Raw genomic sequence first — 288,358 nt, 5'->3', positions numbered from 1 at the left:
TTATGCCTAGCATTCTTCGTTCCATCGCTCTGTGCGCGGTCGTTAACTTCTTCTCAAGCTTCTTTGTCAGTCTCCACGTCTTTGCCCCATATGTCAGCACCGGTAAAATGCACTGATTGCATGCCTTCCTTCTCAGTGATCACGGTAAGCTTCCAGTCAGAAGTCCGCGATGTCTGCCGTATGCGATCCAACCCAATTTTTTCTGTTACTTTCGTTCTCATTGTCAGCGTTCCCTGTGATTAGTTGACCTAGTTAAACGTACTCCTTCACAGATTCTAGAGGCTGACCGGCGATCCTCAATTCTTGTTCCCTTGCCCCGCTATTCATCATTATCTTTGTTCTTCGGCATATTAACCTTCAACCCCACTCTTACATTCCTCCTGTTAAGGTCCTCAATTATTTGTTTTAACTCGTCTGCAGCGTTGCTGAATAGAACAATGTCATCTGCAAACCGAAGGTTGCTGAGGTATTCGCCGTCGATCCTTACTCCTAAACTAGTCCAGTTTAATAGCTTGAATACTTCTTCCAAGCAAACAGTGAGTAGCATTGAAGAGACTGTGTCTTCTTGTATGACTCCTTTCTTTATAGGTATCTTCCTAGTTTTCATGTGCAGAATTGAGGTGGCGGAGGAATCTCTGTAGATAATTTCCAGGGTGTTTTCATAAGCAGTTTGTACTCCTTGCTTACGCAATGCCTCTAAGACTGGTGGTATTTCGACTGAATCAAATGCTTTTTCATAATCTATGAAATTAATATAGAGAGCGGATTATACTCTTCGTATTTCTCGATTACCGGGTTGAACACATAGATTTGATTCATTGTAGAATATCGCTTCCTGAAGCCAGCCTGTTCCCGTTGTTGTCTGAAGTCCATGGTTGCCCTTATTCTATTGGAGATTATTTTGGTAAATATTTTACGTAATACGGGGAGTAAACTAATGAGCCTATAATTTTTAAGTTCTTTAACATCTCCATTTTTCTGGCTTAGTACAATCTTTGCATTCTTCCAGTTTTCTTATATAGAGCCGCCAGTTTTTATAGCATTCTGTCACCTTAATCCTTGAATAAACCTACTGTTATTCCATCTTGTCATGTCGCTTTTCCCCGTTTCTTGTCTTGCGAGGCCCTTCTGACTTCATCTCTAGACATAGGAGGAGTTTCTGTATCCTGTTCATTGTTGTTTCGAAGGGAGTACTCCCGAGCCCTCTGGGTACCATATTGCTCAGTATAGAGTTCTTCCGCTGCTTTTATTATACCTTCTGGATTGCTGATCACATACCCTGCTTATCTCTCAGCGCATACATCTTGGTTTGTCCTATGCCAAGTTTTCTTCTCACTATTTTCAGGCTGTGTCCATTTTTTACGGCTTCTTCACTCTTTATCAAATTATAATTTCGAATAATACTTATTTTCGCCTTGCTGATCCGTTTTGACAGTTCCGCGAATTTTATTTTATCTCTTCAGTTGGGCACTTTCATTCTTTGTCGTTTCTTTATTGGGTCCTTTGTTACTTTGGAGAGCTTGCCGACAGGTTGCCTTGGTGCCTTCTGTCCCACTTCGATTGCTGCCTCCGAAGCCAGCATCGTTATTGTTTCATTCATTACCTCTATGACATCATCATCATCTCTCTGTTCTAAGGCGGCATATTTGTTTGCAAGTACCAGCCTAAATTTGTCTGCTTTTACCCTTACTGCCTGTGTTGACCTTTTTCTTCTTGATCAATTTTACCCTTTCTCTGTTCAAATTGAGGTGATTACTAGCTATCACTAACCTATAATCACTGAACTTTACCCTACCTAACACTTATACATCCTGCACTATGCTGGGATCAGCAGAAAGTACGAGATCAATTTCATTTCTCGTTTCACAATTAGTGCTTCTTCAAGTCCACTTTCTGTTGCTGCGTTTCCTGAAAGAGGTGCTCATTATTCTCAGCTTATTCCTTTCTGCGAATCCTGCCAACATCTCTCCTCCAGCGTTTCTAGAGTCGACGCCGTAGTGGCGAATTGCCTATTCAGTCGCCTGCTTTTACCGCACTTTTGTACTGATTTCACCCGTTACTACTGCATGTCTAGTTTTACTTTTCTCATCGCTAATTGAACATTTTCATAAACTGATCTACTTCGTCGTGGTTGTCACTGGATGTTGGAGCATAGGCTTGTAATGCCTTTAATGTATACCCATTATTAAGTTTGAGTACTACTGCTACCCTCTCATAAATACTGTAGAGTTTGTCAATGTTGCCCGCTATGTCCTGATGAATTAGGAATCCTACCTCGTATTGCTCCTTATCTGTGCAACCTCTATAGCAGAGGACATGGCTGTTATTTAGCAATCTAATAGCCTCAGCAGTTCTTCTAATCTCACTAAGGCCGGTAATATACTACACAACGTCTGATAGTTCTTCAAAAATATCAGCTTAGCTAGCCTCACGCGACAAATTTCGGCGGCTAAAGGATGACAGGGTCAGTTTTTATTGGTGACCTGTCCAGACCCAGAAATTCTTAGCGGTCTCTGCTGCATTAGAGAGCGGACCACCGCCTTGGTCAGGTGCTCTACAGCTGCTGGGAAGTGATGGGGGTGGGTTAATAAAAAATTAACTTATGGGGTTCTACGTGCCAAACCACTTTCTGATTATGATGCACGCTGTAGTGGAGGACTCCGGAAATTTTGACCAGCTGGGCTTCTTTAACATGCACCTAAATCTAAGTACACGGGTGTTTTCGCATTTCGGCCCCATCGAAATGTGGCCGCCGTGGCGGGGATTCGGTCCCGCTACCTCGTGCTCAGCAGCCCAACACCATAGCCACTGAGCAACCACGGCGGGCGAGCATGGGTTAATTGTAGGTGTGATCAGAGGGGTTGTGACCGAATACTGCAGCAGGGATGCCAATAGCTCTTCCGGTGAGGGAGTGTCTTTGTTCAAGCTTAGTGGGCCTTCCTAATTTGGTTGTACCAGGATCAGTATAGCCCCACTCGCTCTCAGCATCTTTCGCCGGTGTCAGGCGTCACTCCAAGCCTGTAGATGTAGCGCACTGGAGAATGTCAAGTACAGGTCCACCATCGTAAAAAAAGCGGGAGGGGGGTGGGGGTTTTATATTCCGACTACCGCAACCGAGCATTTGACATAGCTCAGTAAGATAATTCCGCAGGCGGCTAGGCTACCTTGTCACCAAAAAGTACAGCCCAGAGAGCCCTACATGCCTAAGGGATCCATTGATTTGGCCGTCATAGGTTGCACGAAATAGTAACAATTTTCTGTGGTCCTAACCTCTTCTCTCCCGAATCTCACGCATGCACGCGGTCTTCAACGTGCCTAGGTACACGATACACATTAGCTAAATTTGAACAGAGCTTAACACTTCTGTGTAAAAATAAAAGGAGAAAAGTTTCCATCGTTTACCGAGACGCTCCGAATCGCGTATCACCCGCTCGTCGCGTCGGCTTGTCCCTTGGCATCTGAAAACTAGCGGATCCGGGTAGCCTCGCACAAAGCGGTAACCTTGACAGCTCCCAATGGTGCCTTCAGCCTCTCTATAGATTTAAACAGCGGTTATACTAGAGCATAGTACATGACCGGGGTTGTTGGAGAAGTATGGGAGAGGCCTTTGCCCTGCAGTGGGCGTAACCAGGCTGATGATGATGATGATGATACTAGAGCTAAGGAGAAGGAGGAAATGGAGGGTTGGTAACTTACCCCGTCGTTTTTCTTGCAACGCTGAGGGCCTAAATGCTAGGGAGTTGGGATTTGTATGCATTTAACCTGCTGGGGTGCCTTCTTAGATCATTTAGACATGGCTTACATATATCACCCTTCTGAGCGATTGACGGCTCTGCTACCGCCGCGGTCGCAGTACGATTCTCGGTTTACGAACGAACATAATCAAGAAAGAATAACAGATGTAGATGAAAGGAATGGACGCATATACGATCGTTCTGACGTGCTTAAAATCTGTGTCTTAAGTTTACAGCTAGATGTCTTTGATACTAGCCTTTCCTTATTATTTGCGGGAATACTGTAAACAAAAACCATCCCGTCATTTTCCTCTGCTCTGCCTGTGCGAAAATCTCGCATTCTCAAAGAAAGCCCGTTTTGGCAGCGCGCCTCGTAAGTTGTCGCGAACAAGTTCTTCGGTATTGGATGAGTTCTTTGGTATTTTTTGTAGTCGTTATTCTTATATTATTTTGGTATTCTTATTTGTTTGGTATTGCTATACTCAAGTTGACATTGATGAAATACAAAGCATTCAAGAACGGGCATATCTATATGTACAGGTATATAACAGCTTTCATGTGTCGGCCTGCGGAGTTTTTCACTTTAACTCGACATTATATTTAGTTGCATGTATCAGCGACTCGGCGATGCGTGAAAAGTACTTGACAAAGCACCTGTAGTAGAAAAAATTGCCAGGAAATCTACGCACTGCCTTCTTATCAATAGGCTGCTGGAACTTGGTGATGGCAGTGGTCTTGTGCGTGTAAGGGTGGACTCCAGATTTGCTGATGACGTGGTCCAGGAACACAAGCTCAACGTAAGCGAATAGGCATTTCTCCGACTACAGAGTGAGCCCTGACGACTTGATGCCCTGTAGTACTTTCGGAAGCCGTCAGGGTGATCGTCGAAATTTTTGCGAAGACGACAACGTAATCCAAGAAAACAAGATAGGTCTGCCACTTCAATCTGCTAAACAGCGCCCATCACGTGCTGCAACGTTGCAGGCGCCGAAAACAGTCCGAATGGCAGGCATTGAGATCTTAGAGGTCGTCTGGCGAGATGAAGATGGTCGTGCTGTTATATCTTTCGTCAGCTTCTATTTGCCAGTAGCAAGACTTGAGATCCATTGACGAGAAATATTTAGCATTGCATAGCCGATCCAATGCATTGTATATCCGTGCGACAGACCTCCTTTTGCGTGGTCTTGTTCAGTAGACATTAATCGACGCATAAACGTACGATTCCATCCGTTTTCTTCACAGAGACTACACGAGATGCACATGGGGTTTTTGAAATCGGGATGATGTCGCCGCGTAGCATTTCATCAATTTGTTACCTTATAGCTTCACGTTCTCGGGCGAAATTTATTAAGAGCTCTCGTGGAGTGTTCGAGCGCACTCGTCGGTTATTATGCGATGCTTTTTAACTGGTGTTTGTCGAATCCTCGATGACGTCCATAACCAGTCTTTGTATTGTCGGAGAAAACCTCTGAGCTGTTGCTGCTTACTCATGGGGAGACCTCAATTTGTGTCGAAGTCTGGTTTGGGAAATATAGTCATCGGGGTAGATGAGGTAGAATCCGATAGGTCAAACGTATTGCTGGTTTCTACAATTTCCTCCATGTACGCAATATTCGTGCCGTTGTTGATGCACTTGAACTCCTTGCTGAAGTTTGTAAGCATCACTTTTGTTTGCCCTCCTTGCAGTCGAGCGATCCCTCTGGCGAACCAAACTTCACGGTCAAGAAATAAGCGGTGTTCGCCCTCGCTGATGCCTTATATGTCTGCGGGCGTTTCACTGCCAAAGGAAAAAAGAATGCTGGAGCGAGGCAAGATGCCCACTCGGTCCTCATGTACGCCCAAGGCATGCTGAGTGCAAGGCATTTTCGTCTGTGGACAGCTTTATTGATTTCTGCCTAAGATCGATGATTACGCGGAGTAGGTTCAGGAAGTCCATGCCGAGAATTTCGTTTCGCGAGCACTGTTGGAAAACAATGAACGTCGCTCGGCAGATTCGGTCCTGAACTGTAATTCTTGCTTTGCAGGTTCCAGTCACCGTTATGAAGTGTCCCCCACTTCTTCGAATTTGATGGCCGTCCAATGCAGTCTTGACTTTCTTCTACTTGGCGCTGAATAATCCCCTGATGACGTAGTAGATGGCTGCAGTGTCTACAAGCGCGGTGACTTTGTGGCCTTCGAGAAGCACGTCGAGATGGGCGGCTCTTTGTCTTTCGTTGTTAGGCTTTGGCATTGAATCACGGCTGCGTCGCGTTTACCTGTGGTTCGTACGTGGTGTCGTCAGGTCGCCTTTTGTTGGCGTATCAATGACTACCAGGCTTCATCGGAATGATGGCGGGTCGTCGCTGTGTAGTCGAAACTGTTCTTGAAGCGTCATGGTCGGCGGCGGAAAATATTCGTCATTTAGACGTACAGCAACCACACCGGCATCGGTTGCTACTCTTAGTTTCCCGGATAGGGGCTTGTGGACTGGCACTGGCTTGGGCAAGTGTATGGTCGTCACTGCGGCGACAGGGAGCGTCCTGGTGGCAGCGAACGCGAATGACGTGGGGGTCTCACCCATGTTGCGTAGATGTAGTAAGCAATACGAAGAGGCCGTTCGACAAGCTGTGGACGCGGGGCATTCACGGCGAGGCCTGGCAATCTCAAGTCGCGGTATGGACACCGGCGGTAGATGTGAGCCGCATCTTCACATTGGTAGTAGAGTGGGCGGCAGTCTGGAGCGCGCCACACATCTGCCTTCCTTGGAAGATGGGAGGGCGAGCTTGGGTCTGGGGTGATTAGCGACGGAACTGGGGCGTTACCGGACCCTGGCGCAGACGCACATAGGGAGCGTGACGTCGGGCTATGGCGGTGTAGATCATCGCTTCCGACGGAGGGCATGGCGATTCGGCGACTCCAAGTGACTGCTCAAGCTTCTCTCGGACGATATCAGCAATGGATGCCACTTGAAGCTGCGATGAAGGAAACATCTTCTGAAGCATCTCTCGAACGACCGCTCATTTTCACGCGAATGTAGCGAGCGCCCTGTGATTGAACACCGGTGCAGTTTGTTGAGTTCGTGCGGTTGTTGAATGGTCAAATGCGCATTTACCGTGTTTTCTCGATGATGGTGCACTGCCGAAGAAACTTTTTGCCGGACTTCGGTGAGTTTCGTATCATTACACTAAAAAGTTCTTGCTTCACACCGCGCAGGAGCACGCGGACTTTCTTCTCCTCGGACATTTACGGGCCGGCGTGGCGAAATAGACCGCTCATTTCTTCCGTAAAGATGGCAACAGTCTGGTTAGATAGCTGCACTTGTGCTTCCACTAGAACTTCCGCTCTTTCTTTCCGCACGACGCTCGTGAAGATCTTCGTGCATGAACGCAAAGCACCTCCACCAGAGGTCACGTAGTAGTCACGCTGAAGAAAGCGGTAACACTGTAAATAATGAAACTTTTATTTTTATAGCGTTTTATTAGGCCAAGCTGCCAACTCAAAACAGGCAACTCTCAGAGAACAACGATAGCGGCGAATACAGCCGGAGATCATCGCAAATCTGATAAGCGGGTCAAGCACGTCGGCATTTTATATGAGTCATCGAATGCTCCAGAGTAATCGCTGGTGCCCACGTGTCTTCTACAAAGTACTACATAATTGGCACCGGGCAAAGAATCAGATTACAAAAGGCTCGGGAACAGCAGACAGCTGATAGAACCATCGATAACATTCTAGAAACTTCACACACATGCAGGCGCGTCCTGCACTGAGCGATAACATTTGTAACCCGTCGAAACGTGGCCACCCGATAAAGATAAGCCAGTATACGTGTCGATATATGACGCCACTGAATCAACAAGTCCTGAAGAGAACACTCTAAGGCCGTCTGCCTGTCTAGCACTCCCTTGGACATGCCGCCCCAAAGTGACCAACCTGACGACGCCTTTCTAGGAGCAGTAAGTGCAGATGACTTGAACCAACAGCAGCGCGCGAACCGGAGCTCAGATCCCTTGCTAAGTACTTGCAAGATCACCCCGTCCTTCGCTGGACTATTTAGGCGCGGACCGGCTTCGTTTTAATTTCGGAATGACGCCCTAGTGAAAAAAATTTTCGCCGACCCGCGCAAACTGCGTTGTCGTTGTGCCCACAACACTCCGGTCAGATGTTCTGCCCGCCCTGCACGATGATAAGACAGCTAGGCAGCTAGGGTTTTCCCTTACGCTCGCGAGATTACAAGAAATGTCCTGACCGCCGACGTCATCCGTTACGTCAAGACATATCGAGACTACCAGCCACGAAAGACACCACCGACAACGATGGTAGGATTACTACAGCCGATCGAGCCTCTTTGCCAACCGCTTCATCACATCGGGATGGATATGTTGCGGCCCTTTCCGTAAACATCCGGAAACAAGTCCATCATCATGGCTACCAACTACTTTACCCGCTACATCGAAACGAAAGCTCTGCTTAAAGGTAGTGCGGTCGAAGTGACTGAATTCTTCGTTGAGAACATCCTGCTGCGACATGGTGACCCAGAAGTTCTCATCCACGACAGGGGAACGTCCTTCACTGCAGAGCTCAACAAAGCCATCTTGCAACAAAGTTAGGCAAGCCACAGGAGGACACCAGCCCACCACGCACAGACGAATGGCCTTACAAAGTGGCTGAATAACACCCTCAATGTCGAGCTTGCAATGCGCGTCGACGTCGAGTACTCTAAGCGGGATGCCGTTCTTGCACACGTAACCTTCGCTTACAAAAAGGTGGTGCAAGAAACAATGCAGATCACGCTGTTTAAGCTGGTTTACGACAGAAATCTGACTGCGACTATCGACAGCATGCTGCCGCATGTCACCAATGGAGATAATCTTGACGTCGCCGCCCATCTCCAGTGCAACGAGGAAGTCCGACGGCTCTCCTGCCTGCGCATCAAATACCAGCAGAGGACCATCAGCCTACACTGCAATCCTTGACGATGCTAGGTCGAGTACCAGCCCGGCGACCATCTTTGGGTTTTGACTCCGATACTCCGACGTGGACATAGCGAAAAACATTTACGAGGCTATTTCAGACTCTACGAGATCATCTGATGTTTTGGCGTACTACATTAAGGTCGTGTCAGGCGGTATTTCTCAATAGCAGCGGCGCCATGTGCGACCTGAAGTCTTCCACGTGGTTCCTCTTAAGTCTTTCTATGCCCGCTGACGCACTTGAGGAGTTAGTTTCTCTGATGTTTTGTTATTATTGTTTCTTTAATATGCGTGTTCTTGTTTTTGCTTTAGCGCTTGTATTAACGGGACAATGCTTTTATGAGGGAGGGTAGATAGACAGGTGATAGATAGCTAGACACGTGTACTTGTTTATCTCGCAATTTGGCAGCGCAGGACGCGCCCGCATGCATGGGAAGTATCTCAAATGCTTTCGATGGTTCTGTTCTTTGTCTGTTGTCACCTAACCTTTGGTAGTCTGGTTGCACGTATGTGCGACGCAAGTAGCGTAGACAGAAGAAACGCGGGCACCAGCGAATATTCTGTAACCTTCCATGAGTAATGTATAAAACCCGATGTGCTTGCCCCACAGATCAGATTTTTGACGAACGCCGACTGTGTTCACCCCTTTATTTATTTATTTAATTTACAGAATGCTGCAGGCCGGAAGAGGGCCCAAGCAGGAGGGGCAAAAGTACATAAAAATATATCCGAACAACGCGCTAAAATATTAGCATATAACAAGATCATACACCTAGCAACAAAGAGGAGTAATAATTGTAAAAGCAGAAAAATTAAAAGAAAAAGGCACGAGGAAGAGGAGGAATGAACGTTTATTGTCAGAAACAGCAAGAAAGTGTTCTTTCTTCGCCCTAAGTGGGCGGTTCTTTTAGTCCAGAAAGCCGCTGGCTAATGCCGCAGCCCGGTCCCGGTCCATCAGACTTCGCTGATCTTCCAGGCTCTGTGCCTTTAACATTGCTTCCCACGTTTCTTCGATCGCTTGCAGCTGTTCTGAGGCATCATCTTGACTATTTTTCTCGCGGTCAGCACCATGCGTTGGAGCGCGTCTGGTACATTACAATATCGGCATGGGTATGAGAATTTGGTGGGGTGCATTCGGCGCATGATAATTCCCTGTACTTGCGTATTCGCTTCTACTCTGCGGAGGGCGGTGGCTTCTTCCTTGCTTAATTTTGGATCTGGTAGAGGATATTCTCTTCTTTCCAGTCGGTAATGTTGCAATATTACGGCGTTGTTGATGGGCATGTCCACCACCCTCGTTACTTTCCGGAGACTGTGCGGCAGGAAATCCCGGCTGGTATGCTAGCGGGCGACAGCATGTGCTGCTTCGTTTCCTGCCAGGTGTTCGTGCCTGGGGTCCACGCGACGTATTTTTCGGGTAGTTCTTGGCGTCTTGTTATTTCTTTCAGAATCTTCACTGCTGCAGCCGAAATTCGACTTTTCGTAGGTTTCCACATGCCGTTTGTGAGTCGCTCAAGATGATTGATGTGTCTTTGCATTTGGCGATGCCGAGGACGATGGCCACTTCCTCCGCCCTTTCTGTATTTCTGGCCGGTATGGTGGCAGCAATTAGCTCCTTCCCTTGGTTGTTGGTCACAGTAATTGCGTATGCACTTCCACCTGGGTATTTTGCCTCATCTGTATATCTCGTGTTGGGATTCTTTAAGTATTTCTTGCTAAGCGCTCTAACTCTTGCTTGTCTTTTGTCTTTGTGGTATGCTGCATGCATGTTGCGAGGTATTGGAGCAACTGAGATAGAGTCACGAAGAAGTGGTGGCAATCGGGCTTTCGCGTCTGGGTCTGCTGTGAAGTTTTTGCTATATGCCAGTTTGCGAAGTACTTGTAGCAAGCATATGACGCCCCCTCAGGCATAATTTCCGTTCGCCGCCAGGCTGGGTGGCCTGCTAAGCTCGGCAGGCAACATGGGTCACCGTACCGCAATAAATACCGACAAGCACGGCTACTCGGCGGTCATTCATCATTCAGCACCACCACGCTACACAGCGTCCGTCTAACGGAGGGTGCCTCGAGACCTCCCTCGTTCACGAACACGGGTGGATCGTGACACTGGCGACGAAGAAGGGATACTCGGGGCACTGGCGACGAGGATGGGATACTCGTGACACTGGCGGCGAGTACCCACGGATTGTCCCACGCCGCCGCGAGCGGCGAAACACCGCCCCCGTTTTGCCGCCATGCTGCTGTGCGGAAGGCTCGAGCTATTCGAGGGAGATGGGTACGCCTGGCAAATCAACGAGGAACAAGTCCACGTGTTCTTCCGGGCAAAAGACACACCCGAGGCCAAACAGCGGGACATTTTGCTGGCCAGCTGGGGGACCCACGTCTTTAGCCTCCTGCTCGACCTTCTCAAGCCAGCCACGCCGCACTTTAAGACGCTGGGCGAGCTGCTCACCATACTGAGCTTGCATTTCAATCCAGCACCGTCCACACTAATGCAGTGTTTCCGCTTCAAGTACCGGAGCTGCCGGAAAGGAGAGACCCTCGGGGACTTCGTTACTGCATCATCATCATAAGCAGCAGCAGCAGCAGCATGGTAACGCCCACTGCAGGGCAAAGACCTCTCCCATACTTCTCCAACAACCCCGGTCATGTACTAATTGTGGCCATGTCGTCCCTCCAAACTTCTTAATCTCATCCGTCCACCTAACTTTCTGCCGCCCCTTGCTACGCTTCCCTTCCCTTGGAATCCAGTCCGTAACCCTTAATGACCATCGGTTATCTTCCCTCCTGATTACGTCCTGCCCATGCCCATTTCTTTTTCTTGATTTCTACTAAGATGTCATTAACACGCGTTTGTTCCCTCACCCAATCTGCTCTGTTCTTATCCCTCAACGTTACACTCATCATTCTTCTTTCCTTAGCTCGTTGCATCGTCCTCAATTTAAGTAGAACCCTTTTCGCAAGCCTCCAGGTTTGTGCCCCGCAGGTGAGTACCGGTAAGACACAGCTATTGTACACTTTTCTCTTGAGAGATAATGGCAACCTCCTGTTGATGATCTGAGAATGCCTGCCAAAAGCACCCCAGCCCATTCTTATTCTTCTGATCATTTCCGTCACATGATCCGGATCCGCTGTCACTACCTGCCCTAAGTAGATGCACTCCCTTACCACTTCCAGTGCCTGGCTGCCTATTGTAAATTGCTGTCGTCTTCCGAGACTGTTAAACATTACTTTAGTTTTCTGGAGAATAAATTTTAGACCCAATCTTCTGCTTTGCTTCTCCAGGTCTGTGAGCATGCATTGCAATTGTTCCTCTGAGTTACTAAGCAAGGCAATATCATCAGCGAATCGCAAGTTACTAAGGTATTCTCCATTCACTTTTATCCCCCATTCTTCCCAATCCAGGTCTCTGAATACCTCCTGTAAACACGCTGTGAATAGCATTGGAGAGATCGTATCTCCCTGCCTAACGCCTTTCTTTATAGGGATTTAGTCACTTCCTTTATGGAGGACTATAGTGGCTGTGGAGACGCTATAGATATGTTTCAGTATTTTTACATACGACTCGCCTACACCCTGATTCCGTAATGCCTCCATGATTGCTGAGGTCTCGACAGAATCAAACGCTTTCTCGTAATCAATGAAAGTTATATATGCGGGTTGGCTATATTCCGCACATTTCTCTATCACCTGATTGATAGTTAGAATACGGTCTATTGTTGAGTAGCCGTTACGGAATCCTGCCTGGTCCTTCGCTTGACAGAAGTCTAACGTGTTCCGGATTCTATTTGCGATTACCTTAGTAAATACTTTGTAGGCAACTGACAGCAAGCAGATCAGTCTATAATTTTTGAAGTCTTTGTCGTCCCCTTCCTTATGGATTAGGATTATGTTAGCGTTCTTCCAAGATTCCGGTACGCTCGAGGTCATGAGGCATCGCGTATACAGGGTGGCCAGCTTCTCTAGAAGAATCTGCCCACCATCCTTCAACAAATCTGCTGTTACCTGATCCTCCCCAGCTGTCTTCCCCATTTTCATAGCTCCCAAGGCTTTCTTTACTTCTTCCGGCGTTACCTGTGGGATTTCGAATTCCTCTAGACTATTCTCTTTTCTATTATCGTCGTGGGTGCCACTAGTACTGTATAAATCTCTATAGAACTCCCCAGCCACTTGTACTATCTCATGCATTTTAGTAATGATATTACCGGCTTTGTCTCTTAACGCACACATCTGATCCTTGCCAATTCCTACTTTCTTCTTCGGTGCTTTTATGCTTCCTCCGCTCCTGAGAGCATGTTCAATTCTATCCATATTATACTTCCTCATGTCAGCTGTCTTGCGCTTGTTAACTTTGAAAGTTCTGCCAGTTCTATTCTAGCTGTAGGGTTAGAGACTTTCATACACTGGCGTTTCTTGATCAGATCTTTCATCTCCTGCACTAGTTTATTGGTATCCTGCCTAACGGAGTTACCACCAACTTCCATTGCACACTCCTTAATGATGCCCCCAAGATTGTCGTTCATTGCTTCAACACTAAGGTTCTCTTTCTGAGGTAAAGCCGAATACTTGCTCTGTAGCTTGATCCGGAATTCCTCTAGTTTGCCTGTTACCGCTAATTCGTTGATTGGCTTCTTATGTACCAGGTTCTTCCGTTTTCTCCTCAAGTTTAGGCTAATTCGAGTTCTTACAATCCTGTGGTCACTGCAGCGCACCTTGCCGAGCACGTTCACATATTTTATGAAGCCAGGGTTAGCGCCCAGTATGAAGTCTATTTCATTTCTAGTCTCGCCACTCGCACTCCTCCACGTCCACTTTCGGCTATCCCGCTTGCGGAAGAAGCTATTCATTATCCGTACATTATTCTGTTCTGAAAACTCTACTAATAACTCTCCCCTGCTATACCTAGAGCCTATGCGATTTTTCCCCACTGACTTGTCTCCAGCCTGCTTCTTGCCTACCTTGGCATTGAAGTCGCCCATTAGTATAGTGTATTTTCTTTTGACTTTAGGCATCGCCGATTCCACGTCTTCATAGAAGCTTTCGACTTCCTGCTCATCATGACTGGATGTAGGGGCGCAGACCTGTACAACTTTCATTTTGTACCGCTTATTAGGTTTCAAAACAAGACCTACCACCCTCTTGTTAATGCTATAGAATTCCTGCATGTTACGTGCTGTATTCTTATTAATCAGGAAACCGACTCCTAGTTCTCGTCTCTCCGCTAAGCCCCGGCAGAGCAGGGCATGCCTGCTTTTAACACTGTGTATGCTTCTTTTTGCCCCCTAACTTCACTGAGCCCAATTATATCCCATTTACTTCCGTCTCATTCCTCCAATAGCACTGCTAGGCTCGCCTCACTAGGTAATGTTCTAGCGGTAAACGTTTCCAGATTCATATTCCAATGGCGGCCAGGGATTGTTAGCACCCTCTGTTGTGTCGCAGGTCTGACCGATACCGTGGTCAGTTACTTCGCAGCTGCTGGGGTCTGAGGGCCGAGGATTGATTGTTGTGTTCATATAGGAGGTTGTCAAGTACTGCACCAGGGTTGCAATCTTGCTCTGGTGAGGGAGTGCGTTACCGGTTCTGGTCACTGGGATCAGGCCACACTCCAGGCCTGTGTATGGAATTTTATCAACCCGCGGGTCTTTTCTTTAATGCGGTGCAAAATTGCGCGGCACCGGGATTCGGACCACGGACCTCATTCACGCGAGACGGGTGTTCTACCTCTACGCCACCGCTGCACTTGCTGCGCTACGAGGGTTAGCGATTGCCTGCGTTTTCGAGGACCTGCTGGACTCGCTGCTCCGGGACTGTTTCGTCTGCGGTATCAACAACCCCGCCATGCAGACGCGGCTCCTGGAGCTTCCCGACCTCTCGCTGGACGACGCCTTGAATCCAGCGCTGGCAATGGAAGCTACCGCCAAGGACGCCGGCGAGATTTCCCTTGCGACTGGCTCACCTTCGTCGGAAGCGACGATAAACAAGCTGGCAACAATGGGCAGTACATGTGGTCGCTGTGGTCGTGCCCACTCCCCCTCACAGTGCCAGTTCTCTCAAGCACAATGCTTCACGTGCAGAAAAACTGGGCACCTGACATGTGTATGCCGAAGGGGGAGGACGAACAGCAAACAGCAGCAGCCTGGTTCAAGCCCAGGTACCACACAAGCCCGCGGCCAAGGTAGCCGTGCGGCAACAGGCTCAAGTTCTTCAGCGGCCAGGCTCCACGTCGTGGCCAAAGACCAGCCGATTTTCGACATGTGGCACACAAGCTTTGCACGGTCGTCTGTGCCGCCGTACATGCTGACCGTCGAAATCTGCGGGCACCCCATTTCCATGGAGCTGGACACAGGGGCCAGCGTGTAAGTAATAGCCGGGAAACTCTTCAAGCGTACTATCCCCGGAGTGACCGTCGAGGCTTCGGGCGTGATGCTGCACAGCTACTCCGGGCAACTCTCCCAGGTCCAGGGTCAGGCGCAGGTCAGCGTTCGCTTTGGCGACAGGGAGGGAACCCTTCCCCTTAAGGAAGGGGTCGTCGCCGATGCTGCTGGGCTGAAACTGGATTCATGCACTGAGCGTTTTTCTGCCCGAGTACCAGGAAGCCAGCGTGCATGTGGTGAAATACGTCCCCAGCCTTCTCACCGAGTGCAAGTCCCTCTTCAAGCCAAGAGTGGGCACATTTGCCGGCACGACGGATGGCATCTATGTACCTGAGTTAGCCCGGTCACGTCTTTCTCAAGCCTCGCCCACGGCCGTACGCCCTGAACGAAGGGGTCACGCAGGAGCTGCAACGGTTACAGCGTGAGGGCATCCTGGTACCTCTCAATACATCTAAATGGGCCGCTCCCATCATACCAGTCCTTAAGCGAGAGGCAGTGTCAGGTTCTGCGGGGATTTCAAGGTTACCATCAACCCCGTCGCTACCGTCTAGAAGTACCCGCTGCCCCGTATTGAAGATCTCTGGTCAGCATTTACCGGTGGAGAGAAGTTTACCAAGCTCGACCTCAGAGATCCTTACCAGCAGCTGGTGCTCCAGGATGCCTTCCGGAAGTATGTAACAATTTCGACAACTTTGGGACTCTTTAGGTACACGCGCTTACCGTTTGGCGTAGCCTCGGCCCCAGCCATATTCCAGAGGGAGATGCACAACCTCTTCAGGGGCATGAGGCACGTGGCCGTGTGCGTGGACGACATCCTGGTTACTGGCAGCAATGACGGGGACCACCTGCAGAATCTGTACAACGTCCTGGCACGACTGCAGGACCCGAGCCTCACGCTCAAGCTGGAAAAGTGCGTTTTACTAGACCCCAGCATTGAGTACTTGGGACATGTCATTTCCCAGGCAGGCCTAGCCCCGGCTCCCCGCAAAGTTGATGTTGTGCTCCAGGCACCTCTTCCCCGGAACAATAAGGAGCTTCAGAGCTACCTCGGCCTGATCAACTTCTACGGGAGTTTTCTGCCGAACCTGACGGAGCATCTACAGCCGCTCCATATTCTGCTTCGAGATGGTCAGAAATGGGTCTGGAAGTGGAACAGGACCGGGCCTTCAAGCGCAGCAAGGAGCTAATCACCAAGGCTCCAGTCTTCGTGCACTTCGATCCTGCTAAACCTGTCGTCCTTACCGTTGATGCGTCGCCGTACAGTGTGGGAGCCGTCCAGGCACATCAGGACAAAGATGGCCAGGAACTTCCTGTGTCGTTTGCTTCTCGACGGCTTCATGCTGCAGAGCAACGTTACAGCCAGCAGGACAAGGAAGGTTCGGCCCTCATTTTCGGTGTCGAACGCTTCCACCAGTATCTGTGTGGCCGGAAGTTCGAGGTGGTCACGGACCACAAGCCGCTGTTGGGGCTGCAGAGGCCGGACAAGGCAGTTCCTGTGCAGGCATCACCTCGAGTGGTACGCTGGGCCTCGAGGCTGGCAGTTTACAGTTACCAGCTGGTTTACCGTCCGGGAAAGGACCTGGGACCCGCCGATTCCCTGAGCCGCCTGCCCCTGCCAGAGGTGCCTGATGCTGTGCTACAACCTGCTGAAGTGTTCATGCTGCAATACGCGTACCCGGAGGTGCTTTCCAGATCTGCGGTATCTCATGCGACCAGCCGGGATCCATTCCTTCTCGCCGTGATCTTCTCGCCGTGATCCATGCCAGCGTTAATTTCTTCGTCAAACGTCTCACCGTGAAGGAGGTAGGCGATCTCTTTGTCTAGTTCGCCGATGGCCGAGTCCTTGTCGCGAAGATCGTCGATTATGCTCTGCAGGCCGGCGGATGACGGGTGAGTGCCTTGCAGGGGAATCTTGCTCACCACGGATATGAGGCGGGTAGTGGAAGCATGAAGAAGGTCTCGATACTCGCGCAACTTCTCCGTCCTTGGTATGGTATCGGTGTGAAGAATGCCGGCCTTCCCTGTGTTTCGGCACCAATAATGTAGAAGACTCATGTGCAGCGCGAAGCGGGACAGGGGACACAGGAAAAAGCGAAGACAAGTGCGTGCCGTCAACTAAAACTGCATTGTATGATGCAAGGTGTTTCATAAAAAAAACAGGGGGAAACGACGCTATATATATATATATATATATATATATATATATATATATATATATTAGTGTCTTCTCCTCTGTTTTTTATGCAACACCTTGCATCACAATATATATGTATATATACATTGTCACGTGGTGGTGACGTTCAAGAACACAATAGCAATACTGTGAAAGACAAAACTGACTTTTAATGGGCGAACATCTCACAAAAAAACAGGCTACACTTATAGCACAACGATAGCGGTGAACACGGTCGGCGATCGTCGAAAAGCTGATCAGCGGGTCAAACGCGTCCGCTTTTATACAGCAGTCGTCGAATGTTCCAGACTAATCGTTCGGACCCGCGTGCTTTCCACAAAGTTCTACACCATTCGCACCACACGGTGGAATCAGATAACACAAGGTTCGGCGACCACAGACAGCCTGGTACAAGCATCGATAACTTACCAGAAACTTCGGATACATGCAGGCGCGACCAGCGCTGTGCGATTATGTTTGTTAGGCGGCGAAACGTGGTCGCCCGATAAAGATAAGTACATGTGTCAGTACCCCGCTCCTAAAAAGCATCGACCCGATGCTGCAAATCAAACGAAAGTAATAAAGAAAAAGACCCGTAGCAAAGAAAACAGTAAGATAAGGAAATTCGTCAGCGTCCGTAAAAGGGTTTCAGACGCACCACGTGGACCACTTCAGATCATGTGCGGCGCCGCTGTGAATGCGAAATTCCGTCTGGCACGAACTCAGTCCAGTGCGCCAATACGTCGAATGACCTTGTAGGGTCCGAAATAGCGGCGCAATAGTTTCTCACTCAGTCCTCGTCGGCGTATCTGTGTCAAAACCCAAACACGGTCGCCGGGCTGGTACTCGACGAAGCGTCGTCGGAGGTTGTAGTGTCGGCTGGCGGTCCTCGGTTGGTTCTTGATCCGTAGGGGGGCGAGCTGTCGGGCTTCTTAGGCGCGCTGGAGATAGCTAGCGACGTCAAGATTCTCTTCCTCAGTGACGTGGGCAGCATGGCGTCGAGCGTCGTCGTCAGGTTCCTGCCGTAAACCAGCTTAAACGGCGTGATCTGTGTTGTTTCTTGCACCGCCGTGTTGTAAGCGAAGGTTACGTACGGCAGGACCGCGTCCCACGCCTTGTGCTCGACGTGGACGTACATTGCTAGCATGTCGGCGAGGGTCTTGTTCAGGCGCTCCGTAATACGAATCGTCTGCGGATGGTAGGCAGATGTCCTTCTATGGCTTGTCTGGCTGTACTGCAGAATGGCTTGGGTGAGCTCTGTTGTAAAAGCCGTTTCTCTGTCGGTGATGAGGACTTCTGGGGCACCATGTCGCAGCAGGATCTTCTCGAAGAAAAATTTCGCCACTTCGGCGGCGCTGCCTTTTGGTAAAGCTTTAGTTCCGTCGCCACGACGACCCACTTATTCCCGGATGTTGACATCGGAAACGGCCCCAAGAAATCCATCCCAATCTGCTGGAATGGTCAGCGAGGAGGTTCGATCGGCTGTAGTAATCGTGCTGGCCTTGTCGGTGGTGTCTTGCGTCGTTGACAGTCTCGGCATGTCTTCACGTAACGGGCGACGTCGGCGGTCAGACGCGGCCAGTAATACTTTTCCTGTATTTTCGACAGCGTCCGGGAGAATCCGAGGTGCCCAGCGGTTGCATCGTGGTGTAGGGCGTGCAGTATTTCTGGACGCAGCGCTGATGGTACAACAAGGTAGCTGGCGCGGACTGGTGAGAAGTTCTTCACGAACAGGTTGTTTTGTAGCGTGAACGAAGACAACCCGCGCTTAAATGCCCTAGGGACAACGCCAGTGTTCCCTTCCAAATACTCCACGAGGCCTTTTAGCTCCGGGTCTGCTCGTTGCTCTTTAGTGAAGTCTTCTGCGATTATTATCCCAAGTAAAGCGTCGTCGTCCTCGTCGTCTTGCGGCGGGGGATCGATGGGGGCGCGTGATAAGCAGTCGGCGTCGGAGTGTTTTCTTCCGGATTGTATATTACCGTGACGTCATATTCTTGCAGTATAAGGCTCCACCGCGCCAGCCGTCCTGAATGATCCATTAAGTTAGCTAGCCAGCACAACGCGTGATGGTCGCTGACGACTTTGAATGGCCTGCCATAGAGGTAAGGGCGGAATTTAGCTGTAGCCCAAATGATGGCGAGGCATTCCTTTTCAGTCGTAGAATAATTGCTTTCCGCTTTTGACAGCGACCGGCTAGCATACGATATCACCCGCTCAAGTCCTTCTTAACTCTGATCTAGGACGGCACTGAGGCCTAGGCTACTGGCGTCAGTGTGGATTTCGGTATCGGCGTCCTCGTCGAAGTATGCAAGTATTGGCGGCGACTGCATGCGTCGTTTGAGTTCTTAAAATGCCTTGGACTGCGGCGTTTCCCACTTGAACGCGACATCACATTTGGTTAGACGTGTTAGAGGCTCCGCGATGCGTGAAAAGTCCTTCACAAAGCGCCCATAGTAGGCACACATGCCAAGGAAACTGCGCACTGCCTTCTTGTCGGTTGGCTGTGGGAACTTTGCGATGGCAGCTGTCTTCTGTGGGTCGGGGCGTACTCCTGATTTGCTGATCACGTGGCCTAGGAACAAAAGCTCATCGTAAGCGAAGCGGCACATTTCCGGCTTCAGAGTGAGTGCTGATGACTTGATGGCCTCTAACACTGTCGCAAGCCGCCTAAGGTGATCGTCGAAATTTCCGGCGAAGACAACGACGTCATCTAAGTAAACAAGACACGTCTGCCACTTCAATCCTGCTAACACCGTGTCCGTGACGCGCTAAAACGTTGCAGGCGCCGAGCACAGTCCGAATGACATGACCTTGAACTCGTAGAGCCCATCTGGCGTGATGAAGGCGGTCTTTTCGCGATCTCTCTCGTCGACTTCTATTTGCCAGTAGCCAGACTTGAGGTCCATCGACGAGAAGTATTTAGCGTTGCAGAGCCGATCCAATGCATTGTCTATCCGTGGAAGGAGGCACACATCCTTCTTCGTGATCTTGTTCAGTCGACGATAATCGACGCAGAGGCGTAGGGTTCCGTTCTTTTTCTTCACCAGTGCTACAGGTGAGGCCCACGGCCTTTTCGACGGCTGGATAATGTCGTCGCGCAGCATTTCGTCGACTTGTTGCCTAATAGGTTCCCGTTCTCGCGCTGAAACTCGGTAAGGGCTCTGGCGGAGTGGTCGAGCGCACTCTTTGGTTATTATGCGATGCTATGCAACTGGTGTTTGTCGAATCCTCGATGACGTCGAAAAGCAGTCTTTGTATCGTCAGAGAAGACTTCTGATCTGTTGCTGCTTACTCATAGGAAGACTTGGATTCACGTTGAAGTCTGGTTCGGGGACTATTGCTGGGGACTAATTGCTGGTTTCCACAATTTGCTCGATGTATGCGATTGTCGTGCCCTTGTTGATGCGCTTTAACTCTTGGCTGAAGTTGGTTAGCATAACTTCGACTTGCCCTCCGTGGAGTCGAGCGATCCCTCTTGCGACGCAAATTTCATGGTCGAGCAGTAGATGTTGGTCGTCCTCGATGACGCCTTCTACTTCAGCGGGTGTTTCGGTGCCGACGGAAATAATAATGCTGGAGCGCGCCGGGATCCTCACTTGATCTTCGAGCACACTCAAGGCGTGGTGACTACGACAGCTCTCCAGCGGTATCGCTTGATCTTGCGACAGCGTTATCGATTTCGACTTCAGGTCGATGACTGCGCCATGTTGGTTCAGGAAGTCCATGCCGAAAATGACGTCTCGTGAACACTGTTGGAGGATAACGAAGGTGGCAGGGTAAGTCCGGTCAGGAACGGTAATTCTTGCCGTGCAGATCCCAGTCGGCGTAATCAGATGTCCTCCAGCGGTCCCAATTTGAGGGCCTTCCCATGCAGTTTTAACTTTCCTCAACTGGGAGGCGATGGGTCCACTCATGACGGAGTAATTGGCTCCTGTGTCTACTAAGGCGGTGACTGCGTGGCCGTCGAGAAGCACGTCGAGGACGATGGTTCTTTGTCTTGCGCTACAGTTAGGTCTTGGCGCCTGATCACGGCTGCGTCGTGTTGAACTGAAATTGGAACGTTGCGTCGTAAAGTCGTCTTTCGTCGGTGCAGTCTTGGCTTCCCGATTTCGTCGGGACGGTGGTGTGTCGTTATTATGTCGTCTAGATGGTCTCTTCGTCGTCTTCGTCGGCAACAGTAGCAATACTGTGAAAGACAAAACTTTTATTGGGCGAACCTGTGCCCACACATACAGGCTACACTTACAGCACAACGATAGCGGCGAACACGGTCGGCGATCGTCGAAAATCTGATCAGCGGGTGAAGCGCGTCGGCTTTTATACAGCCGTCGTTGAACGTTCCAGACTAATCGTTCGGACCCGCATGCTTTCCACAAAGTTCTACACCATTTGCGTCACGCGATGAAATCAGATGAGACAAGTTCGGCGACAACAGACAGCCGGGTAGAAGCATCGATAACTTTCCAGAAACTTCGCATACATGCAGGCGCGTCCCGCGCTGTGCGATTACATTTACTAGGCGGCGAAACGTTATCGCCCGATAAAGATAGTACCACGTGACAATATATATATATATATATATATATATATATATATATATATATATATATAGTCGAAGAAACGAAGCAGGACACTTACAAAAATAGCATTTTTAATGGTTTAGCGTTTCGGCCGTGGCACGGCCTTCGTCAGAATAAACCGACCTTCATCAAAAAAACGGTGTATTCTGACGAAGGCCGTGCCAAGACCGAAACGTTGAACCATTAAAAATGCAATTTTCGTTAGTGTGCTCCTTGGTTTCTTCAACTACCTATGCACCGCACCTACAGAACCTTTCCTTGTGTTATATATATATATATATATATATATATATATATATATATATATATATATATATGTGTGTGTGTGTGTAAAACAAAAAGATAAAAATAAGTATGATAAAGCCAGGGATGGCTTACTTATACTGGGGCATACTTCACGTGCTATCCTAGCCCATTCAATGGTGATGCGCGTTCGATCGTCCCTGTTTGTGAATATTACGTTTGTTGTTCAAACAGATGGTTTCTGGGTTGAGCATCACCGTCTCTCGGCGTAACTGCGCGAACGCGTTTGTCGTTGTCTTCTTTAACAGCTGGCTCCGATGCCACTTGTCATGCCAGCATTCCCACACTGCCTCTCGCACTCGTGCCACGGCTCATGTCTTCGTCTCGTCGTCTTCCACAGCTGGCTCCGATGCCGCTAATCATGCTAGCATTCCCATGCTCCCCGCCCTCCGCAAAGGCGCTTACAGCACTGGCCGACTGCCTGTAGGTGCGTTGATTTAGGGCTCAAGTTTTTCCTCAATATATCGCTCGCGAATTTGTCGTCTTCTTGCACAGCTGGCTTCGATGCCGCTCATCAGTCACCATTCCCACACTGCCCCTCGCCCTCGTGCCATTGCTCGTGCCTTTATCGTGCTCTTGTGATGGGGCTAATCGTCATAGCATTTCCATACTGCTCCGCCCTCTGCAAAGGTTCTGAAGGCACTGGCCCACTGCCAGTGGATGCAGTGATTTCGATCTCATATTCTTTGCCTTACTGTATCGCTAAATGAAAACACGTGTACAGCTGCGCTCAAATTTCGTATAAAGGAGTAGCGTAATCGTCGGGCGTTTTTTCGTGAAGCTCTAGTTCTTTCTTTTTTTTAATGCGACTAACATTCTTAGGGTGCTTCACGAACAATCCGGGATCTGGTGTCTGCCTCTCTGTATCTAAGGGTTTTACCGTCAACTAGGGATACTGATTAGGTACGTGTAGTCTATGGTATAATGAGTAGTGCCTCGGTAGCTGTCTTGAGGGGACCACGGTTCGAAACCAATCTTAGGACTAACTTCGGTCACTGTGAATGTGACACTGATAACATGCATTGGACATGTGACCCTGATAATGTGGCACTGGATATGTGGCACTACGTATGTCCAGCGGTTCACTGAACCTCTTTGATGCCAACTTGGAGCATTGGGAGGAGAGGAGAAAAAATGCAGGGAGAGAAGGAAGTTAGCCTGTGTAAGTACCAGCTAGCTAGCACGTGCTAACTATGTGTGGACTGGAAATAAGTGCACAGAAAAGAAACGAGAGTTAGTGGAATGTCTAAGTGCTGATATAAAGGGTTGCGGGAATGATGCAGCAATTATCCAATTAGGTCACATGAATGCCCACATAGAGAATCTAGATATCTTTACCGACAACAAGGGCAAGTCAGTGCTAGAGCTTTCTGAGCAGCATAACCTAGTTATCATGAATGTTGTTATCATGAGTGTGAAGAGGAGATCACGTGGGAAATGGGAAACTGGCAATCAACTATTGTTTACTGTCTGATGACAGAAGAAATTCATGATAAGTTGAGAGAAATGGTCACTGACGAGAAAGGGTATAGCAGCCTAGGGAGTTGTCATAAACGCATCATTTTGAAAATGGGATATGTAGTTGCGAAAGAGAGCAAGGATTGCGAAGTGGCCAGTCCAAATTTGAATGCTGAACAAATAACAAATATAGTCGCAAGAGTCGAGGAAGAACTTGGCAAATGGCCAAGTAAAGAGTGGGAATATAGTGAGCATTTAAGTGTAAAATCTACAGAAATACGGAAAGAGAAAGAACATGTTCGTTGGTAAGAAAAAAAAAAGAAATTTAAAAGCTGGTGAAACAGGGATATACGAGAAGCGATCGCCGAACGACAGAAAGCATCCAGAGAGAACAGGCACGCAATAAAAATCCTCAGTTACCGCAGGCAGAAGTAGCGAGTAAGTGGGAAATATACCGGAAGAAAAAAAACTGTGGTTGAAATACGGGTGCAAGGAAAGATAAAAGGTCAAAGTGAAGGTTGGCTGTGAGAAATATGTGAGAAAAAGAAGGCCGCACATAGAATATTTTGAAACTACATAAAGTTATTAGGCAGGATATCAACAGCAATACAACATATCCTAGACGAACATACAAACAAACACCACACAACATACATAACACCACATACTATAGAATTACTTCCAAAAAGGACCTTACACCAAACTGATTTGGTATCAGGTGGGCTAGGGATTATTCAAAGTTTAAGCTCAGATTGCAAAAATAATCTAACGCCACCTCCTGTTACATGACGTCGATCAGTTCTAACAACTCTAAAACATGGAGGCGTTATTTCGCAGTCGTATATGTTATCACGCAACCATGTTTCTGTTACACCAGCAATATGTGGCGAATGGGCGAATATCAGTTAGAGGAAATTTGGAAACTTTTTACTTAAGCTTCTGGCATTAACATTTAAGATACGTAGGGGTTCATGTGGTTGGTTACTCAGGCAGGCACGTACCCAGGATTTTTTTTCGGGGGGGGGCCCAACCCAAGGTAACTTTTCTATGCAAATGAGGGGGGGGGTACCTTTACTAGTACAAATGTAAATAACGCCCACCATTCGCCATAAAAACGCGTAAACCCACAAAAAAGAAATGAAATAAGGTGTATTTTACAGGTACGCCTGTGCGATACGCCTCTCCTTTACTTGGCAAACAAACAACCACGTAAAATGGACTTGCGCAGGAAAGAAGCGCAGGAACAACACTGCCAAGAACAAGTAAAGAAGAGAAACTGTAAAATAAAGATTACTTTAGTAGAATAGAACATTAAAAACAGTAGTTGGAAACAAAGGCACACGGACCGCGCGGAGTTGTGTTACTCCGCCAGCCAATGACAGAAGCAAAAAAAATCGTCGTCATGCAGCCTTTTCAACATGACGTCGTACTTGATACCTCCGGAGCATCTGCTGTTCTTCAAAAGTCTTTTCATCGGCGGAAACGATGAGGTATGCAACAGACGTGGACAAAATGTATCGACTGTGAGCATTTCACTATTCAAAAGTCTGCTGTGCAGTTCATGTCACTGCTGAACCCGTTTTACTCATGAAACTTCACTGCCAACTGAAGTGAAACTTCACAACAAATAGTTTCAGCGAAGCAAGCATGTTATTTCAGTTCAATAATGAATTAGGCATTCGCCATTCAGCTATAATGGGCGAGGAGAAAGGTATAAAATTACACACTAAAAATTTTATTTTTGTTGTTACCGCCTTATTTGGGTAACACAAGAGGTTTAAGCACGAATTATTTGCAGCCTCGCGGAGGAACAGTGGCTGGCGCCTATGAGGGCGCGGGCAGGGCCGGTATTTTGTAGCGATGCCTTTTCCGATTCTATGCTTTTTCAGGCTTTTCGCGCTTGGCCAGTGGTCAGAGCGACGGTCTACCCACATTATCAACGGGATCAGGCGGCCGTGTGTGGTGGATGATAAGAATAGCATAGAATAAAGCATAAGGCATCCCTACAAAATAGCGGCCCAGGGCTTCATTGCAGACTTAAGAGGGAGCTTTAGCTCGGGTGCTCCTATCTAAATACATGTAAAAGGAGAATTCGTTTTTCTCAGCAACAACTGCACCAAATGTGACGAGGTTTGTTGCATTTAAAAGAAAAACTTAAACTCTAGTGACTGTTGGTTTCGAATTTTCGCTTTATATTGTCAATTTTCATTAAAAATTATCAAAATAGAAAATTTTTAGAAAACGAGACTATCAAGTTTACAACTCTGTCTTTCGGCAACGAAAAATGATATCGAAATTCTGTGAATTGCATCTAGTAGTACATTTAAAGCGGACAAAAGTGATATGTCACATATGAATCTCAAAAAATTTAGCAATATGGAAATACATCTTTTGCAGAACCCTTGTAAACAGCGTAACAAATTCACATAAGACGTAAAACGATATATCGAATTTGTCCGCTTTGAATGGTCTAATCGATGCTGTTTACAGAACCGCGACATCTGTTCTTGACGCAGAGCTATGGATTTGTAAACTTCGTGCTTCTATTTTTTTCAAACTGTCGAATATTTGAAAATCTTTTTAACAAAATTCAGGCACTAATTCGAAATTCTTTTTCAGGCAGTCACTTCAATTTAACTGTGTCTCTCAAATGCAACAAATTTCATTAAAATCGGTGCAGGGGTTATCTCAGAAAAACGTTTTTGCGTTTTACGTGTATTTGAATAGGCCGCCTCAGAGTTGGGCCCCAGCTAAAGCTTCCTCATAAATTGTACCCCACCATAGCAGCGTTTTTAAATTATCTCTGGAAGAAATATACAGAAATATATATTTGCAGAACAGTCACAGTTCTTTTCGATCCCTCATTTACTGCTCTGATAAGTTAAAAGCCACAACCGACTCTTATGGTTATTTGGGAAGTTACGTAACGATGCGTGGCCGCCAGTCGCGTACAACCGCGTATGGCACAGGCAGCTGCGACTCTGCACGTACTGTGCCCACCGCCGAAGGTTAGAAAAACACCTTCGCAAGCAAAGCAGGCAAGTGGCAACGTTAAGCGGCTCGAATGATAACTGTAGAAGCGTCATTCAGAACACACGGAATTGTCCTCCACTTCCGGCGACGTTTTCTCTACTGCCTTTTTAAATAAAAATATGCTGATCCATGAATATTTTCATAAACAACGCTTGCATTTGTTAATTTTCGCTTTTCCTTCCTGTTTGGCTGTTGCCTTGGCTATCTCCCTTAGGACATCACTTAATTTCTCAAGTCCTTCCGACTCTCGTTTCCAGTTGGCAATTTTGCACGAAAAGAGCTGTACAATTAGGGGAAAACTAGACGAGTTAACAGGTGACAGTCATATTAATTTGCTCATGGGTTTCAAGATTATTACAGGGCTTGATGGTGAATGCTATCCCGCATTATTTTATTTTCCACCTTATCTAACCCATATCACGGGTATATGGTTCCGAGAATCTGTCAGCGTCGCGGCGAGCCGTCACTCGAGGAAATATTGAAACAAAAAGAAAAGTTAAACGCAATTGGCGTTTTCTCTGGCCACAACTCGTTCCACGTGCATACGGACCAGCTGACCACGAACTGAATCCCTTTCCTGGTCCCTGGATCAGTCTACACGAAGAAGGTTGAACTTATGAAGCAACAACGATGGGTGTGACCGTTGAATAGACGGTGACAACTGAATGCATCTCGAATTAATCGCACAGGCACCGAATTGATGAGGAAACTGGCCATCACATCCCAGGAGACGCCGATAACTACCGCCATCCAAAAGGAGTGAAAAAGGCAGCAAAATGTTGACCGCCGAATAACTGTCAAGTCGCAACATTGATTTGGCGGCGCCTTAGGAATGTGTGTGAGAAATTGTGGCGTGAGCGGGGAGTGGGCGGGGGGGGGGAGGGGGCATGCATCTGAATATCGTGGGGGGCCCGCGCCCCCCCAGGCCCCCCCTTGGGTACGTGCCTGTACTCAGACATAAAGGGGTAGTAGTTGAGATGTTGCAAAGAGGATTTGATGGGTGAGAGAGAGCTTTAGTGAGGGTGTTACTATTATCGTCCCAATTATACCTAAGTTTATCAATAAATGCGTTGTCAAAGCTGAAGTGATCGATGAAGCCATTATCCGGAAAGGGCTAAACACTCAAAGGGAAGATCACTACTTTTCGAAGCGAGATCAGGATGCCTTAGAACACGCACCTATAAAGCAAGATATGAGAAGGAAGAAGCAGCATGTGCTTCGGTAAAGCTAGGGAAACGATGGAGCATGTTTTATTAGAATGCGAAGATATCTGCACAGCGGTTGATTTAGGCACTACTGGCCTCCTTAAGCCCTTGGGTGTAGTGAGAGCAGGGGGAAAGTAAACATGTCTGCAATATAGACTAGTAAGAGGCGATCGGAAAATAGGTGGAAGAAAGGTGAGGAAACGACAAAAAACAGGGACGTACAAAAACGAAGTTCACAATAGGAGATCAGAAAACTTAATAATGGGAATTCATCGTGTATTGTTCTTTTTTAATCTAGGTAGGACATTAGGCAGCATAATAGCAAGAGGTTGAGGGCGCAGACCACCGCCCCGTTCCAAAGGGGACGCTTATAACATCCATCCATCCAAGCACCAGAAGGGAGCTGGGCTGCATACATGTTCAGGCGTAGGCCACATGGTGTGTCGTTACATTACTTCAATCCTAATCGCATTAACACTGACATTTATCGTAAGATGGATTCTGGCAGATTTTAGCTGTGAAGTATCATTTACTAAACAGTTACCTTTGACTATAACTTTTCTGACTTCAACATTGCGCTTGCCGAGGAATGTTGTAGCTACCAAAAATTAAGCCCATCGGCTAGCATTATTCTCCTGGCATAGCTCTCTAGGATTTGCACGAAACTACCATGGAAACACCTGATCAAGCCAAATATGTTTTTTTAACTATTTCGCCCGTTTTCGTGGTCGGTGGTCGGAATTCCACTTTCCTTTACTACTATTACGCAGCCACTTACGAGACAGATACCAGGTTGTTAGTGTTTCCGATGCTCATTCTCAACCTAAAATGACTAATTTAGGTGTACCACAAGGATCCATATTGGGCCCGTTACTCCTTTTATTTTATATAATCATCTACCTAACTGCGTTGCATCTTCTAAATGCATGCTATATGCCGATGATACAACAATTACTAATTCTGGCGAATGTCTGTCAACGGTAACAACCAAGCTTAATAGTGATCTTTGTAACTTAATAAACTTACCATTAATCCTACTAAAACTAAATTTATTTTATTCTCATCCCAGAATAAATCATCACTATGCATTCCGCCCATTTCCATTGGTGACCATTTCTTACAAGCAAGTGAGGAATGCACGTACTTAGGTGTTATTATTGACTGTAACCTAAAATTTCATCGCCATATAACGCATATTAAAAAGAAGTAATCACATGGAATACGCATTCTCATCGGGGAGCGTCCATTTTTTTCACAACCTGTGTTGCTCTCACTCCATTTCGCGTTTGTACACTCTCACATTAACTACTGCATAACCTCCTGGGGTAACACGTACACTACTCATCTAAAACCGATACAAACCATTCAAAACCAGGCAATTAGAATAATCACTTCGAATCCACACACCGCCAATGCAAATAAGCAAATACGAGCAAATATAAAGCAAATATAAAGCAAATAAAAGCAAATACAAGCAAATAACATTCTATACGTTGCAGCCCTTGTCAAGTACAGCCTTGCCGCTCTTCTTTTCAAAATAATAAATGACAAAATATCATTATCGCTAATTCCTATATCATGTCTAACAAACACTAACTCAACTCGTTTTGCGCTGCATAATAACTTCATTCTGCCCAAAGTGCGACTAATTTTGGGACACAGACAATTCTCTTTGCAGCCATATCATCATGGAATACATTACCATTTATAATAAAACTCCTGAAACCCCATCCATTTTATGATGAACTCAAAAAATTTCTGTTATGTGATATGTAAGTGACACTATGCATGTATAATTCGATTTTGGTTTTAGACCTGCCATCGTTTACTCCAACAAGTAATTAATTTCTTTTTCTTTATTTCTTTTCTCTTTCTTCCTCTTTTACTTTCGTTTTTTCTAGTTTCGAAATATTGCTTACTGCCGTTATATTGTCTAATAATTACTTCATCTACTTAGATTTGTATCTCATTATTTATTATTACTGGAATTGTACCAATTGAGCTGTTGTTTCTTGCTAAATGAACTTTTGTGTTAACCATGAACAGGAGGTCCCAATTCAGTTTTAACTATGGGACCTCCTTCTGTATACTTCTATCTGTATATTATCTTTATGTAATAATAAAATTGATTGATTGATTGATTGATTGATTGATTGATTGATTGATTGATTGATTGATTGATTGATTGATTGATTGATTGATGCAAAGGAGCCAATGCGTAGAACACATGGCCTCACGCCCCCAATTTGTTAGACGCGTACGTTAATGCTCGGGGTTGGCGTACGTCACCAAACCCGGAGCATTATAGCTCTCATAATGCATCGTTGCCCGGGATCTCTGAGGCATATTAAGGATTACTAAAAGTTGTTGTGCTCTGTTGGCCTTGTTGTCTGTGGCAATACGCAATGGAAGAGGAAATCATACATAAATAGCCTACTGCAACAAACATTCGCCCTTAAGCGCCCAATTCTTTTGGGAAAACGAATAGCTTTATAAAAGCAGTAGGATATTTCCTTACATTGTAAATAAGTGTAGATGCGTTGTGCGAAAGTTTACGTCAGAGGGAAGCATTCGTTATCGAGGAAGAATTTGCCCCGGTTTGGAGATTGAAACTGGGACCAATGCCCTTCAGTGGCAGCCGCTCTGCAGTATTTAAGCCAATCAGTAAGGCTTAGGAGAACAAAGTCATCAAACACTCGACGCGTGATGACGATAAAAGTGACAAAATTTTGCTGCGAAAATACGCAATCTGGTGAAGTCTCAGGAAGGGCAAAAGTATTTGTCGAGTTGCGGTTAGTACGAAGTAAATTGTGTTTTGTTTATTTAACTGCTCGAGTTTACGTGCGGTAGCAGCTCCAAAGAGGGGCGGCTGCTGGTAGTGACGCAGTACAATCTGGAGCACTCTTAGCCGATCTCCCATCACATAATTGCCTTTCTAAAGAGATGCATAAAAATATTGTTGTAAAGTAAAGCTCTATTTATAAACTGTTGCCTGAGCTGGAACAAGCTAATGAGTTAGCACAATCTCACGCTGATTTTTTCATGGATAGCTAAGCTTGAAATTAAGCGAAGGAATCAAATTTATTTACTGGAAGTCTCTATATTGAAAACTACGCCAAGTCACCATATGGAAGCGTCGGGAGGAAAGCATGCAGTCACAAATGAGACGTAATGGCCTTTGAGAACTAAGGCATTAAAAAAAAAAAGACACACCCATGTATACCAATGAGGATTTTCCCGTCAGATGAGTGAGATACTGAGTTTTACTCACTTGTGGTGTTTTTACGAAACTGAATTTTAGTGTGCCTGCGCAGTGTGCCTGCGCAGATCGTGGATAGTTCATGTCGCACCCATCGCAGCTGGGAACCAAACCCCCATTGTCGCACTTTCGATGCTATGCGATTGATTTGCTATGGTGGTCATTCCTGTCGTACGCTTGTGCTGAACGAAAAGTTATTAACGCGGAAGCGTTAAGGGCCCGCTGTCGCGGAAAATCCGGTGTCGGCGTCCACTGCCGGCTTCCCTTTGAGCGGAACTTCCCGCATATATTCAGTCATATGTATGTGCCACGCATTGCGATATCACATGCGGTATACGCGGGTTATATTGCCACGCCAGCCAACCACTGTAGTTGCTCACACCTTGTCTTACATTCTTGACAAAGTTATTCCTTGGAAAATTGAAAATCCCAGACCAAAAACAAATGTCATGAAACTTAGCACAGACAGCGCATGCCTTTTATGTTAATATTCTGAGATTTGGAGATTAAATAATAAAAGTGCGCTACAATAATTTCTGTAAGAAAGTTCACCTTCGTGCGTAGCGTTCGCCACCAGTGTTTGCCGCTAAGACTAACGGTTACATAATCTGCCGTTGTAAACTATAAAATAAATTATAAATTATAAAAGGCGTCCTTCAAGTTTTGACCTTCTCCTTTGCCTCGCGCAGGGCAAGCTAACTGGATATACCTCAGGTTCACCGCCCTGTATTTTCTTGTTCCTCTCGCTATATGTTTCTTGGGGATTTGTTGATCTGTAGATACAGACCCCTATAAAAGCAACTAGAGGGAACTCGGGCACCACCATCTGTGGGAGCTGACGGCGTGGTACTTTCGCCGACATGGATTGTGGAACAAAAAAATGCAACATGGAACAAATGATGGTTAGGGCATGGATGTTCCTCAAACTTTCTGATTTCAAACGACTCTGACTTTGAAGCTCCTTCACTTTTAACAAAATATTCTGTTTCAACAGCAACTTTTCGGGCTAGTTCTGCTTGTGCGCATAGCCTTCGAACTTTCCGCGTTTAAAAAATAAAACTGCTTCGTAATTTAGGAGGCTACGGGCAGACAAAGCGAGAGAGAGAGAGAGACAACAACTTTATTAAAGCTGCTTGCAGAATCGGTTAGGCTCCCTCCACGCAGGGAGGACAAGCTTTCACCGCGACGCGGCCACTTCGTCAGTCTCGTGCGTTGTGCTCCTCGAGGTTTTGGTTCCTCGCTACTTCCGCTGGTCCGAGAGGGCCGCCGCCCCCTTACTGGGGGTGCTGCCCCCCTTCTCCTCGGTTTCGCGCGGTCGCTGCCTCTCTAGAGCTGGCGAGACCTGCTGGACGGCCTTGAGTTGTGTCTCTTGATCATAGCTCCTCGTTGCAGCCTCTAGCTGCGGCGGGATCCTCGTCTTCTCGCTGGCTTCTCGCGGATTTATGCTACAGTCCCAGAGGATGTGAGCCGCGGTGGCTCTCTCCTTCGCGCACAGTTTACACACGTCACTCGCGTACATGCTCGGACACACGTGCTTAGCTAGCACCGGGGTGCGCAGGGACCCCGTCTGTAACTGTCTGTATAACACTGCCTCCTTCCGGGTAAGCCGCAAGTGAGGTGGCGGCATAGTCTGTCTGTTCAGTCTGCACCACTTCCCTATTTCGTTGAAGGCGGTCATCTTGTCCTTGGCACTGCACCGCGACCAGCACTCCGAGTCGGCCGTGCTTGCAGCTGCGCGGTTGGTTAGTCCTCGCGCGGCCGAGTTGGCCGTCTCGTTGTGGTTCACTTTCCAGTGTTTTGACACGTCACTGCCCATGTGGGCCAGAAACCACTTGATCACCACAGCACTCTTGCGTCAAACGTCTTCGGCCTTGCGCAGTATGCGCGCGGCCTCACTACATACCCTACCCTTGGCGAAGTTCTTCACTGCCGTTCTAGAGTCACGCAACACTGTAGTGCATCCGGGGTCGGAGACGGCCAAGGCGATGGCCACCTCCTCCGCCCGGTGCGCTTCTCGAGTTCGGACGCTCGCCGCGCTCTTCGTTGCACCCGTCGATGCCCCGACAGCCACCGCCGCGTATGCTTCGCTGCTCCCTCGATGCTCCGTCGCTTCCACGTAGACGGCGCTTTCTTCTCAGGTGTGGAGGCCCACGACAGCCCTGGCCCTCGCCAACCTCCGCTCCTTGTTCCGCTCGGGGTTCACGTTCCTCGGGATCGGGCAGACCCTGAGCTTTCTCTTGATGCCATTCGGTATAGGTACGTCTTTCAGCTGCTTTCCTTCCCTCGGCTCGAGGCCAATGTCCCGCAGTGTCTGTCTTCCGGTTGTCGTTTCAGAGAGACGCTCGAGTTGCGCCATTCTCTGGGCTTCGGCTATTTCGTCCAGCGTGTTGTGGACTCCCAGCACCATGAATTTTTCGGTGCTCGTGCTCCCGAGGAGACCGAGTGCCGCCTTATACGCCTTGCGTATGGTGGCGTCTATCTTGTTACGTCACTCGGCCTCCAGTTGTGGAAGGCGGCCACGTACGTTATGTGGCTAACTGCGAAGGATTGAACGAGCCTAGTCAGGCTCTCCTCCTTCATCCCCGCTCTTCTGCTGGACACCCTCCTAATGAGTCTCATTGCCGCAGCCGCTTTGCCAGCGAGCTTGTTGACCGTTTACTCGGTTTCGCTGGATGAGCAGCCCGAGCACTCGAATTTTCTCGACCTCCAGTATTACTTGTCATCCCGCCGTCTTGACCGTGATCTTGGGACGCTCGTACTTGACTTCCATATTCTTTCTTTTCCTGCCCGCTCCTGTCGGTGGAATCAGCAGCAGTTCTGACTTGGCAGGAGAGCAAACGAGTCGAGACCCGCCCAGCTGCTCCTCGATGGCGTTGACCGCTTCTTGCAGCGTTGTTTCGATGTGTCCGTCACATCCTCGCGGTACCTCCCGGTACCCGGTACCCTTTGGCAGACAAAGCGCAATAAATAAAGTCGCAGGAACGTTTGAAGCCACGTCGCGAACGGTCAGATCAGCATGATTGCCGTGCTAGCGGAGCTATCGCAGCGCCAGAGTTACTATATGCACTAAGAAAAAAGAGTGTCTCTTACTCTTTTCGAAGAGTCTGGACTCGTCACGTATACGACACACTTTGTGGAAGACACCCGAACTCTCTTTCGGCAGAGAGTTCCGCGACTACCTGTGCTCGATAAAAGGTGGTTATGTGACTCCGCACACAATAGTCATGCACACTCTGTTTTAGTAGTCTCCAAAACCCTCTCAAAAGGGTTACAAGACTAGTGCTGAGGGATTCCGTGAAATGTTCCAGATGAGTCTGATGACTCCAGCAGTGTGTGTCAAGTTACCCTTAGTGCGTCGTGCAGATTTCTTGCAAATAGACTAAGATAACTAATTTATGTAAGTTGTTTGACTCTTGGATGGCAGTGTCGAGCCGCTTTTCAATATATGTCAACAACTTCTGCTGTAAGTACTTACAACTACGGCTTGTTCTCAAGATGACTGCTGTGAAAAGACAACATAGGATAATAAAGAATCCATAGCAAAGTTGCCAGAAAGCACATGGCAGATTAGCAAGAAAAAGTTAATATTTCATCACTCTTTGTTATTGTCTTTAGGAAAATTCAAATGTATCAGACAGCACATAATCACCATGAAAGCAAGACAGTTCTCATTACTAATAAACTGGAATCAATGGCCAACCAAGAAAAACAGTCTTAAATAAACATCCGATATGTAGCCTGCAGCTGCCTATGCACGACACTGTAATGCCACTCAGAACCATAGTGCGACGCCAAAATATTATGTAACTCGTGTAGAACCTCCATTTCACCACCCTACAGGTCTCTTATAATATGTCAGAAGATTGATAAGTTAAGCCTATTTCACTGTTCTCAGAGACATATTTTCATTTAAAACTTATGATTTAACATCCTAAGCAAGTAAGCTACACATAGTAAACAAAAAAGGCTGCACTTATGGACAAAGGAGACCCAGATAATGAAGTGCAATAAAAACAATATTACAACTTAGATTACGTAATATATGCATTATACTATGCTTGCTTAAAACAACTGGTTGAAAATAGATAATCCAATCTAAGAGTAAGAACAGCTGTCTTGCCTTATGGTACACTTTTTGGCACCTTTTCCACACAACTTGTGCGTGTTAGCACGAGTTAAAAATTGATCTGAAAAACACACATTAAAAATTTGTGCATCAATTTTATTCTGTCATACAACATGCAACAGTGTAAAAAAACTTCATAACTGGCAGTATTACAAAAATAAGTACAGCAACATCTATACTGATAACTTATTTATTTTGAGAAACATACTTTTGCAACACTATGTATAGTAGTTGACACAGACACTTTCACAGATTGACATAACCACTAATACAAAACACACAAACACGTTGACAAACTAAGTAGCACAGGTAGCTGTATTTTGTTACAGCAAAGATAGTGCATGAATGATGAGGACAAGGGAGGAAGCAGAACACATAAACTATACACAGCCGCATGCACGCAGCTGTAACAATACAGATGATGCACAAAGATCCAGACTAAACAAAGAGGAAGATGTGAGGAAGGCTTCTTTTGCTTATCACACGTTATTCTGTAAGCGCACATTATGCACTGGCTGTAATCTACCCTCAGCACATGCAAGATAAGCTACATTAGGTGCTACATTAAGAAATCACCCATACAATGTTCTTGTGAATTTCCTCACTCCAATTTTTAACTAAACAAGCATGACTGAGTTACGGAAAGCCTCCCTACGGCTTGGCACATATACAGAAAGAAGTATTTCTATAAACACTGGAGGTCACGAACGGATAACTGACACATACCTCTTTTAATTCTCTTGTATTTGTTTTTTGTTATTATCTACCACAGTAGTCTTTTGTACAGTGAAGCACACCCAGATAATACACTGTGGGCTACCAAGTGTGAATACCTGTTCTTGATTTCTACCTTTTTTTGGTGTCGTGCTAAGGTAACATTGGCGCAAAGGATTGTCTTCCCAATGCATGCGTTCCCACATAACAGGTGCAGATGATAAGCCACATTAATGGTGTGTGAAATAAAATATCTGTACTTAACTTTCCACTGCCTCTCCGATCTGGAGTGATATTTTGCTTTGTTGTGTACTCTAGCACAGGCGCTACGCAGTTCACTTGGTGCCCAAAGGAACTCTCACACCATAGCAGGATGTCTACATTTTTTTTTAAATTCTAAGCGAAACTCTAGTTATGGAGCACAATTGCAAACTTATATGTTTGTTTTGTATCTTTATTATGTTGTTAACCTTTAACTTTAGCCACTTGGCTACTTTTGTGCAGGTGCACACAGGCCATTGCACCAATGCCAGGGTAAGAAAACTCCAGAGCAGGGTAGAAAGCAAGAACAGATATAACTTGGGTGGCCACTGTGCATTGTGTGGATATGTTTCAATGAACGATAAAACTACTTCGTAGATAAGTATATAAAAGATAAGAGAATTAAGCTTGAACCCTACCATTTTAGTAACTGGGAATTTTATGTATAAACAAGCTTTCGTGACTGCTAGTGATGAAGAAACAGTTTTCAGAATATGTGCCAAGGTAACCAAGTCACTCATGCTCCCAAAAAGAAAACAAAATAAGAACAAGCAAGATTACAAGAACTTCGAACTTGCAAGCTAAAGTAAGACACCTCACATGACTGATTTATGTATTTACTGAGCATAAATTACATCTGTCGCATCATCTGCTTGTACAAGATAGCAAACAATGAGTTACTGTTGCTTTCTCTCTGGGGCGTTTGGCTCTTCTGAACACATGAACATTGTATGGCTTAGCTGCGTGGATGTAGCTGGGCACAGTTGTGAGTCAGCACCAATCTGTTTTTATGGTCCTGAACTATTATCGTTATGATTTATAATTAGCAAATAGCCTAACTATCGGGTTGATCCGCTGTATTTTAAACAAAACGCACTGACAGATTTCCCTGTTTATTGCTAACATAAGGTGGCGGGTACATAATTTCAGATCTCAAGAAACAGCTGTGTAACAGAACAAATTCTGACGACAGAAAATCTACAATGACGAGTACCTTTATTATTAAATGCCATGCGCTAGCTCTTTCTGCAATAAATACCTCTATTACCAAAAATTGTAGCCTGAAAAAATAATTGGAAAATATTTACAAAAGTGACAGAGATTAGAACAGCATCATAATTGCAAATGTCTTCTTAAACAAGTTCACAATAATTGAAGTTTTATTAATTTCAGCAAGATGGCTGACATCCCATTATTAAAGCTAGTCCGTGTTGAATGTATCGTTAGTTTGTAGGAGTCCTCAGACAGACAGTTCTGAAATATTTGTCACCATACTTGATGGAACATGCTTTGCTGTTTCAGATATTACTTTGCCACAAAGCCTTTTGTAAGCCTTGTGGGACAATTCTGTGTGGAAGAGAAACCTATTTGATCATTAGTTTGTGGGGTTGTGTATCTCACAACTGGTGCTAGTCCGAGTTCTTACAAAGTAGACGTTATTGAGTACTGTAATTCTAATGCCTGCGACTGCTATAAATTTCTGTTAGCAAAAATTGTCGCATTGTCATCAAGCAGTTATGTTTAATAATTAGCGGCGGTCACCACTGAAACACTCAGTACAAAACACAAAACAAAGATATGTGGTCAAAATGTACGTGTCGATCAAAGTTATAGTCGATTCTGTATTTCACAGAACTGTTCTTTTTTTCTGTTGGTGTACCAATACCAAGTGCACATTCACAAACGCTTTAGTACTGTACTTCTGGCAAATGCAGGAAAATGCAGTGTTTAACAGCAGCCCCTCGGAAGACTGCCTAGAGTCGCTTTGACAAGAGAATTTGCCTTCAACTTTTCGTCGCTATGTTGTAGGTCACTATAGCAACGGGCACGTTTTGCTAATTGAATATTACTCGAAATATTTTTATTATTTGTACTAGAGGTTTTAAATGAGAGCCAATTGTAGAATTCTTCATACAGATTTCATATATGTCATTAGTTTTTGTTTAGCTGCTTCTCGAGTCATGACCTACACTACGGGTAAATACAGTGACCTTCGCGGGCACTTTCTTCTGTATTAAATTTTCACAAAGAGCAGTGTGCTGTAGCTAACTCAGCTCTTTGTAGACTACAAAGTGCTGATATCTATTCAAACAGCATGTAACGTTACTAGACGTATGCAAGATTAGCAGGCAGGCAGGCAGGCCTGCCTACTAGTCTTGCATACTTCTCATGCTATTGTGAAAAAGAAATTATTGAGTATACTTCAATAATTTTTTCTCACAATAGCATGAGAATAACCTTGTGCACTCATATTTGACCTATACTAAAAAAATTTGGCATACATACTCTTCAAGATATGCAAAATACTATTATCGAATTGAAATTGCAATCTGTAAAACTTGTTTAAGGTGGCCTAATATTTTTTGCATAGGTACAGTAATTGTACAAGGTGTCTGGAGAGGTATCGCCACTTTGCGGTATACAACTAGCTAAATAAGATACAGCATCAAACTATTTGCGTAACTTTTATACACAAGAAAGTGCCCATAAATATATTTTGCCACTATGTAGGACACAAGTAAAAAACACCAGCTTCACCAAGACAAATGACAATTAAAATCTACATAAAACACTATGAATGGCAATATATTGAAATCTCTAATACAAATAATTAAAAAAAGTTGTTTCGAGGTGCTCCTCGAAACAAATTTGCTCCTCGCAACAACTCCTCGAAACAAGTGGGTGTCAGTGCATTGTACCAAAGTCTTAGAAAATTCCTTCAGGCATACCATAGGGAGTTTTATATATAGCACAGGCGCGCATCTGCCTAAAGAGCCCCACGCGCTGCTTGCATTTCTTTGTAATTCTTGCACTCTGTTGTATGTCACCGTTTGCATCCCTTCAGAGTGTGCAAAACCAAAAACAGGCTATTAAAACACAGAATTTTAAGCCTGTAAAGGGGTTGTATACAAATGGGGGCAGCCAACGCTAGTGTTACAATAAACAAATATTTGTTCTTGCATTAATGAAAGTAGCCATAAAATATATCCTCATGAATTTGGAAATGAATGCACAGAGAACCTTGCTGATTGTCACATTAGTGCCCCTAAGAAGATCTTTTGATGTTTATAATTTCTAGTTTAATTCCTCTAGCCTCTGACCTAGAATACTTAGCGTAGGAGACTAACCCAGACCTGGAAGCAAATACCTAAATCTGAAATACATAAATATATTCAACCCACGACCACATGTCACTGCTATGTCATCAGAAGAAGCGTGCATCCATGGACATATAGTCTAAAATTATTTATACAGGATCTGCACTATTTACATTACTCTTCCACTAATCCATTCTCAAAACTAGGAAATATATTTGCCATTTAAAGCACTGCTGTAAACGTTTGTGTTTGAGAAATGCAATACTCAAAAGGATGTAACACAACTAATGTGTGCATGAAACCTACGCTGCCTGTGACATTCGCCAGTGTGGCAAATAGGCACTGAGAAATGGCAAGGGTATCATAGCTTTCATGTCTCAAACCTTGTATGTGAGTTCCAGTATCTGTGCAGTGAAAGAAAGTGACATTATTACCAGACATATGTGGGGAATCCGTGTTTATCTCATTTAATATTACTTTTTTGTGCTGCTATATGTCCGACTTTTTCAAAAATAATGGGTGTTTGAAATAAGTACTCTATATCGCTCTTAAATTTATCTTGCACCAGAGGCCGTGTTAGGTTACATTTCTTGAACACTTTCCAGTGCTGTAGATTATCAATGCAACAAACGAATAGCATAAGTTTGAATTTTAGCCTTCTGTATAACAAGAATTATGGACCTATCAATTACATACACAAGTACAAAATAACTATTAAAAACTGAGCATAATGACATATACATTATACTAGCAGGAGTCGATGGTGAGAATTCCGAGAAAGGAACTATTAAAAACTAGGTACTAAAGACACACATCAATCATAATAACAGAAGTATTTGGTAAGAACTTGAAGAGAATAGAATGTCTCTTCAAATCACTCCACCCCAACATTCATCCACGGTTCGATAAGTGACTACAGCTGGTGATGCTGTATGAATAGATGGGGCCGAGTTACAGTTGGTTAAATAGATGGCACATATAGAGGGGTTACCAAAGGTTGCACGCTGGTTGCACAGCTGGTTGCCTTGATTTCCGGACTCAATCGACACTGCTGTGTTGAGTCTGGTTATACGTCGTTTGCGAGAGGCCTGGCCCGAGTGTGGGGCATGGCTAGTGTAAAATTTCGAGGCTACCTGAAAAACACAGATCCGTGTCTATAAGAACCAAAATATTTTTCACCATAGGGCAAACCTGAAGTTTACCATCTGCACAAAGCAGATAATGAAAACAGACACAAGTCACCAGACTCAATGTATATAAGTGTGCAAAAGTGCAAATGAATGCAAGAGCTGCTCATAGGATTGAATGCTTCATTTTGTCTTTTGTAGATCAATAATAGTATCTTAACATACAGTAAAATGTACATGGCCCTCCTTATTTGTGTAAGCAGGCTAGTCCATGCCGGCTGTCCCAACCTGGCATGCGACCACTTGAAATTTTTTTTTTTTGAAAAACTGGAGGCGCTTCAATATAGGTCAAACGTTAATTTCACGAAATACTTAAGGCCAAAAATGTTTTTACTGCCACAAGCACAAAGTGAGATCTTGTGTAAAGCACCAATCTATGCATGCCACTCGCTACCTCAAGACTGGCGTAGAGCAATTGTTGTCCCAATTTTTAAAGGCGGCAATAGAACGATGTTGAGAAATTATAGGCCTGTGTCTCTCACGTTGGTGCGTTGTAAAATATCTGAGCATATAGTGCCAAAAAACAGAATGTTTGGAACAATATGACTTATGTCCGTTCCAGCATGGTTTCCGCCGTGGCTTTTCAACTGTAACGCAGTTGATTGAAACCATTCGTGACTTCTGTGTTGCTATAGATGCCTGTGTGCAAGTCGATGTTATATGCATAGATTTTGTGAAGGCTTTTGACAAAGTTTCACACCGTAAACTAATTTTCAAGCTTCGCAATGTCGCTCTTAGTGCTGATGTTCTCGATTATAAAGGAGCGTATTTAAATAATCGCCAACAAGCAATCAGAGTGGCAGATACTATGTCGGGAAATCGTGAGGTGTATTCGGGCGTGCCACAGGGTTCCGTGCTAGGGCCACTACTTTTTCTGCTATGCATTAATGATATCTCAGCGGTTGTCCAATCACCTGTAAAAATTAAGCTTTTCCCAGATAATTGCCCAATTTATGGTCCGGTAACATGCAGGGAAGATCAATTTAAAATCAACCAGTGCCTTCAAAACTTAAGCTCGTGGTGTCAAAAATGTGGTAGGGAAATTAATTAAAAAAACCACTTACACGCACATAACAAAAAGAAAGGAAGCGACCTAATTAATTCACATATAATATTGCTGATAATATACTGGTAAAAGTATGTAGTTTCAAATATTTGGGTATAACTATAACAGATAAATTGAACTGGCGTCCCCATGTTGAAAATATTTGTCGATCAACATATCAGAAGTTGTGCTTCCTGCAAAGGAAATTGCGCCAGGCGATGAAAGAAGTCAAGCTAATTGCATAGAAGACATATATCCGTCCGAGCCTGGAATACGCTGCTGCTGTGTGGAGCCCCCATGAAAAGGTTTTCAAACATAAACTAGAATGAATTCAGAGAATGTCAGTTCACTTATCTGTTCTAAATATCGACGACGTGACTCGGTAACTGAAGTGTTAAAATATGTTACTCGGAACCACCGTAATCAAGGCAGAAGCAGTGATTGAAACTGCTTTTCCAAATACTACATACAGAGGTGAAAATAAACAAGGATGATTATCTAACGCTTTTTCACAAAAGGTTCCCACGAACAACACGCAGCACATTCGTGCAACCAGTAATAGCTCGAACAGACTAATTCTGCTTTTCTTTCTTTCCCGACGCTATTAAACTGCGGAATGAATTACCAAATTATGTGGTACAAAAAATGCTGTGATTGATGTTGAGGTTGGTCTTGATAAGTATTTCGCTCAAACTGTATAGCTTATTTATTCCTTGCATGTAACAAATGTTTTATGTGTTACAAATGTCCTCCTACAAATGATCTTCAATGTTTGTTCTATCTGCAATTCAATTACTGACCCTCCCTGTAACGACCCTGAAGTGAGGTTTAACACTATGACTAAATAAATAAATAAATCATAAAAGGCATAGCCAAAAAGTTGGTTCCCTCATTTAGAGGGCCAAATTTTTCTGGACAATGAAGAGAGGCCTTACACCAAAAACTGAACTGCTTATTAGCCACTGCTCAATTTATTATTGGTCATTAAAAATGGACTAAATGGCTTATTAACTTTATTTTCACCGAACTGGCTTACAGCAAAAGCTGCAAGTTTATGTAATCCACGTGTTTAGGACTTGTGCTCTGTGAAAAAGCTGGTTTCAGAAAGATAAATTATGCAGCAGTCCACAGAGATGAGGATAAACTTGCAAAAACAGTCAGTTTTGGTGTGTTTGTTGGCATACTTACTATTGAGGCAGTCCTAGTAAATTTCTGCCAAATACCATGTACGAGGGTACATTGTATTCTTTTTAAATTGGTAAAGCTTTATCAAAGTAGTTTTTGTGTTAAGCAAGAAAAAAAATTGTACAAATGGCCTCCCACTAGCTCCAAAATTCGCATTGCGTTCCGTCTTATCCACATAGCCTCTTGGCGTCTAAGACAAAATACATGGTCTTGAGCATTCCTGCACCGATAGCAGGGTGTCTAAACTTCTTCGACGTTAATTCTTTCATTGCAGAGTGGCTACAAGTCACTTCACTCAAGAAGACGCCGCTTAATTACATGTATTTCCCTTAATCTTTCTGCCGGCTGCCAGCCCGCTTGGCATCATCATTAAGGCTTGGAAGTCCCTAGTGGAAGCAGTATGGACACGCTGGTGGCAAGACGCAGTGACAGGAGCCGCCAAAGGCTTGGAACTCCCTAGTGGAAGCAGCCAGGACACGGTGGTGGTAGGAAGCAGGGCCGGGAGCTGCAAGAGTGTACCTGCAACAAATTTGCACAAATGTTCTTAGTACTACCATGTCACAATTTCCAAGAAAAATTCAGCTGTCTGTGTAACATGGCTTTCAATACAAATAAATGTAAACTGTTAGGTCCTACAACAGAACTAGAATCCCGACAAAAAAGAACCGGTACTTATCTTTATGAAAATCCAAGAAATGACAAAGAATGTGCAACCGATTTGTGCATGGAAGCTCGGTTGAAACCTGAGCTCATACCATCAAGTGATCTGCTAGTCAACTACAAGCATTACATTTCAAATGTCATTGTATATTTATTGACATGAATTATTTTAAGCTGCATTAATACGAATTCAACATCTCTTAACATAAGTAAATCACCAAGCTAATTCAATTAAAGAATTCCAGTGGTTGTTAATGCAACAAACTGCAAGCTCGGAATGAAGCTGGCCAAAATGGGTAGTGAAAAATGACAAAGTGCTTCTCTACATCTTGTTTTTCTGGCTTTCGCTGTAGCTTTAGAACACACAAGAATTTTGACATCCCAGACATTTCACCCTGCTAATTTTTATTCCCTAATGCATAATACTTCAGCAAGAGCAATAATGCTTTCTTTTACCCGTAAATAGTGATAGAAGAAGAAATGTCACTGGAGCCAACGTTTTTACAAGAAAACTTATCTCCTTGTCTTTGTCGAAACATTAGCTCCAGCGATGGTCCTTATTCTTCGGCTTTTCATCATTTCAAGTCTCTGTACTTTCAATGTTGTGTCAATGAAATTGTAATAACAGAGAATTAGTAAATGCAGCTGATGAGGACCTTGAGCTTGTTGGTAGATAACGACAGAGTAACTGCGCAACAATGAGATAAGGTCAAAGAAGGCTTGTGTGTTTTGTCTCCTCCAGCCATATCTCGTCTTGGGCAATTACTCTGTCTCGATGTAAAAGTATTACCCTCCACCCAATATTAGTAAAATGAATCAAGGCCAGAAAAGTGGACACAAAAATTACAATAAACAGCATCATATGCTAATGAGATACGCAAAAGTACCTGCTACAATTTGTCTCACCAATAACGTGCTGGATAAGGTGGCGACTTCTGGCTGTTGCCATTTCTTGGATACCTAAAATAAAATATATTTCAAAATTACAAAAATACACAGGACCACAGCAGTACCAGAGGAGTTAACGCATTGTTTATTACTAGAAGGTAATCTCATCTCTGATACATGGCAGACAACATCTCCTTTACGAAATTAGTAGAAAAATACACCACACTTCATTTCATTCAATGCTGTCAGCGTTTCTTAGTACACGAAGAAAAAGGTATTTCTGGATGAAAGTAGTAAAATAATACATAGCGTTCAAATTTTACAAAATACACTACGGCGACTAAGCCAACTACAGCTGTATATACTTAAAATTGTTATATGCACATTGCAATAGCCAAGGCAGGATAAACTTGGATTCACATGCAGCTCACTGGGAGGTACAACTTTGCAATCAACTCATTTATGCTTGCCACATATACGCACTAACATAAAAATACAAATAAAAAGACCCTTCTTTTCATAAAACACCGGGCTCAAAATAGAAAATCCAGTAGCTATGTTACAAATTTACCACATAACTCCCGCAGGTTTTGTAAGCCTAGTAGGATTTACTATATGAAGGTTGCAGCAAATTCATGCTTTTAAATATTTGCAAGAGTGAAAATGAAGATTACGTAAAAATAATACATTATATATCGGCTTAGATTGTGAACTAATAAGCTTTGACTTTCAGCCAAATGCAGATAAAATTTGTTCTGTTTCAGCGCTTTTAAAGCACTGCGTCTGTTCGCTTGTGTATGCAGCCGCCTTATTGCTAGGAAAATATCCCTGCTGCCACAGCGCCTGACATTTCATACAGCATTGTAGCGCTTTTATTATTCGCGGTAATATACCTAAAGCGCTAGTAAATCTTCAGAATACACAAGCTGTCCTCAATGTTTTCGACGACCTGTCTTTGCCAGCGAAAGTTACACTGATGCTAGTATGGTATCTACCCTTCAAGTTACGCAGTACTTGATATTATGCGGATTTTCCCATGCGACAGGCCACTCGTCATTGGAGTCGTTAAGAACGGTGTTTATCTATGGCAGTACAGCTTCGTTATACCTTCAGATCCTCTCCTGAGGCTTCCGTCTGCCAGCAGTATTTTGAATACATATGCGCACGCACGCCTAAGAAACGTCTGTGAACTGCCAAGCGAAACGTGGCGCAAAATGTAGCCATACCGGAAGGGCCGAGTAGGCGCCGTTTGTAAACTCGCAACAAAAGGTGATATGCTTACCTGAGACGTTAAGAGAAATATGGCACACGTCACTCCCAGCTGGTAGTCTTTCATATGCATCTGGTCGTCTCCGTGCGTTGCGATCTCCCATATCACAATGAAAGAAGCAGTACAAACCGCATCACTTCGGGTACTTGTCACGGTCCGGCGAGCTGCACTTGCTCGATGTCGGCAAAGACGAAATCGGCGGCACGCCGATGCTGGCGGCGGTCCTCCTCGTCGCAATCACACAGCACGGACAGAAATTCGCATCGTAACTTGCCGCAATGCCTGGTTGCAGTCGCCCCTAACGCAGCGCTTTCAGAACCACTCAACGACAACGTACTCGCGCGAGATGGAACGCAACCAAACTGTAGAATGGCGTCATGCAATTGACGGCTTCGGCTTTGGATCATTTGTATTCGCACAACTTAGCAAAACAGTTGCGCTAGTTTCGGTTTCCTTTCCTCGCGTTGAAATAAAAACTGTTTTGCTCACTGATAATTTTGAATAACGTAAGTAATGTTCACGAATGAAACAGCCATGAATTTAACACGTGTCTTGAATTACTTGCTACGTTCACTTCGCCGAAGTAAAATTTGCTCGTCCGAGTGTGGTTACGCTTGAAATATCCATCGTTGGGCTGTAGGAGCGTGCTCGAAGTGAGAAGTCGCGGCGTAATTGTGCTTAATTTGCTTTGCTATCACGGTGCGGCTGCCCTTTATCTCTGTCGAGTGCAGTTTGTTCTGATGTAAGATAGAACTATAAAGCCGCCGATGTTGCTGAATAATCTAGTGCACCTGAAGCTGCCAGAACTCCGGTATTTCCTCAACAACTTCTTGCGACTATGTTCCGCTGTCACCAAATGCTAGCGTAGTCATTTGGCGGAGATTTAGGAACGAATTTTCTAGAAATATCATTCACTGCTGTATCTCGACGTGAAGAAGCAGCGTTCTTGGTCCTTAGTAAAATTTTCTGTTTATTGCGAATTTTGCGATATCAGTTATATGGACACAACCGTCGAAATATATCTGTCGGTGTTATCTAGAGCTTACGTATAAAGTCAAGTGCGATAAGATCCTATCCCGCGCCATTGGCTGCGCACGTTAAAGGAAGTGTTCGAGGCTGCGCCGGGCGGGATGGGCGCCCCAAGTCAAGATTCTATAAGAGGTCCCGTGATAAAACGCGCGCAAGCCTGGGGAGGGAGGCGCTAGTTTAGCGCGCCTCTCCTCCTTTGGCCGTTGCTCTAGTCCGGTCTTACCCCACCCTCGCTCTTTCTCGGAGATAATTTCCGATGCATGCAACGCTGGGGGGCGCTCAGATAGCGCAATTTCAACTTTCGAAGACGCTTTGAAGGAAGAGGCAGCAGAAGCGTTCGGTCCGCTCTGTTAGCGCCTTTCGTCACGCCAACGCTGTGACAGCGAGTGTTCGCTGTCATTGAGTGATATCTGTACATGTTTGCACGTGCGCGCGTGACCCAGTGCTTGCTAATTTAAGGAGTAAGCGAATGCTTACTGCAGTTTATTCAGCCAATGAAACTACGAACTTTGGTTCGTGCAATTGTTCGTGCAGTGTTTCATGCAGCATTGGGTTGAAACTGCTACATTTTTGTTTTTATATTTCTAGGGGCTTCAAAAGCAGTCCTGCGTACGCTAATGTTTTTTTCTGGTCGCGGAACGCAACGCACTGAGGTAGCCCAGTGGCTCTGGTATCGCGCTGCTGAGCTCGAGGTGACGGGTCCAATCACAACTACGGCAGTCGCATTCTAACGGGGGCAGAATGCGAAAACGCGCGTATACCGTGCATTCCGTACACGTTAAATAACCCGAGCTGCTGAAAATAAATCTGCAGTTTTGCATTACCCTGTGCCTCATAACAAGCCCTTGATTTTGGAACTTAAACCTTCAAAATTTAATTTTACGTCGCGGATTTATACTTACAAGCGACACTGTTGAGTGCGCCTACTGAACTTGTTATCTCGTTGCTGTGCTCTCTTCAGTAGCCAATACTTATGGTCCGAATCCAGTGTGACAAATCCTGGTCTTCCTTAGCATATGAAACTAGATATTGCTTAAGCGTGAAGTATTAACAAACATGGATAAGGAAAATCAATATATAGAGTTCGAAGTAGTTGCAGAACATGACAAGGATGAAAGAATGATACACTGCATTACAACCAGGACAGGAACCCGAGGGCCTGCTTAAAACAGAAGACGTTATCTGGTATTTATTCTCTTGCATTATAATCTTTCTCTCGCCAGACTCATCTCGAATATCAGTGGCGACGCGATCTTCCACGACGACTCTTCGCGTGCTATTGAGAGTCAAACGACCCATGTGCAAATGTTGACTCTAGTTTTGTGACTCTACTCGTGCTAAAATGGGTCTTCGGAAGAAAAAAGAAAGTCAAGTCGCCGTGGCTCACTTTTTACTCTCTTTTTTCTTGGAGTGTAGGAACATTAGTAGGAAACTATGCGATCCGTACTGGACGCATTCGTGTGAGTGTTAAGCAGCGCCACTCACAGAATATGTAGCGGGGGATGCGAAACCATCTCAGGCGTCGCAGAACCCGGGCGACCCCTTCAAGAAAGTGCCGCCCCCAATGGGTGCGCTGCTGCTTCTTCTCCACAGGTGGCGTGCGTGCACCGGGTGGCCACGTACACACCGCCCGTGTTTATGAACGCGCCCGTTCGCAGCCAGTACAAGGCGCTCGCTTGGGTCGTGGGGGGCGCCGGCTTGCTGCAGATGCCCTTGGGCATCTTCACCTGCGTCGTGGAGAACATTCGGGTGAGTAGAGTCAATTTTACATAAATATGTAATATTAGACAAACTTTTGATCACGCTAAATGGTTTTAACTCTTCGGGTGTACCAAATATCGTTGCTGCGAGCGGTTTGCTTAAAACAATTATTACTGAAATGATCTTGAATTGCGAGAAATGAGTTAAACCGTTTTATAAGTTAACGACCGTGACTCGTTAAAATTCGGTTGTGGAGTCGTGGCATGGCAGTAATACTGTGTTATTCAATAAGGGTTGTGTGGCCTTCACGTGGTGTATACATTAGCAGCTTTGCATATGGCGCACTTTTCTATACTGCGCAGTTGATAAATGCTGGAAATCGTAATATTTCCCCACACCTAGAAACAGTAGTTCATGAAGGAGAGAAATAAACAGCTATACATTTTTCATATCAAAGAAGCATTTTGCAATTTCTGCTATTTTTCGAGATTTGGCTTGAGACCAGTCAAGTGTAGTCGGTCCAGGACTTCAGTTGATCAAACTATGGACCAGGTCTTTCGATTAGAGAATACACTTCAATACCTGACCAACCAATATTGAGAAGGCATGTGCATACACAGGATAATTCCTTGGTTTTAGGAGCATGGCTTTTCTTTTTCCGACTTTAAGATTATTAGGATTGAGGTGTGCCATTTAACTACGTGACAGCAGCAGTGGCGGCGAACGGACACTCGTCTAATCGAGGATTTTCTACTGTCGTTACAGTGCGCAGTCGTCACATCGTGTTGAAGTTATCAGCTGCCCGGATCTCCACTACACCGCACACTGCACGTGTGCAGATTGGATTTCGAGCACAACAAGGCCCGCCCCACCTACTGATCCTGCTGCCGGTATCTGCTCACCGGAGATAGGCACGTCACGACAACGGAAGGGAAAGGCGCCACCGTCGTCTACAAATACGGGCGTCACTGCAATGACCTCCTCATTTGGCAGCAGCAGTGGCGGCGAACGGACACTCGTCTAATCGAGGATTTTCTACTGTCGTTACAGGTTGGTGATTGCCGTCCCTGTTTTAGTTAGCCGACTAAGGATAGTCTGCCACTGCTGCTGCCCGTTGTTTTAGTTTTTCTGTCTATATTGTTCACTTGTTACCGCATCACTTGAACCAACCTCCCTCGAGTACGCTCGTCAGAATGTCTAATTCTGTTTGTGATGAATGTGACGTGGCCATTAAGGCAAATGATGAGTATCTGCTTTGCTGCGAATGCTCGGGACATTTTCACATCAGTCATAATTGTTCGGGAATAACCAAGAAAAAATTTCGGTCCAATGATGTTGAATTTAGGAAGTCCTGGCGCTGTCCTTCGTGCCGCAGTAGTAAGGCCAGCTCCGCCGTTTGTAAGGGGCAGGATGCCTCGATCGCCACCATGCTCCTGGAAATTAACAAAAAACTTGATGAGCTGCTCCCACTCAAGCAAACTGTTAGTGTAATCGAGGCATCAGTAAAGCTGCTATCGGAAAAGTACGATGATGTCCTTGTGAACCTTGCCAAGCATGATGGCAAAATAAAGACGCTCGCTTCCAAAGTGACTAAAATTGAGGCATCGTGCGCAAGCATTGAAGTGCAGGCCTTCCGCGCCGCGGTTAACGACCTGGAATATCATAGTCGTAAGCTTAACCTCGAAATTCATGGCATCAAGCAAGAGAAAGACGAATCGCTCATGGACAAGCTAAACGTCATAGCGTCTAAACTGGAACTAGCTCCGCTAACTGAGGAAACTGTCTCCGCCATCCATAGACTAAAATCAAGAAACACGACCCCGGGCATAATCATTCGCTTTACTCGCCAGTCAACTAAAGACAAATGGCTTGCCAAAAAGAAACAGCTTCCAGGTATCGTGCCTGATGCATTCATGCTGGAAAATCTGACGACACAGGACCGAATGCTTCTGAAGACGGCGAAGGAATGGGCGCATGTCAATAAATTCCGCTTCGCATGGTACCGTAATGGCAAAGTCCTCGTGAGGAAAGAAGAGGGTCAGAATGCTTGCCTAATAAAGTGCGCGGCAGACCTTGATAGGCTGGTCTTTTAGGTCCAAGCAACACACTTTTTCCTTCTTTCATATCATAATGGCATCCTTATGTGAACCTTATGTTTTTCCTTCCGAATTAAAGGCGTTCATAGGACCTGGGCACAAAGGATCTGTTCGTTGTATTCATGTAAACTGTCAGTCGGCGAAAAACAAAACAGCTGAACTTGACGCCATGTTTAGCAGCCTGGATCTGAAGTTTGATTTTATTATGCTGTCAGAGACGTGGTACCACCATAGCTCGTTTCCCTGGCAGCTCCCGAACTATGATTGTTTTATTCGATCCAGAACTGCTTCACGTGGCGGTGGTGTCTGCATGCTAGTGCGAAACAGCCTCAACGTGAAGTGCGTTGAGGAATTTTCTTGCGTCACTAATGATTATGAAGTGCTGTCAATCCTTCACGCGTGTACAATTTACTCTGTATTTTATCGTCCACCGAATGGAAATTCCGATTGTTTTTTGCGATTCCTTCAAAGGCTTCTTGAATACACTTCCGATTTCCTGTATAATATCATCATTGGTGGTGACTTTAATATTGATCTTTGTGTTAACACTGTCCTGAGGCGTGATTTTGAGCTATTGTTGCACTCTTTTGCCTGCCGTAATGTCATACGTTCCCCTACTAGAGTCGCTTCTGATACTTCAACATGCCTTGATTTGTTCATCACGAATTGCGGTCAGGCTGATGTCAAATCTGGTGTTCTTTCATATCACATCAGCGACCACATGCCAATTTTTCTTAGCTGGAAACGTAAATCAAAAAATAAAAATAAATGTATTCCTATATTTCAAATCATCACCAGCGATAACCTTGACCGTTTTCGAGAAGAACTGTGTAAAGTTGACTGGAGTTGTGTTTATTATTCTCAATGTGCTGATACCGCGTATGAGCTGTTCATTGACACCTTTAGCATGCGCTATCAGAAACATTTTCCGTTCCGTCCACGAAAGCCTCGCGCTTCCCGAATTCGCAAACCGTGGGTTACGAATGACCTATTTATAAAAATTAAAGAGAAAAATAGGCTCTTTAACCAGTTTATTATTTCCAAAGATCCTGCTGATTTGAAAACATTTAGGTCCTTCCGTAACCGGCTTACAAAACAGCTACGTACTGCTCGTACCTCATATTTTGAACATAACTTTTTAAGATGCCAAAATGATGGCCCTAAGATCTGGCATAAGTTAAACATAATAACAAACAGAGAACCGTATCATACACCCGAGATGCACATTGTCATTAACGGTGAGGAAATCTGTAGTGATGCGCTTCCTGGTTGTTTTAATGATCATTTCACCAGTACATGTCACCAAACTGCCAGCCTGAGTGCCTGTCAATTTATAGATACTCATTGCACGGAATCAATATTTTTGAACCCTACTAATGAACATGAAATAACACTGCTTTTCCGTAACCTGAGTAATAGTAGTGCCTGTGATGCTGATGGCCTGCAAATCAGGCCTGTCAGCTACGTGCTTGATATTATTTCACCTGTTCTTGCTCATATCTACAATATCTGTCTCTCACAAGGCCAATTCCCAAAAAGAATGCAGGTGGCAAAGGTGCTTCCGATTTTTAAAAAAGGTGATAAAACACTTATTTCGAACTACAGACCCATCTCCATACTTCCGATTTTTTCCAAAGGACTAGAGAAGATAATATTTTGTAGGTTATCCTGTTTTCTTGACAAACATAACTTATTAATCCCACATCAACACGCTTTCCGCAGGTTCATGTCGACTGAACTAGCACTCCTTAAGCAGAAAGAACTAATCCTTGGAAATTTTGAGGCACGTTTATTAACGTTAGGCGTTTTTGTCGACCTATCTAAAGCCTTCGATTCTATTGATCATAAACTTCTGGTACATAAACTAACTTATTATGGCATCCGTGGCATTGCTCTCAGCTTACTTGAATCTTACTTGAATCACAGAAAGCAATTTGTACATGTAAATGGATTATCATCCAGTGTCCTTCCTGTTCATGTGGGTGTCCCACAAGGTAGCATCTTAGGCCCTCTCTTGTTCAATATTTTCGTAAATGACTTTATTAACATTGATTCCGCCACAACGTACATTATGTATGCCGATGACACCACACTTCTTTTTTCATCCAAATGTCTGGATGACCTGGTCTTACGTGCTAACAGCGTGCTCTCGAAAGTACACCAGTGGTCCCTTGAAAATGGTCTCACAATCAACTCCGCAAAAACCAAAGCCTTGCTCTTTCATCCAAGAAATATGAATGTCGTGCTACCTGGAGATATTGTCCTTAACTCCAATACTATTGAAGTTGTCCAATCAATTAAATGTCTGGGTGTTCACTTTGATCATGATATGACATGGCGCTCTCATGTAGATTTTCTCATAGGCAAACTGTCACAGGTTTTGGGTGTTGTCTATTCCTTTAGATACCTGCCGCAATCCGTTAAATTGCTGATTTACAACTCACTTTTTTTTTCAGTCATCTAAATTACGGCTGCCTCGTATGGGGGACAACTTCAGCCACAAATATTCAAAAGCTGTTTGTTATCCAGAAGAAATTTCTTCGTGTCATTTGTAATAGGCCTCGTGATTTTCATTCCGCTCCTCTTTTCAGCGCGCTTAAAACCCTTAAATTGCCTGCCCTAATAAACCTGCGCTTGCTGACAACTTACAGAAGATATGAGAAAAATATTGGTGCCCTCAGCTCTCTCGCTAATCTCACAAAACGAGAAACCCCCTATACAACTCGTGCTCCTGAGACTTGGTGTGTTCCTCAACTTCGGACTAATTATGGCCAGCAAATGTTATGCTACTGGCTGCCCAGTCTACTCAATGATCTTACCAGATGCAATATCGATGTGTTGACTTGTTCCGCGAAAAATCTGCGTGATATGTTCCTCCAATCTTGACTGTGTACCGTTGTACTTAGTGATCTTTTGCCCTTAGTGCTTTGATCTTCTCTCTTTTCTTTCCTTCTTTTCTTCTCGTTTTTTTTTACCGTTTCCCACCTGCCCTGCTGCTGCCATTGTAAACGGAACCTGGGGCCAGTCAAGCTGCTTCTCCGCAGCTTTTTTCCCCTTGTTTTTCCGCCACAATCATGTACCTCCTTGCTTGTGGAAAATAAACATAGAAAAAAAAACTCTAAGTTCTCTACGTCCTGCTGCTCTAAATACCATATGTCTGTTCCTGTACGAAAATAGAATAGTTTCGCTAACATAAATGACATATTGCGTTAATGATAACGGTGACACTATCATTTATGCATTAGAAGCAATTCCGTATATTCATTCAGTGTCACACAGGCCTAAAAAAGTTTCAAGTTGATGTGATGTTAATGTTGCTTTCACTGCTCCCAATAAGCTAGGTAAGATATGCGCTGCCGTACAGAATAAAAAGGAGCGCGTAAAAGGCAATAAACGAACAGATATTTGTCCAGTGAAGCACAAAAAGAACAACAGTTTGACTGACTTTCGTATGGGTGTGGTTTATAAAATTCCCCTTAGCTGTGGCCAGTTCTACGTAGGACAAACGGGGCGGTGTAGCAATCAGAAGCTAATGGAACATAAAATGTTGTTAACCGGTGGATCGCCTTCTACTCTTTCAATACATTGCCGAGATTGTAACTGCACGCCTGCGTTAGATGAATGCGCGATATTATACAGGCATAATAATGAAGATACGCGGCTTAGGGTAGAGGCATGCCATATCTATATTGGTGGAAGTGCGTGCGTGAGTCAGCCTTCGATTACTTTACATAAGGAAGAGATTAAGTGCCTTAACAGTTATCTCTCACGTAGACCGGCACGTGTACCCGACTGACTCGTGGTGTTACCATTCCTGAGCATGCGCAGATGAGTTTTGTATCTTCTTTCTTTTTTGCCTCAGTGCTCCGTTCAGTTGATAGTCGGCGTTGGTGTTGTCCACTTCTCTACTCTTGTGTCCTGTCTGCACGCCTCACTTCTTTTTTGCATAATGAAGCAAACTCCAGTGGCCGAAGTATTCTTTTCTGTGGGACACCAGAATGTATAAGCTTAATGTCGTACGCTTCATTGTTTATTAGTTGCTGATACCTAAAAGCAAAATTAAGATGTAATTATTTGTAGAAACATACCATGACAATCATAGAGATGAAGATTAGCGATAAGACTTTGGTAGCCTATGAAATTGAATGTTTTAGAAAAAATAAAGGAAAACCTCAAGCGCGTTTTCTTTTGATATAAAGACTATACAGATGAATTCTTTCTGTCTTCGTAGTGCTATTTCGCGGGAATAAAGCTCTCTAAATCCATGTTGCCTAGGCGTTTGTAAAACGTTCATTTAACAAATTTTTACATTCGTGATAACCGAGGTTTTCTACGCAAAAAAATTAATTGGACGATCGAGGTAGGTCGATAATTACTTAGGTTGTTTATGTCACCCCCTCCGTAAAAAACTAATTTTAGTGTTTTGTGCGCAAGTGGTCAATATTTTGAGATTTACTAGTGTACAGTTGAAAAAGACAACTTTGGATTTCATTTTTCTTTGTAAGGGACAAAAACATACGGAGATTGGTTCTGTGTGTAAATTGCTTTCAAAAAGACTTGGCAGCGGAGGAAACTATCTCAAGCTCTGGAAATTGCTTTTAAAGCAAACCTTTCTTTATGAACATTCTTGGAGTTTGGCTGATCGTGGTTGCTGCTACTGTCTTGCCATATAGTTCCGACACAGGACAGCCCTCGTGTAATGGATGACCTTATGTGTAGGCCTTAGTGAGGTGCCGGTGGCTGACCCTGTTCTGTGGCACATTAGGAAGCGAAGCAGCAAACGGCACCTAATGATTCACAGTGCACCAAATATACGTGTTTAAAAGCATATTTTCTCGAATAATTTTTGTTTTACTTTCTATGGTTTGGCATGTCCGCTTGGTCTACTTCTTGTCGAGGAAGATAGACTGGTCCTGTAGATAACGAACCATCTAGGCTTATCCGTATGGACCTATTCTGGAGACGGCGAGATGAAAGTAGGCCGATCCTGGAGACAGTCTAATTTGTGGATCACGTGGGTCGCGTGAGGAGAAGGCAGCGGGTGTGGCGGGCGGAGGCTCCGCATATGATTTGTCGGGCAGGCTCGTAATATCTCTGCTACAAAACGCATTGTAGAAGATGAACAGGTTAATAGAGCCACTTCATGAACACTTTGTGTCACATATATTCGAAAATGTACTTTTCACTGAATACTTCTCTTGGTATTGCATGAGCGTAATTTATAACCAAAGTCAGCGTAATTTTAACACTGAGGGTCATTAAGTTTGAGCCAACATTCTCTATTTTACCCGTCTATGCGCTGGCAGGAACCGCTCCGTGCCTTTCAACCTGAGTACCTGTGGGAGCCGAATACGGTGAATCGGGTGAACGCCTACTTCGAAGAGCTCGAAGAGATTGGCATCGTTCCCGCAGAATAGGACGCGGATGAGCTTCAGGGTATCCTCTTCGACGCAACCGAGGCCCACGACATCTCCATAGACCGCAACGAGCCACTTGTGTTCCGACCGGAGTTGTGAGCGACGAGCCACGTCACGGCGTTAGGGACCGGGCTGGAGTCTCGTTGACCGCGAACGATCTTTGCGAGGGTTTCGGCGCCCGTCTCTCATGGATGCCGGCTGCATCAGCTCTTCTTACATTGCTTTTTCCTTTGGGTGTCGTCACCTTTTCTAGTGCCTTTGATTTTCAGCGTTCGTGACTTTTTGATGGTTACTTTTAGCTCTGCATAGTACTTTGTCATTCGAAACAACTTGATGTTGCTGGCTTCTTATGTGCCATTCATGTAGCCATAAAGGGCGAGCACTGCATAAGCTCGCACTACTAACTAGCCCAACGTCGGCCATAGCTTCGTCGATTTTGATAGTCTACAGTATATCTCAGACCTTTGTATTCCGTGCACCTTTTATGCTTGCGTGTTTTTCTTTGCACATATTCGATGCTACCCCATTAACACATACTCGCGTGCTGCTTGGATCTTGATTTTAGTGTTAGCATTGCGTGGGTATGGGAGATACCTCTGAACGTTCTTATGAGCATTCTCCGAAATTCCTTTTATGAAGGTTTGTTTACTTTTATAGAAGGACATGAAACGAAGATTTTGACGCAGAGCCCACAGTCCGACAGGATTCATAGTAGCTAGTTGAAAATTGGATGCCGACAAAAACCATTAATTTTTTTTAAATGTATCTTAATTTTAATTTGTGAAGTTGGTTCAGGGTATCGTCCTGGCTTCATCGCTTTTTCAGCCATTGGGGACTCTAATTTGTCCTCAAACCGCTTCCAGGGCGTTTTACATAATGACTTGAAAGCAGCTTTCATTATATAGAGTTTTTCTGCGTTCTCTACTGCAGAGCTATTTTCACAATTTTCTCCTACTTCATTAGAAACTAACGGGCAAAGAACCCATTGCGCACCTGCTGTGTCCTATTACTGATGACGTATGCTTAACACAAAAAGAATAAATAATGAAGGAATATAGCTCAACCTTCTTCGAGCCAACGAGAGTCCACATTGGGGTTATCGATGGAATATTAACCTTCCATAAAAAAAAACATAACGTTTCTGAGGATCCCATCAAATATCTTTTTAAATAAAAGATTGCAGATCATGGGCTTACAGTAACTAAACGAGAAGGGTTTCTTGTGACCAGGTATAGCGCCAGCATCCATATTACCTAATTCCAAATTTCATGATTTTCTGCCATAAACTGAGTTGATAGTTATGGCATTCGCGCTATTACAAATTTTTTATCTTTTGCTAATTAGTAACTTCTTAACTGTAAGTTTGCCAGTGAAGCTATGCGAAATAGGTAATTTTGTTGCGTTGTTAATCACCTTGTAATTATGGTGACACCAACTGTCTGGAGACAGTTGGCGTCAAAGAAAAAGGAAAAGACGAAGAAAAAAGGAAAGACGAAGAAAAAATGTGGAAGAACAACGAAAAGAACGCTAAGAAACCAAACTAAGTGTTGTAGCTTATAGCTTGAAATTTAGCATAGCAAATAGATTCTAAGCTCATTTCCTGATTTTTTTTCTTTGTATCTTCTTATTTCGGTTTCCCCTCTTTTGTTTATTTATACCATTTCAATATTGCTTTTCCTTTTTTCATTACGAGCACTGGTTTCTGCCACTCTTTATATTATCCCTTTCAGAGACACGATAGCCCACGGCCACCAGCGAAACATGTAATAGAGGGCTGCTGTGCATGCCGTTGACACGCCGGCTGACACACGGCCGCTGACACGTGATTGACAGATGGTCTTGTCCGTGTACACAGCACTCGTTTATTCTCAATTCTGCACCCTCGCCGCTAACACACCCTCGCTCGTTGCCTCACTCACCCGCCTTACGCCATCTCCCCTTTAGAGGAACCCCACCTCTATATACTGTGCCGAGGAAATCATATGTCGCCTTGAAGAAGACAAGTCCACTTGTCGAAACGTTGGCTCGCGCTTTTACTTTGTTCTCGTTTTGCTCATCGTCTTGAATTTCCATCTCCCGTCTTCCCCGTGTCTTGTCGAATGGAGAGCAGTTTATCTCTGTTAATGACTTCAATTCCCCCAAATGAAACGTTACTTCTGGCGTACCACAAGGAAGCGTCCTTGGCTCTCTGTTGTTTCTGATCTCTATAAATGGTCTGCGTAACAACATATGGTCTCGCCTACGAACATATAGGCCGATGATTGTACAATATACTGTTCGTGTAACCAACAGTGATGATCATAAAGTGCTCCAACGAGACAGAGATAGTAAACCAGTCGCGTACTACATAGCTAATCGCACTTAACGTGGCAAAGTGTAAAACAATGTATTTCACCCGTAAATATGTTATTTCGCAGTTTCTCTACAACGTTATTATCGATATTATATCCCCGACTGCTAGATATAAATATCTTAGCGTGCACGTTACACCTAACCTATCATGGTCTGAGCCCATTAAGCGTCTCGGCACTCTAAAAACAGAGTTCTGGGCACTCTGTTCGAGGGACTATCTGCTTGTCTCATATTTCACCCTCTTTTCGAGATTAGATCGACCCTCTTTGAGAGAGAGTAGGATAACTCCTCCTGACTGGATTTGGTTACTCTACCGCAATGGAGTGCTAGTACTCTTCCGCAGAGTGCTAACACTCTCCCCACAGGCTTAATAGTACTCGCCTAGACCGAGTTCTTGTACTCCTCCAAAGCGAGTACTTCTACTGCTCCAAGCCGAGTGGTTCTACTCCCTCATACAGAGTGCTTGTACTTCTTCAGAACAGAGTGCTAGTACTCAGAGTGTAGCGCTCTTCCCAATAGTGTAAAAGCACAATGTAGATCCATGGTCACGTTAGAAGGGATTCGCAATCCTTACATCTGCGGAATATTTGATACCTTCATAAGCAGCTCCTGCATATATGCTTGGTGAATGGGATGTAATCTGTAGTCGCCGAGTTACTCAAAGGAAACATTTTCTCTCCTAAAAGGTCAAAATCTTTATTGATCAGTCACAAGACAAACTGAATAATAATTTGAGAAACATGCTGTCAAACACAAAATCAGATAACAATGATGCCCATGAACTTTACAACACATCTTATAATAAAATATAAGTATATTCTTTAAAGTTTCATCAGTATTACAGTGTAGGAATATTCTTTAATTTTAATTAGATCCTTGTCTTCAAAAATTAAGTATTCAATATACAGTTAAACACAAAACAAACATGTGCAAACTCATAAAGTATTGACCCTATGATCGAAGAGAAATATGCACCACATTACTGGCCAGCAAACACATTTCTGGCACAAAACGCGGGCGCTTATATGGCAGAGGTTACCAGATGAGCTGCTGAGCATGGGGCTGGTAATGTTGATAAATTGTGCAAGAAACTTTTTTGTGTGCTATATTCTAAGACAGCAGCTCATGTGATAACGTCCTCTACAGTGTATGGATGTTCCTTAGAGAGAGTACAGTGCATTTAGAAATGTGTTGGATATTCTCATGTGAGGGCGCAGGTGTAGCTAGCTTTGTTTATAGTTCACATAATTCAAGTATGGGCTGCACCACATTGTTTCTAAGTGTCTTGTCGTGGTTCTTCAGCAATATTCTGCCCGGTCTCAAAGCGGTACAGAGGCGTATCATATTTCTTATACGGTTGATCTCCACAAGAAAGTAGTTTCCTAGTACTGTTGGGATTGATCCGTTACATTTTCTCACAAACAAATAACATAAAATTTACAATATTATCCAGTGTGCAGGAAACGAGTATAAAACTGCAGGTAGCATAGGCATTAAAATCTTGCGTATCGAATCTCATATATGGTAGCTTTTCATTCGCATTACGTAGGAATGCTATAGTTCTGAGGAGCAGCTTGCATAATTACATGATCAATTTTGTTCCTCGTTGAAAATGCAATCTAACTAAAGTATAGCATGGCTTCAGATGTGAACCAAAAATCGCAAGTGATGAGTATGGTGCATCAAAGGCGACATAAGCCTAAGTACGGGCAGGGGAGTGCACAAAAAAGACAAAGAAGCAAATCAGAAATTGAGAAAGGCACCATTCGGTTTCACATACCCCTTTCATGCACGTGGATTTTTGCATGCGACTATGTATATAATTGCACCATGAACCATTTACCTGAAAGCAAAGCTTCTTTCCTACTGAAGTAGTGAAGATGAGCTAAAGAGAAATTATCCTACTTCACATAATCTTCGTCTCAAAACAAGTAAATTGTGTCTGGGAAGATTAATACGTCGCCTCACTGTGCACTCTATCTTTAGTCCAGAAATTTACCATGTGCGAAAATCCTTTAATTTTATTTTGCCCTATAAAAATTATGTCTACAGAAGCCATGAAACTAAGGGGCTTTTGCTTAACACTATATGTTCACATCCGCCAATTGCTGAACAAGTGTTCTGCTCAGGTGCTCTCAGGTTTTACATTGAATGCATCTCTACCGCTACTAGAATACTTGGTTGGCAGGTAGATTGAATTGCCCTAATCAGGATATAATATACCTGCCAGAAGCTTTCATATGCCTATTTTACAGAACGAGGTAGCACAATTTTACATTCTTAAAATAATTTTCAATTCTAAGTGATTCTCCGGCTTACGCTTCCGGAGGTACGAGCGGTTCTAATGAACTGGTTTGGCGAGAATGCGCCTAAACGATGACTTCTTAAACATCGTACACTCTTTCCCCAATGCTTCCTCTTTCTGGAACCTAAAAGAAAGCCATACTTCTAAAATTAGGTGTAAAATATACATAAAAAGGAAGACATGGACAGTGGTTTGTATTTGCACACTTGAATTCACGTGGTGTTAAATGTACGCTACTAAAGCTGTTAAATGTATGTAAGCACCTAAAAGCATGAGCTGTTGCTTTTTATAGTGAACACAAGCACCGCGCTCATTGCAAGTATGCATCATGTTACTAAGAAAATACGCAGATTCATTGTAACATAGCTTTTTTTATCACATGAATATATCTGTTGAGAGGCAAGACAAAAAGCAGTCACTTCTCATAAAACTAATCAGCTTTTTTAAAACACCTTTCTAACTTTTCAATGTCACTTGTTGCATGTCATAGCATGTCAATAGCATGTCATATACGCAGAATGTGCACCTAAGTTGGAATTCACTTACCGTGGAGGGTTTGTTGTTATATCCAACGAAAGACGAACGACTGTCTTGTTTTCGCGGCGACGCGAGATGGCTGCCACACGATCCCTCTTGGATGGCGGTCGTTGCTTCTCGCTGGTCGGATCACCTTTCTGTCGTGCTGTGCTGTTCCGTGATGTTGAGCGCGCGTGTGATGGAGCAACTGTGAGTGAAATAGTAGTGCGCTCGCTCTGCGTTCCTTTGAACTGTGGCTGCCTGTTCTCTTAGAAGCAAAACGGTGTGTTCTTTCCTCAACGTGCATAAGTGATATATCGGCATGTTCGGGGCCAGCCTCGCATACCATTGAAGCAGAAGCTTACGCTACGTTTTGTTCTCTATTACCGCAAGAGCAGAACGGGCATTCTAGTCTCTTTCAGAAGGCCAGATTGAAAAGCACATTTTACTCTCTCCTTGCTGACGGAGTGAGCAATGCATTTCACTCCTCGTGACATTTCGCGAGAGCAAAACAACGCTTTGAAGAGTAAATTGGCCGCTTCACTCCTGCGATACCCTCCCTACTTTTTAGAGTGTGCCACTGCGTGCAAATCTTCAGGGTTTTGCGCCGGAACTTGCGCAGCGTTTCATCTGCATTGCGTAAACTAACTGACTTAAGGTTCGTACGACCCCAGCTTGAGTACGCGTCTCCCATTTGGTCTCCCACTAGCAACACCTAATTGAAGCGTTGGAAATCACACACGATAGAGCAAGTCGTTTCAATACTCATAATCACAGCACCGAGTCTAGGATAACGCAGATAAAAGCCGAACTATCGTTGTTGTCGTGGGCCCTTGCCTTTTTTTAATGGAACACCTGTGAGTAACTGAGTATGTGCGACTGACTATGATCCACTCTTTATCAAACATATGACGCCAACTTAAGTCACTCGGTGTCTGCCACTGGCTATAAGCGACAATTGAACGAGTCTTTTGTGTCAATGGGGGTCATTGAGTGTGTGCCGGTCTTCAAAGAAAATAAATTTCTCTAAGTTCTCACAGAATCGCACGAGCATCATATATATTGTATCTTCTGTGACTATATAAGGCGCGAATTTTTTTCAATTCTTTTTTTTTTACCTCTTACTACAAACGACTGGCACCACGTTCCCCTATATGTCGCCTTCTTCTTTAATCATGTTTTTTCTGGAAATATTATCGTTTCTTCTATCAAATGATTAGTCAGACCTACTACTTTTTGTATTGATCAGCTTTTGTTATCTAGGCAGACTTGTTTCGAAGCACTGGTGTCCAGAACAGCATATGTGCCTGCTTACCTTTATCTGTCATTTTCATATGTTAGCAGAAAACGTTTTATTTTCTCCCGATATATCAAGGAGGAATATTTTGACTTTACGCTGGCTGCCAACACTGCTTGCATTTGTGCGCGCACAGGTGCAGCATGAAGGCTCCTTTTCTTTATTTCGTAGTAATCTGCTTTATTCTCGCACCTCTACGTATACCATTGTTACGACTGTGAGCTGTTCTAAACTAGGTTTCTTGAGTTACCACCATGCTTGCGTTTACCAGTTTACCAGCACCAGTTGGCTAAGGTGTTCTTCAGTGCTCTGTGTTCCCTCCGTTTTTGTTTATTTCATTCCTAAATGATATATTACATGACATACAAGTAAATGTTAAGCTATACAAAGATGACTGCTCGCACTACTCTGAAATGAAGAGCTCACTTGAGAAAATCCTTTTGAAAGAAGCATTTTAAAGGGTTATTCATTGGTGTGATAATTGGGATATGTCTGACAATTTTTAATCAATCCATTTGATGTGAATTTTCTATAAGCATGACCTTCTTAATTTTATATATTCAGCGAACACAATTTTCCTGTAGGAAGTGGGACATTAGAACTCTCTTGGACTTTGAATTTCGAATGATCTTGGCTGGACGAAACGCAAAAATATTGTAATTAACTCAGCTAACTAGAATATTTTCCTTCTGAGACGCGGGCGCATTTCCATTTCTTCGGTTCACCTTTTGGCGCTTAAGGCAATCGTATTATGGATCTATAATCCGGTGCCCTTGCACTGGAGAAAGGGCATTTGAACATAGAAAATTTTAAAAGAGGGTCGTACATTTTGCTTTTAACACTTTTTAGCGAACATTCATCAGGGCAATTTTAGCAAACCCAACCTCCTGATATTAACGCAACGAAATTGTGTTTAAGAATCGAAATCCTTCTTTCGCTTATTAAAGGTCATCATGGAGTACATACCTCGCAGGTACTTTTTTTCTCTATAGGGCGTTCTAAAAAGGCTGATAGGCGCGTTGATCTCCACCGCTAATAAAAAAAATGTTTTTAAGTATGTTTAAGTGTTTTAAATTTTTAATGTTTTAAGTATTCGAACGCAATGTATTTACTGATGAACTGGATTTAAAGCTATCACTGCATTTGTTTACCTCAAACCTTCAACTGTGTTTCGAGCCATATGACATGCTCTGTTTGAGAAGTTTGGTTCTAGTGAAGTATTGTGTTGCGCTGGAAAAATGTGGAGATCTTTTCACTGTCTTATTCATTTACTGTTGTATGGCGATTTACAGGAGCTGGAGTAAATTTCCCTTCCTTTTCTCCTCTGCTAGCCTCAACACTAGTTTAGGAGGAAAGGTGTTGAAGGTCCGAAGTCGGCAACCCTCAATAACTCGAGTGCACGGTGGCAATGCGAAGGAAGAGCCGTTGTCCGGTAAAGAGACGCTTTTTCGTAATCATAAGGACTTAATGGGAAACCGCTAGGTGTGCCATGGCGTTCAGTTCTGCTTGGTAGGTTTGTTCATTCGGTTTCATTAGCCACCATAAGTGTTTCTGGGTGTTGTTTTGCTTCTTTGTTGTACTGTTGATTTTGACTCTGTTTTTGGTATGAACATGTTACTCTGCTATGCTATGAACATGTGATTCTGCTTTGCTACGATCACCTAAAATCGGTACTGCTACATTGTCATCACTGGGCTTAGGCAAAGATAGATGCGAGATCCCTTGAAAGATAGAAGGTGCATGCAGCCTTTGGAATTCATTGGTGTTTTTTTTACGGTTGGTTGCGATAAGCCGACTGTGCGATGGTCTTGTGGCAGAGTGCCTTTATAAACTAGAGCCCCGTTCTGTACAATAAACGGTTGGTCGTCCAACCTCTTTCCTGTCTTCTTGTATGTGTCCTTTGTGCGTCTTTTCTGGCATGTTCTTCTGAAATTTGTTTCCGTTCATTGGCCGATAAAACAGCGTGTGAAATTGTCCTGCGCTTTGCAGTACCCACTTAAACTGGGCAACACAACAGCAACACCAACTCAATCTCATGCAGACTCCTAGCAAATGTAATTCAGCCGCAACAGTATTTCAGTACTTGTAAACAATTTTTATAGCACAGTCCTGAGTAAAACTTCACCGATTCAGGTTAGTGTGACGAAATAAAGAGTTCATACTCTTTTAGAGAGTGAGAATGGCACGAAGATTTAGAACGCACAAACGTTGTCATGGAAGCCGCAAGGCGGAGTATTGCTGCTAGAAGCCATTTAAGCCAGCACTTGTTCCTCTCGTGTGTTTTGCTGAGGACAGTCCAAATTAATATTTGTGCAGGCGACATCTGCATGTGGGCGCGTGTCGTGACATGTCCACAGGCGCGAGAAATGCAGCCACATTTACATCCAATACAGGGTGATCAAAATTGAGCTGCGCAAATTTCGCAAAAAAGGTTTAAAAGATACCTTATGCGGCGAGGGTGTGGTGTAACAGCTTAGTCACATTGGGGAGCAATCTTGAGCCGATCCTCACGGTCTTGCATGCGCAATAGATTCAAACTCCTATAAATGTTTCTAGGCGGATATTTGGGAATGTGCGCATGCTAGAAGAATTTGACCTAATTGTATTGTGTAGCAGTACGACTGCCGCTAAGTTTTTAATACAAAGATACCCGCTTACTGCACCAGTAAAATGTTCAGTAATTAATTTTGATGAAGTATGTGCCTGACGGCGACAGTCTTCAGCTGACTTTGTGCCCCATGGCCTACTCACTTAGGGACAGAGGCAGATGTACCTCTCGGCGCTTAATTTTAGCAATGTTAACTTTATTTGGTCACCCGTTATAGTATATACCTGCGTAAACAAATGTGGGAGCTTCCTTACGACATATGCTAACAAGCCTGGCAGTGAGTCTACACGGTCAAGGAATTTCACATTCATTATGCGTAATCATTAATCACCATAAATTCCGCTGGTTGCATGCAGTGTTGACCATTACACCCCTACAATACTCAAACTTATTGGCGTAAAGTCGTGGTACACTTATGTAACGCCAATACGGCAACTTCATATTTCGCTAGGTAGGACCTAACTGTTCTGTACAACACCTGCAAAAAGAGCCCGCGTACATTGCATGCAGTGCTAGATTTAGCTTTAACGATACGGATCGGTCTTGCCAAATGCGTATCTACAGCGGAAACTAGCGCCATAGAGCATGTGAATGAATACTTGAGCATTTTGCTGACTCTAATTACTGCCGCATTTGAACGACTGCTAACATCTCGCTGTGCGTTAACTAAGCAAGACAGCATAGACCGCGCGCAGGAGCCACGAAGAGAGAGAGAGAGTAAAACATCTTTATTAGTATTATTTAAATGGCGATAGCAGTGGGGGAGGAACCCTCGGTCCACGGTCCCTAAGATGATACCGGCGATGTTTCGAGCCCATTGTATAACAGCTCGGAGGAGCTCGGGAGGTCCGTCGCTGAGGTCATCGTCCCACAGCTATTTGTTGCTAGGGGGTAAATGAGAGTTGGCAAGGGAGGAAAGAGGTTTGCAGTGCACTCAATCGTGACGTGGAAGATTGTGGGCGAGCTGACACAGCCACGGCAACGGTCTGCATAACAGTGTGGGTAGAATTTATTGAGAGACACAATATTTGGAAAAGTGGTTTGTAACTGGCGTAATGCCACTGCTACCTCTCGCCAGAAGGACGGCGGCGGTGCGACGTGGGTGCGATGAATGCGTGTATAATGGCGGAGTATGTCTTTGTTACGGAGCAAGGAATGCCCCACTCTGAACTAGTCGCGTCGCCACGCCGAGCCGCCCAGAGGGAAATTCCTAGGGAAAGCGCATGTGCGTGTTCGTTGCCCGGCAGCGAGGTATGACCAGGGGTCTAGAGTAAGTGGATGCGGGGAGGTGTGGTTAGTGTATTTTGCGGGATCTGTTTGAGAATTTGGTGCGCCGCTCTCGGGATGCCATGTCCTGATAGGAAAGCCCGGCACGCCTGTTGCGACCCTGTCAATATGTACACTTCCTCAGGAACACGGCTGGCGTATCGAATTGCAAGAGCAACACCGAGAATTACTCCGTCAGCGGCATTTGTTCCGCACATTGCAACAGAGTCTCTCAGAGATTCGGTGCCATCCAAAACTATCGAGGTGTATCCCTCTTGAGTGCGTGATGTGTCCGTGTATAACGTATTTGTTTCCGGTATGTTTGCAAGCACGCGGCAAAGGTATCGTACACGGGCTTTGCCCCGTCCTTTGTCATGCTCGGGGTGCATATTACTTGGCAATGAATGAATACTTAGTGCTTGGCGTATCGCTGACGACAAGATCGTTGGACGGGTTTCAGACTCAAGGGGTGCGACAGAGTATCCTAACCGTGTGACAAGATGGCGGCCAGTAGGAGTGAGTAGGAGGCGCTGGCGATGGCTGTCCCAATGTGCCTCTAGCAGCTCGCCTATTGTGTTATGTCTCCCTAAGTTAAGGACACGGCGTGTGGAAGTATTGTTCGGGAGGCCATAGGCCAGCTTCGTCGCTTTGCGAATCACTTTGTCTATGCGAAGTTGTTGCGTTTGGGTCAACCGCTGAAATGAGAGGTGGTATGTTAGCCGGCTGAGCACGCATGCCTCCACGTAGCGCAGCTGGTCCTCTTCTCGAAGGCCCGAGAGCCTGTTGGAGACCCCCCGGATCATGGCCAGAATTTGCTCAATCTGTCTGGATAGAAGGGCAAAAGTATAGTTAAATCTGCCATCCGCTTGGACGTGTATGCTGAGGATGCGAGCACGATTAACCTGTGGTATGGGTATGCCATTTACGTGCACAGTGATAGTGAGAGCAGAGGAACGGCTGCGGGGGCGAATGATTATGAGCTCCGACTTTTTCAGAGCACATCTTAAGCCACATTTTCTCGCGTACTCGGAAACTGTGTCGACTGCTTGCTGCAGTCGGCCCTGGATGGCTCCGTCCGAACCCCGTATCGACCAGATAGTATTGTCGTCCGTATAAATAGCATGAGCGACATCATGGATCTGGTCGAGTAGCCGTGGGAGCCCTGCGAGAATCATATTGAATAGAGTAGGGGAAAGAACTGAGCCCTGGGGTGTACCACGTCCTACACGGCGAATCGTACCGTATCGATGCGGTCTCCTTCCTTGGGTGGCTGTGCGATCTTGAAGAAATGCGCGGATACAGTTGTACATATGAGTTCTACAGTGTGAATATGCAACATTGCGAAGGATGAGGTCATGTTCAACATTATCGAATGCCGCTTTTAGGTCTAAGGCGATGAGTACTCTCGTGTGGGAGCACGACGGAGGTCCTATGTCTCCTCCCGCAATTGTAAAAGCACATCTTTGGCAGACAGATGAGCTCGAGATCGGAATTGAGAGTTAGAAAAGAATGATTTTTCTTTGAGGAAGGGCTGCAGACGCCGCAAGAGTACATGCTCCATGAGCTAACCAATGCAGGATGGTACGGAGATGGGTCGTAAGTTTTCAACCTGAGCAGGCTTGCCCGGTTTGGGGATCACTGGGATGTCGGCGTGTCGCCTTCCTTGGGGAAGCATGGCCTTGCGCCAGCAATCATTGAAGATATGGTTGAGATGGTTGATATCCGCGTCATTGAGGTTACGAAGGGTGGCGAAACGGATGTAGTCGGCTCCCGGTGCCGTGTGGTGCTGTCGGTCTTGTGAGACCACCCGCACCTCGTCAGATGTGGTGTCTGCATCGAGGAATTCGTCCGCCTAGCCTAGTAAGGATAGTCAGGGTACTCCAGCGGCGGGCTTGTGCGTATGACCTGCTTCTGTAGCTCCCTGAAGAGTGCCCAGACATCGTCCTTGTACTCGTGCTTTAGGATGTGCAGCTGTTGAAATGTTTTCCCTTTGATGTGGTGGGGTCTGTGAGTGAGCGAACAATCGACCACGTTTTTGCTGTGCTCAATGTGCCTGAGAGGCGATCGCGAAATTCTCATCATTTATTCCTCGTAAGGGTCTCTGCATACTCCTAGAATTCCCGTGTAATTTGGTCAAGACGTTTCTTGCATTCCATAGATGGCATTCCATAAGTGGGTCCCTTTATCCTGTGATTTAACGTAACCGCATGCAGTATGCGGAGCGTTAAATTCGCCGGCCACCACACAAACCTATCCAAACCTACCAAATTATGTTAGTAGGTGCTGAAAACACTGCATACACGAATGGGGGGAACTGTATACATTGAGAATAAACAGACTTTCGCTGCGGTTACCTTGCGTAATTATTTCCAATATTTGGCGAGGAATGTCAATGCTAGTCGTATGCATGCGACATTTAACGTGTTTCAAAACTAAGGCTCCCACAAGAGGAGAGACACCCTAGAGCGTGCTGTAGTCCAATAAAGAAGGGGTGCAATTGACTTCCTGTAAGAGGCTGACATCGGGAGGATTCGTGGATGTGGCGATATACTGCTGTAGGGAACTTCGTTTTTGGCGAAATCCCCTATGATTCCACTGCCACACCACTAGCTGCTCCGTGTTACCCGGCGCCATCATCATCGTGAGAGGAAGCAGGCGGTCCTGCATAGGGATGCGGGCGCCAAGTGCCCAAATTTGAAGGTTGCGCCCGAGAGCCTTGGCCGGAAAGCGCGCTTTCGTTGTTACCGCTAAGCTCAGGAACTTGCATGCGTGCGAAAGTGCACTTTGTACATCATTTCACTTGCTCCGTAATCCCTATTGGAAAGTCCTCCATTTGGCGTTCTATCCTGTCCAGAGCTGCCTGTATACTAGTATACTGTATACAGTATACTAGTATACTGTATACAGCGCGCCTTTTTGTCACGACGTAGGCGGGCTAATTATATTAGAGGATCGGGATTTGATAACGAATTGGTAATAGGAGAAGGAGTAGGGAGAGATTTAAGGGCTTACTCTCCACCCGATCTACTTCCTGAGGCGCCTTCAGTGCTGTTTTCTTCTCCGGGGTCCGCTGCACCCCTGAAGGGACCAGGGTCACCTTGGCTGGGGCGTTGGTCTGCAGCGCCTTCTTTGTAGGGTTGTTGGGAAAATGGGGAAGGAGGGCGCTTCTCCGGGAGTCGCACCGATGCCTCGCGGGATCGGGACCGAGGCTTGCAGCGGGTCCGCAACTTGCGGCGGGACCTCGAACGGGTCTCCGACCGGACTTCTGGTCTCCTTCGTTGGGGCGCGTGACGTTCGGGTGTCCGCCGTATCTGTGGTCGCGGTCGGGTCGCGGGAGAGTTGGAGATCACTCTGCTCTTTGTCTAGAGCTTTCCGCACCCAATCTTTGTTCAGTGTCTGCCTAGCACGCCGCGGGCAGTTTGGATCCGTTGTAGGGTGGGTCCCATCACAGGATCTGCAGTGTGGGGTGCACGGGTGCGACGGGGTGGGATTGTTAGTCCCGAACACGTCGCGCAAATGACCACGTGTGGCGTAGCACAGTAATCAGCCCAATTGCCGAGCTTCTGACATATCTTGCAAACGAGTTGACGGGGTCGGTGGGGGTAGCAGCGGAGTTCTGCACCATAAAAACGCACGTAGCGAGGCACTTCAATTCTTCAAATGTTATGAGCGCGACGTTGGTTCGACCCATTATTCGTGCTTGAAGTATTTGAGTTCCAGGAGCGAAAAGTTCATCCACTAGTTTGGAAGACGGTGTACCAGGCAAAAGACCAGGAACGATTCCCTTGCCTGAGTTGTCTGGGGCCGCAAAATATGTTGTGTTCGGATAGACCCGCTGACCAAGGTTCAGCTCCCTCACCTTGTACAATGCGACAGCTACGTGTGACTGGGTTGTGCTGATGATTGCCAAGTTCTGCTGAGGTCTCAGTCGGAATATGGTGTCCTGACGATCCTCGGTGGTCAAGCCGGCTGCACTCCATAGAGCACTGGCAAGTTCTGGACGCGTCCACTTATCGAGACGAAGTCCTCCGTGAGGCCGCAGAATTATCTTTTCACCGTGCAAAGAAAGTTGAGGCAGGTTCTTATTCCGACTGCGCTTGCGGCAAGCTGAGAGGCGTCCGGAATGCTCAAGGTGTTATCGGAGGGTTGCGTCTTAGCTTGCGTTTGACGGATGCGTCGCTTATCTATGCTTATGTATGTAGCCACATGCGTCGTCGTCAGCTTTGTCGTCGTAAATGTTCGGGGCAGCATCTTCATCCTTTCCTCGGTTGGAGTGTCCACCTCTCGTTGTTGAGAAGGAAATTGGTGACGATGGAATCGGCGGCCACTCCCGCGGTATCCACCTCGGGCGTCTTCGTTGTTGCCGAGGAACGCGCGGCAGCGTTCTGCGTCGCTGATTGCGTCTCCTTCTCGTTGGAAAATGACGTTGCGGTAGATAAATTTTCCATCTAAAGTGAGCGATGAATTGGCCGAAGGTCATTTGCACGCCCGTTTAGAACATGGTCCTCGGAAGAGCTGGTCGCTTTCCGCTCTTGGTTCATGGTGTAGAAAACACACCAAGGCAGCTATGGCCCCGGCAGGGCAGCCGCGTTGGAACTGCTTCAGAGCTGTAGAGCCGCTGAGAGCGAAAAGAAGTCCCGGGAAAACGCTGTCGGTGGGAAACGGCGAGAAAGCCGCCTCCCATATGACTCCCAGCAAAAGCTGCCCGCGCAAAGGCGGTCGGTGAAGGTAGCGTCGTCTTGGTGGTTGCGGAGCGCGCCGACGACACGTCCGTTCACTTCACCCGACTGATTGGAACTTTCCAATGAGAGTTCCAATCAGTAAAAAAAGGGAGAGAGCCACGAAGAACTTCACTCATTGGGATTTGCTTCGAGACTGGTTTATTTTGCAGTTACGGACTGAACTCGGGAAAGGAAAGTGGAAAGAGTGAAGTAAATATAGCTCATCAAATCGGCACCAGACGCGTCGCGGAAAGGGTGCAAGGTCATGGTCGGGTCGACGACACGGGGGCACGGATGGTTTTGTTAAGCGCCCTCCGCGGCTCTCAATGCGAGCGCCTGGCACATACACCCCCCCCCCCCCCCCCCCCTCTTCTTCGTAGTAGCGTCTTAGTGGTGTGATGTGTGACGCGCTCGCCTCGAAGCTCTCCGCATCGTTCACCACGTTGAGTCCCGTCTCATTCCCAGCCGCCAGTGTCTATAAAGGTTCGCTATTCGTCTAACTCGAGCGGGCACACGGCTAGAACGGGTCGCCACAGCATCGTTTAGGTAGGAAGGACTTTACAAGCGAGTATTCGGCCGTCTCTTCCTGGAAAGGTTTCAAAAACAAAGCACATGTTCCACATCTTGCGAGGAGCCCGATGGTCTCCCTCACTGATGCCTCTTCATCTATCTGGCTTTGTGACAGGTGCTGAGCGAAGCAACAGGAAGTATTCGCGTGTCCACCATCGCCATAATGAGCCCAATATGCCGGCGCGTCTGTTCCATCTTTGGGTTTGTGTCTCTTCTGACGACCTGACTTCAATTGTTTGTCGGAAGGGTGGAAAGTTTCTTATCCTCCTACCGACGACGAAGTGGGCTGAGGTTCAGGACAATGTGTTGGCGGGCTAGTTGGTGCGGATCCATAAATACTTCGTTTAGCGCAAAACAACGGACACAATTAAAGGTGACAGGACAAGGCGCCTTGTCCTGTCACCTTTTCTTGCGTCCGTTGTTTTGCGCTAAACGAAGTATTTATGGCCTGAGGTAAAGGACATAAGCTCCCTTGCATCCAAGGAGACGAAAATAAAGAGACGAAAATTCCCACAGCCTCGGTCTGCGTTAGAACAGTGGAGAAGCGATCATTGTCAAGACACTCTTTGCGAGCACTTTTCGAACGGTTCTCAGCATTCTTTCTCAATAGGTACCGCACCGCGCCGCTCTCTCGACAAAAACTTTTCTACGAACATGATCTACACTTAAGAAAGACTGGACCTCGCTTCCAATTCTGGAGTGAAACATTTCGTTAAAATCTTTTCATGCCTGTTTGAATTTCAGCGCATTGTAGGACAGGACAGTGTTATAGATTCTCCTCGTAGGGACAAATATTTTGAATGCTATCTGAAATTACTTCGAAGAGATGTCTCTGACAAGCTCTCGGTCTATGACTCGTGTTGTCGCACAAGTGAACAAGCAATGTAGGCTTTGCGTTCGGACGCACTTATGTTGCATAATATGCGTCCCTCAACATTCAAACCGGTATTTTCGAATAGATCAACCTGGGTGACTCTGTAGGGAAGAAGCGAGACAGTTGACTCTGGCGCGACAACTCTGCTCCTTACACGCACGACAACGTCAAATGACCAATTTGATTGCCTGGCTGCCTCAAATAATTCCAACAGCGTTCTTCAAGTTAGGATAACGTGTCCCGTACTCCGGTGTGTAGTAGGCGTCTGTGCTCCCAACAAATAAGCAAGCGTGTGGACGGATGAGAAGATGATAATGTTATACCATGCATAGCGCTTTCTCCTGTACTGTACTAAAGCCACTCGCCAACTCTCCATATAGCGTCATGTCCGAGAACGTGTTCACGTCGTCCAGTGACAGCTTTCCTACCGCTTTGGAGGAGTCATCGCAGACGACTGTCAGTTTGATTGTTTTTCTTTTCGGCCACAAGATAAGGCATATAAGAAATGGGTCCCAGTCGGGACTCACGGAGTCCATTCGCTTCCACGGTGTGTCCGGCTTGCAGGGAGTTCTGAATTTCCTGATCGTAGCGGAGAACTGTCTCTGCATTTCGCGTCAGTTTCGTGGCGAATGAGCGAAGTCTGTGCGATGCCGTACACTCTTGCTGTCCACGAAGTACGGCGCGTTCTCCCCCTGGGACAGTGACCTCGTATCTACTCTTCCCTTGGACGATGGTTTCTTGAAGTTCCCGATACACATTGTCCTCTTTGAGGGTCAGCTCTGCATAGTCGACAATCCCAAGAAGCTATATCTCACAGAATAACATCGGTTGATCAGAAAATTAATGAGGTGTTGTGGTCACGTCCACCCGCATCACTCCGGGGCTCGTTAAATAGGTTGCGGTGGACGATGTAGGCTCCGTGCCTTGCTATATCCACCCAAGCCAGTGTCACGGCCACGAGCTTCTCACTGAGGCGCTTTACATTTCCTGTTGTTATGTCATAATAATAATCAGCACCAATAAGTAGCTCCACGTGAACAACGGCATGGTGGCCGTGCGGTAACATGTCAGCAAGCTGGACGTCTTGTTCATGAGCGATGCTGGCCTTCCAGACGTCAGGTGGTGGCAGAATGTCTGCGCAGATCTCGGGATCCTCTAGTGCTTCAATGCGGACCTTCGTATCGTAGCGCCAGTTTCGAATTTAGCATTCCACGTGATGACACCTTTCTTAAGAGTACCTCTGGGTTCTGAAGGTGGAAACATTGACATTCTCCCATCCGGCGACGCGAGGATTGAAGCGCCAGAAACTTCCTGCCGTGTTAATGGCCTCTGGCTGCCACAGTCGACAAGAATTCTCAACGCAGCGATCTTTGGCCGGCCGTCTGCATGCACTCGTGCCGTATGTGGAAGCATACACGCAGTTCTTCGCGTTTCTCCCACCTGAAGTGGCGATTGCACTGTTACCTCTGCTGGTGCTGTATCTTCCCCTGAGGGAGGTAGTGTCGACCTTTGCTTTAGTTCACAGACGCCTCTTGCCAATCGCTCTGTTGTCCAGAGCATTTGGAGCACTTCGGTCACCTTGAACGTCACTCTGCGACGTCGGACATTTTCTGCGCACTTGTAACAGCGCCTTTCCTTTCACATCACTTCCTCCTTCATGCGTATGGGTACGCGTGTGAGGTACGTCACTGCAAGATGTCCATCTGCATCAGAAAATGTGCATTGGGCCTCGGTGCCGGTCTGTGCCGGCCTCGGTGTCAGAACAGGCGCTGATGTTTTCTAAGGCGGAATGCCCCCTTTCGATCGGTCCTTTTTGTTTGATAGCGTCATTGCACACCTGTTGTACTGCGCTTTGGGCTCCCTCTTTGCTCGCAGCCTCACCTCTCGTGAAATCGAGGAAACCGAGAAACTCGTCTTCGGGTGTATCAAGACATACGGCTTGTCTTCGGAAGCATTCCAAGCTAAGCCCACTATCCTTTTATCACGGACTGTGAGAATCCGAGCACCGTGTGTGCACGACGACACTCGCCCAAAGCTTCTGACTTCGGACTCGGGACTAGATTTCATCATAGAGGGGCCATAGAGGGCCCGCGGAATTTTGCGTTTTTTAATTTACGTAACGTGATTGTTTCTAATCGTGGCTGGAATGCCGAGGGTAGGATGGAACCAAGAAAATGTACTTCAGACTCTCACATGTAGCCTGTCACTGATGTAGTGGCTGACCTGTTCTTTCTAGCTGCTTGACTTCTGAAAGCTCTCTTGATATTTGTTTTCGGGGAGCAGATCATCTCGGTGTATGCAGCGCTGGTTTCGGGTTCTGTATCAAGTTCTTGAAAATCTATCTGGTTTTTGATGCTCTCGTTCACTACTTTCAGCTCCTCGGCTTGTTCGAGAAGAAGGTCAAGTTGTTTCTCAAGCTGACCGACTTGGACGACTGGTGATTAGAGTTAGCTGCTGACCGGATGCAATTGTTCTGTCGGTTGCTTGTCGCAGGGTGGCCTGCTTCTTTGGCAGTCGTTCTATGGCGCTGTCGATGTCAGCAGGCTAAGTAATCTCGGGTTTCGGCTTCAAAATTTTGAAAGAATACTCGCGCCTTTTGCTGACTACTTACTGTCACTCTTGGACTACTGCTAGCTTCACGCTGCACGTTAACTAAGCAGAACGGCGCAGAAAAGGCGCGCAGAAGCCACGACGGAGAGAACTTCACTCTTCTGGATTCGCTTCGAGACTGGTTTATTGTGCAGTAACCAACTAGAGTGTGGAAAGGACCGTGGGATGCGAGAAGTATAAATAACACAAAAACTGCGTGCCCGTCCACTCTCACTGCGACCGCATGGCACATTCCCCCTCTCTGCTCGTTAGTAGCGTCTTCGCGGTGCGTCTCGCGCACTTTTCGAAGGTCTCAACAGTGCGAGACCATCCTATCGCACCGTACGGGTGCGCATATTCCACGATTTGCCCGGTTACCCTCAGGCCAATGTAAATACTTGTGAACAGAAACAGGGCATTTAACTTTCACTCATACAGCTGCCGCCAACTGTGTCTCATTGCCATTGAGCAATATGCATGTAGGACAACCATCACCTTAGTGGTTGCTGTGTCCACATGAAGTGGTGTTATCATTCTTGGCATCATAAATTGCTTTTTCTTGGCATTACAATTTTTCTTGACATCATAAATTGCTTTTAAAAAGGTGCCATAGAACAGGGTACACAGTGTCTTCGTCCATGTTTATATTAATGGTTTTATCGCGCCTAATAGCTTGTAGCTGTATCACCATTGGCGTCGCATCAGAACTACGCAGACGCTCGCGCCTACACGAGGCAGGTGCAGCTGGCACGCGCCAGCACGGGCTAGCCTTCGAGGATGTTAAAAAATTATACGCTATTAGGTTGGTCGTGTCGGTCTGATCTCTCTCTCTCTCGGAATGCCGAGAGAGAGAGAGAGAGACAGAAAGAGCAACCCGACACTACCGGTCTCTTAGTGTAGCCGATTTTTCGATATCCTTGAAAGACAGGCCGTGCCAGCGCGTGTCAGTGGAACCTGTCTTATGTAGATGCGAGCGCCTGATCAATTGTGATGCGACACCGACGCTGCTCCTACTATTAAGTTCAACAGTAATGGTGGTCATCCTAGCAAAATCTGTCGAACTAAAACTGCAATAAGGCTCCGATAACCTGGGCTAAGACTTCTGAATTGGTGCTGCTTCGTGCGGTTCTTGCTTTCAATAATGATGAACCTATATATTGTCCTCCTTTCGTCAATCTAATGCAGGTTTCTGGAGCTTACTCGATGCTTTACATCAGGCAGCTCTTCCCTGGCAACAGACAAGGTATTCGCTATATATATACGCAGTGCTCAAAGTGCATGACATAATATTGTAATGGTGTCCACGTCACTGTGGTCACGATGGAGACGACCTAGCATACGCAACCATCCGACCTGCTTACGATCAACATTGCATGTCGAAATACATTGACAGCTGTTCAAATCGTTCATCATACAAACCAGTGTACTGTTTCGTATATCCTGAATGTTCAGTTTATCTGCTCTTTGTTCTGAGAAACATTTGTACTAAATATCGCTTTACCTTAAACAATTGCGTGCCCATAAAATGCGTGTGCCGGAGAGAACGGTTTGTTCTCAAAGTAAGAGAACAAGATAACACTGGCTTGGCAGGCGATGGCTAACGCTTACACAGTCCCCGACACGACGAAATAAGAACTTAACCCCCTCATTTCTAGTCTTCTCTTGTGCAAGAGCGGTGAGAGAGACGTCATTTCCAAAGCACACTTTGATGAGTGGACAGAGTAACACAAAAGTACTATAGGGTCGCATCGAGAAACACAAGCAACCTTCTAACGCCTTCTTACAAGTGACCACATAAAGAAAAACGACGACTTTGATGCCTTTACAAATGGCAGAAACCAAGTTGGGCTGCCACGACTCAAGACAGACGATTCGATGGGTAGAGATGGGAGCGGGAAGCGGAGCCCGTCCGTCATACGAAAACATTTGTATAATATCCGGCCTTTCAAACGTGGCGAATGACTTTACTAACGTCTGCCTCATCCACCACAGGCTGAAAGTTTTCATTTTTCTCAGTCAACAGCTAACCGAATTGCCTGGTGGCAATGTATCTGTTACATTTGGCGTTAATCATAGGAAGTATTCATTGTGAATTACTTTCGGCGATACTATAGCCTTCTAGTGACGCAGGGCTCAACCAGCCATTCAGCGTTTGCCTGATGGCCGAGGCAATAGCATCCCGGAAAGTGTTGGTGCCAAAATACGTCTCTAATCTGTAACAAGTGTCTTGGAGAGAGTCAAAAGGCCACACGGTTTGTTCGATGAATTGTTCAAATTCGCTATATAAGGCACGCTCTATGGCACACCTCACTGAAAATAAAATCATAACTTACAGAACATTCGTTCATCCTATTATTGAGTATAGATCCATTGCTTAGGACCCATATACGCAAGAAAATGTTCAAAACTGTGAGCTGTACAAGAAAAAGCAGCGAGATTTATACACAACTCCTACAGTAGGCATTTATCCGTGAGCTCCTTGTCAATGAAAAATATATGAAATCGCTCGCAATTAGGACGGCAACGAGATAGATGATACATCTTTAAATACTTCTAAAATAGACTAATTTATTTCTTCGTCATCACCATCATCATCATCATAATAATAATCATTAAAGTAATAATCATGATCAGCCCATTTTATGTCCACTGCAGGACGAAGGCCTCTCCCTGCGATGTCCAATTACCCCTGTCATGCGCCGACCGATTCCAACTAGCGCACGCGAACTTCCTAATATCATTGCTCCACCTAGTGTTCTGCCACCCTCGAATGCGTTTCCCTTCTCTTGGTGCCCATTCTGTAAACCTAATGGTCCAATGGTTATCTAACCTGCACATTACTTGACCTGCCCAGCTCCGTTTTTTTTCTCCTAATGTCAATTACAATATCGGCTATACCCGTTTGCTCTCTGATCCAAACCGCTCTCTTTCTGTCTCTTAAGGTAACGCCTAGCATTGTTCGTTCCATCGCTCTTTGCGCGGTGCTTGTTCTGAAGCTTCTTTTTCTTCCAAGTCTCTGCCCCATATGTCAGCACTGGTAAAGTGCACTGATTCTACACCTTCCTTTTCAATGATAGTGGTAAGCTTCCAGTCAGGAGCTGACAATATGTGATGTCAGCTTAATAATACATTAAGTATAAATAAAAAAGGATACATAGAGCCAGTCAGTAGACGGTCTACATGATCCACAGGATGGTTAACGAAAAATTAGAGATATTTGCTGCCGAACTGACGCATTCGAGAGCCCTTATTTTCGAAAGACGTCCGAGAACGGAATAGGTTTGCAGTTTGCCTAGCTTGTGCACTGCCCACGCCAGATTCCTTCCCATAGGTGCTTAAAGTGCAATTATAGACGAAGAACGTTTGTATAGTAATGTATTGTTGCACGCGCCATTTAGCTAACTTTTGCCGTGAGTTGCTGTCTCTTTCTTTCATGTTGCTCCGTCTGAAGCTACATTGTTTTGCTTTGTTAATTAGTCACGCGATGTCGTGCTCTTAAAAAAAATGTTTTGGTGTTTTCCAATGAAGTATGAAATAGCAATTTCGGTGCCCCTCCCCGCTTACTCTCTAAATAAGCTAGATTAACGATACAAATAAATAAATCAGGGGGTCACTGGCCTTGTGGTGTCAGAAACATGTTTCCTAATGGCCCAAAGGAATGGCGATACCAAGGGCGTCGCTTCGTCGACCGGTCCGTCTGGATACTTGACGCTAGGCCCTGCGCGACTGGTTTCCCGCAGTAGTGCAATGCATTTCGCCGATCTCAGCGCAATAGATAAAAAAGATCAACCGCTTCACCCCGCCTTCGCTGGTCACCACGAAGAAACAAGAAAGTAATCCAACTAAAGGGCACGAAGCCCCATCGTGATCGTGCTTTGCCTTTGAGCAGGTGCCATCTGCACAATCTGTGGCGCTGTTGCGATTAACATGTTTAACAAGGTGACACCTGGGTGTGCTTTGTGTCTTCAGCGGCAGCAGCACTGCAAGGTCTGAGCTACGGTATCCGCTGAAGTAGGTGTGCTCTTTGGTTGCGCCGTTTTTGCAATATATCAAAATAATTCTGCGAGATATAGACGGGTATGATAGGTGGTTGATGCATGGTAGGCACGACACTGAGAAATGAAGAGCCGATGGAGGCCAGGCCAGGATAATGTAACAATTCTGTTTCTGTGCATTGTTTTTCACGCTTCGTTAGCTGTCAGGCCCATGTTCCGCGCAGGTTATCGCCGAGAACGGCCGGCCTCGATCGGTGGGGAACAGAATGGCGTAGATTCGAGCGAAAATAATCACTACGCTACATTGTACGAGTCAGCTACCACATTCGCCGACGGAAGCGCAGCAATGTCATCCTGCATCTTAGTTCATTCTTAATGCACTTAGGAATGCATGCACTTAGTGCACTTCCTTGGGAAATACCACCTCGCGGCGCGCCGTGATGGTTTCCGCTCGTAGTGTGCGCACTTGTAGCCGTGCTTGAATGCAAACAATGGGCGTTTTTCTGACTTGTTGGTCGTGAGTGCTAACACATTGTGATCGCAACCCGAGGTGTTTCACCGACGTTGTTTGTTCGAGTAAAAACTAGATGTGCGAAGGTGATATATTGGACACATTTAGTACTGCACCATGACGACACGTAGGCCGCTCGCAAGCTCTCTGCGGAGTGTGGAAGCGCTTGTCAAAACAGGGCTTTCAGTGCTTGGGAATGCCCACGTGGGTAATCCTGCTGCATGATTCCAAAATAGAAGTAAAAACATTTGCTGTCTACAGTGGGGTCACATTAGTCCAAAGGCGCTAGCCGGATCTCTGGCGACATTACGGCACCGTAGCCGCCATTTTGCAAAAACGAAGAGTGTCACGCTGTACTGAACAAACCAACTGCAAGAGCAACACGAGAGATCCCACACGTACGCACGCAACGCCATTGTGAGGACAACGTGCACAGTTCCTAATCTTTTTATTGTCACGTTAGAACGACTGTGCGCTGGTAGGCGGGCCGGGATGTATGCCCTACAACAGCGACGACGATTTCACAGCTATGTTGGCGAACTTTCGCCATTGACGAAGGTAAAGCAGCACAACTCGGTGGCGGTAATAAGAGCTAGTTTGATCAGCGGTCATCGAATGGGATGGGGCTGTTTCCGGCCGGCCGCTTTGATATCGATTCTTCAAGATGCACACGTGTAGACGAAGCTAACTCTAGGACGTACGGTACTAAGCCACGAACGTACGGCAACAGAAACATAAACGTGATTGCAGTGCCACGTACAGGAAGCGAATTATCGACATTGAATCAAACTGGTGTGTCAATATAAAGAAAGGGCTTAATAAATAGACGCTAATATAATGGCAAGCTATTCATCAGTGCATCCGGTCAGCGTGAAATGCGCAACTTCAATAGGACAGAATTACAGTGCTAGTGGATTGTAGTGCGTCATTGCCATCTAGACCCAAGTGCAGGGTCGAAATGACCAGTATAAGTTCTTTATAAGGAGCACTGAATTCGCCGGCCAGCATTGAAAATTGCATTGACCCTATAGCGATTTAACACTTTTTCTTCAATAGAGCTAACAACTTACTCAAAGTTCATTGCATTTAGAATCAATTATGTGTCTTCATATCTGATTTTAGCTCTTCAGAGTTTTGATTATATACTAAAAATAGCATTCCTGATCCCCGGCAGCAGTGCGCAGACATGTATATCAGCGATTTTGTTTATCGTAGTTGAAACTACCCAATTTGTTTTGCTAATGAAGTTGTAACGTTGACACGCTATACCTGGAAGAGAAAAATGCCTTGTTTCTACGAGGGACATTCTTCAAGCAAGTTTTGACATTTATTTTGACACGGAAATATTATTGCAAAAAAATGCACCCTGGCGTTATGAACTGTACATCTTGCGCTATTTTTCCACATAGTCGGCACGGACATTGAGACATTCGTCGTAGCGTGCGGTCATTTTGAAAGAAACCACTGAGGTAAAACGCGGTACCCTGCGATGCAAGCCCTGAGACATGACCTCTTTATCGTACACGATCTGCAGGCCTTCATGGGGATGGACACACTAGTCCCACGTGCACATTCATACCTAATAACGATACGGACTTCCATTGTCAACCACGTTGTTAGCACACCTCTGGATGCCATCGTGATTTGCACTTGAATAACCTCTGTCACCCGCCCCTATACTGCTACTCTTTCTTCGGCGCTCTTTGCATGCGCCATTCCTCTTACGCTGTTGCTCCTTCCGTCGTTGAACCAGAGACGGGTGTGGATTCTTATGGCGATTGTTTGTTTCGCCCGGTGTACCAACCGCTCTTTCAAAAAAAAAAATGACGAAAATTACCTTTGGAACGTCCCTTGTAATAAACCTAAAAGACGTGCAGGTTCAGCGTAAACAGGTATGATGCCCTGCGTCAGTAACTTCGTCAGCCCGCAATCACAAGGGCCAGCGTCATGGAAACGCTGGCTTCTTCTTCTGTTACCCAAAACCAAGCGAACGAAAGAAGCTACGATGACTACCGGGAACCCTTTTGCAAAGTAAGGGCGGGTAAGTGATGTGGGAAATTATGCCCATGCTGCAATGTAGGTTCGATTGTTCTTAACTAAGCAATTAAAAATAATTTCAAGAAAACAAGGTTTTTACTCTCAATAAGAACGTCATTTATACTAACAAACTTATCCCTGCATGATTTTGCTGCCTTGTTGAAAATGTAAATTACAGCTATTGAGCTAGGACAATTGTTAACTCTAGAAGATACTTCTTAATTAAACCAAAATTTCAATCTCATAAGGCCGCGTTGAACAACCTGCAAGACACCAACCGCACCAACAACATCGGAGACTTGATCTCTAACCGAACAGAAACCGTAGGGCTTGGAAGACTGAAGAATGGTCATTTCGAAGTCTTCCCAAAGGTTACTCCATAGTGTTCAGTTATGTCTTCATTACTTTTAAAAATTGCAGTGATGAAGCTATGTGCAGACAGTGCTATATCGCGGGACTGGATTTTGCCGATTAGGAGCACGATATTACACATCATCATCATCAGCCTGGTTACGCCCACTGCAGGGCAAAGGCGGCTCCCATACTTCTCCAACAACCCCGGTCATGTACAAATTGTGGCCATGTCGTCCCTGCAAACTTCTTAATCTTATCCGCCCACCTAACTTTCTGCCGCCCCCTGCTACGCGTCCCTTCCTTTGGAATCCAGTCCGTAACCCTTAATGACCATCGGTTATCTTCCCTCCTCATTACATGTCCTGCCCATGCCCATTTGTTTTTCTTTATTTCAACTAAGATGTCATTAACTCGCGTTTGTTCCCTCACCCCCAATCTGCTCTTTTCTTATTTCATAACGCTACACCCATCATTCTTCTTTCCATAGCTCGTTGCGTCGTCCTCAATTTAAGTAGAACCCTTTCCGTAAGCCTCCAGGTTTCTGCGCCGTAGGTGAGTACTGGGAAGACACAGCTATTATACGCTTTTCTCTTGAGGGATAATGGCAACCTGCTGTTCATGATCTGAGAATGCCTGCGAAAAGCACCCCAGCCCATTCTTATTCTTCTGATTATTTCCGTCTCATGATGCTGAACCACCGTCACTACCTGCCCTAAGTAGATGTATTCATTTACCAATTCCAGTGCCTCGCTACCTAATGTAAATTGCTGTTCTCTTCCGGGACTGTTAAACATTACTTTAGTTTTCTGCAGATTAATTTTTAGGCCCACTCTTCTGCTTTGCCTCTTCAGGTCAGTGAGCGTGCATTGCAATTGGTCCCCTCAGTTGCTAAGCAAGGCAATATCATCAGCGAATCGCAAGTTACTAAGGTATTCTCTATTAAATTTTATCCCCAATTCTTCCCAATCCAGTTATCTGAATACCTCCTGTATTACTACGATATTACTACCAAGGCCAAAGCAGGTTCCATGGGGCAACAACAAGGCGCCTTCTAGGAAGGCCTCAATCGCACGCAGGCGTATCTCACTGCATACGGCCTCTCCTGTATGACTGAAGAATCAGAACCACTTGTACTACGCAGAAGGAGAGGTCGGCCTTCAACTAGATCTTCAACTCCCGACGCTAAAGTCGAGCTTAATGGTACAATAATTGTATCAGTTGATACTGTGCACGTACGGAGGGTAATTCTCCAAATAGAAGGGGTGGACTCAGCCACCCTATAGAAGATTCAAGGTACCAGCACTCTACTTGCACATGTGTCCGAACGAATGGCGAGCAAATCACACGGGCTCAAGGAAGGAGACGCCCTAAAACTAATCCAAGGATTAGCCACTTGCCGCATGATTGCTTATTTCGGACTCCAGAACGCAAATAAAAGGAGTTGTACATTCTTATCCTCCAAGCGCGTAAACTTAAGCTCGGGCTCCCGGTAAGGTCGCCAACAGAGAATCCGCTTCAGGAGGGTGTTCACACCGGGGAGAAGTTAGCACAAGCTCACAGAGTCGGCGAAATCGAGCGACTCACCCGTGCAAAAAAAATTATTGAAAAGGAATTGAACTCTCGTTGGTCAATGTTGTTTTTTATTGAGGTATTATTGAGAGCATGTTGGAGAATTGCTGGGTTGAGTGTTGAGGACTCTTGAATATTGGCCACTGAAATTTAATTGAAACACCATTGGGTAACTCAATGTGGAATAATTGTTAAGTTACCCCTGAAAGTCCATTGTGCTTAGACGGCCCGCTGTGTTCGTTTTGTTGAATGGTTGTTGAATTACTATCGATTCTGCGTTGAACTGACGTTGTGATAGTTATGCTGACCTGTTGTTGAATTATTATTGCAACAGCGCTGAAAAGCGCATTGTGGTACAGTTGAGATGGCATTGAGATTTCAGAAGTCGCCATTGAAATATGATTGACGTTTCCTTGGGCTAGTGGATTTTTATTCATATATTGAAATTGCTTTGCTGTTCACACTTGCATGCCCCGGTGCCTGCTCATACCTTCCCAAACACAAACAAAATCAAAAGAGAGACTGATCAACTTGAAGTACCTTTATTTAAACTAAAGACGCGTGCACGTGAAACATTATTACAGTACTTAAGGCACCACTACATCGAACCTGGAGACATAGGCTAGTACCTACAGCACTCTAGCAGTGTAAATACATCTGAAAGAACCTATACATACGAATTCAATCAAAACGACCCCCCATTGTGGTCTTCACTTTCAAATTAAGTTTATGACTAGAAGGCAAAGCGACTCAAAAGGCAGGGCTTAAGCATACCCTTGTAACAACCAACTTTCAACACATGAACACTTGAAGCTGCTTGCGTGTGAATACACAAAATACATCTGAGTATGTTACATTAAAATGTTTCGTACACTAACACATCACAGGAAGAGATACAGCTGACTGTGAGAAGGCAAAATAAGACTTGAAACAAATGACGTCACGTAAATATATACAAGCTTTATCACAAGTCTTTCACCGCGATTAAAACAGAGATGAGAGCTTGCTAGTGAATCAGCCACATATCAACGGGTGTCTCTTGCACGACGCCAAGGTGCTTTTGGCGTAGAACACTTTAGCACCTGGGAATTTGCTGGATGCGTGACCTGTGAGAAGGAAATGTGGACAGAAAATGAGATTACGCGGATTAAGAATCTGCCACACAATGCACATAGCTACGCACGAAATAGAAGTACACACTATACTGGCAAGTAAAAATTTGCGACTCTGTACGAGTGCCGTCGAGAAAAGGAAGAAATGGGTTGCTACGGTAAATGTCAACTAAAACACGTACAGGGATGTTTCACAGCGGGGAAAAATATTCCCGGCTCTCTCGCAGAACCAAAGACCAGGCGACAGTGCATAGCCGATACCAAGCAGATGTGGAATCTTTGCGTAGAAGTCGAGCAGAAGGAATGACCTAAAGATACGCCGAGGGCGATGCGAGCGTGAGCGTGCCTGTACGAGTGAGAACATGTACCGCTTCTTTAAAGCTAGCCGCTCCGGCGTGGCTCCGATCATCCCGCGCGATTTGTGTGCAGAATGTCGCGTACATCCCCTTGCGCGTTTTGCGCGGTAGCGTCCGCGCAGTGAGCTAGCTTCATGCACGCGTCATTCTTCACCGCGCAAACGGTATTCGAGTGCGACGCTTAGCTCGAGGCGACAACGCGTCGATTGGCGCTCCTTTTGCTTCTGGAAGCAATGCACATTCGGATCGGTCCAACTCAAAGAGGCAACAGAGAATGGTGGCATGTTTCGGTTATCACCTATTAAAATTGTACAGTACGCCTTCAACGGCAACCCGCCGCGCTAGATAAAGATGCTTACTGCGGTAGTTTCGGCGGTGATAGGCGATAAGGTGAGCCCGTGGGCGGCTGTGTTTTTGCCGACGTCGTCACCACACCTCTGTTCATTTGCGCTGTGTATCCATGTACAGTGACCACGCGGAAGCTGTGACCAATCGGTTGGCCGTTCTCCGCAAATCCCAAAGAGGCGAAATATATGTCGCGGTGCACTGCATCATTAGCCGCAACCTAAATCGAGGCTCGCTTAAACGCTACGGCACAAAAGGTGATCACACTAACCGTATGGTATACGATGAGCCACTACGCAAAAAAAATAATTCTGATGTTCCACGTGCCAAACCAACGATCTGATTATGATGCACGTCGTAGTTGTGGAATCCGTATTAATTTTGACTTCCTGGAAATTTTTACGTGCATACAATGCACAATGCACGAGCGTTTTTGCATTCCGCTCCTTTAGAATGCGGCCGCTGCAGGGATCGTATCCACGACCTCGAGCCCCAAATTGCCACGGCGGCCGCCATAGCTACGAAATGTGTAAGCGTGAAGTGCAACACTGCCTTTCGGTGCGAGTGTGGTACAAGCGCAGCACAGCTGCACACCTGCTGCACAATTATTTGTCGCGGTTCTCCTAAGCTCGTAGTGCCTGCCTAAATACCTTGAACGGCAGCGCGCCTCTCACGTATCGGAACGCGATAACAAGTGCTTAGACGGCCCACGTCAGCCCCCATTAAAGATGACGTGGCCACTGTACAAAATTATCACTGCGCAGAGAAGCCGATCATTATGTTCCAATTGTGTTCTCTGATACAAATGAAGGAAACGTTATTAGACAGGAACAAATGAAGCAATTCAATTTTACGCACATTGGGCGCCGCTGCTCCTTCGCCTACCATTGTATCAAACAAAGTGACGGCGGCAGCGAGAGTTAATATCGCGCGCATTTGCCCCGGGGCATGCGGTTTGCTAGAAGAAAGTGAACGGTGTGCTTAACATCTCACGCTCGTCAATGTCAAAATAGAAAAAGAGGCTACGTGCCCAAGAAAACGAGATTACTTACCTATCTTCAGAAGTGCGGCTGCGACTGTTTCGGGGTGCCTTCTCTCCAACAGGCATCATGACCTCTGTCGTGCAACTCATCAAAACAACCAGGCTCGCACATCAGTAGAGGACTAGTAGCTGGGTCAGCCAACCACTTCAACGGATAAACGTCCCACTTATCGTCGTTAAAGCAAAATGTGCGTCACGAGGCGTGAGCCACCGTACAACTGCAACCGAATAACTGAGTCCGAAAGCCGTTCACAGCTTCACTATCGTATTCAGTTATAAAAACCTTTCAAACACAACATAACGGCACTTAAAAACCGCTAGTTAATTATCAATAATTTTTCATCAACTAACCTTTATAAATTTTTAAGAACAACCTAATTTGTAGCGTAAACAATAAATACTACGACCAAAAAATGCGACTGCGAAACTAGCGGTAACCGTGCGTACTGTTACAAAAGTGTGCGCAAAACGAAGCTCGGTTGCACCCGCTTGCGCGCCAACATACACACCCGAACACTACCTTGACGTTTGTCGCGCCACCTAGAAATAAAGATTACTACTAGTTTTGCTATTTTTACAAAAATAAAGCTTATAAAATAGTTTATAATGCCTTTGCAGATAACGAGGTGACAAGTAAGGTATGATAAGAGTCCGTTACCTGTATTTCTTTCATTTCCTTTTGGTGTTGTTAACTGAACATACGAGACCTGCAGGCTTGGGAGATGAGACGACGACAGTTCGGCGGAGGCTCAAATAAATCGCGTGCTTCTTGCAAGGCGAGAGACGGGAGCAGCCGCAGATACAGCGATTAGCTGTGATACTGTTGCGGCCGTTGCTGAATCTGAAGCTCTTTGAAGTCAATGGTTATAGCGGCTGCGCGCTGCGATCTCAAAGCGCGTTCGTTCTTTGATCTCTAGTACTACGCACATTGGATAAAAAAAACTATATTTGCTTTGCGGACAGAGGGTACGTCGTGGGAAATTCGAAGACCTCACCCGTGTATGTTTGTAGCGTGTGCGCGCTTGGATCACACGGTTCCCACAGCGCGTCCGATGCTCGAAGGTAGCGTCGTCCCCTGTCGGCACCTGTCTCGGACGCTGCCGCCGTGTTTACTTTTGGGGAACTCCACATGCGCGTAGTCACCGTGTTTGCAAGTGAATTTCGCATTCTTCTGCTCCCCGAAACGTGCTCATTTCGGATCGTACGATGCTTATGTCATCTACGGTATGTTAAAACGACAATGGCATTTATACAGCGGCGAAGAAATAAATCGTTATGAACTTGGGCGGTCATGAATCTAGTCTAACGTTGCAGTTTTTACGTAGCGAAAATGGCTACGAAAGTGGGGCGGTCCCGGAGATAGGCGCTTCGAAGCGCCGGCTGTAGCGACAGCACCAGGAAGTGGCACGCGGCGCACGCGCCAAGCATTTCAGAGCTTACTGGCTATGGAATGAGAGGAGTATGCGCGCGCTCGTGGCCTATTGGTTAGAGTACCGGGCTCGACGGCCGACCTTCGATTCCACCCCATCAGTCACACATTATTTTCTTTTAATAAAAGTGAGGCGAAAGAAGAACCTAGCTGCCGCAAAGTGACAGGAATGAGGTTGGAACGCATCGCAATAAATGTTTGGAATGTCCTCATATGCGAGTCCTAATTATTGTATACTGGACTCAACTGCTACACAACAAAAAACAACTAGAAAAATCAACACAAATTACCCAATAAATTGTTTATTGAGAACACTCAACGGTAATATTGTTGTGCAAGGGTTGAGTGAACTCAACTGCTCTTGAAAATTTGTTGAAGTCCGTTGTTTCAACAATTCCCCAACAATATATCAATGGGTAATTAACAGTCAGTTTTGTACGGGCAAGCTAACGGAACCCAGTTGTGCCACCCTACGCCCTATATATATATAGTACTGACGAAGAAGAACGCCTCTTGACATTTGGTGGAGGTGGCGTCGTCATTGGCGCTGTTCTTGCACAACGAAAGACTGGCTTTGACGATTACGTTGTTGCCTTCGCTAGCCGCGCACTCCCAAAAGCGGAAGCAAACTATTCCGTTACAGAAAAAGAATGTCTGGCTATCATTTGGGCCATAATTAAGTTTCATCCTTACCTCTACGGCCGTCCGTTCGACGTCATCACGGACCACCACGCGCTCTGCTGGCTGTCGCCCTTGAAAGATCCCTCAGGCCGCCTCGCTCGATGGGCGCTTCGCCTCCAAGAGTAGGATATTCGAATGCTGTACCGCTCTGGCCGCAAACACTCGGACGCGGATACCTTGTCTCGCTCCCCAGTGTCAGGCCAGCCCAATCATCAGAAAGTACAAATATGCGAGTCCTCCCTCACCGCCACGGATATGCTTTCGGAGCAGCAGAAGGATCCATGGATTGTTACCATGCTGGCTTTTCTGTCAGACCCATCAGGGCCTTCTACTGGCCGTGCATTGCGTCGCCAAGCACACCACTTTGCTGTTCGTGACGGGCTCCTGTACCGCCGTAACTACCTCTCGGCTGGGCGCAAATGGTTACACGTGGTTCCTCGGCATCTACGTTCAGATATATGTGCAGCGTTTCACGACGACCCGCAATGCGCACATGCAGGAGTACTTAAAACATACGCGCGCTTGCGAATTCGTTATTACTGGCGCGGGATGTACCGATTCGTCCGCCAATATGTCCGCTCCTACCTCGCTTGCCAACGCCGCAAGAATACCCCTCATGCCTTAGCTGCTCCACTGCAACCATTGCCTTGTCCAGGACGGCCCTTTGACAAAGTCGGAGTTGATCTTTATCGGTCCCTTCCAAGTACGGTCGCGATCAATTTGAAGGTGATCGCGCGAGCATCGACCGACGGGCCTTCCAAGCAGCATAGCGGCCGATTTTGGAACTGCGAAGATAAAAATTGCGCTGCCTTCTTCCCCTATTATGCTCTTCCAGGCTGCAACCATAACCCCCAAGACACACTAACCACATTTTTGTGTTTGTTTCCCTTTCATGGCAATGATCTGTGTGCGTCGCTTCCTCATGCATATCTTGGATAACAATGACGCCTCTGTGCAAAAGCTCATAACGCAATCGACATGAATTGGCAGGTTATGCCGTGAACTGTGACGGGAGTGACAGCTTTTCAGGGAACACCAAAAGAGAGAGAGGGGAGCTATCTGATGTTTCCTTCTCGACCGACGGTGATGACGTAACGTGGCGCAGCTCCTAGTTTTGGTCGCCGCTCGAGCGATCACCTTCAAATTGATCGCGACTGTACTTCAGATGGCAACCGCTGGGTGATAGTGGCGATTGACCATCTCACACGCTGTGCCGAAACTTCGTCTCTGCCCAACGCATCTGCGCGGGATGTTGCCTGGTTCCTTCTGCGTAACATCATACTTCGCTATGGAGCTCCCAGAGAGTTGCTGAGCGACAGAGGCCGCGTTTTTCTGTCTGAAGTTATAGAAGCCTTGCTCAAGGAATGCAACGTAATTCACCGTACCTCTACTGCATACCACCCGCACTCTTGACGATATGTTAGCCATGTACGTCGCACCTGACCAAACCAATTGGGACCGAATTCTCCCCTTCGTGACGTACGCTTATAATACCGCCACACAGACCACTACAGGATTTTCCCCGTCCTTTCTTTTTTACGGTCGCGAGCCTTCCTGCACAATGGACGCCATCCATCCGTATCGCCCTGACACAACGGAGGCTACTACCCTGTCCGAGGCTGCTGCACACGCAGAAGAGTGCCGGAAGCTCGCCCGCACATTTACTTCGGAAGATCAGCAGCGACAGAAGCACCTTCGGGATATTCCCTCTTCTCCGGCATCCTATGTCGCTTACTCACTAGTCTGGCTTTGGGTTCCCGCTACCAGCCCTGGACTTTCACCCAAGCTTGTGTCCAATTACCAGGGTCCCTACCGTGTCTTCAGACAAACGTCTCCTGTGAACTATATGGTAGACCCCTTGAGCCGCCTTCCGATAAGCGCCGCCGAGGGCACGAAATCGTGCACGTTCAGCGACTCAAGCCGTACTTTGACCCACCTGTTCTATCTTGCCTGTAGGTCGCCGAGACGGCTCCTCTTCCCCGGGGAGGCATTTGTACTGAAGACGAATGAGCAGTAGGCACTGCTTAGAGAAAGACGACGACGACAAGTGCTTGGAAGGCTTGTGCCTGTGTCGCCGAAGCTCTGCGTCCTCTCGCTGCGGTGCTCTGCTATCTGAGCGTTTTAGCAATCGAACTATAACGCCTTTTGACAAATTTATGCATATATATATATATATATATATATATATATATATATATATATATATATATATATATATATATATATATATATTGTCACGTGGTACTATCTTTATCGGGCGACAGTTTAGTAACACTTTCACTTGAAGAAACTTCACGTGACCTTGCAAAGTTGTTCACTGAAGTAACGGCCTTATAAGTAGGTACAAAACCTCATACTAGAAGAAGCTGCGTTATATCGACACACCAGGCAAATTTGTTTAGCCTGTTGACCGCTGTAGCAAATGTGAGTAGGAAGTGTAGGGCCAAACTTCAGTGAGCTGACCAAAAGCAAACAAGGTGGCTCTAGTTTGAGACATGCACACCGTTTCGCATAATTCGCGAAGCATAGCAAGAAATTCCAGCGAGGACGTATTGCATTCTCCCCAATGGTTGCAAGAGGTATGGATAGAAGGTAAAAGGACTGACAACCGATTTTTAAGGGCCTAATTTTTTATGGCTCAAAGTAAAGCTCACCCTCCATGGTGATCTCACCGCAGAGGTTACTTCCAAAGCGCCTGGATATTTTTAAGCAGAATTTTTCGATCTGAGCCGCCTCTAAAAATGTATGAATCCCTCCTCCAGCAATGCTGAGAAGTCAGGGCGATGTCAGTAGCCCCCCTCGCAAATTGAGCAAGCCGCCCATCGTTCCGCTTTAGCAGGAGTCAGAGTAACCTTGGTTAAACACCAACGTTTTTACCTTATCAACTACATTTCAATATGAAAAGCTGGTACTATAGGTTCGCGTTGTTGTAGACTCCTTCTTATATTTGCGCCACGTTTTCCCCCAAGCACATGCCTACGTAATGGCTGGCTGGCCCCCATTGTCAGTTTGTCGATAGAATAGTCAAACCATTTCACCGAAAACGAAGACAAAGGCAGCGCCAGTTTTCTACTCACTAGAAACGGAGACCTGTCTGCACATTGTAAGTTAGAAAAACTTATAACGAAAAAAAATGTGGACTGCATTTCAGCACTATTAAAAAGACCAGGAAGCAGGTACACTAATAGAAGGACACGTTATAGACCTCTCATGCACCTTAATATTGTCACCCAGCTATTACAACTAAAACCGACAGATTGGCAAAAAGACGTCTGCCTTTAGTGATGGCTGGTCCTCGGAGAGCGTGCGCGCAACCACGAACTTCGTCGTTCTCGCCTTAAGGCTCCCGTGTCACGTGCAAACTTATTTCGCGTCATTGCTCCCCTCTCAAAAGCGACCGGCCCGGTCGCTTCAAGGGCAGCGGGCGCGCACTATGGGCTAAAGTGCCAACATGAAAAGACAAAAAGAGGAAACATACAGGAATGTACACAATCCTGAAGCGGTTTGTGAGGGTTCCTTAGCCCTCGCGTGCGTAGTACGGCTTCATCTGTACTACGTGGACGACTTCAGCACGGGGACGGCGTCGGTTCGAACCAGGAACAGAGCTTTGAGGCACCACCTCGTAGTTCACGTCACTGAGGCGGCGTACAACTTCATAGGGGCCGAAATAGCGGCTGAACAATTTCTCCGAGAGCCCACGGTGTCGGATAGGTGTCCACACGCACACGCGGTCGCCTGGTAAGTACTGGACATTCCGTCGGGTCCGGTTGTAACGGTAGGCGTCGGTATTCTGCTAGGTGCGGATGCGATTCCGAGCAAGCTGGCGAGCTTCCTCGGGTTTCTCGACGAAATCTTCAGTGGTGTGATTCCTTGTGGTTCCGTGGTCTACCGGGAGAATGGCGTCTAAGGGGGCTGTAACGCGACATCCGTAAACAAGCTCGAGTGGTGTAAAATGGGTGGTCTCCTGCACAGCGGTATTGTAAGCAAACGTGACGTATGGCAAAATTTCATCCCATGTTTTGTTTTCCACATCAATGTACACGGAGAGCATGTCGGCTGATGTTTTGTTTAGGCGCTCTGTTAAGCCTTTACTTTGGCGATGATATGCTGTGGTCTTTCGGTGGTCGGTGTGCGTCAATGGGACGACTTGTTGCAATAACTCCGCTATAAACGCTGCACCGCGGTAGTACAGTGTGAGTACAGCGGGTGCATCGTGGCGAAGCACGATGTTGTGGACGAAGAAGCTGGCGACTTCAGCAGCAGTTCCCCGCGGCACAGCTTTCGTCTCCGCATACCGAGTTAAATAGTCAGTTGCCACGATTATCCACTTATTTTGCAAGGATGACGTGGGGAACGGCCCAAGAAGGTCCATTCCCACTTGCTGGAACGGCGCCGGAGGCGGATCCAAAGGCTGAAGGAGGCCGGCAGGCTTGACGGGTGGAACTTTACGCCTCTGACAGTCACGGCACGTTCGCACATAGCGCTGAACCGACAAAAATAGATGTGGCCAATAGTATTTTTGCCGTATGCGCGCTAATGTACTCGCGAAGCGTAAGTGGCCGGCACATGGATCATCGTGACACGCCTGCAAAACTTTCTCACGCAGTGCCGTCGGAATGACGAGAAGGAATGTTTCCTGGCTGTTCTCGAAATTTTTCTTGTACAGTACATCGTTTCGCAGGCAGTACGACGTCAATCCTCGTGAAAGTGGGCGTGGGACAACAATGTCAGCTCCCTCAAGATATCGGATGACTGGAAGCAGCATAGAGTCTGCACGTTGATAGTCAGTCATGCGCACCACGTAGAAGACACCAAGAAACGGCAAATCTAGCTCAAAGTCGGAGGATGTGAAGGGAATAGGAGCACGTGACAAGCAGTCAGTGTCGCTATGCTTATGGCCGGATCTGTAGACAACTGTCATGTCGTATTCCTGGAGGCGGAGGCTCCAACGAGCGAGGCGATCTGACGGGTCTCGTAGATTGGCAAGCCAGCAGAGCGAGTGGTGATCACACTGATCGCTCGTAATGGCCGGCCGTATAAGTGGGGTTGGAACTTGCTGATAGCCCCACGACTGCTAAGCATTCTTTTCCAGTCAGTGAGTGAGTGAGGGAAATAACTTTATTAGGTCCAGAGAAGACGCAGGGGAGACCCCGCGCCACCCGGCTAGTCCCGCGTAGAGACCGCCAAGCCGAGCTTGACGGCCCGATCGTGGGCACTCTGGACGGCCAGGGTTTGGTCACTGAGTTCGGGGCTGCCCAAGAGCGCAGCCCACCTATCCTCGCTGAAGGAGGAGCCGATGGCTTCGCACTCCCACAACACATGGTCCAATGTTTCCCTTAGTCCACAGGCAGGGCAGTCCGCACTGGGATATCTTTCAGGGTATATGCCATGAAGAACCGCGAGGTTAGGGTACGCACGGGCTCGTAAAAGTCGAAGGGTAACCGCAAAAGTCGAAGGGAAACCAAATGAGAGAATGCGGAGAGATACTATTGGCGCATTGGAGAATGCGGAGGGCCTGGGGGGAGACCATACCGGTTTGGTAGGCCTTAACGGCTGCCTTGGAACCACTATATATTCCCTCTCTGCGACCATCGAGCACAGCCAGCGCGATTGCAACCTGTTCGGCTACCACGGGCCTCGAAGTGCGTACCGTAGCGCAGCAAATGAGCCTTGAATTGGAGTCTACGATGGAGACGGCGAATGCCTCGTGTTGGACGTATGCTGCGGCATCCACGAAGCTTGCCTTAATGTGGTTATTGTGGACACGCTCGAGTAGAGCTGTACCCCTGGCTCGATGTCTGCCGACGTTGTTTGCGGGGTGCATATTGCGGGGAAGGGGCGCGATGTGCAGTTGAGACCTGATGTCCCTGGGAATCCGCACGGCGTCAGGGCACTGGTCGACAGGATTGAGGCCCATCTCGTCGTGTATCTTGCGGCCCGTCGGGCTGCCGCATAGCCTAAGCAACTGTGAGTGCTCTTGCGCCTAGATAATATCTTCGAGCGTGTTGTGGACTCCGAGCTTCAACAGGTTTTCGGTGTTGGTGCTTGCAGGTAAGCCGAGGGCAAGCTAAAAGACTTTTCTGATGAGTGAATTGAGCTTGTTCCTCTCTGCAACATGCCAGTTATGCATGGCCGCCGAGTATGAAAGGTGGCAGAGAACAAAAGCATGTATAATGCGCATGAGATTGTCTTCCTCGATTCCCCAGTGCCTGTTGGCGATCCTCCGAATGTAGCCGAGAGCACTCTCCGTCTTGGCGGCGATCTTTCTGAGTGCGGTTCCATTGGAACCGTTAGACTCGATATACATCCCCAATATTCTGAGCGAGTCCACTCTGGGCACCGGAGACCCGTCACCAGTGAATAGCCGTATTTCGCTTTCGGACGCCGGTTTCCAATCACGATGGCCGCCGCCTCTGGGTCTTTTCTTGTAGAGAAGTAGCTCAGGTTTTGATGGAGAACATCTGAGCCCAGTGGGGAGGAGGAAGCGCTCGGTCGCATCGATGGCGCTGTGCATGGCGGCTTCAACTTGGCCATCGCTCCCACCGACGCACCAGATGGTGATGTCATCTGCGTAGATGGTATAGTTGAATGGTAAATGGTAGATGGCAGATGGTATAGTTGAATCTTCGCGAGCTCCTTTGAAAGCCCGATCATTGCGATGTTAAATAATGTTGGCGAGAAGACTGAGCCCTGAGGCGTGCCGTGTGAACCGAGGGTGATTTCTTGCGAAAGGTATCCTTCGATCTTGAGCTTGGCAGTTCTCTGGCTAAGGAAGGATCGGACGAAGTCGTAGGCCCTCTTCCCGAGCCCGAGGCCGGTAATAGACTGGAGAATGAACTCGTGTGAGATATTGTCGAACGCCTTCTGCAGGTCTAATCCAAGGATGGCTCTGGTATCTCCCGTGCTCCGGTCGATGATCTGATGCTTTATCAGCCTCATGGCGTCCTCTGTCGAGAGGCCGGTTCTGAAACCAATCATATTGTGGGTGTACATGCCATTGGCCTCGATTTGCACCTTCAGCCGGTTGAGCAGGGCATGCTCTGCCACATTACCGACACAGGACGTCTGGGAAATTGGTCTTAGATTCTCTATTCCTGGTGCTTTACCGGCTTTGGGGATGAGTACCGTGCAGGACGCTTTCCACTGTGTGGGGACCTGTCCACTGCGCCAGACTTCATTAATCCTTTCAGTGAGAAAGTTGATCGACTCATGATCGAGATTCCTCAGCATCCTGTTAGCGACGCCGTCTGGGCCATGGGCAGATTTGACGTTGAGTGAGAAGAGGACATCTCGGATCTCGGCCGCGGTAAAGTTCTGGTCCAACTCCGGCACCGCACACCCCGCGTAGTCCGGGAACTGGGTAGGGGCAGAGCTATCCGTGGCCGGCAGGTACCTGTCTATGAGCCTGTCGACAATCAACTCGTCCGGGGTAGAGTCCGTAGCGAGGTGGATGGCTCGCGCGAGGGATCGTCTCTGGCTGGATCTGGTGCTGCCCTCATCGAGAAGGTGTTTGAGCAGACCCCAGCTCTTGCCTGATCTGAGCTGACCCTCGACGGATTCGCAGAGCTCATCCCATTGTTGCTTACACAGGTTCTTGCAGTGCTGCTCAATCTCCCTGTTAACCTCCGAAACCTTCCTGCGGAGCCTCCTGTTATGCTTGTGCCCCTTCCATCTCGTTAGGAGGGCTTGCTTGGCTTGCAGCATGTGCGCCAACCTGCTATCTTTTTAACGTCGAGCTCAGTGAGGACCTCCTTAGTTGCCGCCGCGGCGTCATCCCTGATCCCTTTGCACCAACCTTCCAAATCTGTCTCGGCCATCGGTGCGCGCTCGGCTCTGATCTTGCTGAACTCGTCCCAGTCGATCAGCTTGAATTTCCTCGTCTTATAGCGGGCAATCGGGAGGGAGACTTCGATCACGTAGTGGTCACTGCCGAGGTCTACAGCCGTGTTTACCCACTTGACCTCCCCTACGTTCTTGACAAAAGAGGGGTCTGGGGTAGTGTCCCGGCACGCGGAGTTGCCTCTCCTAGTGGGGAAGTCCTTATCGGTAATAAGGGTCAAGTCCAGCTCCATCGCAGTCTGCCACCGTTCGCGTCACTTGGGCGTGTCATGGGTGTACCCCCACACCCTATGTGGGGCGTTGAAATCCCCGACGACGACAAGGGGGTGCCCACCCGCCTGGCTGACGGCCCTCTTGAGGAGAGATTTCGCCCTCGCCCTGCGGAAGCTGGGGCTGCAGTATACGTTGAGGATAAAGAGGCTCTTTCTTCTGAGGCCCTTTCTGGGTGGGTCCATGAGGATTTCAGTCATGGCGTACTCGATGCCATCACCAAAAGCGCCGAGGTCGCGAGAGAAGCAATTGTACCTTTTGTTGACAAGGGTAGGAACTCCCCTACCTCCTGAATGGGAGGATACTACCAGATAACCTGCGAGTTTGATTGGAGTACTAGTTGCAACTTCCTCAATAACGATGATTTGAGGTTTAACCGTGAGAGTTCTTAAATATTACTGCAGAAGCGGCTTCTTATTGGGAAACCCTACGTAGTTCCATTGCCAGATACTAAAGTTCTTGTCGGCACTATCCATGGCTAGGCTGAGAGGAGGCTTGAACGGCCCTGAGAATCGCGCCCTCCGTCGGTGGTGCTAGTACATGACGTCGTGCTGCGACCTGCGAAGGAGCGGGACTGCATTCTCTCCTGGCATCGACCTCCTCTAATTTGCTTACTCGTTCACTGCGTGCACCTAAGCCCATTTTTGGGTGCGCTATAGCTTTCTCGACCTTTGTTAAGCTAGCCTGCATGCTGGCGAAGGCATTCTTGAGTTCTGAGAGCAATTTTATTTTCTCGTCTTCCTCTCTGTTCTCTACCGCTCGACGCTTGGGCGCGCGAGCCGCGTGGGATGTCTCGGACGTATCCATGGCGACCGGGGCCAAAGCGGGTTGCGGCGAGGAGAGTGAAAGCGCGAGCTTCCTAATCTCCGCCATCTCCGCAGCTAGCCTCCGCATTTCTTGTTTAACCTGCGCGTTTTCTTTCCTCAACTGCTCGTTAACTCGTCGCAACGCCTCGAGCTCGTGTGCGTGGTGCGAAGCGCGAGGCGGGTCGTCACCTCTTGGACCCTCACGTCCCCCTTGAACCTTGTCGGCCCAGGAGAGCGTGAAATTGCTTCTAAGGGCGGTGGGCGTGCGGGAGCGGGACCTAGTCCGCCTCGACGTGTCGCGCCCCCGCCTGGAGCTGGAGCGAGGCCGAGAACCGGTGCGTCCCCGGGAACAGCCCCATCCTTGGGACCCATGGCGGGAGCCGGAACGTGCCCTGGAGGCGGAGTGGCCCCTGGATACGGAACGGACTCTCGAGCGGCCCCTGGAACGGGAGCGTCCTCTGCGCTGAGCACCCGGAGTGGACGAAGCCTGGACGAGTTCCGCAGTGTCCGAGCGCCGCTGAGATCACCGGCCATATTGGCGCGCTCACTGCGACGACGACGCACGATGTATGGGATCTTCAACCTTTGAGCACAGTCCTTATTAGCCGTGAGATGCTGGCCACCACAGAGTTTACACTTGGGGGTACACTGATGCTGCTCATCGGGACTAGGGGCACCACAGCCACGGCAAATAGCGTCACCTGGATTGGGACACACGTCGGCGCGATGACCGAGGCGGCCGCACGTATAGCACACGTCGATTTGCTTGCGGTAGAGTGAGCACTGCATCAGTAGCGGTCCATACCTGACAATGTTCGGTACACGATGCCCGTCGAACGCGACGATGTCCGTGCCGGCTTGAGCTATTCTCTTCGCTGCTAAGGCGAGTGGATTATTGGCGTTGACAATCTTGGCATCGATGACGTCAGGGCCGTCTTGAAAAGGGATGTTGCGGATGACCCCCTTGCACGTGGAGTGCGGGGCCGTCTCGTAGGCACTGAGCTCATATACCTTGCCCGAGATGAGCATCTGCCTCATCCGGACGTAGCGGTTCGCATTCTCGCGCTTGGGAGTACTGGCAAGCATAATATTTTACTGTAGATTCGGGCATAGAGTATCTTGGCATAGATCTTCCTGACTGATGCCAGCGGCGGCGAGTATTGCCTCAGCCACCGTAACAACGCCAATCTTAAAGATATTGAGTCCACCTCGCGGCCTGATCACAATCTTGATGTCATCTCGAGGAAGTGAGGGCATTCGTCCCGCTCGTATAACTTTGAATTTTAGCGCAGCACCGCCTGATTTGCCACGGCGCGCTCCCGGCTGGGGCGATGGCGCATTAGTGTCAGCCGTGCGAGTTTTGGCGCTAACTCTTCTGGCCCCCACAGACTGCCAGCCTTGATCTTGGGTAACCTCTTCCGGGGAGATATCCTACCCCGCCACTTGATACTCCATCTTGAGTATGAAGCGTACCCCGCCTTCAAAGGGCCAGTACGCGGCGGGCAGATGCTTCACGAGGCAAAAAGCTCGGTCTCAAAGCTCGGGCACGGGCAGGAGGCTCGTGGCCGTGGCGCGAGGCGCGTGGTCTCGGGGAGCAAAGCTTGGCAATCCCCCGTATGCTTAGCTTGGCGGCCGCTGCCTTGCTGCTGTCAAGGCGTGTAAATCTGCGAAAAATGAACTCACAGCACTGCGGATGGTCTCTCTGAATGCCGCTTTTCGAGCTGCGTCGAATGATGCAGATGTTCTGGCGCTTCCAGGTTGCAGTCCGCAAGAAGTACACGTTGAATCGGGAGCTCATGTGGAACAAGTCCGCTGAGTTGGCCCCCTCGCGGGGATCTGCAAGGGGTCGTTGAATTCCGGTCGTTGAATAATGAGCTTCGGCTTTTGTCAGAGTACGACTCGCGTACGCAATTACACGTTCTGCGCCATCTTGCCATTGAACCAGAATGGCCCTGATTCCGACGTTGCTGGCGTCGGTGTGTATTTGAGTTGCCGTGGTGTCATCAAAATGCGCCAGCACTGGGGCGGATTGAAGGCGTTTACGCAAATCGGTGAAGACCTGCCCTTGCTCTTCCGTCCACGCAAAGGGCACATCTTGTCGCGTCAGTCTCGTGAGCGGTTCAGCAATCCTTGAGAAGCCTTGAATGAAACGATGGTAGTAAGCGCAGAGGCCCAGGAACCGCTGAACAGCCTTTTTTCTTGAGGACGAGGAAACTCGGCAACGGCAGCGAGTTTTTCCGGGTCTGGTCGTACTCCTTGGGAGCTGACCACGTGGCCTAGAAACTTGAGTTCCTGGAAGCCAAAGTAACATTTTTCAGGCTTGATGGTGAGGTTGGCCGTGCGTATTGCGGTAAGGACACTTCGTAGCCGGGCGAGATGTTCATCGAACGTGCTGGAAAACACAACAACGTCGTCTAGGTACACTAGACACGTCTGCCACTTTAGTCCAACGAGTACAGTGCCCATCATTCGTTGGAACGTAGCAGGAGCGGAACAGAGACCGAAAGGCAGCACATTAAATTCGTACAGCCCATCGAGAGTCACGAAGGCGGTTTTTCCACGGTCACACTTGTCCACTTCGATTTGCCAGTAGCCTGACTTTAGGTCTCACGAAGTAAAGAACTGAGCATGACGCAGACGGCCCAAAGCGTCATCGATCCGTGGCAGGGGATAAACGTCACGTTTAATGACTAGGTTAAGCCGTCTGTAGTCAACGCAGAATCGGAGTGTGTTGTCTTTCTTTTTTACTAGTGCGACCGCCGATGCCCACGGGCTTGTGGACGGCTGGATGACGTCATCATTTAGCATTTCTTGAACTTGACGCTTAATCGCCTCCCCCTGCATAGGTGACACGCGATACACATGCTGACGAACAGGCCGCGCCGACTCCTCTGTAAGAATCCGGTGTTGCGTAACGGAAGTGCGCTGGACTTTGGATTCCGTGGAAAAACAGCCGGAGGATTCTGTCAGTAGGCCCAGCAGCTGATCCTTCTGCACATCTGCTAAGTCAGCATTAATGTGGACGCGGCTATTCTGGCTGGCGTGAATTGTTGCATCCGGTGAAGTCACTTGTAACGTGCCGATGTTGGAGAAGTCAGCAATGTCGTTCAGGAATGCCACAGCTGTACCTTGAGGGACGTGCTGATACTCATGGCTGAAGTGACAAAACTTGCGAGCACTTATGCTGTATTCGAACAAGGCCCCGGGCGATGCACATGTGTCTCTTGAGCAGCAGCGGGATATTTGCCTCGGCAATATCCTCATAGCCGTCGAATGCGTCGCAGATGACGAGGGCCACTACGCTGCTCCTTGGCGGCACCGTGATGTTCTCGTCAACAATCCTCAAGGCGTTGACATACGTGTCGTCAGTGCTGCTCTATGCTAAGGCCTGTGCCGTTGAAAACGTTAGCCGCGACTTTTGTAAGTTAATCACAGCTCCATTCGCCCGCAGAAAGTCCATTCCCAGAATTAGGTCCCTCGAACAGCTTGGGAGGATAACGAAATCTCCGAGGTACGTAAACCCACGAATGCTCACTCGCGCTGGGGATCTTCCTACGGGGTTAGCAGATGGCCTCCTGCAGTGAGAGTCTGCGACCCAGACCACTCGGTAGAAACTTTCTTCAGCTTGCAGGCAAGGTACATGCTCATAACTGATGTGTCCGCTCCAGTGTCAATTAACGCCGTTATTTCTTCGTCGTCTATGGTGACGGGAATGTTCGACGTTACTACCTCTCGTAAGGTGTTAGACTCTGTCTGTACGTCTGCGTGGTTCTGTTTTCGTCGTTGTCGTCGTAGTGGAGGATCTTGCGTTCGGCCGTCGTCAGCGGCCTCACCTCCGGAGGTCACTGAACTCAGTTTTCCCGACCGGCCGGGCTAGGCGAGCGGCGTCTCAAAGCCCCGCGAGTAAAGGTTTGGCTTGGTGATGGTGACCTCTAACGAGCAAGAGACGACGAACGGGGATCCGGCCATCGCTGATCAACATTGCGACGATTCGCGACGAAACTCTATTTCCGGCGGCCGCTCACCAGGTCGTGGACGAGGTGCATTCGGTGAGAATCCACGGAGCCCCACATGACGATAAGGAGACATTCTGGAGATGTGTCCGGTTTTGCACAATGAAAACAAAGGGGCTTGTAGTCTGTGGTGCGCCAGACTTCACTCTTCCTAGTCCTTGCTTCGGCGATGTGCGGTGGGCGGCGAGGCGGCCTGGAGCTTACGGCCATTTGTTGAGTGGGGTGTACCATGCTGCACGCACTTGAGGGTGTGGATGGCGTTCTGCTTCATCGTAGCTGATTTCGGCGTGCAGTCCCTGGTGTGATGCCTCGTACTGTCCAGCAATATGGACGGACTGTCGGATCTCGGCGCACACCATTTCGGCAATGGAAAGTTGTCCCACAGAGGCAGTGGTCTTCTGCATATTCTGCAGTTTCTCCTTGACGATAGCCCTGATGAGTTCTCGCAAGGCGCCAACGTCGTTACCGAGGGTAACGGCAGAGAGCTCCCTTGAAATCATGGCGTCGCGGTTGTGTTGCCTGGCCCGCTGTTGAAGGGCCTTTTCCATAGTAGTGGCTTCGTCATGGACCTCTGCAAGTGTCGTCGGCGGATTTCGAATTAGGCCAGCAAAGATTTCCTCTTTGACGCCGCGCATGAGATGGCGCACCTTCTTTGTTTCAGTCATAGAAGGGTCCGCACGTCTGAAAAGCCGATTCATGTCTTCTACGTACGCCGTCACTCGCTCATTCGGGTGTTGAATTCTTGCCTCCAACGCTAACTCCGCCCTCTCCTTCCTGTTCGCCCTGGCGAAGGCATTGAGGAACTGCCTACGAAATTCTTCCCATGACGTCAGTGTCGCCTCGTGGTTCTCAAACCATGTTTTCGCGGAATCCTCAAGAGCGAAGTACACGTAGCGTAGCTTACGATCGTGGTTCCAGTCGTTGAGGTTGGCAACCCGGTCAAAATGGTCAAGCCAGTCGTCGGCGTCTTCTGAAGCACTTCCGTGGAACAGATTTGGCCTCCGGATGTGATTGGGGACAACGTGCGATGCTGCAGGAATGGCAGGAGGTGATTGGTTCGTCATTCTAGTTCGTTCGGGTAGCAGACCGTGCTGTGGCTGGAGTCCCTGGAGACGTCGGCTGGCACGTACGTGCACAGGGGTAAGCTCGGCTGAACTACTCGCCGGGCTAAGGTCTGGAGTATGCTCCGGAGATCTTAACATCGACCGTACCCCGCACGTCCACCAGAAATGTCACCCAGTTATTACAACTAAAACAGTTTACCACCGACAGATTGGCAAAAAAAAAACGTCTGCCTTTTGCGATGGCTGTTCCTCGGAGAGCGCGCGCGCAACCACAAACTTCGTCGTTCTCGCCTTACGGGTCCCGTGTCATCACATGCAAACTTATTTCGCGTCAATATTTTTGCCGCGTGGGGCACCGAAGTCATTTTTTGCTGCTTTTTGTGAAGAATTGAAAAAAAATGTCAGCGTTTAATGTGAAAAACATAGCTCCTTTTAGCTATGTTTTAGCCATCAGGAGGGTTCTCTCGATTCACGTTATGAGCGGTCGCCTGTTCCTGGACAAGAGAGAGAAGCCAGAGTGTGCCATAAATCACTGTGAAAAACACGTAGACTGAATTCAAGGCGTTGTATATTCTATACCTTTGTGATGTAAGCGCGTTTACATGAGTCAAACAGGCAGGTGCCTTAACAAAATACTTAAAGAACACCAGTACAACGTCAAAAAAGTGGTGCCAGGCCTTCGAGGAATACAATGCAAGAACTGCGGCTGCGTACCAGTCTGCAAAAATATGACCATTTTAAGTAGGGCCCGAGGAAGAATGACACGACATATAATTGAAGCCTATGAGATCGACAAAATGAAAGAAAGATGCGTCAGCTTTCCATCTTCGGCCTTATCAGAGAGATGAATGTTTCTAGATTCATCGCGTTGAAATGACGCGCGATGTGACTACAGTGGTGACACGTGTGGGTTGGATATTGAATCCTTATATGTTAGTCTCCTTGGTTTTATCATCGATCAGCTGTCACTGTATACATAACACGTACAAACAAAAAAAGTTTATTTGAAAGTTAGTGCTGTGTACCTGTCTTCTTAGTCTTGGTCCCTGTTGTATTTCGGTGCTCCCTGCGTATTATGATTCCAAACCAACCAACCAGTCAATGTGCCCTAGCAAGGTTTTCGCTGTTGTGCTCACCGTGATGTTCCGTGCAATGTCCCAAAGCCATATGAATCAGTGATTCGTACACTCTGGGTGCGAGAAAATGCACGTAACAGTGAGCCGAGAAGTATGGAGGGCTGACAGGCATTATCTTCCACGCCATTCGATATTCAGGTTAGTCAGATGTCACGCGATCGAACACTCGCTTGGGGAGGAGAGTGCGCATCTTCTCCTCTAGCGCTGCATTAGCAGCGAATAACTGTGCGCGGCTGACGCTTACGCGGCTGGCGTGCCGTATGTAGTTGTTGGTAGTTATTGCTGGGTACAAAGCGGCAGAGAGGCTCGGCCTTTCTCTACCGACATGGGGGAGTGGCCAGCTACATGCTGACGCGCGTTTCGAAGGACAAGAATATATATATATTAATATATATTATTATAATATGTGTGTGTGTTAAAGTAACTACTATAATAACATAAAGCGCCTGAAAATGCCTATGTCAGTAATACTTACTTTTACCAGACATAGACCTATTTATCAATCACGCGTGCTGAACCAAGGGAGCCCGAAAAATTATTTGAATTGGCATTTATTTCTGGCAACTATGCAAAATCCAAAGATGATAGATGGACAAAAGGCAATGAGTGCCTCACAGAGGACCTGGATCCCGCCCAGTAGCAGCAGTATACAGCGCACATAAAAAATACGCATTTACTACAATTCTGCAATTAAACAAAGCATTGTACTTCAGGTTTAAATCTACATCATAAATGTATCGCTAGTTTACGTAAAATAATTGTGGAGGTAATAGGCAACGAAGTACAATTGACGTAAATTACTTGCAATATTCTCAAGAAAAAAAGGCAGTACATGTGTGCGACCTTCGCAGAATTACAACCAGGTTTCCAGCGAAGCTGTCTCTTTCGAACGGTTGCAATAAAAGTTTAAGTTTCTTTTGACTATATCGCATACATTAAGTAGTTGCCCGTAAGAATATGACTGTGCCGTTTAAAACCTTCCCCGCAACTACTGCTTTGGAGCACTTCTTAGCACTTCTTCCTGGAAATTTTTAAAAAGCCAGTAATTGTTCATCAGCACACACGTTACTTTCGCCTTAAGATTCACCATGGTGTCCTATCTTCCTCCCCGCCCCCTCCCCCCATCTAAATTTCCGCTACTTTTCATATCGGCTGACTTCACAGTTCTCCCAGGGATGTGGCATAAATTCTCTGTTTGCAAAACACCTTCATAAAACTCCGAATCGCTTGCATGCGTAATTGAGGGCAAATGCCATAGCTATAGTCCCCTATCTATGAAGTTTGCCCACATATTCCCTATAACGCGCCCTGGATTTCCGCCAGTTATAAAGAAAATGTATTGTTTAGTTCACCGAGGACATCACTTCATAGTCGGAACACGTTATGACGCCTAAAATGCGGAAAGAAATTTCCTAATTTTTCCTATCAGTAATTTTTTAATAAATATTTGTAACGCTTCTAACTTGACCAGGAACGTAAAAATGTTCTCACACATTGCTGTTACCGTGGCCCCCATCCGCCTTCCACAAAATATACACCTGTTGTAAGGTATAGCTATGTCGGGACACTGAGAAGCATAGCTGATAGCAGCCATATTACATGCTCTAACAGTTAAATAAGTTTTTTTTACAAAGGCTGTGTTTGATTGAGCCGTACTTCTCAAAGGCAATTTCCATAGCGTACCACTATTTTTCGCGTAATTTGATCTTGGCAGCATATATATATATATATATATATATATATATATATATATATATATATATATATATATATTACGTACGCAGAACTACAAAAACGAAGAATGACGGCTCAATAATTATTCTTAACACTTGTAAATAAGCCAGAACCGTTAACACCTAAACTGCCGCCTAACCTTTGAAAGTATAAAATATGTGAAAAGAAGAGTTCTTTGGGACGTTGCGAAACCTAGCTAACACAGCAGCATGATACTTTGGAGCATTTGCTCGCAATTTTTTTAACGCTATATATGATCAGCACGACTTACCATCGCACATGAACTTGGCGAACTGTTCCCCTTTTGTTCGCAAAATTTCACCTCAATTGTAGTTGTAGTTACGTCAGCGTGGTCGTCTAAGTATCACAGAGGTTGTAAAACGGACTAATAACGCTATGCAGGAGTTGTGTATGTATTGCTACACGCGTGTGGCGTTTGATTGTTTGAACGAGGTGCGTGGGCGCCTTCTCTCGAGAAAAGTGAAGGTAGAACGATCTGGGGCGCGCGCGGTGAATCTAACCGGTCAGCGCGGCAACCGCTTTTGTAAATATAAGGTGTATCAGCAACTTGAAAAGTTCACCGGAATGTCCTGCGGAGGCCGATGTTCAGGGACAGAGCTTGTTTCCCATAGGTGGCAATGGGGGTCTTATTAGCAGCTTTAGTCTTGACTGGACTTGCCGGAGATTGAGAATCTCAGCTGAGGATGGGGTGACACTGACCTCCGAAGCACTGTCCACGAGAAAACGCAGGCCTGTGGTTTTGTCTGTCACGAAGAAGAATCGGCTTACTTCGGCACGAGCACCAATCGCCGCTTCTAATGGCGCTACGGGGAGTTCCCCCTGATAACTACAGGGTGCCGTGCACTTTGGCACTGCGTTACCGAAGGTATTGTCCCGTGGTGGTGACGTTGAAGAACACAGTAGTAATACTGTGAAAGACAAAACTAACGTTTATTGGGCGAACCTGTGCCCAAAAAACGCGCTACACTTATTGGACAATGCTAGCGGCAAACACGGTCGGCGATCGTTGAAAATCTGATCAGCGGGTCAAGCGCGTCGACTTTTATACATCAGTCGTCGCATGTACCAGAGTAATCGCTGGCACCCGCGTGCCTTCCACAAAGTTCTACATCATTCGCGTCGCGCACACATGCGACCAGATTACACAAGGTTCGGTCACAGACAGCGGATCGAAGAATCGTTATCATTCCAGAAACTTCCGATACATGCACGCGCGTCCTGCGCAGCACAACAACATTGGTTAGGCGGTGAAACGTGTCGCCCGATAAAGACAAACAAGTACACGTGTGAATACACCCCTCTTAAAAATCATCGACCCGATGCTGAAAACAAACGCAAGTAATAAAGAAAAGCACTCGTAGTAAAGAAAACAACAAAATAAGGAAAGTTCGTCAGGGTCCGTAAAAGTGTTTAAGACGCACCACGTGCACCGCTTCAGATCACGGGCAGCGGCGCTGTGAATGCGAAATGCCGTCTGGCACGACCTCATAGTCCATTGCGCCAATACGTCGGATGACCTTTTAGGGTCCGAAATAGCGCCGCAGTAGTTTCTCACTCAGTCCTCGTCGGCGTATCGGGGTCCAAACCCAAACACGGTCGCCGGGCTGGTACTCGGCGAAGCGTCGTCAGAGGTTGTATTGTCGGCTGTTGGTACGCTGCTGGTTCTTGATCCGTAGGCGGGCGAGCTGTCGGGCTTCTTCGGCACGCTGGAGATAGGTAGCGACGTCAAGGTTCTCTTCGTCAGTGACGTGCGGCAGCATAGCGTCGAGTGTCGTCGTCGGGTTCCTGCAGTAAACCAGCCTAAACAGCGTGATCTGTGTTGTTTCTTGCACCGCCGTGTTGTAAGCGAATGTTACGTACGGCAGGACGGCATCCCAAGTCTTGTGTTCGACGTCAACGTAGATTTCTAGCATGTCAGCGAGGGTCTTGTTCAGGCGCTCCGTGAGACCATTCGTCTGCGGGTGGCAGGCAGTTCTCCTCCTGTGGCTTGCCTGTATGTATTGCAGAATGGCCTGGGTGAGTTCTGCTGTAAAAGCGGTTCCTCTGTCGGTGATGAGGATTTCTGGGGCACCATGTCGCAGCAGGACGTGCTCGACGAAAAATTTCGCCACTTCGGCTGCGCTGCCTTTCGACAGAGCTTTAGTTTCAGCGAAGCGGGTGACATAGTCCGTCGCCACGACGATCCACTTATTTCCGGAAGTTGATGTCGGAAACGGTCCCAGTAAGTCCATCCCGATCTGCTGAAAAGGTCGTTAAGGAGGCTTCATCAGGTGAAGTAATCCCGCTGGCCTTGTCGGTGGTGTCTTGCATCGCTGACAGTTTCGACATGTCTTGACGTAACGGGTGACATAGGCGGTTAGGCACGGCCAGTATTCGTTTTTGTGTGTCCTCGATAGCGTCCGGGAGAAACCGAGGTGCCCAGTGGTCGGGTCGTCATGTAGGGCGTGCAGTGTTCCGGACGCAGCGCTGACGGAACAATATGAAGGTAGTTGGCGCAGACTGGTGAGAAGTTCTTCTTCAGGAGTAGGTGGTTTGGAAGCGTGAACGAAGACAATCCGCGCTTAAACGCCCTAGGGAGAACGTCGGTGTACCCATCCAAATAATCATCGAGGCCTTTAGATCCGGGTCTGCTCGTTGCTGTTCAGCGAAGTCTTCCGCGTCTATTATTCCAAGGAAGGCATCGTCATCCTCGTTATCTTGACGCGGTGGGTCAATGGGGGCGCGTTATAGGCAATCGGCATCTGAGTGTTTTCTTCCAGACTTGTAGGTTACAGTGATGTCGTAGTCTTGTAGCCTGAGGCTCCACCGCGCCAACCGTCCTGAAGGGTCCTTTAAGTTAGCTAGCCAACACAACGCGTGATGGTCACTGACCACCTTAATGGCCTTCCATATAGATAGGGGTGGAATTTTGGTGGAGCCCAAGTAATTGCGAGGCATTCCTCGTGGAATAATTGCCTTCCGCTTTTGACAGCAACCGGCTAGCATAAGATATTACCCGTTCAAGTCCGTCGTTCCTCTGGAATAGGAGAGCACCGAGGCCTGGGCTACTGGCATCAGTGTGGATTTCGGCATCGGCGTCCTCGTCGAAGTGCGCAAGTACCGGCGGCTACTGCATGCGTCGTTTGCGTTCTTGAAATGCATCGGCCTGCGGCGTTTCCCACTTGAACTCGACATCACATTTCGTTAGATCTGTTAGCGACTCCGCGATGCGTAAGACGTCCTTGACAAAGCGCATGTAGTAGGCACACATGCCGAGGTTCTACGCACTGCCTTCTTGTCGATGGGCTGCGGGAAGTTTGCGATGGCAGCTGTCTTCTGCGGGTCAGGGCGGACTGCAGATTTGCTGATGACATGGCCTAGAAACAGAAGCTCGTCCTAAGCGAAGCGGCACGTTTCCGGCTTCAGAGTAAGCCCTGATGACGTGATGGCCTCTAGTACTGCTGCAAGCCGCCTAAGGTGATCGCTGAAATTTCAGGCGATGACGACGACGTCATGCAAGTATACGAGACAGGTCTGCCACTTCAATCGTGCTAAAACCGTGTCCATCACGCGCTGGAACGTTGCAGGCGCCGAGCACAGTCCGAATGGCACAACCTTGAACTCATAGAGGCCCTCTCAGGTGATGAAGGCGGTCTTTTCGGGATCTCTTTCGTCGGCTTCTATTTGCCAATAGCCAGACTTGATGTCCATCCACGAGAAGTATTTAGCGTTGCAGAGCCGATCCAATACGTCGTCTATTCGTGGGCGGGGATATACGTCCTTCTTCGGTGACCTTGTTAAGACGACGATAAGTGACGCAGAAACGTAGGGTTCCGTCCTTTTTCTTCACGAAGGCTAAAGAAGATGCCCACGGGCTTTTTGACGGCTGGATGATGTCGTCGCGCAGCATTTCGTCGACTTGGTGCCTTATAGCCTCGCGTTCTCGCGTAGAAACTCGATAAGGGCTCTGGCGGAGTGGTCGAGCACACTCTCTTTGGTTATTATGCGATGCTTTGCGACTGGCGTTTGTCGAATCATTGGTGACGTCTAAAAGCACTCTGTATAGTCGAAGTAAACTTCTGAGTGGTTAAAAGACATGTTTTTGCCGCAATTGAACACTCACAAAAGAAAGACACATAAAGACAACACCTTGTATCCCGGCCACGGCGGCCGCATTTCGATGGGGGCGAAATGCGAAAACACCCGTGTGCTTAGATTTAGGTGCACGTTAAAGAACCCCAGGTGGCCAAAATTTCCGGAGTCCTCCACTACGGCGTGCCTCATAATCAGAAAGTGGTTTTGGTACGTAAAACCCCAAATAATAATAAAAATAATAATACCTTGTATTTATGTGTCTTCCTTTTGTGAGTGTGCAATTGCGGCAAAAAACATGTCTTTTAGCAAGCACCAACTAGGCCAACAAGCAGTTCTGAGCTGTTGTTGCTTAATCATGGGGAGATTCTGATTTATGCCGAAGTCTGGTTCGGGAACTACGGTTGTCGGGGAAGATGCGGGAGAATCCGAGAGGACAAACGCATTGCTGGTTTCCAGAATTTCCCCGATGTACGCGGTCATCATGCCCTTGTTGATGTGCTTGAACTCCTGGCTGAAGTTTGTCAGCAACACTTTCGTGTTTTCTCTGTGCAGTCGGGGGATTCCTCTTGCGACGCAAATTTCGCGTTCGAGCAGTAGACGTTGGTCGCCTTCGATGATGCCTTCTACGTCAGCAGGTGTTTCGGTGCCGACCGAACTAACATTGCTGGAGTGAGGCGGGATGCTCACTTGATCTTCGAGCACACTCAAGGCGCGGTGACTAGGAAGGCTCTCCGGCGGTATCGCTTGATCTGCCGACTGCGTTATTGACTTGAACTTCAGGTCGATGATTGCGTCGTGTTGGTTCAGGAAGTCCATGCCGAGAATGACGTCTCGTGAACACTGTTGGAGGATAATGAAGGTGGCAGGATAAGTCCGGTCGTGCATGGCAATTCTTGCCGTGCACATTCGAGTCAGCGTTATGAGGCGTCCTCCAGTGGTACGAATTTGAGGGCCTTCCCATGTAGTCTTAACTTTCTTCAACTGGGCGGCTATGTGTCCACTCATGACGGAGTAATCAGTCCCTGTGTCCACTAAGGCGGTAACTGCGTGGCCGTCGAGAAGCACGTCGAGGTCGGTGGTTCCTGTCTGGCGTTGCAGTTAGGTCTTGGCGTCGGATCACGGCTGCGTCGTGTTGAACTGACGTTGGACCGTCGCGTCGTGAAGTCGTCTTTCGTCGGTGTAGTCTTGGCTTCCTGACTTCGTCGGAACGGCAGCGTGTCGTTATGATGTCGTCGAGATGGTCTCTTCGTTGTCTTCGTCGGCGGCAGAGGATCTTCGTCAGTGCGACGAACAGCAACCGAACCTCCATCGGTTGCTCCTTTTAGTTTTCCGGATATTGGCTCGCAGAGCGGCCCGGGCGGGTCCGGTGTATGGTCGGCGCTGCGGCGAGAGGTAGCGGCCTGGTGACTGCGAACGGGATTGTCATCGAGGGCTCCACTGAGTGGCGGCGAGGTAGTCGGCGATATCGCGAGGTCGTTCGCCAATCTGTGGTCGCGGCGCGTTAACTGCGAATCCTCGGAGTCCCTTCTCTCGGTATGGGCGTAGGCGGTCGAAGTGTGCGGCTACTCCGCAGTGATAAGAAAGCGGACGGTGGTCGGGGGCACGCCAAACGTCAGTCTTCCTTGGAACGCCGCGTGAGGTGACGGGTTGGCATGCTGGTGGGGGGGGGGGGGGTGCGGAGTGGACGACGGAACTGTGTCGTCGCTGGGCCCTGCCGTCGGCGCGGAGGGGGAACGCGGAGGCGGGCTACAGCGGCGTATTTCATCGCTTGCGGCTGATGTTGCGGCGCTTCAGGGTCTACTCCGAGTTGTTGGAGCTGCTCACGTACGGCGTCGGCAATCGAAGCCATTTGAGGCTGTGATGATTGGAACAGCATCTGTAGCTCCTTCCGCACGACCACTCGGATAGTGTCGTGCAGGTCTTCTGTGGCCAGAACTCCGGCGTGGTTTGTCGAGTTCATGCGGCGGTGCAATTGCCGCTTTTGCATGTCGAGTGTCTTCTCGATGCTGGTGGCCTCGCAATGAAACTCGTCGATGGTCTTCGGTGGGCTTCGTACCATTCCGGCAAAAAGATCCTCCTTCATACCACGCATGAGTAGCGCACTTTCTTCTTCTCGGCCATTTCAGGGTCAACGTGGCAGAATAGACGACTCATTTCATCCGTGAAGATCGCGGTTGTCTCATTAGGTGGCTGGACCCGGGTTTCTAATAGCGCTTGGGCTCGTTCTCGGCGTACGATGCTTGCGAATGTCTGCGGGAAGCCGCTTCGGAACAGCTCCCGGGTCGTTAAGGTGGCTGCTCGGTTCTCTAACCACGTCCTGGCAGCGTCTTCCAATGCGAAGAAGACATGTCGCAGTTTGCCGTCGCTGTTCCAGTTGTTAAAAGTTGGGTTAAAACTGAGGTTTTCTAGCGCACAAAAGGGGACGCAGGACAGTGGCAAGACGCGGACACTGCGCTGTGTTCGTGGACACAGCGTGGACAGCGCTGGACACAGCGACGCGTAGCACAGTGTCCGCGTCTTGCAACTGTCTTGCGTCCCTTGTCGTGCGCTAAAGAACCTCAGTTATGAACCAGCACGCCCTAACCTACGCTCTTTGGGCTAAAAGTTGGCTTGGATCACAGCTTGTCGGTTGCGTCCGGTACATGAACAAAAAGCACCTCCACCAGATGTCCCGTGGTGGCGACGTTGAAGAACACAGTAGCAATACTGTGAAAGGCAAAACTCACTTTTATTGGGCGGACCTGTGTCCAAAAAACAGGCTACACGTTTAGCACAACGATAGCGGCGAACACGGTCGGCGATCGTTGAAAATCTGGTCATCGGATCAAGCGCGTCGGCTTTTATACATCAGTCGTCGAATGTTCCAGAGTAATTGCTGGGACCCACGTGCCTTCCACAAAGTTCTACATCATTCGCGTCGCGCACACTTGCGATCAGATTACACAAGGTTCGGTCACAGACAGCGGGTGGAAGCATCGATAACATTGGAGAAACTTCCGATACATGCAGACGCGTCCTGTGCTGTACGATAACATTCTTTAGGCGGTGAAACGTGTCGGCCGATAAAGACAAACAAGTACACGTGTCAGTATGATGGTACCAGCATTCACCCTGCCGTTGTGAGGACGGCGAGCGGCTGTGCGAGAAAGAGCGTCCCTGCGATGAAGAGCGCTCGCGCGGAGAAGATAGAGCGGCGATCTGGTCTGGCTGTTTTCAGATCACCTCGCAGATTTTATCACTTAGATTGTCCAGGGAGGGCGAGGGTGGCACAGTGGATGCATCTGGACCTTCCATGAGTGAAACCGCGGGGCTTGATGTGTCCTTGACGGAGTCGGCAAGTTGGGCTTGCTGCGACACGGGTAAACTGTTTGCGGTCGCCAGAACCAGCGGAGGTGGGCAAGCGTTGTAGGAACGACTCTCGAAGCAAATCTTGATCGAAGGTGGTTGCCTTGTCTCCGAGAAGCTGTTGAAAACGACGCAGGAGCTGCGAAAGTTTGCGATACCCAAGTTCATCAGTATGGGCAAAGTGCTGTAGCCGTCGTCATTCCGACATTGTCGTGCATTTGACGAGTTCCTTCGTGTGGATGTCGAAAGGTCTGTTGCCGGGGTTGAAGGATTTGGTCGCGAAGCTCGGTGGCAGTCTCAGGTGGCAGCGAATATACGAGATGGTTGAATTTTTTTAGTGTGCGGCGTGAATCGCGCTATGGTGAACTGGCTGCTTACTTGAGCAATCCAGAGTTGGGGGTCTGCTGGCCAGTACTGGAGTAGCATCACGGAAAGAGTAACCACGTCGCGCAATAGTACTGGGGTTGTTCGATCGCTGTCATCCGTGACGGTGGTTTGACAGTGACTATTGGAAACGTTGCAGTGGTCGTGAGCCCTGTCCGCTGTCCGGGGTGACCAATATGGTGGTGTGCAAAATCGGCGATGACGATGAGCCACAATAAACAGCACTTTATTTTTACTGAGCATAAGGCCCTAGCTGGCGGTTATTCCTTGGCGGATACATCCGCCGGCCACCTCGCACAGGCCACGCGTCATGTGAGCCAAGCGCCCGCTTCCCTTCCTCCTTTCCGCTTCCCCGCCTGTCCCTAGCCAGCCGTCGTTGTCCTCATCTTCCTCGACGTAGATGCTGCTACAAGATTGCGCAATAGTGCCTGCTTACGTGCAATACCTGCCACAGAGGTTATGTATGGCCTTAGACTGCTGAGAACATGGACATGGGTTCGATTGCCTGCCGAGGGGATCACATCTCAGTGGCCTCGGCATGAAAAAGAAATACGGTTCCGGTTTATTTTAGCTCACATTAAGGCACGTTAGGCTGTTAGAATTTATCTAGAGCTTTGCACTATGGCACCATTCATGACGATTTCTTGACTTTTGGGATTTGAAACTCCGTTATTTAATTTCGGCGTATGAGCTAGCAAGTAGGCAAACACATTTCTCGTGCACAAGATGAAGCATTGGTTAAAAAGCAAAACGCGATATGTTCCGTCTATCGCTACCCGTCATGGTAATCTGCAAACGAACAATGGTAACTTATGACCTCCTAGCGTGAGTGCTTGTACTGCAGTGACTGCTTATACTGTAGTATTGTTAGTTGAGCGACGCAGATGAAAATGCTAAGGTTGTGCGAGTAGTAATTTTTGAGAACGAATAGAGTGTGAATGAAATAGCGCCAGAAGCGAATGGAATCAAATCAAATATCAAACTGTTTTCTAATAATGAAAAGCCATTATCACAACTAACTTACAACGATTATAAAATCCTAGTTTCGTGAAGACTACCAAGTTTTGTCATTACGTATTACGTTATGAATCATTCCTTATAAAAAGCACAAATAAAGCATTAGGAGTAAACAAGTTCTCATGTACACGACTCTTCAGAGTGCGAATGATCCCTGTATAGCCTGTAAAGTATGGCTACCTAAGCTATGTCGAATGGTCCAGTACGGAAATACTAATGTTTTCTGTCTATAATATGGTCACCAGCTTGACGTTTTAGCGTTGTTTTGCTCATACTTTACGTCTAATTACACGCAGTTGGCGTATTGAAATATTGAAAAAGTATTAAAATAATACTCGGATTTACAAATGGTGACCATTCGTTCGGAAGATAGAATTGAATAAGGCTCTATTCGATTCGTTATTCGAAAGCATCGAATACGCGGCCACCCCTAAAAAATGCTTAAGCGATGTAGACTGCTTGTTCAAAAAAAGGCACAATGTTTAGTTCATGAACGGGAAATATTGGCGTCCACCGATCTTGTTGCACGACGCTACAAAGGAAACGTACACGTGTTTCTCAGTAAGAAAGCTTCACAGCTTAAGAAAAATTCCTCCCCGTCCAGGATTCAAACCCGCGACCAACGGCTCTTAGGTGCGGTCACTCCAACATCTGAGCTAACCAACAAGCTGGTCGACCGCAGCGTGTAGGCGAACTATTCGATTACTTGGAGCACTGGGACACAAGATGTGGCAAACCATGCATGCGGAAGTGCACAAACTTGAGGAATTGCTTACGCTGTCGATCAATCTGCCCTCGCTCTACGATCTAACCACGTAGTTAGCTGAGGTAGTATAGCGACCACCCGCAAAGGCACTGGTCGCGGATTTCAACTGTGAAACTTTTTTATAAGAAGCGAATATAAGTTTCCTTTGTGGTATCGTGCTACAAAAGCAGCGGATGTCAATATATTCCTTTCGTGTACTTTTCTAACTTCTGGGATTCCGCACAGCTGATTTGCCCATGCCCAGCTCAATTTACTATCCAGAACGCGTGTAATGAAACTCTGCCATTTTACTAGAAAACTCCCGAGCCGTTGCGTTTCGAAGGAGTGGATGAATGCATTCCGGGATTTCGCGTGCCAAAACCACGATTTCATTTTGAAGTACGCCATTGTGGGGGACACCTCATGAAATCTGACCATCGTCAACCGGCATACAGTGCACGGTACACAGGCGTTCTTGCATTTCGCCCCCGAGCGAAATGCTGCAGCCGCGGCGTGGATTTAGTCCCGCGACCTCGTGTTGAACACCATAGCCGCGAAGCCATTGGGGTGTGTTTTCTTGCATTTCGCTGAGGATTTGAGGTCAAGCTTAAGCTGCATTTGTGTGTCATAGTGATAAAGCTTCTATGATATCATATTATATATGAGCATATCATATTAAAGCATATCACGAACTATCTAGAGCAAGCAGAAATATTATCGCCTATCCAGCATGGCTTCCGGCGGGGACTTTCAACAATAACCCAATTACTTGAAGTAACGCATGATTTATCCCAAAGCATTGATAATCAAAAACAAGTTGACTTAATAGCATTAGATTTTTCAAAGGCGTTTGATAGAGTAACCCATCGAAAACTAATCAGCAAACTGAAAACAACTTTAGGCGATGGTTCTATTGTGAATTGGATTGAAGATTACCTAACCAACCGGTTTCAGTATGTTGTTGTTAACAATGAAATTTCTTCCATTGTACCAGTTACATCGGGGGTGCCTCAAGGGTGTGTCCTTGCTCCCACTTTATTCCTTATATTTATTAATGATTTACCCTCTAACATCCGCGTTAAAATGAAGCTTTTTGCCGACGACTGCATTCTTTATAATGAAATTAACTCTACGAATGACCACGTTGATTTAAACAGCGCCCTTCACGATGTAGTGAAGTGGCGTAAAAAGTGGCAGATGGAGCTGAACATTAAAAAAACTGCCTTTTTATCTATAACCCGCAAAAAACATAGGTCAGACTTCGAATACACAATCAATAATATACCGCTCACCCGAGTTCATGAGCTTAATTATCTTGGCTTGATCATTTCACATGACCTAAGATGGGAATCTCATATTAACAGTATCATACCATCTGCTTTAAAACGGCTGTTCTTCCTCAGAAGAAGACTTCGAGCTGCGCCACCGGAAATTAAACTGCTATCATACAACGCATTTATTCGCCCAGCTCTCGAATATGGTAACACAATTTGGTTTCCTTATACACAACAGCTTATTAACAAACTAGAAGGAGTGCAGCGAAAGGCAATTAGATTCATCTTTAACAAATACAAGAATAGCGATTCACCTACCCAACTGCTAAAACAAGCCGGTATTCCTACTCTGCGAAACCGCGCCAAGCTAGCAAGACTAAAATTATTGTTCCAATTGATACACAATGCATTACGAATAAATACTTCGTTGTATATATCCCTAGCTGACACCAGACCTTCCCGCCATAAGCATTCATTAACACTTAAAGAATATGCATTTCGCACTGACTGTTTTAGATATTCGTTCTTTCCTCTTGCAATAAGAGAATGGAATAGCCTGGACCCCTTGCCGTTGCCGTTGCCGAAATTTATAACCCTTGTAGAAGAGCTGTTGTGCAATAATTAGATTACGTTAGCCGGAAATAACACCACTCAAGTCATTGTATAAAATGAAATCTGTATGAGCATTGTATTTGCCTATGTAATTTCACCCCCTTTTGCCAAATGAAATGTACCCTTGTTTTATTTCCTACCATATGTGTATATCTGCTTTGTGTCGATTGCAAATATTGTTGAAATCATGTAAACCTGTTTTTATCGCTATTTGTGAGTGTATAATATATGCCCAACCTGTAAAAATCCCGCTGGGATTGACAGTATCTGAAATAAATAAATAAATAAATAAATAAGAAGAAATATGGTGCCGAGAAGGCAAAAAGCTGAGGAAATACGTATACAAAGTGCGAAATACCTGTTTCCTGGTTAATTGTTTGCTTTCGGATGCTTTATTTGCTTCCCTTACCTCTGCAGCAAAGAGTCCTTCAGCTCTGTCTAAAAGTCGTGTGCATGGCTGGTCAAAAGTTTTAACGAATGCAATAAATAGATGAGAGAAAGCGTAATAAATAAAACGTGCTAGTGTTTTCTCGGATACCGGAAAGAAGATAGAATAAAGACTATAGTCTTGCAATGCTTTGTTTATATCGTGCTTTGACGTGCAGTGATATTATAACAATATGCGCACCTATAATCATTGTCATACTTAGGATTCTATGCTGTGCAAACTGTGTGGTCATTGAAATTTATGGCTCCAGCTGTTTTAGGGAGAAATTGTTCTTGACCAGCCACCAATTTACGGAAGAGTGTCTTCATATTATACAACTAACGTGACGTCAAACTACTGCCGTTTTATGCATTGTTGCTTGCATTATATGTAGTAGTAGAGTTTGGTCTCGAATGCTGGAACTTTGCTTTTTAAAGTGTGCTGTCATATCGGTCCTACGAACTGCAACGTCATCAGCATTATGATTTATTTATACATTATAACTTTTATGTGTGGATGTAATATTAGGCCTATTTCTGCTACGAATTCTATTGTCTCGTCTTTAAATGTCACGCCATTTTTTACTGATCTTGAACAAAAGCAATGGCTTAATTCGCTCTTCTATCGACACCACGTAAGCTGAACGTAGTGCTCCCGTGTAGACTCTTAAGAAAACTTATTTTATTATCGAAGCAACGGTGAACGAAAATTTAACCAAAGGAATAATCATCATCTGTTGCGAAAGCCAGCGTAGAGTTAGCCCGTCGCCGCTCACGTGACATACACTAGAAGGAACTGGCAGTCTTTAATATCCAGGTGACTGACAGGCAACGCAGTGCCACGTTTTAAGTGTGGTATACGCCATAGTGTGTCAATAAGGATTGGTTAAATAAAGAACATGATTTCCCGGAATAACTTGCAGCAGAGACAGTTCCTCTCTGTTCATTTCAGCGGTAAACAGGTGCTTTAGTAAGCAAGAACTAAGCCAAGAATCACGGTGTGTATCCTTTGCATAACCAGCCCACCAGCTATGCAAACGTGTCCTGCTTTCATTAAAGACAGCAAGTCCCTCTAATTTATGAAGATTGTCGAGGAATACAAAATACGCCAGTGAAGTGGCTCACTAGCTAGAATCGCATGGATTTCTCTTAATAAGTCTGATTGACTGATTACTTTTGCTCACTGCTCCTGTTCACGATGTCTATAGAGTCCGAGAAATGTGAGGCGGGTTTTCATTTTCGAACGTAATACTTATCCTATAATGTTAATCCAGGTATTCGGTTTTACCAAATGCTAACCTTAACAGTATTAATAATCACCTTGTGTTCTTTGTTGTGATTCGCGATAAGACATCAGGATCAAACTGAGACTTTTGAGAACTGACTGACAGCCTAGTAGCCACCCAGTTTCGTTCGTTATTTTAATTATGCTCACAATAGGCGTTACGAAGCGAACTCTAAGATACGCACCAAAGCTGTGCACTATGGTTTGTAGATTAAAGCGCAAATATATATATAAATATATATATATATATATATATATATATGTATATATATATATATATATATATATATATAAAACTTGAAGGTACTGAGTCATGGTTCCATGCTAGTGATTACGGCGGCATCGTGAGAGACGGTAAGTCTTGACGTTGTAAGCGCTACTAAGGCAGTCGCTTTAGGTTTCCGGAAACTTATGAAAGTGAAATATTGATTCACATAGCTTGGCGCGCCATTTGCCTTTCAGAAAGCTTCATTTTCCGCCTACATAATAAGAGCGGCGTTTACACCTTACCGAATACTCTTGGAGCTTAGGCTTGTGATATAAAACATTAAAATGCTGGAGAAATGCTAGTAATCAAGTACACATGTGCACTAATTCTTTACTTAGAGCTAGCGGAAGAACTGGATGGTTAGAAGCATAGCTAAATTATTCATACTTATCTGCAGTACACTCTTCAAGATGCCGTTATTATGTAAGTCATTGCTAAAGCGTTCATACTAACCTGAATCACACTTTTCACGAGGCCATGAAGCTGCACGTCAATATCGTCCGCACGTGTCGTTCCTCCTGACCTATCAACCATTTAAAATGAAACCAGAGTGTCTTAAGTAATTGGGCACGACGGAAAATTGAATATTTACGATAATAAGAAATGGGACCCTGCCACTTTCATTGACAATACGCTAGGACCCTTGAATGGCCTACTAGTTTTTAACCGGAAAAGTAACATGCGCTTTCGCGCCTACATTTTTTGTGAGGCATTGCTTGAGTTCACATTCAACACATGCCTCACTAAGAAATTTCAGTAACCTCATTAAACGTGTTCTATATTGGTGTAGCTTTTACAATATTCAGTGTAGTTGAACGCCTTCGTAATTGAATAATTGATGGTAATTTGACTTCTAGGTAAAGCTAGTTGCCTCCATGTGATGTCCTATGGTTAGCAAGTGTTCTGCTGTTCAGCAGTGGCGGCTTTATAAGGACGAGAAATGCCATTTGAAGCCAATTTTACGATAATATAAGAAAATAGGACAGCTCTAAGCGAACTCAGAGACCAGAGTCTTGGCACTTGGGACAACAACAACAACACTGTTTCTTATAAGTAACTGGTCTCTGTTCTGGGTGCATAGAATAGAACGCAAATAATATGAAATTTGGAGTGTTTGATTGATAAAATAATGAAACAATCGTTGCAGGTTTCGACGTTAGCGGCAACAATTTTCTCTCAACTATCGCCACGACGTTCGAAAAGCTCGGTGTTACGAGACACCGGTGGCAAGGAGACGGCACCAACAACCGTTTCATAGATATTTATCCTACGCTTAGGATGTCCTGGGTGACTGCTCGCCGATCTCTCAACAGCTCGGCCCACGATTATGTGGACAAGGCCTACGTGTCGACAGCCGACCACACATTCACAATTCGTCGATTTTTCAGGTGACCTTTTGCAACTTCCGCTTAGCTTCAAGCATTTGCCAAGTCTAGTCAATGTATGGAGCTTTTAGCCTGAGCAGGTCAAAATAAAATGCAGCTGCTATATACTAAAGCCACAACTTCGACAAGGCTGCATCACTAAGCCGACATAACTTTATTCCAGTTAGTAACTACCGAGTATTTAAATAACGAACTGATATGGATAAGTGTATGAGCTGTTCGGGCATGTGTTGGATTTTCCCAGTTTTGAACGAGCAGTGCTTGAAGCATGGCCACTTTATTGAGCTTCTCAGACTACAGCGCAAGTTATGAAATATTGCACTTAAAATTCCGTCACCTCGTGAGCTATCGTTCTCCGCAAAAAAGAGGTTAACAAAATGTTTAAATCTTGGCGTTATTAGCAGCACCCTCGCAATGGAAGCCTCGGCCTAGAGCCTATCTTTTGACGAGCGTACTTTTCTTCTGTGCTTCTATGCGAGTTCTGTGCGAGTTCAAAGCCGGGCTTTCAGTGGGGCTACTTCGTTCACGGCGTTAGATGGCGCAAAGCCATACAGCGCTGCCGATACGACAGCATGGAGTGGTCGAACAGGAACTGCACAAGCGATGTCTCTGCAGGAAGCCAATGTTACGATAACGGAACTTGTCTACGTGAGGGCCCATGACGAAGAAAACACCGCTTATTGAAACGTTGAGTCCCTGCAGAGACCTCCCCGTACATTTCCTGTTTGATCACCCAGGTCTCGATCCGCCCGTGAAAAACCATTGTCTTCTGTGAAACTGAGGTGTGTAGGCAGCAGAAAACTGATTTCAACTGAAGATTAATTTTGTTTCTAGCCTAACGTACGACAAGAAACAGAATAAAATGAAAAGAAAGAAGAACGCTATTAGCGGAAAACAATACACAACACGAATACGAACACTCTACTAGAGTTGTCTGATAAACGTTCAAATTTTAAGTAGACCCACCCCTAAATTTAAAGTAGGCCCACCCACAAATTTCAAGCTGGCATTCCCACAAATTTCAAACTGGTCGACCCACAAAGTTAAGTTGGCCCACGCGCAAACTTTGAGTTGTCCTACTTTTAATTTCAAGCTGGCCTGTCCTCAAATTTAAGTTGGCCCACCACCGAATCTAAGTTGGCTAACCTCGAAATTTCTTTTGGCCCACCTCCAAGTGTAAAAATTACCCAACCCCGAATTTCACATTTACCCAACCCCAAATTTAAATTTTTCTCATCCCAAAATAGTAGTTGGCTCACTTATGCTATAAGCTTCCCCATACATTTTTGAAGGAGGCTGACGTATTCCTATGAGTATTGTCGTGTTTTTTTCATTATTGTTTAAACTTTTCCTTGTTGCTTATAAAGCTACGGATCATTCACATATACACTATTATAACGATTAAATGTCTTAACTTTGCAAATTAGGCATTTTTCTACAGGTACTAGGCATTAGAATTGTCGCATGACGGGGCTGCGGCCCTAGCCATAGACTGATACAATAAAAAAAGAGACAAACGATAAAAAAGACCTATCAAGACACCCAATGCCTATGGTGGCTTGATGCCATCCATGAGAGGCTTCTGACACAGTAGGTGTTCGTTTTAATAACAGTTCGAGAATCTAAACAGATCGTAGCATTGGGGGGCAGGGTGCGGTAAAGTGAAAAAGTGCTACCGAGTTCGGACCATGAAACAAGGCAATGATTATAGAGGCTGAGGCGAAACATTAACAGAGCCATGAGCATAAGGAGCGTGAACTAAGCGCATTGCAAGGGGGGGAGGGGTGGCTCGCAGTCAGAAGTCATGTAGCGGAGCTCTGGTAGTACTTTGCCTGCGAAAAGCGCAGACAACAGTTCACAAGGATGAGCCAGGTTTATCTGTAGAAACGAAGCCATACCCCAGTGAATGACGGGTCCTAAATGCGATAATTTCACCCGCAAGCATGAAATTTAAAACAATCATTTTAACGCCACAGTTCGAGCAAAGATTAGGACCATTCCACAAAAACGTTTTATGCGCCTGTGTACAGAAATCTGTGAAATAAAAATTGGCGAGAGTGCGCGCAGTAAACCAAACACAACTTTCTAGCTTTGAGAATCAGTAGCAAAACGTACGAAATTCAAATCAAGTTGGATGTGGCACTAGGTTCGCGTTTCTATTGCTAACCCATCATTTGGAATCATACGCTGTCATTTCCTCTTTCGCCTTACAACCCGCTGTGGTTGGTCAGTGTCTATAGTGCTCGGCCGCTGAGTACGAGATCGCGGGATCAAATCCCAGCCACGGATGCCGCATTTAGATGTGGGCGAAAGGCGAAAATACAGGTGTGCATAGATTGAGGGGCACGTTAAAGAACCCCAGGTGTTCCAAATTTTCGTAGTCCTCCTCTACGGCGTGCCTCATAATCAGAAGGTGTTTTTGGCACTTAAAGCCCCATAATTTATTTTATTTTTCTTTCGCCTTACGATTTTCAGGTATCACGAAACAGCCATTTCAGGGCAACTTAGCTTTAAAGTAGGATGAGCTTAAATCAATCGCAGCTTCACTGTGCGCATTTTCGTTTTGTACGCAGCAAAAGCCGGTGTGTTATACTTGCGTCCAGCAGCTCGGCTATCCACAGCGAAACTTATAGTGGTAAGTTGAGAAAGACAAATAAAAAATTTATGAGCCATTGCGCTTTGTTAACGTGGATCACCAGCGAAGCTGATCCGATCGGCATTGAGCTTCGGAAGATGCGCCGGCACATGCGGGTACACGTGACCGTTCGTCTACGAGAAACGTGGAACCGCATTCTTTAGCAGAGCCTCTCAACAAGCGTTGTACTGAATCGAGCCACGTTACAGTTTATCACCGCCTTCTTACACGTGCCGCAGACTCGCAACTGCCCAATGTTTTTGCGTGTAAAACACCGCGTCAGCACATCCACCCCCTTCGGCCGTCGCTCTTCCGGCCGCATGTCGTTGGCTCCCGAGAGGTCGTTAGCGAACCATAGGCGATCACGTCGGCAGCTTGATCCGAAGTTGCGATCGAGAGAGTCTTTTTGGAACCTTGCGCATCGCCACCGAATCCCGGCACCCTGCCCTCGTGGCATCCACGTCCTTTTGCGGCATTCTCGGTGTCCCGATATGTGTCGTCCTCTCTTGCTCTTCGCTTACCACAATGCGGGCACGTTCTTCTCGGGCCGCCGGGTTAGCACGACACCGACGGTCTCTCTCCTGCCACTGCTCTCGCTGCTCGTAGATAAGCTGCTCTTCCGACGTACGCAGCACACCTGGACTTCCCATAGCAATGGTAGAGCGAAATGGTGCCAAAAATTCCCCTTGGTCGCCTTATCAGGCGTACACTACCTCACACACTACGTCATACATACAAAGAGAGACAGCTGCGATGGAGCGCTGTTTTAGAAACAGGTGGCCATTAAATCGAGCTCCGACGCGAGCGGTGATATGTGTTTGCTTTTATTGATGGCTATTTCACTCTCACTTTTTAGGGTCATATTTTAGGGTAGAGTTTTTCCTTGCGGGCGCCACAAAATCCTGGATCACAGCCATAGACAGCTTCGCTTTATTAGCAAGGATATTAAGTAGGATGTTCACCAATCTCCTCCTCTCATTGATTTTATTGCAATGATTGTAATGTAATGTTATGTACTAATAGAAATTGAATGAATTCAATGTGATGTTATAATTTGTTACACAGTATAATGACACTTCACAGCCACATAGCCGATAGGTATAGCGATAGGTCCTCATGGCCCTCGGCCATGAGGACCTATCGTTGCGACGTTGTGCAGCTTGACCATACTGATGAACTTTTATCGGCAGCGGAAGGCTTTCAAAAGTAAATTTTTTGTTCAGGCCTGATCTTCTAAATTTGGGAGATTTTCTTTAATGACACCTTAATTTTTTTGCGCGGGAATGCTTACGGGAAACGCTAAATCGCGTAGGATGACGGGAAGGTCTCGCTTTAATTTAGTTCAAAGAACAAATTTTATGGTCTCTCGCGTGCGTACAAAAAAATTTGCATGATCGACACTTCTGCGCTCGAGTTCCTTAAAATCACTGGCGTCTTTGTCTTTCCGTTTGGGTTAGAGCTGTGACTAATTAAACGGCCATGAGCAGTCGCCACAAAGCTATTTGAGTGGATTGAGGAAATGAGAGAAACATTGAAACACTAAATTCACTGCTCTCACTTACATTCTAACCCCAGACCTGCTTTGGATTTGTGACTATGACAATCTGGTGCAGTAGGTGAGGTCGCGGGTTTGAATCTGAGCCGTGACGGGAAAAGCTCACTGAGCTAAATGCAAACAAATGCTGTTACGTACTTATATTTAGGAGTGATTTAAGAATCCGGTATGGTCAAAATTATTAAGGAGGCTTTCATCGTTCGGCACCAAAATGGAAATTGCAGGAAGTTAAACCCAAACAAATATCTTGGCGAAAGAAGGCATTTGCTCAACTTATTTATCTGCTCCTGAGTTCTGAAAATACTGTTCAAGTTTTATATTACCATTGAAGAATGTATAATGAAATTCTTTTTGGACATTTGTATAAGATACGTTGAAAATGTATGCCACACGCACCAAAAAGAACCCGATAATGTACTACAACATAAAAACTGCAAGGATGGAGAGGTTCTCAAGCATAAGGCGCAGAAATTATACGTCATCGTAAACGTCCCAAAACGAAGAAAGAACGCAAGGTGCAAAGTATCCTTAAGTCAACTTCACCAGAAATGGCTAATGTGAGCTTTCTGCGCTTCTTGTTGCAGGAAGAACATCGATGGCATTGTGACAAACTCTCCAGGAAACGCCTTGAAAGTTCTAGAGGAAGATTAGTTTTCCAGGAAGTACAGGCTTGCCAATAGTCTCGACGATCCGTGGAAGCGAATTGTCTACTCAGCGTAGCAGCATTGGCAAAATTTTTCATTGTGATCGCATTACCAGAGACGGTATGGAGGAATAAACTGAACAAATTATTATTTTCAATCACCATCTTTAGCAAGCCTCAAATGTCCTGCGGACACAAACAGAAGCCGCTAAACCAAGCAATCGTTGCAAGGAGGAAAGAGGCCATGAATACGCGCGGCTAGGTTTACTCTACACACCTTTGTTATTCTTCCGCTGCGGCGTCTTTCTTCATAGCTGCATACAAGCGGTCCCAGCTAACTTTAGCCAGAGTTTAAAAAATTGAGAATGCCACGTAGCTGAACATAACCAAGCTGCTCTTGTGTGTCGTCGCTTGAAGATACTTAAATTGTTTTTATTCCACCCAATCAGATAATTATTCTTAATGAATTCATCAACTTATAAAATATTACAATTAGATGAAAAATTTCAGTGAGAAAAGTGCAGAACGACATGAAAAACTCTCGATACAGCTTTCTGTTGCTCACTACGTCCTACATAGAAGAGTTTTTCCGACAGTAAAAGAAACCTGCAAATGCAGGCCAAATTGCCGCTCGACTGGCTGCTTGAGGACATTCGCGTGTATTCGCGGGCTTCTTTAGCGCTCGGAAAAACGCTTTTGTGTAGCACATTTTGTGCAACAGTAAGCTGTATCGGGAGTTTTTCATGTTGCTCTAGAATTTTCTCATTGGCACTTTTCGCCTAAATATATCTGAGACGATGATAAATAATTACGAATAATTGTGTAAAGTAGCATGAAAAAATAATCTTAGCGTCTCCAAGCTCACGCCATACATTGTATTCAGATGAATACCGGACCCTGGCCGAAACCTCAATAATTCGCTCCATACGCGCGTCTACTTCACTATCGAGACTTACTGGAGACTTATCAATTAATCCTGCATCGTATCTGTCTAGTACAACGTCTAGGCTTACTCGACACCATGATCCGTATTCACTAACACTTTATTTGGCAAGGACGGATGTATTCAAGTATTTTTTTTTCTCCGAACTATAACAGACTGGAATAACTCGTTGTTACCTGTTTCAATTGATTGATTCATTGTACCACTGTTGTGTCTTACCGCCCTACTTGATTGAATAATGCATTGTATTATTGTTGTGTTTCACCACCCTGCTTCGACCTGATCTAGATCTGCAGTATGAAATATATATATATATATATATATATATATATATATATATATATATTGAAATAGACGCGAGTATGAAGTGATTATTGACGTTTCGGCCGGGGTCCGGCCGTTATCACAATACAGTGTACGTCATAAGCAGAGTTCATATACATGTGCCTATCAACCAGATGAAGATATGTTTACATAAAAACGAAGAAAATGCACGAACAGATGGCGTTTGCAGGCACATCATTTGAAGATATACACAAATATTGAAATTTGAAAGATTTGCCAAGTGACGGCAAAACCGTCACCGAATAGGTGCTATGTCGCCAATCAAAATTAACAAATGAAGAAACAAAAGAAAAATAGGAAAAATAGCGTCGTACTGGTAGCACTTAGCTACGTGCGGGTTGATGCCTCATTTTTTTTATTAATACCTTCTCTCCACCTTGCGCGTTGCGTCACTATTGCGTCAAACTCTTGCCTTTGCTTCTGACTTGTTGATAAATTAGACTTCGCCTGCCGTATCTTAGCCGCCTGGTTAGCACAGATGGCAGAGAGGCAACCCCGGAAAGGCGGTGGTCCCGGATTCGAGTCTCGGACCAGCACGAATTTTTCTTCAACTGCGAAGCTTTTCTTTCGAGGAACTCGTATGTATTTCTTTTGTAGCACTTAGCTACGTTTGGGTGGATGTCTTATGTTCCCTCTATTAATATACTGTCATCATTATCTAAGCATGATTGCCCTGACGCTATCATGCGTGTTATGACGCGTATGCCCCTACATGTGTACATCGCAGCAGGTAACTAGTACGGCTTTAAACTTTAATCTAAAACTCAAAGGCGATTTCAACTGCGTTACTAAAAATGTAATATATATGCTTGAATGTACACTGTTCAAAAACAGTACATTAGACCAACAGAAGCGCCTTTTCAATTGCGCTTTAACAATCACAAATCCCACGCTAATACGTTGCTCAAACTGCCCATCTCACAACACGTACATCTGCCTGACGGCTCATTTCATTTGGCAGGATTAAAGTCACGTTGCATGAGTCGGGATTTCGTTGAAATTATGGTAAAGAAGCTCATGAATCTTTTCTTATCTATAAGTTTGATATCGTCACGTCTGGCTTGAACGCAAGTGTAGGAAAATTGAGTTGCCTGTCCACATAGCCCGTCATATCTTTCCTCGTTTCACTTCTTCTTGCTAGTACGGCATTATTTGTCCTTCTGACGTCGGTATTTTTCGGTTTTGTTTATATCTTTATTTTATTTGTTGTTTTTGATTGGTGACATAGCACCTATTTGGAGACGGTATTGCTGTCACCTGATAATTCATTAGATTTTCATCTTTTGCACGTATATATAATTGATGTGTTTGCAAACGGCATCTGTTTAGACATGTATCCGCTATTTTTCAGAACAATTGAGAGGCATTCTTATCGCGCGTTTACTTCTCTTTTTATGTAAACATATCTAGATCTCGTTGATATGCGCATGTATATAAACTGTAGCTAAGCCATACATTGTATTTTGATGAAGACCGGATCCCGGCAGAAACGTCAATAAATCGCTTCAAAGGCACGTCTACTTCATTTTATACATTTTCCGGGATCAAGAAACTATTTTTTTCTGGTATATTGCAACCATGGTTGCGGAGAAAACCGCGTTGGAGCTTGTCTGCTGGAAGTATCCGAAGAGTGCTCCGTCTTTAACCGTTGTAGGTGACTGCCAGGCAAAACATAGGTACCAGTATTTTGATCGTACGTTGAGCGAAACGCCCGCGCTTGCCAGGACGTGCCAGGACTATTGGATTTCGTCCCCGAGAACAACACGGCGAACGTTTTTCACGTAGGCTCCAAAAACCATGCTCGAGTATCTGCATGAAGAGCTTTCGACAGCGACTAAGAAGTCAGTAGCCACATCGCCAAGCAACGCCCTGAAGACACCAGAATCTATGCCGCTCTTATTCTACCAAGAACCATGAACCGCTGAAGAGGGCACCCCAGTGCCACATTCTTTGGTTGCTTCAACCAAGAAGCGTCCTATTTCAACGCACTGCTGTAAAAATCCTGTAGCCACTCTCGACTGGTATCTTTTCTGAACCGTGGATTGGAATGTCTGCCCCTGGACCGCGTGCTGCCCGCTGATGACTTACGCCCGAGCTTCGAAGGCGTCTCACTCATGGCCTACCGCATTCAGCACCTCCTTTGCAAACCGTTCAGGACAACGTCCCACTCTTGGTTAGACAGTGCACTTGCGATCCGCCTCAGCAAGACACAGAGGAACAGTCCGTTGTGGGCCGATCTTTGAACCCGGCGGCGTTTTTACAATTGCTAGTAGGTACAATGGAGCGTGGCGCTCTTCACGGCGCCCGACGTTTATTTGCAGGCGCGAGTAAGAGCGGGTTCGAGAGAAAAATTCTGGAGGCCTTTGCTCCTTGAATATGTGAGTCGGCCTAGGCACAACGGAGGAGGTTTATTAACCCGTGTTGTATGCGTTTGCCCCTAGGCATGCCGGCATTGCGGAGTGCGGTCCACTTTTCTTACGGTGCGCCGCTGGCTGCCCGCGCGGTGAGGCAGCGGGCACTGACGCCCAATTTCATGATCGTTGTGTCTGAAGGTGCAAGGTTCTGACTAGTGTTGTGTAAGTCGTGGGTCGCTCTTTTAGTCGCGACGACAGATTACATATTTTACAAGAAGAGCTCCAGGAGGGCACATGTAACCGGCAAACGGAAGCCTCAGGAGAGCACCTGAGGTTATATTAAAGCAGGCGGCGAAGGATCTCCGGGGCACCCAAGCGGTAGCGGGGGATGAAAGCTGGTAACAGGGCGGACCGTGGGTGGAGCCGCGGAGGCCGAAGCATGCCAGGGAGATGTCGCATAAAAAATTGGCTGTCAGTGACAGTGGACAGCCGATCTTATACTCTCCTGGCACGCGCATGCCTCTGCAGCTTTGGTGTCCTGCAGGCGCCGCCAAAAATGCCAAATAATTACACGTTCTTTTAATTAGTAAAAAAGCACAATTGAATAAAAATAAATGCGCGGAGCCGCCAACTTGCGATGCTAAGTTGAGCACTACCGCGCCTCCGTAGTGCCTAGGCAGACTCGTATATTCAAGGAGCGAAATTCCCCGCATTTCCTCTCACGCACCCACTCTTGTTCGCGTATGCGCGCAAACGTCCGTCATATCCGCAAGTTCCACGCCCCGGTGTACCTACTAGCAATTGGAAATACGCAACCCGGCGCTCATGATGAGCTAAACAACTAATGGTAGTCCCTCTCAAATGGAATCACCACCCCAGAAACGAAAAATGCAGCGCCGCGGAACGAAGGCTACTTCAACGAATCCACCAAGAAACACGGCACCGTGATCTTCGTCAGGTAAAGAGTTCCTTCAGCACAGGACATAACAGGTTTCTCCCCTAGAGGTGCTTACTACGAGCTTCGCAGTGCCTACACCCAAGCCGGTAACGACGCATCTGCGAATTGACTAAGAACTGTGTCTCCTGGTAATAATATCACTTACCTATATTCAAATGAATTCTTTAGGCTATGGACGGTTTTAGAAGAAAGAATCCGCATTGATCGAGATGTAGATACGGTAAATACCTACCTAGCTATTTCTGTTGCACCGAAGGCTCTCCGTATCTTTGCAAAACCAGCTCTGTCTTACATATCCGAACGCAAAAAGGCTAGATGGGACAACATAATAACAAGCACTTTACAACTCACGCATGTTCTGTTGAATCAAAATCGTTCTTCCAGTAAGAAATTCAAGAAACAAGAAAGTCAAATTGTTGCGAGATTAAACTTGTTATCTCCCCAATCCGCCGCCATAGAGGCATTGAGTAAAAAAAAAACGCAATGAAATTCACGCATTGAAAGCCGAGCCCCTGTTCCGTGATGGTGTTGGGTGCCGTTCTGCATGCTAGGACAGGGATTGTAATTCCGCCCCTTTTATAACCAAGCCTTTTGAAATGCACTCCATTACTTCTTCGTCAACCTCTCTTAGGAATTGTTTCGATTAAGGCCAGAACAATATTGGTAATATTTCGGACATTCTAATAGCAGCTGATGAGTGCAGTGTTCGGCGTCGTGGTCTCAATTTTTGTCCAGTTACAGGCGGACAGAGTGAATTTCAACTGCTGAAAGATTTGGATAATTTCGCCTGTAACATACGCCTACGCGAATACTTCCATGACTGGCCCTATTCGAGTTTTTCAAAACGCGTTACCTTCTGGCAAGCGCTAGGTCATTCCTCAACAATGCGATAGCTTCAAGAAAATTCATTTCCGTGTCTCTTTTATCTTCACCTCTTCCACCCCATACATTATCCCTCACACTGTCCCTACTGTGGAGGAAAGCACACATCGTATCATTCCACCTGGGAGTACCCACACCCTCCGGGTTACTGCCCTATTTCTTCATCTTCACCTTCCTCCTGGAAGACTGCGCGTACAGGCTTAGACTCGCAAAAGCAGCGGCCGCTGATCCGGCGGGCACGTGGAGTAGCGCGAGCCAATGGGACCCTAAAGTAAGGGCCAAATCTTACAAAGGTTTCCCCTCCTCACAAGAAAGAAAAGTTTTAAGTGTGACGTGGATTAACCGAAGACGAAAGAAGATAAAGAAAAAGTACTCAGTGAGGTGACAAGAGATGATTGGTGGAGAAGAGAAGAAGCAGTATCCGGTGAGATGGAAAGCGATGATGGAGAAGAGAAGAAGACGAAGAGAAGGATTACGTGGACTAACGTCATGGCTATAAAAGGGCGAGGAAGGCCGAGGCACAGGGAGGAAGAACGAAGCAGCGGACACTCGGCAACTCAGGGACGGTTCGGCCGGAAGAGAGCGACGCCGGCTACTGCTCCGGTGAGCTCGCGTTCTACGGCTTCGCACCGCAGACTTCCTGCCGTTCCTGAGCCCATTCCGGGGAGTCCACTGAGGACGCTACCATAGAGTTTCCTACAAAATTACTAGAGGGAGCTCTGGCGCTGCAGCGGTTGTCCTACCATGGGAATGATGGGAAGTACATGGATTTGTCTGATCTTCGGGCTTGTGGATTCAGACGTTCTTGTGGCTTTGTATATTACGCTATATAAATCTTATTGTCGTATATTTCAGTGCAATCTATATTCTTTGAAGTGTAGAAGACGCCGGGGAACGCGTACAATTGCTATTAATTGCAATGATTGAGCTTGTTTATGTGCCCAAATCGAAACGCACCAAGCGTCTCAAAGCACTGGCATGCCCGCGATAAATTCATAAGTGCGTTTCATTCGCTTGTCGATACATGCATCCGTGGCTTAATGGTTTCAATATCAGGCTTCTGTACTAGAGTCCCTGTGTTCGAATCCTGCAGTTGGGCAATTTTAACGATGTTTATTTAATTATTTATTACGCAATAAACTGTTGAAAATGACGAGTTTACTAAGTCACACAGCCATTTGAAGCCAAAAAGGATGAAGTTTAGGCAAATCCATGTACTTCCCATAATTCCCATGCTGGGGCAACCGCTCCCATTGTAGCTCACGTAGACACTAGCGCCAGAGTTCCCTCTAGTAATTTTGTAGGAAACTCTATGGACGCTACCACCTGCTGCGGCCAGGGGTGTCTCCAGCGCTGTTGCCACTCTTCCGGGTGGTGCCCCAACGCCAACATCATCGGCAACAGCTCCACGGGCGCTCGGACCGGGAGCGTGTACGACGCAACCAACGACGCCAGCCCTAGAACGTCAAACGCCACTCCGACGCCGGCTAAGGGACCCATACCACGCTACATCCGCACCGAACCAGACGTGAGCACGAACGCCAACCACCAACAGTAGAACGCTAGTAGCAGTGTTACCGTGTCGTGTGTACTGATAGCCTTTGTATTTTGTTAGTTTTGTTTGCTTAGTGTGCTGGTGTTGTGTCACGTTGGTTGTATTAAATGTGCATCTGTGTGGGTACACCTGTCGCCTAGTCCATTCTTTCGGCCAGAGTGTTCTCCGGATGAGATCCGTGACACCCAAATCATGCAAAACTGAGCTATAGCTAGACATACCTGGTTTAACTGCATTTAACCACGGCAATTTTATTGGCTGGCGCAGACAACGAGTCACATGCGGCTCGTTGTAAATGGAGCGAAGTGGGGCGCGACTGCCTCCCTAATCGGAACATTGCGAAGCACCGCGTGGTTCACGTGTGGGCGCGATTCACAGGAGCCGTCGCAAACAGACCTCCGCTGTGCAGCGCTTTGTTTTCACGTGCAGGTGCAGTACCGTTGGACGCGCTCGCCGCATGCCATAGCTGAACAGAAGACGCACTGCTGTAGCGCCATCGTCGCCGCAGAGCGGCACTGCGCTTTTCTTCTCAAGCTTTCGCCATACCCTCCTATTGCACTTTACGCTTCGTGCTTTCCCTGTAGCCTCTTCCTCCGCTTTCCTCCTCGCGCTCTCTTCACTTTTTATCCACCGCTGCACTCTACGTTCGCTCGGTTACGTCTACGACGACAACCCCGAGACACGCCGACGCTCAATGCAGCAATCGGCACTTAAGAGCTGTGCTCTAAAGTCCTTCACTGTTCGGCCCAGAACTGCCGATATGATTCATAAGAACCATTCTGTACGAAAACGAGCATGCTTCGCAATACGTAGTTGTCAGGTGGAGTTGAGGCTGCTTTAGTTTTTGATACGCAATAGTCAAACGAACCGCACATACTTGGCTATGTGCATTTGAGAGCAGGGTGCGCTAACCACGGTCCTATCCTTCTGCTTTCAATTGCTGTTTTATTTCCATCTAGGGTGTATGGGGGGTGGGTGCTTCTCGGCCATTGCAGTGTACCAGGTAATTAAGCACCGCACGCTGCTGTGGGCGTGATACCTACCTAGAACCACTGCAGCAATGTACCTTCATGAAGTTGCAGCAAACCGATAGATCCTTCTTTTTGTAGCCACACAGACAGTGCGTAGAGAACACCAACACACGATAGAAGCTCTGGGCGCTGGTTTCGCTGCCACGCAGACCACTTGTATGTAAGGCCCACACCGGTGTTGCCCTTACGCCGTAGTTCTTTCGCGCTGGCCACCGTGCACACCAGAAGACGCCTGTTGGGTTGCAAGCTGTGCAACCCGGCCACCATCCCAACAAACAGGCAGCTGCCAAGAAAGTCCCCTAAGTACGCAGCGCTCCCACAAAAGCACCGGGGCCAAATGACCAGCTTCGATGATGATGACAAACGTTTTAAATGCATGATAGCAGTGGCAGTCCTAGATCGACAAGTGCGTCGGTTACTCAGTGGAGGCCCACAGACTCCTGCTAACGCTGTACCCTGTGGTTACCGAATCTGGTATTTTTTGCATGGGGAAATTGGGCGAGGAAGCGTTGCTACAAAACGCAATTTGCTTACTTTTTTACGTTTCCCCAACTTAGTTACCACTAGCAGGCCCAGGAAGCATTCACACTAAAAAGATTTATCATTCTTATCAAGTACTGCGGCGGGCGAAGGCCGTAGCTTTCTACATGTACTTCGGAGGTCAAATCAGGCAACAGTGAGGTGTAAGAAAAGAAAACGTTGTGTGGATCACGAGCGCAAATTGCTGTTGAAGATAGCGGTGTGCGCTGCGGGAAACTCCTGTCAAAGCCAACACGTTGAAAGTCATGTCAAAGCAAACACGTTGAAAGCCAAAGGAATCAATAAAGCGAGATTTTTTTTCTCTTCAGCAGCTTTACGCAAGCACGAAGAGCAGCAATGGGCAAATGAGATTAATTCGTTGTAGAACGACGGGAACAATAATAAATTCGTAATAATAATTCGTAAATTCACTGAACAGCTTTTAAAACAGCTACTTGGCGCTCAAAGAAGCATGCAGCAAAGGTTTGACGCAATAGAGGGAAAACTTAAGGCCGTCGAGACGTCTCTGGCTGTAGTGAAAGTATTTCGCGAGAAAATGACAGATATGGAAAGAACGATGGAGAATTTGGAAAGAAAGTTAGTTGAAATCGAGGACCGAGGTGGAAGGAATAATCTAATCATATTTGGTATTCCTGAAAATACTCGGGAAACGCCTGAATTTCTTGCAGAAAGCGTGGTTGACGATCTATTCCGGAACAAACTGGGCTTGCAAGTACTATCCGTCGAAAGAATTCACAGATTGGGAACGAGGAAATCGAATAGACCACAGCCTACGATACTGAAGTTGTTCGACCATCACGAAAAGATGAGGGTGCTCAAAAATCGCTTTAAGCCAAAAGGAAGCAGTGTATCGATTTCTGAAGATTTTTCAGCCTCAACCAGACAGCTTAGGAAACATCTTTGGGATAACACAGCTGACGCGAGAGGTAATGGCTGAAAGGTGAGGTTGGTTCACAATAAAGTTAAAATTGACAACGAATTGTTTGAATGGAACACTGCCGAAAAAATAATCGTCCCTCTTCATAAACACATAAAAGCGAGTGCACAGCCAAAATGACGAGGAAGCTGCACGGAAAGAACACTTTGTTGTGTGAACATGAATGCCCGCAGCATTGTCAATAAAACGGTGGACCTTGAAACTATTGTGATCACTCATAACCCGGATATATTAGTTATCACTGAAACATGGCTTCACTACGACAATAATGACTCGAAAATTACACCAGCCGGCTATAGAATTTACAGGAAACATAGGGGCTCCCGTGGCGGTGGTGTAGGAGTTATGTTTCGCGAATCTGTGAATGCCATGAGGTTACCCGATATCGCGGACGTAGAATGTGTTATAGTAAAATTTGTTTCAAGGGATTTCCACCTTCTGGTTGGGGTATTTTATCGTCCACCAAGTTCACCCAGTGTTTTCTTTGAGAAACTTAATGAATTCCTGTGTGTACATAGAAACAGTAAGAGCAATTTATTATTAGTCGGAGACTTCAATGTTCCTGATGTGAGCTGGGCAGACGAGTTCCCTGATTCACTTTCCGCTTCCACTGAGCCTCTCGTTGACATTGTCCTCCTCCATGCTTTAACCCAACTTCCAAAACTACCAACACTCGTCAGTAGAACTAGCGCCTCTGTTTTAGATTTATTCCGTGTTAACGATACACTGCCCAAGCGAAACCCGACAGTGTATCTTTTTGACGGAATATTGCATCACAAAATGACTTGTCTCACAATCCCAGTTAACGTCATGCCTGAAAAACAGAGAAAGGAGAGGCTAATTGTCTTGTTTACCCAAGCCAGCGATGTCGACATACTAGATACATTAGATTGTTCATTTTCTATTTTTGTGTCGGGGTACAAAACAAGCAACATATCTGTCGACAGCCTGTGGTGTTTTTTTCAAAGAAGCGGTCTGGCAATGCATGAACAATTTTGTACCTTGGAAGCTGAGATAACGGCGTACTACGAATCCTTGGATAACAAAAGATATTGTTCGACTGGGAAGAAAAGTAAAAAAAAAAGCAAGTAGGCAGCAACGGCGACGCCCCTCTGCTCATAGTGTCCACAATTTATCTGAACTGTGAACTCGTCTAAAGCACGACATCAAGAGGGCAAGGGACTATTATCAAGATGTGTCCTTAAAAAGTTTTCTTTCTACATGCCCGTAAAAATTCTGGCGACACCTATCTCCGAAAGAAAAGAAACCTATCGCGAGTCTCCTAATTAACGGTACGGCTAGAACTGATGAGAAGGAAATGGCTGATGCACTTAACAACTACTTCTGCTCGGTGTTCACTGACGACGATGGTACCGTTCCACATTTTTTACCTTTGAAGCAGTACCACCCATTGATGACATCACTATCAGTGAGGAGGGAATACTATCAATTTACCTAAACAAGATGTCAGAAAGTTATCTGGGATAGACGGAAACCCTTGCGCTTTCCTATACTGATATGCTGAGTGGTGCGCGAAATTCTCATGTTTAATATTTAGGAAATCGCTGTCACACTCCGAAATCCCTAGTGATTGGAAATGCGCCAGAATAACTCCAATACCCAAAAAAGGCGATCCATCCATTGTTACCTCTTATAGGCCAATTTCTCTTCTCTGCACTTGTGCCAAAGTATTGGAACACAGTGTTTTTAAACATATTTCCAGCTTCATTGAAGATAATAAAATAATCGATAGTCGCCAGCATGGTTTCCGATGAGGAGTTTCTACAAAAACGCAACTACTAAAGAGCATTCACAACTTTGCCGCAGCGTTGGATACAGCTGGTCAGGTTGACGTCATATTCCTCGACTTCGAGAAAGGTTTTGATCGTGTATCGCATGCTAAACTTCTTTTGAGACTAAGACCTCTACTCAAAAAGGATTCCCTCCTTGCATGGATCGCAGCATACGTCATTTAGGCAGCAATCAGTGTCCATCGACGGTGTCAGTTTAGATTCTGCCTACGTTCGTTCAGGTATCCCCCAAGATTCTGTTCTTGGGCCGTTATTCTTTTTGATCTTCATAAACGACATTGATCAAGACATGCCGGTAAAAATCTGCTTGTTTGCGGACGATTCAATTCTATATAACGAAATCCACAGTACTGATAACCAGGTTTCTCTTAACAAATCTTTAGCCCAGATTACAAATTGGTGTATTTCGTGGCAGATGCAAATAAACCACAGCAAAACGGCAGCAATGAGACTTACGCGTAAGATGAATCCACTCACTTTCACTTATAGCATCAGCGGTAACAATCTGTCCGTAGTTTCAAGTTACAAATACATTGGGGTAACTATTACATCTGATCTTCGATGGTATGATCACGTCACATACATACACAAGAAAGCCACGCGACAACTAGGTTACTTAAGGTGAACACTTCCCAAAGCTTCAAGCAATGTAAAACTATTGGCCTATAAAACGTATATAAGGCCGACACTCGTATACGCTGCGGCAGTGTGGGATCAGCACACAAATACAAATATAAGGAAACTAGAAAACATTCAGCGAAAGGCAGCTAGATTCATTTTTAATTAGTACAGCAGCAAAACATTGCCAACTGCTCTATTAATTTCTGCAAATCTAGTATCCCTACAAACAAGACGGTGCCGCGAAAGGCTAAAAACGTTCTACATGATATACAATGATAACCTTGGTATCGACAACACAACGTGCCTGAAACCTCTTACGCAGCGTCCCACTCGTTCTTTCCCTTCAAAAAAGTTAGCGAAATTTATTGCAGAACCAACACCCACATGTATTCTTTCTTTCCCCGTGCCATCCGTGATTGGAATCGTTTGCCGAGAGAAGTAATCGACAGCTCTTCTGTTGCCGCTTTCACTGCGGCACTTCAAAATGTGAAATGATAGTGTCTGATCACCAATGGTTTAGCAATGTTTCATGAAAGCGTCGCACTTATATGCTGCTTTTTGTATTTTGATATTTTTACACTTGCGTTTTGTTTATATTGTGCATCGCATTGACATGTATAACGTATCGAACGAAATAATTTTTTCTTGTTTTCTTCATATTGCCAATTTTTGAGCAACGCACTTGTCTAACGTGTCATGATGTTTGTTCATATATCTAGTATTGCGATATGAAATAAATAAATAAATAAATAAATAAATAAATAAACCAGGCACATAAGGAGTAAGAGGAAAATGTTCGCTTTATTGGCCGGCGCTAAGCTTGTAGCATGTTGCATGCGTAACATTCCCGGTGTGAAGAAGCATGTCCTCCTTAAGATACACATCTTACATTTTCTTCAGCATGCTTGAGCAGTTCGCTTCGCTACTGTGTTCTCCGCTTTCATTTTGTTCCTTCCATTTGGTGAGATCGATATCTGGTAGGTCACTGCACATTACTGTATCATCACTGCGAAGGGAAAGAGACAGAGAAAGCAGATAACATTATTAGGGCAGGTACACACTTGCTGTGGTTGCTCATTGGCTATGGCGTTGGGCTGCAGAGCACGAGGTCGCGGGATCGAATCCCGGCCTCGGCGGCCGCATTTCGCTGGGGGCGATATGCGAACACATCCGTGTACTTTGATTTAGGTTCACCTTAAAGAACCCCAGGTGGTCGAAATTTCTAGAGTCTTCCACTGCGGCGTGCCTCATAATGACAAATTGGTTTTGGCACGTAAAACCCCATAACTTAATAAAAAAGGGGCAGGAAGGCAGTAAATTCATGTGTGCATGCTGCTGCTTTGAAAGTTGCTTGCTAGATGCGGTGAGGCGAGCTTAAAGGGTCTATGGAACTACTTTCTCTTCTGTAAAACGCTTTTAAACAGCCGATTTCACGGAACGCATCGCATGAAATAGCTGCGAGTTGTTTCGAATTATTCTCCTATGAAGCGACGTCATTCCTGTTCAGTTCGCGTTCTACAACATGAGTAAGTCTCGTCGCCGATAAAATGATGCGAGTATTGTGCACTTCCAGTTTGCATAGACCGAATGTTTCACCGCGTCTGTCAGTTGCGTTCTCATTATTGTGGTGATGATGACCTCCAATTCAAGTGTGCGTGTAGCTTTCGCGTTTTGTTTGGTGTGTACTCACTGAACTGCACACCATGCCCACATTTAGGGCGAAAAAAAAAAGAAACCTTAGTGCAGGAGCCTCCTTCAGGAAAACTAAGATTTCAGCGCAGACAAGGACCACGTGGTAGGAGCACGCAAACAACATACACCATTGTGCGATAAAAAGATTGAGAAGGTTAGTGCGACGACCTAATTAAAATGGCACTTTTATTTTAAAATAATCAATTGCTGGAAAGTGCAGGCATTTCTATGATTGCGATTTGGTGGCACATGCACAGTAAACAAACGCGTATAAGTAAGAAAAAATTCATTCAGTGACCTCTTTCTTACCATCAATCAAATTACCTACCTTGCGAATCAAAATGTTCGCCTTAAATCACAAACTTTGTCGGCGGAACGCACCAGACGTTTATACCTTCCTTCGAAAATGCGCGGAGGGTAACATCATCTGGTAGTGTTGCTGCGAACAATGATTTACGTCACGTGACCGAAATTACCTCTCTATGGTTATTCCACGGAGCAACCAAAACTGCTGTGCCAAAATTAGCTTAGTGGAGTAGAAATAACGGCTGATGAATTTCTTGTTTCTTCCCAGCTTGTTTCAAGGCCTCTGTTTGCGCAAATATCGACGGATGTAATTGGCACCGCTATATCGCGTCGTGCGCGCTTGCTCGCGCTGCTTAGAGCGACAGCTTTCAGTATGACACCCTAAGTTCGAATAGTTTAGGGGTGGATCTGACCGTGACGTCGAAACCAGCGCTAGCAAGCCTTCGAAATTACAAAAGAACTGCTTCTTGGGCAAGTTGGCGCTCCACTGTCTTCTTCTGTCCCTTTTCAAGAAACTTATTTTGCCCCACAACGTACACCTAGGAAACCTTCGAAATTAGTTTACGTTCCTTCCAAGAGACCAAAAGCGGTCGACTACCTCAAGGACGTCACGTCACTCGCTGCTACTTGCTGAGCAGTTGCGTGTAACTTGTAGATGTGTTGGGGGCGAGCTGACCACCACTGTAAAGGCTGGCTCCACCGTCGGCGTGACGTGGCATGAGGGATCACGTGGACACAGCGGCCGCGTCGGCTGCTTCGGAAGCGCCGAAGCGAGGTGAAAACGAAAGTTTGAGGTCCCAGCTGCGCTGTGGTTCTGATTAAGCGGTGAGGGTTTACCCCCTTGGGTGTCTGCTTGTCAACATTTGAAACTACTATAATAGGTAGCGCCTGCCTTTGGAGGTCTGCAGCATGGTAAGATACTGCTGGGTGCTGGAGTGCCAGACGTACGCAATCCATTGCGTCCGTCCTGTGTGAGCCTTATTCACACGTAGCCGCAGGACAAGGAGCTGCTTGAAGCTTGGCTCGCGAAACTTAGAACCGGCAGAGAGCCATTGGCCGCAACTCGGGTATGCAGCCAGCACAGCCGCGGGGAAAATTTCTGCTACGGCGCCGGGACTTCGATGTTCAGTGAGTAGCAGGAAACGCGTACTGAGACGCTCGCCTACGCCGGCTGCCCGGATAATTTCATGACGGTTTGGTCTATGAACTTGATGCTAGATACTGGCAAGTTCACTGGAACGGAAAGGAAGCGGTAAGACACAGTTTAAAAAAGACGCATTCGATATGGTCATGTCGGTGTTATGAATTAATGCACTGGATTACGAAAAAGAGGCAGCGAGAAATCGCACGCTGAGAAGACCGATAAACATACAGTGCGACGCAACTTGTGAAATAACATTTTACGTCCAAGGATCTAGAAGAAGAAAAGAAAGATTGAATCGTCGCGATGACTCATCGCAGTCGCCGTTGGCATCCAGGTCGCTGTAACGAAATTATTTTTGAACAGTTGTCATAGCGTCCACGCAGGAACGGTTGCTTGTGCACGGTCAAATGCTCATATTCTGCAACCCAAAGCTCACGGCACGGTGCGAAAACGTGCACGCAGCGAAAGCGAATCATTGTGCGCGGACATGCACGCAGACGCGCAGTCGGTCGCAGCGAACCCGTGCGATCCCTGCACTGAGGCCTCGTTCTGATATACTCAATTTAGCTTTACAGACAGCGCACTATAAGAATATAGTTCACATAATTTTCTCACATTGTTTGCCTACCCTTCACACAAGAGGGTGGTTCGGGAGACTCCATCGCAGCGATCTCGCGCAGTGGCGTTCATGCACGTATTCGGTAAAGAGATAGCTCAGTAAACGTTTCTGTGCTTTCAGTTTGCCCAAGATTATTATATTAATAGTAAAAAACTTTCCTTGTTTTGTGAGTACTTACATAAATGTCCTGGAGGGCTGCCGCGTGGTGTTCTTATTGAGCGTCGTAGGCGAAACCTATGAGGAGCGTGCCGCGGTGATCCCTCATACTAAGCAAGAGAGGCGCTTCCGACAGATGGCGCCTCCGTAACTCCTCGCCCTCAATAGCAGTTTGCGAAGACCGGAATGTAAGCACTAGAATAGGATCCAGGGAGCCTGTGACACAAATTACCCGCCCTGATGTCAGAATTCTACTGCGTACAATTCCAAACACAACTTACCGCGATAGGTGCGTAACTGACCCCGCTTGCCATCGACAATATCACAATGCTAACTTCTAATTTCGCTTATATTTGTGTACTGATATCGCGTTTCACACTGACAATGCATTCTCATGAGTATCGCTTATCAGCCATCCAAACAGCAGTCGGCGGCCTGCTGAACGAAACAGTTCAACAGCGACTTCTCGCAGAACATGACCTTACGTTCAAGGTTGCGAACGACTTGGTGGCGACCGCAGAAGCGACAGCCAAGCAACAGCGAGGCATACGCATGCAAGGCGGAGACGAGACAAAGGGCTGTCAAGGCGTGACACAATCTACCCGCACGAACCAAGGCGCCACGGCAGAGGGCTCCTGTTGCTGCCGTTGCAACGTTAAGCTTGCTCCGCATTTATGCAATTTTATAAAAGCGGCCTGTTTCAAATGCAAAAGGGTTGGCCGTATAGCGAGGGCTAGTCATTCAAAAGACGAAAGTAGAGCGGCCCGGAAGACGACACCTGAGCAAAAGAGGAAAGTCGTAAAGAGCAAGGGCGTTTACGAAATGAGTGCATTGTTTTCTCTCTGCGAAGTGAATGAGCAAGAACAGAAGTTTATGGATCAAGTACACCTACAATTCCCGATGGGGGTTTATTCCGGAGCCTCTTGCTGAATTTGAGTGAAGATACATTTCGTGTAAACGAGAGAAATTGTGGTGAAATACCACTCCAAGATTCTGGAACAACTGTCGTAACCTGGTCAAAGGAGGTGTTACCGCTGCTGGGTCGAGCAATCGTCTTGGTAGAATTCAAGGGCCGGCAGGTAAAGCAGCCTTTGCTGGTAGTAAAGAATCAAGGCAACAGCCTGATTTGGCGAAAATGTTTTAAACCATTCGGCATTTCCTTCCATGGTATACAGCAAGTAAACGCGAAAGACGTGCCCGGACGATTTGCCGAGGTGTTTTGCGAGGGCCTGTCTGGTTTCAATCGATCACCAGTTCAAATCTAACTGAAACACGACGCCCAACTAGTGTTTCTCAAAAGCCGAGCTGTTCCACTCGCCCTCCAGGACGACTTGGGCAAGGAAGTCGATTGGTTGGTGCAGCAAGGGGTATGAGAACCCGTCGCATACTTCAACTGGGCCACACCACTGGTAGTGGTAAGAGACAAAAGACGCAACTTTACTCCTGTGCGGCGACTACCGTTTCACCGTAAACAATGCTATTAAGCGCAGCGAGTACCCTTTGTCCACCACATCCGAAATGCTCGCCGCTCTAAGTTCAAGCCAATTTTTTACAAAGCATAATCTAGCTCAAACTTATCAACAGCTTACGCTAGACTTCGAGTCGGCTGAAGTGCTCACTGTTAACAAGATAAAGGGACTGTACAAAGTCATATGTCTGCCGTTTGGTATATCGTTGGCGTCGTGGGTATTTCAACGAGTCATTGACATGCTGTTAGCACGCATACCCGGTGTGAAAGCCTATATTGAGGATATCTTAATTTCTCGCCGTAACGCAGAAGAGCACACTGAGAGATTAGAGACCGTGCTATCGCGTCTGAAGAATAAGCAGTTAAGAGTAAATAAGGACAAGTGGGAATTCAACCAGCCGAGCATTGAATTATTGGGTCACGGGATTGACGACACGGGAATACATCCGAACCGAAGCAAGACGGACGCCATCCATAAAGCGCCCGCACCCACAAGAAAAAAGGAGCTGCAAGCCTTCTTGGGGTTACTCAATTTTTACAGCAGTTTCCTCAAGTGCAAGACTAAAGCGGAAGAACCACTATATCGACTGCTCGACCATGACCACGAATGGAAGTGGACAGGTCAGCCCCAACATGTATTTGAGACTAAAAATATTGCCTAGCTCTGACTCTGTACTCGTGCCCTATGACACCAAGCGTCCTTTAATTTTGTGCTGCGACGCATCTCCGGTGGGAGTAGGGGCAGTGCTAGCCCATCGTGCGATTGACGGGAAGGAACAGTCCATACCGTATGCTTCCCGGATGCTCGGAGCCAGTCAACGTAATTATGCTCAGACTGATAAAGAGGGCTTGGCTGTTGTCTTTGGCGGCAAACGGTACCACCAGTATCTTGCTGGGCTAGAACGTACGGTTATAACAGACCACAAGCCGCTACTGGGCCTGTTTAACACGGACAAGCGAGTGCCTGAAGTTGTGTAGCCCAGAATGCTCAGCTGGATTTTATGTTTATCTGCGTACAACTACTGCCTTCAGTAAAGGCGAGGCCAACGCAACTCCAATGCCGATGTACTCAGCCATCTGCCAGCTCCGGGAGACGAAGACCAGCCACATTCACCTGGGGACCTGCTCCTGTTAGAAGCGGTCGAGTGCGCACCGCTGCAGGCGGCGGACATCGCTGCGCTGATCAAGAAGGACAAAGCCTTATACATGGTAAAGGAATGGAACCTTAGTGGCTCGCCGTCAACACAACTGGACAGCAAGTTCGCGACTTTCGAGGTGAGGAAGTCAGACTTGTTATTGCATCGTGATTGCATACTGTGGGGGAATCGCGTTGTAATTCCTAACGCAGCAAGTAAAAGTGTGCTTCAACTCCTGCATGCAAATCACCTTGGGATGAATGCCATAAAAGCGTCCGCTAGAGGGCTCCTGTGGGGGCCGAAAATAGACCACAAAATAGAAGTGTTTGTACGGCACTGTCAGCCATGTCAGAGTAACCTGCAAAGCGATCCCAAGGCTCCAGTGCATTCTTGGATCACCCCAGATCATCCTTGGAGTCGCCTACACATTTATTCTGCTGGCCCACTTAATGGAGAAGTATTCTTGATCGTGGCAGACGAGTTCAGCAACTGGGCTAAAATCAAAGTCATGTCACCCATGAAGGCTACAGCTGTCGTCACCAGGTTAAGGAAGATGTTTGCGACACACGGTGTGCCAGGCATTATCGTTTCAGATAACGGCACAGCATTCACTAGCGCGGAGTTGCAAACGTTTTTAAAGTGTAAAGGTGTGCGTGCTATTTTCGCTGCACCTTATAATCCAGCCAGTAATGGTAGGACGGAGAGGATGTTAAGAGCAGGTAAAGAAGTCACAGGAAGGTTCGACGCAGTGCAAGATTTCACGGTTCCTGTTTAAACGCACACGACGCCACATTCGGTCATGGGAAAATATCCAGCAGAATTGATAACCGCACGAAGGTTGAGGGCGGCGTCTGGCAGACTTCATCCGGACTGGCAATACGCGCCGGAAATGCAACGACCGGAGATTAAGAGGTTCCGTGTCGGTGACGCGGTGTATGTTAAACGCTTCTGACAATGTCCAAGGTGGAAGGCGGCCAGGGTTATGACAGACCGAGGCCCGCTCTAGTACATGGTCCAGCTGGACAACGGCGACCGCCATCACAGGCACCGGAACCAGCTGAGGAGCCCCTGGAGGAGGCTCGAAGCCGATCCAGTCACAAGTGCAGACTATCACGTCAGGCATCCCCCTACAGCCAACCGGCCACAACAGCTGCCTGCCAGCACTGAAGCAACCACAGGGGCAAGTCCGGGCCAAGCCACGCAAGACCCAGTCGAGCCATGAAGGTCAAAACTCGTTCGACGGCCTGTCGCACGTTATGGCATTGATGACTAACCACACATTTCGGAGTTCTGTAACGAATCTTAGGAGAAAGGAGTGTTGTGGGCTGATATCGTGTGTCACACTGACACTGCGTTCTCATGAATATGGCTTATCAGCCACGCAAGCAGCAGTCGGTGGATCAGATGTTCAACACTCTATGAAAGGGCACAGCATTATTCAACAAATGTTGTCTCTTCCGCCCTGGCGTCCGGCTGATACACAAAAGTTTTGTATCCATCTCAAGGAGGGTCGTGGAAACAATTACTGGCATTTGAACACTCATCTAGTGCTGCCTTACTGTCATTCGATCAGTCTCGCTCCAAAAAGAGCAGAAAATGTTGCCCCGGAATTACTCCGAATCGCCTACTGGAATTCGCTTATAAGGAAAGAAATTTCCTTGAGTGCGTCGAGGAGGAGGCCACGTGTCAATCACACTGCACGGAACCAATCCCGGCCGGAAAGGCAGGGGAAGTGGCCGCCATGGTGACAGGCCCATTACGCCTTATCATATCTCTGTCGGCATTATCAAAGCTATTGCAGACAAACGGACTCTCCCGACACTTATACACCTGCGGTTGCTCGTCGGGCATTGCGATGCACTTGAAGTGCGCATGAATTTTACGCTAACCATATCTGAAATATTGCTGCTTCTCGGAAAAATAACCTCGGAGAAAAAAAAAGGGGGGAACAACGTCGATAACTGGAGAGGTGCGGGTTGCTTTCTTGCGAAATATTCCAAACCAGTGTCTTCGGAGGCGGCGGAGTTTCTGTGAGTTATTGCGAGCATGGGTGCGGTATCGCAACGGAGTCGACGATCTGGACAGTCTTCAGAGTCCCTAGTCGACTCGCCTAGGGAAGACGGCGGTATTAAAAGCGGAGAGCTTTCAGGAGTGAGCGTAGATGGTCCTGATATTTAACTTTCACCTGCGTGCAGTGGGCTTCAGTAACTGGAACCGTGTAACTAAGTTAAATAAACCCTTTTCTTTCATTTTCTACATCCTGACGTAGTAGTCGATGGGCTTGGTGGATTCCATGCTCCAAACGCCACCCTAGCCATCATCAATTGGTTGGCAGCGGTGAGATCGAGAGGGCAGTGCTCACGATCTGGGATCTGTGGACCTGTGTACGTGACAATGGGAGTCAAGAAATTCGAAGACCATGGGAAACTATGGAGGAAAGGCGACTTCTGCGGATGCGGGATCAGTAGACCTCCTCTTCGTCGCTCAGGGAGGCACAAGGGTCGCAGTAACGGCGTGGACTCTTGGACGAGTCGAGGCATATGGAAGGAAGAGATCAAGAAGGCAGACCTCACAACCTGGGATCGTCGGACCTGTGTACGTGGCTCTGGGAGACACGGATTTCGAAGATCAAGCATGGGTGAGTGCTTGAGCGATTACGTTTTGCCAGACGATGAGGACAAGGCTCTGTCGAGCAAATAGGTTTGACTGATCGCCACCGGGAGTGCGGGAAATACAGGGGAAGTTGTAGTCAGCCCTCCAAGAGCATGGATAATACAGCGTTAAAAAATAGGAGCTGTTGCTTTTAGGAGTAGAACTTGATATGTAAATTAACTACAAGTTGGTGAAGCCCGTAATTTATACGGCGATTCACGAAGTGGGTTTCAGTGAGGACGAGCGAAAAGGCAGGGAAGGTGCGCGAGAGGAAAGAAAGAGTGTAAGAGAAGGAGCACGAGGAGAAAGAGAAGCCGAGACCGCATGAAATTGAGCTCGCGAAAATAATACCGGTGTCACACGACCCGTTTCAGTCGCGATCATGCCCGATCCGGATCGGAATTCTCGACTGCGACTGGCTCCCTCGCGCAGCTTGCGCAAAGGAACCAATCTCGACCGAGAATTTCAGTCCATATCGGAATTGATCACGATCAGATATGCGCTTTGTGACACCTGTATAAGACAAGAGATAGTGAAATTAACGCGCTATGTGGGTACGGCGCCACCACAAACGCAAAACGTAGAAATGATGAGTTTCCTTCAGCCGTACAAAACAGGCGATGACATCGGTCTGTACCTGATTAATATTGAATTGATTTGTGAGAGGCGATCATTTCCCCAGGACGTATGGCCGGAGCGGCTGTTTGAGCTGATGCCTGGAGAAGTAGCGCAGGTCGTAGTCCGACTGAGCGTTGCCGAGGCAGGCAATTATAGTTTAGTGAAGGCCGGGTTCGCTCGCTAAATACAAGCTCTCCGCAGAGGAATTTAGGGAGGAACCGATTTCCTCGACCAAAATTCAGAAGAGAGGTCTGGCGCTAGGTTACGACGCGGAACGCAGTGCAAAGACGATCAAGTAATTAGCTCGAGAGGCGTATTCAAGCCGGAGAGGGAAATACTCCCGATTACCTCGAAGTGAATTCAGTAAGATCAGGAGCTGTGTTACGACGTGGAACACAGTGCAAAGAAAGACGATGAACTAGCTAGCTCGGCAGGCGTAGTTAAGCGAGAGGAGCAAATCCTTCTAATTTCCTCAACAGAAAATCAGAAAGAAGAGCAGGCGCTGTGTTGCGACGCGGAACAGGGTACAGAGAACGAGGTTGATGTAGCTAGCTCGGGAGGAGTAGTTCAGCTGGAGGAGGAAATCTTACCGATTTTCCCTCCCAAAACTCGGTGATAACCAGGCGCTGAATTACTTTGAAGAACTCAGTAGAAAGAAAAAAAGGATGAAATAGCTAGCTCAGGAGGCAGAGTTAAGCCGGAGGTGGAAATCTTTCTGATTTCCTCGACAGAAATTCAGGAAGTTTGTCAGGTTGAGAAACGACCGACTGGAAAAAATAGAAGACACTCGGAAATGAGCACTAACAAAGCGAAGAAAAAGAGGCGTCGCAAACGCAGAAAGGCGGCAGAGAAAGCAATGCATTCGAATAAATCTAAAGCCAATGAAATCTGTGGGGAGCACAATGGAAGACATAGAAAGGCGCGTTTGTCGGTCAGAGTGCGTCCGAGTGGTCAGACGAGGCTGCAAAAAAAGCGACGTTGGGCGGCGCGGGGGAAGAAAAAAGCCAACGGGCAATTACATTCCCCCTCGTTTAGTTCTTTTGGAAGTGCAGCCTCTCTGACAGGGGAGAACGCGGCGATCAGGCAACGCGACGTAATCATACGAAGTAGTGCATTGCCAGGGCATGGCCAGAAAGGCAGGTGGACAATACGAAAAGTACCACTCCTATGCAGCGGGGAGAATCGCACACGTGCCTTTGTATTCCAGGGTAGACAAGTTGCACAGGTAATCTCAGACAGTGCCCCACTCGAGTAAGGTTTAAGGAGACGTTTTTCAAGACTTTAAAGTTTTGGAACTTTGTTTTTTGATATGTCGTTTTTTTTAAGCAGATAGGCTTCATTTTTTATACGTTTGCATTGGCAAGTCTAGGTTAGTGAGAAACCTGTAGTGGAAGGCTTTATTATCAGTTTGCATTTAGACAGGCTCGTGGAATTTTTTGTTGAAAGTCAAACACGCTATTTAAAGGAGCCGCTGAACCGCACATTTTAGAAAGGCTAGAACTGTTCCTTTGATGCGTGTCATGCTCGGACACAAAGAAGAAAAGGGTTGGTGCGTGTCTTGCTCGTGTTGTCATCAGACAGCAACATTTTAGTTCCGGTTAGATCGTGTATTGTAGAAATTAGAATTAAACTCAAATCTTGGTGAAATTTCAAGTGGCGCCACATATTTTGGATCTTTCATTAGTGCGGGTCATTTGTGGACCACAGAAAGAAAACGCTAGTGCGTGAGCCGCACGAAAGTTGAATGTTAGCGGAGCTTATTTGGAAAAGGTGGGTTGCTCGAGAAGGAAGCTTTGTGTGCACGGCCCGTACTTGTCTGGCCAGATTTCTGCAGAGAACGAATTCTCTGTTGTGGCGCCAGTAACCGTGGTTGAGATGTCGTCCTTGCCCAAATTAACTAAAGCGGTGAAGCGCGTCCTATGAGGTACCTCCGTCAAAAACTAACACCGCGAGAAGAGGTGGTTAGCACCTCGGAGAAATAATGTTTTGCATGGAATGGGGCAATCCAAAAGCAAGAATGCGATATTCAAGGGACTAAATTTACGGTCGACAGCGACCAAGGCCCTCTTGCATGGCTGAAGCAAATGTCGTAAGGAAACGGGAGACGGATGAAATGGTCGCCTTTCGCTAGAATCAGAATGCAGGCGAGCTCGGCCGGGGCCGCGAGCTCAGTTTTTTTAGGAACATGTTTTGCACGTATCCGCTAGTGATGGTATTGAGGTAGGCAACCTATTTCTGTCTTGTCCAAAGCTGACCACGTCTAGACAGGCGGAAGACGGAGACAGGGTAAAGAGAGAGAAAGCAAGGGCAGGAAAGGCAGGGAGGTCAACCAGACGAGCAGCCGGTTTGCTACCCTACACCGGGGGCGGAGTAAATGGAAATAGAAAGATGAAGAAGGGGGAGAGTAATTACTGAGTGGGTGTGGGAGGCACACTATACACAGGGATGCTATAAACGGTCCCTTAAGCAGGTGCACTTCAAGTAGTGAACTAGGGCACGAATCGCTTTTCGTGCCAGTGACAGGTGTGGCCATGGTCCGATTATCGTTGACTCGGGGAGCGGTCTTGAGTCCAGTCGGTGTAAAGTTGCCCACAGAGAGAGGCGTTGTATATCGTAGCGAGGGCCGGTACAAAATAGGTGTTCGATGTTTTCCTCGCATCCACAGGAGTCGCGCACCGCGCTCTGGGCCATCCAAAACGATAGGAGTAGTCATTCGTGAACGCCACTCCCAGCCACAAGCGGATGAAACATTATGAAGCGATACAGGGATCATAGTGTCCGGTAGGCGTGTCGCTCGGGCCCGCCGACGACGAGTGTGTGTGTGTGTGTGTGCCTGTGTATTTGCAGGGAAGTGGACAGAACGATGTGGGAGCGGGGCTCTCGAGCTGCCGTGTAACATCAGCCATCAATCACAACTAGAACGATCCCCGTGGCCGCGACCGAACATCGACGCTTCGAGCAACCTGACCCTCAGGTCGAATCTCTTGACCGCGGAGGTGTTTGTTACCTCTCAACGGCAAAAAAGGAGTTAATTGGACGTTTTCCACGTGTCAAACCACCACACCTCCTATCCATACGTGCAGCGTGGGCACCGACGGTTGAAGGGTCCTATGAAGGGCGCTCACCCCATCATTACCTGGAAACCTGAGCAGAGGATGAAAGCTAGAGAAACGCGACCACTAGCAGAGACGCAGTTAATTAGACGTTTGCGACTAGTAAAATCACCGCCCATACCTCAGCACTTGTCCAGACGTCAACGCAGAGTGGACATCATCTGTTGCAAGGGTGCACGAAAGGCTCTCAGCCCACTTTTACCTGAAAACCTGAGCCGAGAATGAAAGGAACCACGACAGCTAACTGAGAGACGCAGTTGATTAGACGATTGGCACGAGTCAAGTCAGCACCCATTCCTCAGCGCTTATCCTGACGTAAAAGCAGCGTGAACACCGACTGTTGCAGGGTTCCACGAAAGGTCCTCACCCCGCCCTTTACCTGGCAGCCTGAGAGAAGAAAAGGGGGGGACAACGACGACGAATGGGGGCTCGCCGGTTGCCTTGCTTGCCACACATTCCAAACCAGCCTCTTCGGAGGCAGACTTATTGCGGGTTATTGCGAGCAGGGGCGTGGTATCGCAATGAAGTCGACGAGAGGAATTTGCTGCTGGACAGTCTTGAGATGTCATAGTCGATTCGCCTAGGGAAGACGATGGTATTAAAAGCAGAGACCTTTCAAAAGTGAGGACAGAGGATGCTGACGTGAACTTGGACGTTTAACTTTCTCCTTCAAGGGGCGTGCTTCCGTAAGTGGAGACATGTAACTAAGCTGAATAAACCCTTTTTCTTCATTTTCTACAACCTGACGCAGTAGTCGATGGGCTTGGTGGATTACATGCCTTGAACACTAGCATAGCCGTAACACCGCGGAAACTCGGTGTCAAAACGCTGGAGTGAAGAATTGTGGCAGCAGCAGCAGCAGTGAGCGAATTGACTTTCGTGCATTTCTCGTTTCAAGGAGAACTAAACGTCGAAAGCACAGTGCATACGAAGCTACCGACACTACGCGCACTATGCAAGCATCGGAGATCGCTTTGAAGACGAGGCCAGCGCGGGCGCGCACGTTGGCCACATCGCAGGTCACCTTCAAGATATGCCGCCCGCATGGCCGCGCCGTAAGCAGCAGCCGCCGGAGAAGAACGCCCGCTTTCGTCGCGACGCCCCCCTGCCCCGCGTGGGAAGGAAGAGGGGCGGTTTCTCCCCACCCTCCTCGCTTGCGCACGCGAGATTGAACCGCGTTCACCGGCTCACCCTCGCATTCTTGCACTCTGTTGTGTACTCCAGGGTAGCGTACCGTACTGCTGCCGAGAAGTAGCGACGCCTGCCTATCGAAGCTCGACCGACAATACTTATTGGGTAGCGTGGCGTTGTCGGCGGCCTGCAGGCATCCGGTAGATCATGGCGACCAAGCAAGGGCGAGACGATTTGCTAGTGCGAAGCTTGCACGGTTTATTCAAAGGTAATTGAAAGAAAATAAGAAAAGCATGAAGTATGAAGTCTCAAGTATGATGTCTATCAAAGTACATTTCGGAGCCCCTTAAATAGGCTTTCTGCAAGGGTGGGCGGGATCTTGCTTCCGTCGAGGACACGTGAGGGCACGGAGAGAGGGCCCCGTGGGCTCCGGCTCAGGTGGTAGGGCGAATGACCTCTCCGGCCAAGAGAAGGTGAAGTGGATGAGGTAAGCACACACGATGCCACGACCATGAGAGGAGGGGAAGGGGATGAGGTCGCCCGTGGGCTCCGGCTCAGGGGTAGGGTGAATGACCGCTCGCCACATGGTGTCAGACGCCAACCCTAACAACTCGCACATACACATTACGGCGCGCGGCGAAGATTTCATCACCCTTGGACTTTATATGAAATCTCACGGTGCCACCAGAGATGTGCCTGGAGTGTCCATATGATTGCTATCGCAGTATTAATAATTAACACAGCTGAAACAAGACGGTGAGGAAATGGAAATGTCCAAAACTGTTTCGTTTCGCTCTACTGACTGAAGTAAGACAGCAAAACACATGCACATTACACAGGAAATAAAAGAACAGCAATCTTGGCTCCCGTTTTCTCTACTTCATGTTGCGTGTCTGTCTTTAAAACAACTTGCGCATTAGGCAAGTATACTGATTCTTCACTAAATAATGATGCGAGCACGAACAAAAAAGCCACTACGACCATACAATTCAAAAGCAAATATTCGTTGTAGTACGTAGTACATACGATTGACATATCACACTTTACAAAATTGTCCTACAATATGGTTGATTGTTTTACAAAACCTACCGGAGCGAATAGAATAAGTGAGCGAATACCATTTATTTAGTGGGCTCTTCCGTAGGGTAGAATCGCCTGCATGTTTCGTGGTCAAAGAAAATGTGCGTTTCAAGGACTTTCACCTTACTGAATACCCTATAGACTCGTGTAAGGACCCAACCCATGTAATGGCCGCATTCCCAACTTGACAGTCACAAAATATGGGAAAAAAAGTTTCAATGAAGGAGTCGCGCCCGGTGCCCCGATGCCACGCGCGCGCGTCAGGCAATTTTTGTTCACGGCGTACTGACGGCTGCCGATACTTGATGGCGAGAGCTGCGCGTTGACCACTGATGCAATAGTACATCCGGGGCGCGCACAAGTCAAAGCTATGCCGTCAACATTTCGAAGAAAAAGTTAGGTTGATTGCCAGGGCCGCACTTCACCAAAATTACGAAAAAAAAGTGCGGCTCTTACACGAGCTTATGCTGTAGTTTAGAAATAGAGAAGCAACAAAGGCGTTCACGAAAGCAGCAGATCATCGTATGGTAGTTTGTAAAAGAAGTCCAGCAAAAAGAGGCTCCAGGCTAGAAATACAAATGCGAGTTGCGGAGGCTGCAAACACATGCGTGGTGTTCACTTTTTAGTTGCACGGAATTCGAAATATATACCTGTGGCAGATAACATAATTCTAGTCCTTGAGCTGGGTTATTGAGAAAGGCCGACATTACTTGCACGACAGATCGAAACACATATTCAACTATTTGGAAATTCACTCACTTCTTAATTAGGTACTTAAGGACACATTGCTATTTACGAATTGTAGCTGTGACGTTGCAAGACAAATCGGCTTGAAATGGATTTCTAAAATCACACCAGTTGGGACTTATGCACCTTCAAACTCGCCGTGAACATACTCTACAGCTTTACTTACTTTTTGAACAAGAAGTTCGTTTATGGATTGAAGCAGACAACTAACTTGTACGCCTATGTATTTCGTCCCACACTTCGGAAAATAATATTTGGCAACTGATGTCATCTTGGATGTTCAATCAGCTAACTCTATTGAGTGAGGCTAGCTTAGCGGGACTCTTTCAGGAGCTATCAGAGATTGTTTGGGATATGTTCGGCATTAGTGAGATTATAAGAACTGCTGAGGCTTATACTTTGCTGAATAACGGCGTTTTTCCTATGCTATAAAGGTCTCCCAGGTGAAAAGCAATCCAGGGTAGGATTCCTAATCTATCTGGACATAGCCGGCAACATTGACGAATTCTATAGCACTATTGATAGGGCAGCAGTAGTCGTAATCAAACTTGATAACATGTATAGATTAAAGCTATACAAGCCTACGCTCCAACATCCAGTCACGATGACGATGAAGTAGATCAGTTTCATGAAGATGTCGAATTAGCAATAAGAAAAGTGAAAGCTCAGTATAGTGTAGTAATGGGTGACTTCAAGGCAAAAGTTGGGAAAAAGCAGGCTGGGCAACAAGCAATTGGAAGCTACAGCGTCGATTCTAGGAACGCTAGAGGAGAGATGCTGGTAGAATTTGCAGAAAGGAATAGGCTTCGATTAATGAGCACCTTTCTTACGAAGCGTAGCAACAGAAAGTGGATCTGGAAATTCCCTAATGGCGAAACAAGAAACTAAATAGATTTCATACTTTCTGCCGACCTCAGCATAGTGCAGGATGTAGAAGTGTTAGGTAGGGTAATGTGCAGTGATCATAATTTAGTGAGGGCTAGTATTGACCTCAATTTGAAGAGAGAAAGAGCAAAATTGGTCAATAAGAAACAGGTCAACCTAGAGATAGTAATGGTAAGAGCAGACGAATTCAGGCTGGTACTTGCAAACAAATGTGCAGCCTTATAACAGAGATGATGATGACATAGAGGTAATGAATGAAACCATAACTAGGCTGGCTTCAGTGGCAGCAATTGAAGTGGGAGGCAAGGCACAAAGGCCATCAGTAGGCAAGCTCTCCCAAGTAACAAAGGACATAATAAAGGAATATCAAAAATGAAAGTGTCGAACTCAAAAGACAAGATAGAAATTGCGGAACAGCAAAACTGATCAACAAGGCGAAAATAAGTGATATTCGAAACTATAACGTGAGAAAGACTGATGAAGCCGCAAAAAACGGACGCAGCCTGAAACAAGTGAGAAGGAAACTTTGCATATGACAAACCAAGATTCATGCACTGAAAGATAAGTAGGGTAATATCATCAGCAATCTCGAAGGTATAGTAAAGGCAGTGGAAGAATTCTATACTGACCTGTACAGTACGCTGAGGAGTCAGGATACCTCCATGAGAAACGGTAATATACAGGATACAGAAACTCCTCCTATAACTAGCGATGAAGTAAGTAGGGCCCTACAAGACATGAAACGAGGAAGAGCGGCAGGAGAAGATGGAATGACAATCCAAGATGGAGGAGACACAATGCTTGGCAAACTGGTGGCTTTTATACCAGATGTCCATGAACGGCAAGAGTCACAGAAAACTGGAAGAATGCAAGTAATATACAAATCCACAAATAGGGAGACGTTAAAGAATTGAAAAACTATAGACCCATTAGCTTACTCCCTGTATTATATAAAATATTATCCAAATAATTGCTAACTGAATGAGGGCAACACTGCACTTTAGTCAGCCAAGGGAATAGGCTGGCTTCAGCAAGGCATACTCCACATTGAATCACATCCATGTCTTTATTCAAGTAAACGAGAAATCGGCATAGTACAATAAGCCTCTCTATATGGCTTTCATAGATTACGAAAAGGCATTTTATTCTGTAGAGATAGCAGCAGTCATAGAGGCATTACGCAATGAAGGAGTACATACCGCTTACATAAATACCTTGGAAAATATCTACAGAGATTCCACAGCTACCTTAATTCTACGCAAGAAAAGTAGAAATACACCTATAAAGAAAGGTGTGAGAAAGGGGGCCACACTCTCTCCGATGCTACTCACTTTGTGTTTGGAAGAAGTATTCGAGCTAGTAAACAGCGAAGGCTTAGGAGTAAGGATCGTCGGCGAATATCTTAGCAACCTTTGGTTTGCCGATGACAATGTTCTATTCAGCAACACTGCGGACAAGTTACAATAGATGATTGTGGACCTTAACAGAAAGAGTGTATGAGTGGGGTTGAAGTTTAACATGCAGAAGACATATATAATGATGAATAGCCGGGCAAGCGAACAGGAGTTCAGGATCGCGGGTCAGCCTGTAGACGTTGTGAAGAACTACGTTTACCTAGGTCAAGTAATCACAGGGAACATTGATCATCAGAAGGAAATTCATTGAAGAGTAAAAATGGGTTGGAGCGCATACGGCAGACACTGTTAGCTCCTGACTGGAAGCTTACCATTATCATTGAAATGGAAGGTGTACAATCAGTGCATTTTATCGGTGCTAACATGGGGCAGAGAGTTGGATATTGACAAGGAAGCTTGAGAACAGGTTAAGGACCGCGCAAAGAGCGATGGAACGAAGAATGATAGGGATGAGGTTAAGAGACAGAAAGAGAGCGGTTTGGGTCAGAGAGCAAACGGGTGTAGCCGATATTCTAATGAACATTAAGAGAAAAAAAGAACCGAGCATGGCAGGTCATGTAATGCGCAGGTTTGGTAAGCGTTGGATCATTATGGTTAGAGAATGGGTACCAAGAGAAGGGAAACGCAGTCGAGGACGGCAGAAGACTAGGTGGAGAGACTAAATTAGAAAATTTCCGGGCGCTACTTGGAATCGGTTGGCTCTGAACAGGGGTAATTGGAGATCACAGAGGCCTTCGTCTTGCAGTGGACAGAAAGTATGTTGATGCTGGTGGATGCGTCTTGGAAACTTACCGGCTAGAATTTGTAAATTCTAAAATTTGCAGGAAGTTATTAATTAGGAAGGTAAATACTAAATTTTCGTTAAATATTTGCATATGTGTTTTGATTTCTCCTGCTACAAATGTCCGCCTCGTTGAATAATCCAGCTCAAAGTCATGAATTATGCTCTCTGCCACAGGCGATATAAAAAAAAAATTCTGGAAGACCTCAAATCGACCACCCAGTATACGATAAAAAAGAATACCCTAGAACATGAAAAGGCAGCCCCTCTGCACAATGTTGGGTGGGAAGGGACACTTACATCATGTAAATTTTTGAAGCTACGGTAAGAGCATTGGGGATTGCACAGCTCTACGAACGACAGAGAAAAACTTAGCTAACAGCATCGCAGCTTGAGTTTTGCTTACTCATTTGTGGGGCGCAAGAAGGCATTTCGATTAGTTGCGACGGTGTCCATTCCTGATACATTTTCGCAGAGAATCTTCGTCAGTGTGGTTTTCCGAATGGTAGCCAATTGATCTGAAGAAAGAATAAAAATACGATAAACACAAAGTAGCTTGAACCTTACGTGGATGTAAATATTGCAAATCAGTGCGAATGTCTGCTGGTAATAAAATGTCTTTTTTCCAGTTGGATGATTTCTGTGAAGCAACCGATCAGTTCCGGAGTTGTGGTCTAAATATTGAGAACAGAGAAATTGATTTGTGCGCCATAAACGGCATGCGTTTGACGAAAATTCTTGCCGCTCACATGCAAAACGCTGTTTCTATCTAGTGACTGCAGCAATCCAATTTTTTTTGTTGATGCCGTCAATATTAAAAAGAATTGTTAAAGATTGCTGAGTTCAAGAAAGTCTGAAGTACCAAGTTTTCAAGATTATAGCTTAGTAATAAATTACGATGTCTACATTCTGTAAGTTTCTCGCATTGAGGTACATTGAGCGGACGAAACTGATGTATTGTAGTGGCTTTTATACACATTAATAATTTCTGAGTAGCACTTTCACAACACTTATGTACAGTCGCATGAACTCTACGAAAGTTGCAGTCAGATATCAAATTTTTCCCCTTTATATGCTCTAGCAGATTCGATTTACAGGACTGCAGTATCTGTTTTCGATGCACAGTTAAAGATTTGTGATATTTGTGTTTAAATTTTTTTACTTAGCAATTTTAAAAAGGTTGTGAAGTCCTAGATGAAAATTATGCTTCTACATATACGAGTATTTATTTTTCTCAAATAGGAAAAAAAAGAAATATTCAAACTGACCGACGTCTCAGGTGAAAGAGCTGAGAGGATATTTTTTTCCCTTACATTTCTGTTGGGGCTGTATGGGGCACAGGGGTGCAGTGAATCCTGCGAGCTACCATGCAAAAATAAAAATAAAAATAACTACATGGAGTTAGTGTTGCGATGTTCTTGTTGGGCAATGACACCGTCGATGCTTTGGACATTGTTTTCTACGAATAGGCAGATTCTAGGCGGGTCCTGTATTGCCGCTATGAACCATGCTCGAGCCTCATCCTCGTCATTGTCCCGTACCCATCGGTTGTGCTGGCCACACCGCTTTCGCGAACGAAAAATTACATACAAACACGACGCAATCTAGTAAAGAACAATTTTCATGAGGTGCATATATTGTCCACCTCGTCCGCTATTCTATTGCTTGTCCTGGCCTTCGAAATACTTGTACAGATGCAGCCGCTGTTACACTCAGTCTGCCACCCAATACCGGGCCGTAATTACTCGGCGCTGTTGTTGCGATGTATCGCCGTGGTTATCGCGCCCGACTTTCAAGTGTACATTGTTGCCGGGGCATGGATTTTAATTCAAGTGGTGAGGTTTTCTCTCTATGGTGACGGTGATGCCGGGTTCACGAGCTGGCCCGACGACGACCAGAACACGTCAATGATGTCAGGGGTCGCCTTCAGTGTAACGGAATGGAGAGACGAACGAGGCAAATCCAGTTTCCAGCACACATCCAAATAAAGCTCATGACATATGCATACAATGGTTTGCAAAACGGTTTGTACCATGGCGCTAGGTGTGAGACGACCTCAGAGAGAAACACATTAGCGTGCAGGTATTGGCAGAAATGACATCAGACGCGTGATAGTGTTTCCATGTTAAAGGCATCTGGTAAGAGAAATTTCTTACGGCATACAAAACCTCATAAGCAGCACATTTCTCACTTCAAGCGCGTAATTTACAACTTCGCAACAAAATCTATTAGAGGGAACGGACTTAAGGGGGGTTCCGTGCACCCTTAAAAAGGTTCGTCCTTTTTCGGACTGCCTTGTTCTCCAACAAATAATCATCATGTATCTTGCCCTGGTTTTATTCTTTAACGTTGTGCACCAGGTCTTCGAAGACACGAGCAGAATGTGTGGTTTGAGTTTGACACAGCAAGAATGGAAACTTAGGCAAGGCAGATGACGTTTGTTGTTGTAAGGCAAAATAAACCATAAGGGTGCAAAACTTTTTAACAGTGCAGTCTTCTAGAAATTTCAAACGGTCTTCATGCAAGCTTCTGCTGACGTTTGAGGCGTCAGCAATGACTGCAGTGTCACTTAAAGGTCGAGTAGACAAACTCTTGTTGGCAGCAAGTGTGTTTATTATGTGTGCGCACTAAACTTCCCCCGTTTCATTTATGTTTTCGTCCATGTCTGCGTACATTAAACGAAAATAAACACAACAATTAGCATTTCGCAGATTAAAAGCTTTTCGTTCGTCCATCATATTGTTTCATACCACGCGACTGCATGCATGAGGTTAAATACCCTATATTACTGGACAAATGAACGGTGCCTTGCCCGTATGATCGAATTAGATAGACTAAAGGAACTGTTGCTACTGTTGCGTAAAAGCCAATACTTATTTCAAGTAGTGCACGACATCTTAGAATACCAACCTTAGAATGTCATTCCTCGAGTACTCATTTATCACCGCTCTCTATATTTTTAGAATGTCATTTCAACTACTGATTGCTTTTCCAAGATACTTCAAAGTTATTACCTTCATTAAAGGAACCTGATTGGTTGGCATGCTCGTAGTAAAACCTGTCTGCGTATTTCAGTAGGTGAAATTGCCTGGCCACACCGCAGCCGAAGGTGGCACCAAGCTCTGCTCCGTCGAGGCGTGTCTCCGATAGAGCTCCCGAAACAAGATCGATGTCTCGAACATCTCTGCACGGCACATGAAAGTCAAGCAGACGCTTCATGCATGGCGGCAAAAATACGCTCTGTTCTGCAAATTGAAATGCAGAACATGTGTTACAGCGCAAGTATGTCTTTTGTTAATGTTACATAGCGATGCCACTGAAGCCGAGCTTCTGTGCTGAAGTCAGGAGAGAGTGAACTTCCCTGTTCTTAAGATACTAATGTGCGACTGCTGGGAGAAAAAAAAATTATTCCTGCAGATACGCTTGCCGCGGCCCCTTCCACACCTTAAGGTGGCTTGCACAATGAACAAGAAAAATATATAGAGAATGAGGATGCGCGGTTCGTGGCGTGTACACGTGCACGACAAGGCTGGCAGTTAGGTTTCAGAGTCTGACGTCTTGTCCTCATGGTGTGCTCCTACATTGGTGACCGGGAGTAGTGGAGAAGGAAAGCTACTGGCACACTTTCACGGATAGCTGCCATCACTTCTCCTACGCAAGCCGTAAACCTGGAGCGGATCACGACAACACAGCTCGAAGATGCGAATTGCAAGTGCTACGTAATATCTTCCGTCCTCCCCGACTGCAGCTGTTACGTCATCCGTGTGAATCAAGACAACTTTGGTGCGACATCCAAGTGAACTTACCTCAGCATTTCCTACCCGAGTGAAGTGCCGACGCGCTCTGTTTACTTATATTCACATTGTTTATCTCGCCGGTACGCGAGCAACGCTGCGACGCGAGGCGGAACGCTGCGTCCTGGCCACACATGAACACCGACATGCTTAAGCGACCTCATACTTGCACGCCCTGCCAATTCGACAATGTTACGCGTCACACCAAGTACCCGGGTCAGCCTTTCCTACCACCCGCCCGACGCTCCGACTTGGTGAGCATCGACGTTGTAGGACTACTTGCTTCTTCATGCGGTTGCAACTGCGTGTGTAATGTTCGTGAAACCGCGTTGTCCTGAGGCCGCGCCCTAACCCGACATCAATACTCAATCTGTTTCTCAATCCTTTGTCTCCACATGGGTCACACGCTTCGGCGGGGTCCCACGATGTCACGATAAATCGCGGGCGGTACTCTGAATCCGCCATAGTTACGTCCCTAGCTCATCTAGTCGGTACGACTCACTGCCTATCCACGGCCCACCGTACCTGTGCCAATGGCATGGTCGAGTGGTTACATCGACATCTGAAGACTGCCCTTGCGGCAGACATCAACGGCGAACACTAGGTTGACAATTTCCCCATTGTACTGCTTGGTCCGCTAGCTGTCTGTCGGGAAGAATGTGGTTGGTTAGCAGCTGACCTCGTTTTCGGCGCTGCTTGCCGCTTCCGTGTGACTTCTTTACCCCCAGGCACGCACAACGCCAGCCACAGTGTACCCACGTACAGTCCTTCATATTGCATTGCTGCTGTGTTTGTTTCGGCGTCCCGTATAGGCGAGGGGCCCTGTTGCGCCCTCTCTCGACAGCTTAACAAGGCCTGCACAACTAGCATGCATAAAAGGAAGAGAATAAAGATACGCGTGGCACACCCACCGCGGTGGCTCAGCGGCCATGGTGTGGTGCTGCTAAGCACGAGATCGTGGGATCAAATCGAGGCTGCGGTGGCCGCATTTTCAGTGGGCGAAATGCAATAACGTCTGTGTCCTATAAATTAGGGGCGCCTTAAAGATCCGCTTGTGGTCAAAATTAATCCGGTGTCCCCCATTGCAGTGTGATTTTGGCACTTGAAACCCCAGAATTCGTTCAGTCAAAGATGCGCAGCTCGTGGAGTGGGCACGAGCTGGATACGCCTTGCAATTCGGTTTCCAAGGTCTCTTCCTGGTGTGGCGTTCTCTAACACTCTTATGGACCAAATTGTATGCTTAATGTGATGTAGTAGATAAGTCACGTTGAAGTTAGACAGCAGGTTGAAATCTCAGCGGGAGTTGCTGAGAACCAGACCTTTTGGAAGTTCCACCAAACCAAACGCCCCTTCGGCGGAGACAACCTTTCTCTTAACCGCACGACGCTGTGTTGGCCGTGTTTCAGGTGATACTATATGAACTTCAGTGATACTCCAGTGTTCCCGGTACTGAATGGTGAAATGGCTCAGGTGACGGTTTAATTAGTATAATGTAGAAATAGACTTGAAGAATAACGCTTCCAGACGCATACTTCCAGAAGTCTGCACTTTGATGTAGTAAATAACGTTAACACGAAACCAGAAATCCGCGAAGTTGTTTAAATTCTGCTCTATGCCACCGGTAGACGCTAGGGCAGTCTGCTGAAAGAAGCAATGGGAGTCTCAGAAACACGTGGAATCTACTTTTGCCAATACTAGTTTGGTATAATTGCTTATTTTACGCATGCTAAGATCGCCCTATGAACATTCCATCTGTGCATAAGAGAAACATTTCCAAAGATCACAGCGATCAGCAGAACCAGGTAAGATAGTTTGTTATGAGTGCTTTTAGCATATGAAAGAAAATACATTCGGTTAGGTTTCATAAGGGACGCAGCCGCAGTGGGGTATGTGAAACATCTTCTGCATGATGCAGAGGCTGTATGGGCACTAGGGTAGAGAAATTATGTAACCATATATATATTGCTTCGATTCACACATTTAAAAGTTTATATAACTACCTTAACTTACAGTTATAGCTAGGGTTTTAGGGTGTAATTTTGCATTTGTGCTCGCTCTCTTTTAGTAGTTGGTCCAAATTTTTTCCATAGGGTGTCCGGGCACTAATTTAAAGAAATGACCGCACTGATGGTGGTAACCGACACTGCGCCACTCGAGACCGCCGCCGTCTCAGGGATCCCGCGTTTTTGTCAGTCTTTTGCGTTCACGCTTCCTATCGAGACGAACATGTAGTACAGAGAGAAAAGGGATTGGATAAGCCACGGCCCTGTTGCCTGAATTCCTTCACGCGATTTATGGATGCTGCGTGTCGAAAAACCCGTGAAAGCTGAGCAAGCGAGAAATTTCTGCACGAAATTGCACACTTGTAGGCCTGCCTTATAACTCCAGATGAGCGCCAGTTTGGCGAAGTATGCGTACTATGAGATAGGGAGCTCCCTCACACGTTACCATCTCTGCTCTGATGAACAAACGTACTGCCGAGCTATGCATGTCTCACAGCCACGCACGAGGCTTAATTTAGATATTATTTAATCATGCACGGCGAGACAATGACGCCGTCGTCGCACGCGACACATGCATGGCTGAAGAATGGTCACTCCTGTGCACAACGACCCCTGAGTTAAGGCAAGTGGCAAACGCACACAATAAAAAGGTCACATGCTTAACTCATGAAACATATAATAAGGATCCCGCCGGCCAAACTTGCAACTGCCTATTTGTTGTGGGCCCACAGTGGTCAAATGTGGTGACCACGAAGTGCTTAGCTGCGTCTTGCTGCCCGAGTCTCTTCACTCCATTTCTGGACGCTGCGTGTGGAACACGCTGGCACCATCAGTGAGCAAGCGCGAAATTTCTGCTGCACACTTTCATACATCTTCATAAGCAGGCTTGAGTTTGATTGTTTATACCAACTGTGGCTCAGTCAGATCATTCAAACGCGAACACTCTCGTTCTGTTCCTCAGGAATAGTGGTGACCTTTGCCTGCCTGAGCGCACATGACAGGCTAAATTCAGCTGCAACTGCATTATGACTGGCGCAAGAATGGCTCCATCTGTGCACGACACATATGCATCAACATGTAATGGCTTCTTTCCTTTACGCAACGATACCAAGAAAGTTGCGTAGACTGTACGGTTGCAAAGTTATAAACGATATTATGTTTTCTTTAGAAGCAGTTTCAGCAATCCACCCCATCGGACCATTTTCAAAGACGTTTCACGTCAAAAGAAGGATGAAAGAAGGAAAAAGTGTCCGCCTTCATTCCACGCTGCGAAAGTTCACGTACAGTGAGCTGGTTCGGAAGTTATTCCCAACCCAACCACCCCAACCGACGTTATTAGCCCCGAGAACTAACTACAGGGGCGCTGCGAGCGCCGCTCGAGTGACGTTAGGGCACGGACACGCGCCTGTCGTCTGCTACAGTTCGGGTACATGACTATAATTCGGGCGGTGTCCGGGTGCTTTCTGAGGTGTTTTCGTTTGTTCGCCGTCGTTCTCTCTGCTTGTATACTTATGGCAGCCGCCTCCAATATATTTTTACGATGTCTTCATTCGCGAAAATTTATTTAAAGAACTCATTTCTTAGACGACAATGTAGCTCTCAAGCCAACGCTACAGTGCCAGCCGAAGGAGCGCACACCAGCCAATTGAGGGTTTTTCATGCACGGATCCACAACCGCAAAAACGTAGTACATCATCATCATCATCATTGTCAGCCTGGTTACGCCCACTGCAGGGCAAAGGCCTCTCCCATACTTCTCCAACTAACCCGGTCATGTACTAATTCTGGCCAAGTCGTCCCTGCAAACTTCTCAATCTCATCCGCCCACCTAACCTTCTGCCGCCCCCTGCTACGCTTCCCGTCCCTTGGAATCCAATCCGTAACCCTCAATTACCATCGGTTATCTTCCCTCCTCATTACATGTCCTGCTCATGCCCATTTGTTTTCTTGATTTCAACTAAGATGTCATTAACTCGAGTTTGTTCCCTCACCCAGTCAGCTTCTTTCTTATCCCTTAACGTTACACCTTTCATTCTTCTTTCCATACCTCGTTGCGTCATCCTCAACTTAAGTAGAACCCTTTTCGTAAGCCTCCAAGTTTCTGCCCCGTACGTGAGTACTGCTAAGACACAGCTGTTATACACTTTTCTCATTAGGGATAATGGCAACCTGATGTTCATGATCTGAGAATGCCTGCCAAACGCACCCCAGCCCATTCTTGTTCTTCTTATTATTTCAATCTCATGATTCACATCCGCGGTCACTACCTGCTCTAAGTAGATGTATTTCCTTACCACTTCCAGTGCCTCGCTACCTATCGTAAACTGCTTTTCTCTTCCGAAACTGTTAAACATTACGTTAGTTTTCTGCAGATTAATTTTTAGACACACTCTTCTGCTTTGCCTTTCCAAGTCAGTGAGCATACATTGAATTGGTCCCCTTAGGTTCCTAAGCTAGGCAATATCATCAGCGAATCGCAAGTTACTAAGGTATTCTCCATTAACTCTTACCCCAAATTCTTCCCAATCCAGGTCTCTGAATACCTCCTGTAAACACGCTGTGAATAGTATTGGAGAGATCGTATCTCCCTGCCTGACGCCTTTCTTGATTGCGATTTTGTAGCTCTCTTTATGGAGGACTACGCTGGCTGTGGAGCCACTATAGATATCCTTCAGCAGTTTTACATACGGCTCGTCTTACACCCTGATTCCGGAATGCCCCCATGACTGCTGAGGTTTCGACAGAATCACACGCTTTCTCGTAATCAGTGAAAGCTATATATAAGGGTCGCTTATATTCCGCACATTTATTCCGCACTTATATTCCGCACAGTTACTTTGATTTACACGACTTCACAACAGTTACACCACTTCTACAACAGTTACTTTGATTTTAATCCGCTCAAACAGGTTTGCTCACGACGAATGGTTGATGGTATAATATCGAATTTTCGCATTTCTTCAGAGAAACGCTCGGCAGTAACACAAGGACATAACTAACACTACTGTTTACATTCTACAAGCACTACTTGCTTCCGTATCTGCTTCTGAAAATTAGGCGGTTCTTCACGTGTTTATTTTAAGTGGCAGTAATTTGAAGAAAGCTAATGAAGGCTTACAGCTATTTGCAGAACAAGCAGGAAAAGGAATGTACCAATACAGATTCCATTTTCCGTGCTACACGTTCAACTCGAGCACTTGAGAAATTTACTGGTGCCTGTTGCTTGAGGAATATACATGACGAATCTGTTTGGCGAACTGGCACAGGCTGCTCGGCCCAAATTTTTTAGTGAAATACTCCTTTTGGACCGTATAGTTGCAGTCAGAAAGAAGTGGAAGGGTCAATCATGCGTAGTATGGGACATATTGAAAAGATCATAATTCCCCGGTGGAGGGTGAAAAATCAAGTGAAATATGTAAGGCTTGTAGTGTTTTCTTTATGAAGGTTTGGGAGGTTCTCTTTTATGTACCGACGAAGCGAATAGTTCTCCAGTTGTATAATTAAACCACGTGGAACCGAGACACGCTGAGGCAGAAGGTGCTTGAATTTTCCATTTCTATGCAATCTAAGCTGCGCTGTAGTACCTCGAGAATACTTTAGGCATTGCATCTGGCATTGTAAAAATGCTTTATGGTTTCAATTCGAATTTGGAGTGAACTGATGGGTTTCACGAACATTGGGTGCCTGCCATACCGACAGTCGGGTGCTACCGTTGCGTGTGGGGTATGCCACAATGTCGATAAAGACTACTGAGGGCCACTTGGAAACATTTCATCGCTTGCAATTGATTGGCTCTTGATCTTAGCCACGAAACTTTTCTTTCAAGTGATTGCTACTCTGGTATTTGTGAATTACTTATGTAAATAATCTAAATGAAGCGCCGTCGTGTTAGCAGCCATTCGCATTTCCTTTTTTGGAGGCCTGTTGCAGAAAAGGTGTGTGGAAGTAGCAACAAACTTTTGCATCAGAAATAGTTAAGTATGACCATTTTATAATGCGTAAATAAAAGAGATAGGCGCGAATTAATACGCGCCTAACTCTTTCTTTACGCATTAATAAATGGCCATACTTGATTAGAACGACTCACCAGAGTAATAAGAATCATGATGACAGCTTCGCTGGGCAGTGTCTTTCTAACACGGATAACATGTTGACGCCAATTACCAAGATTTTTCTTCCATGTCAAATGCGATGTCTCTCATAGCTAAATACTAAGGGAGTGTTAAGTGTTTAGAGAAGCATCATACGCAACTTCGCTTGTTGAATTTGCACATATTCTTGTTCGCAAAATTTATGGACAGTCAGCGCACATATGCAGTGTAAAACCAGTAGACCCCTTCAACGCTACATAACTTGCGATATCCAAGCCGTAAATTTTCTCGTCTCACGCGCTTTTGGAGAAGGAACTGTGGTTCAGGCATGACAGCAGAAAGAGGCCAACAAACCCTTCAAGAAGTACGGCACGAGCCACCCATTCCCCAGGCATACACGAAGGGAACGAGCGCGCGCGCCAGCCGAGCGAGCCGCAGCGAGCGGCGTCCTGGCCATGACGTCACTCGAGAGAGGGCGCCACTCCAAATTCTCGCCGCTAATACAGGCAAGCACTGCCACCACAAGTGACGTACGTCAAGGGCGCACGCACACGTTCGGAAGCGCAGCATACATCCTCATCCTTAAAGGTTGTCCGTCAAGCGCAGGTGCCTTATTGAACTAAGTTAAGCTTTAAAACTAAATTGCGTAGGAAAATACGTAAATTACGATTTAGGCACAAGCTGCAGACATGATAGCTTCGGAATATAGTACGAATATAATTCTATTGCGCGGAAACTGAAAGACAAAGCCCTTTCCCTAGTTGTCGCTTGAAGTCCCTCCGCATTTTTGAAGGCATTCCGCCTGTGCAAGTGAATTACTAAACTATTAAAAATTTTCAAAGTAAAATAACAAAAAAAGTTTGTAAAGTATGACATACACACACGCTAGAGACATGATATCATGGCATTGTAATTCGAATATACCAGAAGGCATAATTCTGTTACGCGGAAACTAAAACACAAACTTCTTTTCCAGCTGCCGTGTTCTTTATTGTGAGCACGTCAGGAGAAATGCTGGCCAAGTAGAGGCTAACAACTTGGCTGTAAAACACTTAGCACGTACTGCCCAAGCGCTAACGCAAGCAGGAATTTTTCCAATCCGGTTTACTTCCAGCCACATTTGGTAAGAATAGACGATTCCGGGACACCACAGCGGTGCGCGACTTGCCCACTCCAGTCACAAGCAAGTCTTAAACTGGTCTATTACGTTGTCAACTCCGGAAATTTTTGTAAGCGAATTTCGCATACATAGAGTCATGAAATCGCGGCTGCAATAAAAATTATGCGGCAGCATTGTGTCCTGTAAGAAACTTATATACTGTCAAATTCTTAGGGATCTATAAAGAACTAGACGTTGGTCTCACTTGAGTTATTCACTCTTAATTGTAGCAACTGCACCGTTGTACTGAAACTTACAGTTCATTTGCTGATTGACTTTTGAGACACACTGGTAGCGTCTCGATCGGTAAGTGAGTGAGTGAGTGAGTGAGTGAGTGAGTGAGTGAGTGAGTGAGTGAGTGAATGAGTGAGTGAGTGAGTGAGTGAGTGAGTGAGTGAGTGAGTGAGTGAGTAAGTGAGTGAGTGAGTGAGTGAGTGAGTGAGTGAGTGAGTGAGTGAGTGAGTGAGTGAAACAACCTTATTTGGCCCACTGTGGACGTAAGCAAACTCAACGTCACTTGGTTAGGCCCACTCGGGGACCATCAGGTGAAACCTGATGGTCCTGTCGCGAGCCCTCTGGACTTCCAGGATTTGAGAGGTCTGATCCTGGGCCCTAATTAGCCTCACCATTTCCTTTTGGGTGAAAGGGGGACCGGCAGATGCGCAGCCCCACAGGACATGTTCGAAGTCCGCATAATCACCGCACAATGGGCAGTCCGGCCTTGGGAACCCTTCGGGGTACATTGTGTGCAGCGCCGCGGGGCTCGGGAAGTGCTTGTTTGCAGAAGTCTGAGAGTGACTGCTTGGGCCGTGCACAGCGAGGAGTCCGGGAAAGGCAGGAGTCTTCTTGACAGATAATTATGTTTGCAATTTTCGTTGTACGAGCAGAGAGGCTCGGGTCACCCAGGAGAGGACGCGTTACCCAGCGCACGGTCGGTCAATCCTCGTGCAGCCGAGTGTGCCTCCTCGTTGGGGTTGATCGAGGCACCCTCAATGGTTGCAAGGTGCGCAGGGAACCAGGCCAAAGAGTGATGTTGCATGTCTTTAGCACTTTGGAATATACGTAGGGCCTGGGCAGCCACCATTCCCATCTGAAAGGCCCTAACAGCGGCCTGACGAATGTATGGAGTCGTATGGTATGGTGTATAGTTCAGTGGAGACTAGTCTTGATAGGAACAATACTTGAAAGACAACCTGCAGAGCACAGTGCATGGCAAGCACCGAAACCCGAAGCGGTACTGAAGCGCTTTCACCGATGTAGGAGGACTTCGGAACTTGCGCGCTCCACATTTTAACCTTGCAAACCACGAACTACAATTATCTGAATAAACATATAGCGAGAGCCCAGCAATATCCAGGAAGCTGCTTACAAGATCCTGTACAATGCATTACCTACGTAGACGAGTCAGTGATCCTCAAACGGTATGCTAAACGACACCCAATAGATTCCGCGATGAAAGGAATGCCTGTTTGTCGTATACGAGCATCTTTAAAAAAAGTTGACATGGAAACAACTGCGACGAAACAGGATATTTTAGAGCGCAGCTCTTTGGCGTCCGTTCCTGGGTTTCGCGTCGTCGTCGGCGTTGTCGTCGGCCTCGTAACCAGCTCCGCCCCCCTTTCATCCCCCCAGCGCTAGCAGCGACCGACTGATACCGCTGGATGCCGCTGTCGCCGCTAGAGAGTCAAGATAACGTGACTGCATAGAACACCGTCGCCGCCATGCAGAAAGAGGAGGAAAGGGTCCCCCCCCCACTGTTCTTGTGTGGCGGATAGGGTGCTCTTCAGTTGCATCAGTCAGTCGCTGCTATCTCTTCCCTCCTCCCTTTATCGTGTTGTCCGCTTGCTGCGCGCGCTTCTGCCCCCATCGTTTGCCGCTGGGTGTACACGCCGCCCCCCTCCCCCCTCTTCCTGCGAGTCTCCGGTTGTCAAAGCGCCGGCTCGAACTTAATTCCTTTCTTCGCTCCTCCTCCAATGCAACCCCTGTGCGGTGGCAATCAGAGAGCCAGATCGGTGGCGGCGGATCTGTATATGTGCACCGCCCGAGCCGAAATTGCAGCTGCCGTTCGCCCTGTGCGGTGGCAATCAGAGAGCCAGATCGGTGGCGGCTTGACATAAAGACAAACAGCAGTTTCCTAACACTTATGCGGGAGAACATCCCGTTCCTCTCGCTCGTAACGCGTCCCAAGGCTGTGACAACCTCGCGAGGCACTTGTATAGATCTCGTCTTTGAGAATCAAGCATTGGTGTACCAAGTCGAACATATATCAGTCTATTTCTCCGACCACAAAGCTTCCTTCATGACTGTCAAGAACTGTTAGTGGAGTCTTTGTTAAAGGAATACGTGTGAAAAATAAAAAAAAAATTCTGTGATAGCGCATACATGTGTTGCTCGATTTCTTTGCCTCAATCTATCGAAAAGGTGAAACAGCTTATTTGCTGCGCTCAAATTTCGCATTAGGAAGTAACGTAATCGTCGGTAATTTTTTTTAATGGAAAATGCAATGCACGTGACTTGCAATGGAACTCTCTTATATGCAGTAGTATGTAGCAGTGTTGGGACTTCGGAAAATGTTCTTTCTCAATTTATGGTGGTCTGTTTTTCGTCACTCTTTAATTCACGCGATTTGCGGTGAACATTCTGTTCCCACTCACTCCCCCCGAACCCCTCTTCTGGGTGGTTGTTTTATTTTTTTACTTGACATCTCTAATCGCGTTCTTCGCTTCCTCTTTCCCTCCAGTCACCACATCATTCATTCAGATTTTTCTCTCTGTGCCATACTAAAGAGTAGGGAGACATTCAGACACCTCAAGTCTGCTCACCAGCCTGCTCCTTCCTTTCTGAAACGTCAGTATATTTAAGAAAAAAGAAGACAGACACGAAAAATGCATTCAGGGAAATATGGCCAACACTAAACGTACCCGAAGTGTCATGTACACCAAGATTCACCATTGAATTGCACCAAAATAGTGACCAAGAGGCTCGTATAGTGAACGCTGTTTTTATAGTTTTTTTACCTGTGGTAATGAACGTCTCCAAGTGATCAAGCATAAAGACTACTACAAGCCACTTCCATCAAAATGGTTCGCGGAGACAATATACTCGATATTTCGAAAGATCCTGCAGTCAGCAGCCGCATCCACAGGGTAGGGGATGCGTGAAACTTTTGCATAGCCACCAACGTTTTCGTGCCTTGATTCTGTAGAAGGGAAACATTTATTTTTCGAGCTTCCTAAAGGTGTAACTGACGCTGTAAAATTTCTGGCCCACAACGTCGCCGAACCGCGTACTGCGTAAACCACATAACGATGTTTCTCACAGTGGCCTCACTCGTGCACTCACTCGTAGACTTGCTCGTAAAGCTGGGCCGTCTCCGCGGGCATCACCTGGCTGAGGTCATCGAAATTGGTGATGGTGATGTTCTGGCACTCCTGAACCCAGTCAACGTAAGGTCGAACGCCGTGGTCTCGGGCCCTCTGAATGTCGATGGCAAACAGGTCACCGCCGTATGGAAGCCAGGGCTTCCGGAAGAGATAACGCGTGACGCCGTGATCACCAAACCTACAATGTGTTAAAACAATAAAAGTAATAAAAGCAATATTGAATCAAGTAAAATCAGGAAGTGAATGACAGGCGTTCATGAACACGTCTCAATACAGAAAGCTGTTCAAGTGGCAGCTGTAGGGCATTGTAAGTGCGATTATCTTTAGGGCTTATAGTTAGGCTTCTGAGGGCCACTAAAGTGTCAAGAGGAAAATTTAGTGTTAAGGACCACCACTGCATAATAATTGTGTGTTTTAGTTCTTCTCATCGTAAATATTAGTGCCCTAATTTTCACACCTTACTTCATGTGTTAGACTATTGTGGCACGAGAGCCCCAAGCCCTAACATTAATATTGTTAGAAGTACGGAATACCAGTGGGTAGGACTTATTCCAGTGTGGATAACACCATTTGATTGTCCTGCCCTATTTTATTCCTATGCTTCAGCCGCAAGAACAAAGCTTTATTATATTAAAAACAGAAATAAGTTGCACCAGAATGGATCTCCGGCTGATGGTCAATGGCAATGCGATTAGAATTCAAACAATGTGGTGGTCCACCGTATTGCTGAACCGAAATTCAAAATCTCTCAGTAATTTTTAGACTTCCAGAACTTTGGATTTATACAACTACACAGTCCCCCGCATTGGCCTACTTTGCTGTGGTACCCGATTGATAATGCCGCCCGTGAATATTAGGCATGTGGACAACGCGAGGGCATTACGACAATGAGGTGACGATTGTGAAATAATGACGACCGTTTATTGAAGACAGCATGAGGATGGTATGAGGATAATTGCATAACATCTAGTGCATGACTACGATACCGTAACCACGACGATATGACGGCAACGGGATGACGCGGCTGGGATGACGACGATTGCACGACCATGAAGTCATTGCGATGACGGTGTGATAACGGCTTCATGGTAGCAACTGTTAGGCGACCATGTAAGGACGACGACGGCATGAAAACAAGGGCATATTTACGGTTTATTGATGACATCATGATTACGATAATATAAGGAATGGTGCTTATGGCCCGACGAAGGCGGTATGACAACGGTGGCATGGGGGCAAATAAATGAATTCAGCGAAGTGAAGACGATAGTAAAATGACAGCGTTACGACTACATCATGTCAGCAATGCTATGAAGACCATTTTGGTGACGACGATGTCCTAACGGCTATGGTATGGCGAGACTCTATGGAGAAGTTGGAATGACAACGATCGGACGACCACGATGGCATGGCGACGACGGTACGGCGACAAATACATGGAGACTGTATGATGATCGTGGCGTTCCAATTTTGTGAGGACAACGGCATGATTAGTATGCGACTGTATGACGACGTCTATATAAAACCGATCGCGTCAAGCTGTTGGAATGACAAGAGTAAGATGACGAAGCTGGAGTGATGACCATGGAAGGACCATGACGACTGTATGACAACGATGGCGTGATGACAGTAGCGTGATGGGGGCATGTTAGGAAGGCAGGAAGGATGACGATGCCACAATCCCGACAGCATCACGACTATTGTAGCGTACCAAGTGGCAACTAGCCATTACGTAACTTGGGCGCTGGGTCGGTGCAGAAGGCATGACGACGACGGCAAGACGAGAATCAGATGACGAAACCAGAATAGAAACGATGAAACGATCAGGATGGCATCGCGACCACAAGCACATACCTTTTGCCAAAGCTGGTAGACAGCATGAGCCACTGGTTCAGCGTAATAGGCCAGATATATGAGCGCACAGGCTCAAAACACCCGAATACGGCAAAAAAAATCTTAGTAGCATCAGTAACTCTTTCGTCGAGGGCAAGTAGCGACAAAGTTGAAGATGCGTGGAAAGTCATATCAGTATTAATGAGATGAACAGTCATGAAGATGAAGATTAATTTTTTTTCGCAAGTTTGATCGACATGGAAATACAGTGTTTAAAGAGAGGTAGCCCTGTGATGTTACAGCCAACGAGTCCGAAAGACTTAATTCGTTTTTTAACTGTTTGTGGTAGAAGTTCACTAGAAAAATTGGTTTAGCGCTATGTTTCGGAAGCTATTATAACAACTATTATTATAGGTAAAAAGAACAAGACACAAAAATTTGGTAGCAGATACAAGTTCATCAGCGCGCTTTAGGGATGTCCCTTTAGAATACCGACATCGTAGCTGGCAATCGAACCCACGGCCTCGTTATCAGAGGCAAAGATTTCGAAGCCCTGAGCCACCTACCGGTTGAATGGTTCCATTGGCTGCTCAACTGATCCCCGGAGAACATCGTCGACAGGATGGTAGCTGTCATTCAGTGGCACGAAGTAGGCGTCTTTCAGTTTGAGAATAGTTAGGTTTTGTCCTTTCTGGTCAATCCTGCGAAAACAATATTCGGTGCGCGAAATTGCGGCAGGCGTTTGCTCCTTAGTTTTCACATAACCGCCTCTATTTCTTTCTTTCAGTCAAAATTTATGAGATACTGCGTTGTCAGCCACTCATAGTTAATTCTGTCTGGATATTGGGTAATGAAAAAAATTAGAGTACCGTCTTTGATGGACTGCTCTCGTGAGACTCGAGTGCAGCTATGGGGTATATACAGTTTTCGAGCTGATTTTTATTGTGTGCAGCTACGATACGTACATGAAAGGTTTTTATTTAAATTTAGATACCTGGCTAAGAGGGCAAAACCTGCAGCTCATATGCGTGGAAGGAATAACCATCTCGTCGTGCTTCCTATGGTAAAAACTTCATTTAATTTCAGAGATCAAGATGGAGCTGTGTGTAGTTCGGGATGCCCAATATGGCAACGCGAACATTCTCATGTTGCTGCTGCATCCTAGATTTTCCCGTAATCTCGGGATTTTCAAAACACGCTTCAAGATAGTTTTACGCCGTCAGTGAAAACACATAGGTCTAGATCAATTTACTGCGAAATATATCGAAAGCGGATAAGAATATAAGTAGACCATTTCCGAGTAGTTGCACATGCACTCGATTTCATATCCAGGATAAATAAACTGAGTAATCACTTGCGAGTTACTATTGAAAAATAAATCGTTGAAGGCAATGCGCACTATAAAGTACAAAGGGTCTTCGGAGGTTATTGGGATTATCTGGTATCACACGCTACTAAGCAGCTATTAAATTTTATGACAACCCTTCCGACTATAACAATTGGAATGCATGTTAAGTGTCGGCGAGAATTTTGATCATGAAAGTGATGCTAATGAAGCACATTGTCTTACTTCTAACATACTACCACGCAGGCTTTTATTTTCTACATTTGGTTGTAATCATTCGTTAGTTCCAGATTTAGTACTGCTATTTGATTGCTTTTGGGCATAAAGAACGCGCTATATCTGAAACGTTGAGGATTGTGTCGCAAAATTGCTATAAGCAAACCCTTGCCTAATCATATTCTACATACGAATTGAGTCATGCTATACATTTCTCAATTCTCAAGCGAGCATGTCACCGCTCGGGGAGGCAAGTCATGCATGTTGAAACAGTGGGCACATTTGCGCCCTGTAATTTTATTTGACAATGTCTGACCGTGCTCACTGCTATTGCAGTTACATAAGTGCTTCTTTGCTACCTAGGCATAGGTGCACTCAGTAAGCAGTCGCAATTTCCCATTCACTTGTGCTAGTGTTCGTTCAAACGCACCGTCACTACCGTCTGAAACGATACGCTTGGCTTTCAATTTTCGCTGCTGCAAATCTTTAAGGTAAACGTCAGTTAGCTTCGTTATCCCCGAGAGGAAATTTTATTCGTAACCTTAATTAACCTTCCTTCCCTTCTTCTTCATCTCTCTCTCTCTCTCTATTCGCAATGCGACAAACGTGACCAGCAGATATATAGTTGACTTGGTTGGAACCACCGGCCGCCGGCAGTATTTAAAACGTTCCTTTGTTAAAGTGCGACCCCGTCTGACCCCCTAAATACCGTCCAGATAAAACGGGTCTTCCATAAGCGGGTCCTACAGGTCGAGAAGAATCCGCAAAATAAAAAGGTGGCTTTTAATTTACGAGCATATAAACCACAATACAAATATTGAATACTATTAACGACGTGTGACACTAGATGCAAATAATAGTAAGTGAAGCGAAATGAATACATTGGTGTTGCACCATATTTATAGTACTGCTCTTCTTTTGAGCAAAACTACGTAAGTGAGATTATGCATGTATGACTGTAAAATTGTACTATTTTACATTAGAAATGCACAATGAGATCTGATCGTCGTAAATACACTAGCCAGTGCATTCAGAAGTGCCCAACACTTCATATCAAGAAGTATGTAATGTCGCCTCTGAGAAGAAATTAAAATGAGAGTTTGCCACTACGGAATTTTTTCGGAAGAGAACTCTGTGGCCTTACATATGCGCGCATTCGCTTGCGAAATACTTCGTCAAGCTCATTTAATCAATAAAGAATGCTTATTCATCAAGCGCGAAAAGTGCATCCTCCAAGCCCATTGGTGTGGCGCAGTCGCATTTTGAATGAATGATGTCCGTTGTTTTGCTTTGGCGACAATTTAATGGGATCACAAAAAGGGCACTCCTTAGCCATGAATTTCCTACTAACTAAATAGTTTACTTTCCAGGAAAGCACGCAGAAAATCTTCGTGTGCGAAAAGTAAAGCTGAATTTACTTGCGATGTGCCTTTATGGGCTGAAAGCAATTACTCTAGTCATCATTGTGTACAGGAGGTGGCCTGCTACAGGGTTAAGGTTGTTAAGTTGGAAACAAATAATAATAATGCCATTCAAGCAAACACGAGGCTCTGCCTGCGGTCTCTACTTGTAATCGTTCCATAGTTAGATTATAGCTAAATTAGAGTGGGCACTTGGCTTTACAGTGTCATTTCATGTAAATCCACATTGGGTATTGATGCATAAACTAGCTGTAAGAATCTGCCAGGGAAACAGAATGTCGCACCAGTGCTACAGTGCTCAAGTAATACACCCAAATATGAAGCATACCTCCAGTATCCACCAGGCACGTTGGTATGTGCGTAGCGAAAGTGGGCGGACGAGAATTCGTTGCTCAGTGTAGCATCGAGGGTGTCGTCGTAAGAGGTGTGACCCACATCATGGACACTCAGGTCGTACTCCTCCATCACCTTTTGACCTAATTGCCATGGCAGCCACTCCGAGAAGAGGATGTGTTGGTAACGCCCCTCCTGGATCCTCCTGTAACGCGAACGCAAAAAACATAATAATTTGGTACGTGTATTTATACTGCTCTCCGGAATTTCGTGCATTTGGTAATCAGTTCTTTGTTTTACATGTCATTTACACGATTCTTGAAGCAGCAGATTTTTTTATTCGTAACAGCTGCTAGCGTCCTTGAACATAAGCAGGCATGTGTGTCCTTGTGTTCCTGCTGTCCATTTGCCAGCATGCGCAGGGACGTAGTTGGCTGTATTGGCTACCCGTATATAATAGTAAAAAAAAAAAGAAAGAGAGCCTTGGTCCGCCTCTATTGCACGTACACAATATGAAGCTTCGTGCTGCTAATGTTCTTAAGGCCAATCGAGGTTCTTCGCACTTTTTATGTTGATTAAGTACTTTGTTAGACGAGTGTACACAGGTTTGCTCAACTGCGAACTGACCTGATGCGCGTAAGGGTTTTTTTCTGGACCGAGCAAGCAAGGCGTCGTGTTAGCACACGCGGCACATGAGTTGTACCATACAGACGCTATCGAGGTGGGTGTTCGCACTTCTCGAGCTTGTAATTGGTTTTGGCAGAGTCAAAAACGCCAGAGCTAGGTTCTTGAAGCATGGTCTACACTCGTAATGTCGACGGGGCATTTCAGAAACAGCTGCAGTACTGCTTTACTTTGCTCTCCCTGTCTCACAATTTCCTTTTTGCTGTTCATGAAATTAAAATTGCAATATTTGGGACATTCAGTACTTCAAACAACAGAGTTAGGTGCATTACAAACCATAATTTTTCTTTGTACACAACACGTTTCTCTGAAATTCACTGTCTCACTGATGGTATATAAGTGCTTAATGGTACAAGTACTTGAGTAAGTCAGATTGAAAGCCCCGTTTCACAACTTCGAACAAATACAGCCGAAATAGGTGCACTGAAAAATACGAGAAAGGCGTCCATAGTACTCTACGTTTTCAGGCCACCGTGTTTATCGAACTGCAAGACAGAAGTAAGCGCGCAAATTCTAGTCTCTGATATTCCTGTAGAAAACGGGGAGTAAGAAGCAGATGTCAAGTGTAATGTGATCGCAGGAATATTTACCTCAAGTTTTTTAGTTAAATAACTATCTGTCACTGCATTGACAGCCTTGGTTTATTCTGTTGTAAAATGCCCGTTAAAGCCTTTTTCCGGGACTTCAGTGAAAGGACTTAATGGACGAATTCCAAAAATCCTAAGAAATGTGGAATAGCAACTCTTACTTTAGGAAATCACAAAATCTGGGAACTCTCAAAAAGAAGGCATCGCTAATTCATGACAACCGGCGCCTATATACTGGAACGTTTATTCAGAACAACGAGACAAATGAGCACAATAATCTACAGCTATCGTTCTTAAGCGCTGGACAGATTGACTACCCAATGATGCAATATTCCATGTAGGAAATATACAAGCATGAAACATTGTGAACAAGGTGTAAGAGCTTCCAACAATTACATTATCATTGAGCCCTCGTATTGTTGCAATCTCTGAGAGGAGGCACGAAAGTGGTATATGTGATGAGGACGTAGTACCCTCTGTCTTTAAATTATTCCGAAGGCACAGAGCCAGTATGGCTGGCGGAGCAGCCATTGAAGTTAAAGCGAACGTTGAAGCAACCGTGCTAAAATAGATAGACAACAGTGAAATATTGTGCTTGAAGCTTAAAGTATACGGTCAAGGCATCGTTGTGCTTGCTGCTTACGGAACACCAGACTCTGACTTCAGATTCCTACTCAAATATATTAATATACGGCACAGTTCCCTAAGGGAAAACTGCTAAGGCGAATCAGAAAGTCTTTGCCCTTACTTTTTTGAGGAATTTAAGGTTTTAATTACGAAGACAACATGTCTATTCACAGCCTATTCATATCTATTCTTGGACCGACCCGGTCTTATCTGCAGGCAGCTCCGAGGCACGGCGCTGCTGTAAGTTCTTAAAGATGGCGTTTGTGCTTGACACGTCGACGACATACAAGCAACAAAGTGTGACTCGTTTTCCATGAAGCAAGAGTTGAACGCCATCCGAAAGCCACGGGGAAACCTCGCCTCCAGTGGTTTCTACATTTCAGGTCTGCTGAAGATGTTCATGGCAAGACAGCGATTGCAATGATGAAGCCAAGACTGCAGTCACACGGTAGTTCCACAGACAGCCGGACGAATGCTACCACAGGGGCATCTGATATTTAGTACTGCGATGGGTCAAATTTCTCAACTGGTCTGGAGACCGTGGGGAAAACAGTGTAAGACACGTACAATAGTACCTGTATGGGCCTTATTTTGGCTAATGAAAATAGGGGCAAGGACTTTCTGATTCGCCCTCATAATTGTGGATGGTGATTTTAAGTTACCAGCCATCGGCTGGTGAGGGCTTAAAGCTCACTTTGCTTATTGTAAAAGGGTTACTATATTTTTTCGCAAAGTGTTTCAAAATGATATCCTTCAGAGTGTAAATAAACGAATACGTTTTGGACCTAACTTGCGTTCCTTCTTAGGCTTGGTGTTTTGTCTCACTCCTTGCCTTGTTTTATGGTTTCCATTTGATCAAGACCATTTATGACATTCTGGTCTATGTAACTTTTTTGTTAACGTTGATGCTCAAAATTCTATGCCTGCGCATAGAAAAATCAAAGCATTCACGCATGGGGATGACGATGGTGCACTCGATTACCTTCAGGCGCGTTTTACTAATTTTATAACATGAACATCACAGTGGCGCCGTCTTCAGACGAATTCAAGCGGATGAATTCAGTGGCGTAGCTCTTTGTATCACCACAAACATATAATGCTTATTGTTCCTTACCTTCGATTTATCTGCTAAGCCTGTTTTGTTAATGTTGAATGCATGGCATCATTAGAAGTTGTCATGGAAATGCTGCTAAGGCTTAAGATTAAATCGTCTCTCCGACCCAATGACGCACAAAAATCTACTCCGATGTTATGCAAGTCACCACCTATGTTATTCTTAACATTTGAAGCATCGCTTAGTTCAGCTACTGCTCGAAGGATTTGAGAATGACACGTGTAGTGCCCCTCTCTAAGGAGGGAGACCGTCATTTAGCCAATATTATGCCCAATTACGAAATTTTTTACATGCGCGATGCTTGAGCATGTTGTGGCTCTGTTCATTAAAATTCTCTAAACAATCCATTTAATTACCGGTAAACCATGGTTTTGAAAAAGTATTAGCGATTGTTGAACACTTATCAATTATAATTCATTTTTTTTCGCATTCGTTTTTGATAAAGCAGGTCAAACCGATGGTACGTAATGATTTAGTTGAAGCATGTGATTGGGTTTCCCATGTGCAACTGGTGCATGACTTTGTCATTATGAGGTTGCGAAACTTTCGTGTATCTTCTATATCCGCTTATTCGCATGGTTGTAGTCAGTATGTTGTCCTTTACAGGCATGCATCAGTTCTTCCATTTCCGTCTTCTGTGTTCCAGGGCAGCGTCCTGGGACTGCTCCTTTTCGTAATTTTCCTAACGAGATTGTTAACGTAATCGGATAGCTAGTTAAAGTCAATCTTTTCGCGGGCTTTCTTACACTTCTTTTACTGAAGAAATAACAGCTGACGGCCAGAGAGCAATAGATGTGTGCACTACCGCGGTGGATATTCCTTGTGGATATTATTTGCATGGTAATTCATTAGCTAATAGTAAGGACGGGTTGAAGGAGCATACGGAAGAAAACGAAATTACTGCAACCCACGCCGAATGCGCTCAGTGGTTGCTATTCTTTTATCACTCCTCTAGCGCGTTTCTCACTTCAGCCGTTCAGGAAGTCGGCAGATTCGAAAACGTACGCGCCTTATTCGAGGCCGGTGGCTCCTCAATCACCCGTCTCTTCGCAACAATTTGGAAGGCTCTGAATGCTTGGAACGCTCGGGTCACTTCGTGAATGGCCATCATGGCTTTAACGAGCTGGCGGCTGGTCAGAAGGACAGAAGTGAGGCATTAAGTACTCGAGAAAGAAAACAACGATGTAATGGTGCGACTCAAGGCTAGTCCATCGTCGTAGACGCTGTCCTAGCAGTAATGACCGACCTAGATAAACATGGTTTCAAGGCAGTGCTGCAGCGCAATTGCAAGTGGCGCAATTGCGCCGTGCTGCTGAACTGAAATTGTTCTTGCGAGATTTTCCGCTTCCGATTCTCGCCCTTTCTGCAGCTGGCCTACTACAAGGATTGTCAATGTCAGGATAGGTAGCACATGGAAACCATATCATCGATCCTTTTCCTCATGGAAGTGTCTTGTTGTTTATTCGGTGTAAAATACTACGCTTTGCCCTTCCAGTACAAGAACATTGCAGATCACTATGGAAGTCACCCTTCTACATAATAAAATGCGCAATAGGAGCCTTATTGTGGCTTGAAATGATATTGTTACGTGTAGCTGAAGCCCAATGCTATATACAATTTATTTACAGGGAAGATAACGGAAGGCCAAAATGGCGATGCTATATCAAGCCGGCGTCGCCTTCTTCTTCCTCCTCAGTGCAGCCACACTGTGGCGGCTGTTCCGTAGCATCACCCCCGGCAAAAGAAGCACCGTCTCGGTGCTAAACCTACACTCCCGCGGTGTAAGGTGTGTGGTATGGCTCTAGTCTTGCCACGTGAACGATGTCAGTTGCAGCCGACGATGACGCTGAGAGGTGGGCGGGGATGACTTCATACGTGGCATCGGTCACTTGTCGCACCACACGGTATGGGCTGGTGTAGCGCGACAGCAGCTTTTTGGAAAGGCCCACACGTCGAATGGGTTACCAGAGAAGCACCAGAGAACCCGGAGTAAAGTGGACGTCGCGATGGTGGCAATCATAGACGCGTCTCTGATGCTCCTGTGAGGCCTCGAGACGGTTGCGGGCGAGCTGGCGCGCGTGGTCGGCATGTGCGATCGCGTCGCTGGCGTATTCAGTGGCCGAGGGCCACAAAGTGTCTCAAGGCAACGCGGGTTCGCGGCCATATAGGAGGTAGAATGGTGAATAGCCGGCGGTGTCGTGACGCGATGAATTATACGCGAACGTCTCATATGGTAAGTGAAGATCCCAGTCGTGGTGGTCGGTGGCAACGTACTTCGAAAGCATGTCGGCGATGGTCCCGTTGAGGTGCTCCGTGAGGCCGTTGGTCTATGGGTTGTAGGACGTGCTGAACTTGTGCTTTGTCGAGCAGGAGCGGAGGATTTCCTTGACGACTGCCGACAGAAAGGTGCGGCCATGGTCAGTGAGTAATTGGCGCGGAGCACCGTGCACTAAAATGATGTCATAGATCAGAAAGTCAGCAACGTCAGTAGCACAACTTGTCGTGAGGGCTCTGGTGATTGCGTACCGTGTAGCATAATCAGTAGCGACGGCGAACCATTTATTTCCGGAGCCCGAGAGAGGAAATGGTCGAAGCAGGTCTAGACCAACACGGAAAAAGGGTTCCGGTGGGATGTCGATCGGTTGGATACATCCAGCTGGAGGTGTAGAGGGCTTCTTCCGGCGGTGACAGTGCTCACAAGCGGCAACGTAGCGCCGCACGGAGCGGGCGAGACCGGGCCCAAACAATCGACGTCGTACACGGTCGTATGTGCGCTAGACGCCCAAGTGTCCAGCCAAGGGAGCGTCGTGGAGTTGTTGGAGGACAGTCGAACGCAGGTGCGATAGAATTACGAGCAGAAGGTCAAGGCCGTGTGGATCGAGATTGCGGCGGTATAATGTGCCCTCCTTAACGAGAAACATACGGAGAGAGATGTCGCCAGGCGTTGACTCCAGATGGTCGAGGACGGCTCGTAATGAAGTATTGCGGCGTTGCTCGTTGCTGATTTCAAGCAACTGGGAGACAGAGAAAACACAAGCGATGGCGTCCGCATCAGCCGTTTCGTCGACGGGATAGCGGGAAAAACATTTGGCATCTTGGTGCAAGCGTCCCGTCTTATATACCACGGAGGAGGTATCTTCTTGCTGCCGTAACGCCAAGCGAGCGAGCCGTCCCGTGGGGTCCTTAAGCGAGGATAGCCAGCAGAGCGCGTGATGATCAGTGATGACACAGAAGGGGCGTCCGTACAAGTATGGACGAAACTTCGCAACAGCCCACACAAGAGCGAGGTACTCGCGCTCTGTGATTGAATAATAGCGCTCGGCGGGTGATAGAAGTAGGCTGGCATAGGCTTTAACGCGATCATGTCCACGCTGGCGTTGTGCTAACACTGCTCCTATGCCGTGGCCACTGGCATCAGTTCGAACTTCCGTTGAGGCCGACGGGTCAAAGTGGGCCCGAATGGGAGGCGTGTAAGGAGAGTAGTGAGCTCCGAAAAAGATGCGGCATGGTCAGGTCCCCAAGTAAATGGGGCGTCTTTATTCAAGAGGTCGGTATGGGGACGTGCGATGGTCGCAACGTCCTTCACAAAGCGTCGGAAATAAGAGCACAGCCCTACGAAACTACGAACGTTCTTGGTAGACTTCGGAACAGGGAAGTTCGTAACGGCGCGAATTTTGTCCGGATCAGGTCTCACGCATCTGGCGTCCACGAGGTGTCCAAGGACGGTGATTTCGCGGCGGGCGAAGTGACATTTTGACGAGTTCAGCTGGAGACCGGCGCGCCGGAACACGGCAAGAATCGCTGAAAGACGTTCTAGATACGTGTCAAATGTGGGCGAATAAACGATGACGTCGTCCAGATAGCACAAGCAAGTGGACCACTTGAACCCCTGAAGCAAATAGTCCATCATTCGTTCGAAGGTGGCGGGCGCGTTACACAGGCCGAAAGGCATCAACTTGAACAGATAAAGACCGTCAGGGGTAACAAACGCCGTCTTCTCTCCGTCCATGTCGTCGAAGGATATCTGCCAGTAGCCGGAACGTAAGTGAATAGAAGAAAAATAGGTGGCACCGTACAGGGAGTCTAGAGCGTCATAAACACGTGGCAAAGGGTACACGTCCTTTTTTGTGATTTTGTTCAGGTGGCAATAATCTACACGAAAACGCCACGTTCCATCCTTCTTTTTGACAAGTACGATGGGAGAAGCCCAGGGACTACAGGAAGGCTCGATAATGTCCTTTGCAAGCATCTTTCTGACTTCCTGCTGGATAACGGCTCGTTCGGACGCAGAAACACGATACGGACGTCGGTGAATAGGGTTCGCATCGCCAGTGTTTATGCGATGGGTCACGACGGACGTTTGATCAAAGAGTCGATTGTCAAAGTAAAAAATGTCGCGATAGCCTTCAAGAACGCGGCAAAGAGCTTCAGTTTGAGCAGGTGTAAGGTCAGAGGAAACAATCTTCTCAATGTCAACGTCCGTACCGTGGAATGACGTCACGGTATGGGCTAAGCTGTGATGATCTTCCACTCTGAATGGCTCGACCTCATCATCCTGCAAGCATAGCCAATGAAATCCCCTGAGGCAGAACTGACAAGGGACAAATTGACAAGGGGAAGGCAGGTGCGGTTGCCAGTAAATGTCAGCACAGTGTGCGGCACGGTAACACCATGTGTAAGTATAACTGCCGGAATTTGTGCGACCACGTAATTACCGTCAGGTACTGCTGGTGAGGACAAGTCGACGTGTGTCACAGAGTGAGGCGGTAGGCGAATAAAATTCATGCAGTTCAAACGGCTTGGAGGCGGGTCCACAGGGTCGGCCAGAAGGGGCAAGTCAAGACGAAGTGAGCCGCCCGAACAGTCAATGAGGGCAGAATGATTGGCAAGGAAATCCAGACCGAGAATGAGTTCATGAGGGCAATGCTCCATAACGATGCACATGCCAACAATAGCGACAGTCCCTCCGTCGGCGACTTGTACAACTCGATTCGGGGTGGGCGTCAGAACTTTATATAGCCGACGGCGAAGAGCAGCACCCATGATCGACACATGCGCCTCGGTGTCAATCAACGCGCACACACGAACATTGTAGACGAGAACGTCCAAAAGATTCCTTGTTCGTGGGTAAGGTCAAGCGAGGATTTCGTGTCAATATCGTCATTGCAGCTTCACCTCCAGAAGCTGCGCTGTCTAGTTTTCCGGTCGGGGGTGCAGCGAGTAGGTCGGAGAAAGAGCACGGCGTAACGGGGGCGTACGAGATTGACGACGGGAGGGAGAAGGCGAGCGGGAGTAGCGGGGTCGTGTCAAAGGCGTCGCAGGGTCAGATGATGGAGCGGGCATAGGAGGGGCGAAGGAAAAGGATGCGCTAGAGGGGCGAGGGTGGTAATCAGTATAGCGCGCCGGAGAAGTTCAGTGGCTGCGGCAGTGGCGAGCGCCATGTCCAATGCGTCGGCAGTTAAAACAGATCGGCTTGTTGTCCACGGTTCGCCATTCGGAGGGGTTGCGCTGTCCATAAGAGGAGTAAAAAGAGCGCGGTGGGGACGTGCGTGCAGAGAGAGGTTCCGAGCGTACGGGATGAATGGATTGCAGGCCGACGTTGGATAACTCTTGACGGACGACGGCCTGGATCAAGGAGATTGTCACCGGAGAATGATCAGGTGACAGGAATGAAGGGGCCACCGGTTGTGCCGCTTCGGCCTCACGACTAATGATGCGGGTCAAGTTGTCACATGGCGATGGCTTGTGGAAGAGGTCGTCACAGGATGACGTAGCAGCTGTGTTGGGAAGTCATGTGATGTGCTGGGATACCCGGCGGCTTTTAGCATCCTCGAGACGACGGCACTGCTTGAGGATTGTATCGATGCTGGTGACGTTCGTAAACACAAGTTAATTGAAGGCGTCGTCAGCAATGCCTTTAAGGACGTGATTAACCTTATCATCCTCAGACATGGTCGGGTCAGCCTTGGCACAAAGGGCCAAGACGTCAAGAATGTACGACACGTAGGACTCGGTCGACGTCTGCACACGTGTGGCAAGGGTTTTCTTGGCATTGACTTGGCGACCGAACGGATTGCCAAAAATGTCGCGGAGCTTCTCTTTGAAGAGATCCCAGCTCGAGATCTCCTCTTCGTGAGTCTGGAACCATGCAAGTGGAGCTTCGTCGAGGTAGAAAAGAAAGTTCGCAAGCATAATAGTTTGATCCCACCTGTGTCTGGTGCTGGCACGTTCGTATAAGCGGAGCCAGTCGTCAACATCAGGACTGCCGACTCCGTCGAAAACACCAGGATACTAAGGCGGGGAAACGGCGACGTAGGTCGGGGTTGCAGGCGGAGACGGTTGTGTAGATGAAGTGCCGCCAGCAGGCGCCGAAGTTGCACTGTCGCCGTTGCGACCGCTGCGCAGCTCAATGACGGGTACGGGGAACGTCCACTTCCACCAAAATAATGTTACGTGTAACTGAAGCCCAAAGCTATATACAATTTATTTACAGGGAAGATAACGGAAGGCCAAAATGGCGGTGCTATATCAAGCCGGACCACGTCGTCTTCTTCTTCCTCCTCAGTGCAGCCACACTGTGGCGGCTGTTCCGTAGCAATATTATTATACTCATCATTATTTCCAGCCTACTGATGCATTAGTATTCTTGTCCTATTTCGCCCGCATTCAAGAGCTATCTATTTAAATTTATGTGTACGTTCGTAAGTTTGTACACAATAGTTTTCCACCTACCTGGGCAACTGGTAAGTTAGAGGTCGAATGGGCTGGGCTGAGGTAACAGGGTTTGAATTCAACCACCGGACCCTCTTTGGTCTCTGGGTGTGTGGCAATGCGTACATACATGCCGCTCTTCAACTAGGCTCTTTCATGCCGACATGGAGTACTGGGTATGTGCGCCTCCTTCTATGCGCCTCCTTTTAAAGAACTCCTTTCACGACAATGCTTGAGCCATCAGCGCCAGGAATGCAATGGGTATGTGTCGATTTTCTGTGAACCACTCGGCAGCTTCGGTCACTGAGCATGTGCCACTGAGTATTCGGCAAGCGAGGGAACAATTCTCAACGTTCGCAGGCACGGACGTACAACGCTTCTAATCTCGGAGGTCACGCGCGAACTATTAGGCATGTCCATCAGATGGCGCTGCTTGTCCAGAATGAAGTGTAAAAGGTGGGCACAGTTGCCGCATGATGCCTTTCTCAGTGTTAGCAAGCATAGGCACGGCAGGATTTCAGGAGCCACGTGCAGGATTCGCATCGGTGGCGCTAGATGGCGCCTATTGTTCTTAGAGACACGAAAGAATAGTCGCGCTGCAGTACGCGTCTCATACGTAACTTGTGTCGACGGTGGCAATACGTTATGCCGCTATAATGATTCAATGCTAATACATTACCGTCAACAGTCTTCGTGCGATGGGTCCTGCGACAATTTTTAATGCGTTGCCATTCTTTGGATAATTCACGCACTTTCCAGGTGCTGCGTATGTATATATATATATATATATGTTTGTATCAAACCATTTTCCTGCATTCCAGGGTCCCTAGGTAGTCCGTGGTTGATAAGTGAGCATCCGAGCGCTGTGCTGAGGTAACAGGGTTGGAAAGCAACTGTCGGAGGACTTCGGTCAGTGAATATGTGCCAATGTTTACATATGTGCCACTCTAAAACTATAACCTTTTTAACGCCGACATGAGTCATTGTAGATACGCTGCTGGGTACGCGCCTCTGTTCGAACAAGCTGTTTGACGAGGACTTGGAGCACTGCGAATGAAACACTCTGTCGTTGCTTCTCTTCAATGATTCACTTTGATGCCAACTGGGCCAGTGGGTATCTGCCAGTAGGTGTGTACCAGTCTCCAATGAACGTCTTTGACACCAACTTGGGAACCTAGGTACGTACCACTCCGAATTACCTCTCTACAATGACGAAAAGATTACTGAAATTTATTAGATGGTGAGAGGAATCGAACCCATCTAAATAGGGATCCTCGAGGAATCCTACCCGACATATTCGTTATCTGCACCACACATGTACTGGGTATGTGCCGCTTTAAATTAACGCCTGTCCCGGAAGCGCTACAGAGAGCCGCGCAAGTAATGCTCTGGATATGTTCCGTTCCTAAATTTACATCTCGCCAACTTGGGTCCAATGCATGCTCACTGACCTGGAGAGGCAAAGCAGAAGAGTGGGTCTAAAAATTAATCTGCAGAAAACTAAAGTAATGCTTAACAGTCTCGGGAGAGAACAGCAATTTACAATAGGCAGCGAGGCACTGGAAGTCGTAAGGGAATACATCTACTTAGGGCAGGTAGTGACGGCGGATCCGGATCATGAGACGGAAATAATCAGAAGAATAAGAATGGGCTGGGGTGCGTTTGGCAGGCATTCCCAAATCATGAACAGCAGGTTGCCATTATCCCTCAAGAGAAAAGTATATAATAGCTGTGTCTTACCAGTACTCACCTACGGGGCAGAAACCTGGAGGCTTACTAAAAGGGTTCTACTCAAATTGAGGACGACACAACGAGCTATGGAAAGAAGAATGATAGGTGTAACGTTAAGGGATAGGAAAAGAGCAGATTGGGTGAGGGAACAAACGCGAGTTAATGACATCTTAGTTGAAATCAAGAAAAAGAAATGGGCATGGGCAGGACATGTAATGAGGAGGGAAGATAACCGATGGTCATTAAGGGTTACGGACTGGATCCCAAGGGAAGGGAAGCGTAGCAGGGGGCGGCAGAAAGTTAGGTGGGCGGATGAGATTAAGAAGTTTGCAGGGACGGCATTGCCACAATTAGTACATGACCGGGGTTGTTGGAGAAGTATGGGAGAGGCCTTTGCCCTGCAGTGGGCGTAACCAGGCTGATGATGATGATGAACTTCGGTCACTGAGTACGTGTCATTGAATGTACGGCAAGTGAGGCAGCAGCTATCAGCGTTCATGAGGGCCGGCGCGCCATGCTTCTCGTCTGAGAGCGTGTGCAGACTCGAGAGAGTGGTGCTGAGGAAAACAGACGTGCCGAGTGGGGAAATGCCTGCTCAGCGCAGCAGAAGCCGCGCGCCAGAGTGATAAGCTTTTTCTTTAATTTTTAGGTCATTTGTTTGTTAAAAGATTTGGGTTAGCCGAGCAATCTATGTATATTCATTTTCATGCCTTTCAGTTTCTTGGTCTTTTTAGTTAACGAATAAATGTATTTTCCCTACAAGTAGAGTTACTGTTGTACTCCGCCTTGTACTAGGAGGGAACCACACGTGCGTTGTTCTGAGTGCGAGTGTTCCTACGCTTTGGAAGAAACGCGGTTTGAGTAAGTACGCGAAGCAAACGGGGCTGTTTTATCTGTTGCATGTGTGTGGTAAGGTCGCCACTAAACCGGTTAGAGCAGGAGAAACGTAACCTAGCTAAGTGCATTGCAAAGGTAGAAAATGAACTCAAAAGCGAGCATAAGCAGAGGAAGGTGGTAGAGGACACGCTATCCATCATATGGACGACCCTGAGGGCCATCATTCTGCAAAGCAAGGTGAACTCTTCGTTGCGACCACGGCGAATGGGGCTGGCTTAGAAGCGAGAGCGGGTAAGGAAGCCGAAACCACCAGGCCGGAAAGCAGTGATGGACGCGTTAGGCATGGTCACAAAGGGGCTACCACTGACGTCCGGCCGCAGACCACAAAGCGATGGGTAAGGATGAAACATCGGGGAGGGGCATCGCGGCCCCGGGGCAGCTGTCGCTAGCGAGGAGCAGTGAAGTTGTTGGGTTCTCGATGATGGGAATTCAAACAGGCGAAAAGTAGAACCTGTGATAATAGAGAGGTTAGGTGAAATACGAGCAAGTTGAGATTAGCGCGCTACCGGGGAAACCGATTAAAGAAGTGATAGCGAAATCCAAGCAACACTCGCTGGATACAATGGAGGAGACACCTACTGGTGACAATGGGCGGAGTGATTGACGTAGTGCACGGACGAGGGACAGGGATCGCGAAGCAAATAAAATAGCAAAAGAGGCCACCGACCTGCGCAAGGTTTGAAAGCAAGTGCAAATCACTTAGTGCACCACGCCAGAACTTGAGAGACAGGGGTATGCAACTGAAAGGGCAGTGCTTGCAGTAGAGAAAATTGGACACTACCTAAGGCAATGAATTTTAGTCATTGACATTCACAGAGAAGTGGACCGATCAGTGCGCGAAAGCACTTTTGTGCATGGTGGGACACTTTTTAGCGATGGTGTAGCGCCGGTTAGCCCGGCTCATCTCCAGCGTGTGAAATATGACGAAGAAGTGCTGGTCAGTCCGGCGCATCGCCAGCGCTTTACGCTCGGGGACGGTTCTGACTGCTCGCAGGGTTTTGACTACCGCACCGAGTTCGACCGCTCACTTATTGCGTACTCTGTCAATAAAAACCTTGAGATTTGGTGGAGAGTGCTGGGTACGACTCTATCAACGCTGTAACTTCGAAGCCGAACTCTTCAACCATCTTGGCCCATGCCGGACGATCCTGCCTAGCCTTCTCCAACCCTGCCTGACGATCCAGCTCAATAAGCTGCAGTCACGGTACCAACTGTCACCTGTCCTGGCGTGCAGTGTCAGTGGGATCCTGCTATTTTTTCGGGTACCAGTGATCAGGACGTCGAGGACTGGCTCGCCTCGTACGACAGAGTCAGCGCGCACAACCGCCGGGACGATACGGCAAAGCTCAACAACGTAATTTTCTACTTGAGCAACTTTGCACATTTGTGGTATCGTAACCACGAATCTGACATCACGACATGGTCGGCGTTCAAGACCAACTTCACCGAAGTCTTTTGTCGTCCTGCTGTCCGCAAAGTCCAGGCCCAAGAACGCCTGCGTGGACGCACCCAGCAACAAGGTGAGAATTTCACCAGCTACATCGAAGACGTCGTTAATCTGTGCAACAGAGTCGATGCAACGATGCCAGAAGCCGACACGATTCGCCAGTTCATTGGCATCTTAGGTACTGTGATTTAGTTTGGGGATTAGGCAACAAGACTTACTCGGACCGGCTCTTTGCACTTCAAAAAAGAGCTTTGCGTTTAATATGTTCTTAAATATCTGTACCAGACCGCTGCATATACTAGATTCTAAATATATTACTTTACGCCGACCTTTACAGTTCTTGCCTAGGAATATTAAGTCAGTGTCAAATCAAAAATACCTTCATACTTCTTGTTGAAAAATATTTAAAGCGGGATGCAGTTTATATAATTTAGGTATGAATATATTAGGTGGACATAGACACCGGACCAACTATGGTACCCAAACAATACATAATCAAATAATATCCCTTTGTAATAGAGATCCTTCTATAATTGCTCACGCCCTCAGCAGTAAAACTATTTGGTATTACAAAAGGAAAATAAAACTACTATTGTTAAAAATACCCGATTTTACATGATTTTATTTGGTGCTTGGCTTATCTGTAACAGGTAATGAAATTCATCGTTGTATGTAGTGCATATATGTAGTGCGTTCATCCCTTTATATTCATATCTATATAGTGACCCAATCGTACTGCACTACCTTGTTTGACTTGTTACTCTTTGTATGTTCAGTTCATTATAATCGATGTCAAGCGTACGTTTCCTTCTGTTCCCTATGTATTATATTTGTTTTGTTCTACTTGTTTGGTATTATATGACTGCACACTGAATTTGATTTACTGCGAATGCTGCCTGATGTGTACTCCCGACGCGAAGGCCTTGTAAGAAAACGTACGTGTTTCCTTTTTCCACGCCTCGTGGACATGCCTACAACTTTGTATTTATGTCCGAAATAGAGATTCATTGGTTGATGAGGAAGATCCTCAAAGGAATTGAGGACGACCACTTTCAAATGTTGGTCGCCCGAAACCCGACCACAGTGTCTATCATGCGCAGTGTCAGAGTTACGAAGAACTTCTAAGGCAGCGAGAAGTCATACGATATCTGTTCTCAGAACTCACCGCTGTCTCAGACCTCACGCTAGATGAAGACGAGTCGCCTCTAATGCTCCAGATAAAGAAATTCACACGAAAAGAAGCTGCTCAGCAGCTTTCCCTGGTGCGCTTTACAAACGCGCAAGCATACTCTCCATGGACACCGGGGTTAAAGAGCGTCATCAAGGAGCAAGTCGCCAAGTGCTTGCCAGCTCTTATTCAACCGCCTACCGTCGCGGCGCTCCTGACGTACGCTGACGTCGCTGCAAGGCCGCCCTTCGCTTCACGTGTACCTCTCCAAATTGTTGCGCGACCGCCCCCGGTTCCCTTCTCACCGCCTGCACTACAGCTACCACGTCAGCGAAATCCTTGGTGCATCGCGGACAACCGTCCAATGTGTTACCATTGTGGTATTACGGGACACGTTGCCCGTTTTTGTCGACGCCGTATGCTGTACATTTATGATAACCGCCGACCCATGAGCACTTACGCCCCTCGACAGCTATAATCTCGTGTGCCGCCGGATTAAACCCCTGTTCTCAACCATGCTCGTCGTGCCTCATCCCCACGCTGCCGCTTCATGTCACCGACAAGACGCCGGCCAAGCCCTCTACCTCAGGGCAACTAAGTGTCGCCGTTCCCGAGGCGAGAACAACGTCCCCTTCGATTTGCTATAGGCCTCGAATTAACCCCTACAACATCATTGAGGTATACGTCGAAGGGATTCAATCATTCCCACTGGTCAATAGGGGCGCAGCAATTTCGGTGTTACGCGCAAGACTTTGCCGACGAATAGGAAAAGTAACGACGTCACTTTCCGGAGTGTTTTTGAGTACAGCGGGCGCACAACCTGTCGAACCATTGGGAGCCTGCACTGCAGATGTTTTCATCGAGGAGTCGCTTAATGTCATTTTATTCATTGTGCTGCCATGCTGCTCTCAAGATATTATCCTAGGCTGGGATTTCCTTCCGTCAAACAATGCCATCATTGACTGTGCCCCCGCCGAGGTGGAGTTACCTTTCCTTGCCGATGCAGCCATGGACGAAGATCCTGTGACCCCTACAAAAACGCTTGTGACTGAAGTTACTGATATCCCTTCTCGGTCAGCCACCGTCGTCTCCGTATCTTGCGCATCAGCACGTGACAACAGTGCTATTCACGCCATGTGACTTCGTTTGTCGCCGTTCCCTTCCGTTGCCCTTTGCCGTCATCTCGCTCAGTGCTGGCCGTAGTGTCATGTGTGTTTGCAATGTGTCTTATCGGCCGATTACATTGCATCGCGGAGAGTGCCTCGGTCGCTTGCAAACTGTGGATGCTTCAATGCTCTTCGTTGCTCCTGAGGACGCACATTCGACGTCGCTCGCCGCCCTCGACAGTGCCAATCGACCGGCGTTGGAGTGCTTCCACCCGTCAATCTCCGGTGATCTGACAACCACACAACGCGCGCAACTTATCAGCTTGCTACGCGAATTTACCGCCTCCTTCGACTGGCATCAACATTACCTCGGCTGCACCACCAGAGTATCACACAGCATCGACGCCGGTACGCACGCCCCACTCCGGCAGCGTCCTTACCATGTCTCAGCTTCTGAACGCCGTGTGATCGACGAACAAGTGAGGGATATGCTTCGGCGTCGCGTGATTCAACCGTCCCATATCCCGTTGGCGTCGCCAATCGTCCTCGTAAAAAAGAAAGATAGTTCTATTCGCTTCCGCGTAGATTACAGGCGCCTTAAGAAAATTACGCGCAAGGACGTATATCCCCTACCGCGCATAGATGATGCTCTTGACTGTTTGCAAGGTGCCGAGTTCTTTACCTCTTTGGATTTTCGGTCTGGATATTCGCAAGTCCCTATGGCAGAGGTTGACCGCTCCAAAACCGCCTTCGTCACATTGGACGGATTATACGAGGCGAGCCAGTCCTCGACGTCCTGATCACCGGTAGCCGCAAAAATAACAGGATACCCATGATGCTGCACGCCAGGACAGATGACAGTTGGTGCCGTGATTGCAACTTGCTGAGCTCGATCGTCAGGCATGGTTCAAGAAGGCTGGGCAGGATTGTCCGGCATGGGCCGAGATGGTTGAAGGCTTCGGCTTGGAAGTTCCAGCGTTGGTGGAGCGGCAGCGTCCTTTATTTGGCAACGCCCTGTCCCAGGAGGAGGAGAGAGCGAATATTGTCCATGCTCTTAGCTGCCGGCTCAGTACACGGAAGCCAGTTCAACGGTTTCTGCAAATGCCACAGGCACAGACGCGGGAAAGGCGCTGACAACCACCCATGCACACACAGGCACCGTCAGCATTTCCCTCACCTTGCAGAAGAATGAGGGATACATGAAGCTCAGCCGTCCCGCTCGCTGAAGGGAGACAGCACTGGCGAACCTACGCCGTCATCAGGATGGAGGCGAAAATGCACACACAAAGGCTAACGCGTTTTCGGCGTTGCGGCCTTCTAGGAGTCTGTCAACGGTTGCGGCCGGCACGGCGCAATTCAAGCTCCGGACCCTCGGTATGGCTTTGGCAGAGTGAAAAAAATTTTTCAGCACGCAGGAAAGTCGCAAAAGACTGCCGCGCCAGAGAAGAGAGATCCCGATGAGGAGGAGAAGGCATTCACTGTTCACACGAATTGCACTGGTGGTCGTAGCCGTAGGGGCTTGTCCCACCAGCTTGTGTCGGCTAGACATAGCACAATTGGTTTTCAGCAGAACGTTCTGACACGGACAGGAAGAGACGACAAAACCCGCTGGACTAGCCACGAAATGTTTATTATCCATTTGCTACACTTTTCATAGCACAACACAGCCAATACTTTTTTCGTGTCATCCTCATTACGGGACTCCTTAAATTGAAATGTCTTTTTTGAGCAAGCAGTTACTTCATTTTTCTGTTAGTACTATTGATGGTGTACTGATGCAAGATTTACCGCTTCTGGGAATGGCCATGAGTTCTAAAATTTCGCGCGTCAGCTTGTCTTTACTTTTTCTTAAAACTTTCATCTCGTGAAATTGAACGGTTCAATGGCGCTGGCGATAATGAAAAGCGAGATGCCCAGTGGATATTCCTTCCAAAGATGCGGCATACTGTCTTGTCCTATCACTGATACTCCTGCCTGGTTGTCTTATATATCGTCGGCCACATGATAAGGGCATATCATATATCACTCCTGTTTTACAGTTAGTGTGCTTCTTCTTCTGGGTTATTGTGCATTGCTTATTTTTCTGGCCATTAATGACTCGCGCGCACATTGAATACGCCTTGTATTGTGCTGAGTATACAGCCATGATGTCTTCCTTCGGGCTATCTCCTTCAGCTTGTGGTTAACACTTAATTCTACATAAGGCACAACGGCAACCTTCTTCCGTTTCTGTAGAATGTTTACTTCCTCTTGACATTTGCTGTTGAAGAGTCTCGTCTTCGTTAGCAACCCTTCAGTGACCGCTGTAAGCAGGCCATTGGGATGGCCAGCGTTGTTGTGCCTGGTATACCGTGCATGAAGCTCTCTTCCATTACGTGATGACACAACTTCTTTAGGGCAGCCTGTAGTACTGTTGTCACGATGGCTCGTTTTGCATTCTTGGAATTGTCGGAAACGTATGGCAGGAAACGGTTGCATGAGCGTGTTTCGTATTCCAGCATGTGTGCTGCTTTTCGAAGGTGCTGACCAAATCAAGGAACCTAATTATTTTTCTTTCTGGCAATTCAAAGGTGAAGTTTAAGTCGAGACATGCGTCATGCAAAGTGGTCAGGACACCTGCCCTACATTTGTTAAGCTCTAGCTTGTCGTGGTGGTCGCTTAAGGCATCCGTGGCTAACGTGGTGGTCGCTTAAGGCATCCTGAATTAGTCTGCCCGCTGCTGCGAGGAAAAGGCCAGAAGTACGGTGCGACTCGCGAGCCGATGCAGACTCCGTTTCTCTGAATGTAGTGCTGTTCTCCAACACAACTGACAGTTGCATTGAGATAGGAGGATAGAAGTTCGAGGAAGGTGTCCATGGAAATGCCAGCATAATTCCGGAATGCCACAATGCCTTTCGCCTCTATTGCTGGTCATAGCACCGCTAGCGTCAAGACATTCCGAAAGCGCTACATCATCGGCCTCCGAGGCGAGAATAGCCCCGATAAGCTCTGCTTCATTGAGTGTGTCGGACGTATTCAGGCACAACTACTTCGCAAGCGCCAAGAACTGCAGTTTACGCAACTACTTCAAGTTCATGGCTCAGTTTAGTGGCGCATTCTCAACTGGTCGCACTACTGCCTTGACGCTCTCACACAGCAGGAGGCAACAATAGCTTTTAGCGGCTTTGTTACCTAGACTCATAAAATGCCTGATAAAACTCAGAAGAGAATATCGTCACACTCACGAAACCTCGCAGTCAAGAATTTTGGGTAGACCATCCCGACGCACTGCTGCGTATCACACAGACAACCAGTGGCTACCGGATCCCACAGCTGGCACCACTTGTTAAAGACAGTGCACCCAGGACTCTGGAGGTAGCATGGGCCTGGCGGTCCGGAGCTTGACCACCATGGAGAGGCACCGGCGTAGACGTGAGACAATCTATGTAGAGAGTGACAAATATTTAGCTACCTCGCGTTTAAGTGGTCACGTGTACAAACTTCCTGACGTAGAACGACACGCACTCGAGCTTGCGCTGAAGTCTGCTTAAGACTGAGTCCCAGAGTACCTGTTATAGCTGCAATTGTCATCTTCCCTTGGCCGCCTTTTATTTTTAGCGTGTTCTGGTGCATTTGTCTTGCGCCTCGTGCTGCGAGGTCAGAAGAAGAGAACAAGGAAAAGAGCTTTGGCCCGATCTTCCGTCCGAAAATTGTTACGAACTGTTCTCAGGCCTTTCGCCCGCTGACTCGTACGTTGTTGTAGTGGACTTCACCTTGGATCCTATAACCTGGTGAGCCGGATGTTATTTTACGGCGAGCAAGACGTCATGGATGAGTCCACGAACAAGAGAACGATGACCAGAGCAGAAGGCCTCGCCACGTGCACATCCACCCACCGCCCTTTTGGCCACAAATTCCTGCAGCTTGGCTCACTCAGGTGAAGGCAACCTTCGACCTTCGGTGCCTTGCCTCGCAGAGCGCAAGTAAGTTCCAATGTGACTTGGCACTTCCTACAGTGGCAGCTGAGGAATTCGAAGAGGTTGTGCACACACCCCACGACACAACCCTCTAAGAGCACTTCAAAACGATGGTGCTGTAACGCATATCTGTGTCTGTGCGCAGGCGCCTCCAGCCGCTTCTCAAGCAAGAGAAGCTCCGCGACCGTCGGAACTGTTACGTTGTATTCGCGGGCTCCTCGTCGGGTTCGGGCACCTGGGTATTCGCGGGCTCCTCCGCGGGCTCCTAGGCTGAACGCAAACGACCCCCTGCCGCGTGAACTGTTCCTACAGCGCCTGCCTCAGAATTTGGGAGTCGCCTTGGCTACACAACAGAAGACATTTAGTCCAATTATCTTGCCGAGCTGGCCGACCGCATCCCTGACTATTCAGCAAGAGCTACTATGGCAATAACTGCCATTCCGCTGTTGCACCTCGAAGATCAGCAGTGTCGCATTCGACAAATGGTTGGCGAATTCGCTGAGACCATTATTATACGGCGGTGATCGCGCTACCACCGCGTTCCAGGTTCCTGTCTCGGCCCAGCTCACGTTATCACCCTCATTACGGCGCATATTAGTGGTATCACAACAAGTTCGCTGCCAACTCACGTCATTGCCGTTGCCCTTGCAGCTGGCGGTGAACATGGCACAGAGTCACTGATGGCGGGCGGTGACTCTTACTATATGACAGGCCGCCTCTTCTACGTCACTGACAGGATCGCAGGACTTCGTGGGCTCAGGTGCAGAGGTCAGCTTCCGTCCTGCAGCTCGACTAGACTGGCAGCGTGCCCAAAGAAACCGCGCCCCTTCAACCAGCCAATAACTATTCTTTCAACACGTATGGTCAGCGCTCTCTTACCATCGACTTGGGTCTCCGACGCACCTTCCCATGGTCGTTTATTGTTGCAGACGTGTGCATGGCCACAATGGGTGCGGATTTTCTGACCTCCTTCAATCTTAGCCTTCACCTCTGCGATCGGCGCCTCATGGACACGGTAGCTAAGATGCCTATACAAGGCATTCTCACGCTTATGACATCACCCGCGAGAGTGGTACCCCAGAACTTGAACAAGGTAGCACCCCCCTCTGCGAGAGAACTGACCCGGCGCGCAGAATCGAATACCCCCTCTTCCAGTTCAAACATACTGGTGCGAAACACGCGAGAACGCTAAGATACATCACCAAGCACTACCAGTTAGGCAGGCGGATATTGCCCCAGCCTCATCCCAAACTGAAAACAACTGCAGACAAACACCATCCCCAATCTGGTGCGACTGCGGCCCATTTTCCCCGTGCAATATTGGAGGGCTCTTTCCAAGTTTTGTCAGGCAACTAAAGCGACGCTCTCACACATGTTGTGATAGTGTCCTGTTATAACAGCTAAAATGGCTGTAGCTCCGAAGGCTCTTGCGTCGAAGTGGGCCGCGGCTATGCGCAACTCCAACCTCAAGGGACAAGAGTGAGCAGTCAAGCGGGCCCTACAGGCGGCAATGAGGCAAGGCCTCGAATTCCCCTCTGGACTGTCTGAACCAGAATCGTTAAACTTCGCCGGATTTTCAGTGAAGTTGCGTCCATCCATCCATACTCCAGCTTCCATCATCTGCGTTCGCCTGAATTCGGTTAGACTGCCCAGCCATCAAGAAACCTGCCACTATGTCACAACCTCACGCACCATGTTGCCACCACAGACTCCCCATTGTTTGCCGACCCTAGTGTTACGCTGGTGGCCTCCTTGCCATCTCAAGGAGAAAATTTGACCACAGGCTGCAACTGAGTATCATCCGTCCTATAGCGAGCTGTTGATCTTCAGTTCTCCACATGTTACCAAAGCGTGAACCTGGTTATTGGCTCCCGTGCGGCGGCTATACTGCGCTCAACGCGCGGACCGTCCCTAATCGCTATCAACTCCTTCACATTCATGACTTTCCAGCCAACCTAGCTATAACGGTAATATTCATCGATATAGATTTAGGGAATACCTACCATCAAATTCCTGTTGAGCCTTTGGTCATCTCGAAGGTCGCAATTGAATCAACATTCAGGATTTTCGAATACATCCGAATGGGCACTCCCCTTAGCCTTTGCATACCTCAATGACCTCCCGGTGGCTAGAATTTTCCCCGAGTAGCTTAGCAACCATTTGCACCTGCTATTTTCTCTACTCCAGGAACACGGCCCTCTCATAAACCCCGCAAGATGTGTCTTGGATATCCACGACATTCGGTTCCTTGGATATCCATGACACGCAAAAAAATCTGACCTCGGGAAAAGAAAGTTCAAGCCTGGCGCGAGTTTCCATGCCCAACGTCATTGCGAATGCTCCGTGAGTTCCTTGGGCTGCTCAACTTCCACCTCCGTTTTCTTACTAACATCTCCAGAATTATTATACCGTGAGCAAGCTTCTCTATAGCATTAAAGTGCCATCCGCTCAACTAGCTTGGAAGTCTGACACCGAAGAGTCCTTCCAAATTGTAAAATATGTATCCGCAGATGCCACCCTGCTGGTACATCCTCTACATATTGCACCAATACATCCTATGACCCATTTATGTAGTTCTGCTATCGGCGCCGTTTTACAACAGTTCCAGCGCAACTCCTGGTGCCCACTGGAGTTTTCTCCCAGACGCTGAAGCCTGAAGAAACGCGCTACAGCACTTTCGGTCGTCACTTCTTTCGGTATACATGGGCATTCGACATTTCCAACAACTGCTGGATGAAACAAGTTTTCACGCCCTTACGGATCACAAGCCTTTGACGTTGGCTTTTCACGATAATCACAACACTTAAACCGCACGAGAGATGCAGCACCTCAGTTTCATCTTCGCGTTCATCGTGAACATACGATGCCTTGAACACCCAGTCACCGCAGCCGTGGATGGCTTCTCCCGCATCGACGCATATCCAAGACCACACATCGAACAAATTGCCACGGTGCAGCTTTCAGAAGTTCAACTTCGGTATCTCCGGCCCTTAGCGCTGTCCGATGTGTCTTTTCGATTTTATGCTGGCACTATCACTTGCCACTTCTCAAGGGGTCGAACATGCCCATTCGTACCATTCCGACTACCCAATCAAGTATTTGACAAGCTACACAGCGCAAGTCATCCCTGAATTCGTGCCTTCCAGCGCCCCATTGCATCCCTCTTTGTGCGGCCGAGTGTGAACTCTGACGTGCGGCACTGGGTTCGCGAATGCCTTATATATGCAGGCTCGAAGACGACATGACAAACGAAGTTGCCAATTCATTCCTTTCTTTCACCTGACGCCCGGTAGGATCAAATCCTCATCGACATCACTGGCGTAATGCCACCATTGCGAGGTTCTCGCTACATGTTTACTTGTGTAAACCGTTATACCCGCTGGCCTGAAGCCTTTCCTCTCATCAACGTAAGGGCACTTACGGTGACTTCCGTGTTTGTCAGTGGCTGGACCTCGCGCTTCGGACGCCCCAGCGTTGTTAGACTGATCGCGGCCGACAGTTCGAATGTGGTCTCTTCCAGAAACTCACGTGCCTGCTTGCCGTCCGCCATATACATACTACCACTTATCACACATCGGCAAATGAACTCATTTTCAATGTCACCACGGTCAATTTGAAGCCGCCTTGATGGCCCGCCAGGCTCAGTCTTCTTAGACTGAAAACCTCTATCTGGTCCTGCTAGGTGTGCACTCCTCTTTCAAGAAAGACCTCAGCTGCATAGCAGAGGAGTTGGTCAACGGCAAAAGTTTGCGGGTGCTCGATGAATTTTTCGCTCCAGCCACTGTTGCCACGCCCGACCCGGACGGTCATATTCAGTAGCTTCGCCTTCTGTTTGCACGATTGCGTTCTTACCCTAACAGGGTTGCATCATCAAGTAATATTTTTGTCAGAAAAGACATACCTGCAGAAAGCCACGTTTTTATATGGGGCAAAGGCATCCAACCATCTCATGGACCGCCCTAGGACGGCCCTTTCAAGGTACTAAAGTGGACAGAAAAAACTTACCACTGGCGTCAACGGATGTTAAGAAGTCGCCAAGTCATGGCGATAGACAAAGTCCAAGTAGCCTACTTAGTGACCGTGTCATCATTATCCGCTTTCAACGATTCTACAACCGCGGGTACGGCGGATATACCCGATCGCCAGTATCAAAGGTTGTTTCTCGGGCATAGCTGCCCAGCTGGTGTTCTTCGAAACAGGGGGCAGCCATCCTCTTCGACCGCCGTTGATATACTGTGCGCTCCAGCGCGGGTATGCCGTGCCTCGTACTGCGAGGTCAGAAGGAGATTTGGAAGAAGAGCGTCTTCGGCTACTGCAAACGTTTCGAGTAGTTTTCTGGCCTTTAGCTCGCTGACTCACACATTGTTGTAGTGAACCTAACCTCTGTCCTTATACCTTTAATAAAGAAGGAAAACTGCACCTTCCACAGTGCAATGGAAGTTAAAGTAACGGTGGCATTGAGACCTAAAGTATACGACTCAGAGATGGTGCTGTCCTAATCAAAACTAATACAAGCATCCTTACTTAGTGAGCAGTATAGCCACTGTGGTAGCGGCTGGTCGCGCTTACCGCTTGCTTGTTTTCGGCGTTTTGGTAGCGCTGTTGGGGCCGTATACGTGTGCACAGGGGCCCTATAATGTAAATCTACTCCAATATGTTTTTATTACAACACCCTGACGTCAAATATGTGTAACGGCCGACGCAAGCATTGAGTGGCGACCTGCATCGTTGCTTGACTGGGCACCGCAATCAGACGCTCTCTTAGTTTTTAAAGGTCACTTTTCTTTAGAAATGAATAACGTTACCTACATTGAGCGGTTTTTCGTTTGTAAATGGCAACCCGGTGGTGAAGAGCAAGCTGAGGTGGAGAGGGTTTCAATGGGGCCGAGCCAGCGCGCTAAAAATGGATAACCGGATGATAACCGGCATTTGCACTCTGCGGCAGCAGCGGCGTGGCGCTAGTCCTGTGGCTACGGTTCTAACCGGGGAATTCTTTCTGTAAACACAGGTCCCTACGTCTGCGCATCTCTGCCAGGCGTACAGTTTTTTTTCCTTCTGCAAGCTGAATTGCATCACTGCCACGTGCCTTGACTGCCTTCGCGGTGCCTGCGGTTGGGCGGGACTATCTGCTGGTGCGCCGTACGTAGCTGCTGTGAAGTGTATCGCCTGTCCGCGGAGCAGCTGCCTCTCGGGAACCAGTATATGAAGCCACGTCGACTGAAGACCGACTGCATTTGCACTCTGCGGCAGCAGCGGCGTGGCGCTAGTCCTGTGGCTACGGTTCTAACCGGGGAATTCTTTCTGTAAACACAGGTCCCTACGTCTGCGCATCTCTGCCAGGCGTACAGTTTTTTTTTTCCTTCTGCAAGCTGAATTGCATCACTGCCACGTGCCTTGACTGCCTTCGCGGTGCCTGCGGTTGGGCGGGACTATCTACTGGTGCGCCGTACGTAGCTGCTGTGAAGTGCATCGCCTGTCCGCGGAGCAGCTGCCTCTCGGGAACCAGTATATGAAGCCACGTCGACTGAAGACCGACTGCATTTGCACTCTGCGGCAGCAGCGGCGTGGCGCTAGTCCTGTGGCTACGGTTCTAACCGGGGAATTCTTTCTGTAAACACAGGTTCCTACGTCTGCGCATCTCTGCCAGGCGTACAGTTTTTTTTCCTTCTGCAAGCTGAATTGCATCACTGCCACGTGCCTTGACTGCCTTCGCGGTGCCTGCGGTTGGGCGGGTCTATCTACTGGTGCGCCGGACGTACCTGCTGTGAAGTGCATCGCCTGTCCGCGGAGCAGCTGCCTCTCGGGAACCAGTATATGAAGCCACGTCGACTGAAGACCGACTGCATTTGCACTCTGCGGCAGCAGCGGCGTGGCGCTAGTCCTGTGGCTACGGTTCTAACCGGGGAATTCTTTCTGTAAACACAGGTCCCTACGTCTGCGCATCTCTGCCAGGCGTACAGTTTTTTTTTCCTTCTGCAAGCTGAATTGCATCACTGCCACGTGCCTTGACTGCCTTCGCGGTGCCTGCGGTTGGGCGGGACTATCTACTGGTGCGCCGTACGTACCTGCTGTGAAGTGCATCGCCTGTCCGCGGAGCAGCTGCCTCTCGGGAACCAGTATATGAAGCCACGTCGACTGAAGACCGACTGCATTTGCACTCTGCGGCAGCAGCGGCGTGGCGCTAGTCCTGTGGCTACGGTTCTAACCGGGGAATTCTTTCTGTAAACACAGGTCCCTACGTCTGCGCATCTCTGCCAGGCGTACAGTTTTTTTTTTCCTTCTGCAAGCTGAATTGCATCACTGCCACGTGCCTTGACTGCCTTCGCGGTGCCTGCGGTTGGGTGGGACTATCTACTGGTGCGCCGGACGTACCTGCTGTGAAGTGCATCGCCTGTCCGCGGAGCAGCTGCCTCTCGGGAACCAGTATATGAAGCCACGTCGACTGAAGACCGACTGCATTTGCACTCTGCGGCAGCAGCGGCGTGGCGCTAGTCCTGTGGCTACGGTTCTAACCGGGGAATTCTTTCTGTAAACACAGGTCCCTACGTCTGCGCATCTCTGCCAGGCGTACAGTTTTTTTTTCCTTCTGCAAGCTGAATTGCATCACTGCCACGTGCCTTGACTGCCTTCGCGGTGCCTGCGGTTGGGCGGGACTATCTACTGGTGCGCCGTACGTACCTGCTGTGAAGTGCATCGCCTGTCCGCGGAGCAGCTGCCTCTCGGGAACCAGTATATGAAGCCACGTCGACTGAAGACCGACTGCATTTGCACTCTGCGGCAGCAGCGGCGTGGCGCTAGTCCTGTGGCTACGGTTCTAACCGGGGAATTCTTTCTGTAAACACAGGTCAGTATACACCACAACTTGGGCCTCCTCCGCCGCTACTTGATATTGCCGCCTGCTGCTGCTGCCGCGAGTGTTCTTGTTGCATGTGTACAAATTTTCTGCAATGGCCAATACTGCTGCTCAGTGTGCTTCATGTAGCCTAACCTTTCTCGACGATGCACCTTCCATTTTATGCGTCAGTTGTGGTTGCAGGTATCACTTAGAAAGTTGTTCGGGGGAGGACGAAATAACCATGACTCGAAAAAGGAAAAAAAAGTGGAACTGTGAAGCCTGCAAACCTAAAGCAACGATTGATCCTGACAGCTCAGCAGATGCACGCTCTATCACTGATGTGTTCAATGAGCTAGCTGCCATAAATCATAAGCTGCTAGAAGTAAACGTAATAAAGAAAAATGTAGAGTTGTTACTGGATCTGAAGGCCACTGTGGATGGCATCGAGTCCTTGGTGACACTTGTTTCCGAGAGGTATGATGCGCTACTGGATAAGGTGACAGCTCAGGAAAACAAAATTTGCACGTTAGAGAAAAGAGTTGCCGCCATTGAAGCGTCAGGGGACTGTGAAGAAACGAAAAAACTCAGAAATGACCTTAACCAACTTGAGCAGTATGGACGACGACACAATATGGAAATACACGGCATAAGGTTCACCGAGAATGAGGACTTGCTCAGCAAGGTTAACATCCTTGCTAGTGAACTTGGTCTGCAGCCTGTAACTACAAGGGAACTTGATGCTGTTCATAGACTTCCAGCGAAACAAGTAAAGACACAGCCAATACTACTGAGGTTTCAGTCTCGAACTACTAAGGAAGAATGGCTCAGAAAGAGAGCTGTCTTGAGGGAGAAGAAATCAAACGTGCGTTTGCGTGAGAACCTTACAGCTACGAACAAGCGACTATTTTGGCTAATGAAAGCAAAGGCAACTGAAAAGGATTACATGTTTACATGGATAAAGGAAGGAAAGCTGTTCGTCAGGAAACGTCATGGGGAACGCGCAATTAGAATTCAATCATAAGACGACTTGTCCAAGATAGAATAGAAGCTGACAATGTCAGTAACACTGATATAAAATGGCAGAACTACTTAGCCAAAGAGACAACCAATACTATAGTCAAGCAACGTTCCGAGTAGATGTGGGCAACTATGTTCATAACAAGCAAGGCTTCTCAGTTTTTCACATGAATGCTAGAAGCCTCAGGAACAAATTTGACGAAGTTAACATGCTTCTTGACCCTCTGCACTATAGTTTCAATGTCTTGGCTTTTACTGAAACCTGGTACAGTTCTAATGATTTTATTCCCGAACTTGAAGGTTAAAGCTGTGTGTCTATTTCGCGATGTAAACGAAGAGGTGGTGGCGTTGCAATCTATTTTCGCAATGACGTATTGTACAACGAGTTAACAGAGTACAGTATGGTTAACGATGATTGCGCATCACTTGTGGTTGAGTGTGATGGCCTGCTTCTTGCTGTCCTGTACCGTCCGCCTGCAGGTAGTGTGAATATTTTTTTGCAAGTTGTTGAAAGGATCCTGGAGCACAGCTTATTTTTGAAAGTGCCCGTGTTACTCACTGGTGACTTTAATATTGACCTCCTTCATGAGAACTCTATTAAATATGATCTACTTGATGTTATTCACTCTTATGGCTGTCGGAATTTAATCGAAGCACCAACAAGAATTAATGTCGAAACAAGTACACTGTTAGACTTGTGTATAACGAACCATTTAAGTGACGAAATGGTCTCAGGCATAATATCTAGCGGCATCAGTGACCACTTACCAATCTTTTGCATTATACCACGCTCTAACCATCGTAGTGTTTCGCAGAATGGGAAAGAAGCGAGAGCAAGTAGAAAAATAACTGACAATAACATTACGAAGTTCCAGGAGCTTGTAACTAACACCGATTGGAGTGTAATAGAGAGAGAAAAAAATGTTGACCAGGCTTACAGTAAGTTTATAGCACTCTTTAAAGAAATTTACGACACTTGTTTCCCACTAGAAATGCGCAAAACGCACCGAAAAATTAGAAAGCCTTGGGTCTCCTACGAACTATATAAAGAAATTGAACGCGGCAAAAAGTTATTTGAAAGATTCATTAAATCGAAAGATCCACACGTCCTGAAAACCTACAAGCAGCTTCGAAATAAAACAAACTCTAAATGAAGAAGGCTAAACGCGAGTACTATCAGAATAAGTTCATCGCAGCTGCAAACAATCCCTCACTGCTTTGGAGAACATTTCGAGAATTATTGACGGGCAACAAAACGAACTGTCCTCAGTCAATAGTTATCGACGGGATAACATTATCTGGGGAATGCCTAGCCAACAAGTTTAACTCTCATTTCCAGGTTTCTGCTGCGCAGTGTAGCGATGCTCCTGTGGGCCGATGTGAAGCATACAAAAGATGTTCTGATATGCCCACTATATTCCTGTACCCAACAAGCCCAGCAGAAATAGCAGACGTCATATCTACACTAAAGAATAACTGCGCATGCGGAGCGGACGAAATAAGTACAAAGCCTATAAAGAGTGTAGCGCAAGTAATATGTCACCCGCTTTCGCATATCTGCAACCTCGTCTTATCGACTGGTGAATTTCCCGTGCTCATGAAAATTGCGAGAGTAGTGGCACTGCATAAGGGGGGTGCGTTAGATAACCTCAATAATTTCAGACCCATCTCAGTTCTTCTTATCTTTTCTAAAATCCCTGAATGCATTTCAAATAAAAGAATAGTTGGGCACTTGACAAAAAACAAAGCAATAGTACCAGCACAATTCGGGTTTCAGAAACAAAAGTCTACTGAGCAAGCGCTTTTGCATGCGAAAGACCACTTAATTAAGAACTTTGAAAAACAGACTTACACTATTGGAGTGTTTTTGGATTTCCGAAAGGCTTTTGACTCTATTAATCAAGATATTTTGCTTCGAAAGTTACCCTGGTATGGCATAAGAGGTGTAGCATATACTTTAATTAAGAGCTATCTCAGCTCCCCTAAACAGTTTGTTAGCCTAAAAGATTCTAAGTCCCAACATCTTGATTTATACTGCGGTGTTCCTCAGGGCTCAATCCAAGGCCCAACTTTGTTTCTTATCTATATCAATGATATTGTTAACATCCCAAACACACCGTGCATAACTTTGTATGCAGACGACACCAGCGTTTTCTTCTCTGATCATAACATTCAAGAAGCATTTAACGTTGCCAATAGATGGATGGGGAACCTCAACTGTTGCCTAAATTCAAATAGAATACAACTGAACTGCGCAAAAACAAAGTACGTCATATTTAGACCAAAAGGAAAGCAGCTGATGGGTCACTACGAGTTAAATTTTGGGGGGCGCATTATAGAAAATACGAAGTGCGTAAAATTTTTAGGCGTATGGTCTAACGAAAACCTGTATTGGTCCATTCATGTGGAGACCCTCAGAGCTGACATTCGTAGAGCGACGGGAATGATTAACATGTTAAAGCATCTTATTCCAACGAATTTAAAGAAACAGCTATATTACACACTAATACACTCTCGTCTACACTATTCTCTTCTGGTCTGGGGAACTACTACCAAAACTAACCTTATGTCACTATATAGGCTGCAAAAAAGAGCCGTAAGGGCAGTTTGTAACCTACCTGTTCTTGCACACACTAAACCGTTTTTTGATAAGCTTGGCATACTCCATATAGACCACCTATTTTTACATAAGCTATCGCTCGAGGCGTTCCGTCTCCGTCAGGCTGATCACATACAGTTTATTCAGACCTTCGCCACTAAAGAAACTCCGTATAATCTCAGACATGACCCAATCTCTATACCGCTTACTCGCACGAACTACGGGAAACAGGCATTACACTTTCAAATATCAACCTTACTTAACAATAATCCCACAATTCTGGAACAATTACAAACCACGAAATCAAGCTTGAGGTTCAAGAAATCTGTTAAAACGTATTTTCTTCGCTGCTTTATTGTATAACTTCCTTATGTACTACAATGTTACTGTTTTGTTTTCCTTTTTAACATGTTCTGATCGAGATTCGAATTGTTAATCGTTTTTTATATGTTATCATATTTTGAAAATTGTAACACTTGTTATGCTGTTGTTTGCTTCAGAGTGTCAACATGCTTTGGGTGCTGCAGCCTTTGTCAGGCAAGAATATTGCCTTTTGCTGCAGCCCCTGAGACAGCTGTATGTCTCAAACAACAAATAAATGAAATGAAATGAAATGAGGGTGGTGTTGGCATCTGCTACTGATCTGCTTTCCCTTACTTAGCTTGTGGTGGCTGGTCGGAAATCGAGGCGGCATGCAACAGAAGGTTAAGAGTCCCGCTAAAACGGATACTCAGCAAAGAAGGGTTGGAAGAGCGAGGTTGCAAACGTACCGAAGGAGTTTGAAAACATTACACGGATACGCTAAAAGTTTCGTTATAGGCAAATAAACCTATGCTCTACGGCAGGCGCGAGTAGCCAGTGTGTGAGCGATAAACAGCAGCCATCATTTATTCCATTCAGAACGGGGCAGCCTGGCGCTATTCATAAAAAAATCAATTTTTTTTCACCCTATTATAGCATCTTTAACGCCTACACGCCACTTTGACGCGCTCAGTTTTCGCGGTTTTGTGACGTTGCGTGACAGGCCGGTGCAGTGGGTGCAGCCGGAAAATTTTTCACCAATGGCATAGAGCCCTATGGCAAAGAGGCGTCCAATCAGAAATGAGTATTTTTCTTTAGTTCGGTCCAATCATTCAGAAGCAGTGCGTACACGTCATATCAGACGGCAAAATATCGCGGTTTTCGGGACGCAGGTGAAGGGGGGGGGTGGGGGGTGGAACAAGTTTTTGACCCATCGCGGAAGGCCGATTGCAGAACTGGAATAGAAAAGTTGCGAATACCTTTACGTTATAGCACCCCAGTTATGTTTATTATGTCGACGGGGGATCGGGTGGCCTCAAGTGGCAAAAAAATCACTTCAAACAAGTAAGCTTACGTTGCTTATTGTCAGCGGTGAATGAAGCTGTAGATGTCCATAATTTTCGGACATGTCAGGCGGGCTTAATGCTGTCAGTCACTGAGTTTGCAATATAGAGAAACACAGACAGCCATCTATTCATTGGAATGGGAAGCTGAAATTGAGCAAAGATTTAACATAGTGTTCGGCTTGCCACTTGGAGCAGAAAAAACGAAGCACCAGACAAATATATTTAGGCTGGCCTACCCTCGAACTGTAGTGTTTCACACTATGCGTATATAGTCTCCATTCGACCATCTCAGGTCGATTAAAGAAAGAAACATAAAATGAGCTCGGAAAAGATATAGTGTCAGAGACATAAGCTCGAGCGGCAATGTCTCATTACTTTCCAAACACATTAGCGAGAGGCAGGTATTGCAGAAAAAACAAACAAGAAACGTTTTGCTAAATGTTTCAGCAGATTTATTGTCTGATCTTGATATGTCTGCTCACATATAGTGTTCACACGCAGCAGTGAAGGAAAGCAAGGAACTTTACGGAACCAACAGTGCTTACAATGACTTCTGCAAAGAGGGTGTGAAAAACCGGACACTAAATAAACATATAAGCAAGCCTAATTATTTCTCGCAGGTCGTTGGAAAATGTAATTTACGGTTTTATGTTGAAAAAACATCTCGATTTTCGTATTGAATCGACAAAAAAGGTTGCAAGGAGATGAAGACTTCATTTGAATAACAAAGAGAAGCAAGTGACGCTTCAGCCTGGCGCCAACGTTTCACCAAGAAAACACATTTGGGAGGACAGAGACGGCGAAAAGTTGCCAGACTGAAGCTTCTCTTGCTCGCCTGCGGTTGCTTTGCTGAATGGTAAGCAGAACTTACTATTGTATAAGTTACTATTTAAAACATTTTGGGGAACGCACTGTGCTCAGATTTGTCATCTGCTGTTGGAAAAGCAAGAATAATGGTTTTTATGATTTGCCATGTTTGTGAAATTGAAAGCAGGCGAGTAGTGTGGGCTTGTCGCTTCTAGCATCCCTTATCTTACTGTGCTGGATTTGCTAAGTTCTTATTCAATACTAAATGTTCGTGAATCATGTAAGAGTGACAGCAGGATATTCAGTCACCATCAAGGGTCACTTTCTCAAAATTGAATTGAGCACTTTTGATCGTTTTGAAATTCTTTGAATTTGTTTCTAACAAATTATCGTTGTGAGGGAGCATTTGATACTTGGTGGTATGCCCGCCTAGCTGATTTGCTCAGAGCAGATGAGAGAGTTTGTGCTTCACCAGGTACAAGCTTACTACTCGTTTCCTTTCATGTTATCATAATTGTAATGACTAGAAAAGAAACGGTTTGAGACTCAACTTATGTTACTCAACTCATGTGTTACTCATGCAGTTGTCATAAAACGGCCTTAAAGCGATTAAACTTGCGCGACAAATTTCAGCCTTCCCGCTCGGTATGATGCAATATTGTGTACTCCTGCCTTCCTGATAGGGCTCACATTTGTCTGTTTCATAAACTTGCAACATTTCTTGGTGCTACACATAGCTCAATAAATCCTGTTGTCATTATATATGGTGACCGTTGAGCTACTTATGGATTGGCACTGGCAGCTGGCAGACTTATAATGTCCCATTTGTCCATCTTCCTGAAAATGAAATGATGAAGCCTTACAAACGTGTAAACAAGAAATCGTTAAACAAAAGTTAGTGCAATAAATGAAGAAATCACCGTTCCAGTAGAACTTTTCAAAAACATAGCTTGGGAGGATGCTGGGCCTTGATGTTACTTCCTGAGCTGATATATTCACTGTTGACTTGCACATCCAGAAACAACAGAGTGCAACAAGGAGAGCAAATATGAGCATCGTCTTGGAGGCTGCGGTCGAAAGAAAAAAAAGCCTCAATTACTATCGTGGAAATTCCGATGAGTTTGTTATTACTTTCTGACTAAATACAGTGCATAAAGTTCTCCATGACTAAAAAGCACAAAAACACACGGCGCTTTTCTTTGCGTGCGAATTTCTTTCAAAGGTGTCTTAGTGTGGGCAGCGCTTAGTCAAGACTCAATTAGATAGTTATTGCTTCTGTCAGGTGCTCGTAATAAACAGCCATCTTGTTATGTATGAAATGCAATCATGCTAATTGACTCAGTCAAATTGCCTTTGCCACGGATGTGCAGTGAACTTATCGCAATGTATCATTTATGTAGAAACAGACAAAACTATTTATTATTTATCCTGTACTCCACGTTGGGAATTATAGAAACTTGGAAAAATAACAAAGAGCCTCGTTTGAATTGCCTTTAAAGAGCAATAACTGTACAATTATTATTATTATTATTTGCTTTTGGGAAATGGCAACAGGGACATGTTTTATCCGCCTCGCAAGCATAAAAATTCAAATTTGAAAAAGCGAAGCACTGCTTTTTTACTCACCGGTCAACATGTCCAAAGCCTACGGCGCTAATCCGCTTTCCCGAGTAGTCTCCAAGCAGACTCTGCTCAGTTCCAGCATTGAATTTTTGTGCTAGGTAGCACATTTTTTTTCAAGCAGGCGGCCAACACCCTCGGCCAAGGGAAGGATAGAGTCAGTGCTCTGCACGCTTTCGGCCGCCGCTCGTTAAATGGAAGACAGCTCAACGGTTTCTGTAAGCACCACAGGCCCAGCAGAGCGAAAGGCAACGAGTAGTCTTTCCCGAGTAGTCTCCAAGCAGACTCTGCTCAGTTCCAGCATTGAATTTTCGTGCTAGGTAGCACATATTTTTTCAAGCGGGCGGCCAACACCTTCGGCCAAGGGAAGGAGAGAGTCAGTGCTCTGCACGCTTGCGGCCGCCGCTCGGTAAATGGAAGACAGCTCAACGGTTTCTGTAAGCACCACAGGCCCAGCAGAGCGAAAGGCAACGAGTAGTCTTTCCCGAGTAGTCTCCAAGCAGACTCTGCTCAGTTCCAGCATTGAATTTTCGTGCTAGGTAGCACATATTTTTTCAAGCGGGCGGCCAACACCTTCGGCCAAGGGAAGGAGAGAGTCAGTGCTCTGCACGCTTGCGGCCGCCGCTCGGTAAATGGAAGACAGCTCAACGGTTTCTGTAAGCACCACAGGCCCAGCAGAGCGAAAGGCAACGACGCGCCTACATGCACACAGAGATACTGCCGGCTTCTCCCTCGCCGAGGAGGGGAAGAAAGAGGCAACGCACATATAATGCTTCAATGAACGAATTGTGTGGTTTTAAGTGCCGATACCAGAATTTGTTCATGATGCACGCCATACCGAGGGACTCCGGATAAGTTTTTGACCACCATGGGATCTTTGACTTGCCCCCAAGGCGCGTGAAACCGTCGTTTTTGCGTTTTCTTAACAGTCCAGTTTGCGGGAGAGAGACAGCACTGACGAGCCTACGCATACGTGAGGGCGTCGCACGCGCCATAAGGAAGGAGGTGAGAATGCGCTCACAAGAGCTAACGTTACTTCACCTCTGTGGCCTCCTATGAGTTTTTCTATGGTTGCGGGTGGCGCGGCGCTTTTGAAACGTCTGGGCCCTTACTGTGGCTTTGGCGGCGCGACACAAATTGTTCACCACGCAGGCCAGTCATAACAGCAGCGAGACATTCTACTTGACGCAATTAGAAGAGGTGTCCCAGCTTATTGTGCAGAATGTCTGGTGTTTCCAGTAGGTCACCTGAGAATTCGAAATGAAGGACTGCGCCTTCTTGCATTTCTTAGGGACACTGAAGTGTCAGACATGGTGACAAACTGTAAACCAAGAAAGAGGCCTTACAGACGGAGAAATCGCCGGCCTCAGCTGTCAGGCTAAAACCGCCTGAAACACCACCGCTAGCACCACGACATTGTCTGCCAGCTTTGTTTTCGCCATAACGCGACGCCAAAAATAACTGCAAATTATTGCATTATTCAATAGTATTCCGATAGAAAAATATATAAACAATCCAGGTATATTTTGGCCGCCGTCGTCGCTGTTGACGTCGGTTTCGCCATGGGGCTCCATCTATATTTATGTGCTTACACATGCCCTATACGCAAGAATTGCCTGACAGCGTTGCTAAAATGAAGTCTTACGGTCATGACAAAATGTTTCTTCAGAAGTTTCAGAATGACAGCCCGTAAAAAACGCCATAAAACATGATATTCGCAGTGCCTGGCTTTTACGAGGCAACTCTCAGTGTAATAAATAAAGAAGTGCAAAACAATATGAATTATCGAACTTCAAGATAATGTAATTATTCTGGTGCGTCGTTTTAGGGGAAGCGTTCTGGTGGCTGTCGGATGTCATTACACGGCATATACGGCGTGTCAAAGCTTTTTCTGTTGCCAGAAATTCGGCGCACCCATGTATGTTGCGTCCGCATTATCCAGATTCGTGTATAGCTAGAACAGCGGCTGAAAAGTTCACGCTCTACGCTAAACTTTGCAATTGCACTCAGTGCTTCCCCCCTAGGGCGCAACTGCAAATGTTTAAAAATGTTTTACGTGTTGAAAACTTCTTAAATTTCTTTTTCGTTTTCTTTGCTAATGTGACTATCGGAAGCCTTTTCTCACTTTCAGCGAACTCCTTTACAATGAATGCGCGTCACGCATGGATGCCGTTAAAAATAAAAATAAAACATGGCTAATCAAAATATCGCAGTAAGAGCATTCAAAAATTTGTTTACTAAATTTTATATTTTGTTTTGTAAAGAAAAGTGTCCTCCAAGACATGTACAGTTCTGATGAATTTCTTGACTGACCTAAAAGAAATAAAGGAACTTACCTAAAAGGCTCAAGGAGTCCTCGGATCAAGATTTTTGCATCCGAGCACTTTGGCCACAATAACTGTGCTCTTATCCGCGTGCACGTAACGTGGCATACGAAACAAGGTATCACTGTGCTCTGCCTTAATTCCAGTTTTTCCTGGCTCTTGCTGCTAATTGCAAACTCTTTGCGAAAAATTGCACTTCTTACTTGGTGACCTGGAAAAGCCTCTCATCGTTCCAATGAGGGTTGATACATGTCAGCTGACGGGCGATGCGGTTGTGCTCCCTCATCCACAGTGTTTGCATCGATAGTATGCCAGGCTGTTGGTTGGTCCGGACGTCTCCTGTTGAGGTACAGAGTTACTCATTCACTTCACGCGAGTTACAAGAGCATAGGAACCTATAGAGTTGCATAAAGCTAAATATGAACAAAGGAGGAAACACAGGAAATGGAACCCGCAACGCGCGTTTATGGCACAGGAAACCGACGTGTTTACTCGCACACCGTAGGCTTCAAAGTTAAGCATAGCAGGAGCGGGAATACTGGTGAGAGGAATATCACAGAAAAAGTTAACAGAAACTTAAATGATAAACCCTTCAACATAGATACTATTATATAATATCGTCGCCATGTCCCGCATTATTATAATCTTGCATTAACGAATTGGTATCATATGTGCGTGATGCCATCCGATGAGCATTGTGCAAAAATTCAGGCATGGGTGCAGTATCCTAGATGAAAATGATATGATAACACGCACACCGAGTCACGAGTTCAAAAAAAAAAGAATAAAGCAAGCTAAACCAATACCGACAATAAATATGGGCGTAAGTACTAAAAGAAACACAAGACTACTCCCAACTCCCAAACAAGCAACGCAGTAGCGTGATCACGTGTCATAATACAGATATCGTTCTTGAATATGCAGCACTATCCTGAAATTGTTTGAACGCGATAGCGTTAAGGAACTCGTGTAGCAGAAAAGCCGGTGTCGTCGGCGTTGGCAGTGAGCGAAAGATGGCTGACACACAATTCATAAATAAAAACAAGTTGCAAGATACGCTGGGTGGGAATCGAAACAAGGTGTGCGGAGTATGAGACGGAGACGCTACCACTCAGCCACGAGATTTTTTCCTTTATTGCCTCGCTCGTCACAGAGTTTACGAGATCAGAAGAACAGATTAACAAGATCATAGTACCGAGAACCGTCAGCTGTTTGCTGACTTCGTCATCAGTATTTCGGAGTATGCAACAACATTTCTAATCTTGGAGCCCACTCTGGTACATATGACTGCACCTTCTGCACTACGACAAAATGGGACACCGACTCGCAAATATATTCGCGAACTGGTCTAGCGTCGATATCCGCATTGTGTACAGAACTCCGAGTTCGCCATATACTGTGCAGTCCCAGGAGCATAACCACATCGAAAGGCACATCATCGTCGCTTTCGACCGTGAGATAACGGATTGCTTGCGGACTTAATGGCAACTCTTTTTTCAAGGTTCTCTGTAAGATGTCCCAGAAGAACATTCCACCCCAGCAATCTAAAAACAAGTGCTCAATTGTCTCTCGTTCTTTGCATAACGAACAATGAGTACCCCACGGAATAATAAACCCTTTCCTTCTAATCATGTTTTAACGGGTAAGGTTCCCGTGTGCAGCTTAAAAAAAAGGTTTTAACGCCTGGTGCAACTAGCATTTTTTAACGCGTTTCAAAACAACTTTTCGTTTGCCTGCACAGTATAATTCACGGTACAATGGCACAGGAAATAGCACATCCACAAGGTCCTTGTACAGTTTACTACGTGACATTTCAGTAAAATATTGTAAAGAAAACGCACTGATAAGAAGTGTAAAGATGACAACACTTCTTTTAGATATGCCCGTACTGGTCCTTGTTCACTCACCGAAGACACAACAAACTCTGGTAGCACTTTACCCAGCCTCAGTCGAATCATAGTTCTGAGAAAGGTATCATCTGCATCTCTGAGAAAAACAAATCGACTGACGATTTGTCTCACATACACATGCACTAAACCAAGCCCACCATCACTCCCTCTTTTAAACAAATTTGTTCGGCTCGTTTTTTCCCATAGAGAGTTCCAGATAAACACCGCGAACACTCTGTGCATTTCTTGTACATTTAACCTGCTGCAATGAAAAACTTGCATTACATACCATAGCTTCCTTACGAGAAATAGGTTGCACGTCGTGGCTCATGCGAAAATCGACTTATCCCATCCTTTCCACTTTTGTGCATTTTCACGTAACACCTCTGTTTGTTTTTTCCAATAATGGTCGTTGCCAGAGTAGTACTGTAGGGGCACTCCTAAGTATTTTTTCGGTGTTTCTTGCCATTTAATGTTCAAAAACATCCTTGGTGCGACGTTCCATTCCCCATGCCAAAAACCAACGCACTTGTCTCACTTTACTGCAATACCACTTGTTTGACAGAAACTTTTAACAGCATTGGCAGTATGCATTATACTTTCATGATCAACACAGAAAATTGCAATGTCATCAGCGTAAGCAAGAAGGCTTACCTCGGCTTGATGTAATTGAAATCCTCGTATCGCGTTGCTCCTAATTACGCTTAGACAAAAGGGCTCAATATATATGCAAAAAAAGAAGCAGTGATAATGGGCACCCCTCTCTGACTGAGCGCTGTACTGGTATGTATTCATCTACTGATTATTATCAATCTCGTCGTACATGCGGCGTAAACAATCCGCACACCTTTGCCGATCACATTGCCTACATTCACGTATTCAAGTATAGATAGAGGCGGATCGTGCGGCACGCGGTCGAATGCCGTCGCAAGGTTAACTTGCAGCATAGCGACACTGAGTTGCATTGCGTCACAGCATTCAAGGATTGATCGTGCTATGTGTATGTTTGACATAATTGTACTTCCTTTCATTCCGCACGTTTGATATGGACTGACTAAATCTTTCATTACTGTCTGCAACCTGTTAGCCAATACTTTCATTATGTAATAAGATTATTTATTATAAGGCACTAGGCACAGTCTTGTCCCACTGACAGTAGGCGAACGCTGATCGCGCGCACAGCCGACACAAGAGCGCCTTCTTCGTCTTCCTCTTGACCACAATGGCCCCCGGGAGAGAAGAGGAGCCATCCTGGCGACTTACGGCGTAGGTAGGATGAGGGGGTCATAGTACGGCTTAAGTCGGTTGACATGAACCGAGTCACGCCCGCGATGCCTATGGTCGGGTGAAGGTGTCACAGGTTCGACAACATAGGTGACAGCGGAAGTACGGTCTATGACGCGGTAGGGGCCATCATAGCGTGCAAGTAGTTTGGTCGAAAGGTTAGGGCTGTGAGGCGGGACCCACAACCAAACAAGGGAACCAGTCGGGAAAACTGGTGAAAGCGCGCCACTGTCACGCCACAGCTTTTGACGACCTTGAGCAGCGGTCGTAAGGGTTCGCGCGAGCTGCCTACAGTCCTCGGCGTATTTGGCGGCTTCAGACACAGGCGTGCATTCGGAAGCGTCGGGTCGGTATGGGAGCATTGTGGCCATAGTACACGAGGGCTCTCGTCCATACAGCAGAAAAAAGGGCGAAAAGCCAGTGGTAGCTTGTGTGGCCGTATTATAGGCATACGTGACGAACGGCAAAACAGTGTCCCAGTTACTGTGATCCGAGGCGACATACATAGTCAACATGTCACCGAGTGTGCGGTTAAACCTCTCTGTCAAGCCGTTCGTTTGCGGGTGGTAGGCTGTAGACTTGCGGTGAACGATGCTGCATGCAGCGAGAAGAACTTGGATGACTTCGGACAAGAAGACACGTCCCCTGTCGCTGAGCAGTTCGCGTGGTGCGCCATGTCGAAGAACGAAGTTCCGCAAGATGAAGAACGCAACTTCGTGCGCACAGGCCGCCGGGAGTGCGGCAGTCTCGGCGTAGCGCGTCAAGTGGTCGACACCTACAATTATCCATCGGTTACCCGAGGAGCTGCAGGGAAGTGGCCCATATAGGTCTATGCCGACGCGATCGAAGGGCCGAGCCGGGCGGGGCAGCGGCTGTAGCTCACCAGGAGTGCGCTGTGGGATTTTACGCCGTTGGCACGCCGTGCAAGCGCGTACGTATTGGCGCACGAAGTGATACATGCCATGCCAGTAGAAACGCTGCCTTAGCCGAGTATACGTTTTCAGAACACCGGCGTGACCATTATGAGGAGCAGCATGAAAATAAGCGCATATGTAAGAACGCATGTGTCGTGGTATCACCAGTAGCCATTTGCGACCATCAGGCAAATAATTTCTGCGGTAAAGAACGTTGTCGCGGACATTAAAGTGAGCGGCTTGGCGACGAAGTGTTCGAGAAGAGGGTGTGGCGGATGGGTCGTGGAGGAAATTCAGCATAGTTGAAAGCAGGGGATCCTTACGCTGCTCGTCCGGCATATCAGCGACGTTGAAGGCTGACATGGATGCGAAGAGCGGAGACACTGAAGCCACATCACAAGGTAGCGGCGATCGGGAAAGCGCATCAGCGTCAGAGTGCTTTCTGCCCGATCGGTAGACAACGCGGAGTAAGCGGAGCGCCCATTGGCCTAGGCGACCAGACGGATCCTTCAACGAGGACAGCCAGCAAAGTGAATGGTGGTCGGGTCAATGTCAAAAGGGCGACCATATAGGTCTGGACGAAATTTGACGAGCGCCCAAATAATGGCCAAGCACTCCTTTTCAGTTACTGAGTAGTTGGCTTTGCCTTCTTTAAAGTGCGGCTCGCATATGCGACGACGTACTCGTCATAGCCGTCTTTCCGTTGTGCGAGGACTGCACCAAGTCCGATACCGCTGGCGTCCGTATGTACCTCTGTAGGCGCTGTGGGATCGTAGTGTCGAAGAATCGGTGGCGAAGTAAGTAGGCGACGTAGTTGCTGGAAGGCTTCGTCACAGGAAGTTGACCACGCGGAGATGCCGTTGGTAGCGGTAAGCAAATTGGTCAGTGGTGCGATGATAGTCGCAAAATTGCGCACGAAACGCCGAAAGTAAGAGAAGAGCCCTATAAAGCTGCGGAGCGCCTTAAGAGTAGTGGGCGTCGGAAACTCTGCGACCGCGCGAAGCTTGGCTGGGTCAGGAAGCAGACCGTCCTTCGATACAACGTGACCCAATATAGTTAACTTGCGAGCAGCAAAACGGCACTTTTTGATGTTAAGTTGGATGCCAGCAGAGGTAAGGCAGGTCAGTATCTCGCGCAAGCGAACGAGGTGCGTCGGGAAATCTGGCGAAAACACCACGATATCATCAAGGTAGCACAGACATGTTTTCCACTTGTCGTTGCGAAGGAAGGTGTCCATCATACGTTCGAAAGTAGCGGGCGCGTTGCAGAGCCCGAATGGCATGACGGTAAATTCGTACAAGCCATTGGGCGTAATGAAAGCTGTCTTCTCACAGTCATCTTCTGCCATCGGCACTTGCCAATAGCCGGAGCGAAGATCCAAAGATGAGAAGTACTCCGCGCCTCGACGGCGTCATCTATCCGAGGCAGCGGATAGACATCTTTACGAGTGATCTGATTGAGTCGACGGTAATCCACACAGAAGCGTATCGACCCGTCCTTCTTGCGTACTAATACTACAGGATACGCCCAAGGACTGTGGGAAGGGCGAATGACGCCACGGTGCAGCATGTCGTCGACCTGCTCGTTAATGATCTGTCGCTCGGCTGCCGACACGCGGTATGGTCGCTGGCGTAAAGGAGGATGGGCACCAGTGTGGACGCTGTGAGTGACGGTTGCCGTACGCCCCAGAGATAGTTGGTCACAGTCAAACGACGAGCGAAAAGTCTGAAGAAGCGCGAGGACTTGCTGGCAATATGGAGGCGGCAGATCGGCGTCTACGACAGATTGAAGAACGTCTGACGACGACGACAATGATGATGATGATGTGCACGGCACGGGAGAAGTGAGGGCGTCGAGTTCATAACAGGCCGTGTCGTCGGAAACATCGAGAATGTGAAGCGGGTCAAGGGGCTGAACACGACCGTGTGATTCGCCGCGCAGTAACGTCACATGGTAGTGAGACGGGTTACACACAAGCATGGAGGATAATCCAGACACAGTGGTGAGGACGGCAAATGGGAGAGGTAGGGCCTTGCGACGTAGAAAAATCGGCGACGGTGTAAAAAGTACTGTAGCGTCTGGCGCGGTAGAGCAAGAGACGGGCACAAGCACACACATGTCGGGTGGTATGTCCGTATCGGACACAATAGTGAGCTTGGAGGCTTTTTGTTCAGAGGGGTCAGGCAGCGGGGCGTCCGCAAGCGGGAAGAGCGCCACTTCGGCCCGGGCACAGTCGATGATGGCACGATGGTGAGACAAGAAGTCCCAACCGAGAATAATGTCATGTGAACATGATGACAACACGAGAAATTCAACAACATAGACAATGCCGTCGATGACCACCCTTGCAGTACATTGAGCAAGCGGGGCGATGTACTGCGCAGTCGCGGTGCTTAGAAGCATACCAGCTAACGGCGTTGTGACCTTATGGAGGCTGCGACAAAGCTTTTCGTCGATAACAGAAACTGCAGCCCCAGTATCAATAAGCGCAATTGCGGCGGTTCCTTCCACCAAAACGTCCAATAAATTGCGAGGTGACTGTGCAGGCCTCTTCATTCATGGTGGAATCGACACGGGCGCAAATATCAACGACATCCTCTATGTAACTAGTATAAGTCTCGCCGGGCTGTTGAGCGAGCTGGCGGAGGCGCTGTTCAGCACGGAGTTTTCGCAAGGCTGGGAGACCGAAGACTTCCGCGAATGCAGTTTTGAAAGCGGACCAAGTTTGCAGTTCCCGTTCGTGATTGTGGAACCAGAGGTTCACAACGTCAGCAAGGTAGAAGATCACGCTACGGAACTTCGTCGGGTCATCCCACGTGTTGTGTTCACTGACGCGCTCGTATGTAGAGAGCCAATCTTCTACGTCAGTTTCACCTGATCCGCTAAAAACAGGAGGGTCCCGCTGCCGTTGCACGGCGCCGCACATGACAGGAGCGGCAGATGCACCAAGCGGATTGGTGGGAGCGTCGTTCATAGTAGAGGCTGGAGCAGCTGTTCAAGTTCGGCAGCGAAGCTCCAGTGTGAGGTCGGGGAGTGCAGCACCTTCCACCAAATGTAATAAGATTATTTATTACAAGGCACTAGGCACAGTCTAGTCGCACTGACAGTAGGCGAACGCTGATCGCGCGCACAGCAGACACAAAAGCGCCTTCTTCGGCTTCCTCTTCACCACAATTAATATATTATAGTCTATATTTCTCAGGATAATCGGTCTATACGATGTGACATTATGTAATTTGATTGGGTCTTCAGTTTTTGGTATTAGGACCGTGTGTGCTGACAAAAAGGACGGCGGTAGATGTTTGTTCGGGTAAGCCTCGTTGTATACTTCAGTCAAAACAGGCGCGATAACACCCGTACACCGCCTCTGGACAAGAACGGCACCGAGAGCGGCGCTGCTGCGCCGGCGTTGAGAGCGCCGCATGCGAAGCAAAATTCTATTAGCGGGTGGTACCCCTCTCCCACCTCTCGTTCGCACCGCCTTGATTGCCTCCTGCACTGCGCGTGTTTGGGCACGTTTCGTGCGGCGCGCGGTGTGTGCCTACGTGTGCGCGCGTGGACATTTCATTCGAAGGGTGTAGTACAGTCTGTTTCACATTTAGGGGAAAACTCGGAGCGCATTGCATCGCGATGCGGCGAGCGCTTGAGTCAGGCGGCGGCAGCAGCTCGCGCAGGTGCTCGAGGGGCGGGATCTTGAACGGCGTCGTCTGCTACGGCGACGCGCGCTGGCCGCATTTGTCGGGAAGCGTTCTACTGTCAGTTGCAGGGCGCCGATCTCATCGTTACTGCGTGAAATGAGCCAGTATGTTTTACTAAGCGTTGTGCGACGCCCACTGATACGCCTCGAAGGTAAGTTCATCGCTGCAGGGCAGTCATAGATGACGTACTGATTCCATACATTCTTGACGGCCCGTTTCTGGAAGACGACTATATATTCTAACGCGATAGGTGGCCGATCCGCACTGCTCGTGTTGTGCAAGATCTGCTGGAAGAGCAGCGCGCAGTCACTCTCTTGGAGTGGCCGCCTCGATCCCCGGGCGCCAACATCATTTAAAATGTCTGGGGCTCGTTGAAAGTATCGCTGCCGCACCATCCCCTCTATCAGTCGCCCGCGGATAGGGTTCGATCCACCATCGTCAGCGACTGAGACGTGCTGCGAATGAACACATCCCTGATCAAGTCATTTTACACTTCACTGCCTTCCAGGATGAGCGCTGTCATCGTTGCCGCTGGGGACATGACGAGATACTAACTGAAGTTCCGAGCGTGACGTGTCCAATTCCCCGCCGGCGAGCAGGGTCTGTCAGGTGCCGCGAATGATTGTCGAAAAAAATCACTTCCAGCTCATTGTCTTAACCTAAACCTTTCCTTTAATCGTATCCGTTTGTTTTATCGTGTTCGACCCCCACAGTTATCATTGTTGAGTGCTTTGTTTTCCTTTCGAGTCAAACAAAAACTGAGCACGTTGCGCGCACATCTTAGTGCGTCTTGTCGCTGCTTATTACGGTAGCACACACAGTGAAGAAATACGTGCACGCGCTCAGTACCCCGGCCATTCGAAAGAACAAACGAATCATGCTGTCAAAAGAAGTTTGTGGAACTCCTTTATCGCCGATGAAGGTTCAGAGTTTGGCGAGGCACAACGTTTAGTAAAGAATATCAGCTCACTTCCCGCAGTTCCGATGAAATCGGTGCACTGCCCCTGGCAGTAGCACGCTTCCCGACAATGCGGCCAACGCGCGCCGCCGTAGCAGACGACGCAGATCACGACTCCGCCTCTCGAGCGTCTGCGGCTGCTCGAGCTGCTGCCGCCGCACGACTCAATTCCTTGCCGCATCGCGATGCAATACGTTCCGAGTTTTCCCTTAAGTGTTAAACAGACTGTACATGCTTCTATTTGCCTTTAAGAAGATGGGTACGCTTGACGTATATTTTTATGGCTGCAATGCGGCGAAAGGGCAGCGTCTGCTTAACCATGTAAGTGACGCTGAGCAGGTAATTGGAAACGACATCGTATGTGCCGCCGGAAAAATCGTCAGTATGTGCCGCCGGAAAAAGTCATTTTTGCAGTTTCTCACAATATGTTTGCTACAAATCTGTGTTGCCTCTGATGGCGACAACGGACATCCATCGACACTGTGCGGAAATAAACAAAATATATCGCTGCATAGCACAAGTACGACATGCGCACACAACTTTAACTAGTACGTCCCCTACAATATGGAATATAGACAGCAATGTAGACAGCTTGGCCATTTTTTAACAGTGCTCAAGAGATGGAAGTTGAAAGTATTAGTAATCATTCCTGCTTCACCAATGCCGACGCGACCAAGACGCGGGCGCGTATCGTCCAGTAACTCGATCGATCGGTGCAGTGGTGAAGCGGGAACGAACTCCGGTCATGTTCAATGCATCGTGCACATATTCAATTTCTCGGGACGCGTGAGCTTCGGCCATTGCTAGCGCATACAACAGAAGTGGTTTTCATTCTTGGGCAGCGCACACACAAACGAAACACGAGAAAGAAGACAGGACAAGCGCTCGTCGAACAACTTAGTTTTTATATGAATAAAAGGATTATGTACCGAGTAATTATTAAATTCATCTGGGTTACATATAAAAACCGTCATACACTCAGGAGTGATCAATGAACGAGGTCGCTTCGTTTGCCAGTTGTTTACTTCGCTCGGCGCACCGCAGTAATCCATGTCTGTCGTCTGCATTTTTCGTACCATTTTCTTGTGAATCGGCAGAATTTCACTGGTGGAATGAACCCTTTCGTATTTACATTGCTGTCGTGACAGTTAACAACACAATAATAATTTCCGGTCATCCGAAGAGGCGCCGTCGCGAACACGAGACGTTTCGCGCGCAGCGCGAACTGAACGCGCGCGCGACCGTGAAGGGAAGCGGCGGCGGAAGCCTACACCCGTTGGAGATGAAATCGTTCCGCCAGGGGAGAAACGAGCGCTGGCGTCTAGGATGAAACTTGGCGTGCGGTCGTCTCTAGTGAATGCGGTGTTGACTTAAATACGTGCCGTATAAAGTTATACTGCGGTGCATATCGGTAATTATGGGCATGTAAATTACAGAAGTCACAGTTAAATGCGTTGCGAAGTACGTTTCCGCTAAATTTCTTCTGCGCTTGGCGCGTACGCAGAGCCCTCTTGCGGCAAACACGGAAGACCCCCTCCTCGCTATGTACGGCGCTGCCCCCACAGGTGGTGCGCCACTCGCACGCGCGACGCGGTTCCTCTTTCTGCTCAGAGCGCGATTCTTAGATGCAGCGACCGATGCGGGACGCCTCTAACGTGATTGCTGCGCCGTAGCGCGTCTGGTGGGAAAGCACCCCTTGCGATGTGTGCCGTGTTGCTGCCGATGAGTCATGCGTCTGCGTGGTGCTCCTAAGCGAGATAGAGGGCGATCCAATCTAGGCGTCAGCCCCATGATCGCGTCCGCCTTCATGGCGCGTGGAGGCCCGGCTGTCCGTGCCGATCACGACGTTTGGCTCGCGTAGATCGTTTCTCACTCCGAGGCACCGAGTTCTATGGTTTGTTCCGCTTGCTCAGGCGCACGTTTCGTCTTTGTGTGACTCAAGAGCATGCCGAGCGAATGAGTGGGCGTTGCGAACGGGGTGCGATGACGCTATCGTATTTCCCTCATGAAGGCGAAGCTTAGGCGTCCTCCAATTTTTTTAGGAACCAGTGACACCGATGTATGAAGTACGAAAGATTACAAATAGGAAATCAATGTCTACAGTGTTTATTTATTTATTTATTTAATCATTTATTATACCTTCAAAGCCCGAATGCGTTATAGAAGAGAGTGGAACGAAATACAGAGGATGTGCTGATAACAGTGTATAATATTAAAAAAATAGGAACTGCGGATTAACAAAAGTATTGTTCAATAGTAGTTCTAAAAGCAGATCTATCGGTTAAGTTAACAATTGAGGCTGGCAGATGATTCCATTCGTCAGTAGTTTTAGGAATAAATCAATAAAAAAATAGGTTCGTGCGACAGTGTGGAACGCTAAACTTATGGTGATGGTCAGTACGAGATGACACGTAGCAGGTTCGGACAAAAGTTCACTTTTTAATTCCGGATTGTATTAATAAATTTTATGCAACAGTGCTAAGCGTGCTAACTTCCTACAGGATGAGAGGAGAGGGAGGTTTCAAGTAGCCTTCATAGATGTTACGCTTGATGTCCGAGAATAGGCAGCAAGAACGAAAAGTGCGCAACGATTTTGTATAGATTCTATTGCATTTGTTAAGTAATATAAGCCAGGGTCCTAGACAGAAGAGGCATGTTCAACTTTAGGACGTATTAGCGTTTTGTACAGCAGTAACTTTAAGTTAGTGGCTGCCATAGAGAAATTTCGACCGAGGTAACCAAGCGTGCGGTTAGCATTGTTAGTGATGTGGTTTTGTGTTTGCCAGAAAAAATTAAATGTTACGAGGACGCATAAGTATTTATACGAAGTGACTTCTTGAAGTGCAGAGTTCATCAAGTGATAGTCGGATAGGTTAGACGAAGCAGTATTGCGGGAAATCCTCATTAGTTGCCACTTTTGGCTGTTAAGTCGCATTTTCCAAGTGTCGCATCAGTTAGTTACCATGTCTAGATCAGATTGTAGCTTTAAAGTGTCAAAAATTGATGATATTACTCTGTAAATGATACAATCGTCTGCAAATAACCTTTTGGAGCGCGCTACAGAGTTAGGCAAATCATTAATATAAATGAAAAAAAGCAACAGTCCGAGAACAGAAACTTGCGTCACCCCGGAACTGACAGTACAAGGCGACGATTCAAAATTGTTAGCTGAGACACGTTGTGTTCTACAGGATAATAAGTTTTCAATTCATGAGATAATATTACGGTCAATGTTGAGGGTATTTCATTTTAGACAAGGTAATTGGTGAGAGACGAGATCAAATGCTTTAGAAAAGTCTAAGAAGATGGTGTCAATGTGAAATCCATTATTCAACGCGGCAGAGATTTCATCTGTAAATGAAATAAGTTGAGTATCACAGGAAAACGATTTACGGAACCCATGCTGACGAGATGAAAAAAAAAAAGTCGACTTGTTTCTAGGAAATTGAGGAGATCAGAGTACATTATATGCTCTAGAATTTTGCAAGGCACATTTGTTAGAGAAATCGGCTTGTAATTTAAAGGTGAATGCACTTCGCCAGACTTCAATATTGGAACCGCCTTGCCGACTTTAAGATCCTTTGGTAATGAGCACGACAGGGCAGACTGCGCAACAATGTTGCACAAAATTATTCTTTTTTCTTCTCACTCTAGTCGGCATAAGCTGGTGATTATACCAACTATTAACTGAGACCTGTCCATCAACTATTCAAACTTACATATAAGCATGGTACCCTGCCCCGCAACATTGTGAACGTTCCCGCTGTGGAATAAAATGTTCAAGGTTTGCAGAAACTTATTAGATTTCATCGTTCATAAAGTTAACCAGATGGCATAAAGGATTATGCCAACTTAGACATGACACGCAAATGCATATGTTTAGCCGGATTTACTACGTTTGGACGATACGATGAATGGCTGCACATGACTGCTGTGATGCCAGCATGTGGCTTTGTGGAGTAGCACCCTGCTGTATTTTTGACCATGCCAGTCGAGGAACGCATAAAACGGGGGGCCACTAGAGGGCACCTCTTTGCATAGATCGATAGATCTTATGAGCGTCCCCTTAGGAAAGGGGTGGTGGGTTGCACCGCCAAGCTCCTGTTAATATAGCTCTTTCTTCTTTTTTCTTCTCACTAAAAACACATTCAACATCAACAGTGAACAGTATTTGACAGCACGAAAAGGTAGAACGCTGCGGAAAAGCAAATGTAATACTTTTCAAATTATTATTATTATTATTATTATTTGATTTGAACACATATACACATATATACAGTTAACAGGAAAGGGAAGGCGAGGAGCAGGCTGGCAACTGCCACCGGAAGGGGCACAACGCCTGCCTACTCTTCTGAAGGGAGGTGACAGCAACACAGAAATGGAAGATAGGAAGGAAGGGAGGAAGGAGGAAAGGAAGAGCAACAGGACAAATCTAAAGTCTAAAGTAGAACACATTACACTAGCACGTTGTTCCGCCGAGTTTCGACTCTGCAGCCGGAATTAAAGTGACGCCGCATCGAACAGCCTCCACAATTATCAATCACATCCATGGCTAGTTTGCTACGCGGCTAATTGTGCGCTCCACGGTGAGACGCCAAGTATAGCTGCACGCAATCACCGTTTCACTGGTAGTCGGTTCACAATATACACTACAAGGTGTTTGAACCCGCCACTTCCCATCTTCGAAGGAAGAAGCGTTAGGACACAGTACAGATCACACACAGTAGGGCCGGTCACTGAAGGTCACGCTACTACAGAATGTTGAACGTTCACGCTACAAACGTGAACCTAAGTTAGTTAGCTCTAGAAAGGTTAGTAGGGCGCGATGGGCCTGATCACGTTTAGATGCACAACCACTGGGGTATAAGCATTCCTCGAGTGTCGCACACCGCAGGCCAAGCAGGTGATAGTTTCTCACTAGCGACATGCGCTGCGCACTGAAAGCGGGACACGCAAATATAAGGTGCTGAAGTGTCTCGTAGCAGCCACCAGACGCACAGAATGGACTTGCCACACGCCCTTGTCTGTATAAACGTTCGTGCACGTTCACGCAACCAACCCTCAGCTTGCGCAGTTGTGCTCTAGCGCGACGAGGCAAGCCTCGACCACGAACACGGGGCGGGAACGTTCCATTTGCGACACGCTGATCTGGATGCTGCTTAAGTAGGTGGCGACGTATCAGGAGACGAGCGTCATCAAGCTTGCACAGAATTTCTGGGCAGTCACAGTTGTTATGAGCGCAACTTGAAGCGAGCCGATCAGCTTCTTCATTTCCGGCGATTCTTACGTGTGAAGGTATCCATTGAGCGACGACAGATACCTCACGTGATGTAATTTTGCTCGCAGAGTCAGTAATGCTGCGCACAAGTGGGCAATCAAGCTCACTGCGTTGTAACCTGCTAAGGGCAGCACGGGAGTCCGTAAAGATGACAACTTTCGATGAAGTTAACTCCCCTTGCACGTATTTCAATGCAACATTAATCGCTGCTAGTTCTGCAGTTGTTGACGAAGCTGGATGAGGTATTTGAAATATACGTCGTACTTTAGTTGAAGGGCAGAAAAAAGCTGCAGAGGCGCCTTGACCGTCGTTGTGTACAGATGCATCTGTGAAAACTTGAAGATAATCTAGAAACTTTTCGAACATGTGAGACTGAGCCAATTGGAATATTGCCGAAACAGCCATATGAGACTTTTTGTGCATGTCAGGGATTGTGAGGTAAATGGGAAGTACGTGTTTCGTGATACCTTTTGGAGGCGGAGACGTATCTGAAGCAGCATGTTCAGAAATGGTAGTGATATTCATAAATAAAGCCGCCATTTTTCCCATTCGAGATAACGGGCGGTTAATGAGACGATCAAGGAGCGATTGACCATTTGATGCGCGGTGCAGACGCTCAATATGATACAGAGCTCTCTGATCTGCTTGCAGCCTCAGGGGTAACTGATGCGCTTCAGTGAGTAATGCAATAGATTGCGCCTCACGAGGTAATCCAAGCATTAGTCGAAGGGCAACGCGATGATCTCGCTCCAGTTGGGCCATCAAACTATGTGGTATGTTCAAAATTGGTAATGCGCACAGCATGCCTGAGAGTACAGATGACTGGTACACCTGAAGAGCCGTTGTTTCGTCGCAGCCAGCACCTCGAGCAGTGAAGGCGGCCACATACTTAAGGAGGGAGTGCGATTTGCGTCGTACAGATTTAACGGCAGGACGCCAAGAGATGCGATCATCCACAATTAACCCCAAATAACGGTGTTGTCGCACCCAGTTTATAGGCGTTTCGTCAAGATACAGTCGGCTCATTGTTTGACGAGCGCGTTGTTTAGGGTGATATGCTATTGCAGCCGACTTAGCAGGTGATATGAGCAGGCCAACTTCACCCAAATACTCCGAAGTAGCGTTGAGAGCTCTTTGCAAGCTTGCACGAAGCCGCGGACCAAGGTGCGAAGGGCCGCTTATCCACAGAGCAATGTCATCTGCGTAGACAGCTATGCTCACAGGGAAATCAGTGTCCCGAGGCAAACGACTTGGAAGTGCGGCGAGTACGGTGTTAAACAAAAGCGGCGATAATACGCTGCCCTGTGACACACCGCACTTCACATTTCGGTATTCACTAGTTACTCCTCCGACACGCACCGATAGAAAATTATGCACAAATTGTAGCAGACGACCCGAAATTCCCGCGGTTGCAAGAGCGAAAATAATTGCCTTATGCGGAACTGAATCGAAAGCTTGCTGTATGTCTAGGAAGAGCATGTAGGCAGAGTGCTTGTTTTCTTTAGCAAATTCGAGTGCTGAGACAAGGTCTGATATGCTGTCCAGAGCCGAACGGCGGCGCCGAAAGCCACTCATGACATCAGGGAAAAAATTCAGCTCCTCTAGCCTGACATCTAAATGAAACAAGACCATTCGCTCCATTAACTTGATGACATTTGAAGTTAGCGATATTGGTCGGTAGGACTTTAGGTGCCTTGCAGGACGCCCGGGCTTTAAAATTGGTATTACCACGGACGATTTCCATTCAGCAGGGATTACACCGGCTCTCCATACTTCATTATATTCGTCCAATAGACGGTCATGGAAACTCTTATCAACGTTCCGCAATGCTTGGTACGTCACACCATCTTCGCCTGGAGCAGTACGGCGTTTGGAGAGGCTCAGCGCGTGTCGCAGTTCCTCAAAAGTGAAATCTGCCTCATCCATCTAGCAGGCTGGACCGTAGGAAGCGGTTATGGTGCTGACTTGTCAAAGAACGAAGGTCGCTAATTGTGGTGTCACTGGATGCAGAAGAGACGAAAATGTCTGCGAATGCCTCCGCTATGACTTTTGGTGACTGGTCAGTCGCTATGCTCAATGCAGCCGTAGGATTCTTGCAGATTTGAGGAGTGCGGAGAGCCTTCAGTATGCGCCATACATTTCCAAAACCACTTCCAGTGTGCAACGAACTACACAAAGCTTCCCAGCTCTTTCGACAAAGCTGTTTTGTATGCCGCCGTATGGCTGCATCAATGCGATTGTATATAGTCCAGTCGGTGCGTCGTTTAGAGCGCTGTGCCCGTCTATAAGCGCGTCGTCGACATGCGCGGAGCCACAAAAGCTTTAGATCGGGATTTGGTTTGCCGATACTCCGTCGTCGTTGTACTGTAGCTTTTCGTAAGCACTCACTCATAAATTTAAATAGGCTGTCTTGAGATGGTGCCTCTGAGATCAGCTGTCGGAACTTGTCCCAGTTAGTCACTGTATAAACGACATCCTGGCGACCCGCAGTATGTGTTGGTGTTAACCAAATGGGTAGGTGATCTGAGCCCCACGGGTCGGGTTCACATGACCAGGCTAAGCACACATCTCTCGTTGAAATCGCAAGGTCTATAGTGGAATGCTCCTTTCCTCTACCTATAAATGTAGGTGAACCGTCATTCAGTAATTGGAGATCATTCTTGATAATGATCTCGTTAATCTCTGTCCCACGATTGTCTTGGGGACGGCTACACCATCGTGGATGGTGGGCATTAAAATCTCCGCATAACACAAACGATGCCCCACACCGAGACACTAAGCTCTCAAGTAGCGAGGTATCGGAAGAACGCGTAGGCCTGTTGTATATGCTTGCCACCGTCGTACACACACCTCTGAGGCTCACAGTAACAGCTACACACTCAAACTCATCGTCACAGATGCCGGCTGTGTCAATAACCGCGAAGTCCAAGTCAGCACGAACGTACACTGATGCTTTTGAAGCATTGCGCGTATGCGCCTCCTCCACACACTGGAAAGAGCCACAAGCTGGTTCCGCGCATCGAGTGTTACTGTGGACACCCACGAAGCCTGGCAATCGATATTCGTCTTTCCTTACGTTAGTTTCCTGAAGCGCTATATCGTCTGGTGGAGTCTTCATAGCGATGAGTCGAAGGACTAAATCCGCGTGCCGCGGTCGCATCGACCTGACATTCCATTGCAGCACAAAGGGGCGAGGCTGCTGACAACTGTTGGAATTGTTTCCGGTAAAACGTCTAGCGAAGGCCGTCGAGGACAGGAACGAGTGCCTCCAAAAGTTGCTCTGCTGCTGACGCTGCTGGTGTCTGGCGACCGGCGATTAGAGATCTGATGACGTTGACAAGCATCTTTAGAAGATTGACAAGTTGCACATCGTCGTTGGCTGATACCGGTTTAGGTAATGTGTTTGCAGTGCTTTCCACCGTGGTCGAAGTCTTTGTAGATACTTGTTCCGACGGTTTCGATGGAAGCGCTGGCCACGATGTGTCTGAGAGGCAGAAGTTCCGCCCCCCTACTTTCCGATGCGTTGTGTCTTTGTCACTCTTTGAACGCGCTGCCTTTCCAGTCGCTGGGGCAGCACTACGGCGACGGGAGCTTTCATCTCCTGCTGCCTTCTTTTTGGCTTTCTCTTTTAGTGCCTTTAGTTCATTCTTCAATGAGGGACATCCTTTATCTGTTGCCAAATGTTCACCATTACAGTTAGGGCACCGATATGCCTGACTTTCACAGGAATCTACATGGTGATTCCCACCGCATTTGGCACAGACCAGATCTCTGGTGCAAAAGCCCTGAACATGACCAATCTTAAAACATTTATGGCATTGCAAAGGCCGTGGTACGAAAAGGTCGAACAGGATAGCGCACAAGTCCAGCCTTAATATGACTAGGCAGCTTTCCAGAGGCGAAAAGTATCTTCATACATTTTGACGAGCCTAGCCTTCGAACGCTAATTATTTTGCATGGTGGCGTGCAAACGATCATGTTCTTAAAAACGTCGTCTTTGAGATCCAAGTCCACATCAGATACGACACCAGCTGCTATATTTGTACCCTGTGGTATGTAGGGACGCATGTGGACCCCACAGATTTCAGACAAACCAAGTAGAGTTTGCACCTTCAGATGCACATTAACGCTTACGCATTTTCCCTTTTCCCAAGAACCATTAACGAATGGAATGAATTACCCGTTTTAACGCAAGAAAGCACCTGTACAGAACAATTTGAGAAAAACCTAGAGCTACATTGAAAGATGCACTCACGCATACGTGCTCACCGCTTTTATTTTAGGGGTGTATTATTATTTTATTTTAGGGGCGTACGAGATCGTTTGTTAACACTACATTTACTATTGTATTATTGATCGGAGTATGTGCAGAATATTTCGCTTATGTGTCTTTTTTGTTCGCTTATGTTCGCGAATTCATGTACTGCCTTATTCATGTAATGTACTAATTCCCGAAATGCTGCTATTAACCTGTTTTTTGTGCTATATGCAATATTGGAATATTCATGTGTTGTACTATTTCTTGAATTGCTGCTTTTGACCTACCCTGTAACGGCCGACAGGCCAACAGTATGAGTAAATAAACACACACACACACACACACACACACACACACACACACGCACGCGCACATGCACGCACGCACACACACACACACACACACACACACACACACACACACACACACACACACACACACACACACACACACACACACACACACACACACACACACACACACACACACACACACACACACACACACACACACACGCACGCACGCACGCACGCGCGCACACACACACGCACACACACACAAACACAATAAATTCGCGTTCCCAAACTTCCTGAAGCGCTATTTGGGAACTTTGTTTTTGTACGCCTCCTTTGTTTGTCGTTTCCCTGCTTTTCTTCCACCAATCTTCCTATCGGCTGTTACAAATCTCTGTTGCGGACATGTCTGCTTTCCCCCTGTTCTCGCAGGACCCCAGGGCTTCAAGCAGGCCACATGTGCCTAAATTTACCGCAGGGTAGATATTTGTACATTCTAACAAAACATGCTCCATCGATTCCCTGGCTTTACGGATGCAAGCACATGCTCCTTCTTTCTGATATCTCGCTTTATAGATGCGTGTCCTAAGGAATCCTTACCTCGCTTCGAAAAGTAATGAGCTTCCGTTTGAGTTGTCATAAATTGCTTTTTTTTACTGTAGCAGCCTCTCGGAGTTTCCACTTTGCTGTCGTTGTTTCCATGTTGCCCACCATGGTGGTCGCATACTTGCTGCTGAGCTTCCTAGTACTTTTCCTCCACTGTGAATCAATGTTTTTCCTGCACAAATATCTGAGCACTCTCCCAGTCATTTACTTTATACTATATCCCTCAGTCTTACTTGAGAATCAATTTTACTATGAGCTTCCTTCATTTCATAACTTGGAAAGCCCATAGATCCATGTACAGCTTCATTTGTAGTCTTCCCGTGAGCGCCCACTACGAGGTGTACCACTGATTTTGGTTGCCATCGAGTCCTGATTGTAATCCTGATTTCAAGGAAACCATCTAATTTCCAGAATGTAAGCTCTGGAGCCACTGCATCTTTGCATACCCCGGAGCCTCCGTGTCCATTGTATCTCCGTAGTGCTCTGTGCTTCATTATGGCCGCTTTTCTCTTCCCCTTTACTGTCATTGTTTTTTCCAATGTTTCCTTATATCTAGTGAATTCATTTATCCGTATATAAAGGTATTTATATTATTGCGATACAGTTTTATGGACACTCCAGGTGAATTTCTACCGTCGGCGAAGGCGTCGCCGTGAGGTTCCGTATAACTTACAATGGCGATAATACTAAGCCACCTCAATAAAGCTAAAGGTACCGGTATACTTTTACCCTACTGCTGCCCTCCGACGAGGAGCACCAGAAGAGGTAGGAGAGAACGTCTGCGTCTACCAATTGTTTGAGCGTCGTCACGTGGTATTTTTCGTGCCCTTTTCTCATGTTTTCATCTTTTCCGCGACTCAGCACACTTGTCCCTTTCACAGTTGGCCGCCGAGTTGCCACGGCGAGGCATTCGTCATTGATTTCTCATGTTATGCCTAAAATTGCTGGCTAGCAACGTCATTGAAAAACTTTGCTTTTGTTTTGTTTTATGTTACACAATAATTTTAAGGGAACTGAGGTGTGAATTCGTTTAAACTGAGCTTCTTTCTTTATTAACGGTGTACGGAGCTCACGCATCGGTAAGCTTATGCATGAGTGCATGCACTTGGTGCTCGTTCAGATTTGTTTTATTGATTGTGCTATAGTCAACATTTGTATAAAACTATGCAGTGCGTACTCTGTATGCTGTCCTATGCGGTGCTAAAAACGTAAGACGTGCTGTTCTTGGAGTACTGAGAGTGCGTAGCATTGTCAGTGCACGCTTCTTTCAGGCGCAGAAAATATATTTTGCGAGGTTTAGCTGCTGATTATGAACTGTAACTGATTTTGACTAATGTGCGTAGGCTTTCTCCCCTTCACCTTCTCTGCAGAATAAAGTGGTCCACGAGTTTGTTGCCTAATACTGATTTGAAAACTGCGTAAAAAGATGGAGGAAGGTGCTCATTGATGCAAACCAATTTTATGTGTAACTTTAGGTCTAACACAGGCTTTGTTTGCAAATGAACGGGAGGTTCCACTGTGATGTTTGCGCTCTAGAACCAGCGGCACCAATTGCTCATAAAGGTGTAGGACCAGTTTCCCTGCATACGGAGATGCCAGCGTCACAACGAAACGACGAGAATAGTTGGGAAGCTCCGCGTTCACCGCGCACGTTTTTACATGATGCTCGCATTAATTAGGCGAATATGTCATGCGCCTTATGTTCCGTCATCGTGCGACTAAGATGATTCTACTTCGGCTGCAACTGCCCATGTGGCAACTGCGTGCGGTCGCCCGGCCGTATCTTGAGAGCGATCTGCCGTGCGGCAGTCTAGGTGCGTCGGCGGCTCGTAGCTTTGTGCGCGTTGAGTGTTCCCGGCGCTCACTTTGCGTTGAAGCGAGAGACAGCACGAAGATAACTTCGCTCGCTGCTCCTGCCCCTTTTCGTCACACCAGCGCTTTAACAGCGAGTGTGCCTAGTCATGGCGTGTGATGTATTTATGTTTACTGTGAGTGCTAACGTCTAGCTAATTCATTTAGTTAACAAGCGAATGCTTATAAGTTCATAAGGCCGATAAAAGTACTAGCCTTAATTCACACGGCTGCCTGCCAATTAGCTATCGCAATCGATGCTTCGCTTTTCAGAAAAAACAGCGACTTTCTATTACTCGAGATGTTTCCAGGCCTGTATTGACACTGCCTGTTCACTGTCTTCATTGAGTACCATAACACCTGGTTTTTAACGCTAAATTTCAGACCTAAATTCTCGCCTTCCTGTTCACAAATATTAGCCAGACGTAGAACGTCACAACTTCATAATTGGCTTATTTTGACTGTCGTCCACATAAACCAAATCTGAACGCTGCTGTTCTACCATTCTACCCGTCTAATTGAATGAAAAAATAAACCCGGTATTCGCTCTAACGCCATTTCCATCCTTACCATGTGGATCATAATGTCACGTGGTGGTTACGTTGAATAACACAGTAGCAAGACTGTGAACGACAAAACTAACTTTTATTGGGCGACCTGTGCCCACAAAACAGGCTACACTTATAAAAAAACGATAGCGGCGAACACGGTTGGCGATCGTCGAAAATCTCATCGATGGGTCCAGCGCGTCGGCTTTTATACATCAATCGTCGAATATTCCAGATTAATCGTTGGGACCCGCGTGCCTTCCACAAAGTTCTACGCCATTCGCGTCAGGCAATGAAATCAGATAACATAAGGTTCGGCGACAACAGACAGCGAATAGAAGCATCGATAACTTTCCAGAAACTTCGGATACATGCAGGCTCGTCCTGCGGTGTGCGATAAATTTGTTAGGCCGCGAAACGTGGTCGTCCGATAAAGATAAGTACACGTGTCATTACCCCCTCTTAAAAAGCATCGACCCGATGCTGCAAACAAACAAAAGTAATAAAGAAAAGCACTCGTAGCAAAGAAAACAACAAAATAAGGAAGTTCGTCAGCGTCCGTAAAAGGGTTTAAGGGGCACCACGTGGACCACTTCAGATCGTGCGCGGCGTCGCTGTGAATGCGAAATGCCGTCTGGCACGACCTCATAGTCCAGTGCGCCAATACGTCCGATGACCTTGTAGGGTCCGAAATAGCGTCGCAGTAGTTTCTCACTGAGTCCTCGTCGGCGTATCGGGGTCCATACCCAAACACGGTGGCCGGGCTGGTACTCGACGATGCGTCGTCGGAGGTTGTAGTGTCGGCTCTCGGTATCTTGCTGGTTCTTGATCCGCAGGCGGGTGAGCTGTCGGGCTTCTTCGGCGCGCTGGAGATAGGTAGCGACGTCAAGATTTTCCTCGTCAGTGACGTGCGGCAGCATGGCGTCGAGCGTCGTCGTCGGGTTCCTGTCGTAAACCAGCTTAAATGGCGTGAGCTGTGTTGTTTCTTGCACCGCCGTGTTGTAAGCGAATGCTACGTACGGCAGAACCGCAACCAACGTCTTGTGCTCGACGTCGACGTACATTGCTACCATGTCGGCGAGGGTCTTGTTGAGGCGCTCAGTGAGACCATTCGTCTGCGCATGGTAGGCAGTCGTCCTCCTGTGACTTGTGTGGCTGTACTGCAGAACGGCTTGCGTGAGCTCTGCTGTAAAAGCTGTTCCTCCGTCGGTGATGAGGACTTCTGGAGCACCATGTCGCAGCAGGATGCTCTGTGCGAAAAATTTCGCCACTTCGGCGGCACTGCCTTTCGGTAGAGCTTTAGTTTCAGCGAAGCGGGTGAGATAGCCCGTCGCCACGACGATCCACTTATTCCGGAAGTGGATGTCGGAAACGGTCCCAACAAGTTCATCCCGATCTGCTGAAAAGGTCGGTAAGGAGGCTTGATCGGCTGTAGTAATCCCGCTGGCCTTATAGGTGGTGGGTGCGTCGCTGACAGTGTCGGCATGTCTTGACGTAATGGGCGACATCGGCGGTTAGGTGTGGCCAGTAATACCTTTCTTGTATCCTCGATAGCGTCCGGCAGAAACCGAGGTGCCCAGTGGTCGGATCGTCATGTAGGGCGTGCAGTACTTCTGGACGCAGCGCGGACGGAACAACAAGAAGGTAGTTGGTGCGGACTGGTGAGAAGTTCTTCGCGAGTAGGTTGTTTTTAAGCTTGAACGAAGATAGTCCGCGCTTAAATGCTCTAGGGACAACGTCGGTGTGCCCTTCCAAATAGTCGACTAGGGTTTTAGCTCCGGGTCTCCTCGTAGCTGTTCGGCGAAGTCTACCGCGCTTATTACTCCAAGGAAGGCTTTGTCATCCTCGTCATCTTGCGGCGGCGGGTCAATGGGGGCGCGTGATAGGCAATGGGCATCTGAGTGTTTTCGTCTGGACTTGTATGTTACAGTGATGTCGTATTCTTGTAGTCTGATGCTCCACCGTGCCAGCTGTCCTGAAGGGTCCTTTAAGTTAGCTAGCCAACACAACGCGTGGTGGTCGCTGACCACTTTGAATGGCCTGCCATATATGTAAGGGCGAAATCTTGCTGTAGCCCAAACGATAGCAAGACATTCCTTTTCGGTTGTAAAATAAGTGCCTTCCGCTTTTGACAACGACCGGCTAGCGTGAGCTATCACGTGTTCATGTCCATCTTTTCTCTGGACTAGGACGGCACCGATGCCTAGGCTACTGGCGTCGGTGTGTATTTCGGTATCGGCGTGCTCGTACAAGTGCGCAAGTACGGGCGGCGACTGCATGCGTCGTTTGAGTTGTTGAATTGCGTCGGCCTGCGGCGTTTCCCATATTGAAATCGACGTCACATTTAGTTAGCTGTGTCAGCGGCTCAGCTATCCGTGAAAAGTCCTTGACAAATCGCCTGTAATAAGCACACATGCCACGAAATCTACGCACTGCCTTCTTGTCGAAGGGCTGTGGGAACTTTGCGATGGCAGCTGTCTTCTGCGGGTCGGGGCGGACTCCAGACTTTCTGATGACGTGGCCTAGGAACACAAGCTCATCGTAAGCCAAGCGGCACTTTTCTGGCTTCAGAGTGAGCCCTGATGACTTGTTGGCCTGTATAATGTTACAAGCCGCCTAAGGTGATCGTCGAAACTCACGGCAAAGACAACGACGTCATGCAAGTAAACGAGACAGGTCTGCCGCTTCAATCCTGCTAATACCGTGTCCATCAGGCGCTGGAACGTTGCAGGCGCCGAGCACAGTCCAAATGGCATAACCCTGAACTCGTAGAGGCCGTCTGGGGTGATGAACGCGGTCTTTTCGCGATCTCGTTCGTCGACTTCTATTTGCCAATAGCCAGACTTGAGGTCCATCGACGAGAAGTATTTCCACAATCCAGCACCTCCACAATCTTGTGGAGCTGCTGCTGGAACTTGTCACGAAATGACACCTGAAGATTTGCACAGCGTCGGCAATATAGGCAGCTAGACAAAATGGCTTGGATATTCTAAAGCCTGCGCTTTCAGTCTCCACTTCCTCTTTATCAGAGCCCGCATCTTGCAGAGAGCTCGTCCCCGTCGTAACTCCTTTCTTAACGATGACTTGTGACACCTAGTTGCAGTATTCCCCCACCAAAAAAAAAAGAAAGATCAACCTGATGCTTACTAAACTAGAAAGAAAAGAACAACAGAGTATTGGGCGCACATGAAGCGCAGGATAGCACTGGGCGCTCTGAGAAGCGAAGGTGCAGAAATCGCGTGAGGTCGGGACTGCGCTGCCTTAACGCACGAAATACGGTTTGATGCGAACAACGTGGAGTATCTCTGAGTGGTGCGATCGACGCCTAGTCTGCGCGGCACCGTCCGGAACGACCTCGTAGTTTATTTCACTAACGCGGCGTGGCAGCTTGTAAGGGTCAAAGTATCGACTAAGGAGCTATCAGGTAACACCTGGCGATGGATCGCAGTCCCACACAGAATAGGGCACCTGGCTGGTGTTCGACTTGCCGATGTCGAAGGTTGTAGTTTAGGGTGTCTGTACCCTGCTGCTTCGTCATGTGTATGCGCGCGAGTTGAGGAGCTTCCGCAGAGTGTTAAGTTGCTCGGCATCGGAAGTGAAGCGTCCATGTCGTTGGAAGCATTGCGTCTGGCGTGATGTAGACCTCACGCCCGTAGAGATGACGTAATTGCATGAATCATGTGGTTTCGTGAACGGCAGTGTTGTACGCGAATATAACGTACAGCACGACTTGTTACCATGTTTTGTACTGAACGTCTACATACATAGACAGCATGTCCGCAATGCTTTTGGTTAACCCTTCTGTCAGTCCATTGGTCTCCGGAGGATAGGCATTCACCTTACGAGGCTGTGTGCTGCTCAACTTGAAGACGTCTCGAATCAGTTCTGCCCAACGGCAGTTCGTCTGCCGCTATGTCGTATGATGGGCATCATGACTGAGGAGTATGTAATCTATAAAAAAAAACTAGGCAACTTAGTAAGTCGTGGCACGTATTACAGCTTTCGTGTCGATGCAGGGTGTTAGATAGTCTGTAGCGACAATTATCGCCTTGTTTCCGCTGGCTGACAAGGGAAACAATCCCAGCAGATCCACGCCGATTGAATTAAACGGCGCGCTAGGGGATGCGATGGGTTGGACTAAACACCCGGGCTTCATACACGGTGATCTTATGCATTGACACTCACAGCAGCTTTGCGCGTAACGCTTGACTGGAAAACCCGCCGTGGTTGCTCAGTGGCTATGGTGTTGGGCTGCTGAGCACGAGGTCGCGGGATCGAATCCCGGCCACGGCGGCCGCATTTCGATGGGGGCGAAATGCGAAAACACCCGTGTGCTTAGATTTAGGTGCACGTTAAAGAACCCCAGGTGGTCAAAATTTCCGGAGTCCTCCACTACGGCGTGCCTCATAATCAGAAAGTGGTTTTGGCACGTAAAACCCCAAATATTATTATTATTGACTGGAAAGCCTGGGCCACTAGTACGCTTGGCTTACTCTGGCCAGAGCACGTGAAAAACCGAAATGTCTCGATGGGGAGCCATTATGGCAGGAAAGGAGAATGTGATCATGTAGTTCGACAAGTACAACCAGCAGGTACTCTTTGCCGCTGGCAGTAGAGTTGTTTTTGTACAGGACACATTTTGGAATGCAGAAGGTCGAGAGACTGCAAGAAAGGTTTTGAGGTACTGTAACTTTCTTGCCTTCAAGGTGATCAATGGGAGGGCATAATTTGGTGATCTTGTGCTGCTGTAAGACAGATACTGGTCAGATACAGTGAGAGCCTCAAGGAATCTGCCATCTTCGTCCATGCCATCATTACAAGGTCCGATGGGAGTGCGCAACAACGTGTCCGAAATTTCATGTTTGCAGCCTAATATTTAGGTGAAGGTAACATGAAACTCTTACAGAAGAAGGCTACGTCGCGTGAGTCACCCGGACAGCTCACCTAAATTGACTAAACATCCCAAGGCGTAGTCACATGTCACCACCTTGAAATTGCGACCGTTGAATAAGGTCGAAATTTTCTAGCCACCATGTGTGGGCCATGACGGTTAGACACCATTTGATGGAGGTGGAGTAGTTGAGTTCGGTGCTTAAAAGAGTGCTACTGGCGTAAGCAATTACGCGCTCAGCGGTTTCCTAGTTTTGAGCAAGTACAACGCCAAGAGCGATGTTGCTTGCGTCGGTACGCACATTGATGGCAGCGTCCTCGTCAAAGTGAGTAATAACGGGCGGCTCTTGCAGCTGCTGCCGTGGCTTCTTGAAAGCTCCATCTTGCCCATCAGTCCAAACGAATGGTATGTGATCTTGCGTGAGGTGCACGAATGGTTCGGCTATCCAGAAGAAATTAACGATGAAGCGGCGATAGCACGCACACACTGAGAAACCAGCGTACAGCTTTCTTGTCACGAGGAACCGGAAAAGCAGGAAGAGCAGATATTTTGTCAGGGTCAGACCAAATCCCGTCGGCGCTCACGACATGCCGGAGAAACTTAAGCTCTTCGTAACCGAAATGACACTCCTCTGGCTTTAGCGTGAGGTTGGCGGAGCGGAGTGGCCTCAAGTACTACCTCTAAATACTTCGGATATTCTTTGAAGGCCGCCGCAAACACGACGACATAATCTAGGTACACTAAACAACAGTGCCACTTCAGACCGCTCAGAACAGTGTCCATCATTCTCTGACATGTGGCTTGTGCAGAATACAGGCTGAATGGGAGCACTTTAAATTCATACAGGCTATCGGGGGTAACATTTTATTCTTTTGCGATCTCGTTCTTCAACTTCGATTTCCGGATATCCACTTTTCAGATCTGTGGAATAAAAAATACCTTGTTGGCCGCAGTCGGTTTAACTTGGATCAATCCGCGGAAGCGGATAAATGTCTTATTTTGTTTCGCTAGGCGAGTTACTGTCCACAATGCAGAACCGAAGCATTTTGTCCTCTTGGACGAGGACCACCAGCGACGAACAAGGGCATTGAGACGGTTGTATGGCGCCATCATCAAGCAATTATTTGACTTGTGCATTAATCACATTGTGTTCTTTCCCCGAAACGTGGTTAGGCAGTTGTATGGGCATCTTGTGCTGGAGTTTGAGGTAGAGTAGCGGCGCCTGGTGGCGGCAAGAAAAGTTATCTGGGTAGCACTAGCTTGGGTACTATTGAGCCCTGGCTATGGCGAAGCACGTTTCTAGCCCGAGTTTTGCGTCGATTCGCACTTTTTCTGCCCTTTTGCGAGCGCGAAAAGGCTCGTCACTTTTCACAGACCACGTTGCGAGCTGGCCGCAGCCTATAGTTTAACGAAAACGGACTCTCCGTGTGCTCTGCGACGTAATGCTGGAAGCAGAAGTAATGGGTGACGCCGATCCGGAGTAACCTAGCTCAATCTCGAAAAAGCGTCACCATCATTATTGCTGCGTCGTGTGTTGCCATGAACAAGAAGGCCTGAATCCCAACATCAGATTGTATTCTTTTCCTTCAAGGCCACACGGAGCGGAGCATCGGGCGCGCTGGATAACTGCAGTTCGTCGCGCTGGGTAAGGGAAATTTCGCGACATGCTGACTGCTTCACCTGTCTTGAAGCTTGCTTGATTATCTGTGTTGCTAAAATTCGGTCTTTTGCACCTAGAGTCCCGACGGCAAACCGTGGGAACCAGCGCCGAACACCAGGATATGCTGTCTCCACTTTGTGCGCAACAAGAAAAGCAATTCGGCCAGCCACCCCGCGTGTGTGCCTACAGTATACAGGTCAAGTTCAACATCTGACTCCAGATAATCACTATAAATAGCAGACCCAGAGAGCAGCGGGCATGGCTGGTGATTCACGATTCGAGATCCGGCCACAGCGACAATTAACAACTCGACCGGTGCAAAGTGGTGAAATGACCAGGTGTGTGCAAGTGAACACAAATGGTCGGGCTGACTCGTTGACAATTCACTGCCCCACTACGAGCAGCACAGATTAGAGAGTTAAATGTGATCATCCTTGACCTCAAGCCACCACGTTGACGCAGCGCAGCCAGTTAGTGTTGATTGCAGCTAATTGACGTCCGACCGCTGTCATTAAAAGCTACATCAACGAGGAGCGCACGAACTCGCGCTACAGCGCGATTCGCACGGACGTTACTGCGAGCTCATATGCATTGCATCAGTTATTTATCAGTTGCTAAAGGCATAACTTATTGTCTAGCGACATGCAGTCAACAAAGACTGCAGGAGGCCCGCCGTTTCGCGGCATGTCGAAAGACCGCTGCCGTAGAGGCGCGCACGATCGTGCGCTCGAGAAATTCGTATACATCGCGGCATGCGAAAGGACCACTGCCGTCGCGTACCGTCGTGTGCTCGAGCAGTTCCGTACACATGATGTGTGCTCAGCGCTGCTGTGAATTCATTTATAGCAAGCATTTCCTCGCGTTTGTGCGCCTGAATCTAGCAGCGTGCAAACCTTACCTGAAGGTAAACTTCGTATGCGACTCGCTTCACTTGCGATTGACAAAGCGCTAAAACTTCGCCGCTTATTTCTTGAACGGCGTACACGTATTCGGCGTTGCATAACTTCTTGCCTTTACGCAGCGTGCCAACCCTAAGAAAATCTTCGGCGCCCGATATTCGCTGCAAGCCGTGCTACAATACAACCGAAACTGGCGGGTGCATATTGTAAACGTGGTTTCAGAAGCAGACGACCGAGCTATTGCCAGACGACCGTCTATTGCCAAATAGTGAATTCCAATGGCAGATTCGGAGAGACCGACAAACTCTGCGCCGGGGCAATCCGCTGTGACGGAAGGCAACAGAATGTAACCTGCGATTCAAAAAGAGGCACTCCCGTCAGAGAAATTGGCATTGGACGCTAGCACACATTCGTGCTCGAAAGCACCCAGTATTCTTCGAGTTTTTTTCCTCGTTTGCGGCGTTTTCGGCTTGAACTCGCGCGCGCGTTGTGTTTATAAGCTTCATGTATTTTTTTCGGCTCCTGCGCTCTAATGGAATTCATACCACATTTAAATCTGCTTCTCTCGCTCGTCCGCCATGATTGTGTGTCGGGCACATCGCAAACGCAGGAAAGCCCATGATCAGTTTGGTAGCAATACATCGAGGCAGCCTGAAGTGCTTTCGGAACTGCATTCCATCAAAAAAGCAAAGTGTGTTAAAATGTGAACTTCCGAAAAGAAGCCGTTGTTGCCTCTTCATCCGAGTACTGGCGAACGACATCGTCAACAAAGCGCGAAAATTTCGGTCTCTTTTGGCCGGCGGCCAAAACATTTTGCCGAGAGCTTGCCTGAATACACTAGCTTCAGAAGCTTTTTGGTGGCTTGAGTCGCCGATGGTCGATTCGGAACTTGAGCTAGGTCAATCATCGCTCTCAGCAAGCAGTAACACCGTAAATTGACGATGCGAAGCACCACTCATTGTATCCAAGAGACCGCGATTATTGTTCGCGGGCGCGTGCGCAATAGCACTGTGTTGGCTGTGGGTGGCTTGACATCGTACGACTTCCGATCGACCCTTTCAATCTTTCACGCAGTAGAGAGCGCTGCTCTGTCGAGTAGATCTAACGGCGGCGATGCTCCCAATCCAGCAATGAAATATACGGGAGGCACTCTCAATCTCGCAATGCAATGGACTTGCTTCGGAAGGAACAGAAAAACTGCTACCGCTATTGCTTCGAATCTTCCATTGGAATTCACCAAAAGACACAAAGCATTCAGCAACGTCAACTATCAGCTCAGGGAAAAATATAGTAGTACGATGGAACCAGTGCCGATGTTCCTCGCTGAATTTCGTCACGAGGAGCTCTCAACGTCCACCTCGGAGCATGACGAGACTGCGGGCTGTACATACGCCGTGAATGAGCATTCGAGAGAAATTGCCCTTTAAAGGAACTTCGCATTGACGCAGATCGTCGCACATCATTGCTACCAGGATACCTGCGCGTGGCGGTAACGTTACACTGGCAGCGTAAACCTTAAGCGCTCTGCAACAGCAACTGTAGATTCTGTTTCCTTCCTTGGTACCTCCCGGATGTTTGTGGTGGCTCTATACTCTCGCAGAAAGTAGACGACCAAGATCAGGTCAAAATAGAAATCGCGTAAGCCCATGGATTTGTACTAGGGCCGTGTACATACCCAACGGTGCTACAATGAGCCCGTCAGCAATACAAATTAGTGTCCCAGACCAAGGAGAGATAACATTTCAAAGTTCCGTCGCTAGTTTCCCGTAAACGATTGAGTAATCGGCATCCGTGTCCGATAACGCCCTAACAGGGTGTCCATTGAGCCCAACAGCTACGTCTAACGAAAGTCGGTCACTGAGTTCAGCTGCTGTTGTTGTTTAAGTGCGTTGAATAGACTGCACTCACACCAACTGGAGGTGTTTGCACGGACGATTTTCAGTGGCCTCACCCCCGAATGTCGGTGTTACGGGCGAGGGCTTGGCGACCATCCCTGCGCTGTCATTGGAGGGCATCGAGGAGCTGAGTAAGATCGCCTGTAAGACGGCGAACGCAACTGCCACCGCGAAAGCAGTAGCACGCTCTCCTTGTTCAAGTATTAATTAATCGCCCTAGGCTTTTCGACATATCTGGACCTTGGTGAATCCGCTGCAAAACGTCGCAGTCGGAGGTACCGGTAGGGACACGCTCGGTATACATGACCGGCTTCGCGGCAGTGCACGCCTGATGTCAGATTTCCTGTAGAGCAGGCGTAGATCCTCTCTAACTTGGGTCGGTTGCACTGACTGGTGCTGGACGTATTACGTGGTGGTGACCAAACGCGTCGCAGGGTGACAGAGCTTCGCGTCAAAACTTCCGAATACAATGAACGCTGCAGTTGCGTTGCCACAGGCGGCATAGTGCTACTTGGAACGGAACCTTTGTTCGCTTGCGAAACTTAATTTCTCACGAGAGCAGAAATGCAACTGCAGCGTAGGCCGAAGCGAGCAGAACAGCCATCGAAGATCATCACGCACCACAGAGAGGATAACGTCCCGAAGAAAGTCAATGTTTCCAAGGGCACCCGGGTCCGTCGGTGAAGCAGCTTTCACTTGCCTCTCATACAAAGCTCAGGGCAGCTGTAGCATCTTCTCCATTGTGGTGGGTCGGTTAAACATTCAGCCACGGTCTCCGGAAAGCTTCCAACAAGGCCAGCAAATAGCTGTTCTTTAACTCGATGCATCAAATCGAATAGGTTCTTTTTTTTTTGGCATGGTTGCGTTCCCCCGACGAATGAAGCGCGTCACATTCTCGACGTATGACGTCCCGCTCTCATTCGGCAAATGGATGCGGGGGTGGAGCGCCCGTTCGGATCGTTCGCGGCGATAAGCCTTGCTGTAGGTTTCTAGCATGGAATGGCGGATCTCGACCCGCGACTTGGTAAGCTCTTCTCGGTTCTCGCACCCATTGCGAGCCCCATCCTCCAAGCTGGTGTGCACGCTTTTCAACTTTGTCGCGTCGCTCCACTCGTTCCTCTCGCGCTTGAACTGAGCGAATCAGTATTCTACCTCTTCGAAGATGTCTCGGCGGAAGAGTTTCAACAGTCGTAGTTTTTGAAGCCGGTAATGAGTTGCCGTTGTGCCGTACCTTGTATAACATTCGGTCGAGACTTCCACATTCCTTCTGAAAAAAAGTAATTCCATACCAGTCCGTGGGGGCGACCGCATTGTTTCTGCAATATGTTCACGCTCCAGAGGCAATCCTTGGATTGAGCTGCTGGCCTGGTGGACACGCGTATCCAGTACAATAGGAGTGGTACTCAGGCTACAAGGAGGGGCTTGTGGAATCGGATGAACTATCCCCCGCACAAGTGTCATCCCGAAATGACACTTGAAGAAGTGCACAGCATCGGCAAGGCAGACAGCTAGACGGGACACTCTATAGCATGCGTCTCCACTTCCTCTTTTTCAGCGCCCGAATCGTACAGTGCGCACATCACAATCGTAACTTCTTTCTTAGCGCTGGCTCGTCACTCCTATTGGCCATATATAGAGACAACCGTGTACAAATTGCATGGGAAAGCAGAAAATGTAATGAAGTGGTGAAAATTCGTCAATTTCTGAAGGAAGGATATTCTTAGGGGAGATGTTGCTTCTAAATGTGCATTTATTAAATTAGGCAGCGCAAACATAAATGCGAAGCAAAGCTTAGTGAAATGTTTGCACTTAAGTTTCTTGGTGTTCAACCTTACGTCGGCGCACATGCTTATGAAAGCGCACGAGTTATCTATGTGAAGTTCGTACGGATTAAAACATGTGCGTTGTATCTGCTCAATACGTTAGCACACCATTACACCTTCGTGATTCACGGCATAATGTTTAACTGCCTGTTCAGCAAAACGCACCATCTTGGCCTGCTACTTCTCCGGTCGTTAGAATGCGCTTCGGTCATATGACGAGCACCAAGCTTTTATTCTTCATCGACAGTGGACAAGTTCTCCAAGATCGCCGTGCCTACTAGCCTAGAAGACGACTATAGAAGCCATACCCAGAGTAAGGCGCAAAGTAAAGAAGGTTCCTTATATATTATTTAAGTTTTCATACCCTTTGTGTTGCAATAACAGGCCCATCCTGTGTGACTGGAAAAGAATGGGCGCATAAGGATAGATATCCTGTGGCACACATCCACTGACCGGTGTTTTCTAGCAGGCCTGAGAGCAGCCAACAGCAACTTGTCTACTCTTGCATATACCAAAGAGACAGAATTACAGTGGCTAAAACGTGGAGAGGTCGGCCTGAGTGAAGTGCCTCTAGCCGGCTACTTCACGCTTGGCAAGAAAACAGCCAGCACATATAAACTGGCCCAAGTTCTTTTTATATATCCTCAAGTATGAAATGAACGAATGAATGAATGAATGTGTGGTGTTTAGCGGCGCAAGGGCCAGGTATGGCCAAAGAGCTCCAAGCCAGATACTCAAGTATATCCGGCGAGTAAGCGACAACCAAGAGGAAAATAGTGAATGGTCAAATTAGAAAATCGTTTTAAAACACTGAAAGAACATAGCACTGTGGCTATAACCAAGGTTATCATGAACACAGGGTGACAGCTTGGCCGCTGACATCATTTTTATCGAGACGCAGCGTATCCGTCACACTCCTCCCGGAGGTAAAATCCCCACTTCAATTCATTCTTAGGCTAAGAGCGAGCAGCCTAATACTATATGGATTTGGACGGAAACATGAACCATTTCAATCGCCGCTTCAGCGGATGACGTGGAAGGCAGGAACAACAGCACAGATGTATCCTTCGGGACATGGCGCAAGATGGGGTGTGAGCCGTTGTAGTCGGAGGTATGCTTTTCACACAGGCATACGCGATGCGAAGGCGTCCACAGCAAGAAAACGGACAGAGGCCTCTGTGGCCCTATTTGTTATTTGTCATGTGTTGCAGTGCCTTTTTTTTCGGTGGTATATTTAGGCACACTTACTGAATTTTAGTGGAAACTTTACTCGTAAGTGTTTCCTTGTAGCTGTATACAATTTATTAATTGATGTCGTCTCATTAGCACAGTAGCGAACCAAGTTATATTATTCGGTTATTTAAATAATTGAGTGCAATCAAGAAGATATTACTCATCTCTTCTCAAATAAGCTCGGAACAACATCACTTATTTCGTTCGCATTATTCATTATTTAAGAGCTTGGTTATATATTAATTGGCACGCCTCGTAAAAATGGTCGGTGAAAATGTACCGAGCGTTCGTATTCTACCGATCTGTCCTCACCATTATATTGACTCGTGCATTGCTTGTTTTCTGGTGACTACTTCGGCGCATAATCAGTTATATTCTCAACTAACAGTATTGGCAGTGTTCGAATTTTCACCGCCGCCACGACATTGCTCAAATGAATTTGGCGGAGCAAACATGAAACTGTGTATTCCTGCTTGTTCCCTTGCAAACTATTGGAGTATTCTTTGACGAAGCGTACTGGTCACACTGAGTCCTAATACTAGATCACAAAGCCTACTTACCTCCTCTCGAACAAAAGGCGTACTGTTCCGGGAGACTGCACTTGTCGGCGTAAGGCAGAAGGCTGTCCACAATGTATTCGGCACCGCCAATATCTTTAGTCAGCATGAGACCTGCGTCCCCCGTAAAACGAGATAGGACATAGAGAGAATGTATAGTTTGCGAACGATAAACCAGCTGCGTGCAGTAATCTGCGGTAATAATGCACTTATACCATAGTGTCGCCGCACTGTAGGATTGAGTAGGCGCTTCTAAGAGCGCCCTTTCACGGCAATGGTTGTCGCTGCCAAGCCAAACGTCTTCTATGCATTTATGAAACCATTAGCAAACAAAGATTAAAAAACTACGCCAATTTGTATCTCTGCAATGCACACGGTCACTGTTTCTTTGCCTATTTCTTCGGCCGCAGCATGCATACATTGCCGGATGATGCAGTATACAATACACAAATTCAAACACTCAATTTTTATGTTGGAAACCAGGTAAGGCTGTTAAAACGACGAGGCACACAGCGTATTGTGCACCGTGCTTTGAGCACAATATGCAACATGTCAATAAGGCAACACTTCCACCTTTATTTAAAAGCCCTCTACAGTAGTGATCTCAAAAACAATTTGGAATGAAGACAGTCCTATTCTGCAATAAGGATATTTGGGAATGAGCGCTTTGAGTATGTGGAGGAACCGATTGCTACATACGGCAACACAGAAGGGTCGGCTAATGCTTAGTGTTGTACTAAACCGGGTTTTGAGAAACGAGCGAAGTCTATAAATTAGACGCGCTTGTTGTATACATGATAGAAAAATTTGTCTTGCTATCTTTACCTTCCCGCACATAAACAGCGTGTGAAGACGTTATCTTTGAAGCCACACCACCGCTGACTCAGTCGTGACATTAGCAACGGGCAGCCGTAAGATTGGTTTGAACCTTGTGTTGCATCTTGCTCGTGTAGGTCCTAGATAACGCAGTGAGAATGTGGTAAGAAGGGTTTAAAATTTCAAATGTATTTCTAGCTTGTTGAATATTACCGCACTTTCTTCTTTTCACTGTGGTGATCAACTTGTGTTGTCAGTGCCATCATTACAGTCAAAAGAACTAGCAATGTGTTCTGAAATATGCATCCAGTTTTAAAGAAAGAGCACAAACAACGGTATTTAAAAAAAGTGCATATGCGCAAACACCCCATGGTTCGTTTTAGAAATGCTCGTACTCAGCATTTTTTATGAGAATATGTATCCCCAAGCACAAATTGCTTGCACGAAACAATTTAGGAACGTTTGACTGTTGACTTTTTGGTCTGCAGAGGATAGTAGGCAATTATTCAGAAACTATAGCAGCCCTTTTCATAACTCGGCAGGTCCTTACTGTAACGTCATCTCTCAAAAGGAACTTCGTAGTTCGAAGTACGTACTCTAGTGGCACAACGGATTACACGAGCAGATTAGAAAGGTCGCCCTAGCTATTACTGGAAGGTACTCTCTATATCACATCACGCCGTAATCTATGGAATCTATATTGTCACGTGGTGGTGACGTAGAAGAACACAGTAGCAATACTGTGAACGACAAAACTAGCTTTTATTGGGTGAACCTGTGCCCACAAGACAGGCTACACTTATAGCACAACGATAGTGGCGAACACTGTCGGCGATCGTCGAAAATCTGATCAGCGGGTCGAGCGCGTCGGCTTTTATAGATCAAACTAATCGCTGGGACCCGCGCGCCTTCCACAAAGTTCTACATTATTCGCGTCGCGCACACATGCAATCAGATTATACAAGTTTCGGTCACAGACAGTGGATGGAACCATCGATAACATTCCAGAAACTTCCCACACGTGCAAGCGCGTCCTGCGCTGTGCCATAACATTTGTTAGACGGTGAAACATGTCGACCGATAAAGACAAGTACACGTGTCAATATTGGTGATTGTTTCCCATGGCATGACCTCCTTACATTTCTTAAATCGAAGTCAAGCACATCAATTCTCCCTTTCGAGTAGGTAACACTAGTAAATACGCCTATGGCTTCGAATTACTGGGCTGTAGCAGACAGAAGATGCTGTCGCCTCAAGAGGAACGAACCAATTGCATTTTTTCTTCCTCGGAAGCGGAGCACTCATGAGGAAGAGAAAAAAAATGCAGTTGGTTCGCTTGTCACTTTGCGTGCTTACGACACATCACTGTCGCCATCACAGCATAATTTTGCTCATACAAATTATTGGGCCATTGTTGACACACACATAACATATATTCAGCATGTTATATATGTTATATAGAGCAATGTATTCAGCATGCACAAAGCTGTTCTGTCCGGAAATGCAAGCAGAGCACTAATTAGAAAATGTTTTAATGTAACGCAGGGATTCTTGCGCAACGCAAGCCAAGAAAAAAAATGAGTTATAGGCTGAGCACTTTGCTTCCCGTGCGTCACAATCGACACATGCCTAAGCTTGCTTTTATTCGCACCCAACCAAACTAACCTATGAAGTCGCCGTCTACAAGGCAGAGCAGTAGTGAACACTCATAGGCTTTGACACCTGCTATCGTATTGCGAAAATGACACGGTCCAGAGTTAGCTACTTGAGCTCTCCTACGTGCGTCAGTACGTAGAAGAGCTCAGGTACAAGTGTGGGTGCATGACTCGGGAATGCGAGGGTAAACCGTGTTTCATGCTAAGTACTCAGTGCGTGCATTGCTTTTAAAATATATGCCCGTAAGCTCCTTTACAAATTCTCGAAAGCTCAAATATTTAAAGACATGCGTAAGGATATTCTAATGCGAACGTGTCCATGTTGCTTTGTACTCTTGAAAAAGGGGACTGACAGACGGTTTTTTTTCTTTGGATAGGCACATAAATGCTTAAACATTTAAAAGGTTGCACTCGTTGGGACTTATCGTGTTCAGCAACGGTAATGGTCATCTCCCTTTGCGTTTATTTTCTTTAAGGCTGTGCGCTTGGTACTTTTAGGTCACGAACGGCGTGCGCGTTGTTAATGGGACATTGCTCTCTCGACGTTATAGACGAATTTTGTTGTGGGATAAGATAAATATCACAGGGTTCAAACTTCTAAATACGCGATCATTTCTAGGCCTCTCTAACGAGGAAACTCCTCTGTCCGTACACCACGTAAGACAAACTGCGATAAAATAATTCATGTATCAAACAAAACCAGTTAGAAAGGAAAAACGTTGGCGGTGGTAATTTTCCAACCAACAGGCTCTACGCTCAGAAGCCGACTCTCTTATCCACCGGGGTAAACACCGACGCTTCCAGAAAGTGAGTATAGCTGTACTATATGAATGCATTGTACTGTGGGTAGAAAACAAATTCCAAAGGAAAATAGCTTTTGTAAAGGGTTTGTTGAAATATTTGGATAAACGCCAGATCTAAGACCACAAACAGAGCCAACTTGTAGTATTGTAGACATCAGCTAAATTCAGATTTCGCGATTATCATAGGACACTGCAGAGTGGGACCTTCGTGAACACGACGATGGATCCGTTGTTCCTTTCTGTACAAATAACGCTGTGGACTGCGTCCATACCATTGCGCAATGTATCGCATATCACGACAACGATAGCCGATACTCAAGACCACGTGTTCACCTACGAACGACGGGCTTTCATGACGAAGCCAGACCAGGAAGACGTGAAATCAGCACCGTTATTTGAATAGTACAAGCCACGCCAACGGAGGCAACTTCAGAGGGCACGACGGGATCTTCGTGAACTCAAAGATGAATCCGTTGCTGATTTTTGTACAGGAGACGCTGTGGACTGCGTCTATACCAGGTGCAATGCATCGAATATCCCAACAACGATAGTCGACACTCAAGTCCACATGTTCACCTATGGAAGACGGGCTTTCATGACGAACACAGACCAGCAAGACGTGAAATCCATGCCGCCATTGGGATACACCGACGGGGCCAACTTCAGAGGGCACGGCGGGACCTTCGTGAACACAACGATGAATCCATTGTTCCTTTTTGTACAGGTTGGTGTGCAACGCCATCTAGCTGTTTGCGTAGAGGTAATAGGTTCATTATTGTCCTGCCGTGCCCAGCTGTATGCTTGTCATTGATTGATGAAGCGTCGAATGTACTCTGTTACTGATGGTAGAGGACGTAGAAGTGATGCCTGGACCTTTCGATATTGAGAAAATGTTAAGAAATATGCAAGAAGCCTTGCAGGCATCGATAACCAGTGTTTCTGCTTCACAATAATCTCTGGAAGAAACAGTGAACCATAGGTACGATAAACTAAACAACGTGCTTATTGTCATAGCGAACACAGTACTTGCTTTGTTAAGGTAATAGGTCAGCTATCTGAAAGAAATTGCAAGGGATCAACAGAAGTTAAATGACATGGAAGACCGAAGTCGACGAAGGAATATTATAATTAATGCCCTTGAGGAAGGGACAAATGAGAGCCCTGGTGACTTGAGAATACGGGTTCTTGATAAGGTGTTTTGTGCAAAACTAGGTCTCACAAGCAACACAATCGAAAGGATACACAGAATAGGAAGAATAACCGATAAATCTAGGCCTGCGCCGAATAATTTCTTTGACTACAATAGAAAAGTACGTGTATTGAAGAACTCCTTTAAGCTCAAGAGAACAGGTGTCTCGATCTGTCACGATTATTCTAACGCTATGCTTACTAAGCGATCTTATCTTTGGTGGTATGGTAAGCAATTTCAAGATGAGGCGCCAATGATTTCCCTGGACTATGACCGGCGATGTGTAAACGACAACATATACGTATGGGGCGAAGTAAATGCGCAGATTGTCACGCTTCATAAATCGGGACCTGCACGTACACCAAACTGACTCGAAAGGAAACAACTCAGAATTGCCTTACTTAATGCAAGAAGTCTTGCCAATAATTTCAATCAACTTGGTGACCATTATTTTTTTACAACCCTCATATACTTGCAGTAGCCGACACATGGCTTACACCTAATATTAACTATGGCGAAATTATTCCAGCTTCCAACAAAATAAGGTGTGCGAGGGACAAGGAGGGGGTGTGGCAATAATAACCAAAAATGAAGCTCAATGTGTCACGCTTGAGGGAATTCGAGAGCATAAAATATCTGGTATAAATTCAACTACAGAAATATTTCTGCTTATTTTAGCGTGTTTTACCAGCTATCAAAAAGCTGTGTGCTATACCTGGAAGTGCTGGCCGCTTACCTAGAGCACATGTTCGACCCATGTCCCAAGCTGGCGCTCGCTGGCGATTTGAACTTGCCTGGCATACATTGGAACGCACTCATCATCTCCGGGCCCGATGGCGCTGACAATGCACGCCTACTTCTTGATTCTTCATTTTTTCATAACTTGAAGCAACTAGTTTCTAGTCCGACTCGTGCCACTGTAACTACACAATCGATCCTTAAACTTGTATTTGAGAAACATGTTCATGAATATAACTCAGTCAGTACTGCTGATGATATCTTGGACCACAAGATTCTTCAAGTTGCTCTAAGAATTAATAACACAAAAATGCCTCCCTCGGTAACAACTTTCATGACTAATGCTACAGATGGTAAATCTGTCCAGGAGGCAATACATCTCTCGCTTTCTGATTTTGAGCATGGTGGCGATGTTTCTCATCTTTGGAACGAGTTCAAGAAACTAGTCTTATCATGCATTGACAGGTATGTTCCTCTGCGTAGAAAGGCTACAAAGCGTTGAAACCCATGAATTAGTCGAGACATAATCCATCTTGAGCTGCGTATTGAATGACAAGGGAAGGGTAAAACTACGTCATCATTAACCGGCCATAAAGGACAACTGGTTACTAAATTGAAGCTTGCGCGTAGTAAACTTTATAGGCCAGCTCATACAGCTTTCTCGAAGGAATCTTCTGAGGATTCTGGCGCTACATGTCAGAATCGGAACCGTGTGTGAAAAAGCTAAAGATTGATTGTAACATGTGTACAAACCTCACCTCAACAGTAAATGAATTGAACACTACTTTTCTCCAATTGTTTACGAGGCCAAACGTTCAATATTTGCGAATGCAACACTCTGATCTACCGGCCGTTGCAAACCAAATGCGTGGCCTAGCTCTTGCTCGTGATGGAATAGTTTCCGTTCTTTTAAATGTTAACAAAACAAAAACGTCAAGCGGCGCTGACGGCATACCGAATGCCTTCCTTGTACGATACTCAGAAGTTGCATCGCATTACCTATATGTTCTGTTGAACGTTTCCCTAAATCAAAGCTCCTTATGCACAGATTGGCTCAAAGAAAGATTAGTTCCAGTATTTAAATCAGGAAGCCGACGAACAGCTTGGAACTACAGACGAATTTCTCTAATACGCACATGCTGTAAATTGTTTGAACATGTAATAGCACACCAGTTATCTCGGCACGTAGAATCGAAAAAAAAAATTCTTCGTTGAGTATCATCAGCATGCTTCCCGGAGACTGCCTCAAGAACTACGCAATTAATTTCTGTTATACATGATTTTGCTTCAGCTCTAGATAATATTTGGGTGTTCACCCAACCGAAAACCTCTCCTGGACAGACCACATTGCAGCCACCTGCGCAAAAGCTTCAAGGACATTAGGTCACCTACGTCGTAATCTGGGTAATTCACCTTCCAACATCCGCAAATGGGCCCATAGGACATTTGTTCGTCCATAGCTCGAACATAAATAATCCATTTGATCCCCGTATTCTACCTACTTAATCGACATGCTTGAATCAGTCCACAACCGAGTGCGTGTTTCATCTCATGTAATTATAGCCTGCACTCCAGCATAACGCAAATCAGACTCGATCATTTTCTCCAGCCTCTGGTTCTTCGCCGTAATATAGCTCTGTTATCCATGTTTCACGATTAAATAACCACTGCCTTGCGCATGTACGATACGACGCATGCCTTTAACTTTTCCGCACTCCCTATGGCCATTCGCTTGTGGAACAATCTTCCTGATAACTTTGCCCCGAGTAAGACAAGAAATATTTCTTCATCTCCTGCACGAGCATTCTTCATAATAGCACTTACAAATAATTTTATCTTGTTTCTTGTAGTTGGCAATGTGCTTCGAACTTGCGATGTTTTCATTTTAATTAATGCATTCCTATCTCGCTCTTACCAATTGGTATTTTATGCTGGGTCACGTGTTAACTTGTATGTCCTGTGTATATTATTTCTTTTTTGCATCTTTTTCTCCAAATATCCCTTGAAGCATTGTATTCCTCGATCTATTCGTTTTTCCTGTATTGGACTTTCTAGTAATGTTGAAGAGACCTGCATTGGTACGTATCCTTTGTACCAGACTTCAGGAGGCTGTTTACTCTTTTCTTTATGTCCCTTTCATTTTGTAACCCCCTTACACAGTGCCCCCGTAGAGCCTGTAAGGTATGTTAAATAAATAAATAAATAAATAAATAAATAAATAAATGCCCTTCTTTTTGACATGTCAAAAGATTTTGATCGCGTGCAACACACTTTGCTCGTTCACAGATTTAGGGATGCCGGGCTTCCTGAGAGATTGATAGTGTGTTTGTAGGCTTATCTGACTGAAAAATCTCACTAAGTTTGTAGAGTGCGCAGGTGTGAGGTCTGCTGACCTACTGGTCTTGTCAGCGTTACCACAAGGTTCCGTACTTGACCCATTGTTATTTTTCATTTATAGAAACGGTATTTCTTCTAACATCGATCACTCTGTTACAGTAAAACTACTCGCTGACGTCTGCGTGATGTACAGTTTTGGTAATAGCACCTCTTGTCAAACACTACCGAACAAGAGCCTCTGTAAACTTGCGGAGTGGTGCGAATGAAAGGATATGAAAATCTATTTTGATAATACAATTGCTATGAGAATAACCGCAAAGAAAAAGCGACTGTATCATATGTATCGCATTGCTCATAAAAATATTCAGTCAGTAACGTGTCAAATATCTAGGACTAACTATTGCAAGCAACTTAAAATGGGATAAGCATCTGAACAACGTTTGCACAACGGCATTTAAAAAACTATGCTTTCTGCGCAGAAAATTAAGACTTGCCCTCAAGTGTTAACTGGAGGCATTCCGCCGTATAGTCCGCACAGTTCTTGAGCACGCTTCCACAGCGTGGTGTCTACACTACGTTAAAGATATTGCACGGGCAGAACGAATTCAGCGCCGCGGCTCTAGATTTATTGTATCTGAGTATCTTTCTCATCTGTTATCGACATGCTGCTGCGACTGAATCTGGGGGGAGCCACTCCGTGTCCGCCGAAACATTGCGAGACTTAAAATGCCTAATTTGATCTATCAAAACACAATAGGTCTGCCACGCGAAACTTATCTTTCCCGTGCGCAACACAGGTAATCTAGAATTAATCTTTCGAATGTTATCCGCCCGTTTTTTGCGAGGACGAAGATGTTTCAAGAGTATTTTTTTCGACTCACGGTTTAAGAGTGAAATTGTCTGCCAGCGTCTATTTTTGCTTGCAGAAATGTAAATACCTTTGTGAATTCTCGGTCATTGCACTTGATGTGAAACAAAAAAAAATCAGAAAACCTCTCCTGCACAGGCAGCAGTGTTGACTGCAGTATTTTGAAAATAAATAAATAAATAAATATACAAATAAATAAATAAATAAGAACCGATAAGGATTGATAAGGGTCGGACCTATTCCTATAAGTGTAATAACGAATGAAAAGGGTTGATAAGGGCTTATGTTGGTTAGATCAAGTTTCATAACAATGATAATGATACCGGGCTGCACGGAGATGGGCAAGTGGCCCAGTGGTTACGCATACTTAAAGAACTCCAAGAGGAGTTTGCATGTCATTTTTTATGAGTGCGTGGCGTTTTAAGTGAAGGAAACTTTTGCTAGATGGCGGAGTGGAGTGGGTTCCTGCGGTGGGACGGAGTCGCCAGTGTGTGTTACGGTCTGAAACAGCAGCGACTATGCTTAGATGCGGTAAATAGGTCGATATGTACAACGGGACCTTTCAGCGAAAGGCCTGGAAACCGTGTTGTAGGATTCTGACGTATTTTAAATTTTGCGACAGTTTCACGCCACAGCAAACCTAAAATCACATTTTCATTACACAATGTGTAAGTGCGAATACGACCGAGATATTGCTGACCATAACGACGTCATTACGCTGACAATAGCGACGCTTGCGGCTATCCGTAAGGCTATGTAAGTTTTTTTTATTTTAAATGTCGAAAACAGCGACAAAGAAGCCCACGCCCTCCTCCTCTCTTGCCACTTTCATCTTTTTGCGTACGTACCACTTCGGAATTTTCGCACGGCGGTCGTGATTTGACTGTTGTAACCGTACACTTGAGAGAGGTCAGCATACGATGTCTGCTGGTTCAGCTGGTCCACGGGGCCTGCACGTACAAATAATAAGCTGTCAAATGCACCAATGACCGCCTGTCTATTGAATGGCGCAGGTGGATCAATTTGTGCGTTCATAAGTCACGTTTTCGGTTTTACTCCGCAATGCAGCTGAAGTCTTCTTATCCACGTTACTATTCACGAGTAAGTGGCAGGTAGGTACAATAAGAAACCAGTCGGGTTCATCAGGAAGCAAGATTCGCAGTCAAAGAAAAACGTGCCCCCGTGTATGCAACCAGCAGTATTGCCTATAGTCGTTCTACCAAGTACGCTAAATGGCGATTAACAGATGACAAGGCGAAAGTGGGGATAGGCAACTAAATGGAAGGTAAGGATAGCTTTCTTTAGGGGCGTGTGAACATTTGAAGTTTTGAATACAAATCAAGTTTCCATTCGTTTTCGCATTATAATCGATTCGAGAACTTATTATTCAAAGTTGTCGAATATTCATTATTCTGAGAGAAGTTTTCGTAGTCTACAGTTGAAAGCGGTGAATGCCGTGATTTGCTTCTGGCGCAGGGGAGCTGCGGTTACAGCGAAGAGGCAGTAATTGTTGAGTGAGCGCATAATAATGGCTGGTTTCTTCTAAATTATTTACAGTAATTCATCGCGAATGTCTTGTCTTTAGTAAGTTTGAGTTGGTGGTCTCGATTTTGCCTAGGACCTGTATTATTTCACAATCTCAACATCGTTGCATCTTTTCCAAAGATCCTGTGGTGATGGCAGTATTACACTTTGCTTCGTTGACATGCTCTTCCAGCGTTTGCCTACTGTCATTCTGGTAGTACTCCAGAAACGCGCAGCCTTCAATCATTCTATATTCGTACGCTCCTCAGCACACGGTACATTTTGTTCGGAACTGCATTACACGTATCAAAAGGTACAAATGAGCCCTCAGTTTTTAGACCTACTATATCTGTCATAAAAAAAGCTTAAAGGTGGCTTTCTTCTAACACTTGTAGTCAACGCCATTCTGAAATTTCTTTATTCGAATACATTACTTTTCAGTTACCATTCGTGCTAGACAGCGTTTGCAAGCGTGCAGGCACTAAGCAGCATCAAAGGAAAGCACAAGGTGTCAGATGTGGAACTTGTCTCGTAGAAATAGCATGTTTGTTTTGTTTCCTTCTAGCTTCTTCCTGTTTTAACCTTATTGAATATTGAGCGACGAAGACAATGAAAAATAAAGTATAAAACCACTCTCGTTCTAAATTATTTCCTCAGTTCCATTGACTCAAGATCTTTCTAGTAGTTATTTGTCGGTTCCTATGGACTACCTGGCGAAATTCATTAGAGGTTTGTTTTGAAATAAAACATGCTGGCTTACGCACGCTCCTTCGGGACATTTTGAACTGACGTCTAGTAACAGCTGAAGTGCTGCAAGCATGCACTGAACCATCAGTAACTGCTTTCTTGAAAAGCGCGTTTCGAAAATTTTGACGGAAGGGTAGTGTCGGTGGATATGACCTGTGGTAGGGCCTTACGCTCGGCGTAGGATGTTGTCATGTTTGTAGGAGAACCAGAGCGCCTCAATTGTGAACTCTTGCAATCATCTTCAACTGTGGGAAGAGAGCTACTGCAGAGTAATACTGAGACTAGGCAGAAAACAGACAGATGTGATTGTTCTGCCCCGAATGCACCCAGTAACGAAAACGATAAGCACCGAGAATGGTGTTGCCCTTTTCGCACTTTGAGTAGCTAAACTGTATGATTCTATTTATAGCGATAAAACTCTACGACAAAGTGACCCTCTTGGAATAAACATTGTTACTTAAAATCTATAGTGTTGTATCACTTTCAATTTACTATATAACGCCACTCCCTTACAAAAATGACTTTAGACTGTCTATAGAAAGTCTATAGACTTTTCATAGACGACCTTTCCTTTCTATAGATTTGGACTTTTGTTGATATAAAGTCTATAGACTGTCTATAGACGAAAGTCGATAAAGTTTCTATTTCTTTTTGTCTATTCGCAGTCTATACACGGTCTATAGAAAAAAGTCGATAAGGTGTTTGTTTCCTTTTTGTCTGCTTCCCCTCTATAGAATACCTACAGACGAAAGTCGACACAGTCTCTATGTATTTTTGTCCATACTTTGTCTTTAGGCTTTCTATAGACGAAAGTCGATAGGGTTTCTATTTCTTTTTGTCTATTCGCAGTCTATAGACGGTCTATAGAAAAAAAGCCGATAAGGTGTTTGTTTCCTTTTATCTGCTTCCCCTCTATAGAATACCTACAGACGAAAGTGCATACAGTCTCTATCTATATTTGTCCATACTTTGTCTATAGACTTTCTATAGACGAAAGTCGATAGGGTTTCTGTTTATTTTTGTCTATTCGCAGTCTATAGACGGTCTATAGAAAAAAGTCGATAAGGTGTTTGTTTCCTTTTTATCTGCTTCCCCTCTATAGAATACCTACAGACGAAAGTGCATACAGCCTCTATCTATTTTTGTCCATACTTTGTCTATAGACTTTCTATAGACGAAAGTCGATAGGGTTTCTATTTATTTTTGTCTATTCGCAAGTCTATAGACGGTCTATAGAAAAAAGTCGATAAGGTGTTTGTTTCCTTTTTATCCGCTTCCCCTCTATAGAATACCTACAGACGAAAGTCGACACAGTCTCTATCTATTTTTGTCCATACTTTGTCTATAGACTTTCTATAGACGAAAGTCGATAGGGTTTCTATTTATTTTTGTCTATTCGCAGCCTATAGACGGTCTATAGAAAAAAGTCGATAAGGTGTTTGTTTCCTTTTTATCTGCTTCCCCTCTATAGAATACCTACAGACGAAAGTGGGTACAGTCTCTATCTATTTTTGTCCATACTTTGTCTGTCAACTTTTTATAGACGAAAGTCGATAGGGTTTCTATTTCTTTTTGTCTACTCGCAGTCTATAGACGGTCTATCGAAAAAATTCGATAAGGTGTTTGTGTCTTTTTTGCCTACTTCCCTTCTATGGACTACCTATAGACGAAAGTGGATACAGTCTCTATCTATTTTTGTCCATACTTTGTCTATAGACTTTCTATAGACGAAAGTCGATAAGGTTTCTATTTCTTTTTGTCTACTCGTTGTCTATTGACGGTCTATAGAAAAAGTCGATAAGGTGTTTGTTTCTTTTTGTCTATTTCCCCTCTATGGACTACCTATAGACGAAAGTGGATACAGTCTCTATCTATTTTTGTCCATACTTTGTCTATAGACTTTCTATAGACGAAAGTCGATAAGGTTTCTATTTCTTTTTGTCTACTCGTTGTCTATTGACGGTCTATAGAAAAAGTCGATAAGGTGTTTGTTTCTTTTTGTCTATTTCCCCTCTATGGACTACTTTTAGACGAACGTCGATACAGTGTCTATTTATTTTTGTCCATATACTTTGTATATAGACTTTCTGTAGACGAAAGTCGATAAGATTTCTATTTCTTTTTGTCTACTCGCAGTCTATAGACGGTCTATAGAAAAAAATTCGATAAGGAGTTTGTTTCTTCTTTGTCTACTTCCCCTCTATATGGACTACCTGTAGACGAAAGCCGATACAGTTTCTATTTATTTTTGTCCATACTTTGTCTGTTAATTGACTCTCTATATTATGGACAATAGTCGACAAGGTTTCTATTTTTTTCTCTACATCTGGTGTATTGAATGTCTATAAAAAAAAAGTCTATAATATGTAATTCCGAGTTCCCATACCCCCCGCCCTCTGCGAACGCGATGATATGGCACTGGTTCATGCACGACGGCACCGCAACCGCGGCGCGGCGGGCAAACCGTGCAGACTGCTAGTCTGCGTTCGGTGCAGCTGCACCGAACGAGGATCGCGGTGGAGCAGGCACCGTCCGAGTCACCAAGGTCTTCCAGGCACCCGAAGGCCCTAAACCTGGCTGCTTCCCGGACGTAGACTTCGCGAAGACCAGGTGGTGAAGGTCAGATGGTGAAGATGTGGCAAAGGGGGTGAATAAGTGGCGAAAGCCCGCAGACCAGGTGGTGAATTCACCACCTCTGAGTTGTCGTGGTCTTGCATGTCTATAGATTAACAATAGACAAACATCGTTAATCTGGGCCCAACCCGTGTACGCTGTAACCAAGCGCAGGTACCGGTGGATAATACATAGCTGCATTTGATATAAGCCACTAAAGTTGTATACTGCTGAGATTGCTGTAGAGCCTATTTGTAGACTTTAGTATACGCATAGTGTATACCTCCGCATTTGTTGACCACATATGATCTACGTAGTCGCTCTCGGCAATCCCAAGACAGTCTTCACAGTTGTCGCATCACTTTTGCGGCAGCAGAATAACGGAAGCAAAACGCCGATGCAATTGTTAAAATATATGTTATGAACGCCAGCTTCAGATACAAGTGGATTCGAAACAGGCATCAAGCTAACAGCAAAGACACTCGTAATGTTTGTAGTTGACAACGCGGACTTTGTGAATACGCCATGAACCGATGTCGCGCATGTGGTGTTCGCGTTGTGTGTCGTCCGATTCTCGGATACTTTTCACATTGTCTTCATATCTCGGCTGCGTCACTAACATCGGGCGACTTTTGTTGCCTAATATCCTGCACTATAAACTCATCAAAGTTTCTCATTCACTTAAAATAGGTGCCAAATTCTCTGAGCCCACCCAGTATTTCGCCGGCGGTATGCCTGCGCATCCACGCATATGAGTACCTCAATGCTGTACTGATTGCTTTGACCTATCATCGGAACAGAAAATTAGCACTAACATACGTGCGGGCATCACATTTGGCGGTACGCTGGAAGATATGCTACAAATACGCTGCATTACTCATCGACGCTGGCAATAATGCGTCTAAAACGTCTGAAGGGCCCCGTAACGGCTTTTACAAACAGCGCATTCATGTTAGCGTTCCAGTCTCACACGATAGCCCACAGCGTTTGTCATACAACCTGCCAGCGCGTATCCTTCGTCCACGAAAAAAATGCATAACGGAAAAGAAAAGCCACCCGTTCCGGCGCGCATGGCGCGCAGAGAGAGAGAAAGAGACAAAGAAAAAAATGAAGGAGGAAAAGGCGCTCACACTCCTCCGAGCGCGCACGCCCTCCCGCGCGGAGCTCCTGCGCATGCTCGGAGCTCTTGCGCATGCGCGGCGGGGCGCCGTCTCAACGAGTGCGCCAGGCACGTAAACGGTTGTGCCGGTGTGCGGTGTCTTCCTGAACGTTGGTGTCTGTGTATGCGTGTCTTCTTTGTGGCATCACACGTCAACTACACTGAATGGTAAGCTTTATCAAAGACGTTTTGCGTCAATACTTAATGATTATGTGAGCGCATTTCGTAGCGCGAACCGGCTGCATGTAGCGCAGGCGACTCGGGTATAGTGTCGGTTTGTCGTTGACATGGTTTGATAACGCGCTCTTGTTCTCGCTTCTACTATACGGAATGTTTTACGGCGAGCGAGCGCTCGTGCTTGTTGATTTTATCATTATAGCTTAGGTGCGTAAAAAAGGAAGTACACCATGTTTTAACTTGATACTGAGCTACCACTAAGCGGATTGTGTGTGTTGGGCAGCCAGTGTGGTAGATCTCATATAGTGGCGCTTGATCCGGCCGCGATGAATGCTGCACCGTATGTGTAGTGAAATTCTCGTGACACGCTTTACGTATATATCTCGAAATTGTGTTAGCATCAAGGATTTTCAAACAGACAGGCATAGTTGAATAACTGCTAGCGTACTCGGATGAAAGGCCGTGTTTGCGGGGCATGCATCAGCAGTGTGTGCGCTGCCGTTTTCGCATAGTTTAAATGTAGCAGTATTTTTAAGGTTCCTGGCAAACCAATCTAAATAATTTTGGGAAGTTACAGCAAGCAAAACACGAGACTTGTAGAAATATCTAGTAGAAATCTCTAGATTCACCCAATCTATTTATATGCAAGCACAAACGCTTTTGGAGCATGAAACCTGCGAAAAGCTCAGTCACTTGCAGCTTCGCAACTTAGCCGAAAAAATTAGAGAACAATAAATTAGTCGCTCCGGGAACACCTTTACACGTTTCAAACTGAAGGTATTGCGTTTGACGGTAGTTGGAAGATTTGTTTTTGTCTCTTTTTAAAACAATTTAGCAGCAGAAGTTATCTTTCGAGCTATATGAAAAGCGTTAAGCGGCTTCCGATGCTTCGGCACCGATAACGCACAGATTATTCAAATAATTCAGTGGGCATTGCATTTGTTCTACCCTTATCAACACACCTAAGAGATCGTAACATGTTTTAGTTGATAAGTAACCTGATCAGTACGCCCCCATTCATGTGCATTCTACTGAAAGTGTGGCAAATGTATTCATCTCGAAGTATGAGAAAAGAGACATTGCAGACTGTTCTAAGCGGAAATAAATTGCAAATCTTAACGTGATTGTTCAAAACTGCAGTCAGTATGCTGAGCATGTTCGTTCGGCACGGGCATATTGCATTAACACCTGAAAAATATGCACAGTCCAGCCGGTTGTCTTTGTTTCAACAAGTATTATTGTAGGAATCGTTTGGGATTCTCGCATTTCTTTTATTTTTATAAGTACACTGTGTGTCACATGAACCTGTCTTAAAACGAAACGTACCGTTGCTGGCACCGGCGACCATTACGGTTGTGTAACTGCTTATCATACTGTAGTATAACGAAACATCATAATGGTACTGATTAATATTGCCATGTAGTCTTTAGTCAGAGGTAAACAAAGTTAACTAGAGGCATAAGTGATGAGAGCAAATTATATTGAAAACTACTATTGGACCGTAAAAATAACTAATTGTATAACTCATTATATAGTTTTTCCTCACATTGTTGCATTTGCTTTACGTGTGTCTCTGTGTCTTCCGTGCTGTACTCGTGTGGCCATCAATTACGAACTTGCCGAAGCCCTTGTCAGCTTCATTAATCAAGGGATTCAAGTCAGTTGAATCTAATACTGCATGTCAATTGACTGACGTGTTATTCGTTTTATCTAAATATTATGGACTGGCAGTACTTGGCAAGCATTAAACCACAATATTTTTTTATTACACTTAAGCTGCAGGCGTCATAGATTGCCAGAAAATTTTCATGAAAACAGCCAGGGAAGGCTTGGAAAAAGATCGGGAAATTTTAAAATGGCCACATAGGTATGCTGTCTTGTTATATGTCATACAAAGTTTCCAGAGAATCTCTGAGTTAAATATATTTTTAAAACGTTTCACCTGATAAAAATTGAAGGAAATTGGTTCCATTTATTGAAATATAAAAGAAAGTCAAGCTTACTGACAACGCATTTCTTACTCAGTATGTGTTTTTTTTTTGCGTTATCTAAACGTCCTGAACCTCGATAGCCTAGAAAAAATTTTCATCTTTCAAAGCACCTTAAATAATTTACTGTAATAGAATTCATTCGAACTATACTATCAGTTCTGTTTCCTAGGAGGTGCATATCTGTCGTGCCATGACACAAAGTGCTCGTGTGGTATTTCGGGTGCTCATGTGGTATACCTAACTTGGAAAACTCCTAGCACGCCCAAGAGCCCTCATTACCTGTAACAAATTAAGTGACCATATCGATACAATCAGCCCATCTGCCTTCCGTTGAAGTTATGGCCAATCACCCATTCATTTAAAAGTATGAGAAAGACATTTAAATGTGTATTAAGCAAAATAAATTACAATCTTAGGCAGGATACTGTGAATCTTCCAGTCACGTCTTCTGAAAATATCCCTCTGCACGGGCATACTTAACTACCAGCCAAAAAAAATGTACAGACAGCCCAACTGGGTAACGTTTCAGCAATAAATATAGAGACCATTTGGCATAAGTACAATAATGCATCATATATGAACTTGTCATAAAAGGGAACATACTGTTGCTGGCACGAGCAGCAGTTGTGACTGTTTAATTGTTCACCATACCGTGCAATAAAACATTGTATAAAGGTGCTGATTTGTATTGACAAGCAGCCATTAGTCATAGTTAAACCGCATTAAGTATTGACTTAGATGATTTGAGCAAATATATTAAGCTGCTTAATGAACACACAAAGAATATACACCTGTTATTTTTGCAGCATACACCTGCAGCACCTTTGGGACTAATGACACAAAGGTCAAGGCCAGCCTGGCGACCATGCTTGCCAAGGAGTAGTGTAAATATTTAATCTGTTTCCATAATAGCATACAACATGAATTTAAGGAATTCATCTATTATATCGAGCAATAAAAACGGTGAATGCATTGCTGGCGCATTTGTTTTATTTTTCGCACTGCATGATTCAGCACTATATAAATTCTTTCTGTTTGTGCAACATATATGAAAGTACAGCTGGTTCAGAAGCATTATTAATCTACTAACGGTAATGCATAAGTGCAGATGAAAAAGAACAGGTGCACATGCATAAATGCATTCAAAACTTTTTGCTACCGCATGTAAACAAAAATGTAAACTAACTTGTAGATAGCCGCTATGGAGTTATGGCCTTATACACTCTTTGTAGACTTGTCTATAAGATGTCTGTGTATATAGAGTGCCTATAGATAAAAAAAAAACATATTTGTTAACAAATCTCTGCAGAATGTCATAGAAAAAAAGTGTATCGGACTATAAAGTTCTGTTTTTGTAGACTGAAGTCTATAGAATGTCTATAGACTATCTATATACATTTGTATATAGACATTCCATAGACTTCAGTCTACAAAAGTAGAACTGTATATATAGTTCTACTTTTGTAGACTGAAGTGTATAAAATGTCTACGGACAAATTTCATCTGTAGACATTCTATAGACTTCAGTCTACAAAAGTAGAACTGTAAGCCTATACACTTGTCCATAGACAGTCTATAGACAGTCTATAGACTCAGACTTCTTATAGACTAGTCTATAAAAAGTGTATGGCCATAAGTCTCTAGACTGTCTATAGGCAGTGTATAGACAGTCTATAGACTCAGACTTTTTATAGACTAGTCTATAAAAAGTGTACGGCCATAAGTCTATAGACCGTCTATAGACAGTCTATAGACTCAGACTTCTTATAGACTAGTCTATAAAAAGTGTATGGCCATAAGTCTATAGACCGTCTATAGAAAATCTATAGACTCAGACTTTTTATAGACTAGTCTATAAAAAGTATGGTCATAAGTCTATAGACTGTATAGACAGTCTATAGACTCAGACTTTTTATAGACTAGTCTATAAAAAGTGTATGGCCATAAGTCTATAGACTGTCTACAGACAAGTCTAAAGAAATGTCTATAGACAGTCTATAGACTTCATAGACAAATGTCTATAGACTGTCTATGGACTTTCTATAAAAATTTTTGTAAGGGCTGTAGTGTCATGCAATTGGTTCCTCATCACTTTTGGGAGTAATCAAGGTTCTTCCGCAATTTTATCACGTAAATAATGTGTAATTCTGAGGCGTATACCACAGACGACCACTTATCGGAATGCTTAGTTTTTTACATAAAAGTTCCGGGCGGTACGTTTACATAATTTCCGGGCGGTACGTTTCTTTCTTTTTTTTTGAGAATTATTTTTCAAGTTCTTACCAAATTTCTTCAAGACACAAATATTTGCTATAGAGAAGCTGTTGAGGAGTGTTTCGCAATAGTTTTCGCGCTGTTGTCAATGCCAGTTCGCAACGGCGGGGACGATATCAAACGCATATAGGATGCACGTATCTGGGTAGCCGGATTTTTCTTTGAACTATCAATAATTGTAAAATAAAGGTTACCTTGCGTATATCTCACTTGAATAGAAAACAACTGGTATGAATGCTTTGCGTAAAGAACAATCCACAATTCTTCGTTCTCACGTCGTGTTACACCTGCTCCGTATTAGAAATAATTTTGTACTTTGTACGGCAGCGGGGGTACAAAAGGACGCCGTGGCGCTGCGACGTTGCTTGCGTGGAGGACGGCCACGAAAAAAATACAGAAGGATAGAAAGAAAAGATCAAACGATATTAAGCTTTTATAATTGTAAAATGTCGTATATGAATGCATATTGTTGAACTGTATTGGCTAAAGAAACAATATGAGAAGGGTCTGCTTCATATTTATGTGATATTATATTGCTGTATGTGCATGACTGCGTATCTTCTTTAACTTTGATAATATGCCGGACACAATTAGGAATTTTTAAGTTACAAACACGTTATACGACTTCATTATTTCCCTTTAATTCAGCCAGCGATGACCGCGCTAAAACGCTGCTATGTTCGACCGAGGAAATTATCCGGCATACAAAGCCCTAGTGCTTCCAATGGGTGTGAGGTGTGCCTCATACAGTATCGCTGTTTCTAGAGAACACCTGACATTACAAAACACCTGACAAGATTTTTACAGTTCACCATTAGGGCAGCATATTTGTATTCCCGAGCTTCGGACGAAGACTTGTCAGTACATATATTGAAATTGGCTTGATGGTTGTACAGGGTATGTTATTCGCCTAGTACGGGTCTCCTTGTCGTCCTGTTATGGGTTCTCGATATTCTTTGCCATGGAATGCTTAGTTAAATACCTTAGTGAGATGCCATATAACTGACTTTAATATGAAAGCAACCTCGAACGCGCTTGTCACTAATGTTATTTCATCGGCTAACAAAACAGTGGCATTTCTAACACGTCAGCTAGGCTTTGCTTCATAGCATGTAAAACTGTTAAGCTATAAATTGTTGGTAAGAACGAAACTCGAATACGCATCTCCCATCTGGCATCCGCGTAAGCATATCTCGCCAATGCCCCCGAGGCAGTTCAAAACCGCGCCACCAGGTACATTCATTCCACATGCTCTAACAACGTCGGCATATCACACTTGAAAAAAGAATGTTCCTTATCGCTTCTATACTTTTGTCGCCACATTGCCACCCTCTCCCTCTTCCGCAGGTTCTACTATTCGACGCTTAATCATCCACCATGCATTGTTCCCCTAACGCGCCGGTCATGACGCATTGGCCATCTCCAGCAGGTGGCAGAACCACATTCAGGCACAAGTACATTTTCAGCCTCATTTTTCTACTGAGCATCTAAAGACAGGAATGGCTTTCCTCATCAAATCGCTTCCGTCACCTGCTCTTCACAATTCGTTCAAGGTGTAACAACTTTTACACACAGAATTTAATGCATTATAACACTTGTTCGTATACGTTGTATCCCCACTCTTGTAATACCAATACTATTGGTCTTTCAGGAAATAAAATGAAATGCAATGAAAACTACCTAAAAGTTCTCGTCAGTTGCTGAACACAAAGCCCTTGCCGCAATTATCAGTGGTTCTTCCCAAAGTAGCAGGACATTATTGCTTATTTTTCATTGCTTTTATTGATCTGTTTATCTGCTCTTACATCAAAGATAATATGAACGCCAGCTTTATTATACAATCCTTACTGATAATATTTGCAATAAATAAAAAGAAAAGCGCTGCTTTCCTTTTATCATCATTTCACACTCGGAACATGTTCTGATCCCGATGGCTGACCGTAAAATCCAGAAAATCTGGGTGACTCAACGCAAACTATTACTAATGGCGTAATATAAAAATACATGCGTAGTAAGAAAAAAATTATAACTCAATGAAATTCCTTCGCAAATGCTGATTGCAATTTGAACACAACGCGCTCTGCAATTCCATCGACTCTTAACTAAATTTAGAAACGCACGTGCCGAGTTGTCTGTTTGGCCGAGTCTTGTTCTTGTGCTCAGGTTGAGGCTATGAACGTACACCAACCAACACTGCAGTGTGTTTTAAACATGCAGTTCATTAACATGCTTTCTGGATGGCCCAAAGCACATGGTGTTCAAGTATTCAAGTGTTGTGTTGCATAATGGAGTAATACCTTGTGGATCGTATTACGCCTAAATTTTGTGCAAAATTTCTTGAAACAAATGGAGGAGCATGGTTGAGGCCTCATGCTGTTATTAAATAGCAACCCATTTGTGAAAACACGTTTTACTGAAGTGAGAGCTATCTTTAAAAATTCCAGAGCTTGGCTATTCTTTATAAAATTATAATTTTAGCAGAAGCACAGAGAAGCTTACATGACGATAGTTCTTTCCAGTAAACCATAAAGCACGCAGTCATCTAGTAAACGTTTAGAGAGACGGCGCCTGATCTAGAGAAAAGCTTATAAAGACGTGCAGCTCACAAACACCCGGGTTGAGACTCCACATAGCTTTGCTACTCCCTCTTTGATGTTTAAAAATTGCAGAGTTTGTGTTCTGCGGTTTAACAGTTCATGCGACCTCCGTAAAGAACACACCCGCCATGTGCATGATTATCTGCCCACCATTTCCGCACTTGTTGCACGGGTACGTCCGCATCATGCCGATCTTCGTGACGTTGAACTGCGTGTAGAAATCGTCGTTCTCGGGCACCTCGATGGGCATGCAGTCCGGTCCTTGAAGGCAGGAAGGGTTTGGACCTGGTCCTAGGTTGTTCATAGTAGTAAAGAGAAGAAAAAGAACATGCAATTACAATGGGTGAAAGCGTCATAGCGATAGGCTCGCGTGGTCATTTAAATAGTTTTTTGTTTATTATTCTCGAATGCCATTACCTGTAAACAAAAGTATTTGGAATAACAAGCTTGTAAACAATATCGCGCATGGGAAGGACCCAAGAATGAAATATGTTTTGCCCTTCCGCGCGTACGCTGATTTCGCGAGGCAAATCTATGATGCATATGCGTAGTAAATACTTTTATTTCACTGAAGGAAAGATGGACACTAGAGTTAGCGAATTATTCTAGTGGCACCGGGAGAATAATTGTCCGCGATGCAAAGGTGTACGTAAAATACGCTCCTTACCGACACTAATCGTTCCCGCTGCTTAGGTCAGTGTGAGCTTATGTGTATTGAATGTCCCTTGCGTAACATGGTTCCCGAATGTATATGAATTTTTGTGCTGTCATCTTTAAACCTGCCCTTACGATGCTTGGCCCAAAATATCCCGCGGATATCCTCCCTGCGTATGTAAGTCCTCTATAAATAATTATGTTAGTATAGAGAATAACACTCGGTACGGTCAGCTTCCCCCAACCGCCGTTCAGATTTTGCTGCTGCATTCGTCTTGTCATGTTCTGCGACTGGTTATAATAGCGACTGAGGACATGTGAGAGCAAGTCAAAAGCCAATAACACTTATCATAGCAAAAAAAATGGAGTCATCTCGATTATTTAGGGAAATGAGTCTGCACGCGATAGTTCATGAATGAGAGGAGCAGAATATTCCTCAATGTTTTCTGCTTGTCTGCGAAGTTTATCTTTTACTCAACGCTGAAACACGCGGTGCCTATTATGTGCCCTGAAATATTCAATAAATACCAGTACTTTCGATCGATGTGTCACAAGCTGCCGTGACGCATGCATCGGGGTAGATGGTGGAGGCAACAGTTTACCAAACGCCCAGAACATCCAAGCCATCGAATCAGTTCCTAGCACCTCTCACATAATGTTGCGAGGCTCTAGTGTGACTCATGAATAAACCGTAAGAATGGAAGAACTAAAGAAAATGCCTAATAATTTATTACACTTTAACGTGGTTACTTTGGCAGCGTATTGAGTCCAATTCGTATGATCATTGAACAAAAACTCCACCCGCAACATTTAGAATGACAACGCGCAGTATGTACGGAATAGCCTTAACCTCAGTTAGGATTAGAGGGGAAATGAGGAAACCTACTACACCGCAATGCAAAACTTTTGAATACTATCATCGCTCGTAAAAGAATGTACTTCAGATGTTTTGAGAAATATCTGCCGGCATCGCTGCATGTGCCATGGGCGGAATGCGCGGCAACGACCGCGTCGTCGTGTGCAGCTGGAAGCACGATGAGGCTTACGCAGCAGGTCTTCGCGCGATATTCGCGCATATATGTGTGCTCGCCGTATTTGCGGAACGTATGGAGAGCCCTGCTGTTGCGTGGATTTTCAAAATTGTTATGACGGAGGCATTGCCACATGCGCCGTGACGTTATGCAACGAAGGCGCAGCGCATATAGTGACAGAGAATAATATACTTAATTTGTGGTTCAAGGCATGTTTTAAGTACTGGTGATGACCAGCGGGCGCGTTTCACAGAAGCTGCTGCCGACAAACCTCCCAGATGACGGGTGCTACTGTGGGGCCATCTAGTAGCGACCATCGCCGTACTAAGCTTTTCACGCGTTTACGCGCCGCGTTCGCTCGCATCTTTCGCCGTGCTTGTTCCCTCGGTTACGTCGTGAACGCCCACGCTCGCCGCAGAAACGGACGCCTAAGAGCTGCGCTTTAAAAAATACCGCAGACTAGGCCGTGCGATTCTCATCACCACTTAGTTCCTTTTAGCCCCCTGGCACACTCGGTCGTTTTCGAAACATTCGTTACGCTTAGCTGGGACAGCCTGTATATTTTCTCAATGTGATGAAGTTGAACAACCTCAGTCAAGAAACTAACTGTTTATTGGGCAAACCTGCGCCCAGCAAAACAAGTAATACAGAGTGTAATGTTAGCGTGAGGTACACTCGCTTCGTGGACTATTTGATCTCCGGGTCAAGCGCGTCGGCTTTTGTATATGACTCGGCGAATGTTCCAGCGTAATAGCTCGTTTCCGCGTGCCTCCTAGAGAATGCTACACAACTGATCGCTTGCACACAATCAGATCACACAAGGATTGGTGACAGCAGCCAACGCATAAAACCAGCGAAGACATTCGCGAAACTTGAGCTAAATAAAGGCGCGTTTAGCGCTGAGCAATAACGTTTCTACGCAGATTGGCTCGTAAAAAGCAGTGACCAAAAATATAAAATTATCCACCTGTCAACGTACCCCGCATAAAAAAGTGGATATAAGACGAGGGTTAAAAAATAAAACAAAAGAATATGTAGTAAGAAAAATTGAGTCTCTTGACCATCTTTACCTGATTTGAATGCGAAAGCATTATGATTTTTCGAATTTATCACCTTGAATTAAGACTGCACCTTAATCAACCGTGCTCAAATTTGTACGAACCGTGTTCGACTTTATTCTACCTTAATATACCTTAACTAACATTGATTCACGTTAATACACGTTGCTGTAATTTGTACCAATTTTAATTCCCTTTCATCCATCTTAATATACTTATGGGAGTAAGCCAGGTCGGTTTCATGGGTCCGCCGTCCGTCCGGCGCCGTGGCCATTCACCGTGGGATGACGCAGTGCGAGGCGCAGCAGGTCCGTCGATGGGAACCTGACGTCACCACTTCGTCACGTGAGTTTTGTTGCCATGCGATGTTAACGCCGGACACTCGCGGGATTTTTCCCTTCGTGGATATATAAGGCTTTCGCCTTTAAGATAACAGAACTAAGGTTCCAAAGTTCGTCAGTGCGCCTGGAATGGCCTGAGACATACAGTGTGGCTGACTTCAGGTCGCGCGCGGCGCCGATGTGTCTGTTTAATACCGTCTGGCAAGACCTCGTAGTCAAGTGTGCCATTACCTTGAAGGATCTTGTATTGTCCGAAATGAGATCACAGTACCTTTTGACATAGTCCACGTTGGCGCATTATTGTCCAAACCCAAACACGTCGCCATGATGGTGCTCCATGCAGCGTCGAAGAACATTGTAGCGCAGCTATTGATTATTTGCTGGTTCTTCACTCGCACGCGGGCAAGATGTCCGCCTTCTTCAGCATGGTGAAGTTCAGCGGGGAAGGGAAGGTTGTTATCGTGGGTGGCACGCGGCAGCATGACGGCTAGCATCGCTGCCGTGTTCCCGAGTCACCTCGGTTCTCTCTTGTGCTGCCGTCTTTTTAGCGAAGGTCACATACGGAAGCATGGCATGACACGTCTTGTGTTCAATGTGGAAGTACAATCGCGGTCAAAAATACGCGGCCAACGTCTCCGGGTGCAGAAGCGGCTGAGGACTCACACGGCGGCGCTCCTATTGCTACTATCTCCATCGGGCGCCTGCTGCGAGGGTGCATCGAATGCCGACAAACTTCGGCCTCACTCTTCTGCGCACAAGTCACGCGCTTGATAAATTTGAAGTGCGGCGGTCAGCTTTTCACTGCTGATGGTCAGTGCACAAGGGGGCGCTTCCATTTTGCTTCGTTTGCCGTGCTGACGTAGTTCTTGGCACGGCTGGCAGGTTCGGACGGTTTCTGCAATGTGGGCCTAGTAACGCTTTCGCCTTATACAAAGAATGTAACACTAGACAGGACGGGCGTAGTAGACACCAACAAAGTGGTGGTTCTTTGCTTGCTGCTCCTATTCGCCAAGGCCTTGCCATGGCGTCTTTCGTTAAGAGCCTGCATGCACGTGCGCCGTACGCTCTAGCGTCAGGCACGGGAGCGCGACACACGCGGGCTCGAGCCGGATGTAAACATGAAGCCTGAATCCGAATAGGACACTGCCAGGCATACGCGCCGTGCACTCAGCCGAACGGCCGAACGCGCACCTGCCGGAGCCGGCGCATGTATTTGCAACAGGTGCGAGGAGGAAGGCAAGCGCGCACTGACGAACCCTCTTTCCAACTGACCGTCAGCTGCGAAACAGCCGAACACCGCATTTGAAATTCATGAAGCGCGTAAGTTGGCCGCGCGAAGGCGAAGTTTCCCATCATTCGTTGCACCCTCGCAGCATGCGCCGACGGAGATAGCGGCGCGGTCTGGCCCCGCAGCCGCTCCTGCGCCCGGAGCCGTGGGCCGCGTATCTTGACCACGATTGTAGATTGCTATTGTGACACGCTGACAAAGAAGGTGTTTTAATCATCGTTGGAAGAAGATGATGTTCTGGCGTTCGCGCGCTGTCTTCCATCTTGTCAGCTGCTATAATTATTGTAAATATTCTGTAAATACACGTCTCACTGTTTTTAAGCCCGTAACATTTTTGGTGGAGGTTGCGGGATCATTATCAAGACGGGTTTACGCAGCGGGCGCTCCTTGGCTGCATCTACAGTGCCAGCTCAAGGCGAGGATGCTTCGGGCTCGTCGGCACCCACGCCCACCGTCATTCTAGCACAACCCTGCGACCCAGGAAGCTTTTATGGCACCGACGACACTAATGTTGAAGACTGGCTTTAACAATATGAGCGGGTGAGCGCCAACAACCACTGGGACCAGACTGTCATGCTCGCGAATGTCAAATTTTACCTCGCGCGCACGGCACCCGTCTGGTTTCAGACCCCCGAGGAGGAACTTACCAGCTGGGTCATTTGTAAAGAGAAACTCAAAGATTTGTTTGGCAAGCCTGTTGGACGTCAGCGCGCCGCCCAAAAAGACCTCGCTTCGCGTTTCCAGACGTGCACTGAATCCTATCTCACGTACATCCAGGACGCGCTCGCTCTAGGCCGCAAAGTGGATCCGAAGATGTCGGAACCTGATAAGGATGCACATGTCATCAAGGGCATAGCAGATGATGCCTTCCATCTACTTGTCTTCAAGAATTCTTCCACTGTGCAAGCCATCATTACCGAATGCCGGCGGTTTGAAGAAGCCAAGATACGCCGCATTGCCCAGCCATTTCCCCACCTTCCCTACACGGCTGCTACGTCCACCTGCGAAAACCTCCGCAATCCGCCCACACCCAATCGCTCTGATGACATCCTCCATGTCATCCAACGTGAAATAGAAGCTGCATCTCCTGTCACGACCCCAACCCATGGCCCCTACAATTGCCAGGCGACCGTCTCATTGATACTGTCCGTCGTGCGTCAAGAATTGGCCAACGTTGGCTTGACCATCGTCTGATAACTTAATCGGCCTGACTGCACTCCGTTCAGCACTATTGTCATCATCATCATCATCATCATCATCATCCTGGTTACGCACACTGCAGGGCAAAGGCCTCTCCCATACTTCTCCAACAACCCCGGTCATGTACTAATCTTTCAGTATTTTTACATATGGCTCGTCTACACCCTGGTTCCGTAATGCCTCCATGACTCGTGAGGTTTCGACAGAATCAAACGCTTTCTCGTAATCAATGAAAGCTATATATAAGGGTTCGTTATATTCCGCACATTTCTGTATGACCTGATTGATAGTGTGAATATGGTCTATTGTTGAGTAGCCTCTACGGGATCCTGCCTGGTCATTTGCTTGACAGAAGTCTAAGGTGTTCCTGATTCTATTTGCGATTACCTTAGTAAAAAGTTTGTAGGCAACTGACAGTAAGCTGATCGGTCTATAATTTCTCATGTCTGTGGCGTCCCCTTTCTTATGGATTAGGATTATGTTAGTGTTCTTCCAAGATTCCGGTACGCTCGAGATCATGAGGCATTGTGTATACAGGGTGGCAAGTTTCTCTGAAACAATCTGTCCACCATCCTTCAACAAATCTGCTGTTACCTGATCCTCCCCAGCTGCCTTCCCCCTTTGCATATCTCCCAAGGCTTTCTTTACTTCTTCCGGCGTTACCTGTGGGATTTCGAATTCCTCTAGATTATTTTCTCTTCCATTATTGTCGTGGGTGCCACTGGTACTCTACAAATCTCTATAGAACTCATCCGCCACTTGACCTATCACATCCATATTAGTCATACACACCCGCAGCCTGAATGGTCCAACGCGGTATCACAAACCGGCGGAATGGCGTACTGCAGACGACAGGCCTATATGCTTCACTTGTGGCCGTATCGGCCATATTTCACGTCACTGCCGGTCTTCGTGGAATTCGACCCCCTGGTCCTATCAGCCATCCCACGGCCCTCATGCTGCTCCTCGGTTCGCCCCGCAAACGCAGCCAACAAATTCTGGTGACAATTCTCGTCCTACCCGCTCTAGCCGCTCTCCTTTGCCACGTCGCCGGTTCTCCCGATCGCCCCCATCTCACCGATCACCGTCCCCTAGCTCTTTCCGGCGCACACTTTCGGAAAACTAAGGGGTGCAGTACCTGGAGGTGATGCTGCCAAACCGACCCGACGCAAAAATCGTCTTTTGACCTTGCCCAAACATCTGAACCTCATTAACGTAAACGTGGATGGTGTACCTGTTACGGCTCTAATTGATACTGGCGCACACGTATCTGTGATGAATGCTCAGCTTCGGAATCGTCTCAAGAAAGTCCTCACTCCTGCCCTTTCGCCTGTGGTCCAGGTCGCCGACGGTGGAACACCAGCTGTTATTGGCGTGTGTCCGGCTCGCGTGAGTGTCGCCGCACATCATGCTTCTGTTTTATTTTATGTACTAGAGCACTGGGCTCTCACGACCTCATCCTGGGCCTTCACTTTCTGTCTACAGCTTTCGCTTTGATAGACTGTTCTGCTAGCGTTGTGAAACTCGCTCTACCTGCCGCTATTGACCCTGCCGATAGTGCTCCGATACGGCTATGTTCCACAGAGCATATTCGCCTCCCTCACACTGCCGTTACCTACATAGGTGCCTCCCCCGTTCCACCTGTACCAGACGGTGACTACATCGTATGTCCTAATCCGGAAGTCCTGCTGTCGCATAACGTCGCTTTTCCTCACACCGTCGTTACCATTTCGCACAACACGTCCTACCTTCAGCTTGTGAACTTTGGACTCTGTACACAAGTACTCCCGCGCGCAATATCCCTGGCGTAAATAACTCCAGCCAGAGACTACCACATTTCTGCTTTAACTTATGACAGCTCCTCGTGTTCAACTCTTGCTTCGCCGCCAGTCCCTTATGACTTGAATGCACTAGCAAAAATGATTGCTCCCTACCTTCCTCTCCAGCGTGCTCAAGAACTACTTTGCCTCCTTTCCTTATACTGGGACATTTTCGACGTCGGAGAACGCCCTCTAGGAGAAACATCTGTCGTAGAACATCGAATTAACACTGGTGATGCGAGCCCGATCCATCGGTGAACCTACCGCGTCTCGTCTACTGAGCGACATATCATCCAACACGAAGTTCACAAGATGCTTTCTCGAGACATTATCGACCTTCTTGCAGCCAATGGGCATCCCCTGTTGTACTAGTTAAAAAGAAGGACAACAGTTGGCGATATTGCGTCGATTATCGACACCTCAACAAGCTAACAAAGAAAGACCTCTATCCGCCACGACGCATTGACGACGCCCTGGATTGCCTGCATGGAGTACAATATTTTTCGTCCATCGACTTTCGCTACGACTACTGGTAAATTGCCGTCGATGACATGGACCGCGACAAGATAGCTTTTATTACTCCCGATGGCCTCTATCAGTTCAAAGTGATGCCTTTCGGTTTATGTAATGCGCCGCCCACATTTGGACGAATGATGGACGCCCTCCTACACGTTTTTCAAGTGGTCTATCTGCCTCTGTTACCTGGACGACGTGGTTGTTTTTTCTCCGACTTTTGCGACACACCTCGAGCGCCTGTCGACGATCCTATCTGTTTTCCGTCAGGCGAGGCTACACCTAAATTTTTCGAAGTGCCACTTCGGTCTTCGTGAAATTTCGGTGCTCGGGCATCTCGTCGACTCTTCTGGTGTACGCCCTGATCACGATAAAATATGGGCAGTCAAAGACTTTCCCGTGCCAATATGTGCCAAGGATGTTCGCCGCTTCTTGCGCCTTCGCTCCTACTTCCGTCGGTTTGTCCGAAACTTTGCGAGCGTTGCGTACCCTCTCCATCAGCTCCACAAGAAAGACGCTTCATTCATTTGGGCCCTGAGCAAGCTGGTGCTTTCACCGAGCAGATTGGGCTGCTTACGTCCCAGCCCATTCTTGCTCACTTTGACGCGTCAGCTCCAACAGAAGTCCGTACCGATGCCAGTGGCCGCGGTATTGGAGCTATCTTTGCACAGAAACAACAAGGGCGAGAACGTGTTATTGCCTCGGCCAGCTTCCTTCTTTCCTCTTCGGGGAGCAATTATTCTATTACCGAACGCAAGTATTTGGCTCTCGTTTGGGCTGTGGGTAAATTCCGCCCCTATTTGTACGGCCGCCAATTCACAGTCATCACTGATAACCACGCTCTGTGTGGGCTTTCGTCCCTCAAAGATCCTTCAGGGCACCTTGACCGCTGAGCTTTGCGCCTCCAAGAACACAACTGTTCATTCGTATACAAGACCGGCCGGTTACATCAAGATGCGGACTGCTTGTCGCGCCATCCTGTCGACCCTCCTGACATTTCTGCGGCCGGCCATACCTGTCACCGTTCTCTCTCTGGCTGCGGTTCGCGACATTGGAGCCGAACAACGTTGGGACGCCTCCTTGCAACACCTTATTCAACGGCTCACTTCAACTACGCCCGATCCTTCCCTTCGCATGTTTGAACTTCTAGATGGTATATTGTACCGCTCTAACATGCGCCCGGACAGCCCCGCCCGACTGTTCGTTGTGCCTGAACGTCTGCGTCAGACTGTTCTCGCCCAGCTTCATGATATACCGACTGCAGGTCACCTTGGCGTGTCACGGACTTATGACCGCGTTCGTTGGCGCTTCTTTTAGCCCGGTCTATACTGTGACGTCTGCCGTTATGTCGCCGCTTGTGATCTTTGTCAACGACGCAAAAAACCGACTACACTCCCTGCTGGTCGCCTTCAACCACTTGATGTACCACCAGAACCATTCTTCCGTGTAGGTGTTGATCTTGTTTCCCGTGTGCTTCGGGAAACAAGTGGATTGCTGTAACAACAGACTACGCCATCCGATGTGCAATCACACAGGCTCTTCCGACAAGCTGTGCAACCGATGTCGCCGACTTCCTCCTAGAAAACGACATCCTTCACCACGGCGCCCCTCGACAGCTCCTCACCGACCGAGGCCGCAACTTTCTTTCTAAAGTTGTCAATGACATTCTACACTCGTGCACGACAAAACACAAACTTGCGACTGCTTATCATCCACAAATGAACGGTCTAACCGAGCGCCTTAACCTCACCCTTACTGACATGCTGTCCATGTGTCTCCGATGACCATCGTGGCTGGGACGTTGCGCTGCCGTTCGTTACTTTCACCTATAATTCGCCTCGCCATGATACCGCAGGCTTCTCTCCATTCTTCCTCTTGTTTGGGCGCGACACCACATTACTTTTCGAGACCGTTCTGCCTGCTAGTCCGAATTCCGCATCCGAGTACGCCCGTGAAGCCATTCTCAAAGCACAAGAAGCACGCCATATTGCTCGACGTCGACTTGTGGAGTCCCAAAACAATCAGCGGCGCTTATACGACTCCCGCCATCGTGACGCCCATTACACACCGGGCACCCTGGTGCTCCTTTGGTCGCCGTTGCGATGCGTTGGCCTCTCGGAGAAGTTACTTTCACGCTACTCCGGCCCGTACCGTGTCTTACGTCAAGTAGCTGACGGCACGTACGAAATCGCCCCTCTTGAGCCAACCGGGGCTCAGCATCGCTCCGACGTTGTCCACGTCGCACGTCTTAAGTTGTATCACTCGCCCGCCTCCTAACCAGCACGGAGCCGGTGCTTCAGCCGCCGGGGGTCATGTGACATGTTAACGAAGAAGACGTTTTAATCATCATCGGAAGAAGGCGATGTTCTGATCTTGGCGCGCTGTCTACGATCTTGTCAGCTGCTATATTTATTGCAAAAATTCTGTAAATACACGTCTGTTTTTAACCCCGTAACATTATCATGTATGCTAGCGTCTTCTTCAGGCATTCCATTGGGCCACTCATCAGTGGGTGGTACGGGGTCGTACTCTCGGTGACTTATCCGGCCGTATCATGGGAAGGCTTGAGCAAGTTCAGCGGTATAAGCTCTTGCTCCGGCGGTAATGATGAATTCTGGCGCACCGGGCCGCCACAGGATGTTCTCAACGAAAAATGTCGCTACTTCACTCGCACTGCCTTTGTACAGGGCGGTGCTGTCGGCGTAGTGGCTAAGTCTGTGACCGCGAAGTCTGTGACCGCGAATTGTATCCGGATTTTGACGTCGGAAAGCACCCCAACAAGTCTATCGCGATCTGCTAAAATGGCGGACAAAGACGCTTGACCGCCTGTAGCAATCCTGCTGGCCTCACCGGTGGTGACTCTACTCTCGCGAGCGTACGAAAAACTTCGAGATGCCCGTGTATCATGTCACCGTGAAGGGCGTCAAGAACCTCTGGCCGCACTGCTGAAGGCCCAACCAGCAGTTGGCACGGCCTGCCTACTTTAAGTAGTCCACGTTGTGCGCTTTAAGCCGTTCTGCCAGCGCTAGGAAACATCGGGACATAGTTTTTTCTTCGTAATTTTTTGTTTAGCAAGTGCGCTTTTGTTTTTCGTTCTCGTGTTCTATCTAGCATCGGGACGACGCTCTTAAAATAGGGCCATTGACACGCATACTTTGTCTTTCTTTGGTGGCCGGTTCGGTGCAAGAGACGCCTACGTGTATCAGAAGTTTCTCGAATGCTATCGATAGTTCTGTCCACCGTCTGTTGTCCCCGAACCTTTCCTAATCTGACTGTATGCGTGACACTAATTGTGCAGCACTTCGTGGACGGTAAGCATGCAGGAGCAATTTCGCTGGAACGTTGGACGAGTCATATGTTTAAAAGGCGACGCGCTTGTCCCAGAGATATTACGACGATTGCCCACTGCGCTCGCCGGTATCGTTGTGCTTCGAGTGTAGCCTATTTTTCTTGGCACATATTCGCTCGAAAAAGAGTGTGTTTCGTGATTCACGGTTATGCTATACTCGCGGACAACTTTCTGTGGCTATGAAACGAAAGCTATAGAGGAAAAGCGTGTACAAGTAACAGTACTTCTGAAGAGTCCCACGTTTTATTGCGCGCTAGTTTAGGCTGGGGGGGGGGGGAAGCGAAAACATAAACACCTTATTAGCACCAGTTAAATAAGACGGAAGAAATCAATGAGTGTAAAAGTTCGCTTATTAACGTGACACCGTTGAGAAGCTCGTGTCGCAGAAAGTCCGGCGTGGGTGTCTGGTGTCGGACGTCGTTTCGGTAAAAATATTTTCGTACCACCCATACCAAGGTCCTCTATGTGACGCAAGGAATTGATTGAACTAATTGAATTTCACAAGCCAAAATACGTTGAAAAATTGTAAACTATGACTTACGCGCAACCTAAAGACATGATAGCTCTGGGATTGTAATTTGAATGTACGGGAAAACACAATTCTGTTGCACGAAAAGTTAAAAAAAATCATTTTCGACCTTTTCTACCAATCACAGACCAGCCGCGGCGCCCGCCATTTGCGCGCGCCGGCTCGCACGTGTCTTACGGGCTACGGAGCGGCGCGCCCGGTTCATTAATGCCTCCAACTGGCGCTCGCCTCCATCGCATCGCGGCCCAAGAAAGAGGCCGCGCTTCTACCACAAAGGCCGCCTTCGTCCATAGCGTTCGCGGCCAGCGTTTTCCGGTAAAATTTACGGTCACATAGGCTCCACTTGCTCAGAAGCGTGAGAAGCAGCCGGAGATCTTTGTTTGCTATTGCGTTGCACTCTTAAAGGCGAAGCTTAAGTGTGCTCGAAAATTTTCTTGCTGCTTTTGCCTTCCGTGTCTGGGCAAACTCGAAACCGTCGCGCGGGGAAACAGCGTCTGTTCCGAGCAATCGAAAGCACTGTCAACGCTGCCAGACTACTTGGTGCGGTAAAACATGCAGCAGCCAGCGCCTGTAGCTTTCCCTTCATAGTCCCATAAAGTTGTCCGCGAGTACACTCTGTTCTTCGGCGTCACTACAACGCGACAATATAACATTGATGCGGAACTCTTGCAGTCTGAGGCTCCACTGTGCTAGATGGCATGAAGGGTCCTTTATGTTTGCCAGCCAAGCACTGCCTCCTTATGAACACCAAGGCACCATTCTACACTGTAAAAAAAGCTGTCAGTTTAAAGAAAATTTACAGATATTTTCTCTACCACAAAAGAAATCTGGTGTGAAGGCTCTATGACGCAAGGCCTGTTAAAAGAAAAGCAAATTTTGGTTCTTCTTGATCTGTAGTCCGTAAATAGAGTCAAAACTAAAATATGACCGTCTCAAATAAGTGCAACTGTAGATAAAACTATGAAATAATATTTTAGTTTTTTTCTATTCATACACGCCATTTTTCGCATATACCAAACAAAACTCGGTGTTTGCGGTACTGCTTTGATGCCCTGTGTCATAATCAAGATGGTGGCTACTGAACTAAACGCATGCCGGCACTGCTCCGTTCCTGTTTTTGAAAATCGTAATAGGTGAGTGCTTTTTTTTTTTCAAGTACATTGCAAACAGTGCACGACGTGTTCTTTTACCCTATAGTTGCCGCTTGTTCATGACATAGAACAGGACTACATTGTAGCCGGCAAAGAAAATTCAGGCGGACAGTGAGAAATTTAGCAACTACGTCTTCCGCTATTTCAGCGTACATTACACTTTGTGAGCTAACATGGGATTTGGGTATTAAATTTAGCTTTAAATTTTTGTTACAGCACCCGTAAGGGATACACAGTGGGCTTTACAAATGTATTATTGTCTATTCTTTCCGTTTCGGAATGTCCTTCGTTTTTGCTGTGGCTGCGAGAAAAAAAAAGCATGTGTGAGTTCCCAACAAAGCTGACTCAGCGACATTACCTCTTAGTTACGATCAAGTGTTTAGTTTATTTAAATGATTCGAAGGCGCGCCATTTTTATGTTGTCTAAGATTTTATTTGGTTTGATGCTGGCATATGAATCCACCGCATATGAAGGTACATAGTATACAGTATTGATTTTGTTGCTTCGTTAGCTGCGGTTAGTGCGTTACCGTCGGGAAATGATTTTGCCTGTCCATTGGCTAAGTCGTTTCATTTTGAAAATAGTTAGCCGGAACACCGACTGCGTGGCTTTGTGTAATATGTGGGCATTTTAAGAGCACAGCGTGGCAGGTGCTAGTATCCGAACAGCGATAATATGCTGTCATCATGCTCTTGGCCACGAAGGATTGCTCGCATGTTGTCTGCTAGCCTCACTTCCGTACTTTGACTAAGAAAAACTGACTGTATGAATGGCGGATTGCAAACATCAGAAATAAACGGTCAAAACTTGCATAAATTGAACTGCAGCAACTAATTTAGTAAAAGAAAGTTAAAGGCAGCATGTGTCATTGTATCACGTAACTAATATTGTACAGCTAACGTAATGTGTCCACTGTTTTAAATTATCAGGACCATTTTCTACCCTGTGCAATAGAGGGAACAAACGTGAGCTAATGATCGTCCTGATCGTTATTCGTTCATTTTCGTGCGCTAAAAACGTAAAAGTTAGGGAATACCAACATGCCCAAACCTACGCCCTTTCGCGTTAATGACATCTTAGTTGAAATCAAGAAAAAATGGGCATGGGCAGGACATGTAATGAGGAGGGAGGATAACCGATGGTAATTAAGGGTTACGGACTGGATTCCAAGGAAAGGGAAGCGTAGCAGGGGGCGGCCGAAAGTTAGGTGGGCGGATGAGATTATGAAGTTTGCAGTGACACCATGACCACAATTAGCACATGACCGGGGTAGTTGGACAAGTATGGGAGAGCCCTTTGCCCTGCAGTGGGCGTACCCAGGCTACTGCTGCTGCTGCTGCTACTGCTGATGATGATTTCGCGACCGAGTGCAACGGCCACCGGCGGAGGCAGCGCGGGAGCGGACTTCGCGCGCGCCACTGCGTGCCTATCTTGAAAGCGATCTCCTGACGGCTCATGCCTTTAGGCGCGCTGTGGTCTCACCGCTCTTGCGTTGAATTGATAGATCGCGCGAATGTCACGTAGCTCGTTGCTGTTGCTGCGCTTGCTGCCACCGGCGTTCTAACAGCGAGTGTCCGCGCTCATCCAGTGTGATGTCTTCATGTTTGCTTGTGGCCCTGACACAACGGTTGTTGATTAAGTTAATAAGCGAATGTTTTCAAGTTTATGCTGCCGCTAAAACTAGTATCCTTATTTCGTATAGCTATCTACTAATTGGCTGTCGCCGCCGATGCTCAGCCTTTGGGGCAAAACTGCGACCTTTTTTTTTAATTCGAGAAATAAAAACGCGCATGGAGCATAATAGCACAATTTGGTCTATTGATATGCATTACACGAAGAAGTGTACTTGAGTGACAGACTGCAATGTTCAGGTTGAGTTCAGAATTGAGCCCAAGAAGTAATCAAGTCGTTGTATCCCTTCTCCACTGATCAGCTTCAATTCCTCACTTTGAAAATGAGCCCTAAAGTCAACAGTAAGATACGTTTAGAAGAGTTCTAAAAGAGGAAGTAACCAGAGAAAATGCATATTCGTTTTTTATCAAGTTATAACTGCCTGCATGGTTTAACAAAATGTTTCAACCATAGTTGCACAAACGAGCTGTTGATATTGTCATGAATAGGTGACACACATAAAAACAACCAAGAAAACGGCCAAGATAGTGCGAGGGTGCAAGTTGCACTTGTAGCTGAACCAGTGGGGACCAACCTGTTGTTCCTTTAAAACGTAGCAATAGTCATTCTGATCGTGTCTCCTTTCTATGCTTCATATAACCTGACGTTCACACATCGTCTAGCTTACTTCATATCTGCAATAATAAAGTGAAGCTTGTCAGTGCACTATTCTGTATAGGCTTCTACATTTTTGAAAGAAACAGTCGTGCGTGCTGCGTAGGTTTTGTGTGTGTGTTGTGTGTGTGAGGGGTAGGGGGAGGGCGTGTACATGTTGTGTCATGGTGAGTGCTGTTTCAGAGTGTATACGGTGCCACTGGCTGGTCATGTACTAATATTCTGCAGTTACCTGAACCGAAATAGTCGTCTGGCTAGAATAAACATTATTTGGAAGTGATCTCCCACACGTACTCACATAGGCGCACACTGCAGGGCGTTCTGGATCGCTCTTCAAATCCCGGCCGCGGCGGCCGCATTTTGATAGGGGTTAAATGCAAAAACGCCTCTGTTTCCTGCCTTAGGGGCACGTTGAAGATCCACTGGTGACCTGAATTATTCCGGAGTCCAGCATTACGACGTGCCTCATAATAAAACTGTGGTTTTGCGCAGATAACATCGCAGACCTTATTCATAGAAAAAAAAAACAAAGGTTAGACTTAAATAAGAATAAAGTATTTTTTGGTGAGAACAATTTTGTGACTCTGCTACGATCGTTTAACCAATATCTGACTTTACAGTTCCTTTTTGCATCAAAAATCATTTGGTTGTACCTTTATTTTGAAAATGCGCGCATCTCTTCAACGACAACTTCACAGTATTTGGACACTATGACATAATGCACACCTACCGTAATGCCTCATACACACTGCGCACCCATCTGGATGCTATTGCGTGTCACAAATTTGTGCAAGAATACATGCCATGAATAATGCAAAACAAAGTTACTGACAGGGTCGGGGAGTTCCGTAGCTTGGCCACCGGTGCCTATTATACACAAAGATGTGCGTATTTATTTACTTCCCTTGCCTTGCTTCAAAGGTCTCCACGTACGCGTGCGATCCATGGCAAGCGGAAGCTTATCTATAGCCCGGGAAAATGACTTTTAAGCTGTTATTAACACCTGGAGGAAAAGAGATGCTCCTAGTTTTCTGAAGCTTGTGCGCATAAGCAGTTCTATTAATATACCTGTTTTCATATCTATCTGTCCAGTGATGTTTTCATGTAAAATAAATGAAAAATTATATTTATTCTACAATGTCCTAAATTACACCTTATTTCTTACAGCCACAAAGAGAAAAAGTGTTGACCACATTTAACAGCAGCTCAAGAAAGCGCACTGAAGTAAAAACGGAAACACACACGAGCGCTGCGCGTCACGTTTGTCCTTTTGCGCTGCAGTTGAATATTTTCACCTTTGAGGACACAGCCTAATTTTTGTTTCGAGACCAGCTGCATATTGTTATGATACTTGTAATTTTATAATGACTATGTGACCAGCGGTATACAAATCAAACACGAGAGGAGTTCACATGTAAATGGAGGCCAGAAGTGATAAACAGTGGTCGAACAAGGAATGTCGGTTGCCATCAACGTTTCGGCAAAGAAAATTCTCTTCTTGAGGGCGGCAACTGCCCTCACGAAGGAAAATGCTCGTTCAAAGCGTTCGCTTCAACGACAGTCCTGGTTCGCCTATTATTCATCACGATAGAAAATTGTCTTTACACGCCACACTTCTGTATAGTGGAACAGAAGACAAAGTGAAGCAACAGAAAAATATCAACATAAAACATAACTTTTTCTGGGCCTCAAAATGGATAATTGTTGTACACGTACATTTTCTCTAAAATAAAAAAAAAGTTATTATTAAAATAAATTAAACATTTTAAAGAGCATAAAGAACTTTTCCTCTAATAAAAATTAGATAAATGTCTTTAAACACAAAATTTCTCTTAATGTAAAACAGAAAGACCTTGTTAAATAACAGACAAAGGAAAAAATAAAAAAACCAGATCTTCACAGCAATTTTCTGGCAAGTCGGCTGCCACAAAACTTTAGTATTTTTTTAAGGAAACATATTTTACAGTGTATCGCGGAAGCGTTGTGCCAGATAGAGTGCCAGTTCTGCCAGAGACACCTGTGGAGCTTGTTTGAGGGGCGCTGCGTTTTGATTCGGGCGGATGGTTAGTCACATGATTATTTTCATTTTTTTGCAGGCTTTCTTCATCACCCAGAAAAAATAACCCTGCAAAGGGTAGCTGGCTGAAACATGCCAGTCCGAGGTTTCTTTCAATTTTCTACAAATTTGTGTTTGACAGCACGCCTTTCAGAGCAGCAATAAACAAATAGCTAGTTACAATTATAAAACCCTGATTCTCATCAAGAGAAAGCTTACTACCGGCTGCTGTATTCGAGTGTGGACAATATGTACTTCATTATCTTCGTATAGAAGACCCTTCTATATTAAAAATACGATGCATTAGAGCTAGGACGTACTCTATAGTGAGCGAAATATAACGGCTTTAAGACAAAGAGATTGGAAACGCGTTTGTAAATTATTTTTGTAATTCCCAGACATAGACCTGATTATCGATCACACATACTAAAGTATATGGACCAAAATTATTTGAATTTAATTTATTCCTTGGAATTATGCAAAATCTCAAGATTGTGTATGAAATATAGGCAATGAGTCCCTGACAAAGGTCCCTGAAGTCGCAGAGTAGCAGCAGTAAAGCAAATACTATAAAGAACCACATTTGCTAGAAAAATATTTATTCATTACAGAAAGAATAGTCCTTGGTGCTTAAGCCTGCAGCAAACATTTATCGCTAATTAAGGCAATAGTACTCTCGAGGCAGTGACGTACCAACTATTTCTCGAAACATCTGATCCTATCTATCTATCTATCTATCTATCTATCTATCTATCTATCTATCTATCTATCTATCTATCTATCTATCTATCTATCTATCTATCTATCTATCTATCTATCTATCTATCTATCTATCTATCTATCTATCTATCGTGTGTTTGGTTTTTCAGCTTCTTTTACTTGACGTATTTATAATTTCTTTGCTTCACTTAACCACTAGAAATAATTTACGCTCTGCTGTCTATCGTGTCATTGTCTATCCGCTTGTTATGATTTGGACCGTAGTAATATATATTGCTAATTACTACTACAATAAGAGAAAGAGCCTTGAAATACGTCTGTCAGTTGTTTTAGATGCTTAAGCATATTTGTGCTTACCCAATGAAGAAAATTACCCGCCCGTCCGTCCCGTAAGACGATCGCTTTCAAGATAGCGTTCGCAGCAGCAGGCAAATTCACCTTCATGCTGCCTCCTGCTTCAACGCGAACTAAGCGGCGAGTACACAACGCTCACGAAGCTATCAGCACTCGCCGCATTTTGCCCCCTTCGCAGATGCATTTCAATATAGGGTCCCGCGCGTCTCACTTCAACGGCTAAGCGGCAAGAATACAGGCACAGGAAGCTATCAGCACTCGGTTATTTTTGTCCCTATCACAGATTGCTTCCAAGATACCGCCGGTTTAGCCATACCCATACGGAACCACTGCCGAAGTACGATTAATCACTGTTGATAATTGTTCAACGCTGATGGATAAGGAGCAATAGAGCGACAAGGGTTTGTAATGATCGCAACTTCATCACTTGACCTTGCGCCGCCATCCACAGCAGTTCAGGTCGTGGCAGTGCTGTTGTTTGTAGTGGTCGGATCAAATTTCATAACATTCGTATTGACATCAGGCTGTGTTGAGATAATCAAGTGGCACTGCTTATGAGTGTGGGCGAAGAAAACCTGACAGATGCTGGTGCCTGGTATCAACAAATTATATTTTTAGCCGAGCCCCGCTCTAACAGGCGGAAGCCTGTTTCCGCCGATTCCCCTTCTCGCGTAACGTCAGCGTGCTGGGCGTGGCACGTAAGGATGAGGACGTCCATTTGACGTATCACAAACGAGGGGCACGTCAACCTGAGGAAGCAAGATATATTACGTGTCTTCACCTGTCATTGAAGGGCATAGTTTTTGCGTTTGCTTTCACATTTTAATTCTACGGACTGCCCTAATTTGCACACCTTCTTTTTCCTCTCTGCAATGTCCATTCCTATATGTGGTACGTACTTGTGTTCTCATGATGCAAGTATTCCCTACTGTAATGCCCGAATGGGCGAAATGTAGGTGTACTAATAAATAAATAAACGTTGTGGGTTGCCGACCGATGCTTGCGTTGATGGTTACGTAAATTTGACGTCATGTGGTTAGAATAAAACAGATTGGAACAGTTTTACGTTATAGGGTCCTTGGTATTGACATTGTTCTGCACGTTAAACCCAGGTAATATACTAGAACATACGTACGATAAGCCGTGATTACACAATGGAATTCAACAGTTAGACCTGCGAGAGCTTTGATTTCTCTTTTGATAGGGCTCAAAGACGGAGACTGCAACACAATGTATGCCATCTCCGCACAATAGTTAAAATAGTTACATTCAGTAGTTAGAGCATTACATAAGCCAACGATCTTGACACCTGTACTTCTTTGTCTTTATCGGCCGACACGTTTCACCGCCTAACAAATGTTATCGTACAGCGCCGGACGTGCCTACATGTACCGGAAGTTTGTGGAATTTTATCGATGCTTCCATCCGCTGTCTGTAACCGAACCTTGTATAGTCTGATCGCATGTGTTCGCGACGCGAATAATGTAGAACTTTGTGGAAGGCACGCGAGTCCCAGCGATTACTCTGGAACATTGGACGACGGAAGTATAAAAGCCGACGCGCTTGACCCGCAGATCAGATTTTCGACGATCGCCGAACGTGTTCGCCACTATCGTTGTGCTATATGTGTAACCTGTTTTGTGGGCACTGGTTCGCCCAATAAAAGTTAGTTTTATCGTTCACAGTATTGCTACTGTGTTCTTCAACGTCACCACCACGTGACATCTGGTGGAGGTGCTTTACGTTCATGTACCGGACGCCTCCGACAAGCCGTAATCCAAGCCCGGACCGCAAAGACAACACCAACGTCATCCAAGAACACCAAACAAGCCGCCAGCTACAGCAGCTGCTCCCGGAACACGGTCTTCTACCAGATACGACCAAGAAGACAGTCCAAGAAGATCGTCCAGAAACGACCAAGAAGACATCCCCAATGGCAGCCGCAGCGGCCCCAATAATTCTTCAGCAGCCCAGGGAACCAGCTACATTCTAGCGGTTCCACATTTGAGGACCCGGAAAGCTGCCTGAAAACGTATGAGAGGGTGGTTACGTTTAACAGCTGGGAAAGCGACGACAAG

The 288,358-nt window shown here is 46.5% G+C and overlaps 1 protein-coding gene across 1 annotated transcript; it reads right to left on the bottom strand.

Moving 5' to 3' along the window:
- Positions 1 to 156,133: 156,133 nt before the first annotated feature.
- Positions 156,134 to 268,233, bottom strand: LOC142558283 (peroxidase-like). The gene is made up of 9 exons (XM_075670437.1): positions 268,080 to 268,233; positions 255,696 to 255,797; positions 246,445 to 246,555; positions 212,110 to 212,245; positions 175,305 to 175,514; positions 172,561 to 172,695; positions 170,121 to 170,339; positions 158,746 to 158,915; positions 156,134 to 156,249 (listed from the first exon to the last, which is right to left on the bottom strand). The coding sequence occupies exons 1-9, from the start codon at positions 268,231 to 268,233 to the stop codon at positions 156,134 to 156,136; spliced, it is 1,353 nt and encodes a 450-aa protein (XP_075526552.1).
- Between the last annotated feature and the right edge of the window lie 20,125 nt (positions 268,234 to 288,358).

Source organism: Dermacentor variabilis, chromosome 9 (assembly GCF_050947875.1).
Source record: "Dermacentor variabilis isolate Ectoservices chromosome 9, ASM5094787v1, whole genome shotgun sequence".
Classification (NCBI taxonomy): Eukaryota; Metazoa; Arthropoda; class Arachnida; order Ixodida; family Ixodidae; genus Dermacentor; species Dermacentor variabilis.
This window is presented reverse-complemented; position numbering and strand designations above follow the sequence as displayed.

Coding starts and splice junctions, on each gene's coding strand:
- LOC142558283 (XM_075670437.1), bottom strand. CDS start 268,233: ATGAACAACCTAGGACCAGGTCCAAACCCTTCCTGCCTTCAAGGACCG. Junction 255,798..268,079: donor GTGCAACAAGTGCGGAAATG/GTGGGCAGATAA, acceptor TTGTACGTGCAG/GCCCCGTGGACCAGCTGAAC. Junction 156,250..158,745: donor ATCAGGTTCCTTTAATGAAG/GTAATAACTTTG, acceptor TTCTTTCTTCAG/ATCAATTGGCTACCATTCGG.